At 34.3% G+C, this 288,358-nt stretch overlaps 2 pseudogenes; both read left to right on the forward strand.

Moving 5' to 3' along the window:
* The first annotated feature begins 32,960 nt into the window (after nt 1–32,960).
* Nucleotides 32,961–43,815, forward strand: LOC123794121 (pre-mRNA-splicing regulator WTAP-like; annotated as a pseudogene).
* A 433-nt stretch (nt 43,816–44,248) lies between these two features.
* Nucleotides 44,249–241,920, forward strand: LOC148107126 (polyadenylate-binding protein 4 pseudogene; annotated as a pseudogene).
* Nucleotides 241,921–288,358: the final 46,438 nt, after the last annotated feature.

Consider the following 288,358-nt stretch of genomic DNA (forward strand, 5'->3'; position numbering starts at 1 on the left):
GGTGTCTTGGGATTGAGCCCCACGTGAGGCTCTCTGCTCAGCAAGGGAGTCTGCTTCTCCCTCTCCCTCTGCCTCTCTCTCTCTTTCTCTCAAATGAATAAGTAAAATCTTTAAAAAATAAATAAAATAAATAAAATTTAATACAATAAATTAAGAAAGAACATCTATAAATGATAACATATATCAATGTGTAAAAATGTGTAAGAAGAAATAAGAAAATGGTACAATTTTTAAATGATCAGAATACACTTACAGGAGAATTAAAAATAAAAAGATCTCAATGATAAATGTATAAAATAGATTCAACTCAGAAATAATCAGATAAGGGGTGCCTCGGTGGCACAGCGGTTAAGCGTCTGCCTTCGGCTCAGGGCGTGATCCTGGCGTTATGGGATCGAGCCCCACATCAGGCTCCTCCGCTATGAGCCTGCTTCTTCCTCTCCCACTCCCCCTGCTTGTGTTCCCTCTCTCGCTGGCTGTCTCTATCTCTGTCAAATAAATAAATAAAATCTTAAATAAAAAAAAAAAAGAAATAATCAGATAAAATAAAAATTCAATGTAAATATGTATTATATAAATATAAAAATGAAAAACTAATATTAGCTATTAAACTAATATTTAAAAATAAAAATACTTACATGTAAATGGAAATATATGTGTGCATATATATCTCTCCAATAGCCATATATATGTGAGTATCTAAGCAGGGGTGTGTGTGTGTGTGTGTGTGTGTGTGTGTGTGTCCGTCCTCTTGTATAGTACCCAATACAAATTTTTGCCCCCTTTGGTGTTTTTTTTTCCTAGGTTTATTGAAAAATAATTGACATACATCATTATAATTTAAGGCATATAGCATGATGGTTTGATTTAAATATATTGTGAAGTAATTACCACAATAGTTCTAGCTAACATATAGCTTCTTCTTATATAGATAGAATAAAAAGAAAAGAAAAAAAAAAAAAACTCTCCTTGTGATGAGGACCCTTATGATTACTCTCTTAACAACTTTCCTGTGTATCCTACAACAGTGTTAGCTAGAGTCATCATTTTGTACATTACATCCCTTGTATTTATTTTTCCTATAACTGAAAGGTTGTACCTTTTGACCACCTTTCTCCAATTCCCCCTCTCCCACTCTCCATCTCTAATAACCACAAGTTATTAGAGAACCACAAGAAAAAGAGATCTGTGAGGCTTTTTCCTTTGATTCCACATGTAAGTGAAATCATACAGTATTTGTCTTTCTCTGTCTGGCTTATTTCACTTAGCATAATGCTTTCAACATCCGTCCGTGAGGTTGCAGTGGTGGGATTTCCTTATTTTTCTCTTCTCACATAGAGAGAGAGAGAGAGAGGAATATATAGATATATATTTATATTTAAATATATTGTATTAAATTTAAAAATTTATATATATTAAATATATAAATATTATATATATATAACATAACTTCTTTATCCATTTATCCATAGGTGGACACTTAAATTGTATCCATGTCTTGGCTATTGTAAATAATACTGCTATGAACATGGGGGTGCAGATGTCTTTTTGAGTTAATATTTTTGTTCCTTTGACTATATTCCCAAAAGTGGATTCCTTGATAATGTGGTAATTCTATTTTTAATTTTTAGAGGATCTCCCATACTGATTGCCATAGAACTTTACTAATTTGTAATCCTACCAGTGGTGTACAGGGTTTCTTTTTCTCCACATCCATACCAGCATTTATCTCTTGTGTTTTTGTTTTTGTTTTGTGATAGCCATTCTACCAGGCATGAGTGATATCTCACTGTGGTTTGAATTTACATTTCTCTATTGACTAGTGATGTTCAGCATCTTTTCATATACTTGGCTTATCATATATCTTCTCTGGAGAAATGTCTATTCAGGTCCTGTGTCCATCTTTTTTTTTTTTTTTAAGATTTTATTTATTTATTTGACAGAGATAGAGACAGCCAGCGAGAGAGGGAACACAAGCAGCGGGAGTGGGAGAGGAAGAAACAGGCTCATAGCAGAGGAGCCTGATGTGGGGCTCGATCCCGTAACGCCGGGATCACGCCCTGAGCCGAAGGCAGACGCTTTAACCGCTGTGCCACCCAGGCGCCCCCTGTGTCCATCTTTTAATTGGGTTATTTGTTTTTGGTTTTCATTTTTGTTTTTGCTATTGAATTGTATGAGTTCTTTATTTATTTTGAATATTAACCCCTTATTAAATACATGGTTTACAAATATTTTTCCCCATTCCATAGTTGTATTTTCACCCTGTTGATGGTTTCTTTTACTGCGTGGAAGGTTTTTAGTTTGATGTATCCCCACTTGTTCATTTTTTATTTTGTTGCTTGAGCTTTAGATGCCGTATCCAAAAAGAATCGTTACCAAGACTTATTTTCAAGGAGATTTACTCCTAGGTTTTCTTCTTAGAGTTGCATAGTTCAAGGTCTTACATTTAACTCTGTAATCCATTTCAAGTTAATTTTTGTGAATAGTGTGAGAAATGCATCCAGTTTCATCCTTTTACATGTGAATGTCCAATTACCTCAGCATCATTTATTGAAGAGACTGTCTTTTCTCCATTGTATATTCTTGGCTCCTTGTCAAATATTAGTTGACTATTCTTGGGTTTATTTTGGGGTTCTATTCCATTGGTCTATTTGTCTGTTTTTATGCAATACTCCAAAGTTTTGATAACTATAGCTACATAGTATAGCCTGCAGTTAGGAAGTGTGATGCCTCCTGCTTTTTTCCTCAACATTCCTTTGGTCATTTGGGATCTTTTGTGGTTCCATATAAATTTTAGGATGTTTTTTATACTTGTGTAAAAAAGTCACTGGAATTTGATAGAAATTACATTGAATTTATTGATGGCTTTAGTAGTATTGACATTTCAACATGTTAATTTTTCCAATCCATGGACATGGAGTAGCTCTCCATTTATTTGTCTCTACTTGGGTTTCTTTCATCAGTGTGTTGTAATTTTCAGAGTAGAGATTGTTCATGCCTTCAGTTAAATTTATTCCTAAGTATTTTATTGCTTTCAAAACTATTGTAAATAAGATCAATTTATTCAATTCTTTTGCAGAAAATTTGTTAGTCTGTAGAAACACTACAGATTTCTGTATGCTGTTTTGGTGTCCTGCAACTTTATTAAATTCATTCATTAGATCTAACAGTTTTTGGTCAGTCTTTCTTTTATATAAAATGACATTATCTGCAAATGGAGATAATTTTACTTCTTCCTTTCCAGTTCTGATTCCTTTTACTTCTTTTCCTTGCCTGATCTTTCTTGCTAAGACTTCTGATACTATGCTGAATTGGAGTGGTGAGAGTGGACACCATTTGCGTTTTCCTGATCTTAGAGGAAAAACTTTCAAACCTTCCCCACTGAATCAGATGTTAGCTGTGGACTTGTTGCATATGGCCTTTATTTAGTTGAGATGTTGCTTCTATGCCTCATTTGCTAAGAGTTTCTATTATTAATGGAAGTTGAATTTTGTCAAATAATTTTTCCGCATCTATTGAGATGATTATATGATTATTTTCTTTCATTCTGTTAATGTGATAGAGCACATTGATTTATTTGTGTGTGTTGAACCATTCTCACATCCCAGGGATAAATTCCTCTTGATTATGGTGAATGATTCTTTTCATGTGCTGCTGAATTCAATTTGCAAGTATTTTATTGAGAGTTTTTTGCATCTATATTCATCAGGGATATTGATCTGTAGTTTTCTTTTCTTATAGTTTCCTTTTCTTGTTCTGGTGTCAAAACAATGCTGGTCTCATACAATGAGTTTGGGAGTATTCCCTCCCATTCAATTTTTGGAACAGTGTGAGGACTGGTGTTAATTCTTCTTTGAATTTGTGATAAAATTTGCCAGTGGTGGCATCTGGTCCTGGGCTTTTCTGTATAGTGAGATTTTTGATTACGGATTCCATATCCTGACTAGTAAGTGGTTTATTCATATTTCGTATTTATACCTGATTCAGTCTTGGTAAGTTGTATGTTTCCAAGAATTTTTCCATTTCTTCTAGGTTGTCCAGCTTGTTGCTGTTTGTATAGTTGTTTATACTCAGTGTAAATTTATCACATAAATTTGGTAAAGTCCAATGAAGCTATTCATATATTCACCCAGAAGGTCCAGTTTAGGGTTTCACCAAAGAAAAATACAAAAATGTGTTAAGTGTAGTTTTTCTCATTCTTTTGTATTTTGTTTAGTTTTTGTTTTTAGCAAATGTAAACTGTTTACTTTGATATTTTCTGTATCTGATATTTGAGAAAAATGAATGGTTGATATAATAAAGTATATTGCATCACTTGATAGAAATTAGATTTTAGAAGTGTTTTGAGTTAGGATATTTAATACGGTTGGATATATTCATGATTCAGTTTGAGGCATATGCATAGAGTCCAATTAATTTAAACTATGTGTGCGTGAATGCATACATACAAATAGGGTTGTTAGTATACTTGATATATATGTTTTTCTGAGCAACATTCTTCACTCCATCTCTGGGTGATCCTAAAATGCATCCTATATTTTCATTTTCTTCTTAAGGCTCTTCTCTAATTTACAAATTATTTACAATATGTCTATATAGTTCTTCATATTTTGATTTAAAATCACATTTTGTAGAAATATAAAAAATGTACAGCTTTGTTAAATTATATCATATTCTTTTATTGTAAGTAATACATAACAGGCCATAATTTTCCTCTTTGCTTTGGTTCATGCTCATTCCTTCAACTTAGAATACTGTTACTTGATATTGTGGAACTTCCGTGTGATTACTAATGCTTGTAACTTTAATTACTTCAGTAACCTACGACAAACATACCGTGCATCTTTTTTGGTGACTGGTCATTTGGCTCTGAGAGATAGATGCTTCATATTTAAAAGGCACATTATATTTTATTAGTAAAAGATATTCAGATATAATCCACTGTAGACTCTAGTTGGTTAATCAAGATTTTGCCAAGAAAACAAAGGCCATTCTAAGGACTCAAAGTAAGAAGATATTTAATTCAGGAAGCTAAAGTCTCCTAGAAGCCTGGTTCACATGGGAAACATAAGTCATTCAGTCATCAATTGCAGGATTCTTACTGAAGCCTCCTTGAATGACGTCACCTGCTTGTAGTATCCACTTATTGACTAGCATGAGCTTGCCTAGAAGTTTCTAAAAATTTGCAATCTAAAGCTTTTTGGCAACTTGTACCATATATTAATGGCTTCCTTTTTTTTTTCCATTTCCGAATCACTTATGAATGACTTTCATTAATAGAATCTAACCCAGAAAACTGCTTTCAAGGAATTCTGAGAAATGGAATTCCCAGCCTTCTTCCCTCAGGTATGGGAAGTGGCAGAGCTGAGTTAATAATAATCAGGTACACTTGAGACTAAAGTTTCTAAAAGCTAATATCACCCTGATTTCATTTCCCAACCATCTGAGAGAAAAGAGAAATGTAAAACCAGTTCATTTTATTTTGGCTTCTTGGAATTCAATTTGATAACAACTTCTCTAATTTAAAGGTAATTTGGGAGCAAGAACTCAAAATGCAGACAAGAAATGATTTTATGTGGGAGAGACGCATGTGCATAGACTGGCAATAAATAGTAGGGGAACATCAAGAATGAAAAATGGCGGTCTCAGTATATGAAACAGACTTGCCTGACGTTTATTTCATCAAAATGACCAGTTTGTCCACATGATAGGGAATAATTTTCTCTACATAGGCATTTCTTTTTATCTTGCTCTCTATTTGACTAAAGCTCCATTTTAAAAAATGCCCTATCTCATTAGTTTTTTGAAAATAATATAACTGCAGCTATCACATCATCATAGTCTTAATCTGCAATGGAAGTACTATCTCAATATCTTATGCAGTTCCTACAGATTAGTCCAAATTTTCAATAAATGGTTTGTTGAATATTTTACATATCATTCAGTCTAGCATTCTATTTTATATACCATAGAGTCTAGCATTTTATTCTATTATTCTTTAATATTTTTCCTTTAAGTACTCCCTTAAATGTCTAATAAAATCTGTATGGATTATTAATCTATAAAAAATATATCATTATTTTTGATTGATAAAATGTTGTAGACAGAATTGAAGTCTTGATCCCAGTCTCTTCCTTCTCTTAACAGAGGCCGCATTTATTCTAAAATGGTACATATATTAATGGTTTTATTACTTGATTGTTTCTACAAGTAATATGATGATTTTTCCCCAGGTTATTCCTGATGCTATAGGTCATTACAGTTTACTCATTCTCCACCACGATATGATGTCTCATTGTAAAAGTATATCAAAATTTATCCTTTCCTTATGGGGTATTTGGGTCGTTTCCTTTTCTTTCTGTCTTAAAAGCAAGGTCTTAATGCATATCCATGTATATATATGTCTTCTTACTCATGTATATAAGAACTTCTCTAAAGGACTAAGATCAGAATTCGCTTCAGATACCACTATAATAGTTTCATCTGTAAACCCTAACTGCCAGATCCACTGTCATTTTTACCTCTTTCACTTCCTAATACATTTCCATTCATTTTGAGTACATATTTCAGGCATTGCTTAAATAACATTTTCTTAAAAATGGAAAGTCACTTTCTTATGTAACTTGGGCACAGAGGTTAAAATAAGGATCTTTCCGTCATGAAGCCTGTGCCAGACGTAATGAAGGAAGTGCAGAGTACTAAAAATGGTGAATACAGAAATAGAAAATAATTGATCTTGGGAGCTGGAAAAGTCTTTTACAAGTAAGGTGAAACCTGAAGGATAAATAGATGCCACCCAGAAGAAACGAAGAATGGTAGAAGATGCTTAATACACAGAGAATATAATAAAAATATTAAAATGTGACTTGAGTCTGTAAGAGTGTCAAGTAAAGAGGTGAAGAGAGAGGGAACCCAGTTTATTTAGGAACTCGGGTGCCATATTAAAATATTTTTATTTTATCTTGAGGGTAATGGAAAGTAGAATAACGTTTGAATTTTAGAATGGTCATTTCAGCAGGTAAAGAGATAAAGAGTAGCCAAGTAAGACACAAAATAGGAAAAATAAATTTTAAGGAAGTCAGGTAATTTAGACAAGATACTGCGGTGACTCAGGGAAGTGGCAGCAAGGCTCTAGAGGTGTCACTGGATTTGATAGATATTGAGGAATTGGCCAGCTTAGTGATTACATGATACAGAAGTTAAGGCAGGAGATCATCCATAAAAACTGTGCAGTATGAGGAAGAAAAGTCACATCCACCAGGGAGCTCAAACACATTTTTAATGGATATACTAGGACTATATTTAGGGCATTTGATGGCAAGAGTACATCATTTTTTAATATTCCCCCCATCTACAGGCAAAATTATTTTCAATAGTAGTCTTATCATCAAGAATAATAACCAGAGTTTCATGATTCACTTTTGTTTCCAAGCAATTAACAGTAAAATGAAACTAAAGTTCAAAGACATAATTCAGTTTCAATAAAATACTACAGGTATGAGCTAAACTTGGTAATTTACCAAACACAGATATAGTGTCCGAGATTCCTACTCTCTCACTGTTTTAACTTTTAGAAGCAGATGAAATCTCCATTAGTCTTATAGTATGATTGAATTGAAGTAACTCAAGGTCCATTTTTTTCTTTTTAACAATTATTGCAATATCTTTGCCAATTTTGAATCTATTGTTTAAAGGCAGGAATGAGGAGTACCATAGAGATTTGAGACAAAATGAGCTCCAGATATTCCCAACCATTATAAACTTAATTTCAAAAGAAACATGGATATATGAATTGCTGTGTGTCAGGAAGACAGCTGCATAACTGTGAGATCTCCAGATTAATTCGATTTAGACGACAATGTACAATGTCAATTGTTTATCAAAGAATAAGTAATGAATTGTGTTAACCTGAAACAATATATATATCATATGCAATAGTATATCCAAACTGTACATATACACATAAATACAATTGATATATATATTCAGATATGTATATGCACATATATACATATATATGCACATACATAAGTAGTATATTTAGAATTATGTATTATATATTATGTTTATATGCACTTGGAAAGATAAAATACTCAGTAGTTTAAAGGCTGGTGCTAAATATGGTAATGCTTTACACCCTATAACAGTATCCAAAGGAGTGAAAAACAGCCTATATCATTTTACCTCGGCTTCCTAATAACAGCCTATATTGAATGTGTTTACTAAATCAGCTCAAAATCACCTGCCAGAGTAGGGTAAAAGAGACAGGAGAAAACTTTACAAGAAACAACAAAGGGATTTAGAAGATTTTTAACTTCTCAGAAGGATGAAAAAAAAAGCTATTTTTTTTTTTCACTGAGAGCTTTATAGTGAGAAGCTGTAGTTACATTGTCCTATCTAAACTGTGTTTTTAAAACTGGGGTATTTATAATTAAACAACAGTGAGTTAATTGGCTATCATGCTCAGTTCTATAATCAAGCAAAAGGGATTTGATATTGTGTTCTATTTAGGACAGAAAAAAAATCACTTATCTTCTCCATCTTTTTTTTATAACATTTGAAGATTGATTTTTATTAAATAATTTGTCAATAATTATCATTTAACATAATATAGTACTTAACTAAACTCCCCACGTATGAAATTGAGGATAAAATTTATAAAGTTCAGGGCAGCCTGGGTGGCTCAGTTGGTTAAGCATCTGACTCTTTTTCTTTTTCTTTTAAGATCTTATTTATTTGCGTGCGCGCGCGCGAGTGAGAGAGAGAGAGAGAGAAAGAAAGAGAGAGAATGGTGCAGGAGAGCAGGGGGAGGGGCATTGGGAGAGGGAGAGAATCTCAAGCAGATTCCCTGCTGAATGGGGAACCTGACATGGGGCTTGATCTCAATGACTCTGAGATCATGACCTAAGCCAAAATCAAGAGTCAGATGCTTAATCAACTGAGCCACCCAGGCACCCCAAGCGTCTGACTCTTGATCTCAGCTCAGGTCTCAATCTCAGGGTAGTGAGTTCAAGCCCCCCCTTGAGCTCCAGGCTGGTGTGAAGCCTACTTAAAAAAAAAAAAAATTATAAAGTTCAAAAATATTAAACCATTTTGAAAATTTCAGGCAATTAAGAGAGTACACATAGAGAAAATAAAAGACATACATGATATAATAACAAAAATAAAATCAATTTCAAATTATATTTTTAATAAAAAACTTTATAACAAATATCGTGGCTTCCATCCCCTCACATCAGTTGTAGCTCTATAGGCAGGTTTTATTTGTCAACGAAGCAAAGTTTGTACAAGTCAGATAATCTGGGTTCAAATTTTTCTTCTATAAAATTCTGAGTAGTGTGACCAGAGCAAATCATTAAACTTCTGTATGTCTCAGTGTATGACCTGAAATTATGCATTTCCACTTTATAAGATTGTTTGCATTATAAAATCCACTTCAAATCCACTACTCTACTAGTCTGTCTTCAGCTTTCCAAGACTAACTCTGTTTCTCTGTTCTACCCTTGTTGAACATAACAGTTCCCTGCAGTTGCTTTTGTGATTGATATTTAACCCCCATATATGTTTCTTCTACCCTGCTAATACCTTTAGGAATATTTTCCTCATTACTGTTTCTCAAGTTAAATCATTTTAATTATGTTATCAGTATCCTTCCAGATACTTAACAGATAATGCTTTAGTTTTTAAATGCTGCATTTGAGACAAATGTATGTCTTAGAAAACATAAATTAATGAACCAAATTTTGATTGGATAACTTTATTAAAAGTCAACAATTTATTCAATAAATTCATTTAGAATATATACATCATGATTCCACCACTACCTGATTTATCTACCTAATTTTCTTTCTTTTATTAATAATTTATTTCCCCTTAAGATATTTGACTTTTTATATGTAACCACCAAAAAATGAAAGCACATCATGTGTTTATGAAATTCAATATTTTTATCATAAAATATGTATGGAAAATTCAAACAAAAATGCATCATATGAATTTGAATGTATAACAAATAATATCAGTATGCATTTTGTGAGAAAATTGATGCTTTAAGCAGTTATTCAAATCAAATATAATGTCAAGGAACTATAACATATATTTACAAAGATAATGAGAGGTGTAAAAGATTGTCATTCTCCATATAAAAGTAGGAAGGACCAATCTTCCCACTGATACTAGTTTCAAAGATCTTTATATATATTTGAGAGTTTTTTGAAAGGTGAGGCATTTTGCATCATATATTGTATATTAAAGTGATAATATAAGATTTGCTTTCCCAATGTGATGTCAAAAGAGCTATAATTATTGCCAACTCAATTTATAAATGGCTAATTACAAGAATAATTAACAACAAACTAGAAATAACAAGTTATGATTACAACATAAGTGATAATCTTCCAGTTTGTCAAATAAATGAATGTATTTTGGAGATAGAGAAACTATAATAAATAAGTCAATCTCTAGTATCATTTCACTATGTGTAAATATATTCATCTTTTGACATTTTAAATACGTAATGATTTCTGCATATAACTGCAAGTAACTGTAATTCATTCCCAGTTTGTCCTCTTATAGTGTTATATTTGTAACACTGCAATTAAGACTATGTCATCACTTTTATTAGAAAATCCATATTTGAAGCCATAATATGTGATAAAAATTATTTTCATAATGAAACTTGGATTGTAAAAGCTCTTCCTAGGAGGTATTTTAAATAAATGTTAAAGACTTTTTTTTTTTTTTTTACAGGAGGGTATCTCTGATTATGAGAAGTGTGTGTATTGATAAGTGATAGGCTATTGGTGGTTCTATATTACTTCATTTCGGCCTTTTAATTAGTAATAGATGTTATTAAATAACTTCAATTTTCATTAAAACAAACAAGCATTACATTAATTCTATATATATAGTTAGAATAAGGCAATAATTGATACACTACTATGTCTTGAAGATTGCTTCCAAGTTTTGCGAAAAGAGATTGATAGGCAGAAAAATATGAATGAAATTATTCGATAACTTTGAACTTGCAAAACCAAATTTAATCAACTTTACTGGTTGTTAATTAACTATATAGATAAATAAAGCTAACTGAAATGCTTATTACCACACTTTTGTATTTCAACTACGGACATTTTAAGCCAAAAAATTTGATAGTAATAAATTAACAAATACTATTATTGAAAAAAATATCTTCTTCATGGTCAAATTCAATGTAAGACTACTAGCAGGATAGATGTAAAACCATTAAAATATTATTTCAACATAGTAGATGTTTTGTAGATAATAAAATTTTCATATTTGTTTTAAGTTAAAGTCTATAGTAAAGTCCACAGCCATAAGAATTATATTACAATTCTAATTTACACTATTTTATTGATTTAATCATCAATAGTTTTACTAGTCATAGAGCTTCTGAAATTATTTTATGAAGAAGATAAGGTTTTGTAATAGTGGCTATAAAATCTGAAAATTTTATGATGCAAATTGTCCCTCAAAAATAATTCTTTAAAGAAATTCAGCAAATATAATATTTGGAATTACTCGCTATACCTCTGTTAGGGTTTGTGTTCATAGTAAGATTTCTAAATTCAGTAAATTTTTTAAAGTAAAAAATTTGTGTAAGTCATATGATCCTTTGTTATAAAATACATTAAACAGATTGCAACTATTTTTTAGATACCTATGTAAATCTTTAAAGTAGTAAAAAATATTAAATTACTAATATTTCTGTAAAATTTTGTATATGCTTTCCTGAAAATATATAAATGTGTGAACATTTATTGGAAAGAACATATTGTTCTTTCCTTGATTACTTTTGAAATAACCAAAATAATATTAAAGATAAGAGTTGTATCAAACCTCCAAGGTTTGGAGTAACATTATCCTTAGAACAGATACTTGAACTGCTACTTTAGCGAAAATATTTGTGATGAGTTAGAAAAGGGTACAAGAATTGGATTTGGTGATTATTTTTCTAATGAAATGCAAGAAGTGGAAATAAAGTAGTTTAAAGAGTCTGCCCAGTTAAGCTAACTACCTGATTGGGATAGATGCAGGCTGAATGTGAGAGGCCTTTGGGGCTAAGGAGGAAGTGTATGCTAGGTTCCTCCTTTCACTCCAGCTACACTACTTGAGACATTAGAGAGCACTGGGAGGAGGCTACCACTTCCAGTCAAAATCAAGTACAAGGTATCAGATTAACCTTCCCAGCTGAAACAGTTAAAAATAAGGAAGTATATGTGGGGGGAGAAATGACACTCAAGACATTAGATATCAGGCAATAAAAGAGATCCATGAAAGATGGGGAACAAACAAAGAGTGTACTATAATTGGCTTAGCGTATGACTTGGAGAACGTGTAACAGGCTACAGTCTAGGGAGGTAAACACAAGACGAGCCCAGCTATCACCCTGAGCCAAAATTCCAGGGAAGTAAAGGTTAAGAGAACTTGTCGGGCAGATTCAAAGAAAAGAATGATGTGGCTAGAGTGTTGCAGAGATCTATGCAGGATCATGCTTGAGTATTCAGGTGAGTCTTGGCCATAGCATATGGGGGACGAAAGCACCTGAGTCTAAGGAAAGAATCAGAGCAGAAGTAGAGGTATCGTGAGGGCCAGGAGAATGCCTGTTCCCCAAAGCCAGATTGGAAGACCTCATAATTCAGAATACATCAATTAGAATAGTAAAATTCTTGTCTCAATTATGGGGAAAAAAATTAACCCTAATGTAAACACAACTTTACCCCCAAAAGCAGCAGCAATTTAAAGGAAAACCTAATAAATTACATTGTTTCCAAATACTCTAAGCCCTAGAACAGAATTTTAGAGGAAGACAAATAATGCAGCACTCCACAAGGTAAAAATCACAATGTCTGATATGTAATCCAACATTGCCAGACATGCAAAGAAGCAGGGAAAATGCAATTCCTAATAAGAAAAATCAAACAAAACTGATCCCCAAATGACAATTATATAATTAGTAGAAAAGACATTAAAACAGTCAGTACGACTATATTCCATATGTTCAATTAGCTACAGCAGGTGTCAGCAAACTTTACTTATTTATTTGTAAAAAGCCAGATAGTAAAAAAATAAAATAAAAATAAATTAGGTTTTGTGAGCCATATAGTTTCTGGTATAAGTGTAGTGTAAAAACAGCCATCAATAATATGTAAGTAAATGGAGGTGACTGTGTTTCAGTATAAGATTATTCACAACAACTGTCTGAATTTAGCCCACTGACTGTAATCTACTGACTCCTGAGATAGAAGAAATAATTCATATTGCAGAAGATAATACAGAAGAAAATATTACTGAACAAATCAATAGAAACTATTCAAACACAGAGACCAATAGACACAACAGAAGTTATCCAAAGTGGAACATAGATGAAAGAAAGAAACTTTTTTAGAAAGCCTTAGTGAACTGGGACAAAGCTTCAAGTAACCAAATAACTGTGTAATTAGAGTCCTCTAAGAAGATGAAAGCAAGAGAGTAACAAAAAATACTTTTCCTTCAACACTTTAAATCTTCCCCTCTATGCTCCTCTCTTCCCACAGTTTCTTCAGACAGTTTCAGTGTAAGTCTTCTTTCTGCTCCTCTGTTAAGGAGTTATTCTCTCCCTCCCACAACCCTGGCATCTTTCAAGATTTTCTACTTGTCTCTTATTTCCTGCAGTTTGAATATGTTATGCCTAGTGTAGATAGTTTCATATTTACCAGTTTGGTGTTCTCTGAATTTCCTGGATCAGTGGTTTTGTATCATTAGTTTTGAAAAATTCTGTCATTATCTCTCTCTTTCTTTCTTCTTCTTCTGATATTCCAACCAATGTGTGTATCTTTTATAGTCGTCTCATTGTTCTTGGCTGTTCTGTGCCATCTTTTCATTCTTTGTTCCCCCTTTGTATTTCAGTTATAAGTTTCTTTTGACATTTCTTTAAACTCATTGATTTTTCTTTGGTACTCTCCATTATATTGGTGATCCTTTAAAGGCATCCTTCATTTCTTTTATGACGTTTTTGATTGTTTCCACTTCCTTTTGATTCTGTCTTAGAGTTTCAATCTCTCTGCTTACCTTATCCACATATTCTTGCATGTTGTCCAGTTTCTCCATTAGAGCCCTTAGCACGTTAATCATAGTTGTTTTAAATTCATAGTCTAATAATTCCAACACCTTTGCCATACCTGAGTCTGTTTCTCATGTTTTCTCTATCTCTTTAAGCTGTTCTTTTTTTTTTTTTCTGTTTCTGTTTTTGGTTTTGTTTTGTTTTGTTTTGTTTTTGTGTGTGTGTGTGTGTGTGTGTGTGTGTGTGTGTGTTTTGTGTTTTTGTTTTTTAGTATGCTTCCTAATTTGTTGTTCTTATTGAAAGCCTGCTATGGACTAAATTGTGTCAACTCAAAAATCATATCTTGAAGCCCTAACCCTCAATGCCACTGTTACTTGGAAATGGGGTCTACAATGAGGTGGTAAGGGTTAAGTGAGGTCCTAAGAGTGTGGCCCTAATCCAATAGGGCTGGTGCCCTTATAGAAAGAGAAAAGACACCGGAATTTCTCTCTTTGCCACGTGAAGAAATGCTCAGACATCTGTCTGAAAACCAGAAAGAGGGCTCTCACCAGAAACCAGATCAGCTGATTTTGAACCTTCTGGCCTCCAGAATTATGAGAAAACGCGTTTCTGTTGTTTAAGTTTCCCACTGTGTGCCATCTTCTTATGAAACCACGAGCTGACAGACAAAGCGGGACATGATGTATTGGGTAAAAGTAATCCAATTAAATAGGCCTTTACTGTGTGGTTTGTTTATCTGACTAGGACTTTGGCTCTTTTTACCGTTTGCTGTAACTACAAATGTCAGAGGCTAAAATATCCTCCCATGTCCTTTCTTTGTCTCCTGTGTTGTCTTTGGGTCTCCCTAGAGAGTTCTTTTTTAAGTGAGGTCTGAGATGTGCAGTACTTTTGGTCGTACTCCCTGTTATAAGAAGGTAAGGTTTGGGGGAAGTGGAAGGATCCTGTAACCCTAGCGATAGCCCTCAATGTTTCTGTGCTTCTCTACTACTGGAGTGTGACTTTCCCAAGTGTTTCTCAGGTTGGTTCCCCCCTTTTGGTGAGGCAGGAAGGCTAGAAGTTAGGGGTTTCAATTTCCCAAAGTCCGTTATACTTGCAAAGCCCCATTCAGTTAGACACTGAGAAAATAATTTCCCTTGAGGGAAAGCCACATTAAGATGCATAGAATTCTCTGGACATATTTAAAGATAGCTAGTTTTTTTTCCTTCATCCACGGGAAGCATAAGGAGATTTTTTCCCCCCTTTCTGATCTTCACTGTGAAAACCTGGTAGGGTATCTGGAAGTAAAATTCACAAATGTGTGGATGCCCGCCTCCTAATTTTAAGAACTACTGGAATTTTTAATTCTCAAACTTATCCACATTGAACCCCAACAGTTATTCAGTTTTTGAAGTTTCGTGAGCCATGTGGTTTCTGTTGTAACTGTGGCGTGAAACAACCACTAATGATACAGAAATGAATGGCTGTAGCAGGGTCTCCCCATACACTAGTTCCAGTGAAAGTTTCTATTCCTGCGCTTGTATTCCATCAAGCTGGGATTCTCTCTCTGATGTTCAGCACGGCAGTTTGTCTTGTGACCTCAATACTCGTTGATCTAAGAGGGGTTGTTGCTTTTCAGTTTGTTTAGCTTTTGTTGTGTGAAGACTGGAGTGTTAACTTCCAAGCTCCTTTCATGTTGGACTAGAAAATCGAAGTCTCAAAATATGCCAATGTTTACAATGCAGTGACCAAATGTTTACAAAATTGACGGAAACTGTTAACTCGCAGATCCAAGAAACTTAAACCTCAAGGAAAAGACACACAAAGAAAGCTTCCCAAGGCAGATTGTATTAGTTTGTAAGGACTGTTGCAGCAAACTACTACAGACGTAGTGGCTTCAACAACAGTTATGTTCTCACAGTTAGAAATCTGAGATTGAGATGTTAGGAGGGTTGGTTCCTTCCGTGGGCCATAAGGGATGGATCTGCTTCAGGCTTGAGGAGGACCGTTTTCTCCCTGTGTTTTCACCTTGTCTTCCCTCTGTACATATCTGGTTCCCACCTTTGTCTTCTAATAAGGACACCAGTCATATTGGATTAGGGTTTATACAAATGACCTCATTTAATTAGCTCCTTAGAGACCCTATCTCCAAATTAGCTCATATTCTGAAGTGCTAGGGGCTAGGACTTCAACATATGAACTTCTGGAGAAGGGGGAACCAATTCAGCCCCTGATACCAACATCATAATCTATTTTTTGAGAAACCAGCAATAAGGAAAAAGTCTTAAAATCAGCCAGATATCAAAAGAACACATTGTATACGAAGGAGCAAAGGTAAAAAATAATAGTAGACGTCTTGTCCACTTTGATATAAGAGGAATATGAAGGGGCCCAAACATCTCGGCAGCTTTGCCTACAGGACATTTACCGATTTCTGGGAACTACACTAGAGGTGGGAGTGCTATGCTGCATGCTTTCAAGAGCCAAAAGAGAAAAAAAGGGGAAAAAAATCTCTCATAATTTCTCAATATTTAGAAGTTAGATAATTTCTATATTGAAGGTGGACTTCTTCAATCTTTCAGCCAGTCTTTCTAACAAGAGGTTTGCCAGATTTTAAAGCTGTGAGGTGGGAAGGGCATGGGGAGGGGGAGGGGTGTTATTAAATGAAGAAGAAGGGATTTACTCAAAACCCACACAGGGCAAAACTGAATCTCCTGCAGTCTTCAGTCTCTCAATTTAAAGTCTGTATTATTTTACTCCTTGACTTTGCAGACTCTCAAGGATGGAGAAGACATATGAGACATACTTCTCCTTAAAGCCACACAAGGGAGTAGAAATTTACAGCAATAAAGGGGGGGAAAAAAAAGGAGGTATTTTACTTCTAAGCCTTGGATAAGAAAAGGTTTTATGCCTCCTTGAAAGAGCCTGACACACAGAAATCTTCCAAAGCCCAATAAAACATTTAATTTGCATTCGGTGTGCCTGGAAACATCTTCCAGATCCTTTTGACCCCAACTTATTTGTGTAAGAGTTCCCTGTCAGAAGAATTAGCTCCTAAATTTGTTAGTTAGGAAAAGAATGCAATTAACACTCCAGGGGACCTACACACAGAACAGCTTTATCTCTCAAAACAAGGATACACATTTTATGTTTTGATATACATAGATAATTAGAAACTGTTTCTGTTTTCTAGCACTTACAATTTTGCTCTGGTTAGATACTAATAGCTTGATTTTTATAGATATTAAGATGCCATAAAATAGAAGCTCACTTATACTGAGTCACATATTTAATGTAAGGAAGTCAAGCTGAATATTTATTAATGGGATTAAGAGATACTGAAATATATTAAAGGGAGTATAAGGTGCAAAATGTAGTAAAATTTAAACAGTTAAAAAATTCTGACTAAAGCATAAAAGACTTTCTAAAACTTACCAGATAAGCAATCAGTATTTTTTTTTCACCTTGATTAAGCATTTAGTTAATGAACTAGAATAGAGTAACAGAACTGCTGGGGACCAAATTAAAATAAAAGTGAAAGTAATATAGGCAACTTTGAGAGAAATTATGAAACAAGGAGGAAAAAGAAAAGAGACTTGAAAGATGGATCAGATCTATAATGCAAGTAATAGGATTTCTAGAAATAAAATAACAAATGATGAAAAATAATAGAGAGCAATAGGATATTTATCTGAGCTAAAAAGGGACCTAGTTGCATACTTTATAGATCCATTAATTCCTAAGGAAAGTTATTGAAAATATACCTATAGATATAGGTATAGACTAATATCTTAATGAAAGTCCTGAATTTCACAATTAAAAAAAAAAAAACCTTAAATGTTCCAGAGAAAAGAGAAATGATACTTTTATAATAAAGTCCTACTGAAATTTGACTTTTCGTTTTCAATAACATAAATAAATTTCTCTATAATATAAAATATGGTGAGATAAATGCATTGGAACCCTGAAATCTATACCCAGCCAGGATAGAATTTTCCTGTCATGGCAAGAAGACCAAAAATTGAAGGCATATAGCAATACCAAGAGTATTCCTCTCATGTAATATGTGTTTTAGAAAAATACGTATTCTAACATAATTGCCTTTAGAGGAGGCATCTTATTAGGGAGTAGGATTTATTTTTGAAATGTGCCTGACAGTTGAAATACATTTGTTCTCTCATGCCTAGCTATTACCAGAAATATTAATCAGAGTAATTGGTAACACAAAGAGACAAATTGTCAAATCCAATCCCTAAGGACCATATAGATAATAATGAATGATTTCAAGGATACTAATGGTTTAAAGAATACAGGGCATTACAAGACACAGAGTAAACATTCTTCCTTGGAGGAATCCAGGACATCGGACAAATCTTTTCATAAATCCTTTCTCTCCATAATTAGAATGCCTTCTACATTGGATTTAGTATGCAAAATTCATTCAAACCAATTTACATGGAGACCTTCCTTATAAAGACTGCCATTTCACTAATGGAACATACTTATTTTATCTCCCACTATTAATTCACCTTATATGCTTATCCTTCATTATTCATCCAGGTTTCATAAACTCCATAAAATTCCATAAGTTAAGGAGTTTTGTTGTTGTGTTTGTTTTGTTTTGTTTTTGTTTTTACAATAAGTGGCCCAGGTTTAAAACAATTCATAGCTAAATGCATTAGCTTTCTTCTAGTAAGCATCGTTAAGTATATTTCAAGAGGTCTGGATACTAGTATTACTCTCTAGCCACTCCTGGTCAAGAAAAAGACCTTCTCCCTTTCCTTGCCAGAATCTTAAACAAGTAGTAGGAACAAAAAGAACACACCAAAACTTAAAAAGGGCAATAAAAGAAGGAAAAGGGAAAACAAGAAAGAAAAATGTAAATGCATAACAGTAAATCATAAAATATGAACAACCAATTTGTTTATTGTCATAAGTTTGAATGGGATAAATTCTCCATGGACATAGTAACAAAACTGCATATAGTACAAGTAGAAAACATTAGGAATCAAGATTATGCAAAGAAAATTTAACTGCATGAATATATAAAAATATATATAAACTGGTAAAATTTATTTTATGTACATTTAAGTTGAGACAGACAAGTCTCAAAAATTTCAGAGAATTAGGAATATCAGCAATAACATGCTATTGAAAAAATTATAGCGTAGCTAAATTAGAAATAAACGACAATATACACATTAAATGCATTGAATTATTTTTTATTTTATTAATTTTTTTATAGTTTCAAGTTTTTATTTAAATGCTGTTAGTTAAGGGCACCTGGGTGGCTCAGTGGGTTGAGCATCTAACTCTTGGTTTTTGACTCACGTATTGATCTTGTGGTCCTGAGGTCGAACCCCCTGTACTCCTCCATGTTCAGTGGGGAGTCAGCTTGAAGTTTCTTTCCCTCTGTCCCTCCCTTAACTCACTCTCTCTCTCAAATAAGTAAAATAAATCTTTAAAAAAATAAATGTAAATTATAGTTAACATACAGTGTTATATTAGTTCTAGGTATAGGATTTAGTAATTCATCACTTACATACAACACCCAGTACTCAACACGAGTGCCCTCCTTAATACCCATCATCCATTTATCCCATCCCACCTCCCATCTCCCCTCCAGTATCTCTGTTTGTTCTCTGTGGTTAAGAGTCTGTTTTATGGTTTGCCTCTCTCTTTTTCTCCCCTATGTTCATCTGTTTTCTTTCTTAAGTTCCATATATGACTGAAATCATATGATATATGAAATCTGACAGATTTATTTCCCTTGGCATAATACTCTCTAGCTCCACCCACATCATTGTAAATGGCAAGATTTCATTCTTTTTAATGGCTGAGTAATATTTCAGTGTGTGTGTGTGTGTGTGTGTGTGTGTGTGTGTGTGTGTGTATGTTTGTGTATCCCCATTCTTCTTTATCCATTCAACAGTTAATGGGCATTTGGGCTCTTTCCATAATTTGACTATTATTGATAACACTACTGTAAACACTAGGATGCATGAACCCCTTCAAATAAGTATATCTGTATGCTTTGGGTAAATACCTAATAGTGCAGTTGCTAGATCATATGGTAGTTCTATTTTTAATTTTTTAAGGAACCTCCATACTGTTTTCCAGAATGGCCGCACCACTTTGCATTCCTACCAACAGTGTAAGAGGGTTCCCCTTTCTCTGTATCCTGACCAGCATCTGTTATTTCCTGTGTTTTAATTCTAGCCATTCTGACAGGCATGAGGAGATATCTCAGTGTACTTTTGACTTGTATTTGCCTGATGATGAGTGATGTTGAACACTTTTCATGTGTCTGTTAGCCATTTGGATGGCTTCTTTGGTAACATGTCTATTCATGTCTTCTACCCATTTCTTAACTGGATTATTTGTTTTTTGAGTGGTGAGTTTGATAAGTTCCTTACATATTTGGGTCCTAACCCTTTATGAGATATGTCATTTGTAAATACCTTCTCCCATTCCAAAGGTTGCCTTTTTGTTTTGTTGGTTGTTTCCTTCACTGTGGAGAAACTTTATCTTGATGAAGTCCCAACATTTCATTTTTCTTTTTGTTTCCCTTGCCTCATATCTAGTAAGAAGTTGCTATGACAGAGATCAAAGAATCTACTGCCTGAGTTCTCCTCTAGGATTTTTATGGTTTTAAATATCACATTTATGGGGCACCTGGGTGGCTCAGTGGTTAAGCATCTGCCTTCGGCTCAGGGTGTGATCCCAGAGTCCTGGGATCGAGCCTGGCATCGGGCTACTCTGCTGGGAGCCTGCTTCTTCCTCTTCCACTCCCCCTGCTTGTGTTCCCTCTCTTGCTGGCTGTCTCTCTCTCTCTCTGTGTCAAATAAATACATGAAATCTTTAAACCAATCAATCAATCACATTTAGGTCTTTCATCCATTTTGCATTTATTTTTTTGTATGGTAAGAAAGTGGTCCAGATTCATTCTTCTGCTTGTAGGTGTTCAGTTTTCCCATTCCCATTTGTTGAAGAGACTCTCTTTTTTCCATTCGATATTCTTTTCTGTTTGTTGAAGATTAGTGGACCATATGGTGGTGGGTCCATTTCTGGGTTTTCTATTCTGTTATGTTGATCTCTGTGTCTGTGTTTGGGCCAGTACCATACTGTCTTGATCATAGCTCTGTATTATAACTTGAAGTCCAGAATTGTGATGCCTCCAGCTTTGCTTTTCTTTTTCAAATTTGCTTTGGCTATTCGGGGTCTTTTGTGGTTCGATACACATTTTAGGATTGTTTGTTGTAGATCTGTGAAAAATGCTGTTGGTATTTTGATAGAGATTGCATTCAATGTGCAGATTGCTTTGGGTGGTATAAATATTTTAACAATATTTGTTCTTGATTTTTTTTTTAAATGAAGCCCAATATAACTCCAGTATTAGAAAGGAAACCACACTAGAAATTACAAAATATTTAGAATGGAATGGTATTAACATTATATATCAAAGCAGGAAGGATAAAACTAGAGTAGTAATTAGAGATATTGAAGTCTTAAATTTTTTTTATAAATACTGTGTTGAAAACAAATGTATAGCCTTGTCTTAGTTCAGGGTATTATAACAAAGTACCATAGAAGGGGTGGCTAATAAATGAAATAACTTATTTTTCTTAGTTCTAGAGACTGCAAGTCTGATTAGGTTTATCAGCATGGTGTAATTCTGGTAAGAACCTTCTTTCTGGGTAAGAGTATGAGTTTCTCTTGTCTTCACATGGCAGAGAACAGAGAGTGGAAATAAGCTTTCTCGTGACCTTATAAGGGCATTAATTCCGCTCACAAGAGCTCCACCCTCATGAATTTATCTCATCCTAGTTACCTTGCAAAGCCCTGCCTCATAATACCAACACATTAAAGAGTAGGATTTCAACCTATGAATTTTGGTGGGGCCACATTCAGTTAATAACAAATATGTTTTATTGAATAATTCAATAAAATTGTAAAAATAAAAAGAAACTATAAAGAAGGAATAAATAAGAGCAGAAATCATGAAATTGAAGACCAAAAAAATAAGGGATTTTAAGAGGTTAAAAATAAAACCCTTAAACGAATCTATGCAATAGACCGATCTCCAGTACTATATTTAAAGAGAAAAATGAAAAGAAAATAGTATTAAGAAGAAAATGTAGACATGATTTTTTTCACTTAACAAAGAATAATATTTACTTCTTTGCTAGTGGAAAACTTGAGAACATATTTTTTTCTTATAGGATATTTATTTTTAAGTAGTCATAGATGTTAGATATAATAATTTATATATATTTGACTATAGTTACTATCTTAAATGTAACTGTATGTATATAATGTGTTTTTCCTGTAATGTTTCTTCTTTTGACCACTAACACAAAACAAATAATGAAAGGATAAGAAATTATAATTATTTTAAATTGAAGTTCTTAGTTATGTGTAAAAATAGGGGTTATGAGGATCACTTCCTGTAGTATTTCCTTTGTTCATTTTAATGAAAATTGAATTGACAGAATTTTTCTGATATTGTAAAGGTCTGAGAAGAGAAAAAAGAGATCATAAATTATGCACATGAGATATATCCACATATTTTATGAATTTTTACTTTTATGATATGGTATACTAAGTGCTATACTGTAGCAGAAAGCTGAAGTTTTGGCATTCATTTGTAATTATTATTTTTGTTAATTCTCTTCTGGATCATATGATAATTTTCAGCGTATCTGAAACCTTAGATTCTGTGGCACTCAGCTGGAGGTCTTCTCGTAATTTTGACACATTGCCATTTACCATTAAACATCAAGCCATTTTCCAGTCAGTCTTCATGACAGTGTTCGTGTCCCAACCAACTTCAGTACGTTTTGCATAATGTTATATCTAACATTATATTCAACATTTGAATAACTTCAAGATATGTAAGTATATATTTTTAGCAATTCTGTCAAAAATCATTCTGTTTTGTTTAATATGATAAATCTTTTAAAACTCAATCTCCTCATTCTCTGGGATCACATTATAATGCATTTAAACTTTCTTCCTCTTTGACTTTTTTTTTTTTAAATTATATCCTATATAGAATGGTTGGTAATACTTTGAAGAACATTAAAGGATTTACATCCCCATATATTATTTAGTAAAGTCAGATATCATTGTAAATAGTGTGTGAATGCATTAGTTTCTTTGATGCCAAGAGAAATTATATGAACTATTTAATACTTATTAAATATACTTTCTTGTTAACAAAAGATAATAGAAATATTTTAATTATTTCACTTTAATAAAAATGTCTTGCGTTCTTCACCAAAGTATTTATGGGGATTTAGTTGTTAATAAGTACTAATAAATCTTTCCTTTCTCAATCTATTTACTTTTACCACACTTGCATATTATTTTATTTATTTTGAAATTATTATTATTTTTTGAGGATAGTTGGCATACAGTTCTATTCATTTCGGGAATACAATGTAGTGATTCAACTCTACATGTTATGTGATGTTCACCACAAGTGTAGCTGTCATCTGTCACCCTACAATGCTATTATATTATTATTTACTGTATTCTTTATGCTGTGCCTTTTATTCCCATGACTTATTCATTCCATAATTGAAAGCCTGTATCTCCTATTCCCTTTCACCCATTTTCCTCTCCCTGACCCCCTTCTCTCTGGTGACCAGTTTGATCTCTGTATTTATTTTCCTTTCTGTTTGTTTATTCATTTGTTATGTTTTTCAGATTCCATATATGATTCAGATCGTATGGTATTTATCTTTGTCAGTGTGACTTATTTCACTTACCATAATAACCTCAAGGTCCATCAGTGTTGTTACAAAGGGTAAAATCTCCTCTGTTTTTATGGCTGAATAGTATTTCCTTGTGTGTATATGTGTGTATATATACACACATACCACATCATCTTTATCCATTCATCTATCAGTAGACTTCCATATCTTGGCTATTGTATAATAATGCTGTGATATACATAGGGGTACACATATCTTTTCAAATTACTGTTTTTGTTTTCTTTGGATAAATACCCAGTAGTGAAATTATTGGATCATGTAGTATTTCTATTTCTATTTTAATTATTTGAGAAACCTCTATACTCTTTTCCATAGTGGCTGTACCAATTTATATTCCCACCAAGAGTACACAAGCATTCCTTTTTCTCCACATCCTTGTCAAAACCTGGTATTTTTTGTCTTTTTGATTTTAGCTATTCTGACAGGAGTAAGATGATATCTCATTATGTTGTATTTTTTTTTAAAGTTTTTATTTAAATTCAAGTTAGTTAGCATACAGTGTAATATTAGTTTTAGGTGTGCTATCTAGCAATTCAACACTTCCACACAACAGCCAGTGCACATCACAGCAAGTGTAGTCCTTAATCCCCATCACCTAGTTAACCCATCCCCCCCACCTCCCCTCTGGTAACCACCCGTTCTCTATAGTTAAGAGTCTTTTTTGGCTTGTCTCCTTCTCTCTCTCTCTCTCTGTCTCTTTATTTTCCTTTGTTCATTTGTTTTGTTTCTTAAATTAGATTCGCATCTCCCTGATGCCAAGTGATGTTGAGCATATTTTCATGTATCGGTTGGCCATCTGTATGTCTTCTTCGGAAAAATGTCTATTCAGGTCCTCCACCCATGTATTAATTGGATATATCCAATAAGGGGTCAATATCCAAAATATATGAAGAACTTATAAGATTCAACACACAAAAAAATAAGCATGATATTAATGTGCGGAAGAATAAACTTCCACTTTTCTGACTACCGGATTAAAGCACTCTTGTCCCTTCTTATACCAAGTACATTTATGAACTGCAAAGACTCACATATGGTGGGCTGAACCATGCTCTCTTCTAAAATCATTAGCTTAGGTATGAATTTGCTAAGTGTTTGCTCTTGAATGTTTGTTAGTTTCACTTGCGGTAGTTATGTAATTATATATTTGTAAACTATCTTATTGAATATTATATAAATTTCATTTGGAGAAGAGTGTTCTTCTATAAAATCATTGTTGAAATATGTTGAAAAACTTGGAAAAAAGACTTTCAAATTAGCAATATATGCCAGGTATTTCATGGGAAGATAACTATATAAGAATTCTATGCACATATCATTTCACAAGGATTTTTAAGTTCTTGATCTTGTCTGAAGAAAATTTTTTAAAAGATGAAAATAGCAGGAGATGCAATTTTGATGTTTTTTCTTCAAGAATTTTGCCAGAGAACTACCGTACTATAATAAATATTTAATGGAATTATTTGCTTATAAAAACCTTGCTGAAAATGTGCATTTATATATTTTTAAAAATATATTTAAGTTAAATATACACTTTAAAAACAGTTTATTAGCTTATCCATTGCAATGTGATCAGACTCCAACAGTATTTGTTGATTTGCAAAGAAATCTGTTTGGTAAGGTCATATCCATTATGAATTGTGTTCATCATATAAGAACATCTTATGCTTCTACTTTATTAATGTTATCATAAACTTTTTTATTGTAAATATGCATGTAATACTTAGGAAATCCCACCCTCTTTTTTTTTTTTAAGATTTTTATTTATTTATTTGACAGAGAGAGAGACAGCCAGTGAAAGAGGGAACACAAGTGAGGGGGATGGGAGAGGAAGAAGCAGGCTCCCAGCAGAGCAGGGAGCCCGATGCAGGGCTCAATCCCAGCACTCTGGAATCATGCCCTGAGTCGAAGGCAGAGGAACTCCCACACTCTGTGCATCTACCTTTATCCTGTAAAAACGCATGGCTTTTTGTTTTAGTGTCCTATATCGGTTTGAACAAGCTTTAGCACCACTCTCCCTATGCTACATTATTCCCAAATGGATTTTTAAGCAACACAAATGAAAGGACTCGTGCAAATTCTTCATAGTCTATCTTCATTGGTCAATCAAGTAGAGTACTCAATGCCAGGCTTTTAATTAGAGATGAGAGACTAGTACATAAGGGTGTTTTAGGCCAATAATTAAATAGATATTCAAAAGGCAAATAAACCAACAAAAGCATAGGAAAAAGGCATGATATTAATAACACACTCCCCATTCTCCTGCACAAGGCCCAACAGAAGAAATTTTTAAAGTCTGTATATCATGCAGGTCTGGATGGAAATTGATGCTAATTTCTTTGGGTCAAGAAACATGATAGCTTAAATGCATTGATTTCCAGGTGGTTTGTTTACCTTCTTTTCCAGAAATTAATGAGGTTTGAATTTGGTCTTTTATATATATATATATATGGCAGAGAGAGAGGGAACACAAGCAGAGGGAGAGGGAGAAGCAGGCTTCCCACTGGGCAGGGAGCCGGATTCAGGGCTCCATCCCAGGATCCTGGGATCATGACCTAAGATGAAGGCAGCCGCTTAACTGACTCTGCCACCCAGGTGCCCCTGAATTTAGTCTTGAAATAGACTTGAACAAGTTAGATACATCCTACAAAATTTCTACCATCTGCACTTACACCACAAATTCTCATTTTTTCTCCATTAAGCAGTGGGTTCCTCACCCTTCCCTCTAGGTTAGTTTTCTGTACCTTGCAGAAGAGAATCCTACAAGCGCAGAGCTCTCTGCAGTATGTGTTCAAATACATTAACTTGATTAGGCTATAGAGTTTACTTATATTTAGAAAACAAAGCACCCTTCTAATGTAATTACCCTGAATGTTATCATTTCTCTTTAATTCTATATTTTAAAGATAAGCATGGTTATTATTTAGTGTTGTTCCTCAGTTGAGGAAGGGTCTCTCCTCTTAGGTACAATCATATTTTCTCTGGCCTTCTAATGACTTGCCTGTTATTGACTCTCCCACCTCTTTTCTCTGTCTTTAATCTCACCTTGACTTCTTCATCCTTCTTATTTGGAATTTAAATGCAAGTCTTTTTTGTTTTGCTTTGTTTTTTTAAATCAAACATACTCTTTCAAAACTCTCTCTGTCTTACTACTATTCTGGCTATTCTCTTAACAGCCAAAATGATCTCCATATTCTGCTGATTCAGTTGCCTCATCTGATACTCCTCAATTTCCTTTGCCTCTATTTCTATCAGTACACTGAATGAACCCTCATTAAGGTCAGCAAATTACCTCAGTTAATTGAAATTTAAAGATTTATTTCTTATGTAACTTTATATCATCATTCTACACATTTGATAATTTCTCCAAATTGAAACACTCTCCATCCATAATTCCCTGACAACTATGGCCCCTTCTCCTCTGGCTTCTTTTAGAACATATAACTCTCCCTTTAAATCTTGGAGCTTCTAAAACTGTAAGCCCAATTTCACTTCTGTGGATATTCTTGTCTTCAAGGGAGTAAATGCCTCTGCCATTGGCTACCTTTCTGACAACTAAGGTCAGTACTTAGAACTCCCAAATACTGACTACCTTCTTTGTCACAGATCTGGCATCTGATTCATTGGTATATCATCCTGAGCATCCGAAAGTCATCTAAGAACACTGTGTTGAAAGCTGAAACTTCGATCTCCTTTGATCTCCGTAAGATTATTTTCTCTTCCACATCTTAGTGACGAGGTCCATCCACATCTAATGGATAAGTAAGAAACCTGGGCATCATCTCTACACATCTCCCTATTCTTACCATTCTGATCTTCCCCAAATCAGTCCACCACTAAGTGTGGCATATCTTACTTCCTAGACAGCACTCAAGTAATTCCTTCTTTCTATTTTAACTGGCAAAATAGCTCCCCAAGGTGCTTTAAGAGAGACAAAATTGCATGTTAACTAAATTGATATTTGCCAAGCTGTATAACCTCTTAGCTTTAGTTTCCTCATCCATAAAAATAAAATTAATAATAATTGATTGGAGGACTAAGTAGACATATATTTTATGTGTGCATAATAGTATTAGCAAAGTTTCAGTAAACTTAGCTTTCATATAATCTCTCTCCTGATAATGGCAGTAAGTGAATGCTGAAAATTTCAATCTTAGTTCTCCACAATGGAGCAAGAATAGTCCTTTCAAAACAACAGTTTCACCATGCCATCCCCTGATTAAAAATTCATCAGTTCTCTTCTGTATTTTCTTAGAAGGAAGGACAAAACAACACTGCCTCTGAGGCTCATGGTGACGTGAATCCAATCTTCCTTCCAAGTACATTTGAGACTCTGGTCAGTTACTCTTGCTTCTTCCTGACTTAGGACCCTCCCCAGTCTCACAAAGTAGGGTGGGATTCCTGGATATATGCTTGGTCAGTTCTGTGTATTTCTCCTTTAGAACATTGTCAGGGTTTGGAATTACATACATATCTTCTTATTTTGTTTATGCCTGTTTATATCACTACTCTACTAAGTTTCATGAGTAAAAGACCATACCACTCACTATTATACTGCTAAAGTCTAAAACAGTATCTGGCTTATATAAGGAATTCAGCTAATATTTTAAAATAGATTTATGCATCAATAGATGAATGAATGGACTTAAAACATATCATAATTTTACTTCTTTTTCAGGGGAGATCCCCATATACATAATTCTACAGAATACTCCTTTATATAAGATGCTGTTTTGGTATTCTTTTCCTTGCTTTCTAGTTTAGATAATTAGTAAGATAAACAGCATGGAAACCTCTTACACATTTATTTAAGGGGGGAGATAATGCATTGCTAATTTATGGCAGCATAACACCACTAGACCAAATAAAATCAGTATAAAGATTTTGTCAATAAAATAAAAATACCTGAAAATACTAGGTGTATTTTCTATATAGTTCTGCAACTAGGAGAATAATCATTTTTTTAAAGCAATATCTGCTGAGTGCATATTATGTGCCAGACACCCATACTATAACTCAGGGCTAAACTCATGATTGAAAATATTAAAATGGTTTAGATGAAAGTCTTTGTTATCAGTTTTTCTGTGTGAGAACCCTGCTAGATGCCCTGGGAAATTTCTTAAATCTCTACTTGGTTTCCTCTCTTTCTAATGATGAGCAGAAGGTAACATCACCTACCTTCCAGGCTTTTTGTGAGGATTAAATGAATGTAAAGAATTTAGGATTATAATTTGTATAAAAAACTGTGCTCAGCATAAAGGAAGTTTTATATTATCATTACTCTTATTTCGTAGCCTTAGCTGGCAATTGAATGGGAGAAAAAACAAGTAAAAATTCACCAAAGATATATTGTGATAACTGATATTGCATAAAAGTATGATGTTTTCAGGGTGCCTAGGTGGCTCTGTTGGATGAGCGTCTGACTCCTGATTTTGGTTCATGTCATGGTCAGGGTTGCGAGATTGAGCCCCACGTTGGGTTCCACTTCTCTGCTTGTCCCTCTCCCCTTGCTCCCATGCACTCTCTTTCTCTCTCTAAAATCAATCAAGCAATCAATCTTTTTTAAAAAGTATGATGTTTAATGGAGTCCCCAAAGTGGGATGTCTTACCTGAACTTGTGGGTGCGAAGAAAATTTGATTCACGGTGTGGCATCAAATAGGACCTGAAGGATGAGCCCAATTTGTTCATGATAAATGTGAATAGCCCTGCAAACGGTAGCTTTTACAGAGTTGGCATATGCAGTTGTCTTGACTTGTGTTGGGGCCCTGGAGTCCATGTTGTTGAACTATATGGAGCCAAAAATTTTTAGATGAAAAAGGAAAAATACCTCACAGTTGGTTAAAACCTCTGACTTACAATGGAACAATATTTCATCTTTCCCTTCATTATCCATTTACTCGCAAGCACATTTTGTCTCAAAGAGAATGATTCTAGATTAGCAAACAATCGCTTAAACAGCTCAACATGTTTAAAAATATAAGTCCAAATGCCTTTTGATAGAGATCATGATACCATTTTCCTCCTTCTCTCCCTTCCACTGCTTTCCTCTTTCTTTTTTTCCCTTGCTTTTATTCTCTCTTTCTTTCTTTCTCTCTTCTTTCTTTCTTTCTTTCTTTCTTTCTTTCTTTCTTTCTTTCTTTCTTTCATTCCCCTTCCTTCTTTCCTTACTTTCTTCTTTCTTTCCTTCCTTCCTTCCTTCCTTCCATCTTTCTTTTCTTCTTTCTTTTTTTTCATAATGCCTATGCTACTTTGCTTAATTTTTTTCTTCTTTAGTCCTATACGAATTCTAAGAATTCTAGATATTTAAACTAAGTCTAGTCTTCTGGTTGAAATACAGTTTACTCACACACACACACACAATGTTTTCCAAGAAAGTAAAATGAAGAGTAAGTAAAAATAATATGAAGTATTTGGAAAAGAGATGAAGGAATAGACATCATTCAAGTTCTGCTCTAATACCAGTTTCAGAGTGTTAATATCAGGCATCTATAATTTAAAAGAATTCACTCAGGAATGGTGATATAGGTATAGTCAACAGAAGGTGTGATTACATAAATGTGTTAAACAGAAATTCATATGTGCAGATTATCTTGAAAATATAAATTCTGATTGCCTGGATTTTACATGTACAGCTCCACTAGAATAAGGCATTGGCAGGAATACTTTGTTGCTTTTTACTATTAGAGTTTCTGCTTTATTTTCGTAGAGTTTATATTTTAATTGTTAGTTTTGTTTGTTTTGGACCCTTGCGTCTATTAAACAGATAGGTGTCTGTAACTCAGTTTTACGAGAACCATAGCTATCTAAATCAAAATCCAACCTGATAGTCTAAGCCACACTTACATCTGAAATTATTAATCTCACTAACTGCCTGCATAAAACTGAGTAAATGAAAGTGAAAAATGTCAGTGAAATGGTCTGCTGAAATGAATAATCTTTCTTGGCATATGTACATAAGTCTACTGTGCAAAACAGATATTGCATGTTCATTATTTTTTGATTAAATATTTCGGTATCCTCTTAAACATTAATAAAATTCCTTGCATCATGATTTAAAATAAATCATTTAGATCTGTCAACTTTTTTTTTCTTTGTAGCATTGGATTTGGAGTGAATTCGGTAGCCCTTAGTCATGAGTATCGCCTTAGAGTCATTTTATTCCTAGTGAGTGGAACTGTGAGCTGACAAACTTGTCCTTACACTTAGCCAGTATTGAAACTGTTACAAAGGGATTATGAGATTTATCCAGGGCCAGAGTGCTAGTCATTGACTAGTTGGCTGAAAATTATGTTGCAGATGCCTGGTTCTTAACCCAATTGGCTATGTAACATCCCTAGAGAACAGTGGTGCTAAAAGATTCAGGCTGTTTCAATTTACTCTTTTAATTAAAACATAGAACTGGAGAAGAAACAAATAAAAAAGATGAAAGCAGAGCTTAAAATATCCTCTAGCTCACCCTCAGTATTCTTTGTTAAAATTCTGCAGTAAGGTTCCACCAACATATCTGAACAACTGCCACTTTTTCTTTTTCATTATGCAACATGCCACATTTACAGGCTCAAAATGATACTTTACATTCCATTTCCTCAACATAGCATCATTAGAAGGAGCACATAATTCCACACACTGACACCTAGAAAATGCAATGCATTGTGTTACTTCATTATACTTCCTCGTTTAGTTAGAAACTGTAGATTTAAGAATCCATCAACAACTCTTACCAAGCACAAAGTGTTCAGAACCCATCAAATATAGGCAATGTCTTGATAGTAAAATAATAGAACTTGTTTTTAAGAGAATGTTGTTAACATATGTTGGTGAAGAAGGAAAGACTAAAAGCACCGTGTGGTCTAAATGATTTATACATATAAAAACAGATCCCATCTCTTGCCTAAGAAAAACTCGTTCTGAATTTACAGGTACTAAAAAAATTAAATTGGGGAGAATTATTTTAGTTTTCATTATGTATTCATTCATTCAGCACAAACTGAGTCTGTGCTAAACTTTAAAGAAATAGACAGACATGGCTCTTTCCCACAAGTAGCTTATAGTCTATAAAGTGGGGGCAGACGACATGTATTTACCTATGCAAAAATCAGATACTGATAAGTGGTATCAGGAAAGAAAATCCAAGACATTAAGAATTTGCTGTTGAATGAGCTTGAATATGTGACTTGCGAAATTTGGATACCCTGCATTTTTCCAGTTACTTTTATAACTATAATGAAAATAAACACATATTTAAAAGAAAAAAAAATAATTGACATAATTAATTCTGGATGAACATCTAATTAAAATATAATGGCAACAAGATAGTTCATTGCTCTGGCAAACTTATTGTGTCTGGTTAAATGTCCATCATAAATACAGGTGTAGATATGATCAGGACCTATAATTAATGTAATTGAAAATTATACAGCCATGTACTATGGCTTCACTGTCTTTCTTGCCTTTGGAGAAATAGTCCAAGATAAGGCTACATAGAGATGATTAGGTTTTATTTACCTGTGTTATTAACACAATTAATACAGGTATGTTCTTATTTGACAGGGCATGCATATTTTTAAGCGCAAGAAAACTTTCCCACAGTATAATGCAGTGTCGATAATATAAATTCTGGAGCCAGAACCATTGTATGTGAATCTCAGTTTTGCCACTTAACTGAGTTATGTAATACTGGACAAGATATTTAAACTATCTAGTATCAGTTAACTCATCTATTAAATATAGAAAAATAATCTTATCTTTCTTACATGTTTTTGTAAGTATTAATTGACTTGATACATATATGAATGTATTAAAACAGTGCCAGTTTCACATTGAGTATTCAATACGAAATATGGTGATGCTGAGGCTTACAATAATACTGATGCTAGAATATTAAGAGAGAGTCAAATTTACACTTATGGTATGAGATCAATAAATGGAATTGTAGTCTATGATTTTTGCATCGTCCTGCATTCATACTTATGTCAGTTAATGTCCAGTGAGTAGAAAGAAACAACACATTAATTTGAACAGGGGAGTTTACTATAAAGAATTGTTAATTGTAACAGAAGACTAGAGTAAGAAGGGATTGGCTAGTAAGAAGTAGAGAACCCCAAATAGAGACAGCAGTTGCTAACCCTAGGGCTGAGCCCAGATGCCTGTAGAAGACGCCTGCTTCCCTGAGGCTGCCATGAGAGCCTTGTTACAGAAAGCACAGGTGCTGCTCACTGAGCGGCAGAGAAGTGCCTAACCCTACCCTTACCCTTAATGTTAACCCTAACCTTAACCCTGTAGTAGAAACCGCCATAAATCTGCCCTCTGGGTTGCCAGGGAAATCTGTCCTTTGTGGGTGCTGCTGGCTATCATGCACCAAAGGAGCAGGGCCTGGGGAAAGCTGAGTGTGATTCAAGGGTGTGAGGGTCTCTGCCGTAAAATCCCCTGGTCATGGAGGAAGGTAGTGAGGCAGATGGCTGCAGCAGAGTGCCCACACGTATGCAGTGTAGGAGCTGGGAGGAGAACCTGCAACACTGCAGGAGCTGGAGAGGCACTCCTACAAAGTGGCAGGGTCTGGGTGCCTAGAGAAGCTGCTAGCTGCTTCGTGTTGCTGGCGCCTGTGTTCCCCAGCTGGGGCACTGAAGACCTGCAGGTGCTGGCAGGAGTCCATTGCTGTGAGTGAGCAGAACTGCAGGGGGAAGAAAAGCCTTTCCACTGACATAGCTTCTTGCCAGCCGTAACAGGGGAAAAAAGAATATTTGAAGGGTCAAGTATCATTTTCATAGAGCAGTCTAACAGGGTCGGTTTGGAGCTGGGAGGCAGTAAAGCAATGACTGGAACATTATGACAAAGAGGTTGACTATGAAAAGTTCATATTTCTATTCTTTGTGCTAATTTATTAAGCATACTTCATTCCAGTGTGGATTCTAGAAATCCTTATGATTTGGAAAATCCGCAAATACTATTTGCATTTATAGTATTGAAAACAAAATCTCTAAGTGACAACCAACCCTTAAGAAAACAGTGTACTCGTGGGGCATCTGGGTGGCTCAGCCGTTAGGTATCCATCTGACTCTTGATTTTGGCTCAGGTTATAATGTCAGGGTCCGGCGATTGAGTCCAGCATCCAGCTCCCTGCTCAGTGGGGAGTCTGTTTGGGATTTTGTCTGCCCATCCCGGTCCGCCACTCACTTGGACATGCCCTCTCTCTAATAAATAATATAAATATAAATATAAATATAAATATAAATATAAATATATTTTTTTTAAAGAGAGCAAACTCTTGAGGGGAGCCTCTGTTGTATTGAGCAGAGTGACATCATCTATTAGAAATCTATTTGTATTCACAGATTTTAAAACTTTTACAGAGATGTTTTACTATTTTAATGTAAAAGCAATCCTGTCTCACAATAGTTCTTACATTACTTCATCCATCAGCTGCATTCCCTCATTGCCTAAACATTTTAAAATTCAGTTTCCAAACTGCCAGGTTCTCTTCTCATACTGCTTTCTACTCTGTCCTTTTCAGTTGCCAATCCCTATAGGTACTATTTGCTCATAGACCCCTTGCCTACCTGTGTTTACTTTCTAGGTTCCTCATATAATCCCATGTCTTCTACCAGTATTGAAGACTCCCATTTATAAGACTATAGTATCAGCACTATTATTATTATTTTTTAATATACTCAATAGGCAGACTGAATTGGAGGAGGACAGGAAACAACCCGCACATGGCATCTTCAGTCATGCTAGGTAACAGGAAATCCCCACCAACCCCCAAACGTAGAGATAGGTGGCCAGAATCAATGGCTTTTCAGCGGAAGTGATAGTGTTATAATATGGAAGGATCGAACAAGTGTAAGAATGAGGATAATGCCAGCAAATTTTACACCCCAAACAAGAAGCATTAGGCTGAGTAGCAAGTAGGTGAGCAAATCTGAAAAAACTGACAAAATTAAAAATTCCTCACAGGTTTCAATAACTGAAAAGTGCAAAAGGAACTTCCCTTCTGACTGATAGAAGTTTACCCTCAAACTCTGCAGGAGGCAGAAGTACTGGGTGCAAATTCTGGGACTCCCAGATGTAGAGTGGTTCAAATATGAAGGGGGATTCAGATGAGGCCAAGGTCAGAAAGTAGTATAGCAGCAAAAGACTTCATAAACAAGAGAACTACTTTAGGGGACAGGTTTGTTGAGCTCTGAAAGGCACAAAAAAATACAAAGGAAGAACCTCTGAATTGACTTATGTGTGAGAAATAGAAAAAAAAAGTAACTTTTTTTCAATACCTCATGGTAATAATAACAAAGGGAAGGGTCTGGGTATCAGTTGTTAAACTAGGGAAGCTAACCTGCTCTATCACTTCACTATATGTGGAAAGTTCCTCCTAAGAATCGAAGAAAAGTCAACTCTTTTAACCATGAAAAAATCAGTAAGAATGATTATCAATTCACCTATATGTATTTTGTGACAAAAGATGAAAATTAATGAAGTTACAGTCTAAGAGTTAATCTCTCTCTCTCTCTCTCACACACACACCCACGAAAAATATAGTATCAGGGAAGATGAGAATAGCAACAATATTTCAAAGTGAGTTATAACAAATTAAGAAAATGATAAAGTGATTCCTATGAACAGAATGTGTTGAATGTTAGAATTAGTTGGTTAAACTATAGCACAGTGTTACAAGAAAGCTGACAGGGGGCCCCTGGGTGGCACAGTAGTTAAGCATCTGTGTTTGGCTCAGGGCGTGATCCCGGCATTCTGGGATCGGGCCCCACATCAGGCTCCTCTGTTGGGAGCCTGCTTCATCCTCTCCCGCTCCCCCTGCTGTGTTCCCTTTCTCGCTGGCTGTCTCTCTGTCAAATAAATAAATAAAATCTTTAAAAAAAAAAAAAAGAAAAGAAAGCTGACAGAACTTATAAATAAAATAGAAAAAAATCATTTTAGAAAAGACTACTCAAAAGCATACAGGAGTGAACTGACATAATAGAAATCACAGGGAATAAAAAATGATGAACTAAAGTAATGATATAGAAACAAAAAGTTTCTAGAGTTATGGTAAAGGCAATAAACAATAAAAACAGTTCCACCAAAATTATTAAATCAATAGAAGAAAAAATATTGAAAATCATTCAAGAAAAATTTCCTGAATGAAAGCTCAAATATACATATTTAAGAAGCATACACATTGTATAGCAAAACAAAATCCAAAATGTTCAACAGTGAGACCTATCGCAGTGAAATTATGGGGTTTACAGAATAATAAAAAAAAATTTTTGGACATCCACATAAAAGATCAAGTGCTTTTAAGGGAAAGAAAATCTGATTGGACTCATAATTCTTTAAAGGAACATTTCATTCCAAAACAGATTGCAGGACCTTTTTTGGGATATCTAGTTTTTCTGTCAAGCAATAATGTCTTTCAAGAATAAATAGGGAAAAAAAACAGACAATAAAAATGTAAAACCTCTGGGATTATTAGTCTTAGAAACCCTTCCATAGAATGACATAGATAAATAGTGAAGATTTGAAGAAGATTTATCATAAGTTCTGGAAGTAAGCATTTAATGTTAAAAATCCAGGAAAGAATGATGGCAATGAGGAGGATAAAAGTGGATGCAAGAGTATAGTCCCCCAAAATATATAAATAAAACTAAAAAAAACAGATAGATAATGGATAGAATTAAAAAAAAGTAGAATGGACTGCTTTGCAGATATTAAGTTAGATGAAAAAATCAATCAGATATTTCGAAAGAAAATGTGGAAGAAGATCTTTCCATGTAAATCTGCTAATGCCCATTGAACCAAGATACGGTGTCTTACACAACAGGGGAGTATGTGTATTTATAAGATATTATCATAAAATAATTAATAGTCCAAGAATACTGAATACCAAAAGCAAATAGTACTCTATAATTATATGACATGTATAACAGATAAACATTTTAATAGGTGAGATAGTCCCTTTCTATTTCTTAATATGACCAACTTGTTCTCAGTTCTGTAATTGCATGTGTGTGGGTTGTAATATATAATGCATATAATTATACAACATACTATTATTTTCATATCAATTCCCTGACTTCATTACCTTCCATTGTTGCCCTTGCTCATTCACTCCAGCCACGTGGAATTTCTCAAATACCTCACGTATCTCCATTGTTCCTGTTACATAAAGAGGTAAAAGTGAAAGGGAAGGAGGACAAAACAGCCATGAGAAGAAACTGGGGAAACACATTTTGAAAGGAATTGTCATTTTTTCTTGCACTGGTAATATTGCATCGAACAGAGCTATTCTAGTTCTAATTAACTAGTATTTGCTCATAAACAGTTTCTATGTTACTGCCAGAGTCAAGTGCCTTCAAAATTTATGCGATTTTGTCACATCTTTACTTAAAATCTCCTTTACTTAAAAATCCCAAATAAATGAAGTCTACACAAGAATAGCATATGATATGAATTTTCCAATATTTGGACCTATCCTAATCTAATTTCTACATTTCCAAAGAACTACATGAACTTTTCGCCTGTCACATAAGCTGTATTCCAAACATACCAAAAACAAGATTTCAATAAAAATATCTGGTGTTTAAAATTCTCTTTTCCCCCTCTTCTACTCCCTAGAATTTATTTCTTTCTATTCATTCACTGTGTCCTATTATTTTCTTTTCTTTTTTCTTTTTATTTTTTAAATTTATTTGACAGAGAGCATGCACAAGTAGGGGGAACAGCAGGCAGAAGGAGAGGGAAAGGGGTGCCTGGGTGGCACAGCGGTTAAGCGTCTGCCTTTGGCTCAGGGCGTGATCCCGGCGTTCTGGGATCTAGCCCCACGTCAGGCTCCTCTGCTATGAGCCTGCTTCTTCCTCTCCCACTCCCCCTGCTTGTGTTCCCTCTCTTGCTGGCTGTCTCTATCTCTGTCAAATAAATAAATAAAATCTTTAAAAAAAAAAAAAAAAGGAGAGGGAAAAGCAGTCTTCTCACTGAGTGGGGAGCCCAATGCGGGGCTGGATCCCAGGACCCTGGGATCATGACCTGAGCCAAAGGCAAACACTTAACTGACCGAGGCATCCAGGTGCCCCCAGTGTCCTATTATTTTCAAGTACAAGCTTATTCCTCACCTTTTGCGTGCCCCTGTGCACATGGCTAACAGTCTACATAGTCATGAAATGAAATGAAAATAGTGAGTTTGCATATCAATATTCACTTATTTTTTTAAAGATTTATTTAGAGATAAAGAGTGGGGGTGGGAGGAGCAGAGGGAGAGGGAGTCTTATGCAGATTCTGTGCTGAGCATGGCCCTGAGACCGTGACCTGAGCTGAAACCAAGAGTCCAATGCTTAATGGGCTATGCCACACAGGCTCGCCTCAGTATTCACTTCTAAACCTCATGTTCATGGAGAGGAAGGGGTGGTACCATATTTAATCTCTCTTTAGGCACACTGCAGAGTATTTGGCACATAGTTAATATGTAGCAAATATTGATTAGATAAACAAATAATGGGTGAAAGATGGAAGAATGTTACAGAAATTCATATAGGCTAAATTTTCATTAGGATGATCAAAGAGAATTTTTGATAATTTGGTATGTAAACTGAATCATGGAGGAGGAGGATTATTCAAGTAGAAGAAACATTATGCCAAATTGCCAAAGAGATAAAATTAAAAAAAATCTGAAGTGATCCTAGAAAATATCAAGAATATAAACCTTACCTCTACTTTGGAATATTAATGCTAAGGAAAGTTAGATATTAAAAAAAAAATCAAGTAGCCTGCAATTAAACCCAGAAACATCTCAAAAATATACAGAGAAACGAATTAATATAAGGCCAATTTGAGATACATTTAGTTTCCTAGAATTTATGTGTAGAGGGAAAAGAACTTAAGGAAACAGTAATAAAATAAATGTTAGAACCATTCTTATTTTGCTAAATTGCTAAAATAAAGCAATGATATACTATAAAATCATTTTTTTTAGAATGAGTGCCTTAACCATAAGTTTAAGGTAAATGGCTTGCTTAACAAAAAGCAATGACATTATTACGTTTTAATTTCTATTCAACCTCCAAAACATGGTTATTAAGTGTTTTCCTAAGATATGGAAAATTCACTTTTCAGGCTAAATTAAGAAAAATCCATTAAATTCTTTCTTAATTTATAAATTATGCTCATATTTTTTATTGTAGCACATAAAAGGTTGTAGACCTTAACAGAAAATGCAATATTTTCTACATATTATTATCATATGTAAAGTTAAAATAAATAACTTTTGGTGAATGTTTTTTTTTAATTTATTTTTTATTATGATATGTTAGTCACCATACAATACATCACTGGTTTTTGATGTAGTGTTCCATGATTCATTGTTTGTGTATAACACCCAGTGCTCCATGCAATACGTGCCCTCCTTAATACCCTTCACCCGGCTAGCCCATCCCCCTACCCACCCCTTCCCTCCAAAACCCTCAGTTTGTTTCCCCAGAGTCCATAGTCTCTCATGGTTCATTTCCCCCTCTGTTTACCACCCCCTTCATTTTTCCCTTCCTTCTCCTAAGGATCTCCCTGCTATTCCTTATGTTCCACAAATGAGTGAAACCGTATGATAATTGTCTTTCTCTGCTTGACTTATTTCACTTAGCATAATCTCCTGCAGTCCCATCCATGTTGATGCAAATGTTGGGTAATCATTCTTTCTGATGGCTGAGTAATATTCCGTTGTATGTATGAACCACATCTTCTTTATCCATTCATCTGTGGAAGGAACCACAGTTTGGCTATTGTGGACAAAGCTGCTATGAACATTGGGGTGCATACAGCCTTTCTTTCCACTACATCTGTATCTTTGGGGTAAATACCCAGTAGTGTGATTGCTGGGTCATAGGGTAGCTCTATTTTTAACTTTTCGAGGAACCTCCACTCTGTTTTCCAAAGTGGCTGTACCAACTTGCATTCCCACCAACAGTGTAAGAGTGTTCCCCTTTCTCCACATCCTCTCCAACATTTGATGTTTCTTGCCTTGTCAATTTTTGCCATTCTTACTGGCATAAGGTGGTATCTCAATGTGGTTTTGATTTGAATTTCCCTGATGGCTAATGATGTTGAACATTTTTTCATGTGTCTATTAGCCATTCGTATGTCTTCGTTGGAAAAGTGCCTGTTCATATCTTCTGCCCATTTTTTAAATTTGATTATTTGTTTCTTGGTATTGAGTTTGAGAAGTTCTTTATAGATCTTGGATACCAGCCTTTTATCTGTAGTGTCATTTGCAAATATCCTCTCCCATTCCGTGGGTTGCTCTTTGTTATGTTGACTGTTTTCTTTGCTGTGCGGATGCTTTTTATCTTGAGGAAGCCCCAAAAGTTCATTTTGCTTTTGTTTCCCTTGCCTTTGGAGACATGTCATGAAAGAAGTTGGTGAATGTTTCTTGCATCAACAACCCTCATCTTCATGAGATCAAGGCTCATGCCTTATTTATCTTGGCATTTCAATGCTTGCTGTAGTGACTTGCACACTGAATACACTCGTACAGTGAAAAATAAACAACAATAAATAGCATTTATTAAGAATTTCTTTTGTTCTATGCAATATGCACTGTGTGAATCACAACATATAATTTGAGCAACAGCTGATGTGATAGGTACTACTATCTTCCTCTCTTTTACAGAAGAAACTAAGGCTGAAGTACGAACAGTTAAAAAAGGAATACTCTTCTAAAGTTATATCATTGGTAAGTAGCTAACCCAAAATTTGAATCTAGGCAAGCTAGCTCTCAAATATGATTCTGTAATTACCAGAGGATACTCTTTTCCTAGAAATGGAAAACAGGTGGATAATTAAAAGTATGGTTACTTTCGTTTTAAAATTTGGGCCTAGCAGTTATATATCTTATATAGGTTTTATATTTTTATTCTGGTGATAAAGTCAGTATATGTCACACGTATTTGATTTCAGATTGCTTCAACATTTATTTAGCAGTAATTAAATCGGAGTTTCTACTTAATGTAACCTATCTGTATGTAGTACCTGTTGATAAACAATTCTCCCTGGGTCTTGTGGGTGCGTTTTGTTTGTTTTCGTTTTTTAGTTTTTGATGTAGTGTTCAATGATTCATTAGTTGTGTATAACACCCAGTGCTCAGAGCACTGGGTGCTGTTCTTCCAGAGTTTTTTGCAAAGATATTTTCATAGCAAATGGCCTTGAAGATAGAAATATTGTCACCTCTGGAACAAAGGGAAGGTGCACTAATTTCTAACTAGAAGAGATATGAATTCTCTAAAGGCAGAGTTCCTCTCCCATAATATAACCCACTCTATGTGTACAGTTGTCATCTGGCTCTCTTGGTGTCTCCCCATTAAAACTGGGACTCTGAGAACTAACACAAATAAAGTGGATGCTCTGGCTACTGCTATTGATTAGTAGTAAACTGTCCATCTTTGACTCAGGAATCTATTAACATACATAAAACCGTGGCAAGCAAATTCATTAGCTTGTGTTTAGTATGAAATCTTAGACCCTTTAAAGTTCCTAACAGATATATTGTATGATTTTTTTATTATGTATTATTAAGTGACTTATTTTTTAGGAAATAAATTTGCTGATTTATCTAATATTTTAAAATATTTTAAAGACCTAGTATTTGAATGATTAGAAGAGTCCATGAAAACTCATCAGAGATTTATATTTATTTTTCAAATAGTTCAAATGCTTAAATATTCAGTCTATTCCTGATCATCTTTAATATGTATTTGGCTGGTAATGAATATTTTTAAAACATTAGACCAGCTGTTCACAACAGGAGCCAATCTGTCTCTTGAGGAATATTTGGCAACATCTGGAAACATCTTTGCTACACATTACTAGAGTTGAATACATTCATTGCTTGTCTCAACTTGGAGTGGTGTTGGTTACAAATAGAATTTAGCGGATATAGAGACCAGGAATGCTGTTAAACATCCTATAGTGTAACAAGACAACCTCCCATAATGAATTATTTAGTCCCAAATGTCAATTATGATTATGTTGAGAACCCAGATATACATATATATGTATAAGCATATACATATATATGCTTGCACATCTGAATTTGAGAGATCTAAGTCAATTCTCCCAATGATAAGAATAATCTGCATATAAATATAGAAAAATATAAATATCTCTACATTTATCTGTCTATAATACAGTATTTCATGAAAATTAAACCATAACATAAACAAGAGCAAATAATCAACAGAAAACCAAAGTTTCAATCATTTCTAAATTTTTAGGATGTACCTATATTTACACATATTAGAGTAATGTAGTCAAACATTTTTTTTATTATTATTATTGGCAATGAGGTATAACCAATAATGTATATACAGAAAACAAATTTTTATCATGTTTACGAATGGGGGTGGATGGGTATGAACATTAAAAAGAAATTATCTTGTATTTGGTTACCTAAGTCTGTGCTGTTAGTATGGAAACTGCAGTACTATGTATCTATTTGTTATTATAACAATCTATCAAGGAAATTCTGTAATTTGTATACATTACTTTTGAAAATTGTAATATTGTGTTTGAATATTATCTGGTTCATAGAACGTTCCTTAAGCAACCATGACTTTACAATTATAGTTATAAAATTATAACTATGACAAGCATATGTGTATATGTATACCTGCATATATACACAACTACTCACATATAATTAGCTAACATACACTGAACATCTGTGTCATAGGGTCAAATAAAATTTGTCAAAACTGATCTAATTGGTGTAGTATTATCTGGTTCACAAGTGTGGACCAGCAGTGTCTTCATGCATATCATCCCATGTTAGTAGGATCCAACTACATACAATCAGAACTTTTATCTTTTGCAGGAAAAATAGTGTTGTTTTAATGACAGCAAAAATAAATCCAATATTGGGGCACCTGGGTGGCTCGGTCAGTTAAGCATCTGCCTTTGGTTCAGGTCATGATCCCAGGGTCCTGGGATCGAGCCCCATATTGAGCTCCCTGCTCCGTGAGGAGTCTGCTTCTCCCTCTCCTTCTGCTCCTCCCTTCTGCTCATGCTCTCTCTTTCATGCTCACTCTCTGTCTAAATAAATAAAATCTAAATAGATAAATAAATAAGTTAATTAATTAATTGATTAATTAATTAGAAATCCAATATAGAAAGAGGAGTGCAGGGGCTGTGGCAGGAGGAGGAGCTGGGGGGCCCTGATAGCACGTCTGGTGCCTGGGTTGCAAGCAGGCAGTGGTGCCTTGGCCTGTGCGACTGGCGCTGGTGTGGCCTCCATCTGGAGAGGATTCAAGCTGAGCAATCACGAGCTTCTTCTCAGAAAGGTTCAACTGAGTGAAACAGACTTCAGAATTGTGGCACAAGATGAGTGAATTCTAAGATGGAAGCAATATGAAGTATGTCCGAGCTTTGGAGGACAAGTACACAGATCTTAATTCTAATGATGTAACTGGCTAAGGGAGTCTGAAGAAAAACTAAAGCAGCAACGAGAGTCTGCACACAGCGAAAACGTCCTTATAATGTGACTAGCAACCAAGGAGTAAGAGATACAGTGTATCTCCCGCAAACCCAGTACTTCAAGCAAGTCCAGCAGCCAAGCGTCGCCCAAAAGAGATCCACAATGGTAGACCCAGCCATCAATGTGTTTTTCCTAAAAATGAAAGGTGAATTGGAACAGACTATAGACAAACTGGGACAAGCCTGAAATAAACTGAGTACCTGGAAGTTTATACCTGATAGGTAAACAATCATACACCCGGTTGAGACTTCCCTGACCATCCCACCAGGAAAAAGCTGTGCTGGGACAGCCAAGTACTTCTTTCCGCAGCAAGACTTAGACTTTTTTGAGCCAAAAAAAGCCACATTCTTACAGTTTACAGCTTGAAATGATTCATGTAAAACTTACCAGATGAACCTTGTGTTTGGCTTTTTTCTCTTCTCCTTCCCCTTGCTTCAGAGGCCTGATATTATGAAACAATTCCGAAGTGGCCACTTCCAAAAACTTTCCCTTCTAGAACATGTAGACACTTGAGAAATGTTTCTGTTTGAAGAAACTAGACAGAGAAAGAGAAATCTCGAGTCTTGGCACACTGTGCCTTTAGACAGTTTGGAGGAATGAAAACCGAGAAATTTAAAATTGTGAATTGAACATGTAAAATTCCAGTAAAATGTAAAAATGGAATATGCATCGCTCTTAATCTCGAGCATAGTGACTGAGAGACACCGTATCTCAGTTTTGTCAGTAGACTGTGGACTTCACAATTCTTGTTGAACTTCTGGTTCTAAACTGAAATGGGCCAAACGAGCAAAGCCTTAATGGCCAGGTGTTGAAGGCTTAAACCAAGGGGAATCAAGAGCTCGTAAATCAGCTGTCCCAGGGATGAGCTGCACATCTTGAAGCGGAGTTGGCTTTACAGAAATATCATGAGGAGCTTAAGTGCATTCAGAATGAACCGAAGGTCTTCATCATTCAACCTGACAGAAGTAGAGGGTATGCTGAGCACCGTTGTAGTTCTTCAGCAGCAACTGAAAGAGACGCGCCAGCAGTTGGCTCAGTACCAACAGCAGGAGTCTCACACTCCAGCCCCAAGTACCAGCAGGACTACATCTTCTGAGCCTGTAGGACAGGCAGAGGCCACAGGTGAAGATGGCAGTCGGCTGGCCAATGGACCAAGTAATGGCAGTTCCTCTTGGCAGAGGACGTCTGGGTCCAGATTTCACAGGGAGAGGGACACAGCCTAAAATGACTTTCCTTCTTCTCTAGGGAGTGGTGATAAAGCTTCCAACAGCTCAGAGGAGAGACCTGGCCGAGGAGGTAGTAGTTATGCAAACTAACTCAGTGCAGGGTATGAAGGTGTAGAATAGTCTACTGGCAACGAAAACTCACACGCCACTCAAATGACACAGACGCTGACCATGACCGTCAAGAGGAGAAAACAGCGAATGGGAACGCTAACTGACCTGTGCGTTCCTGCCATGTTCAGAATGTCTTGGACTCAAGTGTAAATGTGCAGGGTTCAATTTTGTAATTTTTTTTCTAACAGATTTTTATACAGTACCATTTAATATGGGGGAGATTCTTTCCAGGAAATCAACACATACTTTAGTCACAATATATCTTCTCTGTGGGTGTGTTTTTGTTTTTGGGGTTCTTTCTTTTTCTATTCTTTTTCTTTTTTTCTCTTTCTTTGTTCAGTACTTCTGTCACTTTGCAAACTGTAACAGTTAGTTACTTTGTTGCTAAAAGGACGTTTTGTGTAGGGTCAAGTTACTGTTATAGGAGTTAATGTGTAGTTATAAATGGGAATCTTTCCTTAAAGCACAATTATGTCTGTAGAAATCTGTGTCTGTCTTAGGACCTGTGCTTTGTAAGGGCATTCTTACCCATGATAGAGTTAGCTATTAGAATAGATGTAGGTTTGTGACTGAGTACACTTATTATCCTTCCCCCTTTCTATATTGACATAATTCTCTGAAAATAACCAGGCAGTGCCTATGTCGCTTGTTGCCATTCCTTTTTCTTTTCACCATGTGGTGTTTGATAATCATCAGGATGCTCTGTAAGATCAGAGTTATCTACCATCTTCCTTGGGGATTTTCCAGCAGCAGCCTTCTCTCATGATAGGTGGTTACATCTGTACTGCTCTGTGCAATCAGTAGAATTGCATCCAAAATATGCATTGCAAACTTTTCAGAAGCATGAAAGAATTGAATGCTGTATTAGATTGTGTCCTAGTGAAACCTGTGTTTTCTACTAAAGAGTAAACATGAATCAGTCAACCAAATATGAAAGTCTCTTTACCACCTGGCTATTATTAAAGGCTTCTCAGAAGATCTCAGTATATCTTCCTGGGATCCTGTGTTTTTCTATAATCAAAAAAAATTCTTTAAGATTTTATATATTTATTTGAGGGATAGAGTGAGCAAGAGAGAGAGCACATGAGCAGAGGCAAAGAGAGAAGGAGAAACAGGCTCCCCTACTGAGCAGGGAGCTGGACGTGGGACTCGATCCCAGGACCCTGGGATTATGACTTGAGCCAAAGGCAGACACTTAACCGACTGAGCAGCACATAGAACAACACATTCATTGCCAAACTCACTGCACTTAATGGATGTTTTACTTTCCAATATATTAGCCTACTTTTGAGTTTTTTATTTTAATTATGCATTTTAATCATTCTCAATTTGTGACAAGAAGCAGTGCATTACCTTCATTTAAAGCCCTTTCTTTTAAGGTGACGCAGATAATAAAACCTAAACTACTCCCTACAGCAATCTTGGATACAATTTTCTTTTTCCCTCATTAATGTACATGCTAGGGAAAATACTGTGTGCTGATGAGTTCCAGAAATTCTCTGTGAGGAATCTTCAGAGAACCTGCCTCAGTCCATGCTACCATAAATGTTCACAGTGACTAATGTTGATATTTGCTGCTTTTTTCTCAGGGGTGCTCCTGAGGAAATTAATAAGTGTCTTTCATGGAATATATAGATGTATTTAAAAAACGGAGCCTTGAGTTGTATCTATTTGAATATGCCAGTATTTTTTAAAATACACATTTTGATTTTCAGCTATGTTTCTATTTATGTATTTCTATACATTTAAATTTCAAACAAAAAATATGAAAGGTGTTACAGTGGGAAATTTTGTCAATGTTTCCTTTTCCAGAATATCTCAGGTATTATTTCCTCAGATTTCCATTAGGTCTTTCATCATTTATACAGACTTCTAAACTTAAAATTTATTCTTAGTTTTATTATCCAAATTCTTTTATTTTTTTTATTCCCTCAAATACTGCATTAAATTTAACTCAACAGAAAAAACTATGTCTATCGGACACCATATTTTAGGCCACAAAAATATAAAATTTTAATTTAGCACCTGTGTTTTTTACACTTATCCAAATAATTACAAATAACTATTTTATTAAATTATATCCACAATCATGGAGCAAGTAAAACAATAGATTTTATCATTTGATAGGGTAATAATCAAAGAAATAAACATTTATATTTCATGATCAATTATGATGGAATCCTTTTTCTTAACGATGGAAACCTTTTATAAAAATTGTTTTGGTTACAGGATTTAAAGGCATGTTTAAAAATGGATTGCTTTATGATTTTGTTTAAGTAGAATCTTATAATAATAGATTACATTATAATTGGGTGCAGTACATGTTATTCCCTACACTTTAGAGTTATTCACATGGTGAATGTTTTTCATAATCTGTAAACAGAGATGGAGTTCACAGATGGAGATGCTTCCTTTGGTAGGGCACATGAACACTTGGTCTGACTGAAACAGAGTATGTTATTCACTATGTCTGGGCCAAGGGCATTACCTGTAAAATGAGAATGTGTCATCTACATGACAGGATTGTTTTAAAAACAGGTAGTGGACTTTACATAGCACAGGTGCTCTACAAATGTTAACTTCTCTGTTTAACCTAATGACTGTATACTACTTAGGGAGCAATATTCTGTATACCCATGGATAACATCACAGGAATGGCCATTAAGTTTTACAATGTGAATTTAGGAAGTCAGTTTTATAAACAGTGTGATTGTTAGGGCCTTACCTCCCCATTAGCTGGAATATGTTATAAAGATATTTTGATTTCCTTCAACCCAATTTTAATCATCAGTCCTGTCTTTTTTTTTTTTCCTTCTTCATATTACTATTTAAATAACGGTTAAACTTGGGGGAGGTCTTTAGTTTTAAAAATAGTCAATAGGTAAATAATAAATTATTAAATATTCATTTGTTTGAATATACAATGTGATTTTGACTAAATTGTCTTTTATTTAAGATTATCCTGAAACGTGGAGTTGCAAAATGTTCTGTAAACTATAAATCACCCGTTTTGCTACAAATAAAATCAATTCCATTCATTTACTGAAATTTTCTGTATATGATCAATAAATCTTTAAATAAACATGGATATTAAATTCAAACCTGACATGTTGATAAAGTAAATGGGAAAGTGGTAGGACTAAATTGGGAGTTGCATGACACAGAACCATGTGATAGCACTAACAATACCTACGGTTAGAAAGTTGCCATGCAAGGAATTAATCAAACCATTAATCATGGAAACAAAAACTTAAAAAAGGGGTCAGAACCAAGGCCACCATCTGAATGTGGAACATAATAATCAGTGATCTCAAATTATCTTCCTGTAAGAGTAAATGTAGTGTTTTGTCATTTGAGAAATAGCTATACCTAATTGGAGGGACTTTGTATATACTATTATAGAAAGATGAATCCATAGTTGGGTCATAATTTGGGTGACTAAGTAACAATCGTATAAAGAAAATGATGTGTTTCCACAGAAACCTCAAACTTTTAATGTTCATTTGATTTTGTTATGTATTTCAGGTTGTCTCCAGAATTACTTGAAGAGGTAGTGCACATGGTCAAGTAACACAGGTATTTTCATTCACTTGCCATTTACATTCTTGAAGTGGAAGTTTGAAGTTATCAGACTTGAGGATTTAGTTAGAAAGAACCTCTTGGTTCCTTTGTCCAGGTGCTGTGATTACCAAACTATCTCCTGTATATCTACTGATTAACCTTGTAACAGGTTACCTTCTGTAATTTTGAACAGAGTGAGATTAATCAACTTTGGTTCTCTAGCCCAATAACCTGGTGACAAAGTTGGCCTTCATCTACCAAGTACAATCCACAAAAATAATAGTGACCATTCATCTGGCATCACACTTTAAATGAAAAAGTAAGTATCCTTCATGATGAATGACTTTATGCATAGTTTATATTTATATTATAAATACATTATTTACATGTATTTGCATTATTTTATTTATAAGCATTAGATGGATTTAAGAGAAATTATGAGAAGAATCATAATTTGTTTATCATCTTCCCATATCCTTCAGCATAATTGGTAAGTTGAAATGATACCCATTTTTTGAAATCCTTTATTCTTTAGATCCTTTCCTTACATATAGGCAGTTGAATGAATACTGTATTTACTATATAGTAAAGAATACTATATTTAAATGTTTCATTGAAATTCACATTATATCCAACTCATTTGTGTAGTTTCTACTTTTGAGATAACAGATCATACTGCATTGGTATCAATATAGGACTAGATGGAGGTCATCTGTGAGAATATGTGGACAATAGGATTGCACTGTTTTTCTCCACTAAATCAGAGACTAAGATGTCATACTAGTTCATAAATTCCCAACTAAGAAATTACAAGTTAAAATATATACTGTGGTGATATGTTTGGTCTTATTATTAACCAAATTTAAGGTTATTTGGTTGTTATAATTTACGTAATAGATCTTCCTTTTGAACATGCTAATACAAATTCACACTTTTGACTATAATGTTAATTGTGATGGAAATGCCAAATATGTAAGTGTTATCTCCTGCTAAAAATTTTATTTTAAAAGTAATATTTACTTAAACAAAATGAAAAAGCTAGAGTCTGGATTTAGATGTATCTGAACAACTAATGTTCAGGATAAAGTTTAAGAGCAAAAGGTCTGTCTGACTATGAATCCCAACTCTACATTTATTGCTGATTGCACTGTGCCAAAAAAAAAAAACACACACACACACACACACAACCAATCAAATAAAAAGACATTTTCAGAGTGTTTGAGTACAATATGTATGATATGCAGTAAATATGCTTTAAGCTGGCCATTCTTTAAAAGGGCAAACCAATTGGAGTTAAGAAAATTTGCAGATTGGGGTGCCTGGGTGGCTCAGTCGTTAAGCGTCTGCCTTCAGCTCAGGGCGAGATCCCAGCGTTCTGGGATCGAGCCCCACATAAGGCTCCTCCGTTGGGAGCCTGCTTCTTCCTCTCCCACTCCCCCTGCTTGTGTTCCCTCTCTTGCTGGCTGTCTCTCTCTCTCTCTCAAATGAATAAATAAAATCTTTAAAAAAAAAAAAAAAAGAAAATTTACAGATTTATAATAATCATTTTAAGATAACTAAAAAAATTACTTGTGTTAAATTTTTACATTCTTTTTTCATTGTTTCTGGCTGGGATTTCTAGTGACATTGCATAGATAGAATGGTTGGGGACAGAGGATCTTCTCAGAGACTTCTTTAGTCAGGTATCAGTTTCTAAACTGGGAAGACTTGAACATCTGGGAGCTGGAAGGGATTACACTCCTTGTGTGCGGGGCTCTCTTTTCTCTCTCCAACAAGGCAGCTTCAGGAGAGTCACACATTCTCCACAGATACTCAGGGCTCCAAAGGCATAAATGGAGAAAGGCCTGAGAGAAACCTGTTGGCAAATGTAGGACAGCATCACTTCTACGACCTTTTCTCTTTTAAAAGCAAATCAGTGTGCTGGCCCATTTTTGAAAAGTGAGAAGTTAGACTCCGGTTTTTATGAAGAGAACGTCCAAAAAAGAAATGCTGACAAGTTTTAAAATCACCATTGTCTGCCATCTGCCCACAAATTATTTATATTCCTTCCATGTTCACAATAAACTCTCCTCCCCTCAACTGACCAGTGAAATTGTATCCTTTATAGCATAGGCTCAGATCCCAGGATCTCATCTTTTCAGGCAGGATCAGGTATAGAGACAGCAGCATGGATGCCATTTCTTGAGTTCAGCAACTGAAGTATAGTTCTTCATATGAGGGCCTTGATCTAAAGACGCAGTTATGCTCTCCACCCCCACCACACCAAAGAGACAGCAGTGGGACAGGAATGGGGTAAGTTTCTTTTGCTTAAAATGAGTATGTGAGGGGAAACAGAAGGCAAGCAGGAGTCACTGTGGTGGTAGAAGGAATCATTTTTAAAGAATGTTACAGCATAACTTTCATTTGTTTTCAAAAGTATAAAGCAGAAATCAGAAATATATATATACTATCAGAGCAGAAAGAAAATTGAAGATTCTTTGGGCAACTTATTTGCCCAAATTATTTGGGTTCCTTAAATTTTGTCCCTGGACTACATTCTTCAGAATAATCCAAGATACTTAAAAATAAAAAATACAGGGGCGCCTCGGTGGCAAAGCGGTTAGGCGTCTGCCTTCGGCTCAGGGCGTGATCCCGGCGTTACGGGATCGGGTCCCACATCGGGCTCTTCCGCTATGAGCCTGTTTCTTCCTCTCCCACTCCCCCTGCTTGTGTTCCCTCTCTCGCTGGCTGTCTCTCTCTGTCGAATAGATAAATAAAATCTTAAAAAAATAAAAAAATAAAAAATACAGATGTCTACATTTCAGCACAGTTCTAATGAAGCATATTTTTTATTTGGAACCTGGTTATTTCATTTTTTTAGCAAGGTCAAGAGGTGATGATTTTGGAAATTACAGAGATACACTGAAAAGAGTTAATGCTTGTATTTCATAGATTTTTAAAAAATGGAGAAAATTAAAATTTTAACAAGTGTAAATTCTACATAAAAACAAAACAGTAATATTATGTAACAAACCAGATCATGTTGGTGGGTATTTTTTTTTTTTAATGCAATGGGGTAATTTAAATCTCATTAATTTTTGTGGGTTATTGAATTTGAGACGAAAAGGGCTAAAAGTAAGGAAAAACATTGAACTCTATGAGGTGGTTACATAAACGTATGTCAGACAGGAAGCATCACTCTTGATTCTGAGCAAATTATATTATGCTATCATACTTCATTGCTAATTTTAAAAATAAAAATAGATTTTAGTGCCAAAATACAAAATGGTTGGATGATAATGCCTATAGATGTTGGCAGAGAAAACTATAAAATTCTTAAAATGGACTAAAAAGTCGAAATAAGTTATATTTTAAAGTAAATGCAAGGGCCGTCTGAGTGGCTTAGTTAGGGTATCTGACTCTTGATTTCGGCTCAGGCCATGAATTCAGGGTTGTGAGATCGAACCATGTGTCAGTCTCCTCACTGGGCATGGAGCCTGCTTACGATTCTCTCTCCCTCTTCCCCCCATTTGCATGTGAAAAACAGAAAGTGCATGTGAAAGATACATAGCAACTATATATAAAAAATGCATTATTTTATATAAAATTCTTAGCTCTGCAGTAGCACCAAAAATACAGTGAGAGAAAGATAGCAATGTAGTACAGAAATTTTTTTAAAAATTCTATTTTTTAGGGCCACCTGGGTGGCTCTAAGTCAGCTAAGCCTCCACATCTTGGTTTCAGCTCAGGTCATGATCTCAGTGTCCTGGGATGGAGCCTGACATCGGGCTCCACACTCAATGCAGAGCCTGCTTGTCCCTTTCCCTCCCTCTCTGCTCCTCCCCCACCGTGCACATGCACACAGGCATGCTGTCTCTCAAATAAATAAATAAAATCTTTTTTTTAAAAAAAATTCATTCTATTTGTTCCAAGTATCCAATGAGCCAGCGGTACAGAGAGGAGAAAAATCAGTTTCAGTTTTCCAGAACTTATGGAACTTTTTCAGTCTTATGGATGCAATAATAAATATAGTTCATGGACACAGGGAGAAAAAACAGAAAAAAAGTCTCTTTAATGTGGAATTTAGCTAGAAATATAGAAGTTATATTCGACTTATGCCAAGTAGAGAGTAAGTAGAACCCAAGGAAACCTATTCTCTCTGGTTACAGAGAGTTGGTCTCAATGAATTTCCCAGAGAGTTAATAAAAATATACAAAACAAACAAATACAGGGCAACAAACTCATCCTGAAAGTTCACAGGAAGAGTCGATTTCTAAGGATGATTTGTAGGACGACTGTAAGAATATGTGGAACCTTAAGTATGACTACAGATAACAGAAAGTACAGCAAACCGCTGGGAAATGGGCAAGATAAGAAGAATGGCAAAGAAAGGAAAGAATTTGGCATCAATATTTTCAGCTTTGTATAGAGAAATATGGAACAAAAGCATGTCTGTTGAACAATAAAAACCGTATGTTGGAAGATAAAAAAAGACTTTAAGCATAAGACTTAATCTGATAACCTCAAAGTGTTTGAATTCAAGTGTTTGAATTCAGAATATTAAAGATAAGGTATAGAATGTGTTCAGTCTTGTGAAAGGGAAAAAAGAGGATTGCTTTTCTGTTATAGTAAGAGCAAAACCACTAGTGTAATAAATAAGCAGGAAACATAAATGGATCTTGTCCTCGATTTTATTAGCAAAACCTAGTTCAGGAATATACAGTTCTTGTAGTTAAAAGTTATAGTGGTTATCTGAGTAATTTTACCAAACTATACAGAATAAAATTTTTCAAGATTGATAAATTATTGTATCAAAACCTAATTTTTATCTCTTATTAGTCTCAGTCTCTTTATAATCACCTGTGAAATCGAGGGTCCATTTGACTTATACATTCATTATGTACCAATCTTTGTCTCAGATATTTTAATTTTTCCTTTGGAGATTTAAATATACAAATTATTGTAGAGCTGCTGTTGTAAATACCAATCATGTAATTTTTGGTGTTCTACCATTAGGAGAAAACTGAGTTAATTGTTGTCCCAATATGGACTTAAGAGATTTTCTTCACCACACAATTTAACCATTACATAGTTTATTTGCAAAGGATATGTAAGAAAAGTTTTAATATCAGTAAGAAAAGCTACATAAAAGGAAATATGTTATCATCAGGTGAAATATTCCTGGTTAGTATGTTTATCTGTGAAGTATGCAACGTGGAGAGGCTAGTCCCGTTATGCCTGTGGCTGTGAGGTTAACAGGGAGCCAGCAAAGAGCTCCTGCCTCATTTGAAGAACAGCCTCCATTTCCTTAACTGACTTCTTAATGCATTGGGGAGATCTCATTCTCTGGCTGATAATTTCCATTCTATGTAAATAGAACAGTTTATATTCAAGGGTTTCCATACTAAGGGGTTCCTTTTATGCTTCACCCTATCTTGCCTGTTATCAGTTAAATTTCCTATGCAACCAATCATCCCATGCCTACTAGCGGGTTAAAAGACAAGCATGTGTTATTTCTCACAATCTTGTGGTTTAGTTGAGTATTTCTATCAGTTTGGACCAGCTCAACTGTTAAAGAACAGGTAGCTAAACTAGAGTGGATGGTGTGGATGGCCTCATTCTTCTATTTCTTGGTTGGCCGGATATCAGCAGGGATGATGGGATTATTTGGTCATGTCCATATGTTTCTCCTCGTGCTGATAACAGGCGAAGCTGGGCCTCTTCACCTGGCAAGTATGTTCCAAAAGCATCAAGTGAACAACTGAGAAGAAGGACTTTACAGTTGTCATTTTGTGTCATGTTTGCTATCGTCTCATAGCCAAAACAAGTTGCGAGACTGGCCCAGATCATTTGGAAGGATACTCCAAAAGGGTATGAAATTTGTATCCATATTTTATAATTTACCACACCCCCATACTTAGCATGAAGGCTACAAAGTGTGCTGTGGTTGGTTTTGTTTTGTTTTGCTTTGTTTTGTTTTTTTTTAGGGAGTGAGCAGGGGAAGGGGCAGAGGGAGAGAGAAAGAGAATTTTAAGTAGGCTCCATGCTCAGCACAGAGCCCAATGCAGGGCTCAATCTCAAGACCCTGAGATCATGACCTGAGCTGAAATCAAGAGTAAGATCCTTAACTGACTTAGCCACGCAGGCACCCCAAAAATGTTTTAATAGTCTAATGTTAAGGCCTTGATGGTGGGATTTAACAATTAATCTTGCACAGGTGTATGGATCCTATCTTAGTTCATTCGGGATGCTATTAAAAAAAGTCACAGATGAGTGGCTTATAAACAACAAAAATTTATTTTTCACAGTTCTGGAGCCTTCATTCAGTGTCTGGTGAGAGCTTGCTTCCTGGTTCATAGATGGTTGTCTTTTCACGATGTTCTCAGAAGGCAGAAAGGGTTAAGGAAGTCTGTAGGGTGTCTTTTATCAGGGTCCTAATCCCATTCATGAGGGCTCCACCCTCATGACTAAGGCACCTCTCAAAGGTCCACCTCCTAATGTTATCACCTTGCAGGGTAGAATTTTAATATATGAATTTTGGAGAAACACCAGCATTCAGTCTGTAGTAGATCCCCCCTCCCTCCAGTCAAGAATATCAGAAACAAGGCTGAGATGTTCTGGAGCATCTCAAAGAGATGCTGAGGAGATTTGGGCTCGTGTTAAGTGACACTGCTGAAAGATTTAAGAGGGCATGGTTTTCCTTTAGGTTAAGTAGGGAGAAAGTACAGCAAACCACTTGGAAATGGGCCAAAAAGAAGAAGGGTAAAGAAAGGAAGGGATTTGACATCAATGCGTGCAGCTTTATATGGAGAGGTATGGAACAGCTGTGTGTCTGTTGAACATTAGAAACTGGATAGGTTGGAAGATAACAAAGACCTTAAAGGAATGAAGAAGAGGTGATTGACTTGACACTGAGAATATGTGGAAATACAATTAAGGATTATTGGTTCTTTGAGGAAAGTAAAAGCTGAGTCATTGGAAGGAGATGGTGATTGAAATAAAACAACTGAATTGAACAAAAATGGTATAAGTAGATTAGATAAAACATTTACCCTTATATGCAACTGGGCAATTTTCTTGCAACTCTAAGGATAAAGAAAAACCATCTGTGCCTTCAGAAAAAATTTTAAGAAGACATTTTTAGAACTACTTCCAAACATACTGTCCTCAAATAGTGAGAAACTTTTAAGAACAGAAAAAATATAACTAAAAGAACATATTTTTTTCATTCAAGAATTTTAAACCTAGCTAATTTGCTGATCTTTTAATAGTCATAAACATATTTTCAGTTACACAATGGTCTAACAGTCAAATCATGTATGAATTAAAAAGATAATTCATGTGCCTTTAAAAAAATAAAAATTTTAAATATTTTTAAAAAGATACATGGATACATACTATGACAGTTAACAAAATTTTCAAGTGTTAATGGAAAAATCACGATGTAAACCTCAACAACACTGAAGACATAGAAAGACCAAGTAACTGTTATACATCTCGTTGAAAAATGATTAATTCATAAAATATAATTCTCAAAAAGATGGCATAATGCAAGTACATCGGTAGTGGACATTTTTATTTAGAAAGTAGTGTGAGATAAAGAGGGAAACTGAAAAGAATGCTGATCACGGGGTGTTGTAAAAGGATGCACTTTATTACAAGAGTAACAAACTGCTGGAAGGCTTCTAGCAAGCAAGAAACATTATCAGATTTGTATTTTAGAAAGGTAACCCACGCTGAAATAAAAATCGATGATAGTAGAATAAGATTGAACCTTGAGAGTCCATTTAAGGATCTACTTCAAGAAGCCGGCAGCCACCGAAAATGAAGACAAGAGATCCAGGGGATACTTACAAGATATAGTCAGACCATTCTGTGCTCTTTAGAATATGTGTTCAAGTATACGGAGGTGTCCCAGGTGCTTCAAAATCAGTGAAGATCCATGAATATTATTAATAAAATAATCCTGATGCAGTGGATCTTCAAATACTTATTTTTGCTAAAAGAAAATATACAGAATAGTACTGCCTTAATTTTAGTTTTATTCATAAAACCGTAATCCTTACCAAAGTTCACCTAGTGATAAAATGACCACGCATCTGTTCTTGGTGCTTAAGTTAACTGAGTTAGTCTTCCTCTAACTCAAATCTGCTGTTTCTTGTGTTTGTAGTTTGTTACTTGTGTGGTTTGTTAGTAAGATTAAGTGAAACTTAATCTGATAATCTCTAAGCGTTTGAATTCAGAATATTAAAGATAAGGTGTAGAATGTGTTCAGCTTTGTGAAAGGGAAAAAGAGGATCGCTTTTCTGTCGTAGTAAGAACAAAAACCCTAGTACCAATAATAAATAAGCAGGAAGCATAAATGGATCTTGTCTTAGATTTTATTAGCAAAACCTAGTCCAGGAGCATATAGTAAATGTAGTTAAAAGTTATAGTGGTCACCTGAGTAATTTTACCAAACTATACAGAATAAAATTTTTTCAAGATTGACAAATTATTGTATCAAAACCTAATTTTTATCTCTTTTTAGTCTCAGTCTCTTTATAGTCACCTGTGAAATTGAGGGGATTTAGTCAGAGCAACATGATCTATAGGAAGGGTCAACAAACACTGTCGTAAAAGCTGAAAGTGAGTTTCTCCCAACTGACCGTACGTTATGTCATGGAGCGTCTCAAAGAGATGCAGAGGTTTGGGCTTATATTAAGTGATATTGGTAAAAAGTTTAAGGGGCATGGTTTTACTTTAGATTAAGTACTGTCAGAAAACAGGATCAATACTCCTATTTTTGTACGAAAGTGGGAAAATTGAGGCAGGGCTAAAGCTGAATTCATTAAAGAAGCTAGGAAAGAGACATATTTATATAGACATATATGGAGATGTATATTGAGAGAGAAAATCAGTTTTGTGGTCTTCATGGATTGTTTTTGTTTGTGTTTAGACATAATTTGTCTTGTTTTAACTCTCTCCATACTAATTATGAGTTACCTTCTTGGATATTGGTATTCTGCAAAAACACCTGTCATCATCACGAGAACACTGTGTCTAATCTCTTAGTGCTAGGCCACTTGCCACTGACAGTAGTTTGTGTTTTTCCTGACATTGGAAGCAGTTGGAGTCAACACAACTGTTTGTCTTTACTGTCTTGTGCTATCTCTGTTACAAATAACACCTAATATAGAATTATAAAATATTGAAATGACAGAAAATCCAGCATATAGAAATGTATTTTAGTAACTGTAGCATCTTGGCTTGAATTGCTTTAGCATTTACCAGAACAACAAGGAAGAGTTTACATTTTCACATTTTAATTTTACCACATCATTATTGTATTACCTCCCTGTTCCCAAATAATTCCAGAACTGCATATATTGGCATACAGTTTGTCTTGATGGTATCCTTTCCTCTCATGTTTATATACGTCTGTGTGAAAATTGCATGGAGAACTTTTTTTCAGTAGTTGTGGCATGATCCAGAAACACAGTTACTTTGATCTCATTGTTAATAGTAGCTATCTCCAAGTAATGATTTTACAGAGAGATCCTGAGGGGAGAGTCTCAGAAAAGTTATTGAGATGAAGGGAGGGTTTTATAATATAATGAATCTTAACAGGAACTTACACCTACATAAGCTGGTGAAATAATCCAAAAGTGAACTACGTCAGTGGGAACAGAAACATAGATTCAGAGGTGAATATAAAAACAAGACAGAACAGAGATATCAAGAAAGCAGGACTTCACACCATACTTGCAATAGATTTTGAACAAACTACATTTGGATCTCAAAGGACAAGGTACTGGAGCTGACAACCAGGTTATACACCTGAGATCCCTTGAGGCTGGTGTTGCAAACAACCATCGTTTTTTTTTTTTTTAATGTTTTTTTATTATATTATGTTAGTCACCATACAGTACATCCCCGGTTTTCGATGTAAGGCTCGATGATTCATTAGTTGTGTATAACACCCAGTGCACCATGCAATATGTGCCCTCCTTACTACCCATCACCGGTCTATCCCATTCCCCCACCCCCCGCCCCTCTGAAGCCCTCAGTTTGTTTCTCAGAGTCCATAGTCTCTCATGCTTCATTCCCCCTTCTGATTACCCCCCCTTATCCCTTTCTTTCCCTACCGATCTTCCTAGTTCTTATGTTCCATAGATGAGAGAAACCATATGATAATTGTCTTTCTCTGCTTGACTTATTTCACTTAGCATTATCTCCTCCAGTGCCATCCATGTTGTAGCAAATGTTGAGAATTCGTTCTTTCTGATAGCTGAGTAATATTCCATTGTATATATGGACGACATCTTCTTAATCCAGTCATCTGTTGAAGGGCATCTCGGTTCCTTCCACGCTTTGGCTATTGTGGACAATGCTGCTATGAACAGTGGGGTGCATATGGCTCTTCTCTTCACTACGTCTGTATCTTTGTAAACCACCATCTTTAATGTAATTATTACCCTAGAATTGAGCCAGGAGAATATTTTTATTATGACTGACAAACTTTAAATACCTGATTATGGAGAGTATTAATTAACACAGCTCAGGCTATGTTCATACCTCATGAGATACCAACGCCATCTGATGAAGTTGTAGAAAGTGTTTTGTAATCAACATTAAAGGCTATGCAAGATACAATTAGAAATTAAATGTTTCAGTTGAAAAGCCATGCATGTGAACTGCTTTGTAATCACTATCCTATGATTAGGAGCAAGAGATTCCTCTACAATGTAATGTGTGTGGAGGCAGGCAGAAAATAAGATAGTAAACCAAGCAAAGAATTTGAATTCTTTTATCTAATTCATTTAACCAAAGAATTTGTGGGCTGAATAAGTCCTCCAGCTGTCAAAGCATATAAACCCAAGGGCCTGTCTCATACAGTGAAAAAGTGATTAAGTTTGGGGCATCTGGCAGATACCATTTGCTACCAAACTGAATAGGTTTTAGGATAGTGCCATGAGTTGAAAATAAGGAAACATCACAAGAATAATAGAGTCTAAATAGAAATGAAGACAGTTCCTAGACTTTTCCTAATCTTATGCTGTGGTATAGTCACTCAGGAACTACTCAGGTAAATAGGTATTCAGTAAAATGAAGCGTATCTGGGTCTTTAGGAAAAGTTCTACGTGGTGTCTTATGACCAGAGACTGACAAATATAAAGGTACTACTGTGCCCACCCTCCCTTACCCCCAAAAAAGAAGGGGTTCAGTTGCAGCATATAGATATGTGGACTCTCAAGTTTTCTAGGAAAGTAACATGGCATCCCTCTAAGTCCTTACTTCTTTTGAGTAAAGTACATTGAGAAGTGAATGAGAGCTCTGTGTAAAGATTTTCCTCTGCATTTCTTTATTTTAATTTTTTTATAATAATTTTTTATTATGTTATGTTAATCACCGTAGAGTACATCCCTAGTTTTTGATGTAAAGTTCCATGATTCATTGTTTGTGTATAACACCCAGTGCACCATGCAATACGTGCCCTCCTTAATACCCGTCATGGGCCTATCCCATTCCCCCACCCCCCTCCCCTCTGAAGCCCTCAGTTTCCCAGACATTTCTTTAAATACTCGTAAGGATAGAGAAGTCTTCCTGATGGACCCACTCAGTCTTGAGGTGACTTAGAAATTGGGAAGGCTGGAGACTTAAAGTTTGGGTCTAAGGCTTTACTTATTTCAGAACTCATCCTTGATCAGGATCAGGAAGCAGGCAGTGATTCCATCTGTTAAATTGGCACCAGTGAGAAACACTTAATCATAAACTGGGACACTGTAAGCTACTGAAAACTCTAACTTGTGGTATTTTGGTACTTAAAATGAATATTATTTTCCACACTACTTATATAATGAGATCGTGGTTCTAATCATAGATTTTTTTTTTTTTTGTAAAGTTAAAGGACGTAATCCTTACAAAACGTCACGATGGCTGTTGTATAACAAATATGCAATCAGTATGAGCAATTTATTTTTATTCATAAAAACTGTCAATCCATATTTTAAGTATTCCACCTATGCTATATGTATACTCCTCTCTTTTATCCTGCGTGTCTCTGTTGCAACTTAGTGTAGGAAGCTATTTGTGAAAGCTTTGAAATCTATAACTGATGTGTCCAAGTCTGGTACTACGAGTGTGCCATTTCCTGAATTTGCCCACTTTAGACTTCCAAATTCTCAGTTAAGACTTACTGCTCACATGAGAAGAGTCCCTGAACCCGTGGCTGCAGCATTATATCTCCTAGGCTTCAGTCCTCTGGGACAGTAATGTATGATTCCATGCGTCAGCGCTCCTAACTGACCGCCCTTCAGCTCTCTTGTCTGTCCTCTTGACCCATTGACTGAGCAGGGATGTCAATAAAGGTGTCCGTATACTTGGGTATTAAGTAAGGAAAATGAAATTTGTGTTGCCCAAATGAATGGAAGTAATAAGGACACTGGTTCTTTGTGAGAAGGAGTGTAGGAAAAGGAAGAAATATTTTCTATGCTTTGTTTCTGTATTTCATCTCTTTTTAAGGAGGAAAAGGGGAGAAGCGTGTGAAAGGAAATGAAAGGGGAAAGAAAGTCAGGTATGCTCTGTGGTCATAATAATTAAAGCACAGAATGCCTAGGGTTGTGAGAAGAAGGAAAAGAGGATTAGACATGACCTGGGACCTACTACCTCAAACCAGAGTTTTCACGTAACATGCCCAAATGATTTGTAGATAATTTTGCATGTTATTTTCTATAACCCAAGTGTGGATGGGTACATTATTTTTCTTGTTTGCTCGTTTCAAGAATGTAATGAAGATTTAGTTGTTCTACTTCTGAAATATATTTCCCTCTTTAGCTGTCATGGGCAAAATGGGATATCTCTGCTGAGACAGGGCAACTTCCACTCAAAGTCATCGGAGAATCAAGATCATAGTTCACTCAAGGGGATAATGGCCCTGACCTGTGAAGAAAATAAACCCCAGTAATCCTCTAGCTATCATTTCCCTTTAGAAAAATACAAATAAAAAGCGATATGAACATACAAAAAATTATACACTGAAAGTGGGTGTCCTGGAGCAATCCCTAGAGAAGAATTAAGATTAGGAAGAGCAAAGTCGGGGCGCCTGGGTGGCACAGCGGTTAAGCGTCTGCCTTCGGCTCAGGGCGTGATCCCAGCGTTGTGGGATTGAGCCCCACGTCAGGCTCCTCCGCTATGAGCCTGCTTCTTCCTCTCCCACTCCCCCTGCTTGTGTTCCCTCTCTCACTGGCTGTCTCTATCTCTGTCGAATAAATAAATAAAATCTTAAAAAAAAAAAAAAAAAAAAGGAAGAGCAAAGTTGAAGTTCTCAACAAAATCAAATGTTTTATGGTTCCACGTAAGGGAAGATCATTCAAACCTTAGTATCATCCAGAGATGTGTGTATGAACATCATTTCAACTCCTGACCTCATTCTTTCCAAGTGTTCACACTTGCATATATGCTCCTTCTCTTCCTCCCTTCATTTCCCCCACTGCTTTCTCTCTCCTCACCTCGAAGGCTTTCAGTCTAAAAACATACCTCTCCTAATCTTTGGCAGGTCACCTCCTATCCATGGGAGGAAGTGTTGCCTTGTGATTCCTTCCGAATTCTCATTCTCATCTGACATCAAAAGTCTTGGTCAAAATGCATTTGCAAAGAGGTGAAGGTTCAAGCTGGGTTATGAATGCTAATCACTGCACTGTTCTATTCCACAGCTACTTTAATGGAGAACCGACACTTCAGCCAGCTTCCTTCCGTGATAGTCTAAGTGAGACCTCTGTCAAAAACATCATTTTCTCTCTGTGGCAACAACCTAATGGCATACTGAAGAAAGAATAGTGCCTTGATTAGGGAGGATTTGGCCTGTCCTCTGAGCACAATGGTATCCTATTATTGTGCCGAGGAACATTAGTCTTTGTTCTGTTCTGCCTGTGGCCTGTGCCACAGAGACACTACAATAATCGATGTGTTTTGAGTTTACTGAGGAGAGAGGAGAGGGTCTGATCCCAGGCTTCCCTTTGAGTGAGAGCCTTGTAGGAGATGCCAATTCTTTACTCAGCAACAGTCTTGCTTTTGGCATAATGATGGGAGCAGGCAAAGAAGACTCAGAATTATTTGTGTCCTTTTTGAAATTACTCACTCCGATTTCTAAAATAAGTGTGTACAAAGACCCAGTCAGTCTTTTTCCCTCTAAGCAACCCTGAAGAAAATCTGTTTCTGATTTTATACTTTATCCAGAAGTATATAATGAAATAAAAATGCAATATTAATCATAGTATTTTCCCAAATTTCAGAGTTTTATGTCTAACAGGCTTTACAACAATCCAAAACATTTATCAAAAGGGAAAGTCATTCAAACTCTTTTAAAATTATGGTATATTTTCTTTCACTTTGCGTTGATGAATGCTACTCATTTCTTTCTTATTCTCTGTGTTTGTTCCTCATACGTTGTGTGATGTTTCAGGCTAAACATATCTGAACTATCATGGATCTAGGTGGCAACACATTGTTTTCAAAACTAAAAGTGTATCAGTATAAATGTATATGATTATGTGTATTATTGTATTCATGAACAGGTACGTGTCACGTTATTTTTCACTGCCTTATATAGAATGATGTTCGGGTATACTTCCTTATAGGAAATAATCTAATACTCGTATCGAATAACAATGAAACTCAGAATCTTACACATGTTTCTCAATGGGGAAGATATTTCCCACAAAGATGCATTTTGGAAACATATGGAGGTGTTTTCAGTTGTCAGAATGATTATGTAAATATTATAGGCAGGAGCTATTGATGTTACATGTTTTTTGTTTTTTTTTTTATGTTCAGTTAACCACTGTATAGTACATCATTAGTTTTTGATGTAGTGTGCAATGATTCATTAGTTAAGTATAACCCCCATTGCTCATCACAGCACATGCCCTCCTCAAAACCCATCACCCTGTTACCCCCTCCCTCCACCCTCCTCCCCTCTGAAACCCTCAGATTGTTTCCCAGGGCCCATAGTCTTTCATGGTTCATCTCCCATGTTACATGTTTAAAAAAAAAAAAAACATGTTGGTACAGTACACTGAAGAGTTTTGTGTCCTCTCTAGATTTTGAAGGCCTCATCAAGAATCATGAGGTCAAATATGTTTATAATTGTCTACTGTTGTCATCTGATTGTATTTTACATAAAATGATAACACATTTTTGCACTGTTCTAATATATACTGATTTTTTCCATGAATACAATATTGGATAAATGCAAACAATGCCTGCTTTCTCTGGAATTTTGACCAAAGTTATTTGTCATTTCCAGAAAATAGTATGAATGATGACAACGTACTTTTTGAAGTATGAACTAATTAATGAAGTAATACTTACATTAACTAGCATTTGTAGCTTCAGCATTCAAAGATTACACACGTGTGCGCGCGCGCGCGCACACACACACACACACACACACACACACACACCCCTTATATCAAGTGCAAAATACAAGGAAAAATCTCATCTGTTGAATGTTTGTTTACTCCTGGTAAGCACATTTTTAAAGCTTATGACTTCTTCGTGATGTATACTAATTTCTGGAAATGACTATTATTAGCTGGATGAGACTTTCCTTTTTTCTTACTCTTTCTCTCTCTTTTCTTGTCACTCTACCCGCCCCTCATGGCAAATCTCATGAAAATTCATCCCTTCCAAAAAGTTGAGACTGATTCTCGGTCATTGTAGAAGTGAAATATATTAACATTATATTTCTGCTAACTTCAGCTACTTTTTCACAGCGTAACTTGTGTGTTGTGAGTTTTTATGCTAACTGTCCTCTCTCCATATGGATAAGAAGAAAAAACACAATATATATGCGTGTGTGTGTGTGTGTGTATAAAACCTTACTTCCAATATTTATTAAATACCTGCGAATTTAATATTTCATTAATCAGAGACATAGGAAAACGGAAAACATTCTTATAATTTCATGTTACTCAAAATTTTTAAAGCGTTTATATATAGTATCTGACAATTTTTAGATATGTAGAATGTCAGAATTCAAAGTAAAAATCTAGCTACTGCCTTCAACAATTGATCATGCTTACTACTAAAGTTACTAAAGTTTGAATAGTATTGAACGGGTTATTGAGTTGGGGCACCTGGGTGGGCTTGGTTAAGCTTCATACCCTTGATTTGGGCTCAGGTCAGGATCTCAGGGTCCTGGGATCAGAGTCAACATGTGCTTTGGACTCTGTGCTCAGCTGAGGCATCTGCCTTACTCCCTCTCCCTCTGCTCCTCTCCCTGCTTCCACTCTCTCTCTCTAAAATAAGTATATCTTAAAAAAATAAACGGTTAACTCTAGTTGCGAGTTGCTGATGAAGCATGAGTTTCCTCTAATATACTTTATAATCAGTTTATCCACTAATTATGAATTATGCGTTGTTAAAATACAGCATCCATTATTTTTTGTGACATATGTTCCCGTATATTTTCTTTTTTAATAAATATATTTGATTATTAAATTTGTGTTTCAAATTGTATTGGGATTCTAACAGTAATAACTGCAACTTTGCAATATTTTAAATAGTTTTTAATATTGGCTTTTTTAATCCATTTTATTTTATTTTTTTACTTTTTACTATTTTTTCTCCTACACTTTTGGCTATTTATGGATTACTGTATCTTTCTAAGAAAAAAATCAGGAATTGTCATTTTTGAGAGTGTTTCCTCCGATGTGTGGCATGTGAATATATTTGGATTCTGCAGTTTTTCAGAATGGTTCCAGTGATGAAATAGCATGCAATGATATATATGAGGCTACGTTAATATCAGACTAAATCTGGCATTCAGTTTTGTGGATCTTAATGATATTGTTTAAAGAATGTACTTTCCTAATAAATGACCACCCAATAATTTCATTGAATAAGTTAAATTAAGATTTTTACTTAAATAAAAATATCTAAGTAAGAAATACAAGCATTATTTTTGAGTTGCAACAATAGAGAATTCTTCAAATGAGTAAGACCTTAGCACTTAGTTTTGTACAGTATGCTTCATAAAATATATAAAGGTGTCATCAAACATTTTGAGACTTTTCAATGGTTATCTTGTTTCAAAAATAATTTTAATGGTTAAAATAAATCAAAGGAAGAAGAATATTTTGTGACAGGTAAGAAAATATTTAAGGAATGTAAATATCAGTGTCCATTAGTTTCACTGGGCCACAGACACATATTCTTTTATCTATTGGCTATAGCTTGCTGTCACACTGCAAGGGTAGTGTGCATTTGAGTAAATGCAATAAAGATGGTATGGCCAGCAAAATTTAACATATTTACAATATGAAACTTAAAAGATAAAGGCTTGTGACCCCTGAACCAAATACGTGAATTAATAATATCTCAAGTATGACAAAGAAGAATGGGACAAAGGACCTGAGTAAACATTTCTCTAATGAAGACATGCAAATGGCCAACAGGTAATGAAAATGCTCAGCGTAACTAATCACCAGTGAAATGCAAAACCAACCCACAATGATACCTAATCTCACACTGTTAAGATGTCTATTAAAATAAAAAACAAAAGTTAAATGCTGAATGTGGATTTGGAGAAAAGGGAATCCTTGGACATTCATTGTTGGTGGGAATGTAACCTGATTCAGGGACTATGGAAAACAATATGGAGTTCCTCAAGAAAATAATCTATTCTTTGGGAAAATGTCTGTTCAGGTCCTTGGCTCATTTTTTAATTGTTTTTTGTTTGTTTGTTGCTATTGAGTTTTATGAACTTCTTCGATGTTTCATATATTAAGCTCTTACTGGTATATGGTTTGAAAATATTTTCTCCCATTTCTTAGGTTGCCTTTTAATTTATTGATGATTTCCTTTCCTTTCCAAGCTTTTTAGCTTGTAGTTTCACTTGTTGGTTTTTTGTTGCCTTTGTTTTTTTGTGTCTAATTTAAAAAATAATAGCCAAGACCAATGTCAAGTAGCTTACATGCTATATTTTCTTCCAGGAGTTTTATGGTTTCAGGCCTTATATTCAAGTCTCTAATCAGTTTTGAGTTGAATTTTTTGTGTGGTTTAAGACAGTGGTTCAGTTTCATTCCTTTGCATGTAGCTGTCCAGTTATCCCAACACAATTCACTAAAGAAATTATCATTTCCCCATTGTATATTCTTGGCTCCTTTGTCAAAAAGTAATTGACCATATATTTATGGGTTTATTTCTGGGTTGTCTATTCCTTTTATGTTCCATGTATCTATGTCTCTGTTTTTATGCCAGTACCATACTGCCTTGATTACTACAGCTTTGTAATATAGCTTGAAATCAGGAAGCAGGATACCTCCAGCTTTGCTTCTTTTTCTCAAGATTGCTATGGCTATCCAAGGTCTTATGTAGTTCCATAAGAGCTAGGGTGTATATGCTAAGTGAAATAAGTCAGAGAAAGAAAAATAACCCTATGATTTCACTCATTTGTGGAATTTAAGAAACAAAACAGATGAACATAGGGGAAGGGGGAAAAGAGAGGAAAGCAAACCATAAGAGACCCTTAACTACAGAGAACAAACTGAAGGCTGCTAGGGGAGAGGTAGGCAAGGGATGGGCTACATGGGTGATGGGGATTAAGAAGGGCACTTGTTGTGTTAGCACTGAGGGTTATATGTAAGTGATGAATCGCTAAATTCTACAAAATAAAAAAAAAGAATTATTTGTTGTTGCTGTGAAAAATGCCACTGGATTTTTGATAGGGATTTCATTGTATCTGTAGACTGCTTTGGGCAGTATGGACATTTGAACAATATTCATTCTTCCAGATCATGAGCATAGAAGAATATCCATTTACTTGTGTTTTCCTCAATTTCTTTCATTAGTGTTTTATAGTTTTCAGTTTATAGACCTTTCACCTCCGTAGTTAAATTGTTTTCCTTAGTATTTTATTGTTTTTGATGTTATTATAAATGGGACTATTTACTTAATTTTTCTTTTTGATAGTTCTTTGTTATATAGAAACACTACTGATTTATACATATTGATTTTGCATCCTGTAGCTTCACTGAACTGCTTATTCTGTTTTTGATGGAATCTTTAGAATTTTCTATATATAATATGGAAATATATAAAAGTTATATAAAATAATATGTCAATCTGCAAATAGAGAAATTATACATACTTCTTCCTTATCTTTTTTATTTTATTTTATTTTTACCTAATTGCTCTAGCTAATAGGTGACAGTGGGCTTCTCTGACTTGTTTCTATCTATTAGAAGATTTCAGCTTTTCACTGTTGAGTCTGATATCAGCTATGGGCTTGTCAAATACAGTCGTTATTATGTTGAGATAAATTTCATCTATAATTAATTTTTGATAGCTTTTATCATGCATCTGTTGAGAGGATCATATGATTTTAGGTTTCATTCTATTAATGTGATACATCACATTAAAAAAAAAAAACTTTTTTGCCTAAGTTGAGCCATCTTTGCATCACAGGATAAAATCCCACTTGATCATGTTGTATGATTCTTTAGTGTATTGTTGAATTTGGTTTGCTAATATTTTGTTGGGGATCTTTGTATTATGTTCATCAGGAATATTGGCCTGTAATTTGTTTTTAGTTAGTGTCTTCGTTTTGTTTTAATGTCCGGCTAATGCTGGCCTCATAAAATGAGTTTACAAGTGTTTCCTTTTCTTCAATTTTTTGGAAGAATTAGAGAAGGATTGGTTTTAATTATCTTATAAATGTTGGGTAGAATTCACCAGTGAAGTAATCTGATCCTGGACTCTTTGAGATTTTCGATTACTTATTAAATGTCATTGCTAATAATTGGCTTATTCAGATTTCTGTGTCTTCATGATTCAGTCTGAAAGGTCATACATTTCTAGGAACTTACCATTTCTAATTCCTTGGCAAATAATTGTCCATATCAATTTCTCATGATCCTTAGTCTTTCTTTGTTAGTAGTTGTAATGTTTCTTCTTTCATTCTTGATTTATTTGAGTCTTCTCTCTTTAGTTCATAGCCTTAAACATTGGCTAATCAGAAACTGGATCCTCAGGCAGCAGCTGGTGAAGTATGCAAACCCTTTCCAGGAAAAAACTGGGAGATTGGTATTTTTGTCTGTAATCTCTGCATTAAGCAAGGAGGAGGAGGGAGGAGCAGCAGGAAGTGTTCTCACACTGTTAGCAACTGCTTCTTTCTTTGTTATAATGTTATAGTCCTGTGGGACTGATAAATACCAGCCCCACTGGTTCTTGGGTGTTAGCTGATTTGGGGTTCATCCTTCAGGTGGCAGCTTTAAAAGTTAGGGCACTATGTATGTGGTCCAAACCTTTTGATCTTCAGAGAGAAGTTGGGAGTTCAGGGTTTTCTCCCAATTGTAAGGTGCTGTGTTGAGCCTGGAGTTTATGGCAAGAGTGTGTCTCAGCCTTTTTTACCCATTTCAATTCATGTATTTTTGCAGTTGCCCCATGTGGAGGAGTCACTCAACTAGTTTGGATTTTCTCAGAGGAAATCAATTCATATGTAGCTTTATATTTGGTGCAAATTTGGGAGGACAGAAATTCAGGAGCCTCCTGAATCACCATCTTGATTAAGTCCTAGGATTCATTCTTGGTTCTTCATGTCTTTCAACAGTACAACAAACTATTCACTAAGTCCAGAAAATTCAATTTCTGTATATTTCTGCAATTGATCAGGTACCTCTCCATCATCTCTGTTTATGCATTAATTCTATTCTTCATCATGGGTACCTGGTTTACTCTTTGCCTCATCAAGTTCATTCTTCACACTCTCATCATTATTGTCTTTGACCTTTAATTAAGCTCTATTTGAAATTATTCAACAGTTTTTCAAAAATATAAAGATAATATGGAATTTCATTCATAGTCTAGATTTTAGTCTTACTGTCAGTAATGTGTTAATATTTACCTTTTGCTCCAGCTATACCCTCAAGACCTTGTTAGGATTAAATTAGATACTATATCCAATATGCTATTCGATGTGTAATTTGTGCCATGCATTGTTTTAATTATAGCAATATGGAAATTAATAAAATATAGGCCAAACATTGAGCATCTGTCTCATCCAAAATCTGATCCCAAGTGACTCTTTGTATGTGATTCTGGTGCAGCAAAAATGTTTTTTGTTTTTTGTTTGTTTTGTTTTGTTTTTGTTTTTCAGGGGTTTGTTTGTTTTTATCATGAAATGCCACTGAATTATTTTTCTAATTTTCTGAAGTTCTAACCAACTTTAGTCAGTTAAGTAACTTGTATTTCCCCACCTTCTATATCCCTTTTTCTTTATGGATCTTTTAACATGGTGGCTTTCTGCATTATATTATTAATTGTGAAATTACAGAGAGATTACTCTAAAAAATCTTTATAGCATTTTGTATATCCAAGTAATTTATCCGAGTAATTGCTTGTTAAGTGTTCATTTATTTACTTGTTAATAAATTTCAACTAAATCAGGGCATAAGAATACCATTTGCTACCAAGAGTCAGCATTGTGCTTGATGCATTGATTGTAGGAGTTCTTGGCTAATTGTTTAATGTTGTGAAGAGTGATTCAGTGTTTGGTTGGCCTATAAGAGTTAATGGAAGCTCCAAACATTTTTAGTATTGTTAGGAAATAATGGAAATCAGGAAAAGCATTCCTCGGGCTTTATGATTATGAAATATCCTATGACATAAGTTTTATAGTTAAGATATTTTGTGTGAAAACAATAAGTTGGGTTAGCTGGCCATGAAAAACCTTCCATCTCTATTTTTAGTTAAAAAAAAATCTTGAAAATTGATCTCTGGGGATGCAGAGGTGAGCTAGATGAAAAATAAAAGAATGTTGATATCACTATTGCTTGTAGTAGAAATGTCACAGAGCAGCTACAACTCTGCTATATAACCTAACCTTTCTGTGTACTGGCCATTTATTTCTTTAATTTCTTGACAATAGAATTGTGCACTTTTCTTAGTTTAAATTAGAAATGTCTTCTAGACATTTATCTTCATTGTGACCTCCTGTATAAGGTTCAGGGATTTGGCTGCCTTGGTACTTAATAGAAACTCTTCAAGTCTTTAAAATATAGTGCCTGTAGGTAACAGTGGTATTGAGCATAATATCATTTCCATTTAAAAACATATTGCTTTTTTGAAATTATGCATTGTACACTGTAAAAATATGAACTATAATGATAACTCACGGAATAAGTTATTATTATATACAGTGTTAGCCGTGTTAGGTGTGTATTTACAGTACTAAACGGACATAAGAATGCCACTCCTTTGTTGAAACACACATATTTTTTAACAATGAGAACATTTGTTATTTGTCCATTTTAGCAAAATTTAAGTGGAATCCGCCTTAGGCAACAATCCCGGTCTGTCCTTTTTATGTACAATCTCAGATCATGCATCTTTTCCCTAGCATCTCTAAAAGTAGCTCATGTCTCTGCTCTCCGATTCTCCTGTTTCTAGTTCATTTTACCTGACGCAAAAATACTATTCTGTGAGTTGTAGCAAGTAGACATTACGATCTGACTCATTTTGGCTTTAAACAAAAGGACTCTGTCTTCCAAAAAGACTTTTGGATACCAATAGGCAAAGGGGTGTTTGTGAGGCCAGCTAGTAATAGACTTAAAATTGTACTGGATTTTAAATAGATTAGTTTTGCTGCTGCTGCTGCTGCTTCTAGAGTGATTTGGGGGGAAAAAGTTGTAATAAGGTTAAATATGTTCATTTAAAATGTCCCACTGAGTCAAAACGCTCTGTGTACTGAGACCCAGATCGTGGAGACAAAATATTTCATACCCTTAATCCTTGACTTCTAATGTGTAAATATATTCCTTTATACTTAATGTTGTTTGGGGAAGTACTAAAACATGTCATTCTACCTGCCATTTCCACTACTGGGCTATGGAGTGTCCTAGATGGAGATATAATGTTGATCCACACTTTATTTTCAAATAGAAGTATAGCTGTATTTTCTCCTTTCATTCAGGGATGTCATAATTCATTTTCTTCTTCAAATCCATGAAGTTTAAATGTGAAAATTACATTGTGGTAAATTGCAAGAAAGTTGATATGTTATTTGATTTAGGATAAAGGATTTATAGTTAAAAGAATTATGTCAGTTTTTTTTAATGTGCTGGTAAAGTGATAAGTACCTGAAAATTAAAATATTTGTAACCTCTTATTTATTTTTTTATCCTTTTGAGTGGAAAACTCTATTACTCTTGATTGGAACATCAGACAGCTGCTACAATATAAAATTATGGTTGATTTTCTATTATGAATAAAAATAGCTAGTGGGAATGTAATTCAGAGAAATATAACACAAAACTTATTTTTCCTCTAAAATTTCTAAACACAACAGCTGTCACATGAGGCTGTATAATAAACAATCAAACACTTCCATAAATAAACTGAAAAGAAATAAAAACTATAAGGATATCTGTTAGCAACATTATCTTAGAATATTTGCTAAGTTAGCTATGAAGAACTAAGTGAAAAAAAATAATGTTTTGTTGGCAATAAAAGAGTTTTATCAGGCTAGGAAGTTGAAGAGTCACAAAATAAGATGTAGTTCTGATAATTGTAAGTAATGTAAGTAGATACAAGTGATATCAGCTACGTAATAAAATAATTGTCTAAATTACACCATTACATGCATAAATCAATATATATACAGGTGAAAATTAAAACTTGTAAACATATATGTTTATATTTCAAGTGAATGAGTTATTTAGTCTTCCAAAATAAAAATACATTTCTGAGGGAAAAAAATTAATATTTTACAAATCTAAAATTAGTTTAAATTTATGTTTGATAGAAAATGTTCTAAATATTAAATGAAAAATTAAGTAAAATTACCATGCTTACATACCATGAGGAAAAATTATTTTCTGTAAATTATCACTGTGTTTTGTTTGGTTGTTGATGTAATTTCTTTCCATAGGATACCTCACAGCTGGTTTTGTCTGTTTGTTTTTTCCTGATGTCAGAAGAAATCTAAATATAAACTTCCTCTTTCTGACTTTTTGTGGACCTGAAAAGAATATTTAGATTGATAAAGGTACATACATGCACCCATGCTGGTGTTTCTTACAGATAGGACTGTTTGTATATATTCATTCACATACACATACTGATACGCACTCAGCTCCCTCCCGTTCAGAATAGTCGTTTATACTTGAGTCCATCCATAGTGCCTTGATTCCAGGATTGGAGAGAGTGGCAGGTCTCTTGTTAGAAGTTGACACTTCTAACTAAGATTTTATATACCGCCCATTCCACTTCTCTCTAAATAAAATATGTTAATGCTTTCTTTATTTTCAAATTCTAACATGTCTTAAGTATGTATTCCTGTCCAATTTGGTGCTGGTAAAAATAATTTTCACTTAGTGGAACATAATTCTTAAAAAGAGCTTTATTTCTTTTCAATATATTCTCAATTGACTTAATGTGTATACTTTCATAATTATCATATAAATTCATCAATTTATTTCCCACTTGAAGCTACTTTGTTTTCTTATGTGTCAGTGGAATGGCACTTATCTAAACTTGTAAGTAGTTATCCTATTGATAAATTAGTTCTTTTTGTTTCTTCTCCATTAGAATTTAACCTTTATGGCCATGGTCATCTTTATTGCTGTTGTTGTTAGTCAACATCGTATCCCAGGTATCAGCATGGAGCTTGGAATCTAGAAGGTCTGAAAGTAAATAAATGACTTAAATGGAAAAATAAATGGCCTGTAAGAAATTAGTTAAAGCAAGTCCTAACATAGTAATTTTCCTGTAATAATCTGAATTTATAATCCATCTCCTTTAGTACATGAAATATTTAGTAGGATCTATTCTACCCACAGTCTGTGTTCATTAACTCTAGGGAATGAAGGAATTTAGGATGTGTTGTATGATATCAAGTAACTAAACATAGCAAAGGAAGAAGTTGAGTAGTCTGTGAAAGATCGAGCTGAGATTAGGAGAGGTCTCATCTGTGCTTCTTGGACCTTGTCCTTCACCCTCATATTTCAAGGATCAACATAGCACCAGTGAAAGCCTACCCTCAGGTGAAAAGTTTTAAGAATAAGAAAATTACCTACATCTTTCTCTTCTTCCAAGTGTCAACTCACTTTGTTTTTCCCAGTTTTTTTTTATTCAGATAGTTATTTGTAATATTTTATCTTAAGTTCATAAATGTTATATATAGATGTTCAGTCCTATATAAAGTACTTCACCTTTACTAGAAGTAGAAATCCTCTACAATTTTTAGTTCATTTTAAAAATAAAAGAACAAGTAAAATAAATACATCATACTTTTTTAATTTACAAATTTTTATTTTTAATATAATAACAATATAGCTAACATGCATTGTTATATTAGTTTCAGGTGTACAGCATAGTGGTTGAACACTTCCATACAACACCCAGTGCTCATCAGGACAAGTGCCCTCCTTAATCCCTCTCACCTACTTAATCCATCCTCCCACCCACCTCCCCATCAGTTTGGTAACCATCCGTTTGTTCTCTATAGTTAAGAGTGTTTCTTGGTTTCTCTGTCTGTCTGTCTGTCTCCTTTTTTTTTCCTTTGCTTGTTTGTACCACATATGAGTTGAGGTCAAATGGTCTTTGTCTTTCTCTGACTTACTTGCTTAGCATTATACTCTGTCGCTCTATCCATGTTGTTGCAAATGGCAAGATTTCATTCTTTTTTTAATGGGTGAATATATATAACATCTTCCTTACCCATTCATATATCGATGGACATTTGGGCCACTTCCATAATTTGGCTATTGTAAATAATGCTGCTATAGTATAGGGGTGCATGTATTCTTTTGAATTAGGGTTTTTGTAATTAGGGGGTAAAGTACCCAGTAGTGCAATTACTAGATCATAGGGTAGTTCTATTTTTAACTTTTTGAGGAACCTCCATACTGTTTTCCATAGTGGCTGCACCAGTTTGCATTTCCACCAACAGTGAAAGAGGGTTTCTTTTTCTCCATGTCCTCGCCAACTCTTGTTTCTTGTGTTTTTGACTTTGGCTATTCTGACAGATGTGAGGTGATACCTCATTGTGATTTTGATTTGCATTTCCCTGATGATAACTGATGATGAGCATCTTTTTAGGTGTCTGTTGGCCATCTGGTTGTCTTCTTTGGAGAAATGTCTGCTCATGTCTTCTGCCCATTTTTAAATTGCATTATTTGTTTTTTGGGTGTTGAGTTGTATCAGTTCTTTATAGATTTTGGGTACTAACGCTTTATCAGATATGTCATTTGGAAATATCTTCTCCTATTTGGTAGGTTGCCTTTTAGTTTTATTGATTGTTTCCTTCACTGTGCAGAAACTTTTTTATTTTGATATAGTCCCAAAAATACATAATACTTTATTTTATGTAAACATCTAACTTTGATATTGTAGAGGAATGACACTACCGTGGTTCCCTAGAGACTTTGCCCGTATCTTTACAGGCAAAGTTTTTAATTTCAGCTTATCTTAGCCTTTCCAGAATGTCCATTGTCCCTACCCCCTTGGATTAGACCGAAGAAAATGGCTGCTTAGCTGCCACCTCAAATTGCTTCCTCAGCAATAGAACAACTTGTATTGCCATCCTCTAGCCCTTTTTGTCTCAGCATCATGTTATGTTTTTGTGAGATGGTTAGAATCATAGGAGTTGGTACCATTGGCATATTCTTCTTTCCTCTATGTCAGTGGCAAACTGTGTACATTAAAACTGACTCATTTTATCTTTACCGGTCAAATCAGTCAGGCTCTCACATCAGCTCTTTTATGTGCTTAACAGAATGATGATGAAGTCCGTCAGGCAAGGGTTATTGGAGCTACCTTAGAGTCTGTCTGTCACAGGTGCCAATCCCTTACAAGCTATGCTAGGAATTGTATGTTTAAAAAAAAAAAAAAGTAGAGAAAATTTGAGCCTCTGAATATTGTTGAATTTTCTCTTTTGATTTTTGCCAGAACTGGGCTCGGGGCATTTAATATACCATATCACTTTAATACAGTTAGGAAGTTAAATGATTTAAAGCTATTTCCTGTTTCTTGGAAGGCTAGTTTTCATTTGGGGACTTAAATAGAAGTCTACTATTGGTAACAAGATGCAATTGGGAGCCCCCTTTTAGCAAGATGTGTAACTCAAACACACCACTAATTATGACCCCTCCCATGCCAGTTCATTTACTCTAAGTTTCTCTGCTTCTCTGCACAGTTTCTTGAACTCCACTACCAATTTTGGAATTAGCAGTTGTCTCTAGAGGAATAACCACCATTTCTAGGCTCAATTATTTCCTCCTTTCCTAAACTTTTGCCCAGCAATTTCTTATTGACATGGTGGTTCTTCAATGGCTTCAAAAACATGATTTTTCAAGCTCTTCCAATTATTCTCAATTGGAAATTTGAACAAACCTGTAGACCATCATTACTCTAAGATAAACTCTTGTATTGGTATATTTAAAAGTGTAATTTTACCTGTGATTTCTCTATACTTTTGTTTCAAATTTTAAGTATGTCCAAACAATTTCCACAACAAAAATTATACAAGCCACATAAAAATAAGAGGTATAAAAGTTATTTGAAAAGATACATTTTTTCCATTCCGTATTGAAATAGCATCTCTACCAGATCCCAGTATGGCTTTTTCATATTCCGTTCTGAAATACCTACAAACCCACAACTTTACCCCAAAATGGGAGTTAAAAACTAAATGCCAAAACACTCATTCTCCCATTAGACAGACCAAACTGGAAAAATAATATAATGAGTGCAGGTAATGGCATGATCTCATTCAGATACATGAAACAGAGCCCTCCAACAAAATTAAGGGCAGAATTTCATATGGGTTTAAAGTACACACTCAGGGGCGCCTGGGTGGCTCAGTCATTAAGCCTCTGCCTTAGGCTCAGAGTGTGATCCCAGAGTCCTGAGATCAAACCCCACATGAGGCTCCTCCACTGGGAGCCCGCTTCTTCCCCTCTCACTCCCCCTGCCTGTGTTCCCTCTCTCACTGGCTGTCTCTCTCTCTGTCAAATAAATAAATAAAATCTTTAAAAAAATAAATAAAGTACACACTCAGGACTCTCTCTGCCTGGGTTAGAAACTGGCCCTGCCATTTTTTTTACTATGGGACCTGAATGAGTTGTTTCAACTTGCATAATCCTCTTTTTTCCTATCTGTAAAATAGGAATGATTATCAATGATAATAATTAAACCTACCTATCTCGTAAGGTTGTGTAAAGGAGTACGTGAATGGGAAGAAATCAGAGAGGGAGACAAACTCTTAACTATAGGAAAAAAACTGAGGGTTGCTAGAGGAGAGGTGGGTGGGGGGATGGGGTGACTGGATGGGAATTAAGGAGGGCACCTGATGATGATGAGCACTGGATGTTATATGCAACTGAAGAATTACTGAATTCTGTATCTGAAACTAATGATGTACTGTATGTTGGCTAATTGAATTTAAGAAAAAGAAAAATATATGATTTAGTATGTATAAAGTTATTAGAATGGTACCTGGAATATAGTGCATGTTTAATAAAAGGAAAATGCATGCCCCCAAAATAAGCGAGTAAGCAAGAAATAGGAAACTTGGGCTCTTAGAGTCATTAATACAAAAAAAAAGAAAAGGAAGAAATTAAAGAATTTTTCTGGATCATGGGGGAATTAAGTTTCAAATTACTCGTGTGTCACAGCAGAGAAAGCAAGAAGCTGAACTGAAAACTCTTAAGTGGTATAACTCTTCTTAAATTAAACTGATATGTTAACCGATTCATTTGATGCTCATTTTAAACATTTTTAGACCTCTTTTGCAATACTATTCAACTCTGCCATCTACCACAAAAGCCATTCTTAAAGGTACACATAATTCTTGTTACTGAAGGTATCTTACTCAAGTGTCATACCACTTACCACTTTCATGACCACAAGCCTAATACTGTCTGAGAATTAGAAAATTAAAATTTGTTTAAAACGTGTACTTGAAAATTTAATGTCAGTCATAAACTTATTAGTTTTCTTCTAATTCAGATTGAATTTGTTGACATTCAGCATCACTATTTTAACAGAATGTAACAATTTGTAGTTACTGAACAATATTTCTCAATATTATTTCTCCCAACTATCCAAATAACAGTGCAAATAACTCAAATGAAAAACAATTATTAACTAAAATAGAACTACTTAAGGGGCGCCTAGGTGGCTCAGTTGGTTAAGTTTCTGCTTTCGGCTCAGGTCATGATCCTAAGGTCCTGGGGTTGATCTCTGCATCCGGCTCCCTGCTCATCAAGGAGTCTGCTTCTCCCTCTCTCTCTGCCTCTACCCCCTGCTCATGCTCATGCTTGTGTGCTCTCTCTCTCTCTTTCTCAAACGAATAAATTAAAAAAATATTTAAAAAAATAATAAATAAAACTACTTAAGGACATTCATGCTTATTATTTTATGCAGCACTTGTTTTTTTTATAAGTTCCAGAAACAGTGTCTAGAAAGAACTCCTTGGATGTGTGTGTTATATCCTTTGATTTTTTTCCCCTTGTATTCAGCTGTATTAATAAGTTAAGAAGAGATTTGAACAATACATGTAAAAATAATCTAAATCCTAGATAACTGTTCAATAATAAATATTTTATAATAACAATAGAAAGATCCATAACCTTTTCTAAACACCTAAACCTTTCCTAAAGACTCTTAAAATATTTTTTGATTTGAGAATTCAGTTAAGAATTTAATGCTAATATACAAGTATTTCAATTACATAGATAATACTTTATTATTTTATACGTTAGTACCTGTAGTAATTAATTTTTGAGCTAAGGCCTTAGATTCAATGTATTTATGTCCTTGTATAAGTTCTTACTTTACTTACTGATAGCTGCTACCTGTTGTAACTATCAACTTGCTTTTTAATATCATTTCACCCTCCTGTGTCACTAAGAAATAAATCTCTAGAATAATACTGTTTATTCAGGGAGAAGAGCATTGTGTTATTACTATAAAAATATTTTTTGCCTTTGCTTTGATTTCTGTAACCAAGTGGAAAAAGTTTCATGTCTGGAGTTTCTGACTACATAAAGGGAGGTGTTAGGTGTATGATTAAGATATTTAGGTTATAGGGGCGCCTGGGTGGCACAGTGGTTAAGCGTCTGCCTTCTGCTCAGGGTGTGATCCTGGAGTTCTGGGATCGAGCTCCACATCAGGCTCCTCCACTGGAAGCCTGCTTCTTCCTCTCCCACTCCCCCTGCTTGTGTTTCCTCTCTCGCTGGCTGTCTCTATCTCCATAAATAAATAAAATCTTTAAAAAAAAAGATATTGCAGTTATAGTAATGAGCATATGCAATATAGTAGTAACCTAATTTCCAATGACTGAACAGGAAAATAGGCTAGCAGAGCCTTATCGTTGAAATTCTCTTTGTATAAATTATTTATTCTAAATAACTATATTGGTTAGAAAGTTCACACTTACATATTTGATATTGTAAAGCTATTACCTAAAATTGATCCTGGAGCAGTGCAAACTATGGAAAAGCTTCTTCTTCTAACCAATACAGATTAGGTTATATGGTATCATTTGTATTTTCTTGTCAGCTTCCCAGCTCCTTAATTTTGGACGTAGAGTTCAGTCAGCTCCAATGTTGTTATATAGAAAAACGAAAAACATTAAAAAAAAAAACCCAAAAAACAAAAACAACACCAAATACCCACGAGTAAATGTTTGCTTGATAAGATACACAGGAGAGTGTCTTTCACTTGCTTTCAATGCTAGATTTATTTACTTATTTTCTTACTTATTTCTGAATTTTATTTTCTCCATTTATGTCTAATTTAACTGATATTTTGCTATATTAATTCCTCCTAGCCATTTTCTATATTTTTATTTCCTTTTTTATTCTCTGAATTTTTTGCTAACCTCCTTATTTATTTCAATTTATACATAACTACACCATTTTGATTTATTAATGTAGTACCTGGTACCAAATCTTTAACCATTAAAACAGACAAACAAAATCAACAACTACAATAATATGCCAACATAAGAGTTAAAAAAAAAAAAGCTAAAAAAAGTAAAAATTGCACAGCTGTTAAAAATAAACCACTCACCATTAAAATGTAAGCAACTATTAAATATATCTTATTGAACATATGAGATCCAAATAAGTTATGGAAAATACATTATAAATTGTATACAAATATACATACAAACACACAAATTTTAGTAGTGCCAGCCATGCACCATGATACCTATTTGAAAATTAATGCATAGTACACACCAAATGTGTGCATTTTACATTATTTGACAAAAATGGGTACTTTCTGATTATTGGTTGCAGAATTCTATATTTCTCCCTTTGTGTTGTTCAGATTGTTTTTACATTTGTGTTTGTTTTTTGTGTCTATCTTTTCTATTTGACCCATCTATAAATAGCTAATGTGAATTAGAATGCCTCATTTTGGTGGACTTACCAATTTCTTACTCTAATTTTATCAATTTTACTTAATATATGCTAAATCTATTCCATCTAAACGAACATATTTCTAATTGCCTAATTTCTAATCACCTTTGATGACTTACAGATTTTATCATGATGCAATAACCTTATTTATTCCTAATATTGATTTTGAAAGTCCATATAATTTTAATATATTAACACCAGATTTTTTGCTCATTGTTGTTACCCTCATATATTTTTATATCATGCTCTTATATTCAACTTCCTTCAGAGCTTAGTCTTTATAGCTGTCTCATGTAAAGAGCAAAAGACATTCTTTAAATCAAATCTTAACAAGAGTGTTTAGTGCATTTAATTTTGTTGTAAAATCAGCTATTTGGAAATGCTTCTAAAAGTTAGTTTAAAAAAAATCTGTAAGTATTTTTTATTTTCATTTTTTATCCTTTATATGTTTTCGATAGTAGACATCCATACCGTTTACTAAAAACACAAGAGTTTTAGGATGCTCTCACCAATTTTTTCCCACAATTTTGTCATGTGGAATTTTAATTGTATTTTGTGTGTATCAGTGTAATTTATTTTAGTTTCTTAAATCTTATCTATTCTGGCATATCAACTCTTATTGCTAAAGTCAACCACACTTCATTATTTCTTTCATATTTTCGGCATTTTACTTTCTCCAAAGGTATTTGCAACGTGTTTGTATGGTAAATCTGAGGCCTTATGTTTATGAGATTGTTCATAGAATGGCCTTATATTTGATAAATTTGTTTGGATATAAAATTCTAGACACAGTGTTATCTTGTTGAAAATAATGCTGCATTCTTGAGAATAGATTTTTAAATCTTGCTATTGAAAAATCTAATGGTAAGTTGACCCCAACTCATTTGCATGTATGATCTTCTCTTTTTGAATTTTTTTATGTTCCCATTGTATATTCTTAAATATCTCTTTACTTAAATTTGCTTATTTTCCTATCTTAGTAGTCCAGAGTCTTCTTTATCCTGAGATTGTTCACCCTTCTTACATTCTACAAAACATGTCTCTTCTAAGTATTTTTTTCTGTTCTTTTTAAATTTTCTCTTTCTGAGATTTCTGTCATTAGGATTGTGGCAATGAGATCACAGCATTTTTCTCTTACCCTTCATACATGGTATTTCTCTTAATTTTTATTATATATTTATTATTTCTTTGTCCTCTTTTACTACATTTTCGGGAGTGCCTCTATCGGAGCTATCATTTCAGTATTTTTTCCCCCAGCTGTATTCATTATATTATTTATCCAGTCTACTCTTTTCTATACTTCAGTAATCACATCCTTAAATATAATATTCCCATGTGGATTCCTCTTATGATTTTTAGTTTATTACACATTATTCTCATTTCCTGTTTTTTAAATTTTAGTGTGATTAATAGGTTTATATTTAATTATTTTTCTCTCTTTTATGGTAGCCTATTTCCAAAAGAATTCATACTCCAGTTTCTTATTTTTCTTGTAAGATAATTTGTTCTCTTCCTGTGTCTCGATATTTTGGCATGTGAGAATCATATAACTGAGGATTATGGGTTACTTTTGTAGTGAAAAGTATAGAGAAGACGGGCTGAATATCCAAATTAGGTCTAAAAAATAAGAGGTTGAGTCGTCTCTTGTATTGATATCCAAATCACCATAATTTCATACTTCATTCCATTACACATCTCTTTTTTTCAAAGATTTATCCTTTAGCTCTATTCAGCATTCTCCCAAGTGATACTAAGAAGGTACTTATTTGACTGCAACCCACAGGCACTGAAATTAGAATTTAGATAAGGAAGTGACTGCTCAAAGCTGGTCAATTCCTCCCCCTCCCTGTTTCATGTCCTCAACCCTGCAGGGGTTTCTGCATTGACCTACTTTTTCTCCTGTGGTATCTTGAGCAGTACAGAAGCAGGCACTTACAGTCCTAAAGCAAGAGAAATGGATAAACAAAACTGGAATTTCTTTCTATTTTTTTTTTTTTATCATACCAGGGCCACGATTCCCTGCTGCCACCAAATTCTCATATACCATTTCAAAGACGCACTTTGATACCCCAGATACTATGTAACAGTTTACTCCATGTCTTGAGGTATTTTCTCTGTAATTCCCTTGATCATGGAAGATGGAGTCAGCGATCTGTGGTTATTTCTAGTAATTTCTAGAAAATACTAATGAAGGCTTCTCTAAAACCCTATCATTTATTTAAAAGCTACTATTAGTAATTCATTTTCTTCCTTTCTTTCTTTCTTCCCTCCCATCCTCCCTCCCTTGTTTCTCCTACTGTTCCTTGTAGCTGAAGGAATCACTAATTGACAAAATACCACGTACATTTTCTATTAACAAAAATATCCATTATAAAAATTATTAATATATAGACAAATCTCAAGTAAAGTAATAAAATTCACTTAAAACCACTCAGAGATATTAACTGACAGCATACTGTATATAAACTTTAATATTTTATTATGCACAAAGTATAGTTAGGATTATATGTATAATTATATATATAAACACATATATATGTTTATAAATGCAAGCATTACCAATAACATATATTTTTGCATATGAATACCAATTAAATTCATTTCAATCCTAAAGAAACAGGTTAAAATGTACACATTAAAACATACTTATTTTTTTTTATAATTTCAGGCCAAATTATATGGTATATGTAAATTTTTAAATTTTAAATAAAATGTTTTAATATCCTAAATTTAACATATTTTCCTCCTTTAATGTTCTTTACAATTTACAAATTTTCTCAAAATTTTTCAAGAGAAAAACTTCAGAGGAAATCTGACCGCAGTAAATTTGAAGAAGGGACGAACACTTTGTTTTTTGTAAAACCCAAAGCATCCTCTGAATGGCTCAATTTTGAAAATGTCAGTATTTGTATTCATTTTAGATTTCATCATCAAGGCCCTGTACTCAAAGTGTTTTTAAAAATAGATCAATCGAGAAATCATATAATTAAATTTTATACAAAACACAGTGCTCCAGTGATTTAAAGTTAAATCATAACTATGGAATTTTATAAAGCATAGAAAGTTTAAACTTTTACTTATGTTTTTCTTTAATCTGTACAGGAAAAAAATGATTTATGGCTAAGTCAATACTTTTTATATAATCAAACTATAAAACATAAAACCTTAAAGTTCTTTTTAATATCAAATTACATATACAAATTTACCTGATAAATTGTATAGTATGTATTTTCTGTCACTTGGCTTCTTTAGTTTTCAGGAAAGTATTATTTACGTAAAACATGTTATATAATTCCATAAATCGAATAATCTAGTTGAAATTATCTTTTGACATATAGATGATATCTCCATGTTTATTCTTTGATAAACATCATTCATTAAAAGTTGCCCTGAGAAAACTGAGATGATAAATCAATGACAGATTTAAAATACCAAAAACAATAAATATGGTTTGTACATTCTGGGATTCTTTAGCAATAAGCATTTTTTTTTTTTAATAAAGACACTAATGGTCACCAAAAAGGTAACTTTGTGCCACTTGAACACCAAGTAAGTTACAGCAGGAAGAGAGATTGCAATTATATAGTAGGTAGACATAATAAAATTAAACTTTTTGACCAGAGAATCCATCTTATGACTGTGTTCCCTGGGAGGGGCTAGAGGTCGCATCTGTTGAGAGACACGTCTTTCATGTTTCTGCACATCTTATAAGCAGAGGTGTTGGCTGTTTTTGTTTCAGACCACCTTTCTGGGAGTGTATTTATTTGAAAGTGCCTTGGCACATCGAGTTTGTCCCTCTGGAGTGAAGGGAGGATTTACTTGCTTGTATCCTATTATAATAAGTCTGGGTTTAGGGGCGCCTGGGTGGCGCAGTCGTTAAGCGTCTGCCTTCGGCTCAGGGCGTGATCCCAGCGTTCCAGGATCGAGCCCCACATCAGGCTCCTCCGCTAGGAGCGTGCTTCTTCCTCTCCCACTCCCCCTGCTTGTGTTCCCTCTCTCGCTGCCTGTCTCTGTCAAATAAATAAATAAAATCTTAAAAAAAATAATAATAAGTCTGGGTTTACCGAAGTTGGAGTCCTTCAGGCGTGACACAAACCCACTGTGTGCAGCACCTAGCTTAGCCTTTTGTTTCACCACTATGATGGTTGTGGGGAGGTAATACCACAAACGTAGGGCTTAAGACAACAAAAATGTATTACGTTACAGTTTCTATAGGTCAGAAGTTTGCGCATACCGTGATTCACATCTTTATTCAGGCTCTCATTGGGCTGAAATCTTAAGTTTTGAGTAGAGCTGTGGTTGTCACCTGGGGCTCAGAGGCCTCTTCATTGATTGCTGATAGAATTAAGTTCCTTGCAGCTATAGGGGCTGAAGTGTCTGTTTCGCTGCTACCTGTCAGCAAGGGACTGCTTTTAGCTCTCACGGGTCATCCTGAGCTCCTAGCCGTGTGGCCCCACAGAAAATTAGCAAGCATGTTTTCATTGTTTCTGGCCAGTCTAATTGGCAATTAAATCTTTCTCATTGGCTGGTACAATGGTGTATGTCAAAAAAGAAATGCCAGATTTACTTTCCTGAGAGCTCCAAAAACCTTGCTGTTGACCATGAGACTTATTTTGCAGGAAATGTAATCATGGATCGCGATCATGGAATCAAGTTTTCCTAATCTAGCCTTATCTTACAGAAGCTGCAGTTCTAACAGAGAATAGATTGCACGTTCATATTCCTTTTTTTTTTTTTTAACATTTTATTTAATTATTTGACATAGGCAACAAGAGAGGAAACATAAAGCAGGGGGAGTGGGAGAGGGAGAAGCAGGTTTCCTGCTGAGCAGGGAGCCCAGTGTGGGGCTCGATGCCAGGACCCGGGGATCATGACCTGAGCTGAAGGCAGACGCTTAACGACTGAGCCACCCAGGCGCCCCTTCTACGTTCATATTCTAAACTAAGACATCAGCTCAGAGAAATCTTCCTGATGGGTTTGAGTAATGTTCTTGAGGACACAGTAATTTCACAGAACTAGTGGCTAATATTATGTTGTTCAAATACATGAAATCAAAAGACAGAAATATCTCTGGTTTCTCTAACAATCATTTCTAGTGAACGATTTAGAGAATTTTTTTTCCCTCAAATTCCTGAATCCTTAGGTTTTGCTGAATCAGAGGTCAGGAGTCCTGGTACTAGTAGTGGGCGCTGATGAAGTTGCTTCCACTGGGGCCACAGGCAGATGTTGTGGTTATTATTACTTTGCAATCTGGGCCCTTTTATGGACCAGCAGACAGAGTTAACTTTGCTTGCCTGAGTCATTGGACCTGTTGACCGTCAGAAACTAGGTCTATTACATTACGGGTGCAGCCCATGGTGATGTCACTTCATTCTTCCATGCCTGATGGTGGTAAATGGGATGTTGCCACAGCCGTGGGCCACAAAGGGTAAAACAAGTAGGGTTTGACTTCTTCAGGATAAAGTTTGTGATCAACCAACCTAGAGTTTCTGAAATGCTAGCCACAGATAAGGACAATCTATCTTTGGTACTGGAGGAGGCAGAAAATTTTAGCTTTGGAAAAAGTTGCCGCAATAAGGAGTATAGCTTGTTCCAGTAACACTTCCGAATTATGTCTTCTGTAGATAATGCAGACTGTGTTTCTAGACTACTCCAAGATTTGTTACAATTTTGGCTTCTTTCTGGTCTAAATAAGACTTTTTTTTGTTATTTTTTTTTTCAGTCACTTGAACTCAAACTGAATACTAATAGAAAATTCTATGTGTGAAAGAGATTGGTCCAGAAAAGCTTTTTCAAGTGAAAGAGCAAACAGATGGGAATGTAACACTAGGGAATTCTAATATTTAAGGTTTGTGAAGGGATGAAATCCCTAAAGAGAATAAAATTGCTGAACCAGAAGGTAGTACAAAACTAATGATGTTGAAGGTATTAAGCCAAAATAAGATTTCAAGTAGGAAGAAGCAGTCAATAATGTCAGTTATCATAAAGAACCAGACAGATGAAGATAGAAATACTCTTTTTATCTGTTTTTTTTTTTAATTTGGCAATTACTAGGTACTTGGTTATTAGCGTAGCTTCTCTGATTTTAAAACTCAATAATACGTACTTCCCTTGCATTGATTTTTGCTGTTACTCTATTGAGTGTATTATTATATTAGCAATATTATTTTTTATGCTCATTATTTTCAAGTGATTCATATTTCCAGTATCTTTTTCTATCCTTTTTTGAACATGTTTATGCTTATTTAAATCTTTTAGACTTGGTGTTCTATTAACCCATTTAAAAAAAGAGAGAGAGAGAAAATATAAAAGAGATATGAGCCCACATACCAGTGTGTTAATATCCATATAATAAGAATCCAAAATGAAGGGTAGTAGTAATATAGGGGATAAAAATATTTGAAGAAATAATGATTAAGAATTTTCTTTTTTTTTTTTTTTAAAGATTTTATTTATTTATTTAACAGAGATGGAGACAGCCAGCGAGAGAGGGAACACAAGCAGGGGGAGTGGGAGAGGAAGAAGCAGGCTCATAGCAGAGGAGCCTGATGTGGGGCTCGAACCCAGAACGCCGGGATCACGCCCTGAGCCGAAGGCAGACACTTAACCGCTGTGCCACCCAGGCGCCCCGATTAAGAATTTTCTTATATTCAAGGAAGATGAGAAACCTTCTACTTATCTTGAAAAAGCACAATATTTAAAAAAAAACTACATTTACAACTAGCATAGAGATATTTAAGAACACAATACACATCAACTAAAATATGCATATTTTTCAACTACACACAAAAATTACAATATACTAAAAAGATGTATTTTTATATGCTAGCAATTAATAACAAAAATGATTAAAACTACTATTTAAAATTTCATCCAAATACATGAAATCCTTGAGGATAAATTTAACAATATGCATGAGGAATCAAGCTCCTGACCAGGAAAAAAAAAAAACAAAACAAAACTATGTGTGGGTTTTTGGAGCCCACCATAGGCAATTACAATTTACCTGGCAGACCTCATGGGGAGGAGCTGCCTTCCCCACACCAGATTTGGTGCACAGTCAGTACATTGTAGTATCTAAAGAAAATTACAGTCAAGGACTCATGCTCCCCTAGTTGGCCATCTTCTAAGGCTTAGCTACATTTCTAGTCCAGGCGCCTTCCACTTGGCAGTGTCTATCAGGGACATCTGAAGACATTTTTCTCCATTCTCGCTCAGTAGTCAGTACTTTTCCACTCCTATTCTTTTCCCCATTCCTCTCTCCTCTTCCTAGGTCCATAAAATTGTAGGAGTCTTTTGTGGGGGAGGGGGGAAGCTTTCTCAATAGTGTAATGATCTTCTCCCCTCTCTGTGTGCTGATCCACCTGAGTGATAGTCCATGAAGGAAAAATGGAACAGGAGGCAGTTGCCATCTTCTGTTTTTAGATTCTTGCTTATACTATGGCAGTAAATGATTGAAGTCTTGACTGTCACTTTCATTTTGGGCTTGTTGCTTTAATAGTCTGTCCTGACACCTGGTAACTCAAGCTCTCTCTCCAGCTCAGCAGAGCTCCTTACAATGTATTTAAGACTTGTACACTGAAAAGTAAAAACATTCTTGAGAGAAATTAAGGAAGAAAAAGACATGTTACATTAAAGGATTGGAAAAATCAGTATTTTGAAGATCTCAATTCTCTCAACTTCATCTGTAAATTCAGAGTAATCTCAGAATCCCAGATTTTTTTTTTACACATTCACAAGCAAATTCTAAAATTTATAGAAAGACAAAAGATATAAAATAGTCAAAATAATTTGAAATGGATGAACAAACTTGAAAGGTTTATATCTTATTTAGTTACAGTGTTCCAGAGAGTGTGGTATTTAAATAAGGATAAGTATATATATTAATGGAACAGATTACAGAGTACAGATTTGCCCACACACAAATGGTCAAGTGGTTGTCTTTTGTTGTTCCAGATTTCTTTTAACTTGTCATGTTAAATAAATTTTAACTCTCAGAAAAGTTGAAAGTAGAGCATATTTTCCAAATATCCTTTACTTGGCTTCCCATAAGGTTAACATCTTAAATAACCATGGAAAATTTGTTAATACCAATAAATCAATATTGGTAAAATACTATTAACTATTGACTTTGCTTGGATTTCAGCAGCTTTTCCAAGGTGTTTTGTTTTGTTTCTGTTCCAGGATGCAAACCAAAATACTATACTGTATTTATTTTTCATGCCTTAGGCCCCTGCAGTCTGTGAGTGTCTCCGTCTGTCTTTCCTTGTTTTCCATGATCTTGATACTTTTGAAAAGTGCCTTAGTCTCTGCTCTCCTGAAAAATCACAGGAAAATGCAATCTTTTAGTCTACTTAAGTCATATGTTAGTTCTGCTATTGAAAGCTATATATTTTGAAGTGTTTTTTTTTTCTTTTCTGATAATAACTAAAAAAAAAAAGTGAAGTCATTTTATTAGGTTAAAAATATTTTGCCAAACATATTATCTCAAGTCTTTGTGAGATGTCCTTTATCACTTGCCAGGAAGTTATCATTTTGGCATCTCAGGCCAAAGTACAGAATACTAAATCCTTTTCATCCTCACCATTCTAATTAACCAACTGTTCAATTGCACATTGTCACTTTTCTTCAAAAATCTCAAATTTCAACTAGTATAAAAGTTAAAACCACATCCCATATCCTCAAATCTTCTAATTTTTCACAATATCCTTTGCTCAAGCTTTTCATTTTTAAAATGTTTTGATTATATATATACCAAAGTTGTATAGCTACAGAATTGGCACCGTGTTAATTTTATATTGTCATTGCTAAATTACTTCCTTTTCAATGATAGTAGTCATTATCCTATTGCTGTATATTTTGGAATAGATAGATAACTTATTTTTTCTTATGCTTAGTTGAATTTTGCTGGGTCTGGAAAAAATGTAAACATTTATTCTAGGGGCATATGTAAGATAGGATGCACTTTTAAACAACAACTCAACTACCTTGATTGGGAGAGTATCATGGGAAATTTTACGTATCTGATTATAGAAGATATGTTATTTTTAATAGTCCATTTCTACTCATTTTACTTCCAAATTTTTAAGAAAAGTATGTTCACTAGGTTGACAAAATGAGGTAAAAATCACAAGGTTAAAAAGTATGCTCAATTAAACAAATGCTCTACTCTGTTCTACAAAGATTACCTTCTCTCAGTTTTGAAATCTATAAACAAAGCTGTTGAAATGCTTCACTCATGTTTCTGGCATTAAAACCAAAACATAATTCAAATTAAATGCTCCAATAAACAAGGCTCTAATTTATTATTTCACATGACTGCATATACAAGAAATACTTGTATTATTACAGTTTCACCACCTCATTTTCTTTTATAATTCATTTTGTAACCCCTATAGGCACTGACATAAAAGCAAATCAAAAGATTAGGGGAAAAATATTCTTTATCCATGCTTGTTTCTAAAACCCAAGTTCAGTTGCCCGTCACTCAAAAAGCCAGTAGTCAAATGAGTTTTGATTGAAAGGTGTATGAGCTTTTTTCAGGAAGCCAGCCACCTAGGGAGAAGGTAGACTCTTGTCCAACTCCAAGGTTTCTGCCTGGCCCAAGGATTTTTAGAGGGGTTTGGGGCAGTTAAGGGAATGCAGTGATCTGTAACATTTCTGGATTATAAGCAGACTCAATGGTGCTAGCTACAGACCTTATCATGGTGCTTAGAGGTTGTGCAAGGGGGGCTAGTCCCTTAGTGCCCAGGGGTTGTGGAAACGGGGCTTGTGGTCTGGTTCCGTGGTGCTAGGGATGGGGTTGTGCATGAGAGTCTGGCTTCTGTTTCATGACATGTAGAAGTTCTCTGGTTTTGTTTTTTGTTTTTTTGTTGTTGTCGTTTAGGAAAGAATGCATGATCTATAGATAATACAAAGAAAGGTTTAATCAATCATGTGGACTGTGGGTGCTTGTTGAAGCTGAAACACTATTGGATTGGCTGGAGGGGTCAAGGCAATGTCATGCTCAGTAATATGATTTAGTTTAAATATTTAAATATGAATCTATCTTTTAGCCCTAAATGTGCAATTAGATGTAGAGAGCTATATATAACTTATTTTCATAACTACATATTTAAAGATGAGTTTATTTGCCAAAATACATTTATACTCACCCAACTTAGAGTTTTAATTAAGAATGCTAAGTAGTGTACTTTTAAAAATTGAGATGTAATTTAAATACCATAAATTCATACTTTTAAAGTATACAATTCTGTTTTAGTATATTAACAAAGTTCTGCAACCATCCTGTCACCACTCTCTAATTCCAGAATATTTCATCCCAAAAGTAAAGTAGGTATCCATTAGCAGCCACTCCCTTTTCCTCCTTCTCCTAGTGTTGGAAATCATTAGCATACTGTTTTTATGGAAGTGCTAATTTTGACTTTACATATAAATGGAATTACACAGTATATGATTCTTGTGTCTGGTTTTGTCACTTAACATAAATGTTTAAAGATTCCACCATGATGTGGCCTCTATCAGTACTCCATTGTGAAGTCTAAGTACTATTTCAGTGTACAGATACAGTGTATATTATTCCTCTTTTCATCGTTTGATTGACATTTGGGTTGTTTCCCATTTTTGGCTGTCAAGAATAATGCTGCCGTGAACATTCATGTAGAACTTTTCATGTGAACATGTTTTCAGTTTTCTTGTGGATACACTTAGGAGGGAAATTGTTGGGTCATATGCTAACTTTATGTTTAACTCTACTGAGGAATTGCAAACTGTTTTCCAAAGCAAATACCTTTTACATGCCCACATGTGTATGAGGCCTTCAATTGCTACACTTCCTCACCAAGACTTGTTATTGTATATCTCAATTACAGCTGTTTGAGTGGCTGTAAATTTTATCTTGTTGTTTTGATTTGCATTGCACAAAATGACTAAAATTGCTGAAAACCTTTCCATGTGCTTATTTGCCATTTGTATATCTTCTGTTTTAAAACTGGCTTTCCGGTGTTGGGGGAAATATGGTAGAGTAGGGAGCTAGAAAAGCTAAAGAAAGTTGCAGACTTTTAAAAATCTTTCTTAATCTCAAAATTATTGAGTTTACATTTAGTCAGCCAACAATTTCGATCAATATGAAGAAACAACAATAATGGCAAAAACAACTAAGAGCTATACATTTTAAAATCCCATTACTTTCCTGAGGAAAGAGTTTAGATACTGTGTCTAGAGGAGCATTTTTCCTTGTAAAAAGGATTGAATGACAATGAAAATATTTGAATTATCTAGACTTTAAGAGTCCTTTCAACCGAAGCAATTTTTATTTTCATATTCGTTATGTTTATTCTCTCTATATTCATCCCAACAGCTCCATCATGACTTACGAATGCTATTTCCTTAGATCTGTTTCTTTATCTTATTGAATACTTAAAAATATATAGCATTCAAATTATTGAATGGTTAAATATATATATAAATTATATAATATATAAAAATTAATATAAATTTTAAAAATATAAAACTTATCATTAAACCAAAAGCAACTGTCATGAGAGAGCTAGAGTTTTACACAGAAGAGGAATAATCTAATTGACCAGTAAGGCGTGTAATAAATTTTTAAACATAATTTTTGCTTGAAAGTAGTAATGAAATCATCAATAATACTGAAGATAAAAAATAAAAACATTGTTTATCAGTCTTTCCTCTGAGGTTTCAAGAACTTCCATATAAAGTACACTTGGAAATATTTTAAATAATCCATAAAGAATTGAGTACCAGAGCTACAGAAGTTTCTTTAACATGCTATTGTTAATCCAACTTACTTTTGTACTGACTGCAAGAATGTTAAATGAGAAATTGTCACACATGAGGTATCAGATTTTTTAAAAAAGTGAACTTTATTTTAGAGTACATAGATACCAAGAACAATTCAGTTTTTTATTCAGAGGGAAGTTAGAACATACTTACCACTTGTGCTATCCACCGTCACCTTCTAATGTATCTAGTTTCTAAGGCATCCTATTATAAGTTGCTTATACTCCAAGGAGCAAGAGCACCAAAACTGATCAATGATTAGTACTTCCTTTCCTTTTTTTTTTTTTTTTGCACTTGTCACTACAGAGTTTAGTGATAGTTCATTGCTATCTAGTATATTCTACTTTGTAAGTATGTTACCAATTTATCTTGTATATTGTCTATCACCTGCACTCAAATGTAGCTTTCATGAGGGCAGGGTTTTTTCCTACTTTGATCATAGTTCTAGTCTCAATGTTTGTAAACATGCCTGGTGGAGGTAGGGTATTCAACAATTACTTGTTGAATAGAATGAGTCATTCTTAGATTGGAAGTTAGTTAGATATTAACATATCACCACCCAACTCTTCATTCAACAAATATTCAGTTGGCATCTACTATGGGTTAGGTACTCTGATACAGTGTGGAAATACACGAATGAGCTGTAGTCTTGTCCAAATGTTATGACTGAAGTTTACAAAATTTTGTCACTATGTGTCATGTATGACAAACCTTAAATTTTTGCTATATAATGGAAGATTTTTAAATTGGATTCCATTCGGGATTAATGGATGCTTTCTATTTTGATACAAGGCATATTTTCTGACCCTGACAAGGTTTATTAAACCACTCAATGGTAAGAGAGAGTTCTTCCCCAATATTTGAGTGTTTTGCTTACCAAGAGTAAGCTTTTTAGGCCACACAGCTATTTATGTCAGTTGTAGGTATTATTGTATTTAAAAATAGTTTTATATCCTATAGATCAATGAAATATGGGTATAAAATAATACAAATTGTTCTTTGTAAGGAAATAGTTTGAAAGTTTCTGAAAGATTGATAAATGGGATAAAACAAAATGCTGTTATTTTAGGTATGGGTAAGAATTTTTTAAAGCTGGTATAAAAAAAACCTATAGAAAGTGATGTCAGATGAACATACTTCCCACTCTGCTTTAAGAAAAAAACTAAAAATTATATATTAAACCATTTAAAGCACACACAAACAGGTCAGATGTGTAACATTTTTATGATTCTCTGAAATAAATTTGTTCTGTCCTATGCAGATTTTGGGGTATGATACAATAGAATACTATGTTAGAGTGTCTAACATGAGTTCAGATCTCACCTGTGCCTTTCATAATCTATGAGAATCCACATCAAAATAGCTAATTTCATGGTCTTCAGTTTTCTAATCTGTAAAATTTTGTGATGTTTCATAATATAAAAAACAAAGTAAATGCCAAAACAAGATTACTTAAAAATTTAAGATGATGTTGCAAACATTTAATTCTTAGAAGTTAAAAGTATATTTCAAATAACACAAAACATTAATTGCCCTGAGAGTCTTTGTGTTTCATGACAAAATTTGCAAATGTAGATCAATTTATTTCAGTTTGCTTTGACCTTGGTGAAATGGTTAAGAATGTATTGGAAAGCGATTCAAGCTGAGTGTTAGGGTACGTGTTGTTTCATATAAAGTCACTTCCTTTGTTTAATTATGAATGCTTTGGTTTTGCTGGAATGATCAAATTTGCCTTTGCTAATTTTCCTAATTAAGATTTCAGTTATTGAATGCATGTTGAAGTATTCCTATAATAACATTCACATATCTTTGTATTTTTTCTACTAAAGTACTTATAAAAACGGTAGCCTATAGAGAATACTGAAATACTGGAAAATGCAGTGAGTAGTAGGAGATAGTAATCAAAAAAGGCTATATTCTAATTTCATAGTAGGTTAACAGCACTCCATAGAATCATATGTCAAACCTGACAATATACGACTACCGTTTACTTAGATGGCATTAAAAAATTCAGTGTATCCACATTTAACTTTTACTTATGCACGTGATTCATGAATATTCAAACAATATTTTATATATGTAAATACTTATAGTGAGACTGAATATTAAGTATCCCTCAGTAAAATCTACAACATATAATATATAATATATAATTAAATTCATGGAGAGGAGGTTTGGAATTTGACTTACTAAGGAGATTGACTTGTATAAATTATAATCAAAGTCTTGAATATTAAATACACATTTTTTTCTGAACACTGTTTCCCACATTCATGTCAGAACACAACAGAAATATATGCAGAGTAAAATGAAATATTGAATCTTGATGAAGTGTTTTAAATTGTAACACCTCCAACATGGACATATATATTTTTAATATTCTTTAAAATGTTTAATTTTATTTTCAATAAAATTTACCTTCTAACAAGATACAGGAAACCCCATGGTAATTTTTCATGGGAAAAAACTCCACACCACCTTTCACATTTGTATTTTTAAACTTATCAATTGATCAATAGGCAGACACCTATAAAAAAGCTCATGGCAAATACCCCATAAATGCCTGGGCTAGGGAAATGTGGTGTTTTTATCTCCGTTTCCCCAACCTGTAAGAACTGCTAGAGGAAAAAAGAGGACCTAAGTTATAGTATCGCTGAATAAGTACTGAATAAATGACTTGCACTCAAATGATTAAGGAAAAAAGAAGGAAGAAAGGAGAAATGAATAGGAGAGAGTGGCGAAAGAGAGTCTTGTTGGCACCAAACACAAATTCGACTTAAGATGATGGTAGAAAATTTGAGATTTTGAATCTCTCTTAACAGATAATTTAGTTGCTCTTTAACAAATACATTTATCCTCACTTAGAAAAGATTTGAAGTGGTCTTGAATCTCTACTAGCTTTTGATTAAATTTTCAATTATAAAGGACACCTGTTAGATGTCTCTGCTTACTAAGGATGCCATTCTTCAGTCCAGGGACAGAGAAAGTAAATGCAGAGCAATAGAAAAAGGTCAATTTAATTATAGGTACTAAGCTATATAAAATATTCTAATACTTACAAATGGATTATTTAAAAAGTCCTCAGAGAAAAATATCTGTGCAACTTTGAGACTATTATCCACTATTAATTGCCAGGTGGGATTTTATTGAGCTGATCCATCACTTTTTTTTTTTTTTTCCAATTTCTGAAACTAGTTGTTTTGGTGCTGATTTTTCTTGAAGCTCTTCTTCACTAGTTGTCCCTGATGTGCTAATACAAACAGAGATTTGTGAGTATGCACTGCTCTTTTAACGTACTTGTCATTATGCATCATAATAACAATAGACCTACAAACACCATAAGGTTACAAAACATTATTGTAGAATTAAATATTTTCATAAAATGAGTGGTAGAGTTTTAATAATACACATGTTTTTTTAGCTTGAAGATTATAATTTTTCTTCCTTCCCTTTTATTGGGGAGAGGGTTATATAAAAGGTGACACTTAAGATTATGTGCTACATTTTTCTAAAAATCTTATTTTCCCATAAATGAAAATGTATATTCTATGAAGGCCAGGGTATCTAGAATAATATAGAGAAAGAGTTTTCAGGATTGATTGATGATTTGTCCCTAGGAGAAAATAATGGGGGGAAAAAGGACTAGGGAAAAAAAACATGTTATTAACAATTTTACTTAAAATTTATTTAATTATATGAATTATTTAAGAAGTGTTGAAAAAGTTGTCTTTATTGGATTCACTGGTCCTAGCACCCTCTTGTCAAAATACAAATTCTCACAGAGTACAGGATAGAAAGAAAAAGATACAAAGAATATTAAAATTTAGGTCTATCGCTTCTTGTGTGTTAAGGATATATTGAATGTCTGTTTGATGAGCAAATATTTAAATTCATCAATATTTACATTTTAATATATAAAATATTTGAAATTTTCCAGTCAAAACATTAATTAACTTGATACTGTGTTGAAACTATCATTTTTAATTTGATGTTGCGTACATGACTCTATATACTTTCCAAAATCGTAAAATTGTATGCTTAAAAGGGTGAATCATACCCTATTTAAATGTCTCAATAAAAAAGTATAAATTATAACTTGTTTTTAACATTCATTATAGATCAGACTCTCTATATAACAGGAAAAATCTCTTGCAATGCAAATAAACTGCATAGAATTATTTTACCATTTAAATAATGACATTATAATTAATTTGTAAGAAATGATTTTTAAAAAACACATTTTAATTATTTTTCTTTAAAACACTAATATGTAAGGGGAGCCTGGGTGGCTCAGTTAGTTAAGTGTCTGATCCTTGATTTTGGCTCAGGTCATGATCTCAGGGTCATGAGATTGAGCTGCACGTCAGGTCTGCACTGGGTGTGGAGGCTGCTGAAGATTCTCTTTTTCCTGGGGCACCTGAGTGGCTTAGTCGGTGAAGTGTCCAGCTCTTGGTTTCTGCTCAGGTCATGATCTTGGGGTCCTGGGATCGAGTCCCGCATTTGGCTCTGCACAGACTCTGCTGGAGATTGTCTCCCTCTCCCTCTGCTCCTCCCCTGCCGGCGTTCTCTCTCTCTCTCTTTCTCTAAACAAAATCTTTAAAAAAAAAAAATTCTCTCTCTCCTCCCTCTGCTCCTCCACCCCCTCATGCATGCATGCATGTTTGTTCTTTCTCTCTCAAAAAAAAAAAAAAAAAAACCCACAAAACACTAAGATACATGTTTCAAAGATCAAACTATTGATCTACTATATATTATGTGATGATTTTAAATATTTATATAGTAAATAGACTTTGTATGAATTTTTTTCATTAAATACCACAATCTGTTTTTTTTTTTTTTCAAGAGACTAAACTATTAAATATCAAGGACTATTTCTTGGCTATCATACTCAACAATATTTCTCAGAATTTTACAACATAATTATACTGTTAATTATTGGAATTCTATAATATATAATACAATTTTATTTAGGAATTGTCTCAAACTTATAGAAAAGTACAGTGAAGAGAACTGGATTGTAATTGAAGTGCTCCAGTCCTCTGTGTTCTAAGAGAATTTGTGTAGGTATAATTAGTTTCTTTCCCCTTCTAGCTTCTGATGGCTCCCAGCAATTCTTGGCATTGCCTGGCTTAGTGGCTACATCATTCCAAGGTCTGTCTTTTTAATCTCATGGCCTTCTTTTTGTGTGTTTTCTCTTCTTATAAGAACACCAGTTATTGACTTTGGGGCCCACCCTAGATCCAGTGTGATATTCTCTTGAGATCCTTAGCTGATTACATTGTCAGAGACCCTAATGATACATGACGTGATATTCTAGGATTCATTGGGCACATGATTTGGGGGGGGGGTGTAGGATTGCAATTATTAATTCTTAAATGTTGATAGAATTCATCAATGATACATGAATATCTTTTGGGAAAGGTTTTCTTTCTTTAATACTTTATTTTTTAGAGTAATTTTAGGTTCACAGGAAAAATTAGAGGAAGGCACAGAGATTTCCCATGCTCTCTGTCCCCATATGTGCATAGTCTCCTCCATTACCAAAGCTCCTGCCAGAATGGTACATTTCATCCAACTGATGAATCTACTTTGACACATTTTAATCACCCAAAGTCCATACTTTTCATTAGGGTTCACCCGTAGTGTTGACATGCTATGGTTTTGGACAAATTCATAACCGCATATATCCACCATTGTAGTACAACACAGAATATATTCATGGTGTTAAAAATCTTCTGTTCCCTATCTATTCATCCCTCCCATCCCTGAAACCCTGACAGTCGATCTTTTTATTGTTTTCATAGTTTTGCTGTCTCTAGAATGTCATATAGTTGGAATTCTACAGTATGTAGCCTTTTCAGAGAATTGGCTTCTTTCACTTAGTAATATAAAACTAAGTTTCCAGGATACCTGGGCATCCAACTTTTGATTTCAGCTCAAGTCATGGTCTCAGGGTTGTGGGATCCAACCCCACCTTGACTATGCCCTCAGCGCGGAGTCTGCCTGTCCCTCCTCCTTCCCATTGCCCCTCTGCCTGCACACTTTATCTGTCTCTAAAATAAATATATTTTTTTAATTAAGTTTCTTCCATGTCTTTTCTCATGGCTTGATAGCTCATTTCCTTTGAACACAGAACACTATTCCATTTTCTGGATATACGTTGGTTTATTTATTCCCTTACTGCAGGACGTCTTTGTTGTTTCCAAGTTTGGGCAGTTATGGATAAAGATGCTATAAATATCCATGGGAAATTTTTTGTGTGGATATAAGTTCTGGGAAGGTTTTTAATAACAAATTCAATATATGTAATTGTTAAAGAACTGGACATATTTTCTATTTCTTATGAGGCAATTTTGGTAATTTGTGCTCTTCAGGGAACTCATCTCATCTACCTTTTTGCATTTATTGACTATTGATAATAAATAGATTAGGAAATGCAAATATCTCAATCTCTTCCCTTATTATTTTGTAACTCTTTGATATTCCCTAATGTTTATTCGTTCTCAGTTGACAGGTGTGTTTCTATACAAGATTCCTGTTCATGAGCTACAGGATCCAAGCAAGGCTTTTTTTTTTATTATAAATAGATATTAATTTTTATCCAAGACTTTATTGGTTTCTAAATGTTGTTATTATCTTTCCATTAATATATCGTTAATATTTTCTTAAAACCTTGCATTCCTAGAATACTGAAATGGGTTGCAGAGCACTACCTTATTTTGTGTTCTGTAACCAAGTTCTCCTAACATCTAGACAATCTGTGCTCTAAGTGTTGAGTATGTCTGCAGCTTAAGGTATATGGTTCTGGTATTTTGGGGGGAAAACATTAACCATTTATTTAATTTTAATGTTTCTAGGATTAATATTTTCTATTTTTGAGTCAGTTTTTAAGTTGTATTTTTCTAGTAATTTCCTCTTTTCATCTACATTTTTATATGTCAGAAAGTATTATATATAATATTCTCTCAGTATCTGTTTAATCTCTGTAGTGCCTGGGATGTCTCCCTTTTAACACTTAATAGTCTATATAAACTCTGACCAGTTTTTATTCAGAATATAGAGATTTTTCTATATGATAATTTTTCCAATCAGTTCTGTTGCTCTTTGTTGGCTATTTGACTATATTCTGTTATTTTTGCACTTACATTTAATATTTTCTTCCTCCTAATTCTTTATTATATTGTTCTTTTTCTTATTTCAAGTGTTGGTAGCTTAGATTGCTTTGTTTTTTACTTAGTAAACATTTAAGACTATAACTTTTTGTCTAAGAAACATTTATTGCCTCCTAGAAGTTTGAAACTTAGTGTTTTTATTGTGACAAAATTCTAAGTACTTTCAGATTTGTCATGATTTACTCTTTAATTCATAATTTTTTAGAACTGATTTTTTTTAACTAAAAAATATATGGCTCTCAAAATTTTTTTAAAAATCAAGTGGAATGTAGTGAGAAAATGTATTTTGTATAATACAAACTTTTGTTAATATTTGAAGGTCAGCTCTATGTCCCAGCATATGGTCATTTAATATAAGTGTGTCCTTGAAAATATATCCTTAAAAATGTGTATATTCTAATTGCTAATGCAGAGTTTTTTTTTTTTTTTTTTTTTTAAGATTTTATTTATTTATTTGACAGAGAGAGAAACAGCCAGCAAGAGAGAGAACACAAGCAGGGGGAGTGGGAGAGGAAAGAAGCAGGCTCCCAGTGGAGAAGCCTGATGTGGGGCTCGATCCCAGATCGCCGGGATCACGCCCTGAGCCAAAAGCAGATGCTTAACGACTGAGCCACCCAGGCGCCCCTAATTCAGAGTTCTTAATATATTTGTCCATTGGATCAATCCTACTAATTGAATTTCTAAAGTCTTCCATAATCTTAATGATTTTTTTCTCCTTGATCTGCTTATTATAGTCATAAGTATATTTAAATTCCTCATAACATAGTAGATGAATTCATTTCTTTTTATGTCTATCATTTTTGAGGATTATTCTTTTAAAACAAAGGTTAGCATTTTTATATTTTTGGTCATTGAAACAGGTTTCATTATATATTTACTATATTTCTTTAATTTAAGCTTCAGTTTTTTTTTTTTTTTTCTAAATTAATATAAAGGTTCCACTTTCTTTTAGCTGAACTTTTCCTGATTGAATCTTTCTATGGACTTTTTGTGTAACAAAGTTTAGAAAATGGACAAGAGGAACACCTGGGTGGCTCAGTTGGTTAAGCCTTGGACCCCTGATTTTGGCTCAGGTCATGATCTCAGTCAGGGTCCTAAGATCGAGCCCCAGGGCATTGGGCTCCACACCTATTTAAGATTCTCTTTCTCTCTCTCCCTCTGCCCATCTTCTAAGAAAAAAAGAAAAAAAAAGATATGTTTACAGTTTTAGGATTAGCTTCGAGAGTACAGTAGAACAGTATTTGGAGAGAATACTACCAGATAAGATATTCTGCCCTATCTATCTTATTTTTGTTATTTCCTGGAAATGTACATTTTACCTGCCTCTTAAGAAGAATAGTGATTAGAAAGCTTAAAGTAAAACCATCAAATACAATTAGTGTATTAAGTATTTCAGTTTTTGGGGCACCTGGGTGGCTCGGTTAAGCGGCTGCCTTCGGCTCAGGTCATGATCTCAGGGTCCTCGGATCCAGCACTACACCCAGCCCTGCATCAGGCTCCCCACTCAGCAGGAAGTCTGCTTGTCTTTTTCCTTCTCCTTTTGCCCCTCCCCCTGCTTGTGTTCTCTCTGTCTCTCACATAAATAAATGAAAATCTTTAAAAAAAAAAAAAAGAGTTCTTTTAATGTATACAATTTTATTACAATGTCCATAATTAAACAGAAAACCCCAAAGTGTTTATTTCTGTACTTCATTAATGCTGATTTATCCTATGAAAAAATACACAAGCAAACCAAACTTAGGTAGCACTGCGTAAGTACTATGCATTAAATAGTTGGGGTAATGTGTTCACTAGTATCAAAAAAATAAGGTTTCAATTGTTAATTTCCAATATTTAAGTATTTAAACTATCTGATAAAGATAGTTTCAGTACTAACAAAAAATAACATTTTGTCAAGGGAATGTTAATTTTAGTTTTGTTTTCAAAAGTATATGTATCTTAAATTATAACTAAATTATAATTAAAAATAAAATTTGACCTTCGTATTATATAAGCAAAGAACTGCATTTGAAATCTGGTAACATGGATCTGAAAAAGTATGGCTTGAAAAAATTAGGGGGTTACCTTTATCACATAAGAAGAAATACAGAGGTGGTGGTCCAGGGCTAATCCTGAAGCCCTTTAGTGTGTTTACAGATGCAGACTCTTTCTTCTCATTTTTATTCTGTACTTACTTATGCATAGTTCCAAGATACTACAGGAGTTCCATTCATAATGTTAATATTGTGGGAAATAAGATAAAAGAAAGGAAAAGGCAGTGAACAAAAGACACATGCAGGCTGAGTCAACCCCCTCCTGTACCACCTTTAACAAACTTTTATGAAAGATCTGCTCAACAGCTTTTTCCTACGTCTATTAGACAGAGGTTAATTACATGGCAGCCGCCACTGCAAGGAAGAATGTAGAATAGCTTTTTAGCTGGGCACTTTACTGCACCAATATAATTATGATGTATTAACAAGGAAGAGAGGAATGGCTGACACTGGGGGGGGGGCACAAGACATTTGTGCCCACCATATACACTGAAAGGAGATAAACTCATCTTAATCCCATTGCTATTTTGCATAAATATATTTTGTTAGTTTTTAATCAAAGAACCACAACTTCTCTATCATGACTTTGCTCACCCTCTTACCTACAACTGAAATTTATCTTAAACTTCTATCTCCATGTCCCACATACCACGGCCTGCTTTAAAGGCCATCTCATCCGTATGTGCTGACTCTACTGAACCTACAAATAGACGTTTAACCAACTGAGTCACCCAGGCACCCCTGATCGAACTCTAAATAACACTGGCATAGGAATGGTGAATTGAATTGCATATAACTTATACCTCAACTGAACTGCATAAAGAATCTCGTGTGATTCTTATGAAGGGTTTAACACTGAGTCCTTTATTCACACAAATGAATTGTAGATGCCATAAATATGAAAATCTATTGAATGAAATACCAGTTAATTTTCTTTTATATATGATAAAGGAAATAGTTGTCAGAACCACTGCATTGAAACAAATTTTGAAAGTTTGTGCCTGTTCTAGCAGCTCGCTACTGTGAATATTTCATAGATTTTTTTTTAAACAAACTAAGCTAATTTAAGGTTGATGATGAACCTGTCATCTGTGAAATTCTTCACTCATTATTCTTCCATCTTCTCTGTGAAGGTGATCTCAGTGCGTACCATCCAGTTAAACTTTGTCTGTAGAGCTGCCTTTACTTATCTTGAAAAATGTTTTTGCTTGCTCCGATTCAGGCCCACACAAAAGCTTTGGCTCAGGGTTGTTGGAATGGTTCTGTATGCAGTTCCCGAAAGGACACTGAAATCTAGAGAAGTATAATATATCATCATTATTATTTTGTGTGTTTCAATTAGTCATAATGCTGCATTATAGCGTGTGTCTTCTGGAAAATTGACCAGAGATGCTGTATGAGCTAAACCTGCACAAATTCTAAAATGTATTTAACCAAACTATTGCTACTGGGGCCAGTAACAGATTTTTCTGTAGGGTTAAGTGGGCTCCAATGATAGCTGAAAGATTTGTATTCGTGGGACTGCATATTCTGGTCAGTATTTGGTGCATTTAAACTTGAATGAGAGTATGCCTGCATGCATTGCTTTTTCTGACTTTAGAAAGAAGACAGCCCTCACAAACATGCATTTTTATCAGCTTGCTTAGAGAAATAGTCTGACACAATTTATTTTCATTTTGTGTTTCTCAAGGTAAAGTACATGCTCCAGGGTAAGAAAAGAAATAGGGAAAAGACCTTTCCCTGAATTGATAGACATGACATTTGTGCAAGTAGGTAGATAGAATGATTCACAAAAAATGGACTAGGAAGGAAGAAAGGTGAAATGTGAAAGCTGGAACTAATGTTATCAACTCAATCTGTTATCTGAGCTCACAAGTTAAACATAGTATTGCAGTGTCAGCATTTCTCCAGGAAAGTAGAACACTATAAATATCCACTGCTTGGAAGCGATATTTGACCTATAAAGAACCACCATCCCAACAGTGCTTGCTGCAAAAATTGGGTAATGGTTGTCTGCAAAGTGGCAGACTTTCTTTGGAGTCTGAGCTGAACAGAGGGGTTCTGTGTAAAATAGCAATAGAGTATGTTGTGAATTTTCAGGTTTTGATTGACATGTTTTGTTCATTATACATTTTCAAGAATTAACAGATTTAGCTCAGTATCCTGAGCACTGTCTTAACAGAAACTGTGATATTTCAATTCCAAACTATACTTAAATTCTAGTTGGATGGTGCAATCCCATAAAACCTGTAATCCTAATTGATGGAATGGCACTATTATTTCCTGTTTCAAAGCATGTATTCTAGAGCTAATGACTTAGAAGTGTTTAAAACAGAAGTTAAAGAATATTTAGAAATCGTTAGGCTTATCTTCATTTTGGTTTTGTTTGTGTTTTGGGCTGATCAGAGAAATGCTAATGACACAAATACCCCAGTATTTTCCCTATTGCAGAAAAATATGTTGATTTTTTTTTTTTTGATCTAGCAACACTGTTTTCACACTTTTCACAGAACATGATAGCATTTGCATTAGGCACCAGTCTCAGAGCAACAGATTTATTTAAAGGTTATTTACCATGCTCTTTTCTGAAACAATTTCTCACGATTCTCTGTTGGCAACACTGTGACTGCTACTATTCTAACATTTGATTTCAATTTATTTAACTTCCATCCAACCTGAAAAAAATAATTTTAGTCCTGTACACTTTCATAAATGCCTGTCTTCTCTAAAATTCTTATTCTTTGTTTTGCAATATTTTATAATGAAAATTTTTAAATTATTATTTTAAAAATATCATGATTCCTCCATAGTTGTCAAGACAAATAGGTTAATATTTTGATTATTAAAAATCATTTTAATTACTCTTATTTCTTTATGTCCTCATCTGTTTTATCGTTGTGATAAAACATTTTGTTTTACCCTCACAATGTATCTCAAAGGTGACCAATTTTGGCCACTCCCCTAGACTTCCTTAGTTATGTCTCCATTGTGTCTTGCATGAGCTCCAACAGCCTCTAGTATATTTCCCTACTTCACTTCTTTCTCACCTGTAATCCACAGAAGTTAAAGGGACCTTTAAAAATCTAGTTTATACTACCTCTCAGAAAGTTCCCATATTACTTAGAGTAAATCCAAACTTCTTTTCCCTAACTGGAAGACCCTGCCTACTTCTTCAAATTGATTTCACACCATTATTCTCCTACTTCATCAGTCTTTCATTGCCATTCTTTCTGTTGTATATTCTTGCCAAATCTCTTCTCAAATCAAATTTTCATTCTCAGAAAATCCTTCGCTATTCATCTATCTAAACTACCCCCACTAATGTACAGGCTTCCAGTTAGGAAATGAATAAGGCATGGGGATGAATGGCACAACACAGGGAATATAGTCAATGATATTGTAACAGCATCGTGTGCTGACAAATGGTAGCTACACTTGCGGTGAGCATAGCATAATGTACGCAGTTGTTGAATCACTATGTTGTACACCTGAAACTAATGTAACATTGTGTGTCAACTCTACTCAAATAAGAAAATTAAAATTAAAAACAGAATTACATTTTTACTACTATAAATAAATAACACCCACTATTATGAGGTGCTCCTGCATACATTACCCAATTTTAATTTCTCCGGATCACATGCTAAAATATCACATAGATTTAGTTATTTTATTATTTGGAATATCTCCTACCCAGTTTGAGAATATAAGCTTTATTAGAGTAGACCTACCAATAAGTTGTTGATCATTTGAACAAGGCAGAAAAAATGTTAGGAAAAGAAGATGAAAGTTGCAAAAGAGAGTGAATTAAAAGATGTTTTCAAACAGCAGATAAGATTTAAAAGAAAAAAGAAATATTAATCTCTCTTTTCCCCCATGGTCATAATTTTCTTGCATTGCTTACTGTAAATGTACGATCATCCCCCCACAGCTATACAAGTCCAAATTGTCATAAATTTTTAAGGCTTAAATAGAATATTTTGAAGACACTTTCCAGGATCTGGGGCTAAAGTAGTTTCTTTTACATGATAGTAACCTGAAACAGGGGTGTCTGTGTGGCTCAGTCAGTTAAGCGTCTGCCTTCAGCTCAGGTCATGATCCCAGAGCCCTGCATCAGGCTCCCTGCTGCTCAGCGGGAAGCCTGCTTCTCCCTCTCCCACGCCCCCTCCTTGTGTTCCCTTTCTTGCTGGCTCTCTCTCTGTTAAATAAATAAAATATTTTTTAAAAATACCTGAAACATTTTATCTGTACTTGGCTAATACTACTTAGCATCATATAGGATATAGCTCTGGTTTCTGTTTCTATACCCCTACTGTCCTGAACATGATTACTTCCATATTATGAGTTTATTATTAACAAAATAATGGACAGAGATCAAACATGTATGTTCTGTGCTTTCCAAGTCAGATTCATGTGATGCATTCACGTTTAATTTTGTGTCACTATTCAGGTGATCATATATATTTTTAAAAGTCGCATGTTTATTTGAAAAAGTGGAGATTACATATTTAAATAACATTTAAATATTTATACATATTTTCTTCCATTCCATTTGTTTGTTTGTATACTTGTTTGCTTTTTTATTTCTTTCTATTGTTTTTGAATTAAGTGTATAAATTCTCCTTGGCCACTATCTAGAATTTCTGAAAGAACAATCTCTCAAGTTTAGCCATAACTTATCAAGAATTTTATTTAGTGAAATGACACTTCCAGTGATGTCAAATAGTTTAAATATTTCAATATTAAGGGCAGTGGTTTTGTTTTGTTTTTTGTAATATTGATCAATCAAAAACAGGTGATTATAGATCTAGATATATCAATATAGATATATATTTAGATATGCATAGATGTGTATTTAGATATATAGATATAGACATTTACTTAGATATGCATAGGCGTGTATTAGGTAGTTACGCGTTTATATGGGGAAATAGATATAGATAAATTTTTTTCCTAATACTTAACAAGGTAGGAGCATGATATGGAAGCTTTCTTTCCTTTTACATATCAGTCTTAAAGTGCTTAAACTCCTTTGTTAAGATTACTAAGAGAATAAATTCAGAACTAATATCAAACTCTCATTTGTCTGACTTCAAAACTCTTGCTTATGCATTTCCATCTCTGGACACTCTCTTTGCCTCCCAAGAAAGTAAGCTCTATCTATTTTGAGAATATCATCCATATTTTCCTTCTGTTTCAGTATCCTAGGTATATTAACTCACCAGTATTTCTTACTGTCATCTGGAAAGCACATACATACACATTAATGACGGCAGTTGGGCAGGGTTCAGTTGCTACAGAAATGACTCATGGGACCAAAACAACAAATTTTTTTTTTTATAAATCTGTGGTTTATTACAAGAATATACCATATAGCAACATATTTCTCTTAATCGAGGTGCCTGGGTGGCTCACTGTGTTGAGTGTGTGACTCTTCATTTTGGCTTAGGTCACGATCTCACAGTTGTGAGATTAAGCCCCACATTGGGTACTTAGCGTGGAATCTGTTTGAGATTCTCTCCCTTTCCTCTCCCCACTCATGCTGTCTCTCTCTCTAAAATAAATCAATAAAATCTTTAAAAAAAAAAGAAAATTATAATAACATGGAAAGGCTGTCTCACAGCAAGAGTTCAAAGCGTCTGAATTCAATCTCTCACCATCTTGCCTTTGCAGGGGTACCACAATATGCTTTCTCTTTTGGGCTAGGGTCAAATAGCTCATAGATTAAACACCATGGAACCAGGGAGTCCAGTATAGGGTATAGGCTCAGATTTATGTCCTGTAGATCACATAGGCTTGATTTTACTTTGTAACTTGCCCCAATGTCAGAGCCCTCTCATAGGTCTCACAGAGACACATGCATATCCTCAATCTCCATTATCAATCAACTATGCTCACAAACTTAAACTGATCTTTGTACAAATGGTTATAAGGTAACAACTAATGGGTAAGTCGATGCCTTGATGAGAGGTTGATGTTATCCAACCATCCACTATTTCTGCAAAATGGCTCAGGAAAATTCCAGATCTACTTGAAATAACTCTCATGGCACAATATAAATTATAATAATCACAAAACACTTTTTTTAAAAAATCAGCATTTTTAAACACCTTTTAGCTGATACAGTGCAATGCAACTGAATATATTAAAGCTTACTCTTTCTGACAGATCCCAATCTACCAGTTTGTCCCAGTCACTAAGATGACATGTCCAACAATCATGAGATTCATATATGTGATTTCTCATTTTATTTATGTATGAGTATTTTTATAGAAATTGTCCAGTCTCCAACCTTTTATCAGCCAGTCCTTTTTTTATTTTAATATGAAATGTTACTTGTTAATTCATTACATAGATTAGATTAAAAACGAACTTTTCTATTTAGGAAAAAAGTAAAAAGATTTTCTACTCCTACTCCCTTCATATTCCCATCCCCGTGTGGTCCCTGAATATCATCAGGCAAATCCTAAGACTCCTTGAAACACAGCTTGAAAATTACTACTCCAACCCAATCCCGTTGTATAGAATCTGAAACTGAGACACATTGAGGCCAACCTTTATTTGGAGAGAAGTTGCTTGTTAGTGAGAATGTTGATAAGAATCAGATTTTCTATCTAGCTTCCCAGTGTTCTTCTCAAATGGAAGTATCAATAGCTGTCCAACTGGCACGTAGATAATATTTTTTTTAGAAATAGTACTAATTATTTAGAGCAAAATTAAACGATGATTATAGGAATGTCAATTTAAGCGATTAAATACACTCCCATAAATTTATGTAATCTTTTGATTTGCAGAGTTAATCTTCTCTTTATCCGTAAATAGGTTCAGCTTGTGGAAAGGTATCATAAGCTTAAATAATTAACATCTAAATATTTACTACCATATCTGATTATCTATGTGCTAGTCTCATTTAATCATCTCTGCTAAATGCTTCTTAACCTGGTGTCTATTTCATTAGTTGTTTTTTTTTTTTTCCTTTCATAGGGGTACATAAAGGTGTTGTCTTAGAATGGATGATACCTTAGTTTCATGAAATACATTTATTTAGAAGGAGTTTCTGATGTCGGTTAGGCCAGCATGTTAGTTGTGCTTGAGAGTTCAGTCACAGGTTTAACTTTACCTAAAATTCACTCAGCTTCCCTCAAAAAATAATGTTCTCTGCGGCTTTTTGTTGCACCAAGTCTCTATCCGCTCCAATACTATGCTAGATTGAATTACTGTTCATAGTTACCTGGCCCCTTCGCTGTAGGCACAGAAAGGTGCACTCTAGTGTAATCCTTGCTACTTCACCTGAAGCTGTAACTTACTGCCAGGATGAAACAGTCCTGACCACTGCCGTGTGAATTGCCTCAACTCTGAATGACATCAGATTTGGCCAGATGACCTGTGAGGACAACAGAATGTGAGCACGAGTGATATTCTTTAAATATTATTGCATTCTTTGCCATTGCCTTTTTTCCCTCTACCACAACAATGACATGACCCAGCCTCCTTCATCCTGTGTCCAAGAATGAAGACTTTTGGGGCTTGTTGGCAACTGACTCAAAGCAAGCATAAAACAAAAGCAAATAACCTTATGTGTCAGCCACTGAGATTTGGGAGTTGCTTATTTCTACAGAATTTAATGAAAATTTAGTAAGATGAATTCATTTATTAAAAAATGTATTTTTGTCGATTAGGTTAGACAATTTTAGCATTCTGAAATAGAGTTGTCAGCAGGGCAGGCAGCCCCCTTCATATGGCTTATTTTCTTGAGGGAGAAATGAACTATAAACACGTAAGCAAATAAAAGAAAAATATTGTTTCTAAGAGCACTAGGTGCTATTGGCAATACATAATAATGCTTTGAAACTAAGCAGTTCTAGGACTTGAATGCAATGATTAGGAAGGTACTTCTAAGAGGCATGATTTTGAGCTAAAAATCTGAATAACAAGAAGAAACTACCAATATGAATATCTGAGAGCACAAGCTTCTGAGCAGGGTTTACAGAAAATTCAAAGACTGGAAAGTAGGATTGGAACATACTAGAACAGAAAAAAATAAAATCCAGTAAGCGTGGCATTGATGAGCTAGGAAGGCAGTAGTAGAAATGTATTTGAAGAGGTGGCAGAGGCCAAGTTTCATCAGGCCTTGGGCTCAGCAAAGGGTGGCCGTCTATTCCTAGGTGAGCTCACAATAAGCATACAAGTAGCATGCTTTCAATGCATAATACATCAGTGCCATCATTAATACATCCCGATATCATTAATTTATTCCATTCAATTCTTATTTCCTGACATGTTTCTTTCCTCTCAATTTCATTGTCACCTTTGGTCCTTATCTCTTAGACTATGCCGAAGATATGGGCTTGGGGGTTACTCCTGTACTACAGTATACATTGACCCCTCTGAAATATCTCTTTGTCACTTAACACTTTACTTCAATCTAATCTCCAGGAACCTTCTCTGGTGCCAGCCTTCCTGTGGTTAACTAGCACGCCTGATGCATCTCATCTCTTCTCCTAAGAAGGAAATACAAAAGTCTTTCTATTTTTTCTTCGTAATTTAAATTCCTCAGTCAAATTCAAGTTTTTATTCAGAAAGGTATTCTCTCTTTGGATGGTGGAGAATCAGTATTTAAGTTAGTTTTAGGGTCAGTTATTTAAAAAAAAAAAAAAGTAAGCGTCAACCCTGTCTTCTGCAGTTGATTACTATAAACTTAAAATATATTGTTTTAGGGGCGCCTGGGTGGCACAGCGGTTAAGCGTCTGCCTTCGGCTCAGGGCGGGATCCTGGCGTTCTGGGATCGAGCCCCACGTCAGGCTCCTCCGCTATGAGCCTGCTTCTTCCTCTCTCACTCCCCCTGCTTGTGTTCCCTCTCTCGCCGGCTGTCTCTATCTCTGTCGAATAAATAAAATCTTTAAAAATATATATATATATATATTGTTTTAGCATTTTCTTGAAAATGAGAAATCAATTTTCTATTAGTCTAAGACATAAAAATAGCTAAAACTAAGATAATTCTTTTACCTAATTAATCACAAAGGGTTAAGAAAAATCTCTTTAGTCAGAAGTACTTGGATTTGGGAGTAAAAAATATTGTCTTCATGTATATTCTTTAGCAACTTATTTAATAATCTTGAGTATCTAATATTCCTGTATGTAATTTTGGTCCTCCAATATTTGTGAACATCAATCAAGAATACATATTCTAGAAACTAAATTTCAAGGTCAGACAATGTTTATGTGGAGAAGCAGGATTACACTAGAGAATTTTTACACATGAAGAATATGTGGCAAAATTAAGACACATTTAATTCTGAGCTTCTTAGAAGTAATCCAGTTTTCAAGATTATTGTATATATTAATAGAATAATGAGTGCAGATAAAAAATTCATTATAACACCTGACTAAGAATATTAGTGTCATTAAATAATAATATTGCATTGCTCTCTGCCTACTCAAGAATATTTTTTATGGTACTGAATATCTCAGTCTGAGAATTCTTCACATTGTAATTTTATATTTTATGGGAAGTTGTAAAGGGGGATTAAATCCATACTGAATTTCAAAACTATTTTGGCTAAAAAATATATGTTGTTTAACAGATCTAATGTGTTTGTCCAAATAATCTTAAATACATTTTTTCAAAAATTGTCACTGATGAGGTGTAAAATTGGATGGAAATTTCTGTCTAGACCCTGGTCCCAGTGAGGATGTGCTATTCACATTATGGCCTGTTCCCCTGGCTAGATCCTTCCTGCTGGCAAGAAACATAGCACAGCGTGTGGATAACCCCAAATTAGAACTTCCAAATGCTGGCGGGAGATGTTCAGTATCTGGCAACTGAGGCTTTTTAGTATTTTCCTCTACCTCTTTTCAGTTCTATTTGCAATATTCCAAATCATTAGATGTCTTTTACTCATATGCTTCTATTTACCCTAAACAATTCACTTTGCCTGAAATACATCTTATCATATGCAGTGATAATTTTCAGACATAGACACATTTCCTGAAGCTTATAATACAAAATTATACTCTGAACATGGAAGAATCACTATAAACTCCAAGCATATTGGCAGCCTATGGCTGACTCAGGAAAGCAAATTCATGGAAGAGGAGCTTGATTCAATTTAGATAAAAGGAGAACTGTTATTATCTATAAAAACATGTTTAACAGGTACTCCCTCCTGATGGAGTTGGGGTAGTAATTAGTAATTTGAGGAAAAGGGCTGCTGTAAACAGGTAAGAAACTAAAATGAAATTCACTTTTGAAGCTTGTAAGCAAACCAAGCTTTTATTTTTTAATTTTTAATTTTTTTACTTATCTCTTATTTTTTTTTTTAATTGAAGCATAATTAACATACAGTGCTATATTAGTTTCAGGTGTACGATATAATGCTTTAACATTTCTATACATTTCTCAGTGCTCTTTGAGATAGGTATACTCTTAATTACCTTTATCTATTTCACTCACTCCCTACCACTTATCTCCCCTCTGGCTACCACCAGTGTGTTTTCTGTATTTAAGAGTCTGTTTTTTTCTCTCTTGTTTTCATTGTTTGTTCATTTGTTTTGTTTCTTAAATTTGACATACAAGGGAAATCATGTGGTGTTTGTCTTTCTCTGACTGACTTATTTCACTTAGCATTATACCCTTTAGGCCCATCGATGTTGTTGCAAATGGCAAGATTTCATTCTTCTTTATAGCTGAGTAATATTCCACTGTGTGTGTGTGTGTGTGTGTGTGTGTGTGTGTGTGTGTGTACACACCACATCTTTCCATTCATTTATGGATGGACACTTGGGTTACTTCCGTATCTTGGCTATTGTAAATAATGCTGCAGTAACCATTGGGGTGCATATATTTTTTCAAAGTAGTGTTTTTGTTTCCGTTGGGTAAATACCCAGTAGTAGAATTACTGGATCATATGGTAATTCTTTTCTAATTTTTTTTGAAGAGCCTCCATATTGTTTACCACATTTCTCCAAAGAAAGCGTACAGGTGGCCAACAGATATATGAAAAGATGTTCATCCCAAGGCTTCCACTGGTTCTTATGGGCTTTGGGTGGATTCCACTTACCGTATTATTCTACACATGCATCTTTGGGTAAATATAGTAATTGGATGCTTTTGAATTTCAGGTATTTCAGAGAAATGGAGAACATTTTAATATAATATGGTTCTTAATTCTGCCTAAATGGTAAATGATTCAGATGTATACTTCTAAATGTATTTCACTGAAATACACACTCAAATCTGAGTTCAAATTTTGGCTAAAAATAAATAAAGACTGGCCTCGAAAATTCTCAGAGCAGACAAAACCAGTTTAGACATACATACAAAGCTTAATTTTTTTTTTTTTTTTAAGACTAACCACCTGGTCATCTCTTGCTTGTGCCTCTAGAATTCACAAGTGAAACTTAAATGGTTTCCCCAAACTGACATGAGGTGGTCACCGACCAAGCTCTGTCATTTGGGAAATTTCTAAAATTATATCACTGTGAAGAATATACAGTCACTATCTCCTCAGATGCCAATTTAAAACAATATACCCATGAGCTTCATACTATGTTTATTTTGAGTACTCCTGGTTTATGAACTGTCTTTTTGGTGTGTGCACAATAAACTTTTAAACATTATTACTTCCATGAGTCACTGGTTTTACTTCTGTTATTTCTGAAATTTTGACTGATTTTATTACTAAGATATTTCTAAATAAGAGCAAATTATCGTGTCATTTTTATAACGCTTACATCATAGTTAGCCACGAGGTTCAAGTGAGATAATATAAACTATTTAAGGTATACAGAGCATAGCGTAAACACTCAGTAAATTTTGGCTTTTATTTGTAATCACAATAATCAAAACTAGTTCTATAAATAAAACAATTTAAGAACAAAAGAATACATTCAAGCTGAGGTAATATCCCACATAGCTCTTCAGCCTGAACAAGAGTCCTATGTGATAGATATTTCCAATTTAACATCTAGAAGTATTTAATTAATAAAATTATATTCCTTATAATTTATCCCTAAATGAAGATTATTAAGAGTTGTTTTTATGAAAAAAACTTTAAACTGTAGTTTTGTAATTTTATATAAGAGTATGTATATACAAATGCAATATTAATTTGAAAAATGCACATGAGTATTTGATCAGGAAATAATATAAGACTTCACCAATGTTTTCTCTAGTCATAGGTTTAAAATGAAACAAAACAGGAAAGGAGATGAGGGAGAATTATATTAAATCACATATCGAGATACTTTTCAGTGGGTAAAAGGCATGCAGTTAAAACATGTCCTTAGTGGGGCACATGAGTGGCTCAGTCAGTGAAGCCTCCAACTCTTGATTTCAGCTCAGGTGAGATCGAGCCCCATCTCAGTCTCTGCACTAGGCATGGAGTCTGCTTGATTCTCTTCCTCTCTCGGTGCCCACCTTCCCCTCCCCACTCTTTCTGTCTAAAACAAAACAAAACAAGCAAACAAACAAAAACATGTCCTTAGTTCTCCCAGATTGTCTAGTTATGATGTCAGGTCTGCTCAACACGAGCTTGGGCTTTATGTTGATACATCTTTCTCTCTTTGATATTTTATTAATTATGACTCTGGCTTTTCATTAATCATGTTATGACAGACAACTCCAATCCATTTTTTTTTAAGTTAAATTTTGAAAACAACTCCATTTGAAGGAGAGTTGCAAGTTGCATTTCTCATAGCAGTTAGTCGTCAAGGGTTTTATTATACTATTTATCATTCACAACTGTTACACAAGAAGTAGTACATTTTTAAAGAATCTAATAAATTCCCAAAGCTAGAGATCAGTAGGATCTAAAAATATTGTACAGACATTTTAATACCTGTCAAACTGTAATATACATAACACTGATAATATTCAGAATTATTTTGTGTCACATTGATAAATTATTTATTTGATTTTACATTTATTGCTTGATAGAAAAAAATAAGCCTAGAACAGCAAATCAATGACTCACTAGTTATTATTCCTAGGGCAGGTCTTAGAAATTCTGAATTGATTTAAAATTTAATAGAAAAATATCGCATGGATATTAGTATAAGTGGTATATAGATATGACAAACACTGTCAAGGTGTGCAGGGAACACTGAATTTTGAGGAATACTGCCAAGATATCTATTAAATATTTTGTAATAATTTTAAAGAATCAGAAGTCATACTACTTGTTTTAGTTATCTAAGATGGTCTCAACAAAAAAAGCCATGGTAAACTATCAATTTAACCACATAATCTTTTAACTGCATTCCTGCTTACTAAGTGCATTAAGTTCACTGTTTGTAAGTCATGTTTTTTTGTTGTTGTTTTAATGTAATCTTTATATTATCAACAAATGTTGACTTCAAGAGCAATCTTCAAATTACTCTTTTCCCCCAAAATCTTGGCTTAAGGTAATTACAGAAAGAAACAATAGGATCTGTTTTTAAATCTGCTGTGTCTATTGTATCAGGTGCCTGCCTTCCGCTCAGGTCGTGATCCCAGGGGCCTGGGGTTGTGCCCCACATCAGGCTCCCTGCTCAGCAGAGGGTTTACTTCTCCCTTTCTCTCCCTCTCCCCCCCCATCTCCCCCCCCCCCCGCTTTTGCTCACACACGATCTCTCTCTCTTCAAATAAATAAAATCTTAAAAATAAATAATAAATCAATCAATCTATTGTGCCTTGACCATTGTGCTTCCTTCATATAACCATAGAAACAAGGTCTGCCATATATGCAACCAAATCAACTTTTTGGATCAAGGAATGACATCTTTCTTTAGAAACATGTCCTGGAACGATTTTGTTGTAGCCTCTTGTTTATGATTACTTTATAAATAGGAGTAGTTTGTCGAAAGTTCCCAAGCAAGTATTTAATGAAATATTGCAGCTTATAATAAGTAGCTAAGAGGTTTGCATTGTTATCTATTATTTTGTTTGTTTTTAAGAAATCTTATTGATGTCCATGTATGTTATTCAAATCCTGGTCCATGGAACAGTTGTAGTATAATCACCTGTGGTGATAATTAAAATGCAGTTTCATGAACCGCCCTTCAGCTGCTTAACTAGAATCTCTATGGAAAGGATCTGGGAATCTTTACAATTTCCTCAGCAGGTTCTAAATTACACTGAAAATGAAGTATGAGAATCAGGGATACCCACAGGATATTCTTTTTTTTTTTTTTTTTTTTTAAGATGTATTTATTTTTTTGAGAGAGAGAGAGAGCACACCTGTGGGAATGGGGAGAGGGGCATAGGGAGAGAATCTTCAAGCAGACTCCCCACTGAGCGTGGAGCGTGGAGCCCAGCTCAGGGCTTAAACCCAGGACCCATGAGATCATGACCTGAGCCGAATCCAAGAGTCGGGTGCTTAACTGACTGAGCCATGCAGGCGTCCCATCCTACAGGATATTTGAATTAGAGATCATTGTGATGATTGTTGACAGCATACTTCTTGTTCTTTTTTTTTTAATTAAGTTACTATTTATATAGAACATTCCAATTTGCAGATGCTTGTATACATACTCGAGTATGTTCTATTTAAGAAGCTTTGCCATTCTTCCTGTTTTGCAGTGGTCAGGGCATGGGAATGACCAATTTTATTTTCTCATTGTATCAGTCAGGATTCAACGGAAAACAGATGGCACACACAAATTTTAGTAACTCAGAGTTTATTTACAAAAAAGAATTTCACAAATTTGGGTGGTATATACGAGAACCATAATGAATAGTTCTCAAACTTAGATTAGCAGCAGTACAACTATCATCACTTTTCGGTCCAAAAGTTAGGAGGGGAAGGCTTAGAATTCATAAGATAAGATAATTCTGTGAAACACACCACTTTGGGAAGAGCAGTGACCTTTTGTGAAGGGATGCAGCAAGCACAAGTTAGGCTCATTGGTGAGAATCAGGGAACTATATTCCTTGACACCTCTCTCTTCAATCCCTCCTATCTTCTGCCATGATTCCTCATTGTATGAACCTAAAAGGCAGTCATGAAATGTGTAAGCTCACTGATGTGATTCATACAGTTCAGCTAACCTGAAAGACAACAGGGTGGCTCTGGAAGGACACAAAATATATCTAGTATATTTAATTTCATTATATGCAGGTATCCTTTCTTTCTACTTCTGAGTTGTTTGGCGATGATAATATGTCTGAAATTGTGTTTTATATTATGTGACATGATTTGTTATGAAATAGTGTTACACAAAATGATTTGTACCTAATACAGTGCTGCTATAATTTGCATGTATTTGTGTTTAAATGTATGTTCATGTGTCAATATAATACAGATATGATGTGTATGTGACCATATGTGAAAAAGCAGAGATTAAAAAAAGGAAAAAATCACCTCTCACTGTAGGTACTTTCTCATTGAAGTACCACGTGGGTTTCCATATTTTCTTTTCATAATTACTGGTTCAATTTTTCTTAATGTATGTATCTCCTTTAGTAAATTTCAAACATAATACTCCTATTTGTTCTTCTTTACATTGAAGCATATAGACAACCAAATATAGGGTATGTATATTGTGCATTTTTTATTTTTGATTTACTCAAACACACATGCATACACACCTAGTGTATATTTATTCATGTGACTGCTTTGATATTCTTATTTATTTCTAATGTAAGTGCCACCTAATAAATGAATGGGTAATTATTTCTAATGACATTTACTCTTGTTGAATAGTTTGTAGATTAATATAAACACATTTCAATTTTGTTTGTTTTCTAGGTTAATTGGAAGATTGTACAATTAATTTTTAATGGAGGTTTTATTTCAACAATTATTCGTTACTTCGATTTGCACTCTTTGTTCACAGGAGACTTAATATAATTTACCTAATCCAAATATACCTCCTTATTTCATTTAAAATGTTATGACTCTTGTTTCCCCATCAGTTGAATGAGGAACCTAGGGAATGTTGGCTTTAACACTAGAAAGCATAAGTAATTTTTCAATTGCTCCAAATAGAGAACAATATTTTCCTTAGATCATTACTACTTGTTCCTGGCTTATGATTAGGTCATCTCTGCCACTTTTCTGACAACTAATTTACCTAGCTGTAAGATGTAGCTTTCCCAAGGAATCAACTATTTTATTTTAAAGTGTTGGCAGGGTATAGATTTCAGTATCTTTCATCCTTACCAATTCCCAAAATCTAAGTGCGGACATTGTCAGACAAACAAAAGAAGTACTAAGGGAGGATTTTGAAATATCCATCCAACGCGATATTTTAGAATAGCATAGAATTACAACTATTTCTGGTGTAGGTATATTCATGCTTGAAAATATAGCTTTGCATTTTCATTCTCTTCAAGAACTAGTATTTAAATATAAATATAATGAAAACCTAATGAAGAGACAGGATATTTGCTTGATTAGTGTTAGGATAGTACTGGTAAACTCAAATATCTTTTAGAATAGAGACCACTCAGAAGGAAGCATATCATAACCATTGAATAATTTCACACTATTTAACTTTTAGGTATTGATCTCTTGGTGAATTAACCTTGGATCATGTTCAGATTTCTCAGAAGAAAAGTTTGAAAATAGTTTTGCAATACAGTATTATCAGAGAGTACGACTTAAAGCACACTGTGAGATCCATTGTTGAACTTCTTTTTCCGCTGTCAAAACAACAACAAATAATGCAGAGGCTATGTCTGTGTCAGGATAGGGCATAGATGGGATATCTATACCTTCCTTTCAATTTTGTTGTGAACTTAAAACTGTTCTAAAAATAGTATTTAAAATTTTTAAAAAGGTAAATATTTATTTAAAAATTTTAGAATATATAGTTAAAGATCACAGATTTTTTTTTTCCTCATAGCACTAGATAGGAATGGAAATAAATAGTTGCAAGACAGTTAGTTGCCTTCGTTCTGCTATGCTCTCAGTCTAAAATGGGCCAATGAATGGGAGTCCGATTCTTATAGTAATAATAATAAGAAAGACTGACAGAGCAGTAGGTATGTGGTACTATGCAATAAATTATATATATTTGTATACCCTGAAATTTGATATAATTATTTATTAGTTGTCAGAGATTTTTGTTGTTATTGTTGTTTTTGCTTCTTTGGGATTCTCATCATAGGCAGAAAATATCTATGAACAAAGAAAGTTTTATTTCTTCCTTTCCAAGATATATATTATTTTATTTTCTCTTATTTCCTTTCCTTATCTTATTGCATTTTCTAGGACTGCCAGTATGATATTATATAGGGTTAGTGGAAGGGAACATCATTGCCTTGTTCTTGTTTTTAGCTGAAAGCATTATAATTTCTCACTATTGACTGTGAGGATATTTGTAGTTTTTCATAGATTTTTTTATCAAGTTGAGGAATTTAACTTCTATTCCTGAATTGCTAAGGTTTTTTTTTTTAATCATGAATGTTTGATTTTTTTTCAAAATCTGTTCATTTTGTCTGAATCTATTGATATGACTATGTGATTTTTCTTATTTAGTTTCTTGATGACATTGTTTGGATTAATTGATTTTTGAATATTTAACCAGCCTTGTATACCTGTAATAAAACCTAGTTGGTCATATTGCACATAATTTTTATACATTTCTTGATTTCATTTTCTAATATTTTGTTTTAGATTTTTTGCATGTATGCTCATGAAAGATACTGGTCTATAGTTTTTCTTTCTAGCATTGCTTCTCTCTGGTTTTGGTATTAAGGAAATGCTGGCTTTATAGGATTATTTGGAGCATTCACTATGCTTCTAATTAATGGAAGACTTAGTAGAGCATTGGTGTAATTTCTCCCTTAAATGTGTGGTAGAATTCACCAGTGAACCCTCTGGGGGTGGTGCTTTCTGGTTAAGAATGTTATTAATTATTAATTCCATTTATTTAATAAAAGTGCATCTATTTAGTTGTTAGAGCATGAGACTCTTGATCTTAGGGTCATGAGTTGGGACCCCATGTTGGTCAGAGACTCCTGAAAAAAAATAATAAAAGAACCTATTCAAATTGTCTATTTCTCCTTGTGTGAGTTTGGGTAGATTGCGTCTTTCAAGGAATTGGTCCATTTTAGGTAGGTTGTCAGATTTGTGGATACAGAATTATTATACTATGATTTTTAAATACCTTCTGCAGAAATTACTGGATATGAAAATTATGGACTATTTTTATTTAAATTCCATTTCGTTAACATACAGAATAATTATGGACAATTTTATTTTCATAATATCCTTAAAAATAAGGAATAAAATTATTTTCAAGTCTTTGATAAGCTAAAGGATTAGGCATAAATTATAAATTTTAATGAAAAAAATTATTTTAAATAACACTGGATCTGCAACAAAAGCAAAATTGAACTGTTAGTTCACTGCATCATTAGTGGTGAAATGGATGACAAAATTCATGTTGCATATTTGAGATACATATTATATTGCCCATTAAGATCCATAAAAATATCTTGATATCAAAGAATAATATTCAAAATATAAAATGCTATTTTATTAAACTTTTGAAACTCAGATCACACTTCAGATATTATCAGACCTAGATGATAAAGATTCACAGAGTTGCATAATAGAAAAAATTTTTTTGTAGAATCAGATAGGGACCTCTACTTCAGATCAAGATGGTAAACAAAGTAATAGACTTATCCTTCTGCTTTAAACAAATAGAAGAACAAGAAAAATACAGTCAACCAGGTATGTTATGTATTAGAAAACCAGCATTAAATGCCTACAAATTCCCAGAGAAAGAAAGAAAGCATGATGGACTCTAAGATTGTAACAGTTTACTGATTAGATGCAGTTTTCAAAAGAAAGAGGTAAAAATTCCACTAAAAGAGTATTAGAGGGTAAAGAGATTCAGAGTTGGAAATCTCCAAATATCTTAAGAGAGGGGCCATAGAGTCTTGACTTGAATATTGATCTGTGCATGAGGTCAAAGTGTCTAAGATCCAGGAAGAGACCATCAGAAAGGAGTAACACAGAGCTCAGGGAGGTGGGAGTGGTTCGTGTCGTCACAGATGAGAAAGACGTTGAAGTGCACAGGGCATGAGGTAAAATATTTAGAGAGGTGTCTCTTTAGTAATAGTTAAATTGACCCTAGATTATGAACTATCCTAGATCTACACTAAACAAAATTTATGAACAAGCTTGGAAAGTATCCTATGCATTTAAAATATTTGAAGGCATATCCAAACTTCACTACTTAAAGGAATTACAACAAGATTCAGGTAGCAACAATTTAAAATTCATAGTCTATCATCTTACCAAAACTTCTTAGTCACATGGGGCGCCTGGGTGGCACAGCGGTTAAGCATCTGCCTTCGGCTCAGGGCGTGATCCGAGCGTTATGGGATCGAGCCCCACATCAGGCTCCTCCGCTATGAGCCTGCTTCTTCCTCTCCCACTCCCCCTGCTTGTGTTCCCTCTCTCACTGGCTGTCTCTCTCTCTCTCTGTCAAATAAATAAATAAAATCTTTAAAAAAAAAAAAAACTTCTTAGTCACAAAAAGGAGGGAAATATGGCCTGTGATCTAGAGATAAATAAATCTGTAAGAACAAACACACATTAAATTGATGGTGAAATCTGGGAGAGGAAGTCAAACAATTACTGTGAATAGGCTACAAATGTTCCGGAAGGTAGAGGGAACTAGTACTACAGAGAATGAAACAGATGATAGAAAAGTGACACACATTGAGCTCCAATATCCTTACTGACTTCCTGTTTCTCTGTTTTAATTATTATTGATACAGGCATGGTGTGTGCTCTGATTATTTTATGAGCTGTAAGCTTTGGTACATATATAAATTGATACTCTGTTATTCAGTACAGAAATATTTAGGATTTTTATGTCTTACTTAATTGACCACTTTATCGTTGGGAAATGACCATCTTCATTATTATGACATTCTTTGCTTTGAAATCAAGAATTCTGATATTAATCAGTTTCCTTGTTTGAATAATGTTAGCAGGTTATATTTTCCCATATTTTTATTTTTAATCAATTTTCTTCTTTATATTTAAGTTTTAGTAAGCAACGTATATGTTGGTCTCGCCTTCTTACCCAATTTGAAAAACATCTTCTGTTTGATTGGGTTGTTTGCTATTTACATCTAATGTGAATATTGATATGGCTTGATATGTATCTGTAATCTTAATGTGGTTTTCTATTTGTCTCAACTTTTTTTTTCTTATTTGTTTTACCTTTTTTTTTCTGTTGTTTAAAACAATTTGCACATAAGTTACTATAACTGATGGGAGAATTTAGAAAGCCAGAGGATATATTTTCAATATATAAAATACACACACACACAAACACACACTATTAATGAACAATTGCAAAATAATATAAAAATTAATGCCTTATAGTATAAGGTATTGATAAAAATATAATTTTTATAATGTATTATAAGATAGACTATATATTATTACTATTAATATAATATGATATTAGTATAAGGTATAGTATATGGCTTATACAGTAGTATCAAAAACATATCCTAATGATTAAGTCTATAAATATATGCAAAATTTCTAGGCTGAAATTACATATTTTACATATATATGGATTTTTACATATATATATGCAATTTTACATATATATGTATATGGAATTTTTAAAAGCCTATGTAGCTAAGCTATACATTTATTGTAAGAATAAAATTCTTACAACTTAATAACATGGCAAAGGAGATTTTAAATTGGGTAATATGTGTGAACCATCATTTTACTAAAAAGGAGAAAGGTACATTTAACAGCCATCATCAATGAAATAACCATTACAGACCACCATTATACATCTACTAGAATTCCAAAAAATAAAATAATAGACAATACCATTTACTAGAATCCTTCACTTGTTCAGTACTTTTTTTCACACCATATTTTATCTGTACAGACATTGTAGTTAGCAAGCTGTATATATCGCCTTTACAATTTCACCTAAAATTAGCACCTGTGATGTAGTTCAAATTTAGAGGGTTTTTTCACAAAAATGTAACATAAAATATTGATACCTAATGTGTGAGGTGAAAGACTGATAAGATTTAATCACTAGTTTCTATTTATTCATCAACCGATTTAATAAATACCTATCAAACACCCACCATATAGTAGGCAGTGTTCCAACACTAAGAATACATCAGTGAATACAACAGTCAAAATGACCCTGACCATTTCAAGTTTAGGGTTTCCTTAGGTGAGAGGGGCAAAAGTAAAGCATGAGCAGGTAAAAGAGAGTGAGGGGATGCCGTGAATTTGAACAAGGGTTTACATGAAGCCTGAGAAGATGGCGTTTGAAGGATAGCCAGAAGGAGAGGTGCTGAGTAGTGTAGACATTGAAATGCTGAAAAATTTCAGTGACAAAAGTGACTGACATTTGATAAATTTGTGATTGTTTAAATGTAGAAATTGAATACTTGATTTTAATAACATTAATGTAATTCAGTGCATACGTGTGCTACATTCTTATTGCAGATGGGGGGGCACTCTCTTTCAACTGCCATCTCATCCTGTTAATTATTTCAGAATTGCCTATTTTCACTTTTATGTGGTAATCATCATCATTATTAATATGAATTTATTCTGAGGGCAACTGGAGCAAAAATCCCGTGTGGGATGTTTAAATTCTCTCATTTGTAAGTTCAAGTAGATGGTAAAAATGGCCAACTATTCCATTAAACTGCTATAACCTGAGGCAAGCTGTTCTGAAAATCACTGGGTGGGAGTTAACTACCTAAATAAAGGTGAAGACCTCTTAGTCACATTTCACTGGATACACACGAATACATCTTCAGAATTAAGACTAACTTCTCTAACTGCTGAACCAGAAATGGCTATATTATAACATAATGCCAGATATTCCATTTATAATCTCAGATGCTGTAAATTTATGAGTATGTCACTTCATTATTTTGCTATGTAATGCATGCATTTTTAATATATATATTGTTTAGAAATTGGAGGGCAGTATAAAATCATTAATTTCACTTATTCCAAAATGAGTAGAGAGAAGAGAGAAAAAGAGAGGAGAGATAAACATGAAAATAGATAATGACTATAGTTTGTCTTTAGAGAGGAAAATACTATTTTAAGTGTGTTTATTCTTTGAGTAGTATGTTCACCTGATACAAAATTCAAAAATTATAAAACAGTATGGAATGAAAAGTGTCCCTGCCTGATCCCCAGTCATTCAGTTTCTCTACCTGATGGCCACCCAAGGTTTTTAGCTTTCAGAAATATCCTATGGATAAATACCTAGTAGTGCAATTGCTGGGTGGTAGGGTAGTTCTATTTTTAACTTTTTGAGGAACCTCTAAGTTGTTACCTAAAGGATACAAAAATACTGATTGGAAGGAGTATATACATCCTGACATTCATAGCAGCATTATCAACATTAGCCAAATTATGGAACGAGCCCAGCTGTCCATCAACTGATGAATGGATGAAGAAGAAGTGTATTGGGGGGGGGGAGGGAGAGATCGCACAATGGAATATTACTCAGCCATCAAAAAGAATGAAATTTTGTCATCTGCAATGATGTGATGATGTGGGTGGAGCTAGGAAGTATTACCCTAATAGAAATAAGTCAGTCAGAGAAAGACAAATGCCATATGATTTCACTCATGTGGAATTTAGGAAACAAAACAGGTGAACATAGGGGAAGGAAAAAAAAAAGAGAGAGGGAAGCAAACCATAAGAGACTCTTAACTACAGAGAACAAACTGAGGGTTGATAGAGGGAGGTGGGTGGGGGGTGGGCTAGATGGGCGATGAGTATTAAGGAGGGCACTTGTGATGAGCACTGGGTGTTATATGTAAGTGATGAGTCACTGAATTTACTTCTGAAATCAATATGACCCTGTATATTAACTAACTAGAATTTAAATAAAAACTTGAAACAAAAAAGAAATGCCCTACACCTGTACAATGATGTACACATGTATTTTTATTTTTCTATTCAAATGGAAGCATGTCATACATATTATAGTTTTATAATTTATATCTTATAAATCATCCCATATCAATACAGAAATAACTTGTATTTTAGCAGTATTTATATTTGTTTTTGTATTTTATGGCCTATTTAACATTATATGTTCATTTTTTATTATTATTTTAAAAAAACTTGCATATATTAAAGAAATCAGTCTTTTATTTGTTATATGAGTTGAAACCTTTTTTTTAGTTATTATAAACCATTTTCCCAGACAGAATTACATGTGTTTGTTTGGTTGGTCAAAATTATTAATATACATTATTTTACTATTTTGTATCTTAGAACATATTTAGAAAAGTCTTTTCCATTCTAATAATAATAATGACAGCAGAAATATCTTGTGAGTTATTTTTGCATATTTAGAGTCTTTTTATACAGTGTACCTTTGAAAAATGGAATTAATTTTGTGGAAGTTTCGTTTATTTCTTTTTTAGAGATATATGAAGTTATCCCCAAACTATTTACTTATAACCTTTCTTTTTCCTCATATTTTAAATGTTACTTCTAATGTATAATAAATCTCATATTTGCTTGGGTATATTTTCTGACTTTCTGCTCTTTTTCATTGTTCTTTTCATATATTTATATGTTACTAATTACTATAGTGTAGCTCTTAAATGTATTTTAATTTCTTGAAAAGGTAGGCTTGTACCACCTTATGATTAATTTTTTGGAAATCATATTAGTCAATATTGTATTTTTATTCACATGATTTTTTTAAAAATAAAGCTTATTAGTTTTCAAAAGTTGTGGTAATCGGTTTATAGTTTAACGTAAGTCGATTTGATATGAGATTGTATTTCTATTCAAATACCTGGAATCCTTTTCATTATTTTTCACATTTGGAGTGGGGGATCAGTAATGAGACAGGTTTTATATTTTAATATTTTGCTTATTTGGTCTTACACATACTTGTTTTAAGAATTATTGTAAATAAGGGTTTTTCTCATTATGTCTTTGGTTGATTTCTGTAGATATAATAAGACTATTATTAAATATTTATATTAACTACTTTATTTTATGTATTTTATTTTAGTTAATTTTCTTGGATTTTCAAAGTATACAACTTTCAAATAGCACAATCAGTATCAAGACCTTTTAGAGAACGTAGGAAAAGACATACTCATCCAGGCACAGGCTCAGGTGGGTCTAAGAACCAATCATCGCATGGCTGGGAGTGACACATCTCACATATAACATGAGCAGGACCAGAAGTCACAGGAAAGCTGAACTAACAGATATCCAGACCTCCCTGTCTTTGCAATTTTCAGCAATATGAAACAAAGATACATTAATGCATACAACACTACATTTGTTTTTGTATTTTATTATGCAGTCTTGAAAAGTTTTCTAACAATTTAAAATAGACTTGTTTAACATATTCTTCTTCCTGATAAAATCCTTATTTTAGAATGTATATATTTAATATTTAGATTAGTATGAAATAGGGGCTCCTGGGTGGCTTAGTCGGTTGAGCGTCTGCCTTCAGCTCAGGTCATGATTCCAGGTCCTGGGATCAAGCCGCGAGTCTGGCTCCCTGCTCAGCATGCAGTCTGCTTCTCCCTCTACCCCTCCCCCGGCTCAGGCTCGCTCTCACGCGCGCTCTCTCTCTCTCGTAAATAAAATCTTTAAGAAATTATTATGAAATATATAGAATTGGTATTTCACTAGTGATTACACTGTAAAATGACTTTCCAAATGGGATTTTAATGTTAGTGTAAACTATACTAAGCAGAAAAAACATGATATTTATAAATTTATATTTAGCTACAGTCATATGGACATCACTGTAGACAATATACTGGGTTGTGAATTGTTGAAATGATTTAAACAGCAACAGACAAATTTCAGTTTTAAAAAAATCATTCAAGGACACCTGGGTAGCTCAGTGGGGTAAGCGTCTGCCTTTGGCTCAGGTCATGATCCCAGGGTTTTGGGACTGAGTCCCTCATCGGGCTCCTTGCTCAGCAGGGAGCCTGCTTCTCCCTCTGCCTGCTCTGCCCACCATTCCCCCTGTTTGTGTCACCCCCCCACAAATAAATAAATAAAATAGTTCAAGGTTTATTTATTTGTTTGTTTGTTTATTTAACAGAGCAAGAGAGCACAAGTAGGCAGAGCAGAAAGAAGGCAGAGGGAGAGGGAGAAGCAGGCTCCCCGCTGAGCAGAGAGCCCGATGCAGGGCTCCATTCCAGGGTCCTGGGATCATGACCTGAGCCGAAGGCAGACACTTAACTGACTGAGCCACCCAGGCGCCCCTAAATAAAATAGTTTTAAAAAATATTTCATGTTGATTGGAATTATTGAATAAAGTGGTTAGACATTTGCAGCCTTTTCTCTTTTCTTTCTTCCTTCTCTCTCTCTCCCTTCTTTCTTTCTCAGCTTAATAGCTAAAAATTCTTCCAATTTTCACAGTAGAAGCTGGAAATTTCAGACACTTGCCTTCCTCGCCGCCTTTATGTCTAGACTACAGGTACCTGATCCTACTTTAGCAAGAAGCTTTGCGGGAAAAGCAGGAGGGGACATATTCCATCTGGAGTGTATGGCAAGACAGGACATGCGTTCACTCAGTTTGTAGAGGAAGGAGTGATTCTGACACTAACAGTACCTAGTATTATCATTAGGTAATCCTAGCTGCAGGGTCAGACTGGGGGAGGTTATCGTGCAACTGGACAGTGGTATTTAGGTCAGACTAATTCTGCAACACGATCTGCAGGTGATATTCCTGGCTGTGTCATCTTTAAACCTAGGTCTCTGACTCTCTTGCTGATTCTGTGAACTTTCAAGCATCCTTTAATAAATTGCCACGCCTCATAAATTAGCTAGATTTGTTAAAGAGTGCTAAATATCTATACTATAAATCAGTATTCCGTAACCTTTGTACTCTTGGCATGTCAGACTAGGTAATTCATTGTTGGGAGCTGGGGAGTGGTTGTCCTCTGCATTATGGGATGTTTATCAGCCTTTACCTAATAGTGCCAATAGCATATTCCCATTTGTGACAACCAAAAATGTCTCAAAGACATTGCTACATTTCTCCTGAGACAGAATTGCCCCCACCTCAATTGAGAACCACTCACACACACAGTAATATGAATGGTTCTTTGGTTTACCCCTAAGGTGAAGTATCGTACCTCAAGAAATAAAAGAAAAAAGCACATAATTTGTTGATTTAGAATTGAAAGATTATGAAGTAAAAGAGAAGTTTAAACAAGATCATACACTGATGGTTTTATTAAGAGATCTGTTGAGTAATTTGCCATCTTTTCTCTGTAGAGTAGGGGCATGAAACCACGGGATTTCACTTTCTGAGAAAGTATTTGCCCAAAGGTTGATAAATTACTTTATGGAAAGGCATGAACATGGTTAATTTACTGTCACTTGGGGCTTTGGTTCTCAGTCTTGCAGTTAAAAATTGTATTTTATCTGTCCAATTAGAAATCAGTAGACCTCAGTAAAGTGTGCATAAAAACAAATGTATGCGAGAATGATGAATGGGAAGCAAATTGAATCCAACATGGAAGGATATATCTTTGGAGTGACTTAAATGTTCATATTCTTTACTGAGGATAGCATCACACTCTCTAAAATCAGGATATATTGCAACTGTATTAGTAATCAGTTGCTTTTTCGTACAGGAGTAGACACAGTAATTCTTACATATTCTTGACTCATGTTTGTTTTGTTTCGTTTTTTGTTTTTTTACCCCATGTATAAAGCTAAATGCTTATTTCTCAATTTAAATGAGAACTTTTCTTCTTTAAATGTTTTCAATATTACTAATCTCAAAATCAAACAACCAATAATTAATCAGATCTGAAAGTCCCTTATTTTCATGAGTTCTTCTGTTATTTTAAAAACCCTCCTTGTTAGGGGTGCTTGGGTGGCTCAGTCAGTTAAGCGGCGGCGTTCGGCTCAGGTCCTGATCCCAGGGTCCTGGGAGAGAGCTCCCACATCTGGCTCCCTACTCAGCGGGGAGCCTGCTTCTCCTTCTCTCTCTGCCTGCAGCTCCCCTGCTTCTGCACTGTCTCACTCTCTGTCAAATAAATAAATAAAACCTTTAAGAAAAAAATCTTCCTTGTTAAAAAAGTCAAATTACTGCATACAGTTTTAAGCATACTTTTAAGACTATAGTTCTGTAGCAAGTGTCAAGTGGCTGAATTATGAATATGAATTGTATAAGGTAGTTTATTGTGGTTAGAGTATGAATATTGGTTTTGGTTATATTAGAATTAACGCTAGAAAATACCAAATAAAACAAGTATAAAGAAGCTTTTACTATCTTTATTCTCATACCCATCCATTAGGTAGCATATTGAGACCGAATGTTCAGGAACTTAAGAAGAGATGTCTGCCGATAAAAGTAACATTTTTGCCAAAATGGCATGAGAATTGTGCATGTCAGTCCATCTTAAAAATTACAGTTATGATTTTTTTTTTCACACACACACAAAAGACAAAAAGTTTGGAACTTCAGCTTTTCTCAAGGGAAGAGAAAAACTTTGTCTTGAAAACTCTAGAGTTGCTTTGATTCACAATATATACCTTTGGTAAGAGCACAGACTTACACAAAAGCATATATAGAATGAAATCCTGCCTCTCTTCCTTATTAACATATGATCAAGCCATTTTTTTCAATCTATATGACCTTAATTTTGTACTCTATGGAATGATATCTGACTACTTACATTCTAGGCAAATTTTATACTTAATTTGAAATATTTTATATGAAGCTCTAGTCGCCTTTTATTTGACAATCAGCATTCAAGAATTATCAGTTGTCATTATCACTCTTATTATTTTCTATTAAATGCGTGATATAATATATACTGATAGAGAGGTAACGATGAAGCCTGCAAAGAGTCTAAACACGTATTCCTGATACAGAGAGAAAAGCAAAAAAAAAAAAAAAAAAAAAGTGGCGCAGTGGCACTCGACCAGAATCATTCACATATTTTTATTATGTTTTGATGCAGTTCTTGGCAAAACTGAAAATTAGGCCACTTGCCTTTATCATGCAAGGCAACACTTTGATGTCTCTCTGGGTAGTCAAACCCAAATACCATCACTACCAGAAAGGAATTTCTATTTATGGGGAACTCTTTTGGAAACTTTACAGGCTGTATTATAAATGGAGGACCTTCATGATTTGAAATGCAAAATTTGAGAACAAATCTTCACATCTTTGTCACTAATTGCTTTTTATGTCAATCTGTATTCATATCCAAGACTCTACTATCTTGAAATTCATTTTGCCTACTTACATGAGAACTGGCAATTTAATCAGAGACATTCCTTTTTATTTATTGTGGTAATATACACATAAAATTTACAGTTTGACCATTTTTAAGTGTACAGTTTTATGGTGATAAACATATTCTCATCATCATGGAACATCAGCATCATTCATCTCCAGAATTTGTCTTCCCCAATTAAGGGCTAACTCCTTTCAGCCTTCCCACACCCCCCGGTGACCACCATTCTACTTGCTGTCTCTATGAATTTGATACTTTAGGAACCTTATACAAAATCAATCCTACAAGTTTTTCCTTTTGTGATTGACTTATTTCACTTAGCTAATATTTTCAGTGTTATAGGATGTATAAAAATTGTTTTCCCTTTTAAGACTGAAAAATGTATAGATCACATTTTGTTGATCCAATCGTTTGTTGGTAGATACTTTGGTTACTTTGAGGATTTGGCTATTGTGAATAACACTGTTAAGAGTATGAATATACAAACATCTGTTTGAGTCCCTGCCTTCACTTATTTTGGGGATATACCCAGAAGTGGAATTGCTGGATCATATACAAACTCTTTTTTTTTTTTTTAAGATTTTATTTATTTATTCGACAGAGATAGAGACAGCCAGCGAGAGAGGGAACACAAGCAGGGGGAGTGGGAGAGGAAGAAGCAGGCTCCTTACAGAGGAGCCTGATGTGGGGCTCGATCCCATAACGCCGGGATCACGCCCTGAGCTGAAGGCAGACGCTTAACCGCTGTGTCACCCAGGCGCCCCCAGACAAACTCTTAATTCATTATCTTTGCAAATTATTTCGTTGATTAAAAGAGCACAGTATATCTCTTCTTTGTACTATAAAAAAGTTTACCACTTCTCTAAAGACAGTTCAAAGTACTTGACTAGATGGGAGTTTAAGTGTATTTACTTACTTATTTACTTGGCTAACTCATTAGTTAGATGGTTAGTAAGTAATACAAAGTACTCTTGTAAAAGAAATTGACAGCAAGGTGTCCATACCTTGACTTACTGAAAATATATTTACTTAGATTATTTCCTTAATTTAGTATCCTTCAGGCTAACTTTCTGGGTAAAAATCACTTACTTTAGCTATCTATCTGACGTTAAAAAGCTACAACTCTATGTAGCCTATCTGCTATTATGGAAAAGATCAGAAATGGATATTATCCAATAAAGGAAATTATCTCCATACACATTACATTTGGAGAATGAAAAACACTGGTATGTATAAAGAAGAAAATGGCAATTATCAATATATCCATTGGCCAAAAGTAGCCACTATTAACTATTTGGCATACTTCCTTCTAGTCATTTTTATATAGATTTAAAAAATTAAATTTACCAGAGTAAAACATATGTATTCTTTATCCATCATTCAAAAACAGTAAAAAAGGACAAATAAAAATTATGTAGTAATTTTATTGTTCTATAATAATCCTTGTTATAGTTCACTGAACCTCTGCAGATGTATTTGTTACAATGTGATTTTACTTTGGGATGCTATTTACATCTTAAAAATAATACTATGCTAATTTTATGTATGAAAAACAAAAGTGAAATTGAAAGAAATTTTTAATTTGAATAAATATATGTTGAAGATGAAGTTAGTTTCTTAGCTATATTTAATTTTCAGTAGAAATGACTTCCAGCTATTTAGGGTAAGGACATTAGGATTCTTGTATTTGATCCAATTTCCTCTGTCTCCCAATCTTAATTGTTAGTCTTAACTTTACAATATCTAGTTTGCAGCATTAACATTTCTGTTCTCCCTCTAACATTTGCATATGTTTAGATTTATCTTACATCTTTATTACATTAATCCTGTTTATCAGTCCTTTTACCATTTTTTTTTCTATTTTCCTCAGTTTAACACTAATTGGCTAAATATTTTAAATTTATTTTAAAAATAGATTTCATAGAAAGTGCAGATTTACAATTTATACATGCGGTGATTTAGTGAATAATGAAAGAGGCATTTTAATTTAATTTGGAAAAGATAACTTTATTGGAGCCTTTGAGTAAACATTTTTTCTTTTTTTTTAAGATTTTATTCATTTATTTTAGTAAGGGAGAGAACGAGAGAGCACCATGAGGGGGAGGGTGGGGAGGACACAGGGAGAAGCAGGCTGCCAACTGAGCAGGAAGCCTGATGCAGGACTATCCCAGGACTGTGGGATCATGACCTGAGCAGAAGGCAGATGCTTAATGTACAGAGTCACCCAGGTGCCCCTTGAGTAGACACTTTCAAAATAAATTTAGATGAATTCCTTCCCCATAGGCCAAGATAAACTCAACATGTACGGAGAAGTTCTTTGTAAAAAGAATTTGTTTACAGACAAATGATTGGAATGTATGTTTGACCTTGGAGTAAGGAAGAGTTTTCCAACAATGACCCCAAAATTAAGCTCTTACATAATAAATATAAAACACCTTCACATGCAGAAAAATGCCATTTGTAAAATTCAAAGATGAATTTAAATATTTATAACTGATATACCAACAGAATATATGCAGAGATTATAATAAATTAAAAACTTTTTAGAAAACCAACCAATGCCCTGTGTATATTCACTGACCCTACTCACCAAATATCCATCTCTGTGTTGGACTCTTGTAGGTTTGCGCTTTCTTTCCACATACATATGTATCTTCTCTTGAGGATAATTTTATATAATATATATAATTATGTATTATCCATCTTTTGAGGATTCATTCTTTCTTTGTAAACATTGGCAGTTTTATTGCCTTATTTTCTGTTTGCATTAACTACAAATTCCTAGGTAAAAATTTGAGATGAGAAACTGCTTCCTAATTTTTGTTAGTTATCTACTCCTTAGGAGGTATTCCTAAATTTTTATCATTTTATTGTTACTAAATTCTTACTAAATTTTATCATTCTATTGTTATTTGTAATAGTCTGCACTGAAATATCATATATTCTTTTTTTAGTATTTTTTAAATCAATTATTTAACATATAGTGTATTATTAGTTTCAGAGGTAGAGTTTAGTGATTCATCAGTTGCATATAACACCCACTGCTCATTACATCAAATGCCCTCCTTAATGCCCATCACCCAGTTACCCCATCCCCCTACCTACCTCCCCTCCAGCAACCCTCAGTTTGTTTCTTAGAGTTAAGAGTCTCTTATGGTTTGTCTCCCTCTCTAATTTCATCTTATTTTATTTTTCCCTCCCTTCCCCTATTACCTCTGTTTTGTTTCTTAAATTCCATATATGAGTGAAATCATGATAATTGTCTTTCTCTGATTGACTTATTTCGCTTAGCACAATACTCTCTAGTTCTATCCATATTGTTGTAAATTGTAAGATATCTTGTGTGTGTGTGTGTGAAATATTTTATATTCTGTCATCTCAATTCTCAGGTTTGAGTCCAAAACTTTCCACTTATTAGATTGTTTTAGACAAACCCTTTACCAGAAATGAACTTTTTTTTAAATTTAAATTCAAGTTAGTTAACATATAGTTTAGTATTGGTTTTAGGAATAGAATTTAGAGATTCATCACTTACATACAACACCCAGTGCTCATCACAAGTGCCCTCCTTAATGCTCATCACCCATTTAGCCCATCCCCCCACCTCCCCTCCAGCAACCCTGTTTGTCCTCTATCTTCAAGAGTCTCTTATGGTTTGCCCCCCTCTCTGTTTTTATTTTATTTTATTCTTCCTTCCCTTCCCCTATTTTCATCTATTTTGTTTCTTAAATTCCATATATGACTGAAATCATATGGTATTTGTCTTTCTTTGACTGATGTATTTCACTTAGCATACTACACTCTAGGCCATCCACATCATTGCAAATGGCAGATTTTGTTCTTTTTGATGGCCAAGTAATATTCCATTGCATATGGATGGATATATATGTGTATATATAAAAACATCTCCTCTTTATCCATTCATCAGTTGATGGACAGTGGGCCTTTTCCATAATTTGGCTATTGTTGCTCGTGCTGCTAAAACATTGGGGTGCAAGTGCCCCTTAAAATCAGCACTCTTGTATCTTTTGGATAAATACCTAGTAATACAATTGCTGTATCATAGGGTAGTTCTATTTTTAACTTTTTGAGGAATCTTCATACTCTTTTCCAGAGTGACTGCACCAGTTTGCATTCCCACTAACAGTGCAAAAGAGTCCCCTTTCTCCGAATCCTTGCAAACATCTGTTGTTTCCTGAGTTGTTAATTTTAGCCATCCTGACAGGTGTGAGGTATTATATCATTGTGCTTTTGATTTGTATTTCCCTAAAGATGAGTTATGTTGAACATTGTTTCATGAGTCTTCTTAGCTCTTTGTATGTCTTCTTTAGAGAAATGTCTGTTCATGTCTTCTGCCCATTTCTTAACTGGATTATTTATATTTGGTGTGTTGAGTTTGGTGAGTTCTTTATAAATTCGGGATACTGGCCTTTTATCTGATATGTCATTTGCAAATATCTTCTTGCATTCCTTGGTTGCCTCTTAGTTTTGTTGATTGTTTCCTTCACTGTTCAGAAGCTTTTTATCTTCATGAAGTCTCAACAGTCAATAGGTTATTTTCCCTTTCATTTCCCTTGCCTCAGAAGATGTTTCCACTAAGAAGTTGCTGCGGCCAGGGTCAAAGAGATTACTGCCTGTTTTGTCCTCTAGGATTTTGATGGTTTCTTCTCTTACAGGTAGGTCTTTCATCCATTTTGAATTTATTTTTGTGTATGGTGTAAGAAAGTGGTCCAGTTTCATTCTTCTAAATGTTGCTGTCCAGTTTACCCAGCACCATTTGTTGAAGAGTCTTTTTTCCATTAGATATTCTTCCTGATTTGTTGAAGATCAGTTGACCATATAGTGGTTGGCCCATTTCTGGGTTCTCTGTTCTGTTCCATTGATCTATGTGTCTGTTTTTGTGCCAGTACCACATGTCTTGACCATTACAGCTTTGTAAGCTGGCTTGAAGTACAGGATTGTGATGCCTCCTGCTCTGCTTTTCTTTTTCAAGATTGCTTTGGCTATTTGGGGTCTTTTGTGATTCCATACAAATTTTAGGATTGTTTGCTTTAGCTCTGTGAAAAATGCTGGTGTTATTTTGATTAGAATTGTATTGAATGGGTAGATTGCTTTTGGTAGTATAGACATTTTTAACAATATTTGTTCATCTAATCCACAAGATGGAATGTTTTTCCGTTTCTTTGTGTCCTCTTCAATTTCTCTCATAAGTGTTCTATAGTTTTCAGAGTACAGATCTTTTACCTCTTTGGTTAGGTTTATTCCTAGGTATCTTGTGGTTTTCGGTGCAGTTGTAAATGGGATCAATTCCTTGATTTTTCTCTCTGCTGTTTCTTTATTGGTATGTAGACATGCAACAGATTGCTGTATGTTGATTTTATATCCTTCGTCTTTGCTGAATTCTTGTATCAGTTCCAGCAATTTTTTGGTGGAGTCTTTCAGGTTTTCTACAGAAAGTATCATTTCATCTCCAAAGAATAAAATTTGACTTCTTCCTGGGTGATCTGGATGCTTTTTATTTCTTTGTGTTGTGTGATTGCTGAGGCTAAGACTTCTAGACTATGTTGAACAGCAGTGGTGAGAGTGGATATCCCTGTCATGTTCCTGACCTTAGGGGGAAAGCTCTCAGTTTTTCCCCATTGAGGATGATATTAGCTGTGGGCCTTTACTAGAAATGAATCTTAATTTACTCTTTAGTAAAATGGAAATAATTTTTCCTAAATCAGAGTATGGCTTTGGACATTAAAGAAGAGATGCAAATCCGGGCATGGTAGTAAGTTTTGACAGCTATTAAACTAATGTTATCTATCTTAACATCTTACTAAGCAAACAAATTAATCTGTACTAATGGAAAGCATTGGAGGCCTCAAGTCAGGCTGACTCCCGTATGCAACAGTTGTGGACTTTGTTATTACATGTTTTTCAGCTAAGAAACTTTCTAGAGATTTTCGGGAGAGTCAATAATACATAGCGGGTGTGATTTTGACCTTATGTAACTCAAACTGCAAAGACATTTGCTTTTATCACATAAGTGTGAGGTCAGTCAAGAGTGTAGTATAATTGGTGATTATAAAACAAAATCAAGCTAACTGTCTCAAAAAGAATCAGACTGTGTCTAATATTCTCTGCCTTCTAGAAATTATTTTAGATATGTTAGTTTTCTGAATAATTAAGCATTGAGTTTCTAATAATTGTGATAATCACAGATATTTTAGATAAAATGTATTAAAACAAAATTTTATTGAAATATGCAATCTGTTCTTTTGAGTATATGTGCAAAGTAATTAATATATGGAGTCTCATTTAGCTCTACTTGTGTCATAAGCTACAGAGATAGTGATCTCACGGTTGACAGACCAATAATATAGAAAGTGACATCGCACACTGGATTTTCTTTGAAGTATAATTCTGACATTTACTTTGAAATACCAGTAGCAGTGAGAGGCCATACAGCTATAATTCAATTTTCAAGAACAATAAGGGTATATACATTGTGGTTCTGTTTCAAAGAACAGCCACTTTCCTTATTTGGTCTCTCAAATAAGTAACAGTGTTGATAGTTTGTTGTTTATATTATTGTTATTGTTTTTTCTTTTGGAACTTAGTTCCCTTAACTCCTAGGAAATAATGACATTAAGTCATAGTTAGTGCCATCTCCATATTCAGTGTTTCTAAAAGATACCGTTTAATCAGTTCTTTGAAAAATCTTGTGAGGAACATTTTTAAACATTTTATGTAAGTGAAATTTAAAACTTTGATGGATTTTAACTCAAATGTGTATGGTGTATAGAATGCCACTGATATTCTCAAAAAAATTTAAAGCATATTTGAACTAATAGTAAGAGAAGGTGGTACTTTATTTTCTAAAGAAAGCACAACGTTAATATTGTTGATTTCATATGTATTGTCCCTGAGTTCTGATATAGGAGAGAATTACACTAATGGCTAATATTTGTCAAAGTGCATCCTGGATATTTTCTTTCACATTTTTTCATTAATTTTTACAATAAATCATTGAGGGAGGTATAACGATTGTCATTTTAAAGAAGAAACAGGTTTAGAAAAGGAAGGTGATATTTTAAAGGGCATCAGTTAACGGTCGTCGAAGCAGAATTTAAAGTCAAATTGTTTGACTTGACGTCTAGTGCTCTTTTGACTAAAATCATTTGTTCTGCCATTTACAAAAAGTCTGAGTATGACAATGAGTAGAATTTTACTCTAAAAGTGTATGCTACTACAAATATAAAATTTTAGGTTTCTGAGACCACTGAGAGACTGAGGCATCATTTAATGACTGTGAGTGGACATATACATGATGGTGAGAAGTTCGTCTTGTATTGGGTAACCTTGTCTATGATGTATGGGTCATGGGTTAAGTCATATATGAAGGTCTGAGGTAGACATGGGCACTGGCAGTAGGGGACTTTGTGGTAAAGGATACGGATACATAAATTTATATAATAGAAATAAAAAATGAAATGAGTAAATTTAAAACTTAATTAGATATGCAAAGCCTCCTCTTGGTGACTTTGGGCAGGTTACTTTAGTTATTTTCATCTGTAAAATGTAGGTAAAGATAATGTCCAGTTTATGGAAAGTTATAAGGAATACATTTTAAAAAGAATACCTTTGATAGTGTCAGAAGTTCTGGTCCCTTATGGAGGCCGCAGGGGAGAATTTGTTTATTCCTTGCCTATTCCAGAATCTGGTTGCTGTTGGCTTTCAGCCACATCACTTTAATTTATGCTTCGCTTCTCTCCTTCTCTGACAAATCTCTCTCTACCCCCTAGTGATGAGGATTGCTATTACATTTGGGATTTATCTGGATGATCCAGGATAGTCTCCCCATCTTGAGATCTTTAATTTAATCACATCTGCAAAATCCCTTTGCCAAGTAAGGTAACATAGAAAAGTTTCAGTGATTAGGACCTGTGTGGATTTGGGGACTGTCTTTCCATCTAACTCAAATGCATGTGTATATGTGTAATCTCAGTAATCCTCTAAACACCCAAATCCGGCTTGCTGTCTATTTATCCATTTTCTATGTGAAGAAATGAAGAAACAGAAATTAAATAGGAGTTCACACAATAAATTGCAGAGCTAAAACTGGATTCTCAAACATCTTAGTCCAGTAATCACTTAGAATACCACACGGTGCCCAACTAAAGGAAAATCATTAAACAAAGGATCCCAAAAAGGTGTGTAACAGGAAAGTCATAATGAATGTATGTAAAAATATATGTGAGGATATAAAGGTGTAAAAATGATTTTTTTTTTTCATGTTAGAATCAGTAATCCCTAGATAATAAGCCAAAAACTTACTTATGGTAGCAGAAGAAAATGTAAAGGCTGTCAAACATGATAGCTAGTAAAGTAAACGTGAATAGAAATAGGGAAGAAAATTGGTTGAAAAGGTAGGAGTGACAACAATTTCCTTCATAAAATGAAGGACAGGAAATCCTATGCATGCTATTAAAAAAAAGATAATTTATTATGAAGTCAGCAAGATAACAGAAATAAAAATTAGTGATGTAACCATAAAAGATTTCAATCACCAAAATAAAAGTATATTTAATGCCTAATGGCCACATGGAAAACAAATGAACAGGAGGACACTTTGCTGCCTGCTATTTAATATTAAGTCAATATCCCAGAGGTCACAAAAATTTCAATATGTCTGTTTAATTGTAGGATATGTTGTAACCTTCAGCAAACTATATCACTACTTAATAAACAAGTTTAAATTCAGTTTTGCTGTAGTTTATTACATGACAAAATGTAAAGGGAAGGAAAATGTTCTCTTGTGTAAATGGGTGAGACACTTACAGTGACAGAGCTAATTAGGCTATTGGGAGAATTTATGCACAGCTAATAAGCAGAGCTAAATGTTGTCTTAATTTACCTTCAAGCTCTCCCCACCCAAAAAAAAAAAAAAATGTTCATTCAGGTCGCACTAATTGAGCCAGCAACCATTAACCCCTCTTTTCTGGATATGTCCCCATGCTAACATACAAGAACTGAGCTATTGCCAAAGAGCAAAATTTGTTTTGTTTTGTTTTTCCATGTATCTTTGAACATGTATCAAAAGTTTATTGTATTTAAAGATAAAGCAGATACACAGAATTCAGAAATTTATTTTTTTTCTGTATGGCATTGTGATTATTGATTTTTACCTTTTAATACAGCATAACGGAGAGTAAAAAGGATTTATAATTACCATATTATCAAATGGGGTTAGACAAGTACTTTCAAATAATGTTTGTGAGTATGTGAATGAGAATGCCCTTTGATGTGAGGCAATATCTTTATAACTCGAAATTTTTAATATCTTTCATCACTCCTAAATGTGTCTGTTTCAGAAACATGCACAGAGATGTGCAATGATATAGCAAAGAAATTCATTAAAAGAATATAATTCAGATTCGGTGTAAATGACCCTAAATTGGACACTGATTTACATATTTTATTTGTAAAAATTGATGTATCACTATGTATAGTAAGTGGAATAATGTTTTCAAGATTAAGCATGATATTTATGTCTGGGCAATTTATATCAAGCTTCAAACTATCTTTTTGATGGCAAGACTGGATTATTTTCTAATTTATAGACTTCTTTATTATTTGAAGGGTTTATTATGAGTCTGTTATTTTGGAGATAAGATTATTTTAACATTGTATGATAAACCTCATTAATACAACAATTTAAGTGATCTTAAAGGAAATACTTGGCCACATGAAGTTTAAATTAATAAACAAATCAGGGAATGGATGAATTTAACTTATGTGATAAAAACTGAATTACCTCTTTTGATGTTAAAATATAAGCACACTAAAAAGTAATGCTGTTAGAAATACATATTGATGAAGGAAAGCAACATTAAAGGAAAACAGTGTATTAGTAACAATAGGATTGAGAAAGGTTATTATGATAAATAGAAATGTAATCCTGAAGATCTTCAGAGCTATATACAATTTTTTGTCAAAGCCATTGATTATGTTAGATGGTGAGTTCAAAGTTACTAATTGCATGATTAAAATAAACTATAGGGATGAAGGGAAGCATTCATGAATCAAAAATTTTGCTTATTTCATTTCCATGGACTTGAGTTACATAAGAAAAAATTGAAAAATGTTATTATATTAAACTAATACCCTAAAACATTCTTAAATATGTTTTAGTTTTTTTTTTAAGGTTTTATTTATTCATTAGAGAGAGAGAGACAGAGCACAAGCAGAGAAAGAGGCAGAGGGAGAGGGAGAAGCAGACTCCTGGCTAAGCTGGGAGCCCAATGTGGGGCTTGATCCCAGGACCCAGAGATCATGACCTGAGCTGAAGGCAGATGCCTAACCATCTAAGCCACCCAGGCGCCCTTTGTTTCAGTTTTTAACATGAAAGATTTCTTATTAAACTCCATGGTGTATACACAAAACAGAGAAATAAATACTCAAAAATGTTATTAGAAATTTTCTATAGATTATGTGCTTAGACAGGTATTCACTCCTTTTCTGTAGTATTTAAACTTTTTATAATAATCCATGATACTTCCTTGAATATTAAATATCCAATAAATATATTGTAGACTAAAAGACTTTATAAACTACAAGGAGTTTTTCTAGACACATTGAAGAAGGTCATTGGAACTTTTTATCTGTAATTCTTCTATCCTTTTTGATATTGTACAATAGAGACTAATGAAAGAAAATGATTCTCTTTACCACAAATTTAAGTTACAATTAAAATGAATGTTTAATAATGTGTGCACAATGTCTCCCCCATTGACCACATGCCAAGGTCGCTCTGAGCACTTTTATTTCTGTGAAGGGATTTTACTTGAGTTGTTATTAAAAAATAAAGAAAAAAAAAAAGAAAACAACTCACAGAACTATTTTTACTGGCACCATGATCTTCAAATATTAAATAATTTTTATGAAAATATGCTATCTTATAGTCACTAAAAATTACCAGACAATTTGACTTTCAGAATTCTGGAGCAATCAGCAGGTACGGTTGATAACATTTATGTATATACATATTCTCTAAGGCATTGTGTATTGCATGTAGCAAAAAAATATATGGCTTTCCTCCTTTAAAGAATTTATAGCCTTGGGGAAAAAAGACATATGACCAAACAGAGATAACCTCCTCCTTTATAGAGTTATCAATAAAGCTGAGTGGAATTGCTGTGAAGCTGATGTGGACCAGCAGCAATGGGTAATCATCTTGGGTGTCCACAAATGAGAAAAAAAAAATGTTGCACTTGGCTCAAAAAGAAATGCTATACCTGTGAGAAAGTTCAGCACATGTAAAACCACAATACCAGCCTTTAAATATTCATAAATTAATTCAATATTTATTTTTAAAGATCTTAGCATATATAAAACACTTGTTGTAGGTCTCAGTGATGCATCAAACATGATGCATCGTGCCTGAAAATAATGAGTCTGTGACAGACTGTCTGTCTATATGGCAAAATATACACAGTATACTTCATAAATTTCTATGACTGCACTGTGCTCTATGGGGTCTACTCAGGCAGGGAGGGGAGAGTGATTCTTTCTCTTTTGGGGAACCTAGACTGTTTTTCTGAGGAACTGACTTTGTTTTGGTCCTTGAAAGCAATGTTAGCCTATAAGAAAATAAACCAGGCAGAAAAAGGAAGGAAAGGTTGAGGATTCTCTTAGTGGAAAGGTAGGGATAAGAGTCCAGTGCCTGACAGGCTGACTAGCCTTTCACTTTTGATCGTGCCTTCATAGTCTTTGCTTTGTAAAATTTGAAGGAATGCATTCACATTATAGTTAATGCTGGCATGCTGAAACCCTAAATGCACTAATGCAATAAAAAAAAAAGACAAAAAGAATGTGAAAACTTAATACAGGTACATTTTTATATTTATAAATAATGTACATCTACTATTGTATTTCTAGTGATACACTATAGAACATTTTTAAAAGGATAAGTAAGTATGAAATAAATGATATATTTCCATTTTTTTCTAATATAAAGGTTTTTGGCTACGTTCTGGGTTTGAATTTATAAATGTTTGCAATTATACTTAATGATAATATTAATACACTGTATTCTTTTTTAATATACTGTATTCTGAAGGAGAGACTTATTTTTAACAATAATAGACACAAATATCTATCTCAGATTGTCTTTTTTGATAATTCCAATGCTTTTGGCAACTTCTCAAATCTGATTTAATTGTATTGTTTCAAGCCTGTAATATAGCTTATTTGTGTTTCCATTTACTTATAATCTTACATTGTATATGTTATATTCTTCCTGGAGTTCCTTTTCTTTTTCTTCCAGATACTTGATATCATGAGGGTTAAAGTTACATATTTTGTTTCTATGAACTCACATACCTCAGACATATAAACTAAAAAAACACTGTATTATAACAGAGGGAAAATACTAAAACCCTGTGTGTCGAGACTTCTACTCTTCCTCATATGTAGGTAACATATCAAAGCTGTTATATGGACTAATTATTTTCCTGTAAGTATTAGCATACTAAATATCACTTAAATAAATCCACTTTTTCATTTTTATTAAAATACTCTAAAGAGGTATCATCCTCATTCTTCATTGTATTTCACTGAAGTATGTGGACTCAGTTGCAAAAAAAAAAGTGATGGAATCTGGGAAAGCCATGCATGATGTGTTTGATAGCCTTGATATTATTGGAAGTCAATGAGAGTTTATGGAAAAAAAATTTTAAAAACTGACATGGGGGCACCTGGGTGGCTCAGTCATTAAGCGTCTGCCTTCGGCTCAGGGCATGATCCCAGGGTCCTGGGATCGAGCCCCGCATTGGGCTCCCTGCTCCGCCGGAAGCCGGCTTCTTCCTCTCCCATTTTCCCTGCTTGTGTTCCCTCTCTCACTGGCTGTCTGTCTCTCTGTCAAATAAGTAGATAAAATCTTTTAAAAATAAAAATAAAAAACTGACATGACCAGAATTTTTAGTTGGATGGACAACTCTCTGGGACAAAGGAAGGTGGAATGGAAAAGAGACTTATGATTAAGAACGTTGCCTTCCCCTTATGTTCCCCAACTAAATTTTAGTGCCCCTAATTCCTATCTAGGTCATATTTTTTTCCTCTTCAAGGTCCAACTGAAGTAAGAAAGTAATACCAACAATTCACTAATATCAGTTTCTCAGTTACCTAGCAAATCACTGAGAGACCGAATTAGGTAATCTCTTCCTGAATTTGGTGAGGCAGTATCTTAGAGATTTATATCAGAATGGGATCTACTGTCAAATAGGACCAGTCAGGGCAGCCCATATTCAAAGTCTGGCCTTTCAAGTTTCACACATTTTCCCAGGCAGTCAGGACTTTTTGTCTAATCATTGTGGCATTCAACTTCTTACCTCATCATAGATCATGACAATTGAGCCAGTAGGGGCATAACTTCCCCCCAAAGGCCTCTCATAGGCATGACTAGAGAAATGTAGAAAATCCATATAATGTTGAGGCTGATTCTCAGGAGCTCACTCTCTCTTGGCTCCATTGATGAGTAACGTTTAAGCTTTTGTCTCACGCAGAGATCTATTCTACAAAGAATGAACCTGCTGGAAATGACTGTCCAGTTCACAGATTTCTATGTAACAAAAACCGTCAAAGGAATCAGTCCCATTTCACAATTCTATACTGAAAGGGAAATGTAGCGCAAATGGGCACTGAGCATAAAACAAACTTGAAAAAAAAGTTTATAAAATTTTCAAGTCCAATTTTGTGAATAAGCATATGCAGAGTGGGTGAAGATTACATCACTTCAGCATGTGTGAATTTGCTGGTAAATGTACTGCTTTTTAAAATTAAAGAAATTCAAAAAGTAGATCTAGCCCAGAATGATTTTCTTTCCTAAATCTTTTCATTTATATCATAGAATGTTTTGAATCTCTTAAGAAATTGAACCAAATTCCATGAGTTCACAAAATAGAAGGGGTTGTAATTTATGAAGAATAGTCTCCTTATAGATATAACCCATTCAATATTTATCAAACTTACTAATGACAGCCACATTGTTGAAAGCTAGGGGCAAAAGACCAAATACAAATGTAAAAGAACAAATGCAAATATAAAAAGGATACAACAGCTCCAACTTGATGTTTCTGTGTATCTATACTAATTTGATTGTTCCTAAAAGAGCTTCTTTCTGCTCATGAGTAAAGGAAGCAAGGAGAGCTTTATATGCAGTTGGAGAAGGAAACAGTATAAAGACTTGAAGTACTGCTAACCTGTCCTCATCAAGGTCAACAATTCCATCTTGTTAACAAATCTAATGAGACTTGAGATTCTGGAAATATTTGACATTTTTGACCATTCCTTTAATCAGAGAACTCTCTTGTCTTGATTTCTATAATCTCTCAATTTTTGACCCAGTCTATAACTGATCTATTTCTTTCTGGGACTCTGTTCTGTATGTTAGTTTCCTTTAAGTTTCAAGCCTTGTTATGTTCGTACCTTTAGAACTCTTTAATTTTTGTGAAAAATCCCTCTACATGGACTACCAATAGTTTTGCTTATAAATATGCATTCGTATATTCACATCTTCTTTTGTGTTCCATACATTATTTCAAGGTTAGATACTGTGCTTTATTTCTTTTACACCTTTCTTGGTTGCTGAGGATAGATGACTCTCACACTGTGTTGATAACTCAATATGTGCAGTTACGGATTCCTTTTAACAAATTTTAAAATGACAAGTGTCTCAAGCAAAGTGGCCTTAAATATGCACTTGCTAGTAGGTATGTCTGTCACCCTGTGTTAGGCCAAACAATGATCCAAAAGTCTAATAAGCCAGATGGGCCCTAGAAATTGCCAGATTATCTAAACCTATTCTAACATTAAGGACATTAAAGTCCAATGAGACTAAATGACAAATCTAGGGCTCTACGTGGAGTTAAGAGTAGAGGTAAGAATCATGTTTCTAGAGTCATATTCCCATGCTGTCACTCAGCACCTACCCGCTAAGGAAGCAGTGGCATAGCGTTAGGAGTCTAAGATGGTCACAAGGGATCTACATGAGTCACCTTTCATCACAAGATCCTTCCTGTTGTCAATTCCCAGACAATGTGAATAACACAAAAGGAATTGCTGAGCATAGTGGTTGAAGCAGAAACTTTACAGCTTTCCTCTCAAACAAAGTAAGTTATTTTAGAAAATGGTTAGCGATTATCTGGATAGAGGCATCACAGGAAAAACATGATTCAGTAATTTCTTGCCTTGACTATATTCTCACTCTCCTCCCCTATTCCATTAAAGATTCAGGTATTAAAATATACATAAATATATATATAAGTATTGGTTATAGAATAATTATTTAATTTAGTGGATTCAAGATATTAGAGCATGGTGTCCATAGCTTCAAGTTGGAAATCATTCAGAAATAATGATTAACATTTGGAAATTAGCCATTCGTTGTGGATTCAAAGCAAAAAACTTTTGCTGAGTGAGTCATAAAGGATGCTCATCACATTAATTTTACTACAGTTGGGATGTCACAAAAGCAGAAGGGCTGGTAAAACATTTTGTGGGCTGGTAAATATTTTTCATCTACTTGCATGGTTGCCTATATCATTTAATAAATTTGTTTTAAAGAGACCCATGCCAAAGGCAGTAAAATGTAATATGAGGGTATAATAAGCCAATTAAAGCAAATTACTGCCAAGTAAGATAATTACATTTAGGCTTAAATAATTTTGTGCAGATTTATTACTGTGTCGTGGTATTACAGGTTAATCAAATGTAGGGCAAATGCTAGAAAAATAAAGAACTTATACATGAGATTTAACTTGTATGACAAAATGATTGAATTGTTGGAATAAAATATTTTCATAAATAAGATGGTCATATCCATATTCATGTTTTCAGACAATGTAAAATATTGTTGCTTTTCAAGACAATATGTTGAATTTGTACATAGATATTATGGCTTTCATACACTTATCATTTGATATTCACAAATATTTAAGACTTTGTATTTACTGCATTTTTTTTTTAAGATTTTATTTATCTATTTGACAGAGATAGAGACAGCCAGCGAGAGAGGGAACACAAGCAGGGGGAGTGGGAGAGGAAGACGCAGGCTCATAGCGGAAGAGCCTGACGTGGGGCTCGATCCCAGAATGCTGGGATCACGCCCTGAGCCGAAGGCAGACGCTTAACCGCTGTGCCACCCAGGCACCCCTTTACTGCATTTTTTTAACTCAAGTGACTCTGAAATTATGTAATTTCTTTATTTATTGGAGTATAAATGACAACTAACGTTGTATTAGTTTCAAGTGCATAATATATTGATTTAACAATACTATACATTACTCAGTACTTACCATGATAAGTGTAGTCACTACACAAAGTTATTACAGTATTATTGATTATATTCCCAATACTGTGTTTTTTATCTCCTTGAGTTATTTACTTTGTAACTGGATGTTTGTACCTCTTAAACCTTTTATGTTTTTCACCCTACCTCCACTCTGGTAAACATCATTCTCTAGAATTACCAGTCTGTTTTTTGGTTTCTCTCTTTTTCTCTTTGTTCATTTGTCTTTTTTGAATTCCACATATGAGTGAAATCATAGGATATTTGTCTTTCTCTGACACTTCGTTTAGCATTATACCGTCTGTATCTATCCATGTTGCTCTAAATTGCAAGATTCGTTCTTTTTTATGGCTGAGTAAAATTCCATTGTATATACGTACTACCTCTTCCCTATCCATTCATGTATCAATGGACTCTTGAGTTGCTTCCATAATTTGCCTGTTGTAAATAATGTGGCAACAAATAAGGGGGTGGATATATCTTCTCAAATTAGTGTTTTCATATTCTTTTAGTAAATCCCCATTCGTGGCATCGCTGGATCATGTGGTAAATGTATTTTTAATCTGAGGAACCTCCACAAAGTTTTCTGCAGTGGCTGCACCAGTTTTCATTCCCACCAACAGTGCACAAAGGTTCCTTTTCTCTACATTTTTGCCAACACTTGTTTATTTTATTTTTGATTTTAGGCATTCTGACAGGTGGGAGATGATATCTCTTTTGGATTTTGACGTTTGCCATTACTTTGTCCTCCAGGTCTCTGAAACATTCTTTGGCTTCCTTGAATCTACTATTTATTCTATTATATTTTTAATTTCAGTTATTGAGTTCTTCATCTCATTTCTTTTTTTTTTTTTTTTTATGTTTTGAGTCTCTTTGTTGAGGGTCTCACTGAGGTCCTCCAATCTTCTCTAAGGTCCATTGAGTATCTTTATGACCATTACTTTAAATTTCCTATCAGGCATATTACTTATGTACATTTCATTTAGCTGTCTTCCTGTAATTTTTTCTGGTCTTTCATTGGTGTCATAGTCCTCTGTTTCCTCATTTTGTCTAACCCTGTGTCTGTTTCTGTGTATTAGGAAAATTAGCTACATCTCCTAGTCTTGAAAGTAGTGGGTCTTTTTTATAGTGCCCACAGTGCAATGTCTGCTGTTCATCAGAACCAGGAACTTCAAGGGTGTTTGCTGTTTGTGTGGATAAGCCCTACTGTTGTGGCTGAACCACTTTTGCCTTCAATGCAGTCATCCACAATGGCTCTCTTTGCCTTTGCCTGTTGTGGGCAGGGTTTGATTCCTGTAATGTGAGTGGGCCATTCGGGAACACCCAGGGCTTGAATTGTGTCAGATAGACATCTGCCAGAGATGCAGTAACGCTGAACTGCAAGGTACTTTCCTCATGTTGTCCCCTGAGAAGCTTTGTTGGTATGCGGGTCCTACAGTCAGACCAGATGTCTGCCCCCAACCCACTGCTGGGGCAGCATTGGGAGTGGAGTGTGGTTGTGGGACAGAAGTTGATGTGGTTTTGGAATATAAGTGAGGTTTAGTGGGGCGGAATCCAGAGCCAACGACCAAGAAAGAATTCTTGAGATGTCTTTGGTGCAAAATGGTGGTTTATTAAAGCACAGGGACAGGACCCATGGGCAGAAAGAGCTGCTGCCCCGGGTTGTGAGGAGTGGCTGATTATATACTATGGGGTTGGGGGAGGTAAGGAAAAAGGGAGGTTTCAAAAGGATTTTCATTTGTCTAAGAAGACTCACAGGATACTGGAAGCTTTGCCATTGTCAAGTTAAGGCTGTTTTTCCCTCTAGCAAGGCATTAACATGAAGATAGCTGGGAACTTCCTGGAGGAACATTATACTCTGCCTGGTTCAAGTATCTGTCAATGGGTTGCAGATTATAAGGACATTTAACTGTATCTACATTTCCTTCTGGAAGCTAGGTTATTGATAGAAATTCTTTGTTCGTGTAGATTGCTAAGATATTTGTAAATAGAGGGAATGTCTTGCAGAATTGTGATCTCTATAACTTGTTTTTCCTTTCCTTAGCTTTAGGGCAACCAGGAGTGCCTAAGGAACATCATATATATCCCGTGGGGGGGGGGGGGTTGTGGGGTGTCAGCTCTGCTTTGTCCTCAGCTTGCCTCTGTTCCCTCATCAAAGTCACTTTGCAGTGGTGCTGCCCCTGTTGGGGCCGCTTGCACATTGCCAGGCTTGTGGCACTGCTGTGGATGAACTCTGGCCAAGGAGGTATTGCAGGGGGAAGGTCTGCAAGAGAACATGGGGGCAGGGCATGCTGTTAGCAAGTTAGGTGGAGAGTAATTATGCCGAACTTGTTTAGGTACATGTCTGCATGCCCAGCCTTGGGGGCAGGGTTAGGAAATGGCACCTCCCATCTCCTTTGCTCCTGGTGAAGTAAACTTAACTCCCTCCCTTATACCCCAGGTGTTTTTCAAACTGCTGTTATTATGCTTATCTCCAGGAGGCTGTTTGTTATGCTAGCTCTGTAAGGTGGGGGCTCAGTTTCCTCTTGCTCTCCCAGCTTTCCTATAGCTGTGCCCACTGTTTTTTAGTTTTCTCTAAGAAATTGTATCATTGATACTGAGACTCATTTTTATGCCACTTAAGATTGATAATTATTAATGTCTGTGCTGCCACTTCTCATAATTACAATTTGAGATATCTAAATATAAGTCTTTGATGCTCAATATAGGCTTGACCTAGTATCTCTTTCAGTGTATTGATAATATTTGCTGGCAATAAACTAAAAATTATTTCATGTTATATAACTTAGAATTACAAATTAATTAAAATAGTTAATGTGAGACTCACATTAATTTTTGTAACATCATATTTCCTCTTATGTAAAATGGGGGGGGGATATTGCCCTGGTATAATTTTCTTCTCTCCTTTCTTGTTATTCTCCTAAGTCAGCACTTAATCCTTTTAAATTGCCCTAGTTTGTTTCTCTTCATCTCATCTATGCTTATGTTGGTGTGAAGCAGGCTTATTTCTTGAGCCTGTTTCTTTTTTATTTGTATTTACTCTTTTGGTGACCTCATGCTCATGACTCTCAAATTTAGATCACTCACCTTCCTGTCCTTTGAACTTCAAAGCCATGTACTATGTCTACTTGTCATCTATTGAATTTTCAACCTAATTCATCCAAACCATATTATTCATCTTTCATGCAAATGTTCCCCATATTGTTTTTCCCATTCCAGAAAATTGCAACACCATTCTTCCAGGTGCTCAGGGAAAAAACTGTGAACTCATCTTTGATTGCTTTCTTTCACAATATGTCTAACAAATTGTGTCAGGTGTAACTTCAAAGTCAAAATATTTTTTTACTTAACACTTTCATAACTAATATTTTGAGCCAAGGCTGAGCTATTGCTAGAACCTCCTAGAAAATCTTCCTCTTTCTGCTCTTGCTACCACTCCCCTCCTGCACTTGGCTGCTTTCAATGCAGCAAGTAGAGTGATTTTTCCCAAAATTAGGTCAGATAATATCAGTACTCTGATAAAAGACACCTAATGGCTTCCCATCTCACTCAGAGTAAGTGCAAGCATTTCCTTCTGTTATTACCTTGCCTAAATTTTCTAAGGCTCTCCCCCTTTCAGTAGATCCTATCTACTCTGGCCTCCTTGTGCTTCTCTAACATGCCAGGCATGCTCTCATTTTAGGGCCTTCAGCCTACTGTAGCCCCTGCTTGACATGACCTTTCCAGATGTCTCATGGTTTACCCTTGTTTCCTTAGTCTTCTCTTTAGCTTGGCAACTCATTGCCCCATTCTCTGCTTTATTTTCTAAAGAAAGTGTATACACACACACACACACACACACACACAAACACACACACACACACACCAAAGTCTCACATAAGTAAAACTGAATCATGTGTCTGAATTCCTGTATAACTTTAGATTTCACTCTTTTAGTTACAAACTTTCAAAATTATAATATTACATGCCTTGAAGCAATTTTATGAGCTAGATTGGGCCATGAAACTTCTATAATTATTTTAGGATCTTGAGGAAGAAAATAAAAGATTTAAAACTTCATGATTTTTCCAAAATTATTATTCTGGGAAATCATGAGACTTTCATAACCAGTGTGCTTTCTACATTTCTTAAAGCACTATATTAAGAGGAAAACTATTTTATTATCCCAATTTCCATCTTTTCATATGTAATATGTTGGATATAGTATCTACTCCAAAATGGAATTGTTAAGAATAATTCATTGGTACAAATAGTAATAGAAATAGTAAGACTTGCTAAAATTTAAGGATATGGTTGCTATGTATAGGCAATATACTAATAATTTTAGATTTTTTTTTATATTTTGCATTTACATAAATTGATGAGGTAGTTGGCATTATTCCCAGTGTACAGATAAAGAAATTGAGACTTCAATGAACTTGGAAAACTTGCCATATTTAACAAATGGGTCTCTGGCTGAGCAGGATTCAAGCTAAGTTTTGATTCCAAAGACCATCCTTATTGCAGTGACCCATATATTATTCATACTGCATAGTCATTTATTGAGAAATTTGAAAATACCAATTTTGAAAATAAAATCATTGTATCTTTCAGATTAATGAATATCAAATTCTTATCACTGTTCTTTTATAACAATTTCTGTTCTATTCATATAATGAGACTATGAAATATATATATATATACCTAAATACAATAAAATCCTAAATTGAGAAAATGTGGAGGTAATTACCTATATGGATATAAAAATTGAATTCTGTCAAAATCTATGAGAATTAATTATCTGTAATAATTTTGCTAGTTTTGTTCCTGCCATAATCTTCCATATCCCAATATATGTAAAATTATACTTTCCTAATCTGTAAAACTTCTGTTGTCAAGGGCGACAAGAAACTGGCATGCTTGTAAACTGATAAGGGAATGTGAATAGTTTAACATTTCAGAATAGTGACTTGTCAAAATTTTTAAAACTTTAAAATGTGCCTCATCTTTGAAATTGCAATCTCAATAATTTGGCTCTATTCTAGGCAGATAATGGCAAAGGAACAGCATGTGATATAGAAAAGAGTGGCTTCAGAGTGTTGCTTATAGTATTAGGAAGCATACAAAAAGCAGATGATTGATTAAATAGATTAGGATACATACACATGAGGCCATTAATAATGATATACTATACTTCCTTTTGATAACAACACATATCACATCACCATCAAGAATGCTCTGACCTTGGAGGAGAGCACGTTATTTTTTAATGTGAGGAAACCAAAGAGATGGTAATGTCTATTCTAATTGTTAAAATAATGTTACTAAATTGTGTGTATATTTTATTTAGATCCTTCCTGTTTACTCAGTGACATGAAAACATGATTATATGAATTTAAAAACTTATAAGATTAGAAAAAAACACTTTCCTGAAAGAATTTTTTAGCAGAAATTACATTCTATTTCCAAAATTAAAAATAAATTATCTTTTTGTATTGTAAACTTAACTGTGAATTGTGGGTGCATCATTATTTATAATAGAGTATAATTTAAACCCAAACTTGCAATACTCATATTATTTTAAATGGTATGCTAGAATTTTCATAACTTTTGTTTTTTCTTTTTCTTTTTATCTTACAAAGTATATTAAAATAGCATATTTAATAACAAAATAGTGACATTTATTCTTCTAACTGTTTAATTGATTTCTTTTTACAGTTTTAATTTGCAGCCTGTAAATTCCCTCAATACATGTGAAAGTGCCCATTCCACAGGTAATTTAATTTTTCAAATTTATATGTGATGCCTGTTTACTAATGGTACCATCTTTTTATAATATACATTATTCTTTGATACAGTAGAAAGCAGCTCAATTTTAGAAATATGCTTAAAACTATGAAATGTTTCACTTTCAGGTAGAACTTTCATTTTTCAAAATTTCAATAGTTTCTTTTATTAATCTGTGGGGTTTTTCAGTGCCATTATTCATTTAACAAATAACTTACCACCAATAAAGTGGCCAGTACCTTCACGTTTGCTTTATCCTCACCCTTGTCATTTATCTTATGTCCTTTTAATAACCTATTTTTAAAGAGAGTGAATTATTAATAAGTATTATTCTAAGAAATTTCAAGTGGAAAATACAGAAAACTAGAAATTAGCTTTGCTTTAATTCAACATGCTTGTCATAGAACATATAAGTGTTCAGATTATTTTATTGATACAACTATGTATCTACTGTTATACAGATCTCCAGAATTTCATTTTGTATAACTAAACCCTTATATCCATTTACAATAACTCCTCCTTTTCCTCTTATTTAGCCCCTGGCAACCATCATTCTATACTCTCAGCTTGTATGACTTACACTATTTTGCATACCTCATATAAGTGGAATCATGCAGTACTTTTTCTTTTATGACTGCTTATTTCATTTCGAATAATATCCTCCGGCTTCATCCATGCTGTTGCTATAGCAGAATTTTTTCCAGTGGCTGAATAAAAGTCCATTATGTGTGCCTATCATATTTCCTTCATTCATTCATCCATCAATGGATACTTAGGTTGTTGCCATATCCTGGGTATTGTGAATAATGCTACAATGAACATAGAAGTGCAGGTATCTCTTCAAGATCCTAATTTTAATTCTTTTGGATGTGTATGTAGAAGTGGGATTGCTGAATCACATACTAGTCATAATTTAAAATTTTTGGAGGAACTTCCGTACTGTTTCTGATAGTTGCTTTACCATTTTACATTTCCACTATGTACAAGAGTTCTAATGTCTCCACATTCTCACTAACACGTCCTTTTTTTTTTTAAATAACCATCTTAACAGGTATGAGGTAATATCTCTTTGTGGTATTGATTTTCATTTCTCTGATAACTAGTAATGTTGAGCACCTTTTCATATACTTGTTGGCCATTTATATGTCTTCTTAGGAGAAATGTCTAATTAATCCTTTGCCCATGTTTAAATCATACTATTTGTTTGTTTTTTGATATTGTGTTGTAGAAGTTCCTTATATATTTGGATATCAGATATAAGGTTTGCAATATTTTTTTTTCCATTCTGTAAGTTGCTTTTTTATTTTGTTGATTATTTCCTTGGCTATGCAGAGCTTTTCAGATTTATGTAATACCACTTGTCTATTTTTGCTTTTGTGAAAGCACAAATCTGGATGTATCATACTTCTTGATTTCATAATATCTTACAAAGCTACCATGATCTAAACATTATGGTACTGATATAAATATAGTCATATATACCAATGGGGCAGAATAGAGAGCCCAGAAATAAACCCTCACTTGTGTGGTCAAATTATCTTTCAGGGATGCCTGGGTGGCTCAGTCAGTTAAGCGGCTGCCTTTGGCTCAGGTCGTGATCCCAGGGTCCTGGGATCAATTACTGCATCAGGCTCCTTGCTCAGCAGGGAGCCTGCTTCTCCCTCTGCCTGCTCTGCCTGCTGCTCCCCCTGCTTGTGCTCTCTCTGTGACAAAGTCTTTAAAGAAAAAAAAGATCTTTCATATGGCTGCCAAGGCTACACAACAAGGAAAGTCTTGTTTCTTCAACAACTTGTGTTGGGAGAACTGAATATCCACATGCAAAAAAATTAAAGTGGATTCTTATCTTACCTTCATCTCATCTTACACTATACACAAAAATCAACTCAAAATGAATTAACAACAGAAACTGTAAAACTCCTAAATTAAAACATAAGGGTAAAACTGCTAGACTTTGGTCTTGGCAATGATTTCTTAACTAGTACAACTTACAGTATACTGCAATTTTTTCCTCAAAATCACATCTAGAAAATGAATTCCATTTAAACAAAAATCTAAGTTAAGCATCTAATGAAAGTTGATGATTTTGAAGGTGAGATTCCCTGTATTTAACCTTTAAGGTTCTGTGAAAATCTCTATTTCCCTCTCTTTTTCTTCTGTCGCTGAACATGCACACATGTATACATATGTACACCACAGCTTCCATATATCTGGAATATATACTGATCAATATTAATATCGGTATCAACTTATATATCACATTTTCTTTCTCTGTTTCTTTCTCTCTCTCTCTCTCTCCCCCCACCTTGTAGAAGAGAAGTGGCATGAAATTAGGGAGTAAAAATTACAGTTTATTAGTTCATCATGAATTAACAAGCCTGGAAAATTCAAATGACCTTTCGATTTGCCAAATTTAGAAGATTTTAGAAAAAATTCTAAGTATCTCTGGGTCTCTTCTCTGTATAACAAGGAAGCATAAGTTTGAAGACAATTTTAACTTTATAAATGGCTCCCTATATCATTATAACTTCGTTTTTTATTTTAGTATAAATTGTTCTTAGACCTTCTAAATATATGGTGATATATGTTCGTGATAATAAAGATTATCTGTGATTTTATTTTATCCAAGATAGCTTATATAATATATAAAGTTAGAAAAAATAGGAAAGATTAGGGGCGCCTGGGTGGCACAGTGGTTAAGCGTCTGCCTTCGGCTCAGGGCGTGATCCCAGCGTTCCGGGATCGAGCCCCACATCAGGCTCCTCCGCTATGAGCCTGCTTCTTCCTCTCCCGCTCCCCCTGCTTGTGTTCCCTCTCTCGCTGGCTGTCTCTATCTCTGTCGAATAAATAAATAAAATCTTTAAAAAAAAAAAAAAGAAAAAATAGGAAAGATTAAAAATTACAATTTATAAAATCCTTAAATAAAACACAGTTTTGAAGTATTACATACTGTCCTTGTGTTCATGAGATGAACAGATAAGTTTATTCACTGGCAGATATTTTCCTTGGATTCCATCTTTAATAATTTTTCTTACCACTTTTAATGCCTATTCAATTGGTATTAATTTTATTAATATTTGAGATGTTTGTGTTTGTGGATTAGATTGTATAATCCCCTGTTAGGAACAATATATCCCATATATATTGTTATCAGTGGGCACAATTAATCAGATCCAACAGAAAGAAAGTAAATCATTTTGAAGTTCAGAATTTAGGATATTGGGAGGTATCAGATAAAGGTATTTTTTTTAATGCAGATGATCTTTTCACAAAATATGTTTAATCCCAGCTTTTCATTATATACTTTATCAGCCTTATAAAAGCCTTATACAGGACTATAGGACATGAATTCTTTATAATAGATTTCTTATTAACATTAGAGAATATAACAGTTCTAACTTCAAAGTTTAATTTATTAATGATAGGAAACATCCCAGGGTTTATAGTGCTTTGCTAACTACTAGAAAGCCAGAGTTTTTAAAAGTAGAATGATAGAAAAAGAAAAAAAAATCATCATTTGCTCTTATGAAAGCAATGATAAAGGTAATGAGAAAATGACAAATTAATGTTTTCTAAAGATAATCCTTTTTTTCACATACAATTGAATTGGTAGTCCATATGGCTATGTGCTATTTAATTAAGAACTATGAAACCCAATGATACAGAGAGACATTATATTTTAGAGAGTTATGTATAACACAATCTATAAATATGCTACCATATTTAGAATATTTGTATGTACATTTACAGTTGAGTACTATAACAATGATTTTGAAATTTCACATAGTAGGTGGCATCTTTTATTAGTTTAAATATTCATGAATCTTCATATCTTCAACATTTTGTGAGGAGGGACTATTGTCACCTTTAATGAGATGCTTGTAAAGGTCTTTATAAATACTGTTTGTGTTTTCACACATACTTGTTTTAAGCTAAGATATTAATTTTAAAAAGTTAAATATCAACAATAATTTGAAGTACTTTACCTTTTAAATTATACAAGATTCTGGATATCTGAACTTGAATAAGTTGTTAAATAGCATTAGTTTCTGTATACACATACACACACATATATTTTCTCTCTTTCTCTTAACAATGTTAGGAGCCGTAATCAACTAACTGGTTTTGCTATTTTAAACATTTGTAGAGTGTTTCATTACTATCATAGATTATTCACTTTAATATTTGGATCAGGTATTTACTATAAAAAGTATATATATATATGTCGAAACTGCCACCTTAAATACAAAGTCTATCAAATTACCCAGTAGTAAATAGATCTAAAAACATCAAACCGAAACAACATCCTGTTTCAGAGGGAGCCATTGAGAAACATCTGTCTCTCCTAAATATAATTAAGTAATCAGCTAAAAGGGGCCATGTGTTATTGAGTAACTCGTCTTGAGTATATTTGCATTAATTCTCTAATCACTTGTGAAATACTAGTCTCTATGAAGTGTGACATGGCATATAAGAACAAAATTGTCTTTAGGTATCAAAAATCATTAATTTCTATATGAATGTCTTTCAAATGCATTTTTTAAAAAATTTTGCAAATTCATGAAAATACTGCACTTTAGCGCAACATACCTCATGAGTTCCCTATCTTTATAAGAACATTCCCTTTCATATTTTCAGAAATTTTCAGTTAAAGTCTCAAAGCGTGGCTTGCTTTTTTTGTTGTTCTTCCTTTCTTCCTTTTTTCATTAAAAAATTCCAAGTGAGCAGCATCAACCGTGACATTAATTGTGATAATGTATTTCATTCTCAGAACCGCTATCTTTGAAAGACCCATCTGCTACTGAGACAATGATAACTTCGGTCCTCCACTGATAACTTGAAACTCCTCTATCATTCATGCTCAAATATTTACTGATATTATAAACATTTCAGAGCCATTTGTCTGGATCTGCCACAAATCTTCTTTCCATAACTATTGTTCAGTATTAAGGACTAACTGATTTTTACTTTAAATGGTTTCTTTATCATAGATCTACATTGTTCTGTGTTTCACACCATTTTCCAATTACCTTAAAAATTAAAAGAGATCTTTTGCACAGGCTTTTTAAATGTCCATCATTATTAATCAGAGTTTAAAATAGACCCAATTTTTCTATTATTACATCAACAGGGTATTTAAAAATTAACATTTATGTACATTTTTAAAAAGATTTTATTTATTTATTTGTCAGAGAGAGAGCACAAGCAGTGGGAGCAGCAGGCAGAGGCAGAGGGAGAAGCAGACACCCCACTGAGCAGGGAGCCCCATGTGGGACTTAATCCCAGGGCCCTGGGATCATGACCTGAGCCAAAGGCAGACGCTTCACTGACTGAGTCACCCTGGTGCCCCTATTTATTTACTTTAAATAACAAACATTAAAAATATATGATAAAATCAAAGATATATTAATAATCACAGATGTTAACAAATTTTCACTTATTGATAAGTCGGTAGAATATGAGTAAGTTTGAATAAGTCTTAATACTGAAAACCAACTTGAAATAACCTCTTTAAATATAACATTTCAGTAAAAACAGTAGAATACGTATTCTTTAAACTGCATAGAAATTATTCATCATCATATCATATACTCTGTGTGTAATTCAAAATATATTCTCAAGCCACAATTAAATTATAAATCAATAACTAAAATGTATTTGACATATCCTCCAAATGTGTTAATACTAAAAAATCCAGTTCTAAATACTAAATAGGTTAATAGAAAAAAATAGAAATAAAATCTGTAATACCAAATGCTTGTTCATTGCCCTGATTAATAACATTAATAAACTCTTGGAAATGTATCAGAGAAAAAAAAGCCAATTAACTAATATCAAGAACGAGACCAGAATAGCAAATTTTTTTCATGACAAGACCAAAATACTAGCAAATTTTAAGATAACTTATAAAGCTACATGCATTAAAACAATGTGGGGATGCCTAGGTGGCTCAATCAGAAAGAGAAATTAAGAAAAACAGTCCTATTTACAATCACATCAAAAAGAATAAAATATCTAAGAATATATTGAAGGATATGAAAAACCCGCACCCCAAAAATTATGACAGTGATGACAGAAATTGAAGGAGACTGAAGTAAATGGAAAGATATTACATGCTCAAGGATTGGAAGAATTAATAGTGTTAAAATGTCCATACTACAAAAGGCCTGAGTAGCCAAAGCAATCTTTAGAAAAAAGAACAAAGCTGAAGTATATACCCCCTGGTTTAAAACTATAGTACAAAGTTATAGTAACCATAAAAAGAGACACATAGAACAATGGAACAGAACAGACATTTGAGAAATAAATCCACATATATATGGTCAATTAATTTACAACAATGGTGCCAAAAATACACAATGGGTATAGGACAGTTTCCTTCAATAAACAGTGTTAGGAAAGCTGAATAGTCAACATGCAAAAGAATGAAACCAGACCTCTAAATTATACCATACACAAAAATTAAACCAAAATACATTAAACACTTGCACATAACAGCTGGAAACATAAAATTCCTAGAAGAAAACATAGCTGGTAAGCTCCTTGACATTAGTCTTGACAATGATTTTTTTTTGGAGTTGACACTAAAAGCAAAAGCAAAAAAAACAAAAGTAAATAGGACTACATCAAACCAAAAAGCTTCTGCACAGCAAAGAGAACCATCAACAAAATGAAAAGGCAACCTGCTTTATAGGAGAAAATATTTGCAAATCATATTTCTGATGAACAGTTAATATCCAAACTATATTTTAAAAAACATATAACTCAACAGCATAAGGAGATATCACTTCACACCTGGCAGAGTGGTGATCATCAAAAAGATAAGAACTTGCAAGTGTTGATGAGGATATGGAGAAAAGTGAACTTTTGTGCACTCTGGTGGGAATGTAACTTGGTACAGCCACCATGGAAAACAATATGGAGGTTCCAAAATAATTCAAAGTAGGACTACCATATGATCCACAATTCTACTTCTGGATATTTATTTGAAGAAAACAAAAATACTAACTTGAAAAGATATATGCACTTTCATGTTCACTGCAATATTATTTACAAAAGTTTAGTTATAAAAGTCATGGGGTTGTACTATACAACATGGTAATTATAGTTATTGTACTGTGTATTTGAAAGTTGCTAAGAGAGGGTGGTAAAAGTTCTCACCATACACACTAAAATATTGTAACTGTATATTGTACGGTGACAGATATTAACTAGATTTATTGTGATCGTTTCACAATATATACAAATATCATCACGTTGTACACCTGAGATTAATATAATGCTATATAGCCATGATATGTCATTTAAAAAGTTACTACAGAAAGTATAAAAAAATGGATTATGTTCTTTGTGGTGTTCATATGTGTTCTGCTGAAACACTAATTCTAACCTTTTGCTAACACAATTTGTATTGTGTTATTTTCAGTTTCAATATAACTTGCAGAGTGGAGCGTTCCCTAAACTTTCAACTAGGTTGAGACTCCTGCATCATTTAAACTCCCATCATGTAATATGTATATTTATAGTACCCTGAAGACTGAAATCCATGAAAACAAGCACTGTGTCTGCCTTATCCTACTGTAAGTTCCTAGAACATAAAAGAACGTGGTAAAGATTGACTTATAAGGTACATGTATACCTAATAAACTTCTAACACCCTACAGATGAAGAAACAGAGGTCTAAGAACTTTCATCAATTCACAGGATAATTGCCTGAAGACTAGCACTACTATTACTAATCAGACCTTCCAATTCTCAGTTCAGTGAGTCTATGTGTGGTTTTTTGTTTCACCTTCTACATTAGGTTAGGTAAAGATAAAGTTAATTATCAAAATGGGTAAATCTCCAAATTTGAAATAGTTATGTTATTTGTCCCTTATCTAACAATCCAATGTTGATTTTGCAGATTGGATAAGACTTCCTAGTTGTGATACAATGACCAAGGCTTATTCCATTTTGGAACTTACTTTTTTTTTTTTTAATTGATCGATTGATTATCCCACCTACAGTAGTTGAAAGTATACTTCTGAAAACTATAATATACAGTGTAACAAATGAAAGAGACAAATTTAAGAAGTTAAAAAATGTCCAAAACTTAAAACACATTTAAATTTTATATATTCTACAGGAAAACAATCCTGAGTTTGCTAATATTTTGTTTTGTTTCAAGTTTTTATTTGAATTCTAGTTAGTTAACATATAGTGTAATATTGGTTTCAGGAGTAGAATTTAGTAATTCATCACTTACATATAACACCCAGTGCTCATCAAAACAGTCCCCTCCTTAATACCTATCACCCATTTAACCCAACCTCCCACCACCCTCCCCTCTAGCAACACTCAGTTTGACCACATGGATACTGAGTTTATGTTGGAAGCTGTCTCTGTTCCCCCAGCTAGAAGGGAAAATGACCAAAAACATTCTCTGTAGGAGATTTCTACGGGGTGGACCTGAAAATTATGTATATTACTTCTTCCCACATTTCATTCACCAGCATAGTCACACAGCCTCACCTAAATGCAAGAGAAACTAGGAAATGGGCTCTGGGTGAGTGCCAAGAAAAAGTAGACAATAGCCAGTCTTTGCAAAATGCAATACAGTGTAATTAATATCTAGATTTTAGAATGTCAAAATATAAGTGCTCTATTTTAAAGTGGTACCTATTCAGAGTAAGGTTAGGCATAACCCAGTATCTAACAGACCGAGCTAACTTTGATGCGCAGAATTTAAAACATATGACAGAATAATGACGTTTCTACATAATTTAAAGACAATAAAATTGTAATCAGCTCTTCTAAGTAAAATGTTCTAATCAGTATCTGAATTACACTCCTTGTTAGGTGAAAATTATTACAGTTACTTATTCCGCTTCATAGTTTCACACTCTTGTTAAACATTAAAATTGTGAGAGCAATTCTTTTATTTTCTTTAAGAATAAATTATCATAAAGGTCATTGAGGTCTATATGCTCCCTATATGAAGGAGGTTTTACACTGGATGTGAAAAAAATTCATTTTACTTATTAACATCAAATTCAACTTTCCCTTTGTCGAGGAATACACCATATGGGTTCAGGATTAGAATGTTAGTGTGAATAATGCACGAGGAGAATAATGGTTGTACGTTGAGTTGACTAAATTTGCATGTACTACACAACAAAACTGGGGGAAAACATTAGTATACATTGTCAATGATAAAAGCATAAAAACGGGGACTCATTTTGGAAGCGATCTTGTTTTTAACTCCATCAATATTTTTTTTCCTTCAAAGGTAACTTGCAAAAAAATATTAACAATTGCATATTTTATGTAAACTCACTCATTGCATATGGTTTGGTTTCTATATTTTACTGTGTGGAGATAAATTTCCAGAAGAAAAATGCTCAATTTAGGTTGTTGTAATTGTAAAAGCAATGGAGAGGTGACAGTGATTTGCAGTCATTCTCAGTTTCAATTTGTATCTGAAGGAGAAAACCAATTCAGTTTCACTAGGCCTATGGTCCATGCTAATTTCCCTGGCTGTGCTTCTGCATGTTTTGATAACACTGGCCAAATATCGTATTGGCATCACCGTCAATAATCAAGGAGATTTAAGGATAATGTTACACAAATTAGCAGCAATTTATATAATTATATGATTTTATTTTTATTTAAGTATCTGATAAACAGATACCTATTATTAGGTAGTTTCATTATTATATACTATTTTTTGAAAATTTTCAATCACCTCAAATTTAACTGTGGAGTAAGAGAACCCACGTAGTGTAAAAGGCATACACCAAGTGTTAGAATGCCACCTCATTATTTTGCCAAATTAAAGTAAAGCAAAAATACAGATTTGGTGATTTGTGTTAGGCACATGCTGTATTTGTATTATACATATGTGTCATATGTACTGGGCTTTTAGGATAAAATGGAATTTTAATGCAAGGGTTAATTTTCATGTTATAGTTGTAAGCATAACCAAATTGAAATAGAAAACTGGGAATCTATACATGTATATTTGGTCTGTCACTAGGGCACTAGACTATATCAATGACCCTGGACAAATACATATATAGAATTTATATTCATAAGGAGACCCTATCCACGTAGACAGTTTGACTTAAATATAGAACTAGTGGGTCCATGTAAGTTGTAGTTTATCAATAATTATTTAGAATAATTGATAGAGAAGGGTATTTCAGTATTTACTGTCTCACCAGTACATATGAAACCTCTTCATAAAGCTCAGGCACCATTTCCTCATGTTTGGTGCTAGGAATCATCTCGTTACATTCCTTATTACCAAATATGCCATTCCTAGCACCATTGTGGGAGCACTGATTAGAGAAAGTGGACACATGGTCATACACAGTCTTAAGTCAAACATGGATAATGGATCATAGGGGGCCCAGAGCCCTGAACTCTCCCTGAGTCGAAGTGTCTCTTATGATCAGTCTACCAGCACCCTTCTTGCTACTAAAATTAAAGTGATCTCATCAAATTATTACAGGCCAATGGGAGTGATCTGCTCTCCAGGCCACCACCCTGTGACTGAGGTCTGGTACCTGTGCCCCAAGATGGCCTGATCTGCACAAGATCCACAGCACCTGGAGCCATCTGATTGAACACAGTCACGGGACAGAGCGCTGGAGGTATGGTAAGGTATAATAACGCTAAAAAATGCAGATTTTTGTACAAGAATATGATTTATATTTGATTTTAAAAGAAGTAAGATGTGAAGTTATCCCATACACAACGTGCTGAAAACTAAAAATAGAAATAAAGTTGAATATGGGATAACAATATTAGCATAAATAATAACATGAGACCTATTTATAAATGATAAAAGAGAAAAGGAAATAACTTTAACTGAAGTAGATATAGTATGTCAAGACATATTACAGACTGCCTAATAGAGAAAACAAAGAGAGACAATATTCCTACAAACGAACTAGGCCACATTTTGTTGTCAAAACAAAGTCATGACAAATTATAGCAAAATGTGTATTTTGTATATGAAATCTCACCAGTGTTGATATACATATACATTCTCTGACATTTAAAATTTTTTGATAACCTATTGTTGATAGGCTATCAAAATACAGGATAGATTATAAGAAGAAAGAATAATACAGTAGGCATTTGATGTGTACCATACCTTTGAAGAAAGTAACAAATTAATATTATGCCCCCAAATAAATACAAATTAAAATTAATTGAAAGTAATTATTTTCAAAACTTAGATTAAACAATTAGTTATTTAAAAATAACATTTTTTTGTTTTTACGAGTTTACATATGTGAATAGTAAAGTTTCATTAACACAGAATATTTTAATCTATATGCACTTTATGAAGTTCATTACATAGTTGGTTTTCAAGACTTTAAACTTCTCACTGATTTTTCTCAGAAAGTATCTAGGCTCACCATAATAGTACTATTCCTGGTGAAATCATATAAATCGCAATGTTTCCATTTTGTAGCACTGCTTTATAAAATAATTATGTACAGTATTAAAATAATACTTGACTTTATTAAAGTTAAATGTTTAGCTCTTCATAAGTAATTTTTAAGAAAACAAAAAGGCAAGCCACAGAATTAGGTAAAATATTTAAAATACATAGATCTAACAAGCTTTTTATATATTCAGAATATGTTTATATATTACATATATATATATGTAATATATAAATCCGTAACACCTCAATAATAACATAAGAATCTAAATCAAATGGTCGAAATGTAAACAAACACTTTACAAAGGAAGAGGTATGGATGGATAGTCAAAACGTAAAAATTGCTTAAACTCCTTACTCCTCAAGGGAGTGCTGATGAAAGCTTCACTGTGATAACGCCACACACATACAGGAATGGTTTAAACTGAAAGCATTAGGATAAATAGAAAAAAAAAGAACACAGAGAAAAATAATTGCTAGAGGAAATGTGAAGGAACTACCTTGCTGCTGAGTCTTGAAAATGGGGCAACTACTTTGGCTATTGAACTATTGACAGTTTTTATAAAGTTAAACATACGGCTATTAGATGACCTAGACATTCTACTCCAAGAGAAATAAAAACATATGTCCACACAAATATTTTAAACAGAAATTTATACAGCTTTATTTACCAAAGATCAGAGCAGGGGTGGGGGAGATCAGATGTCCCTCAACAAGTGAATGGAAAAACAGAATTGTGTGTTTATACAATCAAATACGACTTAACAGTAAAAAGAATTAACTGCTGATACAAGAAACAATACAGATGATTATTAAAATTATGCTGACAGAAGCCAGGTGCTAAAGAGCCATGTATTATTCCAGTTACATAACATTCGATTACAAACTAAGCTACATACAGACAAAACACTACAGAGATTCATGGGACTGGAAGTAGATGCGAGAATGGACAGCAAGTGAGAGTAAAGGGGAAGTTTAGTATCTTGATTGTGGTAGTAGTTTCAGAGGCAAATGTATCTATGGAAATTCATTTCCATCCTTTAAATGGGTACAGTTTATTATATCTCAATAAAACTGTTTTACAAAGTCCAGCGGTGGCTGATAAAATCCTGAACAAAAGTGATCAGTATAGAAATGGAAGAAAATATACTGAATTTTTTTATTCTCTCTGAGTTATCTGCAGTTAGGGTTATGGCTTAATAAATTAATAAAATTGTCCTGACATCATAATATCCTTTTTTATTCTCAACACTTTATTGTTTTAGACATGAATTATGTGGTCATGATACAGTGCAAAATTAAATTCTCAGGGTACATTTCACCTCAACTATCTCTCCTTAAATTTGTCAATGGGGCGCCTGGGTGGCACAGCGGTTAAGCGTCTGCCTTCGGCTCAGGGCGTGATCCCGGCGTTATGGGATCGAGCCCCACATCAGGCTCCTCTGCTGGGAGCCTGCTTCTTCCTCTCCCACTCCCCCTGCTTGTGTTCCCTCTCTCGCTGGCTGTCTCTGTCTCTGTCAAATAAATAAATAAAATCTTTAAAAAAAAAAAATTTGTCAAATTGCCCTAGGCCTTGATGCCTGGTTATTTATATATTTTATTTACACTGTTTCTCCCTAATTTATATGAAGCTGCCATCTTTGTGATTATGCATGTATTGAAAAAAGCATCATTTCCTTCCTATTGTAAATAATCTGTACTTGAGAGACATATGTTATTGCTTTTATTTCACCATTTTTGGGATATGCTTTTTTTTTCTTAGTATGCTTTTTTGTTGTTGTTGTTTCAAGTTTTTATTTAAATTCTAGCTGTACAGTCTTTAAAAGTTTTGAGGGTTTGTTATTTGTAATGGAACAATAATTATCAGACTGATAATGATAGATACCATGATTTAACCAGGTATTACTCATCTATTATATGATAAGCACTCTGTGGGACTCTGAAAAACATACAAGATCGAGATGTGGGTCTCACCCTTGAGGACCAACTGTCTGCTGATAAGGATATTTTTCACTGTATTTCAGCAACCCTAAATTGCCATGGATTATAGCACAATTATTTTACATACTCTTAAGAAAGAAAAAAATACTGTCAAAATTGAGCTAAGCGTCTCTTATCTCATTAATTATAACACACTTCCAGATTTCAGAGGTATCATAATGTAGAAAAATATGCATTTAGAATATCTGAAATATGATACTGGCATCAATGTGATAAATGTGTTATCAACCAGAAGACAGAGAACAAAGATAAGAGAAATAGCTAAGGCTGGTTTTTCCCGGAAGAATGGAGGAGAGGGTATTTAAGCTGTGTCATAAGTGATAAGTAATATTTAAATATATCATAAAGAATAGGTGGAGATCTTATGGTAGCGCATTTAAGTAAAGAAAATAATATCACTCTTCTGTGCCTGAATTCTGTAATCCTACAGGTAGGTCACTAGTAAGACATATTATCATACTTGTGATTCACCCTCATGAATTTGATGTATTGAGTGCCACTCGGTGTTCGTCATTATTTTAATAATTCTTTTGTTCCTTCAGACCATAGTTTTTTGTTTTTTGTTTTTTTTTTTACTCTAAATGACCTAATTTTGCCTTGGTTATCTGTGTTGGAACAATTTACACACGACCATCAGCTACTAGCTTTCAGAGTCAAACTTTCAGACTTTTCTTTCTGTTGTTACACTGAAGTGTTTCCCTAGCAAATCCCCTGTGGAAGTACCATCATTTTATGCCTTATGCCACAGCACCTTTGAAAGCTTTCAGGCATTCTATTTCTATGATGGACAGCCATTTCACTCAAGGAATATTAGACCAAATGTATTTTAGACAAATGATTCCCCCAAACTCCTCCATTCTCTGGGACTCAGTTGGAGATTTTCTGCTATAGTTTGGGGTAGAAGTCTAGCATATTAGTTCTGCCGGTGAGGTAAGTATTTTATGTCGTTTTCACATCCACAATCAGATTCAAGAGCAATGTCTATTTCTCTTACTCATCTATATCTTTTCAGGAATACTATATCAAAGGCTGCCAGCTTATTGTTTAAATATCTCATTTTAAAAATGTGTGACAATTTTTAAAATTACCTTCCCCAATATATTTCATTTATTGAACTTTATTAAGAACTGCGAATTGTGAACAACTGATGATACGTAATGGATAAACAATAGAAAGGATAAAATGGTCTATTTTTCTTTCTTATTTTCCTATACTGATACCACTACCAGAAAAATATATATTATCCCTATGCTTCTGAAGACATTTTCTGTGAACTTAAAAATATGATTTTGAATAAATACATAAATGAGGTTCGAAGAGGCATTTTTAAATGATAACATGCCAACAGTATGCAAAGTTATTTCATTGAAAAGCTCTTTCAAAAACTTTAATAGGGATATTTTTCCAATTCTCATGGAGAAGATAATGACTAATTTTCATGTTAATGCTATGACCCTGATAGAGGGCAATTATCTCTGAAAACCAATCAAATATTCATTAGAGCTGAATAAATGTGTTATTTAACTTAACTGCCTTTTTAGAAACTCAAATGCCAAGTTTAAAATGATTTTAGGAGTGTCTGATGCATCAGCTGGCCCATGTTTTAAGGTCTTCTCTGTCTCCATACTCTACCATATCATCTTAAACACTGCTGATCTGAATTACTTCAGATCAAATTTACATAAAAGGATCATACTCAATATGATGTATAGAGCATAAAAATTCAGAATGCAACCAAAGTAATAGCAGTGAAGTGAAATTTGATGCACTGCCTCCTGGCTGGTCATGTGCCAAGAAAGATGATACTTAAGCAACTTCTAATGAAGTCAACCGAAGCAGGTCCTCGGATAGGCTGATTCCACTTTGTGGGAGCTGGTAAAATGGAGGAGTAAACTGAACCCACATGTGTTCATTGTATGCTTGTAGCTACATAATCATATATCCAGAGAATCACAGAAAGGAGGAATCCTATCATTTTCCCCCTCTGAGCATTTATATTTCATATAGTTCATTTATAGTTTAGCTTTTCTTCCTAAAGAATATCAAGTAAAAGATTTCTTCTTATAAGTAAACTGTTTGAATTCCCAAGTCTAATTCTTCCATTGAAAATTAAAAAGTGGCTGCTATAAAGTCATACATTCTTGGCAATTTGTTTGGTTTTCTTTCTTTTCTTTCTCTTTCTTTTCTTTCTCTTTCTTTCTTTCTTTTCTTTCTTTCTCTCTCTCTCTCTCTTTCTTTCTTTCTTTCTTTCTTTCTTTCTTTCTTTCTTTCTTTCTTTCTTCCTTCCTTCCTTCCTTCCTTCCTTCCTTCCTTCCTTCCTTCCTTCCCTCCCTCCCTCCCTCCCTCCCTCCCTCCCTCCCTCTCTTCCTCCCTTCCCTCCCTTCCCTTCCTTCCCTTCCTTCCCTTTCTTCCCTTTCTTTCTTTCCCTCCCTCAAAATATATAGCTGTCGGGGTGCCTGGGTGGCTCAGTTGGTTAAGCATCTGCCTTCGGCTCAGGTCATGATCCCAGGGTCCTGGGATTGAGCCCCACATCAGGCTCCCCATTCAGCGGGGAACCTCCTTCTCGCTCTGCCTGATGCTCCCCCTGCTTGTGCTCTCTCTCTCTCTCTCTCCCTCTGATAGATAGATAGATAGATAGATAGATAGATAGATAGATAGATATGAGCCCATCATCCGACATAAAAAGCAGAGCATTGCCTGTACTTTGTATCCACTTATGGTCTCCTCTGTTTGCCCATCTTCCCACCCTCTAACCCAGGATAAACACCAGACTTTGAATTGTACATTCATTATTTCTTTTGAAAACTATTACTACATTCATCTTTAAATAACATGTTATTCAGATGTGCTTTTTTTAATACAAATTCTAGATAAAGGGTATCATTGTATGTAGTATTTTAGAAGTCGCATTTTTCATAGAAAATTAAATTTCTAAAATTCGTCTGTATTAAATATACTCCTTATATTTAGGTGTCTTTTAACAGATTTCAATATTTTTAACATAACTTTGTGTAAGTTTTATTAGTTGCATTTCTAATTTCCTTAAAATTGAGTGATAATCATAAATAGCATTATTTTTACTTAAAATTTTTTAAAAATTTTACTGATATAGAGAAGCATGACTATTTTTATGACTTTTTAGCCAATTATCAGTTTTTCAAATTTTGAAATATTTGTTACCCTAGCAATCACCATTCTACTTTCTTGCTCTGAATTTGACTACTGTATTGAATTTCTCTCTATGAATTTTGAAATGTTTAATTGTTGCCCTAGGAACTCCATTCTGTTTTCTCTCTCTGAACTGACTACTGTCAGTACCTCACATAAGTGGAATTGTACAGAATTTGTCTTTTTGCAGTGGGTTTATTTAACCTAGCATAATTCCCTCAAGTTTCATTTGGGTTGTAGCACAGCTCAGAATTTCCCTTTTAAAGCTGAATAATATTCACTTGGGTGCATATACCACATTGGGCTTACCCATTCATCTATCAATGGGCACTTAGATTGCTTTCATTTTTTGGCTATTATGAATAATGCTGCTATGAACATACTGTACAAATATCTCTTCAAGACCCTGCTTACAATTCTTCTGGGTATGTACCCAAAAGTAGAATTCCTGCATCATAATTCTATTTTTAATATTTTGAGAAACTGCCATATTGTTTTCCATAGCAACTATACCATTTTATAATCCCACCACAGTAGACAAGAGTCCCAGTTTTGCCTTGTCCTTGCCAATAAATGTTACTGGCTATTTTTTTAAATAGTAGTCATACTAAGGGACAACAGGTAGTATGTCATTATGGTTTTGATTTACATTTCCCTAATGAATAATGATACTGAGCACCTTTTCATATGCTTGTTAGCCATTTGTATGTCATTCTTGGAGAAATTTTCAAGTCCTTGGTCCATTTTTTTTTCCTTATTGGCCCATTTTTTAATGGTTATTTGTTTTCTTTGTTATTGAGAGTTGTAGGACTTATTTTTATATCTTGAGTATTAACTCCTAATCATATATGATATGTAAATACTGTCTCCCATTTTATAGGTTCACTCTAGTGATTGGCTAACTATCCTTTTGAATTCACTTTACAAAGTCAATAGTTGCTCTGTAAATTTGTTTTAAATTTTAGCACTCCAGGTATGTGCATATCACGACAGGGCTGTTCTTCACATTCACGGTGTTACATACTTTCATTTGATTTTGTGTAGATCTGTGCTACCTAGATCTTCTCTGAATAATGACGGAAGTATTGATAAAAAGAAGTATTAATAACAAAAAAATATTTTATTGCTGATTAAAAAGAAATTTTTCAAATATCCTATTTAGAATAATATTTGAGATAATTTTAAGTATTTTAGAATAATTTTAGATTTTTACAAAAGTTGCAGATTTGGTAAAGAGGTTTCCTATATACCCTGCACCTACTTTCCTTACTAATAACATTTTATATTACTATGATAAATTTATAGAATTAATGAACCAATGGTAATACATAGTTATACCTAAAGGCCATACCTTTCTTCCCCCCACATTTCCTTAGTTTTTAGCTATTAACCTATTTTTCTGCTCCAGGGACCCATCCAGGACACCACATTACATTTAGTTGTCATGTTTCCTTGGACTTCTCTCATTTGTATCAGTTTCTTAGACTTTCTTTGTTTCTGATGAATGTTTTAAGGAATGCTGGTGAGGTATGTTAAAATATAAACTAAGGCATATTAACAATTTTAAGAGTTTATTTGAGCAAAAATTGATTGGAATCAGGTAGTGCCAAACCAGAATTGGTTAGGAGCCCTCCACTGACAGAGACTAGGGAAAAAAACTTACAGACCTTCCTCTCCTTATAATGGGGTTGTGTCCTTATTGATAAACCTGTTGTAAAGTGAAAATATTCTAAGACAAAAATGCAATGAATATAGCTATCCAGCTGAACATCATAGCTTACTAAGCCAAGCCTACTTGACGTGTCTCAGAATACTTATATTAGTTTAAGTTTGACAAAATCATTTAGCGCAAAAGCCTATTTTATCATAAAGCATTGGCTATGTCATGTAATTTATTGAATGCTTTACTGAAAGTGATAACAGGATGGTGGAATGGATACAGAATGGTTGTAAGTGTATCCGTTGTTTACCCTCATGACTGTGTAGATGACTGGGAGCTATGTGTCACTGGTGCTGCCCAACATCAGAAGAGAATATCTTGTGGCACATTACTAGCCCAGAAAATAAAATGAAAATTCAAAATCAAAGTACAGTTTCTACTTAATGTACATTACTTTCATACCATTATAAAGTCAAAAAAAAATCATAAATGAACCATTGTAAAATGGGGACCATCTGTATAGTGACGTTGTAGAAGCAAAGAAAGAAAATTATTCGCTTAATTGACAATAGCTTAAAACCTAGTCGGCTCTTTGTGATGGTTGTCAGTGTTTGCCTTATTTGGGAGAGCCTAGTTGGCTGTGTGTGATTGGTTGTCCTTAGGTTTTGATTTCTTAACCTTGAGGAATTTACAAGCTTATGTTTTGGTTTTCTTACGTAGGCCACCAGAGCATTAGAGCCACTGCAGTTTAATGGACTCCTTGTTTAATTAATTTAATTGGTGTTTTGTAGAATGTCCCTCTATTGGGATTTATCTGATGTTTTCCTCATATTTAGACTGGAGTTACTGTGTTTTTGAGAGGAAGACCACATAATTAAAGTGTCATTTTATCACATCAGGGATACATACCATCAGCTAAACTTATCCCTATTGACAGTGACCTTGATTACCTGGCCAAAGTAGCATCTGTGAGTTTTCTCCACTATCAGATTACTCTCCACACCCTTTTCCACACTGTACTTTTGAAGGAAGGTCACTTGTACAACCCACACTTAAATAGTGAGAAGTTATGATTTATCTCCTCAAAGATGAAGTGTCTGCATAAATTATGTGGAATACATCTGCATGAAGATTTATCTTTTTCCCCATTTACTTATTCAATCATTTATTTATATCGGTATGAACTGATGGATATTTATTTTATATTTTGAATTATAATCCAGTACTAATGTATTACTTTGTTCCTTAAGTGGCTACAGTTTTGGCTATCAGAAGCTGTTCCACTTAGCATCTATGTTCCTTTCACATACCACCATCACCGTGTGCAGGCATGCACGTGTGTGTGTGTGCATGACTATGTGTACTGAGCTCTCTATTATCCACTGACACAACAGGATGCTCTAGGCTCATCTTGTGTAGTTCCTTCTTCAGTTTTCAAATCAGAAGCCCTTGTTTCTTCTGCTGATGAAGATATTAGAAACATGGTTGAGATGGTAAGTGTAATCATTGCTACTGAGTGTCTTTGCTTCTAGGCCCTTTCAGCTTACAGGGAAAGAAAATATATGTATGTTGCTAACCTATGTATATGCATATATCTATAAATATGTCTCTCCATGCCTTCATACTGATTTCTCCAATTCTATTACCCCATGGGTCATTACAGTCTCATCCCCATAAGTATGTGTAAATGCCCACTCCAAAAGTGAAAAACCTGACTTTCACCTTCTGCTATCCATTTGCTTAAGGGTTCAATTCCCATGCACATTATAGCACCATCAGAACTGTTAACATGTGGGATGCCTGGGTGGCTCAGTCTGTTAAGCATCTGCCTTTGGCTGAGGTCATGATCCCAGGGTCCTGAGATCAAGTCTCGCATTGGGCTCCTTGTTCAGCAGGAAGCCTGCCTCTCCCTCTGCCTGCCACTGCCCCTGCTTGTGGACTCTCTCTCTCTGACAAATAAATAAATAAAATCTTAAAAAAAGAAAAAAAAGAACGGTTAACATATATCCCTGTAGAAAAAAAAAAAACACAACACATGGTTTTTGTTTTAAATTGCATTGTTTATGTGTAATTACGTTGTACATAATCAAAGATTACATTGTTTATGTACAATTTCTTTTACCTTCAGTTTGAAAGATTCCATTCATTTACATAGTTACTTAGGTCAGCACATTTTCCTCCACCCCTTTATGAATGCTATGGTCTAAATATTTGTGTCTGCCCAAATTCATATATTGAAATTTTAACCCCCAGGTGGGATAGTATTGGCAAGAGGAGCCTGTGGGATGTGATTAGATGATGAGGAAGAAGCCTTCATGAATGGGATTAATGCCCTTACAAGGGAGATCCCATAGAACTCCCTGGGCCCTTCCACTATCTAGGGATACAGTAAGTCTGCAACCCAGAGGAGAACCCTCGCTCAATCATGCTAGCTGACCTTAGACTTCTAGTCTCTGGAACTATGTGCAAAATATTTTTGCTGTTTGTAAGCCCTCCAGTCTGCTGTATTTCAGTGGCCCAAATGGACTAAAATAGTGAGGTTATTAAATGTAGTTGAAACACAGTCAGGGTATTCTGTCACATTCTGCTTTCTATTCTAGGAATAGAAAATAAATAATAATATTTTTATAATAATAAATAAATAATATATAAATAATATTTTATAATATATTTTTATAATAAATAATATTAAATAATAAATGAATAATATTTTTAAAATGTTTATACATTACATTTCTTACATTAAATTTCATATATTAAATGGGTTTGACAAAGGCATAATGTCAGGTAACTGTGATTATATGTCACAGAGAATGCTTTAGCCTGTCTGAAAGTTCCCTGTGTTCTCTCTATTCAACTCTTCCCTTCACCCCAACACCTTTGACACCCTGGTCTTTCTACTGTCTCTGTAGTTTTGCTCCTTCCAGGATGCTATATAATTGAAATCATACAGTACATACTCTTTCACACTGACTTCTTTGACTTGGTAATATGCATTTAACATTCATCCATGTCTATGATGGCTTGATAACTCATTATATTTTGTTGTTGAATAAAATTCCATTGTATAGATGTCACACAAATTTTATAAATCCATTACATTATTGGAGGACAAAAGTTGCTTTCATTTTTTGGCAATTATGAATAAAGTTGCTGTAGACATTTCTTTGCAGTTTGTCGGGGGGGTGTATAGTTTTCAGATCAGCTTGATAAGTACCTAAGAGTGTGATTACTAGATGATAAGGTAAAACTATATTTAGCTTTGTAAGAAAGTGCTAAAGTGTCTTCCAGAGTGGCTGTACCATTTTGCATTTCTACAAGCAATGAATGGGAGTTTCTGTTACTCCGCATATTCACCTGGATTTTTTGCATTTTAATCATTGTAATAGGTGTTTACTAGTACCTCGATGTTTTAATTTACAATTCCTTAATGATATTTGATGTTAATAATCTATGCTTATTTGCCATCTGTATATCTTCTTTGGTGAGCTGTCTGTTCAGACTGCCTTTTTTTTTTTTTTTACTTAGTTTTATGAATCCTTTCTATTTTTGGACATCAAATAGATATCCATTGGATATCAGACTGCTAGCATGCCTTTCAATTATTTTCTCCCAGTTTGTGGCTTGTCTGTATTATTTAACAGTGGCTTTGGGAATACGGAAGTTTTTCTTTAATAAAGTCCTATAAAAATTTTTTTCTTTCACGAGTTTTGCTTTTGGGGTTGCCATCTTAAAACTCATCACCAAGCCCGATATCACCTAGATTCTTCTAAGTTTTCTACTAGAAGTTTTATAGTTCCACAGTTTGCATTTAGATCTATGATCCATTTTGAGTCAATTTTTGTGCAAGGCCCATATCTAGGTTATAGCATATTTTATAGATTTTTGTGGGACAAAATCCTTTTCTATAGCTTTACTAAGAGTGATGAGACTACACCTCATCATTTTTGTGCTTTTATATAGTACTTTCTTCATATTGGATGGGAATATCTGTGAATGATTTTTGCCACTATAGTCACGTATACAATTAACTTTTAATTTTCCATTTTATTATTACATTTTTATTATTTTTCAAACCATAAATATTCTTGCCTCATATAATTCATTGGGGGGAATATGCTTCTTTTATTTAAAAGATCGTGTATAAGAACTATTCTGTGATTATGTATAGTGGGCAGATTTTTGTCCCTTGATTTCATTTCTCTGATCATTGGAGGTCTTTTCAGTATTTATAAATTATATTTATATGCTTGCTTCACAGAATGAGTATATAATTCAGATGCCACTTTATATTACAAATTGAAAATAAGAACCTGGGTTGTTTTAATTTCACAGAAGGTATGTGAAATGCAGACTAGTCCATATAATTTCAGCTTGTACTGCCAGTGGCATGATTTCCGATGGAATTGGAAAGATCCTATCCTTAGCTTGTAGAGCAAAAGGATACACAGTGTAGTGATTATCATAATGGCTCCCAGTGAATTCTTCTGTCCACACATATTTGCAATATAATGGTTGTGGGCCCTCTTATGAAGAAATAATTATTTATATTCTTGAATCTGTACTGGTTGAACCTTATATGGACCAATATGATATGGGAGAAGATACGTATGAGTTCAGGAACCTAGGAATACCGTGTGTGAAGTCTAGTCTAACTTGTAGGAAGATGAGGGTCACATGGAAGAAAATTGAAGCAACCAGCAGGAGGGACCCTGGGCCTTGCTGTTCAGCCCATCCACAATGTGAATACAGTTACATGAGTGAGTTTGCAGCCTGATAACAATGCTGTCCACTACCCTTTTAATCCATCATCATCTAATGAATCTACAAATTTAGCCAGTTTTCCGTAGTTTCCTCCATCACTGTAGATATTACCTTAACACTTTCCAGAATGCCCTCACATACAGATCAAAAACTAACTTCTTCTTTTTGGATATACCATATCGTTGATTCATTAACATTGAACTCACAGCCAATAGTGCTATAACTCACACCCAAAGAAAGCTTACCTAACACAAGTATTTTCTCCATAAGACGAATCATAGCTTTCTTGTGTTAAAGAATGTTACATGGCCCTTCAGCACTAAGGTTGGTTGCCATTTTAGACAGTTAAGTTGCCAACAAAAAGTGCAAAGATATGAAAAAGTGACATAAAATAGACCTTGAAAAGGACACTCATTTTCAATACGAGAGCAGAAACAAGAAGGCAGAGTGCAGCCATGCGCATGTCTGGTTGCTCAGATTTTCACTGTTCTGAGCATGTATGCTAGTGACCACAACAGTGTCTCAAGTATTGATTTGAGGCTTACCAATAAATTTTAGCAAGTACTCAAATTCTCAAATATGGAATCCATGAATAATGAGGATTGACTATATATGAATTATATATGTGTACATCTGTATATAAAAATTAAATTTAGCAAAGAGCAAATAATTAGAGTTGCTGGATATGAAAATTCCCACATAAAGTCACATAAGGTGGTGATGCTTGGCCATCTTGTCTCAAACTCTTGCAGACAAGCAGAGAATAGAGATGACAGGCAGCAGTGCAGTGCAGTGCAAGAAGCTCCAGCTCTGGGACCATCGAAAGAGGTTGGAATCCCAGCTTGGGTACCTGTTAGTGGAGCAGTCTCATGTAAGTCACTTAACATTTGAACCTTGCTTTCTCCTTTGTGAAACAAAGAGATTAGAATCTACTAGGAAGAGGTCTTTTTAGGGTCTAAGATTATATTCCCCCTGACCCCGCACCTCAGGAAGAGTGGTTCAGCATTCACTAACTTTATGTTCGTGGAGACTTTACAGAATAAAATTACCATGAATAATGAAAACTAACTGTATCTATGTGTGTTTGTGTCTGTGTGTTTATAGGCCACGATGACTAAATATGTTATATCTGCACAATGGAACATTATTCAGCTGCAAAAAAGGTACGGATTAAATGCTCATTACATACAGACAAATGCTCAAAAACATTATGCTCAGTGAAAGAAATCAGATATAAGAAACTGCATATTCTATTATTACGTTTACATAAAATACCCAGAAAAGGCAAATTTATTGAGATTAAAAGATTATTGGTGGCCCTGGGGCTGGGGGCAGGACTGGGGATTTGCTGTAAATTGGCATGACAGAATTTATTGGAGAAAAGGGCATGCTCTAAAAGTGATGTGTGGTGATGGTTATGCACTCATTAAAGTTACTAAAAACCATCATAGAATTATACACTTGAAATGTTTAAATTTTATGATAATATCTGTTATGTATCAAAACTGGTATAATAAGGTTGGCTAATTTTTGTAACTATCTTACTCTTGGGGTAGACCTAGCTTGTAATCACCTCCTTGAGTTCACAAACTGTTTTTCTTCATTTCTGAAACTGTATTTGTTGATTGCTCTGCTATATATCTCTCGTCCTATTCTGACTTTTCTGCATCACTATTTCTTCCTGCTACTAGCACCTTTGATGCCCAAAGTCAATGTAGTGCTTTTGAAGTCCGACACATACCTAAAAATGTGATGCTGTTATCATCTCATTAATGTATCAGTTCGTTCAGTACTTATTGCCTGCTGCTTTTCAGCACAACACTAATCCCTGGAGATGGAAGTTATCTCTTGGAATTTATTGTGGAGAAGTCTCTTCATTCTGGGTTAGGCTAGAATGGTTCATTGCTCCAGAAATTGGAATAATATATCTAAATCCTTTCTAGCCCACACATATACTCTGACAAAATTGAGTTTTCACTCCACTTAAATAATCATTTTGAGATGAAATGGACTGAAAAGAAAATGATAGTGATGCCATGAATTTCCCATTCACTGATATTCTGTCACAGGACCTAAGTAGAACATTTTATGCTTTCTGTGTTTTTTTTTTTTCACATTAGTAAGCTGTCAGAGGTTGTGATCAGACCCTTACTTTAGCTTTTGGACCTCTTAAACTGTAACATGATTCTGTGTTTCTTGAAAGTGAAGTCTTCAAGGTTGGGACTCAAAGGATCATCTGGAGAGGTGACTAGGTTGCTGCTGCAGCTCCTGGCTTACTAAGATTTAGTCTTTTGGTGGTGCTTTCCACACGGACACACATACAAAAGTGTTTCGTTTTGTTTTGTTTTGTCACAAGTAGGACTGTTTTTATCTCATCCATCCTAAGACTGTTGACAGGTTTGTGAACACTGCCCAGCTCATAAACACAGAATACTGAATAAACAAATCAATTCCTTGCTCTGAAGATTACAAATTTAGTCCATTATATCCCTTAAAATGCTACAAAAACAGAATCGATGATAGTGACATCCTACTCACTTCCTTGGAAATGAGTGTAGAGCTGCGGGTCGGGATACAGAAAAACCCCTGTGAATCCCATATGTTTCAACAGCATTTGCACGGATTCAAAGGCAGGATAATCACCGTGCTATTGTGCTTGTGGAAAGGTCTGCCAGTGCCATATAATTGTTCTTGCTATATTTTATTTTTTTTTCAAGTTTCTCTTTCTGATGTAACATCTGCGCATCTCTTGATTAGTAGTAGTGACTTCTGTTTCAGAAAATTCATGAGATTTTTTACATCATAAATTAGCTTTGGATGAAGCCACTTTCCTTCTGTCCATTAAAATCTATAGGTCTCTATGGGATCTCAGAGGAGGTGTCTAATGCAGTCCGGTATTGGGATCAAACTACCTTCCAAGGTGGTTATACTATTTTGCATTCTTACCAGTGAAAACTGCAGAACTCTCAGCACATAACTCTGCCCAACCTCTGCACTAAATAATGGCAAAATAAATACATTTTGAAATCTTCTGAACTTCTTCCCTTTATAAAAGTCCCTATCTTAGGGATGTTATGAGATGCCGCAGAAAAAATACCCATTTTTTAATATCAAGTACTCTTAGCAAGATAAATGACCTCCCATACCATGTAACTAACCATATTTATCAAAATTTCTTGTAGGTAAGAGTGGCCATGTAACTAAATTCTGTCCAAAGTTATGTAAGCCGGGAGCACCTGGGTGGCTCAGTCGTTAAGCGTCTGCCTTCGGCTCAGGGCATGATCCCAGAGTCCTGGGATCGAGCCCCACATCAGGCTCCCTGCCCCACTGGGAGCCTGCTTCTTCCTCTCCCACTCTCCCTGCTTGTGTTCCCTCTCTCGCTGGCTGTCTCTCTCTCTCTGTCAAATAAATAGATAAAATCTTTTAAAAAATAAAATGTTATGTAAGCCAAAGTGACTCCTATCAGCTACCTACCTTAAGAGATATTTTCTCTTTCTTCTTTGTCCTTCCACGTTGCTACCTCTAAAATTGCTGCAACATCTTGGATCATATGGTTTAGAACCATGTTTTAGGATTGGTAGAGTGGTTAGCTGTTGGCTCTTGAGAATGTTCTGCAGGAGAGTCATCATTTTAACCTTGGACAGCTTTTCTCAGGTTGATTTAGGTGATAAAAATATCAAAATAAACTTCTATACTGGCTAAGGCACTGTTATATATTTCTGTTACTCATGCCCATCTCACAATCAGAATTTCAGGAATAATTGAAGGTAATTGTTACTTTTAAGATAAGGGAAAATAAATGTACTTCTCAAAGCTAAATTACCAGAATCACATAATGAATCATAGTCCATAGTAAATGTTAATGGACTTCACTTATCAGAACTGGAATTTTAGGAAGAAGAATGTCATAGAGGCAACCACTGGCATTACTAGAGAGAATCTAGGCAAATAAGAGACAGTGTTGGAAATAAACTAAAGCATAGATTATACTGATCCAAGAAAAAACCAAACAAAAAACCTAAATTGACTCTGTGAGTCACTTATTCTTCAGTAAGATATTTAAATTTTCACCATGATTGGATTATTGTTATAACAGAGTCATAACATGTATCACATAAGGAAACATTTGTTATCTATTATAAATCTATCATATATTCATTGTCCTTAGCACAATGCTTGGGATATAAGTACTTATTCAATGTGAGTTGCTGTTAATTTCTTTATTCTATGTCATTCCATGTTCCTTTTTTTTTTTTTAATTTATTTTGCAGAGAGAGGGAGAGAGTGCAAGCACAAGCAGCGGGAGCAGCAGGCAGAAGGAGAGAGAGAAGCAGGCTCCCCGCTGAGCAGGGAGCCTAATGTGGGGCTCTATCCCAGACCCCTGGGATCACGACCTGAGCTGAAGGCAGACGCTTAACTGACTGAGCCTCCCAGGTGCCCCTCCATGTTCCTTTTTTTATTAACATTACAAGATTCATGGCTTTGTCTCTTTGGACGCTTCGAGCTCTAAGTATAGTGGCTTGCATATTTGAATGATCAAAATAGTTATTAGGACATTTAAAAGCTTTTGATTCTTCTACAAGTTGTTCTTTTAATATTACTGGGAATGTTTTAACGGGATAAAAGATAAACTGATTTTTAAAAAAAATTATGTGGTGCTATCTCATAAAACACTCTTATTTATAAAAGTAACTAAGGGTTCGGAAGTTTAAATTTCTCGCTAAAATCACACATTAATTTGATCAGAGGTACAACTACAGGCTCCAAATAGTTTAATTGTAGCCAGTGTATTTACTCTATATCACAATTCTTTCTTTGCTTTCTTTCTTAACATATTTTGTGAAGTGACATTTTTAATAACGTTTTCTTTTATGTCATAAGAAAATACAAAATTATTGGGTGTCCTTTTAGTAAGAGAGTTTACAAGCTAGCTTTTCTTTAACTTTTTTATTCTTCTTAAATTCTTAAGTCATCGTGTATAAAAAAAAGTGAAGAGGCATATAAATATATAAGGACTCCTGTAAGTAAGTGTTCTTACTGTATACTGCATATGGTTTGCCAAAAGGGATTATTTTTAAGATAAAGAAGGATAGTGAATAATAGTGACAGTTCAAATTTTGTACCAATTTAACCTTCCATTAAAACTCTATTATTATGTTTATATGATTTAGTGGAATTGCCTTGTTGTAAAGAGGCAAACACTCTTTGACAGTTAGACTGTAGCTGTGGTCGTCAGATGACTAAGGGTTGTATAGAAGCGGTTTATCATGACCTGTTTAAATCACTATTAGTTCCACAGCATTTCCGCCTCAACCGTCAGCTGAAGCTTGGGAAACAGGGGACTTATGTAAGTTGGGAGCAAGTTGAAAATAGTTGGAAAAACGTTGAAGTCATCATCAGTTCTATTATCTAACCAAATAATATGGATATCCCAAATTTAACATTCTGATTGAAAACACTTGATGTTTAATCTTTTTTTTTTCCACGTAGAGAAAAATGCAGTGAAATTTAAAAGAAATACTATCTTGATATTTATTTTTATTAGATTCAGCATTGGCTAGAACCTAAAGTAACGTTTAGGAAGCTTGAGGGTGAAAAAATAAATTTTATGAACTATAAGCTATATTTGCTGAATAACCCAGAGCAACTTCGTATATTTTTCATTGTGATGCTAGTATTGCTGAAGTTGTCGCTAGTCTAGAACATACCTGCCAACTTTGAAATTCTTCCTTTTAAACAGACAGTATAGATCCAGGCAAAGATAGGATAATATCCTTAGAGCATATTGCAAATGTTTGGAAAGTGTACATTGAATGGCTATACCATGAAACAATCACTGCAGTTTAGTATTAATAGTAATGTTAGAGTTCATTTAAGTTAAGAATTACAAGAGTATTTGGGACATTTTAAGTATTTTTGAAACCAAGAAAGGCCTATGAGTATACTTCTTTTATAGGGCTATTTATGGTATTTCAGTTGTACATTCGCAGCCCTTAGTCAAATCTCTTTGTTCTTTGGTCTTTAAAGTAACCTATCAAGATACTTACTAAAATAGCTCATGGAACTAAATATTTAATTCAGTTATTATCTTATTATCTCATTTAGTCATTTAGCAAATATTGCTTTATCATATAATTTCTGGGAATTGTGGCAGTGAATAATAAGAGGTAGTTTTATAAATCTCGCTCACTTGGCAAGAAAAATAATAAATGCATAAACAGCTAAGTAAGACAAATGTATATACTCACAACTGTTATAAAACAAATAAAATGTATGCATACAGGCTTACAATAAAACATGCACATCTTTATGTACCATGGATCATGGTAAAATTTAAAAAAAAAAATTCTTTTCTAGAAGGTCTCATTCAGGGATGCCTGGGTGGCTCAGTTTGTTAAGTGTCTGTCTTCAGCTCAGGTCATGATCTAGGGTCCTGGGATTGAGTCCCAAACTGGGATCCTTGCTCATCAAGGAGTCTGCTTCTCCCTCTGCCTATCACTTCCCCTGCTTGTGCTCTCTCTCCCTCTCTCTCTGACAAATAAACAAAATCTTTAAAAATAAATAAAAGTTCTCATTCATAGATTTTAATAGATTTAATGTGTTATTCCAATAATGTATTGCACATACAAGTATTGTGACATTTCTTAGAAAAGATAAAATTCATCTTAAACAGATAAAATAATTAGCCAATAAGTATTCTAATTTATTTAATACCTAGCCCAGTTACTTGGATTTTAGGTTGGCAATTTAATCCATGGGATTATATTAAGGTTGATTGAGGAAAAGAGAAAAGGAATGTGACCCTTCAGTAATGAGTACAGAACAGGTACTTATATAATTCCACTCTGTAATACTGTGTTTTGTGAAAAATTTGTATGTATTTGACTTGTGGAGTTTTCCTCAGGCCAGAACAATTATTTCCTGCAGGAATTTTCACCTCATCTATGTTTCAATTTAAGTTCAATTAATTTACTTTTTGAGAAAATTCAAGTATAAAATAGAGAAAACTGTATAATTTAATATGAAATATTGGAATATTTGAATTCATAAGTCAAATTTTGAAATATCTAACTTTATGTTTTTTATTTTGCCCCCAGAGAGAATGTCATTGACCCGTTTTGCAATAACTATATAAAGTCGTGATTACAGCCTAAGCTTTTATATTTTTTCGATGAACAGATCTATTTCAGAACAGCAAACAAAATATATTCTAGTCTTCAATTTTCATTTTAAAATATCTTTTCCAATGTAAAGTTTCAGAGAAAGGAAAACAGCATATTCATGGATAGATGTTAAATACAGCATGAATAAATGACATTGATTAACTTTCATTTTACAGAATACACAGAAGATTTTCACAAAATTTTTAGAAGTTTTAAGTTGACTTTGTAATTTATGAGTAAGATATTTCTAAAACATGTCCTGTTTATTTCAGTTCTTGTCAGTGTTCCTGTCATTTAGTAGGCATTAAGTACATAATTTCTAATCATGTAATAAATGAATTATCTCAGGACATTTGCAAAAGAATGTAAAACTTAACTATTAGTACTTAGAAGGTCAACAATATATAGCACATGGAGGCATCTTCTCTATTCACTTAGGAGATGGACTTAACTTTACCTCTGGTGATTATAGGAATATAATAAACAACTCTAAGAATAGAAATGGTGTTGGGATGACATAACCAAGGGAATATTATATATTAGGGAGTGTACAGATATCCGTATAACTCAAGGAGACAAATGTAATTGGGACTATAGTAAGCAGAATTTTGGCTCCCATCATTTCTGCCACCTGAGGTACTTCATGAATATGTTATGCTACATAGTAAAAGAAATATTACAGATAGAAATAAGGTTACTAATCAGTTGACCTTGAAATGGGGAAGCCATCTTGGATTATCTGGTGGGCCCAGGGTAATCACATGATCCCATAAAAGCAGAGAGTGTGAGTAGAAGAGGAAGTCAGAGAAACGTAAAGCATAATAACGATTCAATACATCATTATTGACTTGATATCAGGAGGGATTCTGCTAAAGAAATGGGTGTTCTCAGTCCTACAACTGCAAGGGGCTGAATTCTGCTTGAACTTGAAAGAGGACCTGAGTGCCAGATGAGAGCCACAGTCCTGGCTCATACCTTGCAAATCCAGTCACACAGTGTCAGACATCCGACACAGATTAATTGTACGGTCGATGGGGGGTGTTACAAGCTGCTAAATCTGGTGATTTGTTAGAGCAGCAAGAAAAAGCTAATTTCGTTATGTGTGATTTAGAACTAGGAAGAAATAAAGGCTAGAGAGCAGTTTAAATGAAAGAACTAGGAATAATTTGATTCTCTTTAAAGAGAAGATTTTTTAAAAAAATATTTGTTCCAAAAAGAAACAAAAACAAAACATAAGTCAGGGGCTAGGGAATAGTAATAATACCACTGGAGTTTCAACATGGAGAATTTTGTAACAAAAAATTCTATTTTTCTCAACACAGTTAAGAGGGAAATGGGAAGCAGCCACGTGATGCAAAAGATAGACTTTATACTCTCAGAGAGAGAAAAGAGAGGACAATTTTAACATCATAATAAATGGTACGTATGAGAATTGAGCTTTTAAAGGCATAATTATATGTGAGTGGAGTCCATTTTATCTAAACTTTCTAAACACTAGAATCTTGGATGTAATTCAGTTGGGTCCCCTCAGTTCAAGTAGTACTGTGCAATTCTGGAATATTCATATAAAAATCTCAACATGAATATTTGGGACTGGAATATCATATAAAGAATTTCAAAATGTGCTCTATGATTAATTAGTAGCTTTAGAATACATGCATCATATATACATACAACATACATTCATACATACATACATCTATAGCAGGATACATATGTAATACCATCTGTAACCTCCTATACAGACTGATTATTTTGGGAGTATATTTTCCTGTATCTTTTTAAAAATATTTATTTACTTGAAGTATTAAAAAAAATTAATTTGGTCTCTCATCCTGGGGGCCTTTCTCCACCTTAAATTTCCCACAAATGTGTTCATTTTGCTATTTGACAAATACATTCTCATACTAACAGTTCTCTAGGGATTATTTTGGTTGCTTGAAGTACTATAGTGAACATGGGGCTAAAAGTCTAGAAGAGGCTCCCTCCTGCAACTTATAGTCTCCTGGAGAAAAAGACATTACACAAGTAATCATACAAATTAATGTGAAACTACAATTGTAAATATTATATTGCTATAAATGAGAGGGATATAAGAGAGGAATGTCATTAGGGGTTTTACCTGGCTGAAGAAGATTCTATTAAAAGTTAATATTAGAGAATAAATTTATATGTAGAAAATAATGAGGTGAAGGTAGGGAGGCAAGAGGATCTCAGGGAGGGGAACAAGCCTACGTAGTCACTGCAGTGGGAGGAAGCATGAGCGCTGTAGCAGCTTGAACGAAGGCCTTGCAAGTGGCATAAAGAAACTCAGAGGTGGGCCCTGGGTGGCTGTGTTGATTGAGCGTTGACTCTTGGTTCCGGTTCAGGTCATAATCTTGGGATCGTGGCACTGAGCCCCGACTTGCGCTCCCTGCTCAATGGGGAATCTGCCTGAGCGTCTTGCTCTTCCACTCCATCTGCCCCTCTCCCTGCTCACTCGCTCGCTTTCTCTCTCTAAAAAATAAATAAATAAATAAATAAATAAATAAATAAATCTTAAAAAAAAAAGTCAGAGGGAACTTTATTCAGGATAATCTGGTGAAGTTAGAGACAAATTATGCAAGGAGTCTCTAGATCATGTGGTTTGCTTTTTTATAGGATTTAACATGAGTTTAGGAAATAGATTAGAAGTAGGGGTAGGTTCGAGTGTTGTCCAAGGAGATCTGGTGTGTGTTTCTAATGCCAGGTGGAGAATTAACGAGAAAAATCTCGTCGTTCTCTTTCCACGTTGATCTTGCCTTTTTATCAAGTGATTTAATGATTCTGTAATGTTTCTTGAGGGTTTGATGAACTGTGCTTAGTTGTAGCAGAGAAAGGATTTTGTTGAAGTACTCTTTGATGTAGGAGGTTTCACCTCGCTCTGTTCTAATCTCAGTCCGGGGGGCACTGGGCTAGGCTTTGTACAGTGGTCTCCTTTACTTTTAAGCTTACATGCAAAGCTATTCTAGTCTCAAAGTGATATGAAATTTCTTGGCAAACACACACATAACACATATGCATGCATTTATGTGTATGATAACACGGAATTGTAATAAAATAAGCAGAAAAGGAGGATAAAAGAACAAAAAGGAAAAATAGAAAACAAATAGAAACGTGGTATATATGAATAGAGCAATACTGATAATAACATTAAATTAAATGGTCCAGTGAAAAAGAGCAGCGGTTAGCAGATTAGACTAAAGAAAGATCCCTTTTCTGCTATCTAAAATAAACCCATTATAATACATAGGCCTAGATTAAAAAACCCCACAAAACTTGGGGGGACTATGGAATATCAGACAAAGACTTCTGAACAAGGAATACTATCACTAAAAAGAATATCTCCTTGTAATAGAGTCAAGTTAACAAAAAGACATATGTGTGTACTAATAACAGAGTTTCAAAATGCACGAAAGAACTGAAAGAAATAGGAAAATCTGTTACAGTTGGAAATTTCAACATTCTGCTAAGGTTAATAAAGTATGCTAAGTAAAATAAGTCAATCAGAGAAAGACAATAATCATATGATCTCACTCATGTGGGGAGGTTAAGAAACAAAACAGAGGGTCACAAGGGAAGAGAGGGAAAAATAAAACAAGACAAAATCAGGGAGGGAGACAAAGCATCAGAGACTCTTAATCACAGGCAATAAACAGGGTTGCTGGAGGGGTGGGGGGGTGAAGGGATGGGGTAACTGGATGATGGACATTCAGGAGGGCAAGTGATATGATGAGCACTGGGTATTATGTAAGACAGATGAATCACTGACCTCTACCTCTGAGACCAATAATACATTATATGTTAGTTAATTGAATTTAAATTAAAAAAGAAAAAAAATAAATTAAGACTATCATAAACTTAAGCTAATTGACATTCAGAAAGCAATCCAGAATAATTTCAGAGTAAAATATTCTGAAAGAAGAGTACCTATTATTTTGCAAAGCATACAGAACATACACAAGGAGAGGCCATTGATGATCCATAAAAGCAGTCTTGATAAGTTTGTAAAGACTGAAAATATACAAAGTATGATTTTTAAAAAAGAACTGAATCAGAGATCAATTAACAACAAACAGTATCTGAAAGTTGAAATTAAAAAGCGTCATACTTCTTTTTTTTTTTTTTTAAGATTTTATTTATTTATTTGACAGAGAGAGACAACCAGTGAGAGAGCAGGGGGAGTGGAAGAGGAAGAAGCAGGCTCCCAACGGAGGCGCCTGATGTGGGGCTCGATCCCAGAACGCCAGGATCACGCCCTGAGCCGAAGGCAGACGCTTAACGACTGCGCCACCCAGGCGCCCCAAAAAGTGGCATACTTCTAAACAACACCTAAGTCAAAGAAGAAATTAAAAGGTCCATTTGAAGGTATTCTGAATTAAAAATAAACTAGTGTTTAAAGGAAGTAGAAAAACCACCTGATCCTATCAATTGATACAGAAAAAAGTACAGAATACATTTATTTATGTAAAAATTATTAGCAAGATAAGACTACATAGAAGGCAAATTTCTCAACTCAATAAATGATCTATGAAAATATTACAGCTAATATTATACTTAATAGCACTGAGTGCTTTGCCCCTAAGACTGGGGTAAATCAAGTGTGTCCACCCTCACAATTCTATGTTTTCTGGTACATTGTAAATTCTCCACTAACACTATTTTTACTGTTAAGAATAATGGCTGATATTTATTGAGTCCTTAAATGTTATAGTACACACAGATATAAACATTTCAACTGAATTTATGTATATGATTTTTGTAACAACCTACTATCTGTGATATTGTAATATCGATTTTGAAAATGAGAAATTTGAGGCATGCAGAGTTTAAGAAATGTTTTTGGTTGCCATACGGTTATTGACAGAATTGGATTTCATACACAAGAAGAAATTGAAACTGAATTTCACACTGAAACTGAGCACACATTTAAAAAAGAAATATTTCTATCTTCATTAAAGATGTTAGTTGAAAGATTCTTTCTATACAGTATAGTTCCACTGAATTAAGAATATGGTACTTTCTTCTTTTATTTCAATGTTTTATTTAAATTCTAGTTAGTTAACATATGTGGTAATATTGGTTTCAGGTGTAGAATTTAGTGATTCATCGTTTACAAAAACACCCAGTGTGCATCCCAACAAGTGAACACACATTCTTAACGTAAGTCTGTACTGATTACAATAATAAGGCTTTTTACTATAATAAAATAGTTAAATAACTCATGTTATTCGGGAAGATTAAGTTAGTAAGAACAACAAAAAGACATTTCAATTGCTGAGGAATAGTAGTTCTTTTATTTTAAATATTTGGTACATTATTAATGAGCAAAAAATTAGAGGAATGGAAAGTACAGAAATTCTAGATACTTTAAGATGTACATACCTCCCAACACATCTATGTAATATATAGCTATATACATGCAATATAAATTTATATACTGTAGAAACAGAAAATCATAATTTTCACACTTTTAATCAATCCTTCACTATCAATGTATTATTCTTCCACTTACCAATAATTGATAAAAATCTCAAAAGAATTACGCTGATTCATGAAAGCTATTACATCTTACAAGATATATTAGGAAGTGTGTAGTGCATATCTACATATGAATTAACATAAAAGTTTACCTAAATCAGTATTTATTTTATATATTCTTAGGATTTTTTTTAACTAAGAAAGGCAATGAAAATTTCTATGGTATGGAATTACGTATTCATATAATTCTGAACCAGTTAATTCGAAACTTTTTAAACTAAAATCTTTTGCTATGGAGAACTGTATTTTTTTCATTTAAACTGTATACCATGTGTATTAATTTGCTTGGACTTACTATAATATAATATCACATACTGGGTGGCTTATACAATAGAAATGTGCTTTTTCTTATTCCTAGAGTCTGGAAAGAACAAGATCAAGACTCCAAAAGGGATCAGTTTCTCATGAGACTTCTCTTCCTGGCTTGCAGATGACTACCTTCTCCTGTCCTCATATGGCAAAGAGAGGCAATCCCTGGTGTCTCTTACTCTTTTATAAAAACATTAGTTTTCTCAGATCTGGGCACCACCCTTATGACCTCACTTCTTGAAAGGCTATATCTCCAATACATGGGGATTAGGGCTTCAACATATGAATTTTGAGAAGACAGAATTAAATTCAGCTCATAGCCCCAGGTTTGGCAAAATGATTGATTTACCCTATAGATAATTAACTCAAAATAATCTCATAGTATAGCTACAATTAACTTGCAGATTCTTGTTAAATACATAACTAGAGGCAGTGATAGTCCTTATAAAAATGTATATACAAGAAAAAGGGGAATTGTGAGAGATCATTAAAATAAACAATAAAGGACTTTTATTTTAAAACATAAGAAAAAGGAAAATTATTAGCTTGGGGCAGTAAATTGCATAAAAGAAATTATAAAGTTATCTCATAATGCAAAGACTAACATGAATATATATAGATTTTATTACAGCCTTATCTAAAAGAGCAAAAAATGGAAACACCAAATATCCAAAAATAGGGGAGTAGCCAAAGAAAAACGGTATTTCCAGAAGACAAAATAATATTAACAAATTAAAATTTATTTATGAAATAATATTTATTCAACATGAGAATATTATTAATATAATATTATTAAGGAATATGTATATTATATATAAAAGTATCAGTTATCTTTGTTATAATGCATGAATGTGACTAAATTTATTTCATCAAATTTCTAATTATGTTTAAGATGATCTAATTTAAAGTATGTGCTGTGGATTACATTGTATTTTCTTTTGGTGGTCTTGCGGACCACCAAAAGAAATAGGCAAAAATCTTCCAGAGTAGCTGCAAAATTGATTACTTATGGAAAATCCTTGTACATAAAAAAACTCTAGAAGTATGTGAAATGGTATAGCAATAGCAAAATTTTTATTATATATATATAATTATTTTATGTGTAAACTTGGCTAGACTACAAAACTCAGTTTTTGACCAAACATCAATTTTGATGTTTCTGTGAACATATTTTTAGTATGATTAGTATGTCATTAAATAGACGTTGAGTAAAGCAGATTACCCTCCATAAGGTGGGTGGGTCTCATATAATCTTTCTTCAACCTTAGGAGAAAATGTGGTCACCCAAGGAAGAAAGAATTCTGCCTTCAGACTTCTTTGGACTCGAAAGTGCAACATCAACTCTTCCATGGGTCTAATCAGCTTGCTTGCCCTGCAGATTTTGGACTGACTTGCTAGATTCTACAATCTCGTAAGCCAGCTCCTTAACATAAATTAATCTCTCTTTCTCTCTCTCTTTGCTATAACTGTATCTATATTTATATCTATATCCATATCTAGTATTTATTTATCTAATCTCCTATTGGTTCTATTTCCCTGGAAAACTCTAATTCATATATCACGGTTTCCCCTCTAATTTCCCTGAGTTATAGGTAGTGTGCGTGTGTGTGTGTGTGTGTGTGTGTGCGTGCGCATGCACACACATGTGTATTACACTGGTGAAAACACAGTGGGATATTAATACTTGATTCTTGATGGAAGAATTATGTACGTTTTTAAAACTTTTCAGTATTTTAGTTCTATGTTAAATATCTATCATTGTTTATTAAAATTATTAGTAACAGTAGTAAAAAACTTTAAATATGATAAAAATGCATTCAGGGTTCATAGCATATTAGTAAATACACTATCAACTTGCTTTCTCTTAATTAACCTGTTATCAAAGTTCTTATCTCTGTGACAATTTGAATGTGGTTTTATAGTACAATGTAACTTATGTTTAACAAAGTCAGACTATAAGAAATAGACATGTTACCAGATGAATAGAAATAATTAGGAAAGTCAAAAATAGTAGATAACAGGCTTAGAAAATGTCTGCTAGTCAAGATTCGAACAATTTAATACCTGGCAACAGTATGTGCCGTAAGAGTCTATGAATGCATGCATGTACATGTATTTACACACATGCATGAGCACACAGAACCATGATATATTCATCTAATAATGCAAGTATATTTCAATTTTAATTTTAATACCACAGCCATCAACAAACTGTCTATATAAACCATTCCATTAAGAGTCTTGGGGCGCCTGGATGGCTCAGTCGGTTAAGCATCTGCCTTTGGCTCAGGTCATGATCCTGGGGTCCAGGGACTGAGTCCCACGTCGGCTCCCTGCTCAGCGGGGAGTCTGCTTCTCTCTCTCCCTGTTCATGCTCGCTCTGTCTCTCGCTCTTAAATAAATAAATAAAATCATTAAAAATAAAAGACTCTTCTAACAACTCAGGAGAACAAATCAAATATAGAGTGTTAGAATTCTTCCTTTATCTCTTGGGAGGACTTGGAAATTCAGAGGCTCAGTGACTAGTTCTCTACCACCATTGTTGCCAACATTTTATTCCCCAAAATCGTGACCTGTGCCTATATAAGAAATACATTTGAAAAATTAAAACTTCCAACTGGATTAATCTACTGAATCATATCTATTAAAAATCATTTTGTTGGCCTAGCCATACCACAAAAATCTGCAAAATATTACACATCCACGTTACCTTGGTTCCAAGTTAATAGAGCATGGGTGAACTTTCAGTTTAATTGCATTATTACCCTATATCTATAAGTAATAGGACCCTGCATTCTAAGCTTGGGGGCTACCGTCAAAAGAACTTTTCATAGATTCTACCTTTTCCTATGTCATATGCGTGGGTGAGGTTGGAAAAACTGTTCTGTGTAATTATATCTATATGTGATTTTGAGGTATTGTGAGGGTGCGTCTTATATTTCAGTCATCAACGATTTGACAATGAGCTCATATAAAAAGTAAGGTGTGACATCCAAGCTTTATTACTCGACCTTGATAGTTTTTTTATGGAAAGAAAATACATTTACATAGGACAAAATGAAGCATGTTTTCCTAAATGACAGATTACTGTTTAATTATGATCACTTTACTTCATGTGGATAGAGTTCATTCAGAATGACAGAGTCCATACCCAACAGTTTTTACTTCTTAATAGAATATGTTACAAAAGTTACCAAAGCCTGTACATTGAGGCATAAGATATTACCTCTTTGAAATATTATTTATTTTCAGAGGTAATAGATTTAAATTAGAATGTTTTACACCACAAAAATATTCTTTTCCACTTCCCATCAAATATCTGCTGTCATAGACTCTAACTGCTTCTTAATCTTTTTAAAAGCAGAATTAATACAAAGACGTTTACCAAATATATTACTCACATTTCATTGTCTGAATTTTTCCAAAGACTGTCACGTCAATTTAAAATACAGGCCCCATTCACTCTAATACATAATACAAGTTATGGCAAAATAATTATTTATACTTTTATTGTCTTAAAAGGAGTAGCCCCCCAAATTAAGTCATAGTCACCTTTCCATGTTGGTATTGTAAACAGTTTAGCCTCTAAACTTTCTTGGAATTTTTAGTTTTACCAAATGTTTACTTATCGACACACTGATTTTATATCCCTATTAAGCTTTCACTCTATAGTGCAGAGGAAGCCAAACTAGAATCTCAGATATAAATTCAAATCCAACTTGGCACAGCTGTAACTTGGAATACACTACTGCAAGAGCCTCTATGTGTTTATTGAGCTATTTCATGCTGTTTTGCTGAAGTCATGAAGAAATCAATTGCATCACAGCTGCAAACTTGACCCCAAATGTCTAGATGATGGCAAATAGCTTGAAACTAGCTATGCAAGTGGTACGTACCTCATCCCATAAAAGTCTTAATCAATACCGAATGCTTAATTGACAGATGTTGCAAGACTTTAACACTATCTGTACTTAATAGTAGTCTCATTTCATATATTTTCAGTTACTTTCCTAAGTGCAGCTAAATTAATTACAATGATTACGTTCTTTGTCTTGCATTAAGAGTGAGAGCCTGTTTCAGTTTATAATAATGACTATCTGGGCCTAAAAAGATAATAAATAGCTTTATTCAACTTCAGTTGATAAATGGTGTAATGTTTGCTAATTAAGTAGTTTTGAAAGGGAGGAACTTTTTTTTCAATGAGACAGCATTAGAGAAAACAAATGCTTTTTTAAAAATAAATATTGCATGATACTACAGATGTTTTTCTTTTTTTAAAAAAATAAGAATTTGTAAGTATAAAACAATAATTGTCCATAATTCCACCCCCTAGATAATCACTGTTGAAATCTAACTTGGCAAGCACTGCTTGCTGTGTTTACAGTTTGGAGAGCATACTTAAGATTAAATTGCTATCCTAATTTCTCACTTAAATAATGAAACTAGTTCTAATGCATCTTTCTAAAAATGTTAAAATAGTTCAGATTCAGTAAATTAATCTTTAATCTTAACATGGTTATATAACTACAAACTTGTATTGTGGATGACTTTTTTCATGCATTTATTGTATGCAAAATGTATTATCCAGGGACTTCCTGGAGAGTATTACCATTACAAACTGTCAAAGGGGGGAAAGTGAGTATTTTTCTTTTTTTAAAAAACAGAGGCATCATTATCAGCAATTTGCGCATGGTAATGTTGACATATCCCTAATGGTAGCAAAGGAGATGGCATTAAACAAATAAGGTAACTACTAACTTCTTATTTTCCCTTCTTCTCATAACTTTAAAGCAGTATTTGGTAACAGTCTTAAACAAAATAACAATTTGTAAAGACATGTATAATTTACTATGATGCTTAATGTTATGTGTCAGGTTGGCTGGGCTCCAGTGCCCAGGTATGTGTTCAAACATTAATCTGGTGTTTCCATGAAGGTGTTTTTTATATGAAATTAAATTTAAATCAGTGGACTTTAAGTAAAGCAGATTATCTTCCATAATATAGGTGAGCTTCATCCAGTCCACTAAAGGCTTTGGTAGAACATAGCCTGGCCAGCAAGTAGGAATCCTGACAGCAGACTACAGTTGAACTCAAACTGCAAGTCTTCCCTGGATCTCCAGTCTGCAGGCCTACCTGAACTTTTGAACTTGAGTCTCCAAAATCATGTGAGTCAATTCCAAAAAATAAATCTCTCTTTCTCTTTGTCTGTGTATGTGTATGTGTGTAAGTGTATGTATAGTTATGTACACATATATGAAGTGAAGCACAGAAATATATGTACATACACACATATACCACACACACATTCTGTTGGCTCTGTTTCTCTGCAGAACCATTACTAATGCATGCATGCATGTATTGAGTACAAATATTTAGCTAGGAGAAAAGTTTGGTATCACAATTGGAATTTGAACGGGGGTGGATTTTTAAATGTGTGGATTTTATTTATAACGGAGATGACATCTGTTTTTACACTGGTTCAAACCATGTAACTACCACCACCACCAAGATATTGAAAATTACGTATATACTGTCTACGTCCCCAAGGAAGCTATTAGCTTTTTAAAGCAAATGCATTTTTTAAAAAAATTACCATGCCCAATTTTTTGTAGCTCATTTTTTTTAACAAATAAACACTTACTAAAGGTTATATGATTAATTATTTCCAGACCAATTTTCCCACCTTCAATTTCCATTTGGTGTCTGATTTCTCTCTTAAAAGAATGTGTAACGTTCCCTGTGTTAGGACTTCACTAGGTCAGGCCTGCCAATATCATATTTTTTCTTTTTTTCTCAGTCCAAGGCCTGCCTCTACCTCCAGTAGGAAATATTCTTCTTTCCTATCTTATTTATTTCTCAAATATCTTTTAAGTAGGCACCATTCTTGTCAACATTTACATAACATAAAAACAAAATTCACAGGGGCACCCGGCTGGCTCAGTTGGTACAGCATGCCACTCCTAATCACAGGGTTATTAGTTCAAGCCCCATGCTGGCCGTGGAGCCTACAGACACACACACACACACACACACACACACACAAAGAGATGTTTGTGTGCTAGCTCTACTACTTCTAACTATGTGTCCTTGAACAAATCATTAAAGAAATAAATAAAATTCACAGAAATTAAAGGAACTCACTTAAGATGTTCAGTTCAGTAGAGCTTGAAATAAATATTAGATATATCAACCCATGATCCAGAATATAACCCAACTGATCTGCCTTGCATGGTCCTGCTTTATACTCTCTCTCTTCTTTCTCTTTTCTCTCCTTCATGGTTTAATTTCTGTACAGTTGTTTATACTCCCATTCTTTATTTCCTCAATTTGAGTTCTTTTTAAATCATGCCCTCTTGACTTCTGTATATATTATACACAAAATATCTCCACATTTAGCAAAGATTTTTTTTTATGATTCCTTCACATCTCCATATCATTTAATAAAACTGGCCACTTCTTCTGCAAGCCACTGAATTTGTCACAAAAGTATTGAGATCTCCACATTTTCATCCTGAAAATAGACAAAAGCCCCATGTGAAAGATGTCCTCCCTATACCAGGAGAAAAGACATTATTTTCATCAAAATAAGAAGTTAAGTCTGAGAAAATTCTGTATAAATAGACCTTTTTAAAATAATTTCATCTTTCTTTAGCTGCCCCATATATCTTAGTTACTTTTCCACAATTGCATCTCTTTGTTCAACACCATATAAAAGCATTCCAAGTCTCCTACTTTTTTGGGTCTTCATATCCTTTTGAGAGCTTCAGTGTCACTTAAAATTTAAACTTGTATGCTTTTCTCTTTCTAAGCTGTCATTTGTTACTGAACACCAGTCTAGGCCTAAAAGGGAACAGGAAAGAATTTCCCTTCTTATACACTCTCTTCTAGTAAATCAACTCTTGAATGTTGGTCTTTATCCTGGGCCTCTGATCTTTTTTTACGTTCTCTCATTTTGATATCTCAACCAGTCTTATGACTTCTATCACTATGTACTTCTAATGACTCACTTTCCCATCTCATATGGAAAGCTTTCTATGGAGTTCTGTGTCCAGTTGTTTGCATATTTGCATTTGGTGTTTCTCGGGCACCTACTATTTAGAATATCCAAAGCATAGCTTGTCATTTACTTCAATTTACTAATCTCATTCTTCAGAATTCTCTATGAAGCAAATCACCATCTGGTTGCTCAAGTCAAAGACCTGTGAGTTTTACTTGACCCTTCCTCTCCTTATGGTCTATTCAAAGTCAGTTACTAAACCCAACCTTGTTTTCTTGGTGCCTTTTAATCTCCTCTGCCAGCAGCAAGACCTAGATTCATGCTAGAGCCTCAAATACGCTCCCTTCTAATATTATTGTAAATGTTCTCCATAATTCTGCCAGTGAGTTTCATTAAATAAAAATCTGATCAAGTAATTTCTTAGCTTGAAAAACCCATGTCTCCGTTTCCATTAAGCAAAATTTATGGACTGCCTGCAAGGCAGTATAATTTGCCTTTTCTTGTATCACTTCATTTCATGTTTATGTACTAGATGTGATGTTCTTTTTTCTTTTGTACCTCTAATCTCATACCTCTTTCTTACTATAGATTCTTCTGATGAAATCATTCTTCCCCTATGCTGCATTTAATTTTCTCCTTCCCTGATCATTATTTTCATTATTTTCATCTAAAACGTCACTTTTCATGAAAGTATTTTTTAGATAAAATTAACTTCCTTTGTTAATTTTGTTTAAAAATTTTAAAGTTTTTTGTTTAAAAAATATTAACTTCCTCTCCAACCCCCACTTAATTCCCGTTTCTAATTTGTACAAGCAAAGCACATGTAATTTCTACAATGTTCTTTTTTGCCTCATTTCATTAAGTTCTATAAGGAAAGCCAAAGTGAGTGTCATATTCAAACCTATAACTTAAGCAATTAACACAGGATCTGATACAGAGGGTATTCAACATATATTTTATAAGAAGAATTAAATATAACATTCAGGTTAGAATCATAAGTTTTAGTAAAATCTGTTGTTATTTTACTCTTTCCTTATTTTTCTATATTATAATGAATACTAAATGATTTATAGAGAGACCCATTAATCCCTGAAATTTCTTCTTTAAGGAAGAGCAACAAAGAAACAAAAATTTAATATTGTATGATACCACTTACATGGTGAATCTAAAGTCAGACTCAGAAGCAGAGAGTAGAACAGTGGTTAAAGGAGTTAGGGAGTGGGGGATGGGAGAGATACTGGTTAAGGGGTATAAACTTTCAGTTATAAGACGAATATGTTCTGGGGATCAAATATGCAGTATGGTGAGTGACTATAGTTAATAATTCTGTATTGTATATTTGAAATTTACTAAAAGAGTAGATCTTACGTGTTCTTACCACACACATGGAAGTTGAATATATGACATGATGAACATGTTAAATAATTAATGGGATTGTGGTAATCCTTTCACAGTGTGTATCTGCAGACACACACATATATAATATCATCACATCGTACACTCCAAATATATATATAATTTTTGTCAATTATACCTCAATAAAGCTGGGAAAGAAACTATAAGATATTGCTAAAATCTATCTCAATTTACTCAACTGTTATCTCACTGTACTGCTCTAGTTTCTATTAAGAATTAAGATATTTTTCTTTTTTTAAAAAGATAGCACTCAAAAGTCTTTAATCTAGAATACTTTTGGTAAGAAATTATGAAATGAATGTAGTTTAATGTTTAGCAGATACTATTTTTTTTAATTCTCTGTCTCATACAATGATTTATCTTTTTTCTCAAAGGAAAAGAGGTCATGAGAGGATGAATTGTGTCTTTTATATCAATCAACTCCCTATTACTTTAAATGTCATTTAAATTCAGTTAATTAACATATAGTGTATCATTAGTTTCAGACATAGAGTTCAGTTATTCATCAGTTGCATATAACACCAAGTGCTCATTCCATCACATTGCCTCCTTAATGCCCAATACCCAGTTACTCCATTCCCCCGCGCATCTCCCCTCCAGCAACCCTCACTTAGTTTCCTATAGTTAAGAGTCTCTTACAGTTTGTCTCCTTCTCTGATTTCATCTTATTTTTCTTTCCCATCCCCTATGATCCTCTGTTTGTTTCTTGAATTCCACATATGAATGAAATTATATGAAAATTGTCTTTCACTGATTATTTCGCTTAGTATAATACCCTCTAGTTCCATCTACATCCTTACAAATGGCAAGATTTCATTTTTTTGAGAGCCGAGTAATATTCTATTGTATACTTATATTATAGTACATTTTCTTCATCCATTTGTCTGTTGATGGACATCTGGGCTGTTTCCATAGTTTAGCTATTGTGGACATTGCTGCCATAAACATGGGGGAGCAGGTGCTCCTTCAGGTCACTATGTTTGTATGCTTTGGTAACTACCTAGTAGTACAATTGCTGGGTCATAGTGTAGCTCTGTTTTTAATGTTTTGAGGAACCTCCACACTGTTTTCTAAAGTGGCTGCACTAGCTTGCATTCCCACCAACAGTGAAAGAGGGTTCTCCTTTCTCCAAATTCTCACCAACATTTGTTGTTTCCTGACTTGTTAATTTAAGCTGTTCTGACAGGTGTGAGGTGGTATCTCATTGTGGTTTTGAATTGCATTTCCCTGATGCCGAGTGATGTTGAACATTTTTTTCATATGTCTGTTGGCCATTTGTATGTCTTCTCTGGAGAAATATCTGTTCATGTCTTCTGCCCATTTCTTGACTGGATTATTTGTTTTTTGGCTGTTGAGTTTCATAAGTTCTTTATAGATATTGGATACTAGCCCTTTATCTGATAAGACATTTGCAAATATCTTCTCCCATTATATGGGTTGTCTTTTGGTTTTGTAGACTGTTTCCTTTGCTGTGCAAAAGATTTTTATCTTGATGAAGTCCCAATAGTTCATTTTTTGCTTTTGTTTTCCTTGCTTTTGGAGATGTGTCTAACAAGAATCCTATAGGATTTTGATGGATTCCTGTCTCACATTTAGGTCTTTCATCCATTTTGAGTCTATTTTTGTATATGGTATAAGGAAATGGTCCAGTTTCATTCTTCTGCATGTGGCTGTCTAATTTTCCCAACACCATTTGTTGAAGAGACTTTTTTCCATTGCAAATTCTTTCCTGGTTCATCAGAGATTAGTTGACTACAGAGTCGAGGGTCCATTTCTGGGTTCTGTATTCTGTTCCATTGATCTATGTATTTGTTTTTGTGCCAGTACCGTACTGTCTTGATGGTTATAGCTTTGTAATATAGCTTGAAATCCAGAATTGTGATGCCACTAGCTTTGGTTTTCTTTTTCAACATTCCTATGGCTGTTTGGGGTCTTTTCTGGTCCCACCTAAATTTTAGGATTATTTGTTGCAGCTTTTGAAAAATGTTGATGGTATTTTGGTAGGGATTGTACTGAATGTGGCTCTGGGTAGCGTAAATATTTTAACAATATTTCTTCTTCCAAACTATGAGCATGGCATGTTTTTCCATTTCTTTGTGTCTGCCTCAATTTCTTTCGTAAGTATTCTATAGTTTTCAAAGTACAAATCCTTTAACTCTTTGGTTTGGTTTATTCCTAGGTATCTTATGGTTTTTAGTGCAATTATAAATGAGACTGATTCCTTAATTTCTCTTTCTTCTTTCTCATTGTTAGTGCATAGAAATGAAACTGATTTCTGTGCTTTGACTTTATATCTGGACACTTTGCTGAATTCCTGTATGAGATCTAGCAATTTTGGGGTGGATTCTTTTGGTTTTCCACATAGAATATCATATCATCTGTAAAGAGTGAGAGTTTGACTTCTTTGCTGATTTAGATGCATTTTATTTCTTTTTGTTGTCTGACTGCTGAATCTAGGACTTCTAGTACTATGTTGAGCAACAGTGGTGATAATGGACATCCCTGCTGTGCTCTTGACCTCAGGGGAAAAGCTCTCAGTTTTTCCCCATTGAGAATGATATTCACTGTGGGCTTTTTGTATATGGCTTTTATGATATTGAGGTATGTTCCCTCTATACCTACACTGGGAATAGTTTTAATCAAGAACGGATGCTGTATTTTGTCAAATGCTTTTTTTTTTTTCTTTTTGGCATCAATTGAGAGGATTGTGTGGCTCTCGTCCTTTCTTTTACTAAGGTAATGTATCACATTGATTGATTTATGAATGTTGAACCACGCTTGCAGGCCAGAAATAAATCCTACTTGGTTGTGGTGAATAATTCTTTCAATGTACTGTTGGATCTTATTGGCTGTTATCTTGGTGAGAATTTTGGCACCATGTTCCTCAGTGATATTGGTCTGTAATTCTCCTTTTTGGTGGGGTCTTTGTCTGCTTTTGGGATCAAGATAATGTGGGCCTCATAGAATGCGTTTGGAAGCTTTCCTTCCATTTCTATTTTTTGAAACCGCTTCCAAAGTATAGGCATTAATTCTTCTGTAAATGTTTGATAGAATTCCCCTGGAAAGCCATCTTGTCGTGTACTTTTGTTTGTTGGGAGATTTTTTTTATTACTGTTTCAGTTTCTTTGCTGGTTATGGGTTTGTTCAGGTTTTCTATTTCTTCTTGTTTCAGTTTTGATAGTTTACGTGTTTCTGGGAATGCATCCATTTCTTCCAGATTGCCTAGTTTGTTGGCATATAGTTGCTCATCATATGTTCTTATAATTGTTTGTATTTCTTCAGTATTGGTTGTGATCTCTCCTCTTTCATTCATGTTTTTATTTACTTGAGTCCTTTCTCTTTTCTTTTTGATAAGTCTGACTAGGGGTTTATCAATCTCATTAATTCTTTCAAAGAACCAGCTCCTAGTTTTGTTGATCTGTTCTGTTCTCTGGTTTCTATTTCATTGATTTCTGCTCTAATCTTTATTATTTCTCTTCTGCTGTGTTTATGCTTTGTTTTTCTTTCTCCAGCTCCTTTAGGTGTAAGGTTATCTTGTGTATTTGAGACTTTTCTTATTTCTTGAGAAAGGCCTGTACTGCTATATACTTCCCTCTTAGGACCATCTTTGATGCATCCCAAAGGTTTTGAATAGTTGTTTTCGTTTTCATTTGTTTCCATGAATTTTTTAAATTCTTCTTTAATTTCTTTGTTGACCCATTCATTCTTTAGTAGGATGCTCTTTGACCTCCGTGTATTTGTGTTCCTTCCAAATTTTCTCTTGTTATCAAGTTCAAGCTTTAAAGCATTGTGGTCTGAGAATATGCAAGGAATAATCCCAGTCTTTTGGTACCTGTTAAGACTTAATTTGTGACCCAGTACGTGATCTATTCTGAAGAATGTTCCGTGTGTACTCAAGAAGAATGTGTATTCTATTGCTTTAGGATAAAATGCTCTGAATATATCTGTGAAGTCCATCTGGTCCAGTGTGTCATTCAAAGCCCTTGTTTCCTTGCTGCTCTTTTCCTTATATGATCTATTTATTGCTATGTGTGGTGTATTAAAGTTCTCTACTATTACGGTATTATTATCAATCTGTTTTTTTTAATTTTGTTATTAATTTCTTTATATAATTGGCTGACCCTAAGTTAGGGGCATAGATATTTACAATTATAGATCTTGTTGGATAGACCCTTTAATTATGATTTAGTGTCCCTCTTCATTTCTTATTATAGTCTTTGGTTTAAAATTTAATTAGTCTGATATAACAATTGATAGCCCATCTTTCTTTTGATGTCCATTAGCATGATAAATGGTTTTATACCCACTTACTTTAAATCTGGAGGTGTCTTTGGGTCTAAAATGAGTCTCTTGTAGACAGCATATCAATGGGTCTTGCTTTTTAATCCTCTCTGATACCCTCTGTCGTTTGATTGGAGCATTTAGTCCATTTACATTCAGAGTAATTATTGAAAGATATGAATTTAGTGCCATTGTATTACCTGTAAAGTCACTGTTTCTGTAGATTGTCTCTTTTCCTTTCTGGTCTTTGTTACTTTTGGGCTCTCTCTTTGCTTAAAGGATCTCCTTTAATATTCTTGCAGGGCTGGCTTAGTGACCACAAATTCTTTTGGTTTCTCTTTTTCCTGGAAGCTCTTTTTCTCTCCTTCCATTCTGAATGAGAGTCTTGCTGGAAAAAGTATTCTTGGCTGCATATTTGTCTCATTTAGCACCTTAAATATTTCATAGCAGTCCTTTCTGGCCTGCCAGGGCTCTGTGGACAGATCTGCTGCCAGCCTTATGTTTCTACCCTTGTAGGTTAAGGACCTCTTTTCCCTGAGGTGCTTTCAGGATTTTCTCTTTGTCTCTGACCTCTGCAAGCTTCACAATTGTACTTCACTATTATACTTTGGGGTATTGGCTTATTTTTATTGATTTTGATGGGGGTTCTCTGTGCCCCCTGGACCTGAATGCTTATTTCCTTATTAGGGAAGGTCTCAGCTATAATTTATTTAAATAAACCTTCTGCCCCCCTCCCTCATCTTCTGGGATCCCTATTATTTGAATATTACCATAACTTATGGTATCACTGAACTTATGAAGTCTCCCCTCATGATTCAGTAGTTGTTTTTCTCTCTCTTTCTCAGCTTCTTTACTTTCCATCATTTTGTCTTCTATATCACTGACTCTCTCTTCCACCTCATTTACCCTAGCAGTTAGAGCCTCCATTTTTTACTGCATCTCAGTAATAGCATTTTAAATTTTGGATTAATTAGATTTCAGTTCTTTTATTTCAGTAGTAAGAGATTCTCCAGTGTCCTTTATGCTTTTTTCAAGCCTAGCTAGTATCTTTAAAATCATTGTTTTGAATTCTAGTTCTGACATCTTACTTAAATCCATATTGATTAAATCTATGGCAGAGAGTACTATCTCTGCTTCCTTCTTTTGCTGTGAATTTCTTCTTTTAGTCATTTTGTCCAGAAAATAAAGGAGAAAAGAAAGAGGAAGGAAAAAAAAAAGAAAAAGAAAAAAAAAAAAAGACCCCAGCAAAAACAGCAATAATAATATCAACGACAAGGGTATCTTCAGGAAGTGATTTTGTTGTATGCTGTATACAGTCTGCTATTTTGCTTTGGCTGTTTTTTCCCACTGGGCCTTCCTCTTCATAGTTCGTCCTTATGTGTAGTAGGGATGTTGGTCCTTTAAGTAGGTATGCTTTGATTTGTTTGTGAAGTTAAGCCAGAACCTGAAGTTTTGGAGCTTTCTTAAATCAGTAGACTTGATAGATGAGGGGGTTTGTGCTGGTCTTCTGAGGGAGAGGCCTGCTGTGCTGGTTCACAAGCTGAATTGCCGTTATAAAGATGCTCCTGCCAGGTCAGGGTGGCAGGGTTTAGTATAAGGGACTCCAGCCTCCACTACAGGTGCTGTGTTTCTCTATGGAGTCTGACTGTGCTGGTGAGCAGGAGGAGGGAGGACTGGTAGAAGAGGTAGAATATGGTGTCACCTAGCCCCCTTGTCCTTGGGAGTGAACTCCCAGCAGGTGATGCTCAGGAGGCCCTCTTATAGAAGCGAGCAATCTCTGGCCAGGGTTGGGATTCAAAACTCCAAGTTTTAAATGGCCCGGTAACATGCATGCCCACTTCTGTCCCCTGGCAGGGAGGCTCAAGCAATGCCCAGCACTGTCCCATCTCTGAAAGCCATTGCACAGTGCACACGCAGAGGCTGGAGTTTATTTTAATGCTCAGCCAGAAGCCAGAGCCAGTTTATTAGCCATCTGCACCAGACTCAGTCTCCTACTCCCCTTTGTCCAGAAAAGCCATTGCAGAGGCTTGAATCTATTGTGGCAGACAGCAAAAAGTGGCTGCCAGGTTATCCACAATCTGTTCCAGTATCTGCACTTTGCTCAGTTAGTCCCAGAAAGCGGCCAATCGGCATGTGCACAGACGTTTAAGCCTATTGTGGCTCACACCGAAAAATTAAGAGGTTTTCTGCCCTCTGCATGCACCTCTGACCCTACCGCTGAGCTCACTCAAGGGTTCCCCAGCTAACCCTTTGTCTCTAGAGAGGACAGATACAGTCCTCTAAATGCCCTCTATGAAGGCGAGTAATCTGTCCCTGAACAACCAGGGATCCCCTCGCCACAGCTTACTGTGCTGTCACAAACCACCGCACTCTTTCCAACTTCCTTGCTTTCTGACTTTGCCCCGCAACCAGGCTTCCTCCCCTTCCCACCTGCAGGGTTTCCCAATTCCCCAATTCAGGGCTCCAAACTTTGCCTCTGTCAAATTCTCTCACCCCATTTGTACAGATTGTTTCCATATTCCTCTGATCCTCTTCCTAGTTATTCAAAATAGTTGAGGGTTGACCTAGCTGTATTCCAAGGATGAGAAAGTACAGCGTCCTCCTATTACTCTGCCATCTTGGAACTCCCCCTCAACTCCCTACCACTTTGAACAGTAATGATACAGTAAACTATAGGTACTCAATACTAGTTGTTTTTTTTTTTTTTTTTAAGATTTTATTTATTTATTTGACAGAGAGAGAGAAAGAGAACACAAGCAGGGGGAGCGGCAGGCAGAGGGAGAAGCAGGCTCCCCACTAAGCAAGGATGTGGGACTAGATTCCAGGACCCTGGGATCATGACTTGAGCCAAAGGCAGATGCTTAACCGACTCAGCCACTCAGGCATCCCAGCATTCAATAACTGTTAAGTGAATTATTTTTTTTTATTTTGTTTTAAGAACATTCATAGAAATAATAGGTATTGAATATAATATGCAGGTTTCCTTTAATAAAACAATCCTTTCACTTATTTAAAAAGTTGTTAAAAACTTATTTAAATTTTATTATGATTCACTGGACCAGAACCAAATCAACCATCATTTCAGCCCCATTAGCCTGATTATGTAATAAGAATCAGGAAGACAATTTATTTAAAAACACCTAACCTGTACGTCATACTAAACTAAGTTAAACACATTCTTAAAGCAATAAATTACCATCTGTTCACTTTTTCTAAGGGCTAGAGTGTTTTAGATTAAAGACAGTTTCAAGGAGAAAATGATGTGATACTGAAGAATTATAAACTGAATTATGCAGTTTACATTCCCGTTTACATTTGCTTATTCAAATATATATCGATATATATATAATATCAACACATTAGCATGTAACTGTATGTACTCTGTTTCCTTTTAAATTCCTTTTAAATGTTATCAGTACCAAACATAAAAAATGTAAAACAGAGCAGAGGAGACCTTAATGGATCTAAGAAAATATTCTGACCAAGTCATTTAATCATACATAGTGTTACTTTCATCTTTGTTTTATTGTTATTACTTTTATATGGGCTTTCTTATTATCTGTTAACACAATTTCACAAATGAGAAGGCAATATTTTGTACCTGACCATTAAATCTCAGAACTGAAATAAAATTTTTCAGTCCTCTTTACTAATTAGCTAAGCTAAATTTACTAAATATAGCCTAGTCCAAACACACACTACTGAGGTTACACTAGTTGGTATCTAGTTTCAAGTGTATAAATAGGTGACATGTCATGGTAAGGATCATCCAGTCTGTTTTAAGAGTACCATCTTCAGAATTTAAATGTAACCGATCCTTCTATGTATTATATCATGAGAAAAATTATAAATGAGACTTAATCCAAATCTGTTCCAAAGGATATATTCCCCTAACTTAGTCACTGATTCTTGTTCACATTTGGTCCTCCCATCCCTAGTTCTAAACATAAATTCATAAATTCAACAAATATGCTGTGAGTACTTCTAATGTGTGAGTCACATTTTTAAGTGATGGGAATGGAGTTCCTGACTTTCAACAGGCTATACTTCTGTTACATTCTGCTAATTTTTAGTTTGGTGACCCAGTTACACCCCCATATGTGGCTTATAGACTTGTTCCCATTCATTTTTGAATTGTCACACTTACTTGATTTTGCTTCAACATGCACCACTGGCCCCCAAAACTTCCACATCCACAAATTGAGGCAGATTTAAACATAAAGAATAACTAACCATTTCCAATAGACCCTCTTCCTTCTTGATAAAAAGCCTCTTATTTTTCATATTCTCAGTGCTGATCAATATTGGAGACACAGACTAAGTTTAAACCATGTTTCATTTCTATTACTTTCCAATACTGAATTTTGCCTTTGAAAATTAATATGGGGAGGGGCACCTGGGTGGCTCAGTCAGTTAAGTATCTGCCTTCTGCTCAGGTCACTGTCTCAGTGTCCTGGGATCGAGTCCCACATTGGGCTCTCTGCTCAGGAGGGAGCCTGCTTCTCCCTGTCACTCTCCCTCGGTGCTCTCTCACTCTCAGTCTCTCCAATAAATACAATCTTAAAAAAAAAAATATGGGGAAACATGTAATAGACATCAGTTACATTTAAAATACTAATATAAATTTGTGATTATAGTAAACAATAGTTCATTTCTGCCCTCAACTAGTTTAAAGAAGAAAACACTAACCCAAATGTAGAACTCAATACCTACTCAGAGGTTTTTGTTTTTTCTTTTTGAAGATTTATTTATTTTAGAGAGCATGCACGTGTCTGCATGAGCAGGAGGGAGGAGCAGAGGGAGAGGGAGAGAATCCTCAAGGAGACTCCCTACTGAGTGCAGAAACCAACTCAGGGCTCAATCCCAGGACCCTGAGATTATAACCCAAACTGAAACCAAGAACTGGCCACTCAACCGACTGAACCACCCAGGTGCCCCTATACCACATCTTCTTTATCCATTCATCCATCAATGGATATTTGGGCTCTTTCCACAACTTGGCTATTGTTGATAATGCTGTGTAAACATCGGGGTGCATGTGCCCCTTCAAATCAGTATTTTTGTATCCTTTGGGTAAACACCAAGCAGTGCAATTGCTGGGTCATAGGGTAGTTCTATTTTTAACTTTTCGAGGAACCTCCTCCATATTGTTTTCAGAGTGGCTGTACCAGTTTGCATTCCCACCAACAGTATAGTAGTTATGTCTTCTTATTGCATAGCCTTTCATAAATGCCTCTCATTATCCTTTAAAATTTTTAAAAGTGCATTTTTCTGAGGGTAGTATAGGCAGTCAATTTTTATCTGGATTAATGCTGACAGTACCTATCTTTTTATATTCATTTCAATTTTATTTATCTGTAGACAGCATATAATTGGGTCTTGCTTGCCATTATACATTATCTTTTAAGTGATGTCTTTATGCTATTAACATTTAATTCATATAGTTGGTTAATAATCTATCTTATTGTTTTCAATTCTTTGTCTCTTTGCTTATTTTTCCTTTTTTATAATACTATGTGACTTCAAATTTGTATAAGAATTTCACAATCATGTATTACCAATTCTACCTTCCCAACTCTTGTCTTATTATCTACTTTAATTTGCTAAAATTCATAAAACATTGTTGTTATTTTAAAAATGAGTCACCTAGGGGCGCCTGGGTGGCACAGCGGTTAAGTGTCTGCCTTTGGCTCAGGGCTTGATCCCGGCATTGTAGGATCGAGCCCCACATCAGGCTCCTCTGCTATGAGCCTGCTTCTTCCTCTCCCACTCCCCCTGCTTGTGTTCCCTCTCTCACTGGCTGTCTCCATCTCTGTCGAATAAATAAATAAGATCTTTAAAAAAAAAATGAGTCACCTATATTTAAAAGTAATTAAAATAAGGAGAATGAATTTTATATTTCTCTACCATTTCTGGCACTCTTTATTTCTTTGTAGATCCAAGTTTCCTTCTGTTACCATATGCCTTTTGCCTGAAGATTTTCCTTTGATCATTACAAATCTTATCTTATGAATCCTTCCAGATTATGCATGTTTGAAAACATTATTTCTTTCTCTTTTCTTTTCTTTTCTTTTTTTTTTTTTGGATAAGGAGAACTTTAATTGTATCACTAACATTTAGTAAAGTCCTCAGCAGTAACTCTAAATTGTACATGGGGATTTTTTTCAACTGTGGAGCCCTCTTGTATGCCATGTAAGGATGACAAGTGTGCTCTAAAGAGGAGTCTCATGATGAATTGACATTTTTAAACCAGATTTTATTTTTTTAAGGCAGTTTTAGGTGAAGAAGGTACAGAAATTTCCCTCTACCCTTCGTCCACACCTGTATAGCTTCCCCCATTGTCAATATCCTGCACCAGAGATGTACAACCAGAGTTGTACATTTGTTACCATTGGTAAACCTACACTGACACATCATTGTCAACCAAAGACCATAGTTTACTTTATTACTTTAACTTAAAACATAGCTTTGCTGTTTGTAGAATTCTCAGGGTTTTTGTTTTGTTTTGTTTTTCCTTCAGGTCTTTGAAAATGCCCTTTGAAGGGGTTGAGAACAAGTCTCCCCAAAATGTGCCACTTTGAAATGTGGACTATTTTGAGCTGAAGACAATGGAGATCTTATAGGCTCTAGAAAAAACTTTTGCCCCTTCCTTAACTGCCTAGAACAATCTAAATTGAAGGGGTGTTTCTCAGAATTAGTGTTATTAAGAGAAAAAAAATTATCTGAATGTCCCATCTGTATGGCATAACAAATATCTAATTACCAGACATTTTTCTTAATGCCCTGTGCATTGCCTCCCTTCCCTTCAAACCCCCATGCCTCTGTTCCATTCCATAACTGAGGATGGCATATATACTTCATTTTACCTTTCTGTCTTTGAACTCATGTACATACAAAATTACATTTTCTCCTCTTAATCTGTCTCATATAAATTTAATTATTTTAGACCAGTCATCAGTACCTTTTGAGATATAGAAGAAAATTTTTCCTTCCCTATACCTTTCCTGTCTTCCAGTTTGCAATTTTTTTAAGAAGTTAGCTAGAATTCTAATTTTTATTCCTCTGTATATAATGTGTCTTTTACCCGTAGCTTCATTTAAAATTTTCTCTTTACCATCAGTTTTTAGAAGTTTGGATATTACATGTTTAGCTAGTTTGCTTGTTAGTGTTTGTCTTTCATTTTCTTTAGTATAAATATTTATCATACTTGTAGTTTTCTGAGCTTCCTTGATATATGGTTGGTGTCTTCCATTATTTTTGAAAATTCTTGGCCATCATTCTTATATTTCTTACAATTTAGCACTCTCTAGTCTCATTCTGGGGGTCTAATTACAGACATATCAGATAATTTGAGATTATCCCACAACTCCCTCAAAAGTTCAGAAATAGCTGAAATAAATCCAATAAATCACCAAAATAGTAATTATTAAAAGTTTATTGTGCTCACCACAAAAAATAGTTTGTGAGTTAGGAACAGTCAAACCAAAACATGGAATGAGGCTCAGGGATATATTGTTATAGAACAGTCTATATAGTGAGAAAGCAGTGACTATTCTTCAGTGACTTGTAATAATAATAGAATTTTCTTAAGATAGGGAATTGGTTAGTGATTATCTCATTTTAATTTTGGGAAACTGTTTTGCTTATAAATTCCAGAGGCATAAGCAATAAATGACCCAGGTCAATTAGTCTTGAAAAAATAAGCTAAAGTACGCTTTGTTTGTATGACAAAACTGGTTTTGTCTGCTCAGGGAATTTTCAAGGTTGGTCTCCGTTTGGTTTTTATTTAATAGTTCTTAGATGTTTGCTCTGTTTGTTCACTCTTCTATCACTTTGCAGTTCTGTTTAGATAATTTATTTTGACATATATTCACAGATTCTTTCCTCAGATGTGCTGAATTTACTGATAATTCCTTTAAAGACGTATTTTGGCCTATTTTCTGTTATTTTTATTTCTAGATTTCCATTTGATTCTTTCTTATTGTTCCCATATCTTTACTGAAATCCTCAACTGATCATCCATGCTATTTACTTTTCAGAATAAAGCCTTTACCATAGTAATCATGGTTATTTTACATTCCCTGTCTGATAATTGCTACATCTGGATCATCTCCAATTCTAGTGTTTTTGATTATTTTTTCTCTTTATGATTTGTAAGTGTGCATGTTGGGTGTTCATGCTTTTTGTCTTATTCTCTTTGATTTTGCAGAACTTTGTGTAGGAGAGTAAAGACTGAGGTAAATTATATTTATACTAAGAAATGGGCAGGCCTCTTCTTTGCTGGAACTTTATCGTGTGTGTGAGGGGGTTAAGAGGTGGGTTGGATTTAGGTGTTGTGCTTATGGTTCCCATCCATGCGGTTAAGTATGAGCTTCAAATTTCTCTAGCCTTACCTTTTGCTTTGTGTGAGAGCTGAGCTGCTGGAGGAATTTTCTCAATGTTCTTATTCCACTCAGCTTTAGAGTTTCTTATGTACCTTTGTCTCAGAGAAGGTCTCCCTTTATCCTTCTGCCTTTCCCCTAGTGGCAGACTGCTTTACTGGTTACTCAATGCAGTGAGCTACATGTGTGTGCCCCAAAATCAGATGTTAAAGACCTAACCTCCAATATCTCCGAATATGACTGTTTGGAGATAGGGCCTTTGAAGAAGTGATTAAATTAGAATAAGGCCCTTAGGGTGGGTCTTCATCCAATCTGTCCTGCCACCTGATAAAAAGAGGATATTTGGACACAAAGTGAGACATCAGGAATATGCACACACAGAGGAAAGACCACAGGAGGACACAGCAAGAAAGCATCTCTCTGCAAGTCAAGTAGAGCTACTAACGCCTTGATTTTGATCTTGGACTTCCAGCCTCCAAAATTACAAGAACATAAATTTCTGTTAAGCTACCCTGTTTGTGGTATTATGTTATGGCAGCCCTTGCAAATTAATAGTCCAGGTTCACTAGCTTTTATTGGGGATGTGGGGATACCTGTCTCTTGTACTGATGCAAGCATTGCCTATATTTCTGGACCCTTCGTGTAGGGATTGCTCAGTGATCGTTTTTTGCCTCAGCATTAGATATCCGATTGCCAATTGCCTGCACCTAGTACGTCTTCCTGCCCTTTCCCACCTGTAGTGTTTTTTGTTTGTTTCATTTGCTCATTTTTCTCTGTTTTTCTTCCCAGCTGCAATGGATCTTCAATTGTGTCATTGGGATCTGAGTCTTTGGTCTTCTTTTTTTTTTTTAAGATTTTATTTATTTGACAGAGAGAGACAGCCAGCCAGAGAGGGAACACAAGCAGGGGGAGTGGGAGAGGAAGAAGCAGGCCCCTAGCGGAGGAGCCTGATGTGGGGCTCGATCCCAGGACTCTAGGATCACGCCCTGAGCCGAAGGCAGACACTTAAGGACTGAGCCACCCAGGCGCCCCTGGTCTTCTTTTTATCAAGGGATTAAGCCTCTTTTCCTTAGGGCATCAAATGCTGGACAGAGTTTTTGTTGCTCCTGTCATGGTAGCAGCTTCCCTACGCAGGTTTAACACTATTTCTCTGCCCATAATCCTTCTTGGATGCACATAATGAGATTTGTGAAGAGCCTACAAGTGGAACAGATTTGTCTTGTTGAAGAACTATACTCTCACATTAACTCACAATGTCACCAACTAGACCCATGACCTGGTTTTTACTGCAAACCTGTTTGTATTCACTAACCTTGATTTTCCCCTAAGCTCTTCTTTCTGGTTTCCTCTTGGGCAAATGAAACCCGAAAGCTCTGCCACCCCAGGTGATGGCAACTGCCCTAACAAAATCGGCCCCCCACCCCACCCAAACTACCCAGACAATTTGAGCTAAATCTGACTTGCACCTGAGTAGATGGACGATGGAGTGACCTCTAGGATGACCTATAATTACCTTTACCTCACTATAATACTAAAATATCTGCCCAAGGTGGGGCCTCAACCTCATTTACATAATGTACAATGTATGTATAGACATGTTCATTAAGGCAATGTGCAGCCTTATGCCCAACTCTAATAGGATAACAAGACTTTCCTATCTAGTCATTCTAGGGGCGCCTGGATGGCTCAGTCATTAAGCGTCTGCCTTCGGCTCAGGGCGTGATCCTAGAGTCCTGGGATCGAGCCCCGCATTGGGCTCCTCTGCTGGGAGCCTGCTTCTTCCTCTCCCACTCCCCCTGCTTGTGTTCCCTCTCTCGCTGGCTGTCTGTCAAATAAATAAAAATAAAGTCTTTAAAAAAATAAAAATAAATAGTCATTCTAATCCTAAAGAAAAGGAACCCATTCACCTCAGTAGGGGAGTCAGGCTTTGGAAGCCGTTCTCTGAAGTCTCCTTATTTGCTGCAAATAAAAGTTTTATTTGTGTGAAAACTCAACCTAGTACAGTTTCTGACCCACCAAGGAGCAAACTCATACTGGCTTGGCTACATAATTATCTTAGCAACTGTTTGAAGTTTTAGCTGAAATCTTCTTACCTATGCTGCTCTGTGTCCTAGGTTATCTACTGTTTGCAAGTCATATCTCCTTGGTGGCACCATTTTCCTTGAATTTCTGGCTAGTTGAACTAGTTACACTGCAACCTTAACTTTCTGATAGTTTCAAGAAGAGTTATGGATTTGTATTTTATCTGTCTTTTGTTGTTAGGTTGGGAGATAAACTGCTCAACTTTCTGCATCCTAAGTGAAAGCAGAAAGGTGAAGGAATTAATTTTCACTAGGGGCAGCATTAATATTTGGAAATTCAACAACTTTCTTGTGGAAAGATTTAATAAATAAGTGGAAAGAAATTAAAGGAGCTAGAATTTCCTAATATATTGTAAATCATAACATACATGCAATAGCCTCTGCTTAAGCTAAACCCTGAAAAAAACAGCAAATTTTGTGTATACCACATTGCTTATGCAAATTAAAATAATCTATTCTACATTACTCATCAGATTAGGTATTTTGAAGTTTGTCAGAGATTGCCATCCCAGGTAATTCACTACTGTGTGTTTTTACATTTTCAACTATCTGACCTGTGGGAGTTCTTTATAATATCAAAGGATTCACCTTAAGAAGTAGCTACCTGACTTGTTTTGTAATATAGAAAGTTTCTTACTCATTTTTGATGCAAAATCTTAAATATGTTCCAATCTTTCTTAGTTAATGAGCTCCAAACACCTGCGTTCATAATAAATCTACTCCTCTGTATTACATCTTTGAAAGATGCATCAACATTAAATTTCTTTAAATTATGATTCAGTCACCTGGGATTATAACCACGGAGTTTATACACACAATTAATAAGTAAAATCCAAACAATAACTCATACTAGGTTAGTTCTAGGTAGCATCACGAGGCTTTTTTTTCCCTCTAACCTCATTTCACCTTTTTACTCCTCTAATGTCCAGTTCATTACTTCTAAATCTATCCTTCTAATGGCTAAGATGTTCTTCAGCTAAGCTTCTCTGGTTAGATGATCCCTCAATTTTTTTTTTTTTGTTTTGTTTTTCTCTACCTCATTTTCTCAGGTTCATTCTCCTCTTTAGTTTTCAATTTCAATTACTACTTATCATCAGAATGGATGAATTATAACAAAAGCAGTTTTGACAATCAAGCTATTTAAAAGGAATCAGTTAATGGAATGTATTTCGAAACTGACAAATAGCCTGACCTTTGCTTCTTCCTCACATTCTAGAACTGGGTTTCTTTCAAAAGCAAAGCTTAGTAGGCTTCTGAATATATTTGGTATGAGAAAGAATGAATAGAATAAAATGCATTCACTTTGGAAAAATTCTACCAAGGGAACTTACACTAAGAACACAGAATTATGAGTCTAAAGAAAACCAGTTTTAAGGTTGGGTCTTGATGAATGTATGGAGAATGCTCTACAAAGGTGTTTTTTATGTCTCAGCACACATTTTTTATCTTTTTAAAAATTTTAATTCCAGTATAGTTAATATACAGTGTTATATTTGCTTCAGGTGTACAATATACTGATTCAACAATTCTTTATATTACTCAGTGCTTATCAAGATAAGGGTATTCTTAATCCCCTTCACCTAGTTTATCTATCCCCCCCACCTACCTCTCCTCTGGCAATCATCTGTTTGTTCTCTATATGTCAGGATCTGTCTTCTGGTTTGTCTTTCTTTATTGGTTTGTCTCTTAAATTCAACAAAACAATGAAATCATGGAATTGTTTTTCTCTGACTTATTCAAATAGCATTATATTCTATAGATTCATGTTGCAGCAAATGGCAAGATCTCATTCTTTTTTTAGGGCTGAGTAATATTCCAGGTGTGTGTGTGCGTGTGTGTGTGTGTGTGTGTGTACCACTCCTTTGTCCATTCATCTATTGATGGACACATGGGTTTCTTCTATAATTTTCCCATTGTAAATAAGGCTGCAGTAAATATAGGGGTGCATATATCTTTTTGAATTACAGTCTTTGTATTCATTGGGTAAGTACCCAATAATTGAATAAGTGGGCTGTATGGCAATTCTATTTTTAGAGGAACCCCCAAAATGTTTTACACAGTGTCTGCATCAGTTTGCATTCCCACTAACAGTGCATGAGGGTTCCTTTTTCTCCACATCCTCACCAACACTTGTTGTTTCTTCTGTTTTTGATTTTAGACATTCTAACAGCTGTGACGTGGTATCTCTTTGTGGTTTTGATTTGTATTTCCCTGATGATGAGTGATGTTGAGATTCTTTTCATGTATCCATTGGCCATCTGGATGTCTTCCTTGGAGAAATGGCTGTTCATTTTTTCTGCCCATTTTTAAATTGGATTCTTTGTTTATCTGGTGTTGAGTTGTATCAATTCTTTTTTTTTTTTTTAAGATTTTATTTATTTAACAGAGACAGCCAGCGAGAGAGGGAACACAAGAAGGGGGAGTGGGAGAGGAAGAAGCAGGCTCCCAACGGAGGAGCCTGATGTGGGGCTCGATCCCAGAATGCTGGGATCACTCCCTGAGCTGAAGGCAGATGCTTAACGGCTGTGCCACCCAGGCGCCCCTAGTTGTATCAATTCTTTATCTATTTTGGATACTAACTCTTTATCAGATATGTCATTTGCAAATATCTTCTCCCATTCAGTATGTTGCCTTTTAGTTTTGTTTTGTTTTGTTTTGTTTTGTTTTGTTTTGCTGTGCTGAAACTTTTTTGACAAATTCCCAATAGTTTATTCTTTTTACTTCCCTTCCCTTAGGAGACTTATCTAGAAAAATGATGCTACAACCGATGTCAGAAAAATTACTACCAGTGTTTGTTTTCTTCTAGGATTTTTATGGTTTTGTTCTCAAATTTAGGTATTTCATCCATTTTGAGTTTTTGTGTTTGGTGTAACAAAGTGGTCCATTTTCATGCTTTTGCCTGGAGCTGTCCAGTTTTCCCAACACCATTTGTTGAAGAGACTTTCTGCCATTGCATAATCTTGCCTCTTTTGTTGAAGATTAATTGACCATATAATCACAGGGGTGTTTCTAGGCTTTCTATCCTTTTGCATTGATCTATGTGTCTTTTTTTTTGTGCCAATACCATATTGTTTTGATTAATACAACTTTAGAATATAACTTGAAATCTGGAATTGTGATACCTCCAATTTTGTTTCTCGTTTTCAAGGTTGTTTTGGACATTTGGGGTCTTTCATGGTTCCAAAGAAATTTTAGGATCATTTGTTCTAGTTCTGCGAAGAATGCTATTGGCATTTGGAGAGGGATTGCATTAGATCTGTGGATTGTGTTGTGTAGTATAGATGTTTTGACAATATTTGTTCTTCCAATCCATGAGTGTGGATTTTTTTTTCCATTTTGTGTTATCTTTAATTCCTTTCGTCAATGTTTTATATTTTTCAGAGTACAGGTGTTTCACTTCCTTTGTTTATTCCTAGATATTTTATTATTTTTGGTGCAATTGTAAATGGGATTACTTTCTTTTTTTTTTTTTTTTTTTAAAGATTTTATTTATTTATTCGACAGAGAGAGACAGCCAGCAAGAGAGGGAACACAAGCAGGGGGAGTGGGAGAGGAAGAAGCAGGCTCATAGCGGAAGAGCCTGATGTGGGGCTCGATCCCGTAACGCCGGGATCACGCCCTGAGCCGAAGGCAGATGCTTAACCGCTGTGCCACCCAGGTGCCCCAAATGGGATTACTTTCTTAATTTCTCTCACCATTGCTTCATTATTAGTGTATAGAAATGCAAGGGATTTATGTACATTGATTTTTTGTATCCTGCAAACTTTTATCACTCTACTATTTTTTGATGAAGTCTTTATGGTTTTCTACATGTTGTATCATGTCATCTGCAAATAGTAAAAGTTTTACTTCTTTACCAATTTGGATACCTTTTATTCCTTTTTATTGTTTGATTTCTGTGGCTAGGACTTCCAGTACTAAGTTGAATAAAAGTGGTAAAAATGGACATCCTTGTCTAGTTCCTAATCTTAGGGGAAAATCTCAATTTTTCACCATTGAGTACAATGTTAGCTGTGGGTTTTTCATACGTTTATTATATTGAGGTATGTTCCCTTTAAACCTACTTTCTTGAGTTTTTTTATTGTTTTGTTTTGTTTTTTAAATCATGAAGGTATATTGTACTTTGTCAAATGCTTTTTCTGCATCTATTGCAATGATCATACAGTTTTTAGCTTTTGTCATTGGGGGATGCATCATGTTGCCTGATTTGTGAATACTGAATCATGCTTGCACCCTGGGAATAAATCTCACTTGATGGTAGTGAATGATCTTTGGATTCAGTTTGGTAGTATTTTGTTGAGAATTTTTGCATCTATGTTCATCAGAGGTATTGGCCTACAGTTCTTCTTTCTGTGATGTCTTTATTTGGTTTTGATATCAGGGTAACGCTGACCTTCTAGAGTAAATTTGGAAGTTTTCCTTTCTCCTCTATTTTTTTGGAATAGTTTGGGAAGAATAGGTATTAACTCTTCTTCAAATATTTGCTAGAATTCACCTGTGAGGCCATCTGGTCCTGGACATTTATTTGTTGGCAGTGTTTTGATTACTGATTCAATATCATTGCTGGAAATTCATCTCTTGATATTTTCCATTTCTTCCTGATTTGGTTTTAGATTGTTAAATGTTTCTGTGAATTTTTCCATTTCTTCTAGATTGTCAATGTTGGCACATAGTTTTTTTTTTTTTTTTTTAAATATTCTCTTACAGTCCTTTTTCTGTTACATTGATTGTTATTTCTCCTCTTTCATTTCTGATTTTGTTTGAGTACTCCTATGTATGTATGTATGTGTGTGTGTGTGTGTGTATATATGAGTCTAGCAAGAGGTTTGTCAATTTAGTTGATCTTTTCAAAAGAAGCAGCTCCTGGTTTCATTGATCTGCACTACTGGTTTTTGTTTTTAGTTTCTATTTACTTTATTTCTGCTCTGATCTTTATCTTCTTACTTTTGCTGGCTTTAGGCTTTGTTTGTTGCTTTTCTAGCACCTTTAAGTATAAGGTCAGGTTGCATAATTGAGATTTTTCTTACTTCCTGAGGTAGAACTGTATTGGTATAAAGTCCCCTCTTAGAACTGCTTTTGCTACATCCCAAAGCTTTGGACCATTGTGTTTTCATTTTCACTTGTTTCCATATATTTTTAAAAATTTCTTCTAGGGGCGCCTGGGTAGTGCAGTCGTTAAGCGTCTGCCTTCGGCTCAGGGCGTGATCCCGGCGTTCCGGGATTGAGCCCCACATCAGGCTCCTCTGCTGGAAGCCTGCTTCTTCCTCTCCCACTCCCCCTGCTTGTGTTCTCTCTCGCTGGCTATCTGTCTCTGTCAAAATAAATAAATAAAAATCTTAAAAAAAAATAAATAAAAGTAAAAATTTCTTCTATTTCCTATTTGACCTATTCATTGCTTACTAATAGTACAGATCAATGAAACCAGGAGCTGCTTCTTTTGGAAAGATCAACTAAATTGATAAACCTCTTGCTAGACTCATAAATACATACATACATGCATACATACATAATACATAATTACTGCATGTTACTTAACCTCCATGTATTTGTGGTTTTCAGATTTTTTCTTGAGGTTCACTACTACTTTCACAGTGTTGTAGTCTGAAAATATGAATGGTATGATCTCAATCTTTTAACTGGTTGAGGCCTGATTTATGACTTAATATGTGACCTATTCTGGAGAATGTCCCATGTGCACTCGAAAAGAATGTGTATTCTGCCGTTTCAGAATAGAATGTTCTAAATATATCTGTTAGATCCATCTGGTCTAATGTGCCATTCAAAGCCACTGCTTCCTTGTTGATTTTTTGTTTGGATAATCTGTCCATTGATGTAAGTGTGGTGTTAAAGGCCCCTACTATTATTGTATTCCTACCAATTACTTTACATTTGTTATCCATTCCTTCAAGTATTTGGAATCTCTCATGTTATGTGTATAAATATTTACAATTTTTGGACTTCTTTGATTGTTCCCCTCCTTATTATATAGTGTATTTGTCTCTTTCTACAGTCTTTGTTCTAAAGTCTATTTTGTCTGAAATAAGTATTGCTATATTGGCTTTCTTTTGCCATCCATTTGCATGATAAATGCTTCTCCATCCCTTCACTTTCAATCTGCATGTGTCTTTCTGTCTGAGATGAATCTCTTGTAGGAAGCAGATAGGTGGTCTTGTTTTTTATCCACTGTGTCACCATGTGTCTTTAATTGAAGCATTTAGTCCATTTACATTCACTGATAGATATGTATTTATTGCCCTTTTGTTACTTGTTTTATGGTTGTTTCTACGGGTTTTCTCTGATCCTTCTCAATCTCATTCATGGTTTGTTGGCCTTTTTTAGTGATATACTTGGACTCCTTTCTCTTTATTCTTTGCATATCTATTACTGTTTTTGATTTGTGGTTGCCAGTCGGTTTGTATATAGCGTCTTCCGCATATAGCAGTCCGCATTGAGTTGACGGTCGCTTCAGTTTGAACTCACTCTTTACTCCTCTCACCCTGCATTTGTGATATAGGTGTCATGTGTTACATCCTTTTATTCTGCGAGTCCCTTGACTAATTTTTTTACAAATAGACTTATTTTTGTTGCTTTTCTGCTTCCTACTTTCCCTGCTCTTGCTTATGATCTTTCCTTTTCACTCAAAGAGTCCCCTTTAAAATTTATTGTAGAGCTGGATTAGTGGTCATGAATTTCTTTAACTTTTGTTTGCTACAAAGCTCTTTATCTGTCCTTCAATTTTAGAAAGTCAGATTTTTGCCTTATGGAATTTCCCTTGTATGTAGTTTTCTTTTTTCTTTTCTCTTGATGCTTTAAACATTCTTTCTTTATCATGACTTTTTGCCATCTTAATTACTATGTGTCTTGGTGTGGAACTCTTTGGGTTGATTTTTTGGGGGGATCTCTGTGCCTCCTGGATCTGGATTTCTTTTCATCCCCCAGATTTGGGAAGTTTTCAGCTACTCTTTCTTCAAATAATTTTTCTGCCCCCCTTTCTTTCTCTTCTTTGGTGATCCCTATAAAGCGAAAGTTATTATGCTTGATGGTGTTACTGATTTCCCTAAGTCTATTCTCATTTTGCAGAGTTTTGTTTTGTTTTTCCCCTTACCTGCTCAGCTTGATTACTTTCCTCTATTTTGTCCTTCAGTTATTCATTCTTCTGCTTCCTCTAGTTTACTATTTATTCCATCTAGTATAATCTTAATTGTTTTCTTCACCTCTGATTGGTTCTTTTTTTAAATCTATTTGTTAAAGGTTTCACTGATGTCCTCCACTCTTTTCTCAAGTCTACGGAGTATCATTTTGATCATTACTTTAATTCTCTATCAGGCATATTAGTTATCTCCATTCATTAAGGTCTCTTGCTGTGATTTTTGACCTGTTCTTTCATTTGGGACATACTATTCTGTCTCCTCATTTTGTCTGACTCTCTGTGTCTGTCTGTATTAGGAAAGTCAGCTATGTCTCCTGCTTTTGAAAGTAATGGCCTTATAAAGAAAAGGTCCTGTAGTGCCCTTCAGTGCAGTGTCCTATGTTCACCAGAACCTGGGGCTTCAGGGATTTGTCTGTGTGATGCACGCACCCTGCTGTTCTGGCTGTACCACTTTCTCCTTTAGTCATCTGCAAAGGCTCTCTTTGCCTGTTATGGACAGTGTTTGGTCCCTTTAGTGTTAATGGGCCAGTCTGGGAACACCTTGGGCTTGAGTTGAGTTAGACCAGGCATTTGTTGGAGCCATGGTAGGACCAAACTGCAGAGTGCTCCCCGTTTTGTCCCCAGAGAAACTCTGTTGGTGGGTAGGTCCTACAGCAGACCAGACGCCTGTCCCATGCTCACTGCTGGGGCCACAGTAAAACTAGTATGTATAGTTTCTTCCCCTCTTCCCTGAGAAGGAATTGCTTTGGGGGCAGCTGGTGGAGCTGCCTTCACAGTGCCATGCTGGTGGCACTGCTTTGGACAGACCCTTGCCAAGGGCATGTTGGAGGGGCCAGTCCGCAGGAGAACTCCAGGGCAGGGTATGTGGTCCCAGCAAGGTGTGCACTGGTCCACTTGTGGTAGGGGGCCTGCAACTGCCCCAGAAAATCCCTGCCAAGGCCAGGCTAGAGGGGGAGTGTACAAATAAGAATATGAGAGTGGGGAACCTGATGTTAGCAAGGTTTGTGCTAGTCTCCTATGGGAGGAAACGTAGCCACTTAGAGAAACTGCTGAGGCTTTTAGGAGGGGGTGATTCCACAGAAGAGTTCAGGGTCCAGTGCTGTTATCAAGACAGGTGGAAAGTGTCTGTGCTGTGCTGGTTCCCACACATATCTGTGTATCTAGGCTGGGGGTGGAAAGGAAAACAGCACCTGCCAGCTCTTTTGTTCTTGGAGATGTGTCCCAAAGATCCTTGGCCCCCCCAGCACATGTCCTGAGGTGAGTAAACAAATCTACCTCCTGCATGCATACTCCAGGTATTTTTCAAATTGCTGTTTCCATGCTGTATCTCCTCAGGGCTGTTTGTTATGCTATTTCTTTAAGGGGGGGGAGGTACTAAATTTCCTCTTGCTTTCTGCCTCTCCCAGAGCCAAGCTTGCTGATTTTTAAGTTTTCAGATGTTAAGGCCCATTGCCTGTAAAAACTCCCAAAGTTAAGCCTCTCTGGTTTTCAAAGCCAAATGTTATGGGGATTCATATTCCCAGTATGGGTCCCCCTGCCTGGGGTGAGGTCTGTTCCTTTCCTCTCTCTAGTCCCATAGCACTGCTCCCTCCTATGGACAGTACCATGGGGGCAGTTTGGCTCCCAGCCACATCTCCACCCTTCCTACTCTCTTTGATATGGCCTCTTCTCTACATTTAGCTGGAGAGACTGTTCTGCCAGTGCTTGGGTCATTTTCTGGGTTATTTGTACTGATGTGTTATCTAGGTGTACCCATAGGACAGGGTGAGCCTAGGATCCTCCTACTCCACCATCTTCCCCAGAAGTGTCAGCACATAGACTTTGAATGTTTAATTTTCCTGCTTTGACATGGTAGGTTGGGCATGTGGACTAAAAGATGAGGGCAAAGAATGGATATAAATGAATATAGCTTTTCGTTTCACAAAGTCATAAAAATTATTCATATTTTTTAAAATAATTTGATATTTTGACCAGCACCCCTTTTCTTCTTCATGTTATTATTTTGCATGGAACAAATCCCAGACCAGTGACTGATTTCTATTTTGAATTATAACCTTGTACTATTTGAAAACATAGATAATGAAAATAACAATTTACTTTCTGTAATTAGCTGGAAAATGTACTTTTCCCAGTTTTTGTGCAACTTTGCACTTTCTCTTCCTTTATTAAATTGTCTTGTTCAGGTTGTAATGTTCATATTATGCTGTCATTCTTAGAAAAAGCCTATTGTATTATACCCGATTCTGAGAGGAATGACATCTGTAAAGAGAGATAATTCCAGATACTATGTTATCAAGTAAGATAGGTAAAATATTACATGCCATATGGGCTGTATAATATTATTAAACTATATTCATTTCTATGTGAATTAAGGTAACACATTTTACTTGAGATTTTACAATACCAGGCACTATGTTAAATGTCCTGCAAACCTGCCAAACTTTATGGGGTACTCAGCTTTCCCTCCTTCGTTTTTTACTATTTTTTATTAAGTAAGCTCTACGCCCAATATGGGGCTCAAACTCAGTCCCAAGATCAAGTGTTGCATGGTCTACCGACTGAGCCAGCCAGGTGCCCCTCCCTCCTTCTTTATTCGAGAAAAAAGATTTGGATATGTATTAAGAATAAAATGGGATCGGGGCGCCTGGGTGGCACAGCGGTTAAGCGTCTGCCTTCGGCTCAGGGCGTGATCCCGGCATTCTGGGATCGAGCCCCACATCAGGCTCCTCCGCTATGAGCCTGCTTCCTCCTCTCCCACTCCCCCTGCTTGTGTTCCCTCTCTCGCTGGCTGTCTCTATCTCTGTCGAATAAATAAATAAAATCTTAAAAAAAAAAAAAAAGAATAAAATGGGGTCTTCAAAATAAGGAACCTATTTCCCAAAGGGATAACTAAACTGGAAGAAGTTCAATTTTTCCATATGATGTTCTCTTCTTATATTTCATTCAGTGTGGAAAGAATCTAGGACTGTACACAGGCAGGGCATTCCTTTTGCTTTTGTGACGGGTAGAAACACAACTGAGGCATGATCTAAACAGAAAAGCATATGGTGGATGCTCTTCACATCTGTTTGTGATCATAATAATAGTATCACTCATTAACATTTATTGTTCACAGTGTAGCAGTCACAGTGGTAAGTACTTTATGTGTATTGCTTCACTTAATTCTCATAAATTTCTTGTAACTATTTTTATAGATCACAAAAAGAGAAACTGAGGCTGAGTAAAGGATTCAAATCCACTTTTAAACTTAAGTGTAATTAAAGGTATTCATGAGTTTACATATTAATACCCAATCTAGTATTCTTGTGAAGAAGACCAGCTATGAATACGTAGCCAAAGGCCTTGAAACAAGTATTTAACTGAAGTAGGAGGTTGGTGGGTGTGGTGGTTTAAAATACATTCACTAATTTTTTGACACTTCCATGATAGTTTGTTTTATGTGTCCACTTGACTGGGCTAAGGGATACCAGATAGGTTGTAAAACATTTCTGGTTATGCCTATGAGGGTGTTTCTGGAAGAGATTAGCATTTGAATCTGTATACTGAGTAAAGGTCATCCTGGCTAATGCAGGCAGACATCATCCAATCTGTTGAAGCCTGAACAGAACAAAAATGCAGATGAAAGGTGAACTGCTCTTTGCTTAAGCCTAGACATCCATCTCCTGCCCTCAAATACTGGCACTCCTGCCTCTTGGACCTTCAAGAGACCTGGTGTGAATTATACCATGAGCTTTCCTGCTTCTCTAGCATGAAGACAGCAGATCATGATTTCTGAACTTCCATAATTATGTAAGCCAATTCTTATCACAAATCTCTTATTTTATATATTTATATATATTATATATATATAAAAATATATATAAATATATAAAATATATACTATATATATATATATATATATAAAATCTCCTATTGGTATTGTTCCTCTGGAAAACTCTAATACAACTCCCTTCAAAGTTAAAGCCAAATTCACCACAAATATATTCCCCTTAGTGTGTGAGGTGGACTGAATGACTTCTACTGAAAATAATATGGTGTCTTTGGCACTAGATAATAAGTCATCATTGTTTCCTCCCCACTCTTTCTCTTATACTACTCATTCTGGGGAAATCCAGCTGCCATATTGTGAGGACACTCTTGCAGCCCTACTGGCAGAGCTACATAACCAAGATCTGGGGCATCCTGCCAACTGCCCTATAAGTGAATCATCTTGGAAGCTTCTGATGGCCATATCCCAGATTGACTTGTTTCCTGCAGCCTTCTTAGAGACCTAGAAGCACAGCGATCTAGCTACACAAAACCTGAATTACTGGCCCAAAGACAGCATGGTAAGATAATAAATGTTTCTTGTTTTAAGCTGCTGTGTTTTAGAATAATTTGTTATCCAGCATAATTAACCAGTACTATGGTGGTTATGAATGTTGGGCCTGTCATAAAACAATGGCAAGAGGAAGAAGCTTTTAAAATATAATAAATAATGAGAGTTCATGAGAGTTTGAGAGTTCATGGTGTAAAAGAGCATAAATAAAACACTAGATATAATCCAATGTGACAGGTTGCCTTCTAGAAAATAGGCAGAACAGGAGAACACAGCCATGTGCAAGGTATTTTACCTAGGAGGATTAGGAAAGATTTCATCAGAAAAGTAAAATGAAGACTGAGATTTAAATCAACTATTTAACTTCTCTGAGCAAGTTATTAGACTATGAAATAAAATGATGTGTTTAACATACAAGTAAGTCCCACAATTGATGGCCCTTCTCAAGATCTGTGAGATGAAGATTTATATCTGCTTCATAAAAAAGAAATATAAGAGAACTGCTTCTATTAAGTGCCTGAAATGAAATTTAAAGTAGAAATTGTCAGAGGCAAACATTTGTTTCCACTAAATGAAACTTAAGTTAATTTAGCATACCTGGTAAGAAAAACTGGTTAATGTGCAATAAATCTGCATTTTAATAATTCTTGTATAAATAACATTCCTCCTGGGGCAATCATTCTAAATTAACTTTTTTTTTGTTGTTTTGCATTACATGTAAGATAATATTTCTCTCAAAAATGTTTCAAGTAAGTCTGTTGATTTGCCTATCTAAAATCTTATTAAGAATATTGAGTCACCTTTGGACTAGGATTTTTAGTATTCATGAATGTAAGTCTTTTCTATTTTTGAGTGTAACAATTCCTGCAATTGGACATTAATAATAATGTGACCAGATGCAGTCTAAAGTGTTCTTTACTCAATTTCAGTGACTTGTGGATGCAAAATTAATTAATAGCTCTGCCGAAAAAGCTGCGATTTCTATATAGGGTATCATTTTAAAGCTGAACAAAACAAACAGACTGAACACCAAACATGCTTTCTCTCTTATGAACAGACTTAGGATGAGATCCTGACACTGCCTGAAGCCAGTAGCCAAGCCAGTAGCCAAGAGTGGCAGATGAGAAAATAGAACAAAACATAATTGTTATCAGTAATAACAATAGGAAGAAACAACAGAGTAGATCAAATTCTCTGAGGACAGGAAAAAACCTACACCATTTAGAAGGCATTTGTGGAACCCATACGGTCTTGTTTTGTTTATTTACTTGTTTTAGAGGAAAAACAATGGAATTTTGAATCAGATGAAGGAAATTTGAGTCCTGACTGAGTTTCCTTTTTACTAAATGTGTGAACTAGTTTAAGACATTTCTCAGTTTCCATAAGTGAGAGGAGTAACAATTCCTCACACTTGGCTCTTCTTAGAGTATGAGTAGAATGTCAGGCACTATACAAATGTTAATGCTTATTCTCCTAGTCTGTGAGGCTTTTGGGTTGTGTCTGAGGACAAACATATTTATTCCCAGCACTTATCACAATTACTGCCAAATACGACCGTGGCCTTAAATCTGATTGATTAAAAGCAAAAAACAGTTTCATTTTCTAAACCCTTTCATATAAGTGCATGAGTTTATCTTTTCAACTCATCATATTAAGAGAATTATTTCTTATATAAATTATGGATATAAATTCAGCGCTAGAAAATTTCAGATGATATGTTTTATGTTTATAATGATTTTCTCATCCAGTTCTCTTGAGAAATACTGTCATATATTCTGACATAGCTGAAAATAAAATAGAAAAGCAGCATGACTGTAAAGCTCACATAGTAAGAAGGTAGTAGTGTAAATTAATTTAACTGTAGGCCAAGAAAGGGCAAAGAATATACGGAGATTAGCCTAAACACAACAGGTCAGACTAACAATAAGTGCAAGGTGTCCAGAAGCAGATATTTCCCAATGTTATGGTACACGGGATATAGCAACAAGAATTCTAGGATTAGGCAATACTTGTAAGTGCAAATAGGCATGGGTTAGTACTTATTGGGAGGATCTATCAACAATAACTGGAGTATAGTTTATGTTATAAGCCAAAGCCCTGTAGAAATGTAAGGTAACATTAAAGCTAATCACTTTTATTGTTTAAGGAAGTCCCCATTTTAAAGAACCACTTTAGATATTTTGAATAAAAGGCATCTGAACTTACTTTTCCTAACTTAATTGGTTTATCATCAAGATCCTGATGTCCAGGGGCACCTGGATGGCTCAGTCGGTTGAGTGTCTGCCTTCGGCTCAGGTCGTGGTCTCAGAGTCCTGGGATTGAACCCTGTGTCAGGCTCTCTGCTCATTGGGGAGTCTGCTTCTCACTCCCCATCTGTGCTTTCTCTCTAAAATAAAAAAAAAGAAAAAAAATTAAAATGGATAAAAGATTTAAAACAAAAGCATTTGAATAATAGTGTCATTCAATATATTTTAAGTCAGTATGCCTTTTACAATGTCTATTTGTTTGTATTTATAGCAGGATATTTTTTTCTTTTTAGATTTTATTTATTTGAGAGAGAGAGAGAACAAGCATGAGCAGGGAGAGGGGCAGAGGGAGAAGCAGACTCCCCACTGAGCAGGGAGCTCAGTGTGGGGCTGGATACCTGGCCCTGGATCATGACCCAAGCTGAAGGCAGACACTTAACCCACTGAGTGACCTAGGTGCCCCTATAGCAGGATCTTTTGATCGGGTCTTCCCAATCCTATGTTTTATGGTATAAATGATATTTGGTTCTATATAAAAGAAAACAAACAAAGTCAACAAACCTGGGGGCCCCTGGGTGGCTCAGTTAGTTGAGCATCTGCCTTTGGCTCAGGTCATGATCCCAGAGTCCTGGGACCGAGTCCCACATGGGCTCCCTGCTCAGTGGGGAGTCAGCTCATCCCTCTCCCTTTGCCCCTCCCCCTGCTTCTCTCTCAAATAAATAAAATCTTTAAATTTTTTTAAAGTAAACAAACTTTAGAAGATGAGCATTACACAGAAGTTATTTTAATCCTAAAAATTGCACGTTTAAGACCTATCACAATTTCTGAGGTATATACCATGATGTTTTCATCGTTTTGATTCTTGAAGTTTAAATGTTGGGATTTTTAAAAAATGAATGATCTTGATAAACAAGATAGCAATAAGCATATATTTTCATCATATATCCTTATTTAGGGGGCAGTATGGGTATTAATTACATTGTATTGTGGCAAATATTTGTCACATAGTCTTATGATGCAGAGTAGACAGAGAACATTCTCTCTCTCCTAATTCTCATATATTTGCTTCACGACAAAAGAAGTCTTCCCATGATAGGACTGTCAATCATCTGGATCCCAAGAGCAGCTAGATTTCAAGAATAAAGATAATTTTACGTTACACTTTATATATTCCTGAAAGTAAAGTCACAGAGCTCATATATACATTTTTCCTTGCAAACAACAGAGATATTGCTTTAATGTGTAGTGATGAGAATAAACACAAGAGCCAAATGATCTTTAAATGCTACAAAACTACTTGTATGTTCATTATAGCCAAATTAGAGACTGCCAAATGCACACTGACAGAGGTGTTACAGTCACTCAAAAAAATGCATACAGCAATGCAAATCAACACCTATAGACAGAACAAGATTGGCAGTTGCCAGAGGCAGGGGGTAAAGGGAGTCAAAAGATACAAACTTCTAGTAATAAAATAAGTCATGCGTAGTGATTATAGTTAACTATTGCATATTTCAGGGTCGCTGGAGAGTAAATCTTAAAAGTTCTCATCACAAGAAAAAAGCATTCTGTAACAATGTATGGTATGTATGGCAACTAGACATACTGTAGTGATCATTTCACATCACATACAAATTTGAATCACTATGTTGTACACCGAAAACTAATATAATGTTGTATAATGTCCATTATACCTCAAAAAAACAAATCAATAACTAGAACTACACACAGCAACATGGATGAATCCTCATGAATATAATTTGAATGAATGAAGCCAGATGTGATAAAGTACACAGTGTATGTATATATATATATATATATGTAAATATGTGTATATAAATATACATATTTAGTATTTTACATACCAAAAAAAACAAGCAAAAGATTTATGCTGTTTGATTTTAGGATAATGGTTCTACTTGGTGGGAGAGGGTGGATGGAAGGGGAAATGAGAGGAGTTTCAGGGATATCAGTAATGGGTAATGTTCTTTTCTTGATCATTTGGTTACATGGGTATGTTCAGTATGAAAAAAAAATGAACTATAACTTATAGTTGTGAGACAATTCTTTATGAGTCCTTTGCATTTCTAAATGTTGTGTGAGAAGAGACACTGGCTTCCTTTTTTTCAGACTATCTTTTCAGAGATGTTAATACAGAAATGGTCTTGGAAGACAGAAATAGCTCCCTTCAGGGTGGAGAGAAGATTTGTTTCTGATTAGTATACTAAACATAATGCCTCTCTCTAGGAAAAAAAATTAGTAGGTTTTTCTTGCAGCCTTTTATAGAAGATTGGGATTCTCAAAGTTCAGGTTTTCTCTCCTCTAACACAACCCATTGCACGTGCAGATGTTACTGAGCCTTGTTGCATAATCATGTAGAGACTGAGGCTAAGGAAATCTTGTAAATGACCATATTTTAACTACTGCTACTGCTGTGAACAATAAACTGCCCTTTGTTTCTTCCTCAGGAGTTTCATGACTTATAACAGTATCTATGAAACCCTGGCATGCTGACTGAGAGTACGGTAAGATCTCAGACCCTTCACATTTTTAAAAATTTTTAAAAATTTTAATTCCAGGGGCACCTAGTGGCTTAGTTGGTTAAACACCTGCCTTTCTGCTCAGGTCATGATCCTGGAGTCCCGGGGTCAAGCCCGCATCAGATTCCCTGCTGAGTGGGGAGTCTGCTTTCCCCTCACCCTGCTCATGCTCTCTTTTTCTCTGACAAATAAATCTTTAAAAAAAATTAATTCCAGTATTTTTAACATGCAGCATATTAGTTTCAGGTGCATATGATTCAACAATTCATATATTAGTGCACATCAAGGTAAGTGTACTCTTTAACCCCTATTACATATTTTCCCCATTCCCCCCACCAACCTATGCTCTGGTAAACAAATGTTGGTTCTCTATAATTAAGAGTCTATTTTTGTTTTTTGTTTTTTGTTTTTTGTTTTCCATTTGTTCGTTTGTTTTGTTTCTTAAATTCCACAAAACCATGAAGTCATATGGTATTTTTCTTTCTCTGACTTATTTCACTTAGCATAATACTCTCTAGATTCATCCATGTTATTGTAAATGGCAAGACTTCATTCTTTTTATGGCTAAGTAATATTTCAGTGGGTATGTGTGTATAACACACAACATTTTTATCCATTCATCCACCAGTGGACACTTGGGCTGCTTCCATAGTTTGGCTATTGTAAATAACAACGCAATAAACATAGAGGTACATATATCTTTTCAAAGGAATGTTTTCATATTCTTTGTGTAAATACCCAGTAGTGAGATCACTGGATCAAATGTTAGTTCTATTTTTAATTTAATATTTTCCACAGTGGCTATACCAGTTTGCATTCCCACTAAGAGTGCATGAGGGTTCCTTTTTCTCCACACCTTCACCAACACTTGTAGTTTCTTGTATTGTTGATTTTAGCCATTCTGACAGGTGTAAGGTGATACCTCATTGTGGTTTTGATTTACACTTCCCTGATGATGAGTGATGTTGAGCATATTTTCATGTTTCTGTTGGCCATCTGTAGGTCTTCTGCCCATTTTTAATCATTTTTTATATTTTTTGGAAACTAATCTTTTATCAGATATGTCATTTGTAAATCATTTCTTCATTCAGTAGGTCCCTTTTAGTCTTGTTGATTGTTTCCTTTGCTGTGCAGAAGCTTTTTATTTTGATGTAGTCCCAATAGTTTACTTTTACTTTGATTTCCCATATTTCAGTAGACATATCTAGAAAAATGTTTTTATTAACACTTCATATTTCTTAATACTAAAATAGCCACCTAACAGATGTAGTAAATGTACCATATTTTTGGATAAAAAGTAAATACAGTTTTTCACACTAGGATAACGTATACTTTTCCATGTGTAAATTATACTTTAATAGAAACTTAAATACTTGGAACAGTCTTGATTCCTTATAAATCACAAACCACAGAAGGAAGCAAATGTAGAAACGAAAGATTTCTTCTAGAACACATGCAGAATCAAAACACAAAAAAACACCTGCTAACATTCATAAAGTTACTTTTTTTGTCCCAACATATTAGTTACTCTTCTTGGGAAGAGAATATTACTAAAGAGCATAGATTTGTTAAATCTTTTTAATTTTATGAAATTTTGACTGAATTTCCATTTAAAAAATTACCCAAGAATATTTATTTTGTGTCACATGTTATGTTTTTCTTCAAATCAGCAACACATAAATACTATTTCAAGAGTTTAAAGACTATAGCTTAATTTTTTTCACTTTGTTAAAAGCATCCAGGATGGATGTGAAATCCAATATTTGCCAAGTGAATAGTATTGTTTGTGTTGTTTATGGGGGAATCTATTGGTAGAGGATAACATGATGGTTAAAAAATGATTATAATGCCTTATTTGGTCAAAGTTTAAGTTTTTGGAGCATTTGAACTCATATCATATTGAATTCTAAGTCTATTGTGAAAGAAAGTACAGATAATAGCATAAACAGCATAATGAATAGGGAAACTGATTTTTCCAAAATTATTTAACCTTAAGGAGCCTAACCTTAACTTCACTAAAATGCCTTTCCTTTGTAGTCACAAATTTATCTTGAAAGGGCAAAAGTTCTTAAGCCTTTCTGCTTAAGAAATACATTTATGGGGCGCCTGGGTGGTGCAGTCGTTAAGCGTCTGCCTTTGGCTCTGGGCATGATCCCAGCGTTCTGGGATCGAGCCCCACATCAGGATCCTCCGCTGGGAGCCTGCTTCTTCCTCTCCCACTCCCCCCTGCTTGTGTTCCCTCTCTCACTGGCTGTCTCTGTCAAAGAAATAAAATCTTTAAAAAAAAATACATTTATAGTATCGAATGACAAATATTTCCAAATGTGATAATTCCTTGTCATTTTAATGTGTGAATACTGTGCAATTTCCATCTTCTAAACATTGAAAAAAAGTGATTTTAATGTAATTTCATTGACAATAAATCATTAAAACTGAAACTTACTTAGGAACTAGAAAATGATAACCAAATACACTAGAAAAATAATACATACTCAGGGCTTCAATTCCCATAGCGTGCGGTTTTCTCTAAAGCAGTGTCAATGACTCAACTCACAGTAATGATATTTAGAGCAACAAGAAACAAAACTACAAAAATGGCCTAATAAAAAATAATAAGTTATCTGTAGATGGAAACATATACTGTATGAAATATTTTGCACAAGACCCTATGGGATTCCCCTCAGCTATACAAGTAAGCTGGCTTTCATAACTGAGGCTGTACTCCTGGGATTTTTGTGTTGCTTTTCAACTTTGATAGAAGAGAAGGGATGAGGATATTGAGCCTGATTGGTTAACCACTCTAGGGACAAGAGCTTGTGAGCTGCTTAGTAGACTTTTCAAAATAAACAAAATGCAGTTTTTAAAATATAAGAAGTAAAAGGATACTTATAATTTAAAGAGAAAATTGGTTTCGGGTGGTGATATTTTATGGGTCTTTGATCACTGCTCTCACCTCCCTACACCTCAAATCAGATAATTTTAGTTAATGAATAGTCATAATTCTTATCCTATTACTGTATCCAGAGATATGGTAATTCAATTACATTGTTAATATCTTTTTAACAAGTTACACTGTGAATTTACTAAGATCATGGTGACATAACTGCTTTTCACTAAATCATGTTAATAAAGAATTTTCCCCTGTAAAAATGTATATTTTTAAATGTCCAGTGGGAATTAAAAGTTCAATGAGCCATTTTCTGTGAAGATAGCAGAGTAGGAGGACCCTAAGCTCACCCTGTCCCATAGGTACAATGAGGTAACACTCACGGCAGTGTAAATAACCCAGAAAACAATCCAAGGACTGGCAGAACACACTCCACTACTAAAGATGATAGAGAAGAAGCCCCCTTGAAGAAGGTAGGAAGAGTGAAGACACAGTTTTAGAGGAAAAATATAACCATGGCCATCCTTGGTTGGGAGAGAACTGGTGGTGCAAAGAAGGATGAAAAACAGACTGAAATTCACGCGTTCTTAACCACCAGCAGGTCTTAAAGCCTGGAATTTAAAAAACTGGTGGGCTCTACTCTGGGAGATCTGGAAGGGCTTTAGGAAGTAGAGTCCCCACCCTTAAAGAAAGAGCACAACAAACAGCACATGCAGATACAGCATAGAACAAGCTGTTTGTTTGAAAAATATGGAGGTGGGTGGGGGTGGGGAGAGATTTCCTCATCTCAGAGCATGGCCTGGAGAGACAGGGAGATCCCTCCAGGAACAAAGGACCTGGCAGGTGTCATTTCCCTCTCCCACCCCCAGCATAAAGAACAGCCACCTGGAGTATAGCATCCATACTCTTATTTACTTTGTTTACACCAAGCCCTCTTCCCTCCTCATCCCTCACTTCCATAAATCCACCTTTCCCAGTCATGCTTACCTTAGTCCCTAGTCCCAGCACTGCAGGACCCCTCCCCTAGAATACTAGCACAAATCCTATCAATACCACTTCTCCTGACCTTAGTTCTAGCAGCAGTGAAGGCAGGTCTCATTTGGCAAGCAGACCACCACACCCCTGCTGGTGACCAAACACTGCCTCACAATAGGCATATTGCCTCTTCAGACAACTGGACTGAAATAAAAAAAAGGCCAAGAGTCAACAGCAGAGCACACGCAATGCAAATAGGTGATGCTCCCTGAAATGCCAGGCCCTAGGGAACAGGGGGAACTGTACTGTAGGACACTACAGGACCTCTTCCTCACAAGGTTATTGTCATTAAAAGCAAGAGAAACAGCTGACTTTCCTAACACAGAGAAATAGAAACAGAGTTAAAGTGAGGAAACAGATGATAAACATGTTCCAAATGAAAGAACAGAACAAGTAACAGCAAGAAACCTAAGAAACCTATGCCTGATAGAGAATTTATAGTAATGATCATAAAAATATTCATTGAACTGGACAAAAAAGTGGACAATATCAGAAACCATTAACACAGAGATAAAAAAGAACCAATCAAAAATCAAGAACACAATAAATAAAATTAAAAATACACTTGATGGAATAAGCCACAGGCCAGATGAATGAATTAATGACCTGGAAGATAGAGTAATGGAAAGTAACCAAGCTGAGCAAAGGAGAGGAAATAAAATTATGCAAATTGAGAATAGTCTTTCTTAGTAAAGAATGGTCAAACTTAAGTGACCATTGACTTAGTCTAGACTGCTGTATTCAAAAGATGTTATATGCAAACAATGTAAAAACAAATGAAAAACCAGTAATAGATATGCAGAGAATAAAGAGAAAGGAATCCAAGTATATCACTAAAGAAAGCCAACAAACCATGAAAGAGAGGAGGAAAGGATCAGAGAAAATTTATAGAAACAACCACAAAACAAGTAACAATATAGCAATAAATGCATATATATCAATAATTACTTTAAATGTAAATAGACTAAATGCTCCAATCAGAAGAGATAGAGGAGATAAAAATACAAGACCCATTTATATGCTGCCTTCAAGAGACTCATTTCAGACCAAAACACACCTGCAGTTGAAAATGAGGGGATGGAGAAACATTCATCACACAGATGGATCTCGAAAGAAAGCCAGGGTAGCAATGCTTATCAGATAAGACAGACTTTAAAACAATGTTATGAGAGACACTATATCATAATAAAGACACTATATCATAGGATACAGGACACTATATCATAAAAAAGGGGACAATCCAACAGGAGAATATAAAAATTGTAAATATGCACAGAGCACAGGAGGACTCAAATACATAAAACTGTTAATAACAAATAAAGGAAATAATTGATAGTAATACAGTAATAGTAGGGGCCTTTAACACTCCACTTACATCAGTGGACAGTAGCTTTGAATGACTCACTGGATCAGATGGATTTAACAGACGTGTTCAGAACATTCCATTCTAAAACAACAGAATATACATTCTTTCCAAGTGCAGATGGAACATTCTCCAGAACAGATCACATATTAGGCCACAAAACAAATCTCAAAAATTTAAAAAACAGAAGTCACGCCACGCATCTTTTCTGACCACAACTCTATAAAAATCTACCAGAAGAAAAATCGAAAGAGCTCAAATACATGCTACTAAAAAAAAAATGGGTGAACGAAGAAATCAGAAAGTTGTGGTATTTTGACCTCCAAAGTCATAGGGTACAAAACCAATGTACAGAAATCTGCATTCCTATACACTAATAATGAAGCAGGAGAGAAAGAATTTAAGAAAATCCCATTTACAATTTCACCAAATACAATAAAATACCTAGAAATAAACTTAAGATATGAAAGACCTGTAGTCTGAAAACTATAAAACACTGATGAAAGAAGGTGAAGATGACACAAAGAAATGGAAAGACATACCATGCTCATGGACTGGGAGAAGAAATACTGTTAAAATGTCCACAGTACTCAAAACAATCTACAAATTTAATTCAATCTCTATCAAAATACCATCAGCAATTTTCATAGAACTAGAAGAAACAATTCTAAATTTGTATGGATTAAAAAAGACCTCAAGTAGCCAAAGCACTCATGAAAAACAAAAACAAAACTGAAGGTGTCACAATTCCAGATTTCAAGTTATATTACAAAGTGGTAGTAATTAAAACAGTATGGTACTGGCTTAAAAATAGACCCATAGATCAATGGAATAGAACAGAGAATCCAGAAATAAACCCACAGTTATATGGTCAATTAATCTTTGACAAAGCAGGAAAGAACATCCAAAGGGAAAAAGACTGTCTCTTGAACAAATGGTCTTGGGAAAACTAGACAGCCACATGCAAAAGAATGAAAATGGACCATCTTCTTTTGCCATACACAAAAACAAACTCAAAATGGATTAAAGGCTTAAATGTGAGACTTGAAACCATAAAAATCCTACAAGAAAACACAGTAATTTCTGACCTCAGCTATAGCAACATTTTTCTAGGTATGTCTCCTGAGGCAAGGGAAATAAAAGCAAAACTTTTGGGACCACATCAAAATAAAAAGTTTCTGCATGGAAAAGGAAACAATTGAAACTAAAAGGCAACTCACCAAATGAGAAAAGATATCTGCAAATGATGTATCTGATAAAGGGTTAGTATCCAAAATGTATAAAGAACTGATACAACTCAACACCCAAAAAACAGTAATCCAATTGAAAACAGGCAGAAGACATGAACAGACATTTCTCCAAAAATGACATACAGATGGCCAACAGACATGAAAAAATGCTCCACATCACTTATCATCAGGGAAATGTTTATCATCTCACACCTGTCAGAATGTGTAAAATCAAAAACACAAGAAACAACAAGTGTTGGTGAAAATATAGAGAAAAAGGAACACTCATGTACTGTTGGTGGGAAGGCAAACTGGTATAGCCAGTGTAAAAAACACTATGGAGGTTCCTCAAAAATTAAAAATAGATTACCCCAAGCCCCAGCAATTGAACTACTGGGTATTTACCCAAAGAATACAAAAACATTACTCAAAATGATACATGCAGCCCTATGTTTATTGCATCATTATTTACAATAACCAAACTGTGGAAGCAGCCCAAGTGTCCATGGATTGATAAATGATTAAAGAAAATGTGGTACACACACACACACACACACACACACACACACACACACACACACTGGAATATTAGCCCAAAAAAAAGGATGAAATTTTGCCATGGATAGAGCTAGAGGGTATTATGCTAAGTGAAATAAGTCAGAGAAAGACAAGTATTGTTAAGATCTCTCTCACATGTGGAATTTAAGAAACAAAGCAAATGGGCAAAGGAAAAATAAGAAAGAGAGGAGACAAACCTAGAAACAGACTTAATTACAGAGAACAAACTGATGGTTATCAGAGGGAGGTGGGTGAGGGATGGGTGAAATAGGTGATAGGGATTAAAGAGTACACGTACCATAACAACAACAACAACAACAAAATACGTTTGTTAAGGATTCTCAAAACAAGTCAAAAAAGAAAAAGTTCAATGAACCAATATATGGACAAAGATAGTCAATATAGATATATAGGAGCACTTTACTGCCATATATATTGTATTTCTCACAATAATAGATTCTTGTGAAATATGGTAAAATTATTCTTATTGAGCCAGTACCAGTGAAGAACAACAATTCAATTCCATGGCCTGTTTCTACATATATTTTCTCTATTACTCAATAATATGCAATTTTTCAAAATTATGTTTTGCAAATAGATTATTTTAGAATATTAGCTATATTCATAGTATTAAAACTTATCCAAATTATTAGCAAAAATATGTTGACATAAATTTTATTAATCATGGCCATCCATGGCTAACTTGACAATGCTCATTGTACCAAAACTTACCCATATGACTGAAAAACAGACTTTGAATTTAAATCTAAGGATCATGGCTGGGTTTTACTTTTTATTACAGCCAGATACCTCTTGATTTTCAGCCCTTGTTCTAAAAGATTTTAGAACAAATCTAATATTATCTAGTAATTTTCCTCTTTTTGGTGTTCTGCCTTCCAAAGCACCTAAATTCTGTATTTCACACAATGTTCTTACTGTTGACAGCTTATCTTTTCCTCCAACTCCTCATTCTCTAGCTTTGACACCTAGTCTTCCATTTCTAGGAATTAATAGTAAGGATCTTTTCTTGAGGAATTGTAAAAGAGAAGAATTTTTGTTTTGAATTTATACCTTTCTTTTGGAGTTTTTAGTGAGAAGCATGTAACAGTTTTATGAATAAAATTTAAAATAGAAAATAAATTTTAAGATATCTGTATTTTAGACACTTCAGCATAAAATGCATTTTATTATTTTGGTCCTGGTTAATTCGAGCCTTAAATCCAAGGTAATATATTGGAGAAAGTCTACAGCACAGGGGTAGTCAACTGGTATTATTTCAGAAACGTCACACTCAGAGGCAATGCTATCATCTACTCAGCCTATCTCTGTCAATGTATGAGGCTTTGCTTATTGGTATGATAAATATCAGATGACAGTTTTTACTCTCGTAGCTTGTAAATCAGCACTGTGTCTTGCTATTGGTTTGAGGGGGATCCTATTGCCTTATGCCAATTACAAGGCTGTAGAAACCAACCCATGGGCTGTTGTCACATTTGCTGTGTTAGGACTTTCCGTACAAGAGGCAAAGTGCATAAAAGGAGACAGAAAGTTTAGTGAACAGAGTCTTGAACTGCTGGTGTGTTTTCTAATAATTGTTTTTCTAATACATATTTATATGTATGGCATAATTTAGACTGGGATTTGCTTTAATTACATTTGTGAGTGAGGTGAGTGGATAGCCACTTGTAAATTCATATTTATTCTAGGTCAAAGGGGAACTTCTGAAGGGTTTGAAGCAAATAAGAGGCATGATACAATGATACAATTTGTATCTTAGAGCAAGAGCTACAATGAGGAGCTTGAACTGTGATGAGTTGGAAGAAGAGACAGGAAGGCAAACATCAAAGTAGGTAAACATACTTTATCTGTATTACTTTCCTTTTTTCCCCTTCTTTTGTTAAATTATTATTGTTTATTAAAATTCCCCTATCAGTCATCACAAAATAACTCAAAGGTATCCTTTTTATTGCTTGTGGGGATATTAGTACAAAAGATCTTAAGCCCTTCACTGCTGACTCTGGGTTATACAGCAATCAAGATTTAGAGAAAGACATAACTACATGCAAAGTTCAACTAAATGTCATTTAGAGCATAAAAGTTATCAAAAAATAAATGGCGTAAGAGAGGATTTACTGAATGCTCGAATGAAGGGTTAGATTTCATTCTGTTGAGTAGTGGAGGAAGATACAATAAGCTGAAGCTTGGCAGAAGCAGATATTTGAATAATAAGTGATTCAGGTATTAGAATATTAGTCAATAATTTATTTACCAAAATGATTCAGATTCATTAATCACCTCTACCTTAAAAAAAAAACCTCGTTAACTTAATATTTCATGTAATTGAGTGACAAATATTAATGTTTTAGTTTTACTTGGCTTCATGATGGATATGGATCAAATCAGAAGCTGCCAAACCAGCTGTGTTAATTTTGATGAAGTGACCCTATCAGTGAGGTTCAACAAACATCAGTGTTATCATGGCCAGCCATGTGTAAGTGGACAATGCAAGTCTAGTTTTTTGTTTTCTGTTTCTTGTTTGTTTTTCTCCCCCACACAGAACAGACAAGAATATGCTTACTGCATTGCAAAGCTTTTCAGGAACACAGGCCTGGGTGTGGGCAATATACCATAGCACCTGAACACAGGCTGGCTGGCATAAGTTCTTCCATGGAAGGGATATTCAGAATATTCTATTAATCAACATTAATATTAATCAATAGGGAAGGCAAGACATAACACTAATGATATGCTTGAACAGGAGCCACAAAAACACAGGCTTCTGAATTTCCAAAAGTCATCGTTCCCTGCTTATACCCTATACTCTAAAGTGTATTTTAATATTTATTTTAATCTATTTCAAATTTTTTGGTATTCTATTAGTTCAAAAGTGTTGGCAGCATTTATACTATATTGTGACTTCATTTTTAGTAAATATGTAGGGCATTTTTATTTCATTATCTCTTTAGCACTCAGAGTCCAAAAAGGAATAAATTTGTTGAATGCAATATTTTTTCCTGTAATAGTAGCTTAGAAATGCTCTAAGTTCATGGAAGTCTTCAGTATGAGTAACAGAATCACTGAAACTTACCTGCATGATGAAGCACGTTTAATATTAAAACCATTTTTCCCCAAATGAATGTTATGACCAAATAGCAAACACCGTAAAAGAGGATTCTATAATGTAAATCCTGACATAAAGTTAACTAAAACAACTCTAGAAGTCAAGATTCTGATAAAAATAAATAGGATTTATGCTTGTGTTGTCTATTGCCTGTTCCTTGCAAAGAAACAACTAGGGAAAAATCAGCAATACTTACAATTCTTTTAAGCTTAATGGATTCGCAGGTTTGAATTTCCAGTTGGGTGTTACATGAAAATCTGCAAAGAAAACAGTATATACAGATAATTAATTACCACTGTTCAACCCCATATGTTTCTATTCTCTTGCACCCAGAAAAGATGCATGTTAGTTTGTAATTTTATGGAAAGTCCATGTAGTGAATGAAAATACTCTGTGCATATAAACTTCTAATTGTGTGTTTTATTTCAGACTTAAACCATTTTTATAAAGCAGAAACCAGTGGGTAGCCCCAGCTGGTTAACAGGGGAAAGCACTTGCTACTGCAGAGAACTCGTTCATGAACTGCTTGAGCTGACTTCAAATGGAGAGGCTCCTATCACAAGCAAAGCAGCCACTGGGAAGACCTAAATATGCTTTTGGTTTAAGATTACACTGATTTTGACATAAACATCTCACCTTTTTTTTTTTTTTCTTTTTCTTTTTTTACTCCCTTCCCTTGGATGTCATTTCTGTGAAATCTGAAGGTCTTAAAATCAAGAACTGAAGTCTGGAGAGTACCAGGGGATGTACAGATGTGTAAAAATATTGAGTGCCAGGTTTATCACTAATAATTTATTCTCTTAACACCCTTGCAAAGTACACTTCCACTGTTATTTCCATTTTGAAGGTTAAAAAAAAATCTATAAACCCACTGACTTTTCTAAACTTCTAAATAAGGAATATCTCATCCAAAATAAAATCCCATGAGAATTTTGTTTGAGATTTAACAACTCATTCTTCCATGCCCTCATTCCTCACATTCCCCATCCATTACTCATCAAAGGACAAGTTAAGAAATATGGTTAGGGGCGCCTGGGTGGCGCAGTCGTTAAGCGTCTGCCTTCGGCTCAGGGCGTGATCCTGGCGTTTTGGGATTGAGCCCCACATCAGGCTTCTCCGCTAGGAGCCTGTTTCTTCCTCTCCCACTCCCCCTGCTTGTGTTCCCTCTTTCGCTGGCTGTCTAAGTCTGTCAAATAAAATAAATAAAATCTAAAATATATATATATATATATATATATATGGTTAAAATGACACCAAGAAAAAAAAATTCTTAGGAGCTCCTAGGGAAATGTTTAGTGAGTTAAGTTACTCCTTTTTTTTTTTTTTTAATTTTAAAGATTTAATTTATTTATTTGTCAGAGAAAGAGAGAGAGCACAAGCAGGGGGAGCTGCAGGCAGAGGGAGAAGCAGACTCCCTGCTGAGCAAGGGGCCTGATGTGGGACTTGATCCCAGGACCTTGGGATCATGACCTGAACTGAAGGCAGATGCTTAACTGACTGAGCCAGACGTCCCGAGTTAAGTTGCTCTTAAATTCATTTACTTTATACTATTTTCAGGTAATATATGTCCATATATTTTTTACATAAAAACCTAACATGTCAGCCATTGCTATCCCAATAATTCCTGCTCCTTCAAGTCAACTCATTTTAAATAATATCAGCTGTTTTTTGTTTATTTTCATTTTGGTATTTAATTTGATATTTTTAAATACCATAGTGTGTTGCTTTGTATTTTTTTAGCTTTGAACTTTTATATATGGACTTATCTCTAATGGAAGATTAATAATTAGCTATCTTACATCTTGTCCTTGAAATAAACATATCGCTACCAAACCAATGTAGTTCAGATCTCATTTATGCTCATTCCAGTTGAAATAAAGGTATGGCAAAATAAGTCTTAGAATATTGACAAAAGAGGATTTTATAAAGTAGTAACAAGTAAATGGGTAGTGGTTGTAGACAAAGATTAATTTTAATGAAATCCACACTAATTACATAGACTATGAAAATCCTATAGTCCTGTCCAAAATTTCTGCAAATTTCTCAATGCCACTTAATACTGTAGTTTTACAGCCTTTTGTCTATACTTATACCAAATTGATCCCACTGAGAAACTAAGCCATAATTTCATTTTCAAAATTAAAAAAAAAAAAAAAACCTGGCTTGGTAATATTGGTAAATATTGGTAAATGAAAAACCCCTTTCTGCCTAATTTTTGAGATGCTTGCATTTTCATGATCAGAACATTCTCCTTATGACAATAGTTCCTCTTCCTCTGTCACAATATACACCCTCCTCAGCTTATGTTGAAGTTATGTCCTAAAAAGCCATCATAAATTGAAAATATTTAAGTTGAAAGTGCATTTTTTCCACCTAGACTACCAAACATCATAGGATAACCTGGCCTAGATTAAACATGCTCAGACCCCTTGCATGAGCCTACAGTTGGGCAAAATGATCTAAGACAAGACCTACTTTATAATAAACTGTTGAGTATCTCATATAATTTATAGAATGCTGTACTGGAAATGCAAAACAGATGGTTTGTATATGTTCTGTATATAGCTACGGGATGAGTGGAAGTGTATTGGTTGTTCATCCTTGTGACCATATGGTTGACTGGGAGCTGTGGGTCATTGCCACTGCCCAGAATCATGAAAGAGTATCTATCCTGCCACATATCACCAGCCCAGGAAAAGATCAAAATTCAAAATTTGAGGTACAGTTTCCAACTGACTATATATCACTTTTCCACCATTGTAAAGTAGAAAAATGGTGTTGAATCATTGTAAGTCAGGGACTATCTATAGATCCTTCCCCTCTCTTGCAATAATGCATTTGAATAAAGTCTCTCCTTATCTAAGTCCCAATTTGGTTATCTGACTTTGAGAAACATCACTGATGCTTTATGGTGTTTGTTATAGAGAGAGACTGCATCCTCCAATCCATGTTTTTTTTTCTTTTATTCTCCTTCCTAACCCTATTTTAATTTGCCCCTTAGAATTTGCTAAGAATTTTTAGCATGCCAGCCAATGACTTCCAAGTACTTAGGGAATTTTATTTTTTCCAAATAAGTATTTATATTTCATAAAAATATGAAATTATTTCATGCAAGTATTTCACTTGCCAGCAGTGGCAATGAGATGTCACTTTACACCTGTCAGAATGGCTAAAATAAAAAACACAAGAAGCAACATGTGTTGCAAGAATGTGAGGAAAAAGGAACCCTCATGCACCATTGGTGGGAATGCAAACTGGTGCAGCCACTGTGTAAAACATTATGAAGTTTCCTCAAAAAATTAAAAAAAAAATAGAATTACCATATGGCCCAGTAACTACACTACTGGGGATTTACACAAAGAATACAAAGACACTGATTCAAATATATATATGCAGCCCTGTGTTTATTGCAGCATTATTTATAATAGCTGACATATGGAAGGAACCTAAGTGTTCATCCACAGATGAACGGATGAAGAGGTGGTGTATATACAACGGGATAATACTGAGACATTAAAAAAGAACGAAATCTTGCCATGTGCAACAACATGGATGGACTTCAGGGTACAGTGCTAAGTAAAACTAGAGAAAGATGCATACCATGTGATTTCACTCATATGTAGGACTTAAGAAACAAAACAAAAGAAATAAAGAGACAGACAAAAAACCAGACTCTTAACTGCAGAGAAGAAACATGATTACCAGAGGGGAGGGGGGGGGTAGGTAAATAGATGAAGGGGATTAAGAGTACACGTATCATGATGAGCACTAAGTAATACATAGAACTGTTGGATCACTATACTGTACACCTGAAACTATCAGAACACTATACATTCATTATACTGGAACAAAAGGCGAGAAATTTTAGGTGTATAAAATGCTATACACCACCACCAACAAAAAAGAAATATAATCAAATACTTTTTCTCATGACTTATAAAAATTACTCTAAAATTGTATTGCTGCCCCTCATTCAATACTAACAAATTTCTAAATTTTAATAGTTATTGATGACTTACATTCTTTCACCTATTTGCAAAGGATTTTTGTTGATTCATCATGTTTACTATTTCAAATATACATGCCTGCTACATAGTAAAACTCTTAGTAAAAAAAAAAATTCTGGAATAAAAATAATGAAAAAGATGTCAATGGACAATTTCAGTCTATGCTGCATTCAAAGAAATGTTATGTGTTAAAAAATATTTATTGGCTCATCACTCAGATTTAACTTCCAGAAAAATAAAAAAGATCTTACACAGTTAATTGTCATTAACAGGAAGTAAAATTACAAATAAAGCAACCCTATTTTCTGCGCTTTTAATTACATTGGATGTACAGCGGTTTTTAAAAATTTGTTACTTCAAGACATCTTCCACTTCATTTCCAAGGCTATTTTAAACCTGGAGCACTACTTATACACGCAGAGACCTCACTTCTTAGTTTCCCATTCACATTGTGAGATCGACAGAGGACATACAAAACCTAAGAGTTCTTATTCTGGAAAGTGTCCCTGCTAATGTCAGCAGTTCCAGACTGTAGCTGGTGGCTACCTTGTGCCAGCATTTCCACAGGCTCAGGGAAGACCTCCATATTTTACACCTAGGTCGTTAGCACAAACGAAGACAAATCTATACTGGCAGCAAGGTGGGAAACCTGAAGGCTCTCAAGGAATGCCAAATGCTATAACCAGTCCAGGCCTCATCGAACTCTATGCCCTCTGGCTCCAACTGGAACTGTGTGCCTGGACCACTTGACTATGGACTTTGGTGGGGCTGGTGCTGCCCGGCAAGGGCTGAGTGACAGCTGCCAGTCTGGAGGTGTCCCAAAGTTGTACATAACTTAGCTTCTTATGCTACTGTTGCTGCCACTGTTCCTCAGACTGTTAACACCTTACAAATACACCTCCCTTGTCTGAAGCCATCATCCTGCCATACAGCCTCTGCAGGCACCCCAGTCTACCATGCATGTGCAGTGGCAGGAGTCCTGTCTCCACCCTGGCCATAGCACCCTCCCCCACCCAGGAGCAAAAACAAATAGGAGAGAATGTTTGTTCCCATTTGGCGAAACCATGCCTTCAAACCTGGCTGGAAACATTATGGGAATGCTGCTGGAGATGGCAAACTGCAAGCTGTAGCCCATGCTGGAGTCTCCTGAATCTCTCCATTCCAAGACGGATAAAACTATGGCAGTTCTACAGGCTCATCATGCCAAGAAAGAGGCTGTCCAGAAGATGGACGCTGTTGCTGCTGCTCTCTTAGACAACGAAAAACCAAATCAAAAGCCAAATACCTCTCATGAAATTCTGCTCAAGGTCTGAAGACTTCCCAGCTTATACTGTGAATCTCAACACCAAGAATCAGAGACTGCAAATTTAATAAGTCACTTTCTATCAGAGATCAATTATGAAGTGCCTAGAAATTTCCCTTTATTTTTTTTTAAAGATTGTATTAATTTATTCGACAGAGATAGAGACAGCCAACGAGAGAGGGAACACAAGCAGGGGGAGTGGGAGAGGAAGAAGCAGGCTCATAGCAGAGGAGCCTGATGTGGGGCTCGATCCCATAACGCCGGGATCACGCCCTGAGCCGAAGGCAGACGCTTAACCGCTGTGCCGCCCAGGCGCCCCATATTTTTTTTTTTTCTCTTTCAGAAATTTTCAATTAAAAAAATATATTCTCTGGGTTCTGCTAGGTCCAGTGTTAACATTTTTTTTTCTTTTGTGGGTTTCTTTTTTTTTAAGATTATATATTTGAGAGAGAAAGAGAGATAGAGCATGAGCCAGAGCGGCCGAAAGAGAATCTCAAGCAGACTCCCTGCTGAGCTCAGAGCCTGATGCAGGGCTCCATCTCAGGACCCTAAGATCATGACCTGAGTTGAAACCAAGAGTTGGATGTTCAATCAACTGAGCCACCCAGGCACCCCAATGTCTTGTGAGTTTTGATATTTCTCCCCAGGAATTTGTTTTACTTGATATACCCAAGTTTTAAGTTTCTCAATAAAGGAAAAAAAATCTCCATAAAAAACACATTAAAAAGAAAAGTTCTCATTCTAGGTCTAGGTATATGCTTAAAGACCATCACTGGGAGAATTACCTTAGACTTCCTCATAGTGTCCTCCTTTTATAATACATTCTACAATATATTCTTTGGGGGATCCTTGGGTGGCTCAGTTAAGTGTCTGATTCTTGATTTTGCCTCAGGTCATAATCTCAGGATCATGAGATCAAGCCCTGTGTTGGGCTCCATGCTGGGCTGGGAGCCTGCTTAAGATTCTCTCTCTCTCCTCTCTCTGCCCCTTCCCACCCTTTCTCTCTAAAATAAATAAATAAATAAACAAATAAAAATATATATCAATATAAAATTTAAAAATAAATAAATATATTTCTGTGTCTATTCTAGTTTTTCTTTTCAAATATATCTTTAAAATTAGCTACTCCTTTTACAGATGGCCTACTTTGCTTTCCTATCCATATAGTGAGTTTATAATGTTTTTAATTCCAGAATTTCAAATTTTATTATTTTTCATTATTTTTCAAATAAGCCTATAGATTTTTCATGCCATCCTGGTCTTGTCTCATACTTTCCTACATCTATGATTTCACTGATTCTTATTATGAAATATTCTTTTTATTGGTATTATCCTGTTTATTGAACTACATATTGTCTTGTTTTGTCCTCATGGTGACTTTTTATACATGTGATTTATAATGATTCTTACGTTGAACATATTTTCAGTGAGTGTTACCCATGAGAAACTATGTATCCTGGAATCTGAATATGTTGTTATAAAATCATTTTAAGTTTTGTTTAAATCATTTTAAGTTTAAAATCATTTAAGTTTGTCTCTTCCTGAGCCTTATGGTTTTACTCATGCCGTGTAAGTTTTAACGTTGACTTTCTAGTTATTTTCAATAATCTCATTGTAGGGCAACCTCACACTTGTTTGCCGTGCAATCCTATGATTATGTTTTATTTTAAGTTATCATTGTCTTATAGCCAGGATAGGTAGATCTTCATGTTGCCTCCTGGTATAGGAGATAAAGTTTTTCAAATCTGAAAGTAGATCATTTCATGGCTCCTGGCATTATTTATCTGGTTTAATCTGGCTCCCTACAAGGAAAATACTGTTTTCATTATATCCTTCCTATTGCAGGGCCGAAACTGTAATTCCCAAACATGAGGAGTTATATCAAGTTCTGCTGCACTGATGATCTCTTTGACCCTTTTTATAACTAGGATATTGATATTCTCCTTTGCTTTTGTCACCAAGAGTCCATTCTTTCTTGGAAACATTTTTATATTTTTTTAAAAAATCCATTCCTATGGAAAGAAGAGTGATTAAATGAGAGAAAGAAAGAACAATGGACGGAAGAAAAGCCATTAAGATAGGCTTTGAAGTCTTAAACTGTCAAATATTTGGCATCGAACTAAATCTCTCAGCCCAATTTCTTCCAACAAGCTGATTCCTGCCTCTGTCTTTATTATCTCCTGTTTCTTTTATCCTAGCATACTTTTCACACATATCCTTGTAAATCATTCTTCCTTCACATCATCCAGACTCCATCCAGCTTAAATGTCCATTAATTTGGGAGGTGTTTCTTGAAACATTACCCTCTTGTCTATGTGCTCCACTTCCCCTTATCATTCTCCATAAAGTTATTTACTTATATCCATTAATATTACATATGTATTTGCTTTTTCACATATTTTTAGTCTTCCTTCATTAAAATGCTAGCTTCATGGTGGGGCCTTTGAATTATATGTCACTGCTATGTCCCCAGAACACAGGAATGATGACTGTTTGTTAATATTTTATGATCAATATATAATAAATATTTAGTAAAGTGTCATTAATTAAACATATACACCCTTAGAATAATTTAAAGCTCTTCAAATTTAAGCTATGGAGATCATCTCAGTTTTTATCTAAAATAACCTCCAGGTCATTTATTTCTTTTTATTAGTTTTTACTTTTCTTCTCTAGTACAAGAAAAAGAGCCAAAAAGTAGTTTGCTTAAGTTAGAATTTTAAAGCCTATAATAAGAATTCCTTTTATCTTTTGGTGGCAGATAGCCAGTAGACAATCAGTGAAATTATGAAATATTTATTTTTAAGAACACAAAAGGAATAAAAGAAAAAAATCAATAGTCTTTGTTTTAAGCTCTCTAGAGGAAATCATTGTCCATATTTGCAACACCACATCCATTTTTCAAGCCAAATAGAGGAAAATATAAATAAAAATTTATTTGATTCCCAGGATATCTTCAAATAAATTGCCAAAGCCAAACATTCTCAATACCAGAGGACATCTTCAAAATTTTAAGATGAAATTTATAATAGGGCAAATATTTATCAAAATAACGCCATATCTTAAAAATATGTTAGAATTCAAAATTGCCATATTTTCACTGATTGTTTTGAGGCACATAAGTCCATTTCCATGTATTTATGTATGTATGTATGTATGTATTTTCCATTTCTATTTAAAAAGCAAAAAATATTATGTTATGCTATGATGCAAGGGATTAGGCCTTGGGCTCATTTTCTTGAGCTTTTCCATGTCCTGCACTCTGTTGATTGTTACTACATAAATAGTTACTATTTATGTATGCTCCAAACTAAAAAAAGGGCCACAATTCAAACATCTCATTTAAGTAAATGAATGTTTATTTTATCGAAATTTTGTTACAAAAAAAATTATTCCTTATTCAGAATAAGGTTTATTTTATTATTCAAAAATAAGATTTAAGAATAGCCTAAGTACACTCTTTGGAACTCCCCAAAATTTCTTTCATTTGGGAACAAAAATAAAACTTCAGTATTTTTCTCTTGGTGAACTAATTTACAGATCTATATTCCATGATCCCAATGACACTAAAGCAACCCATTGATCAGGAAAACTTCTTTATCTGCATATCAAAGGACCTATCATTAAAGCAGTCCTATTTATCTATCCTAATTGTTCCTCCAGAAATATTAGAAAGGAAGAAAGCCTGTTATTGGTTAATCAGAATTATTTTCAAACTATATTTAGAAATTGTGCTATTTCTTAATTTACACTTTCTCTACAGACACAGAGGAAAACAGCAAGATTATAGCAGAGATTATCACATATTCACATTAACCAGATTCTTCCCCAAATTATATATACATCCTGATGGTTTAAGAAATTACAATATTTAATTTTTAAGCTCAGAAATTGAACAACTCAATTAAAATAATAAATCTTGTTTGTTATCCATGTTGGGGATTTTTTCTCCTGCCATACTTTTACCTGTGATAACTCACTGTTCTCTTTCACTCTCTATTTCTCTGTCTCCCCCTGTCATGTCCCAGGTGTGTGCTTATTATACATGAACATTTCCATTGATTAGGAATGGCCCACAGCTCTCTGTCAATATCTGAGCATTGTTACACTTGACCAAGGGATCAAATGTAAAAATATCCTAAGGAAATGAGATGGACTCTAAGTAAATTCCTTAAACACAAATATAGGGCTAAAATCACATATCTCTTGTGTTTTATTTTCTTCTACATTGAATCTCAGAATGCAGTTGAGTTTGTGTAAGTGTGTGTGTGTGTGTGTGTGTGAGAGAGAGAGAGAGAGAGAGAGACAGAAAGAGACAGAAAGAGAGAGATAGCCTAAAACAAAAGCTATTTTTGTGTTTTGGTGAAAAGCAAAATCACAGAAAATGATTTTTTTTTTTTAAATCTCTGTATGGAAGTGATCTTTAGAATTGAACTTCGCCCAACAAAAGATCCATAGAATTCTAAAGAATGAATAACCAGATGTGTATTTTCATATTGGATTGGTTGATGAAATCCCTGATAAAGTATAGGATTAGAAAACAAAATTTAAAGAGCAAACATAACATAGTTTTTACAAAGATAATTTTATGATGGCTATAAGTAGCTATTACTTTACAAAGCAATAAAATCATAGTAGATATAATAAGACTTGGTATAGGTTAGAAATACTGGATGTTTGGATCAGAAATGTTGAATATCTAAAAGTATTCTACCTTGTACAGCTGTCATTTACTCCACAGAACCTATTATTTTGTAGATTGTGATTAAAAGCTACATTTAAAAAACGACTTTTAATTATAATTATATTCATACAGATGCTGCAATTTGGAGCCCTAATACTGCCAGCTTTTCATTAGCTGCTACTATCTGTTACATCAAAATTGTTCTTTTATATTGAAAATGTAACAGCTTTCACAACAAATAATTCCATGAAACATAGTACTGTGGATAATTATTCATATACTAGTCTTTAGGAACAGTTATGTGGCTATCAGAATTATCTGCTCATTCACATACAATGTCCTTGAAATGAATAGATTAAGAAAATAATAAGGCTTTTAAAATGCACTTACATAGAGATTAACTTTCTAATATGAATATAAATGTTATAAAGCCAATTCCAAAGCTTGAGATACTAATTGTGTGGATATTTCATTTGAAAGCTGTGGTGCTTGAAGTACTTGGACATACTTTATTTCTTTAAATGAATCCATTGGAAGCCAATAGTCTACCTATATTATATGAAATAGTTGGGCATTCTTAAATTTAACTCCATATGGTTAAGTATATATAGATTTGGTGAATGTAGGACAAGTAAAAAGATAGCAAAATAATTGCTTTCTAATAACAGAATCAGAAAATGCTATCAAATGTCAATATAAAAAGTTCTAGTTCAAGATGGAGATGTAGAAAGACTCTGAACTCACCTCACCTCCTCCACAGAATACACCAAATTAAACCTATCTCTGAAACCACTCCTCTTAAAGAGGAACCGAGGGCTGACTGAACAGCTACTGAACAACCTAAGATAGAACAGCCCCAAAATAGCATGAGAGATGGATACATGGTTCAAATGAGTAACTAGTATATACAGCCACAGCTCCAACCAGCCAGCAAAGGTCTCTAAGCACACATGGTCTACACAGGGAACACCATACAGACTACTCCTTCGACTTTGGAAGGAGCCATTTCACCTAATCCATAGAAACACACATAGAAAGGCAAACAAAATGGGGAGGGAGAGGAATATGCTCCAAAGAAAGAACAAGGGGGAAAAAAAAAAACAATTCAAAAAAAGCAATACATGAAACAGAGATAAACAATATTCCTGATAAATAATTAAAGTAATGACATAAAGATACTCAATGGACTGGAGAAAAGAATGGAAGAATTCAGTGAGAACTTCAACAAAGAAATAGAAAATTTTAAAAAGAACAAATCAAGCTAAATAATACATTAAGTGAAATAAAACACACACACACATTGTAGGGAATTAGCAGTAGATTAAAGGATGCAGAAGAATGTGTCAGTGATTTGGAAGACAAGGTAATGGAAAGAACACAAGCTGGATGGCAAAAAGAGAAAACAATTTTTAAAAATATGAGGATTAAGAAATCTCCTGGACAACCTCAAGTAAATAAACATTTGCATTATAGGGGTCCCAGAAGAATGTGAGAGAAAGATATAGAAAAATTATTTGAAGAAATAATAACTGAAAATTTCTCTAACCTAGGGAAGGAAATAGACTCCAAGTCCAAGAAGAACAGAGAATTCCAAACAAGATGAACCCAAAGAGGTCCACACCATGGCACATGATAATAAAAATGTCAATGGTTAAAGATAAAAAGAGAATTTTAAAAGTAGCAAGAGAGAAAAAAAAGTTACCTCCAAGGGAAAACTTATAAGGATATCAGCTGATTCAGCAGCAAATTTGCAAGCCAGAGGGAGTGCTACGATACATTCAAAGTGTGAAAGGAAAACACCTACAACCCCAAATACTCTACCTGACAAGGTTGTCATTCAGATCTGTAGGAGATATAGTGAATTTCCAGACAAATATAGTTTATCACCACTGAAACAGCTTTACATGAAATTTACAGGAAGTTCTTTAAGCAAAAATAAACAGCCATAAATAAACATAAGAAAAATATGAACAAAAAGATGTAAAATGTGATAACATAGACATAAAATGTGGACAATGGAGTAAAAAGGAAAGAGAAAGGGAAAAAGAAAAATGAAGATTTTTTTTAAAGAATGTGTTTGAACTTAAATGAACAAATTAATATGGACTGATATTTATTTGGGATATGATATATGAACTTCATTGTAACCATAAATCCAAAACCTATGATACATAAAAAATAGAAAGAAAGCCAAACCTATGATACATAAAAAATAGAAAGAAAGCCAAACTCACTGATCACAAAGAAAGAAAGACAGGAAAGGAAGAAAGAAGGACTGCAAAACAACCAGAAAACAAATTTAAAAAATGACAATAGGTTTATATTTATCAGTAATTGCTTTAAATGTAAATACCTAAATAATCCAATCAAAAGACACAGAGTGGCAGAATGAATTAAAAAGAACAACAAGCTTATTTATATGCTGTTTACAGTAGACTCACCCCAGACCTAAAGATGCATACAGACTGAAAGTGAAGGGATGGAAAAACATTCACCATGAAATCGAAGTGGAAAAAAAAACGCCAAGGTAGAAATACTTAGACAAAACAGACTATAAAATGGGGCATTACATAATGATAAAAAGATCCAACAAGACGATATAACAGTTGTAAATATATATGCACTTAACACTGGAGTACCTACATACATAAAAGAAGTACCAGTGGACATAAATACAGAAATTGATAGTAATACAACATTAGTAGGGGACTTTAACACTCTACTTAACATCAATGGATAGATCATCCAGATAGAAAATCAATCTATGTCTTTGAATGATATATTGGACCACATGGACATAACAAGTAAATACACAACATTCCATTCCACCCAAAGAACAGAATACACATCCTCCAGAATAGTCCATACAGAACATTCTCCAGAATAGATCATGTATTAGGCCATAACACAAGCCTCAATGAATTAAAGAAGAGTGAAAACATACCACGCATCTTTTCTGACCATAACAGTGTGAAACTAGAAATAAATCACAAGAAAAAAACTGGAAAATACAAACATGTGGAGACTAAACAACATGATACTATAAAATCAATGGATCAATGAAGCAATCAGAGAAGAAATTAAAAAATATATGGAGACAAATAAGAATAAAAGAATGAAAACACAACTGTCCAAGATATTTGGGACACTGAAAGCAATTCTAAGAGGGATGTATACAACAATACAGGCCTGCTTCAAGAAACAAACAAACAAAAACTCAAATAAACAATCTAACCTAATGCCTAAATGAACTAGAAAAGAAGGGGGGGGGGAAGCCCAAAGTGAGGTGAAAGGAAGTAACAAAGATCATAGCAGAAATAAATCATGGAGAGACTTAAAAGAAGAAAAAAAATAATGAAACCAAACTCTGGTTCTTTGAAAAGAGAAACAAAATTGACAAACCCATACCCAGACTCATCAAGAAAAAAGAGAAAGGAAACAAATAATGAAAATCACAAATGAGATAGAAGTAGCAACTAACACCACAGAAATACAAATATTTATGAGAGAATACTAATGAAAAATTGTATGCCAACAAACTGGACAACCTAGAAGAAATTGATAAATTCCTAGAAACATGGAATCCTCCAAAATTAAACCAGGAAGAAGTAGAAATTCTGAACAGACCAATTTCAAGTAACAAAATTGAAATGATAATCAAAGCATTAAAAAACAAAAAATAAAAGTCCAGGACTAGATGGATTCACAATTACATCCTATCAGATGTTCAAAGGAGAGTGAATACCCACTCTCCTCAAACTATTCCAAAAAAATAGAAGAGGAAAAAAAAGCTTCCAAATAAATTCTATGAGGCCAGCATTACATTGATACCAAAACCAGATAAAGACACTACAAAAAAAAAAAAAAAAAAAAAAAAGAAAGCTATAGGATAATACCCCTGATGAACATAAATGCAAAAATCCTCAACAAAATATTAGCAAACCGAATCCAATGATACATTATAAAATATCATTCACCATGTTCAGATGGGATTTACTCACAGGATGCAAGAATAGTCTGATATCCTCAAATCAATTTATATCATACACCAAATCAACAAAGGATAAAAATCATAGGATCATCTCAATAAATGTAGAGAAACAATTTAACAAGATTCAACATCCATTCATGATAAAAACTCTCAACAAATGAGATTAGAGGGAACATACTCCAACATAATAAGATATGGAATTAGAGGAAATATTCCTCAACATAATAAAGGCTACATGTGAAAAACCCACAGCTACTATCATCCTCAGTGGTGAAAAACTGAGCGCTTTCCCTCTAAGGTTAGGAATAAGAACGATGTATACTCTCACCACTTTTATTCATCACAGTACTGGAATTCCAGCCACAGTGATCAAACAAGAAAAATAAATAAAATGTGAGACCCAAACAATCAAAATCCTCAAAGAGAACACAGCTAGTAATTTCTCTGACATTGGCTGTAGCAACATTTTTTAGGTATATCTCCTGAGGCAAGGGAAACACAAGCAAAAATAAACTATTGGGACTACATCAAATTAAAAATTTCAGCAAAACAAAGGAAACAATGAACAAAACTAAAGAACAACCTTCTGAATGGGAAGATATTTCCAAAAACATATCTGATAAAATGTTAGTATGCAAAATACATAAATTATTATACAACTCAACACCTTAAAAAAAGAATCTAATTAAAAAATGAGAAGATATAAATAGATGTTTCTCCAAAGAAGACATACGGATGGCCAACAGACACATAAAAAGATACTGGACATCACTCATCATCCGGGAAATGCACATCAAAACCACAATGAGGTATCATATACTGTCAGAATAGCTATAATCAAAAACTAAAGAAATAACAAGTGTTGGTGAGGATGTGACAAAAAGGAACCCTCATACAGTGTTGGTGGGAACGCAAAGTGGTGCAGCCACTGTGGAAAACACTATGGACGGTCCTCAAAAAAGTTAAAAATAGAATTATCATATGGTCTAGCAATTTCATTACTGGGTATTTACCCAAAGAAAACAAAACCAGTAATTTGAAAGGATATATGCACCCCATGTTTATTGCAGCATTATTTACAATAGAAAAATTATGAAAGTACCCCAGTGTCCATCAACAGAGGAAAGCACAAGGATTAAGTGATACACACACACACACACACACACACACTGAAATATTACTCAGCCATAAAAAGAAAATGAAATCTTGTCATTTGCAACAACATGGATACATCTACAGAGTATAACATTAACTGAAATAACTCAGAGAAAGAAAAATAGTATATTATTTCACTGACATGTGAAATTTAAGAAACAAATGAGTAAAAATAGAGACAAAGCAAAAAAGAGACTCTTCACTGCAGAAAACAAGAGAGAAATTTGTTTCTCTTAATAGAGAAAACAAACTGATAGTTACCAGAGAGGATGTGTGGGGGGATGGGTAAACTAGGTGAAGGGGTTTAAGAGAAAGACTTTTCTTGAGCACTGAGTAATGTACAGAATTGTTGAATCACTATACTATACACGTGAAACTAATATAACTAATTGCTATAGTTAACTAATGTTAATATACTGGAATTATTTTTTTAAACATATTAAATTAAAAAAATTAAAAGATATAAGAGGCATCCATATTGATAAAGAATAATTTGTAGATTACATGATAGTATACATAGAAAATCTTGAAGATTCCACCAAAAAATTACTGGAAGTAATTAATTCATCACAGTGTCAGGATACAAAATTAATAACCAGAAATCGGTAGCATTTCTCTACACTAACAATGAGGTTACAGAAAGAAAAATAAGAAAAACACGATTTAAAATTGCACCAAAAAGAATATCTAGGAATAAACTTAAAGAGTTGAAAGACCTGTACTCTGAAAACTATAAAACACTAATGAAAGAAATCAAAGATGATACAAATGGAAAGATACTCTATGTTCATGCACTGGAAGAACTGATACTGTCAACATGTCCATTTTACCCAAAGCAATCTACAGGTTCAATGCAATCCTTATCAAAATACCAACATTTTTCACAAAATGAGAACAAGTGATATTAAAATTTATATAGAACCATAGAAGATCCTGAATAACCAAAGCAATCCCGAGAAAGAACAAAGCTGGAGATATCACAATTCCAGATTTCAAGATATACTCAAAAGCTATAGTAATCAAAACAGTACGGTACTGCCACGAAAATAAACACATAGATGAATGGAACATAACAGAGAACCCAGAAATAAGACCACATTTATATGGTCAATTAAAATATGACAAAGGCAAGAATATACAATGGAGAAAAGACAGTCTTTTCAGTAACTGGTGCTGGGAAAACTGTACAGCTACATATAAAAGAATGAAACTGGACTACTTCCTAACACCATACACAAGAATAAACTAAAAATGGATTAAGACCTAAATGTGAAACCTGAAACCATAAAAATCCTAGAAGAGAACACAGGCAGTAATTTGCCTGACATCAGCCATAGTAACATTTTTCTACATAAGCCTCCCAAGGCAAGGGAAACTAAAGCGAAACAAACAAACAATTGGGGATACATCAAAATAAAAATCTTTTGCCCAGCAAAGGAAAGCATCAAGAAAACAAAACAAAACAAAAAACCCAACATAATGAATGGAAGAAGATACATAGAGTAAAAGGAACCTTTGTGCATGGTTAGTAGGAATGCAAGTTGGTGCATCTATTGTAGAAAACAGTATGGACAATCTTCAAAAAATTAAAAGAGAAATATCATATGGTCAATAATTCCACTACTGGGTATTTACCCAGGGAAAATGAAATCACTAACTCAAAAAGATATATGCACTCTATGTTTGTTGCAACATTATTTACAATAGCCAAAACATGGAAATAACCTAATTGTCCATCAGTGGAAAAATAGATAAAAATGATGTGATACACACACACACACACACACACACACACACACACACACACACTGGAATATTACACAGCCATAAAAGAGGATGAGATTGTGCCAGTTGAGACAATATGGTTAGATCTAGAGGGTATTTTGCTAAGTGAAATAAGACTGGGAAAGACAAATACCATATGATCCCCCTCATAAATGGAATCTAAAAAATTATTAAAGAAAAAGCAGAATCAGAACTATAAATATAGAGAACTGATGATTACCAGAGGGGAGGGGGTAGTGGGTTGGCAAAATGGGTGAAGGGAGAGGGAAACACAGGCTTCCAGTTATAGAATGAGTAAAAGTCACAGGAATAAAAAGCAAATAATAAGGAATACAATTAGTGATATTCTAATAGCAATGTAACAGGACTCGGTAGCTATACTTGTGGTGAACATAAAATAATGTATAAACTTGTCAAAACACTAAGTTGTAAACCTGAAAGTAGTGTAACACTGTGTGCCAACTATACTCAAAAATAAAAGTCAGTATAAAAAGTCATTAACAATAATTTCATTAGCATTTATTGCAGCTGGAAAAAATATTAATTTGTATGATAATACATTTAAAATATCTTAAGTTTTATCATTGGTTTGAAGCAAGCAGTATGTGCTTGCAAAAATAGTGTCTATCTATAAAGGAATGTTTGCATCTAACTGTAAAGGCAGGCATCACATAACTCAAATTTTATTGCAAAACAGTGTTTGTCATAATGCACCAAGACATCAAGGGTTCAGTCAAGTAAAAACTCAGCCAACTCTTCCTTTTCATTTTTTCCTTCAATAATCCACAGATTCTTTTATTGCTTTTCTAATCCAATCCAAAATACTATAGTAAATTCACCATTAAATTAATGAATATAATCATCTCTGAGATTCTTACATTAAAAAAGTAGTGGTAAAATGATCACTTTGATCACTAATTTTGAGTCGAACATGTTAAATATGTTGAATCATACTTAAACTGTACACTTCCTCAAGAACTTAACGTATTTTTTCCCTCTGTTTAGTACTGCTGTTTAACAGACTTAAAGGAATGTTATTGGGCTTAAAATTCCAGGTATTTTCCAGTTTAATTTTCCTGATATCAATGTGACTGTTTCCTCAGGTGCTGACAATGAAATGCTGGCAATAAAGTTACATTTCTTTTTAATTTTTATTAACTTTTTATTTATTTATTTATTTATTTAAAGATTTTATTTATTTGACAGGGAGAGACAGCCAGCGAGAGAGGGAACACAAGCAGGGGGAGTGGGAGAGGAAGAAGCAGGCTCCCAGCAGAGGAGCCTGATGTGGGGCTCGATCCCAGAACGCTGGGATCATGCCCTGAGCCGAAGGCAGACACTTAATGACTGTGCCACCCAGGAGCCCCTAACTTTTTATTTTTGTTTAAGTTCTCATTTAAATTTCAGTTAGTTAACAATGTTATGTTAATATTAGTTTCAGGTGTACATAATGTGATTCAGCACTTTCATACAACACCGGTGCTCATCACAGCAGGTACACTCCTTAATCATCATTTCTCTTCACTCTGTCAATTCCTCTACTGTAACTGAAAAGATTGGCCAGAATATACTTGTTACTGAAAGAAGTTGATGTAGAAGATTACTGATTCAAATCACTTTCTAAATGATACAGGATTATTTCATAACTTAATATAAGACACTCAGAGATAACACTTTTGGAATTCTGGAGTTTATATAAAAGTAATTAGAAATTTGCATTATAAACTCTTTTAAATAAGATGGTCCTTAATTATACAAATCAAGTTGAATGAAACTGAAATCACTTCAGGTCCATTCTCCTAAACATTTTACTTTACTGGATGGATCTAATTTTTAGCACATATATTTTTGATTTCATTAGTTTGATTTGAGAAATAAAACTCTGGGTAAATTTGAATAAAATTATTCCAAGATGTTAAGTTGTTGTCTTGTAAAAAACAGGTAGTCTATCAACTATGTACTCACATTGTTATCTTTGTGTATTATATGAGTCAAAAATAACACTATGGGTAAATAGTGTTTATTTACAATGTTTATTTCCTTTAGAATTTTTCCTTTGGACTCATTTACCCTTAATTCTCCTTTTCTAAATTATTCTCAAAACTTTTGTATTCAACTGCATTAGATTAAATTTGTCTATTACAATATTATAAAACATTTAGAAAGTTTTACCTCCACCCATCACTAGGTGGATTATCATAGTCTGAATACTGTTTTTTTCAATTTATGTTGCTAAGGATTCCAATGTCTGGTATGGAGAATTCAAACACAACTCATGAACCCAGTCAAAAATAGCCTTAAATTCAAAGCATCTAGTAATGTAAACATAAATATACTGCCTTCATATTTTGAAATTGAGCAACAAGGTGGACTGTTAATGTCTATACTCAGTTAAGGAATATTCATAGCAAAATAAAGTAATTTTTTATAGTCCATTATTATATCCCATAATAAAATAACAGTCTTTGGTATAATAGAATTGAGCATATGAAACAGAGCTAATAACTGGTTTGTGAAAGTATTATTTTTTTTAAAGATTTTATTTATTTATTGGACAGAGATAGAGACAGCCAGTGAGACAGGGAACACAAGCAGGGGGAGTGGGAGAGAAAGAAGCAGGTGCATAGCAGAAGAGCCTGATGTGGGGCTCGATCCCATAACGCCGGGATCACGCCTTGAGCCAAGGCAGACGCTTAACTGCTGTGCCACCCAGGCGCCCCTAGCGAAAGTATTAATTTTGAGCCACTTCTCAAGTAAATAATAAAATTGTGTGTGTGTGATTTATACTAGAGTAAATAAAACAGAAAATTCAGATGTCACCAATGAATCTTCAGCATAAAGCACATATGAATTTCATGCCTTCCACTGATTTCCCTCCAAAGGGAGAAATGGGCATGTAGTTTACTTCCATTAAGACAAAGGAGCTCAAAGAATGCAATTTTCTTTCCCTCCTCCCTCCCCCACTTCCTCTCTTCTCTCTTCCCTTCCCCTTCCTTCCTTCCTCCCTTCATTCCTCCCTCCCTCTCTCCCTCCCTCTCTCCTTCTCTTCCTCCCTCCCTTTCTTTCCTTCTGGGACTAAGTGTTTACCAAGTTTCTACCTTTTATTAAATACAAAAAATAAAAAGTCCGTCCCTAAAAATTCCTATTCTATACTAAGTGATGAGCTTTATAACTGAATAACAGTAATGAAACTATTATTTTCTAAATTAGTTCATGTATTTTAAAATAATACTGTTGGGATGCCTGGGTGGCTTAGTTGGTTAAGCATCTGCTTTTGGCTCAGGTTGTGATCTCAGGGTCCTGGGAGTGAGCCCCACGTCCAGCTCCCTGCTCAGTGGGGAGCCTGCTTGTCCCTCTCCCTCTCTCCCTTCCCCCTGCTCATGCTCTCAATCTCTCTCAAATAAATAAAATCTTTAAAAATAGTAAAATAATACTATTAAATTTTAGACTTGACTTTGTCTAAGTAAATCAGATATTAAATAACACAGGCAGAATTTAAATATTTCTAACTGGACTTAATTTTGTAAAAGACTCTAAAGGTCTTTGTTTAAAAACAGAGCTAACTAAAGTATAATTGTTAAAATGTCAGATATCTTCAGGTTTCTGTCATTATGGTAAACAGTAAAAAAACCGGATGTAATAATCCTGAAAATTTAATTGGCTTTTCCAATAGTACTTGCTTTGGAAATATCTGTATTATAAGACTTTTTAATGAATATATTTCAAAATCAAACACAAACATGTTTGACAAGATAAATTATAGAATGCTAGATTAGAAAAAGGTAGTTGCAGATCATGCTGTGTAAATTTTATTTCATAATAGAAAAAATCAAAGAATATCAGAGACTACTTCTAGGAGCAATGCAGGTTAGTAGCATAAGGAATACTACAAACTAAATCAGATTCTGCTGTTCCATGAATAACCTGAGCAGGATTAATTGAATGAAAAGAAATATATAAATATGACAAGTGTAAAAAGTTGCTTTCTGTAAACATCTCTTTGATCTTAAAATCAGTGGTGAAATAAATCAAGGATGTGTTCTATAGCAGCAGCTCTGAGGATTACTCAAGCTTTCCTTGGTTTAGTTTAGTTTTGTCTGCAGGTTTGTATGTCTGTTTTCTGATTAAATATCAACTTACAGCAAATGGAGTAACTGCTATAAAGAGTTTTATCCTTCTCTCAATTTCTTCTTCCAGTTAGCATTACTACACTCTTTTTTAGATACTGTATTAATCTTTAATTATTGTTCTATAATTGTCCTTGGGGGAAAACATCTGCTATTGCCTACTCATTTTTTTTCTCTGTTGCCTCAGATTCCCTGTGGACTATATTATATCTTGTTGAGATTGCATTTTCTAGTTGCCTTTGATGGCTTTCTACTCCAAAGGTCCTATAAAGATCAGAATATCTGGCTGCCTCATTTCCCGTGGCAATTAGGATACTTTTCTTTCTATGTTACTGTCATGAAATGATTTTAGCGAATGAGAGCTATCAAATTATTCTACTTTCACACTTCTGTTCTTTTAATGATTTAAAATAATGAAATGTCTGGGGCGCCTGGGTGGCGCAGTCATTAAGCGTCTGCCTTTGGCTCAGGGCGTGATCCCGGTGTTCTGGGATCGAGCCCCACATCAGGCTCCTCTGCTAGGAGTCTGCTTCCTCTCCCACTCTGTCTGCTTGTGTTCCCTCTCTCGCTGGCTGTCTCTGTCAAATAAATAAATAAAATCTTAAATAAAATAAAGTAAAATAAAATAAAATAATGAAATGTCTAATATAGCTTCTACTTATATTTAGTCTTTTTTGTTATCCTAATTTTTCAATGCCTTTTATAATCTCAGTTATTTAATTTCTATTATTAAAATGCAAAGGATAATCATAAATTTCCTTCATTCCTTTTGAAAATATAAATTCTTCTTTATCAGAATTAGATTATAAAATAAAAATCTGTGAATCTAATCTGATATTTACCAGAAGTCAATTATTAATATTTATATGTTTTATTCCTGGTGCATATTTCATACTAACATAAAATTGTAGTTATAGTAAGGTTATTTTATATAATAAAATTACCTATTTTGTAATAAAATGGGATTTGCTTAAACAATTATATATAATAAAATATATAATTAAAAATATCATTGTTATAAAAATAATATATATTGTATGCAAATTGTTAATTATCACTATCATTTTCTCAAAAATGACTCTGAGTAAGCCAGAGATTAAAAGTATGATTGAGTATTATTTTTAATACTATTTATGTTTATATTTCTATAGAGACCATTTCTATATATATCTAGATCAGAAGTATAATTATTGAAACTTTAAAGGTGAAAGCTGAGAGATATAAATTATTTATATTATTAATCTACAAAATATTTGGCCTAGTCTTATATGAAGCAATTTTATCTGTCCAATCTTTTCTAATAAAAATCTCTTTTAATTGCCTGTATTCTGTCAGTCTTAGCCCAGTTCATACATTTCCTTTAAATCTCAGTCCAATCAACATTTGCACAGCAATATTTCCCTGTTAAGATAGTGTCAATCCCTTACTTTATAGGTTATTATAACACATCATTATGTTAAAACAGCATTTTATAGCTATAATTTCTATCTATTGCATGATTTTTCAATAACATATATTAGCTCCAGACAGAAGACTATAAGCTATAAATTTGATCTAAAATAATCTACTATTCATTCACTCAACCATTTCTTTTTTTTAATGATGTATTTCCTGTGCCCAAAACATAGCTGCTGCTAAGTAAGTACTTGATGAAAGAATGAGACTATCTAACTGACCTTGAGATAGGATCAAGAATGGCATTATCATTTGTTTCACAAGTTAAACATTTTAGTCACTGTTTCATTTTAACAATGCTGGGTCCTTTGCATTCTTACATATTTTTTGAATCAGCCTGTCAGTTCTTTCAAAAAAGCTTGTTGAGACTTCTATCTGGATTTTGTTGGTTCTTTGTGTCAATTTGCAGAGAACTGACACCCTAACAATATCAAAACTTCTAGTCAATGAAAATGGTAAATTTTCCTTTTATTTAGGTAATTTTTTGTGCAATATCCCCATAATTTTTAGAATATAGTTCATATTTTAAATTTAATCCTAAGTATTGTTATACTACTATAAATGATATTTTATTTTGCAGTTATTACTATTGCATAAAAATGCAAATGATTTCTGGGGTGACTGAGTGGCTGAGTTGGTTAGGCACCCAATTCTTGATTTCAGCTCAGGTCATGATCTCAGGGTCCTGAGACTGAGCCCCACATCAGGCTCTGTACTCAGTGGGGAGTCTGCTTGAGATTCCCTTCCCCTCCTACTGCCCCTCCCCCTGCCTGCCACACTTTCTCTCTAAAATAAATAAGATCTTTAAAAACATAAAAGTAATTGAAAACAGGGTTTTGAAGAGGTATTTGCACACCCATGTTCAGTGCAACATTATTCACGGTAATCAAGAGGTGAAAGTAACCTAAGTGCCAATCAACAGATGAATGGATATGCAAATGTCCTATATACATAAAAGGATTATTATTCAGCCTTAAAAAATAAGGGAATCCTACCATTTGTGACAACATGGATGAACCTGGAAGATGTTATGCTAAGTGAAATAAGCCAAACATAGAAAAACAAATACTACATGATATCAATTATATGAGGAATCTAAAATAGTCAAACTCATAGTAGTAGAGAGTAGAATGGTGGTTGCCAGGAACTGGGGGGAGGTATTGGTCAAAGGGTACAAAGTTTCAGTTACACAAAATGAATAAGTCCTGGAGGTCTATTATACAGCATACAGACTATAGTTAACAATATTGTCTTGTATATTTAAGTCCCTGAAATGTGCTAAGAGGATAGATCTTATGTTGTGTTCTTACCACACACACCCTCCTCTTCCTCCTCATCATAGTAATAGTAATAATAGAGAGGGTGAGAAACTTTTGGTGGTAACAGATATGTGTATGGTATAGATTGTTGTGGTAGTAGCATGGGTGTATATACTTATTTCCCAAGTCTTCAATTTGTGTTCATTAAATATGCACAACTTTTTGTATTTCAATCATTTCTCAATAAAGTGGTTTAAAAAATACAAGTAACTATCATTTCTAAAGACTCATGTAACCTGAAGAAAAATTAAAATGAAGAGGTAATACTATTTGTGAGTAGAGTTTTGTTTCTTACTTTCTAATCTCTATATTTTTTATTTCTTCATCTTACCTCTCTTAAATGGATAAAACTTTCAGTACAAGATTGAATTGGTTGTAATCTAAAAGGAAAGTCTTTAAGCCTTCATCATTAAGTATGACATAGTTAAAGCTTTTCCAAAGTGTTCTTCATCGGGTTATGTTTTTGTTTTTTTTTTAAACCAATCCAGGGAACAGTAAATGCCAATGCCCTTGGGAAGCAAAAAGTTTGTACTGTAAAACAGAAGTCCAGATGGGACTGGAGTACAGTGGATGTGACAGTATTTATGTGTTTTTTAGTGTATATTATTTTAAGTATTACCTATTTTTAATTGCTAAGTATGCATATTCATTTATCATTTAGCAAGCTTATTATACTTCCTTATTGGTTATAACCACTTATTCTCATTGGATTATATAAACATTACCTGTAATCTTTAAATATTTTTTTCATGTTCATGATTAATATTTTTCTTCTCTAATCAAATTGGTTAAAACTTTTAGAACACTGTGGAAATCTTGTTTTATTTCCAACTTGAATGTATTCATTTCTCGTTTCTCTACCTAAATTTTAGATAGTGAGACTTTATCACAGTAAGGTAATGATGCTTATTAGGAATGCTGCAATTTTTCATTTCCCTCTGAATAATGAAGCCAGTATGCTAATAATATATATATTTTTTTATTTTCCCAAATTGTAATGGTATGAATGATTACGATTTATGTTGCCAACAAACAACTACTACTAGTTTCTTTTTGGTGAAATAACCTTATTCTACAGTTTGAGTGCTATTGTGCACAGTTCTTAACAAAATGTGAAGAACTTAGAATAAATACATTTAGTGTGTCCCTGCTGAACAAATGTAAAATTTCATTTGCTTCATTTATTTTTCTATGAGATAAATATACCTTATTGAATATGAATTAATTTTTGCCTCTTATTCTCCAGATTTCATCTGTAAAATCACTTCTTCAGGCAAGTCTTTTATAACTCTCAGGTTTAATGTATGTTTCACAGTGATTTGTTCTTACTGGACTTTAAACTTGAGAGCACATGGCATACAAGCAAATTTATAAGCACTTATGCAAGTAATATTTACAGTATAAAGCTCAGGAGTGCAAAAGCCAGGCATATTTGTTCACCATGTACTACCAATGACTAGAAGACTTTTTAAAGTACTTTTTAACTTAGAGACAAATGAAAGAATTCATTTACGGTCATGCACTGCTCCTGAGAATCTCCCTGTCTCTTCTTTACATGACTTGAATAATAAATGCTCAAAGGTTTAATATACCAATGTACATATGCTTTGCTTTTAGGGACTTTATGATTGTATTGAGAAAGAGAGGATTGGTGCTAAGGACCTTGACAATCTCAAAAATTAATTCTTGGGTAGGTGTGATTATATACATGGATTTCCAGTCTGTACAAACCATTAGACCCTAACATAAGAAAGGAGTAGTGTGAGAAGACGACTCTCTGAGTAATTAATCTTGTAGCTGTGTTTTTAAGTCTAGCTCAAAGTCACTAGTCTGTACTTAGTGGCTTTTACAAGTATCCCTTTAGGTCACTGTGAATGTTTATCATATGGGTATATATTTTAAAACCCAAGACACGATAAAACAAAACCTTGGCAGAGTCTAAGAATGGATGGATTTCGCTAGACTCTCATGGATATCACAATCCACTCCAATATGGTTGTAAATTTTTAAAATAATTTTAACAGAGTTAAATATCATTGATTATCTTCTATTGCATGTAAGGACAAAAATAAAACTATATCTAATATAAGAGCAAAAGTAAAATGAAAGATTGTTTTACTGAAATTAAAACAACCTATATATTTTTTAGGGAAATTTTAAGTGTGTATATGTACATGGCTCTGTGTGGGGGGATGTGTTCGTATACCAAGATCAGGATAACTGGCATGCTAAACATTATCTGGATGATAACATATTTTTTATAATGGAATTTAAAGAAAATATAACCAAATATGAATAGTATAAATTAAAAATAATATCCATACTTATACTTTTATATGTTCGTATCCTTTTTAGGTAAAGCCTACCCCTGTATAATTTCTGATTGTTGCTAAGTCTTATTGATTGACATTACTTATTCAATAAACTTGATGTGTAACATTGTAATTTTAAGGTGTATAGTGTGTTACTTTGATATACGTATACATTGTAATATGATTGCTGATGTAGTGTTATCACATTACATAATAATAGTACAATACTATTGTCTATGTTCATCATACTGTGCTGAATCAATTTTGATATACATAGTATAATTATGAAATGGCTAATATTATTCAAAATATACATATAGGATTTTTGTACATTTTCAATCTTATTCTGCTTTTTTAAGCAATAATTTATATATAAATAGCAAAAATGTGAGAAAAATAAGAGCAAAGATGTAAGAATTATTTTATAGCTTGGATATACTTTTGTTTTGTTTCTCACAGTGAAATTTTAAACTTTGATCTCAAGGTGTAAATGTATGAAAATGCTAAGTAGGACTTCTTGTTGTGAAAGACAAGATATGTCTATTAATATACCATAATTATATTGAGAGAATACCCCATTTGAAAATGTTAACCTTCGCAGTTGAGATACATGGACTTACATTAATTAATTTTCCAGTCACTTGTTTCCGTTACTGAGTTTTATCCATGACCTACACACCTTTTCCAGTTTTTCTTATTAAAAATTGATTTTCAAAGTATAATAAAAGATGAATACAAAGTCATTTGCTGATTGACTATAAGCACATTAATATAACTGAGCCAAAACTTCCAAATTTCTGTTGGTATTAAAATTTATAAAGTATTTTTTTATAGTTCCTTTCACTAAGGCACATACAACATCTATATCAAATTTGTATTGCTAATTCAAGACTAATTTAATCACCAAACCTACAGTGTATCCTGGCAAGCCACATAAATAGATTCATTAATTGACTGAACATTAGAAATAAATATTCATCTTTTTTTCTTTTGTGACTTTATTTAGAAAGCAAAAGTCAGTGACAGTCAATTATCATAATTAAATTTGTATTAATATATTACCCTTCATCAATTATCTACTGATGTGAATATTTTTTTTGAATTAGAAACATAATCTAACATTTAAAAGAAACTTATTCTCTTCAACAGAAAGAAGTTCCCAAATATAACAAAGATACCATAAGTACATCTCCTCTGAAATATCTTGTTTAAATAACAGATTCACTGTAAATCCCTCCCCCCTCCAAGCTCTCTTTAAGTGTAGGGACTTAGAATTAAGTATAGTTAAACGAGAAACCAAGTGAAAAGAAGTTCCTGCCCCAAATCACTCTTTCATGGGGAGGGTGTAGGGAGGCAGTATTTGCAAACAGACCCTGCAGGCTGCTAGGGATATAAAATTGACCAAAACACAAAAAGGGTCTTTCCTTCACAAAGCATGAAAATTAATCACTGAGACCACTATTGGATTTAATATATGACACATATAGTGTATGAACTGTGGTAAGCAAAGTGAATGAGAGTGTATGACATGGAAACTTCTAGGATAAATATAACAAAAGAGAAAACACTGTAAAAGAAACACCTAAATTGTGCTATATTACTGTAATGCTTATTGTGCTATTATGCAATATTGTAAAACATATTATTTTACCAATTATCAAAGAGTAACAGCATGCATTTCTATATATGAAATATAATATATATACATGTTCTTAAAAAAACACCTGTTAATGTAGGCCTTTAAGTTTTTCCTTAAAAAAAAAAAAAAAAAGATTTATCCATCCATTTTCGGAGAGAGAGGGGAGGAAGGAGAGGGAGACAGAGAATCCCAAGCGGACTCCCCGCGGAGGAGAGCATGAGGCAGGGCTCCGTCCCACCACCGGAGACTATAACCTCAGTGGAAATCAAGAGTTGGATGTTCAACCTACTGAGCCACCCAGGAGCAACCTAGCATCTTTTTTTTTTTTTTTTAATCATTTTTACGAAGACATTTTACACTGTGTAAATTAAAATAGATGCAATCTTTTCATTTATTTCAGCTTTGAATACCAAAAGCAAAGCAAATCCTCATTTGCTTTTTATCTCCTTAAGATAATAAAGACAACCAAACATAAAACACTCCACGCCAAGCTTTCAGCCTTGTTTTCAACTGCCATTGTGCAAAAAGAGCTAAGAGGAATCGAGAAGCAGAGTTAGTTAGAACACAGCACTGGATCTGCATTGTAGCTAAAACCCTAAAACTCTTCTGTGTAGCTTATAACATGATGGGAAAATATCAGCCAAGGTCAATGGTGAGAAGCAGTGAAAACTGGTTGCTTTTTACAAACTTTTACTATAGACCTAGCATTGCAGGGGGAAAGGAAGTAATAAAAACATATTTTAAATTCACAGATATTTTGTTATTTAATTTTCATGACAAAATTTTATATTTAATCTTCCCTTCATATTTTAGATTATAGCTGCATAACACACAGGAATACTGAAAATTGTATTATCTTGTTATATTCATTATTGATGGAGTAATTTTTATATTTTTTTCATTGCTAGACTCGTAGCAACTAGAAAAGTACTCAGCTTATAACAGGAATTAATAAACATCTGATGAATGAATATAGTACAAAATATATAACAGAATGCTAATCATTTCACATAAAACCCTGACTCTTTTAATCCCTGTCTCCCTGAGCTAATCATATTTAAACTGCAGCATTTGCTTCCACTTTCTCTTTCATACATACACACAGAAATTACATAGACAGTTTGTTTTTTCATCATCATAAAAGCTATCTATTTTTTTATTAAAGATTTTATTTATTTATTTGACAGAGGGAGAGAGACAGCCAGTGAGAGAGGGAACACAAGCAGGAGGAGTGGGAGAGGAAGAGCAGGACAGGGAGCTGATGTGGGGCTCGATCCCAGACCCCTGGGATCACGCCCTGGGCTGAAGGCAGATGCTTAACTACTGAGCCACCCAGGCGCCCCTAAAAGCTATCTATTTTTTTCTCTAAGTTGTTTTCCCCTGATTACTAGGGTACCTGAGTAAATTTTCACATTGTCAGCATTTTTATTTACTATTCTATAGATTTCCTATTCATGTTTTTCCTACATCCTATTCGATATTTTATGGATTTATTTCTTGTAAATATGTAAAAGCTACTTGGTACGTGCATTATAAACATACTTCTTCCAACTCTTTCACCGCTGTTTTGATTTTTATAAATGGTGTACACTAATTTCTAAACATACAATTTTGTGTGTCTACCTCTCAACTAAGGTCTTTTTCACAATTGGTATCATATATTATCATCTCACACATATACTTGGATCGATTTCTGGATTAGCTAAATAATCTATTATTATGCCAATATCATTTCTGTTGCATTACACAGATGGTCCTTCACCTTGTTTTTAATTTCCTTGACTTTTTAAAACCTTTTATTATTCTGATGAACTTCAAAATTATTGTGTACAATTAAAAAATAAAATCTTGCTGGGACATCTGGGTGGCTCAGTTGGTTAAGCGTCCACCTTTGGTTCAGGTCATGATCCCAGGGTCCTGGGATCAAGTCCCGCATCAGGCTCCTTGCTTAGCAGGCAGTCTGCTTCTCCTTCTGCCTGCCTTCTCTCTCAAGTAAACAAAACCTTTAAAAAAAAAATAAAATCTTGCAATTTGGGTTGTAATTACTTATATTTAAATACTGATATGCAGAGAATTGATGGTCTATGAATTTAAATCATCCTAACCAAGGATATTCCATTTTTCCTTTTATTTTCACATCTTGTTTTCTAGTCCCCATTACAGTGTAATAGTTGTTTGCATCTTATATCTGGACATTTCATAATTTTTGTTACTATGTTGAAAGAGCTTTTTCCCCCTTTTATTATGATGTGTTTATTGCTATGGAGAAACACTAGCTATCGATCTTTACACACTTAATTCAATATAGAATATACCTCAATACAGACGAAAATTTTACAAATTTATCTCAAATGTTGATTTATACTTTTTAAACAAAGCTTACTATGGTAAAATGAAATCATATTTATCTCCATTGCATTACTTCATTACATGAAATTATAGCTTTAACTCAATCATAAATAATAATTTTAATAGTGAGTTACTCTCAATTACCCAAGTTTATTAAAATAAATTTAGTGTTTTTTTCCTTTGAAATGAAATGTTCTTTTGATTTTCTAAGTAGTTTTTATGAATTATTTACCTTTATTACTTTCTCATTTTATTAAGTAGGAAACTTGCTAAAGATTACCAGATGCCTTTTTAGCATTCATAGATATGACTATTTGCCTTATTTTCTCTAGCTTTTTTAATGGGAAAAATTGTGTCAATAAATTTTATACTACCAGATAACTATTAAAATCAAGGGATAAATACAATGTTGTCAATATTTACTATTGTTAGTTATTTTACTCAATTTTTACATTTTATTTAGAATAGCTGGTATACTTTTTGTGGAGGTTCCATGTATATTTTCACTACTTTTATAAATAATTTGGGGATATTTCACCTATTTTTTTTCTTCAAGTTTTAATTTAAATTTCAGTTGGTTAGCATACAGTATAATATTAGTTCCAGGAGTAGATTTAGTGATTCGTCACTTACATACAACACCCAGCGCTCACCATAAGAAGTGACCTCCTTAATGCCCATCACCCATTTATGCCATCCTCCTGCCCACCTTCCCTCCAGTAATCCTGTTTGTTCTCTCTAGTTAAAAGTCTGTTTCCTGGTTAGCCTTTCTCTCTCTCTCTCTCTCTCTCTCTCTTTTTTTTTTTTCCATATGTTCATCTGTTTTGCTTCTTAGATTCCACATGAGTGAAATCATATTTGTCTTTCTCTGACTTATTTCACTTAGCATAAGTGAAGCACAAGATTTCATTCTTTTTGATGGCAGAGTAATATTCCAGTGTGTGTGTGTGGGGTGTGTGTGTGTGTGTGTGTGTGTGTGTTGTTAATAATGCTGCTATAAATTTCCGGGTACATGTATCCCTTTGAATCAATATTTTTATATCCTTGGGGAAATACCTAGTAGTGCAATTACTGGATCATAAGGTAGTTCTATTTTTAGGTTTTTGAGGAACCAACTGTTTTCCAGAGTGACTGCACTGGTTTGCATTCCCACCAACAGTGTAAGAGGGTTCCCCTTTCTCTGCATCCTCACCAACATCTGTTTTTCCTGACTTGTTAATATTAGCCATTCTGACTTCACCTATTTTTTATTTTAGAATGTTTTTAAAAGCATGGTATTACATGATTTTTAAGAAGTTCTGTGGGAACTCAACTACTGATAATGCCATTATAATGTCAAATGTCTAATCCTATTTCTAATACCACCTGTGACTATTGCTCTACTCAATGGAAATAATTTGGATAAATTTATATTATGCTGTGAAATTTCAAGTTCTTCTAAATTTTAGTGAGATATAGACTGTATAAACCTGACATAAAAAATCTCTAATAATCATTAAGAGCTATAAAATGCTTTATATCACATAAAATAAAACCCTAGTTCCAGTTTAAATAGAAATTTAAAGCAGTATGGTTCTAACAATTGTCTGTGAATTAATATTCCCCGTAAATATCTGGACTTTTCAGAAGCTTGAACTTACCTCATCTAGTTGATCAGATTCTGCAAAGTTGACCCAAAGTGATGCTTTTCACATACACACCTTTTGAAACTGTTGTCCTATAAATAAAATAACACTGAAAATTAGTCAGAAGAAAATGAGATTTTTGTGATATGAACATCACATTTTTCATACTAATAGGCAAACAAACATATACAATATAAATTCTCAATAAATATTTAGTTAAGCATTAATGAATGTGAAAGAAATTTATCTAATGCAACCCCAATAAGTAGTAACATGTGATTTTAAGTATAGTAGTCTGCAGAACTTTATTGGTTATACTCAAGAATCAGTTTCAACTTTATACCATTGCTCAGAGAAAGGCTTAACTCAATTTATGGGTCTTTTTTTTTTTTTTAACTTTTGACATCTTTAATTGTAACAACCAAGGGTCAAAGTGTATTTTCTAGGAATTGATGACTGTCCAGATAGAAGTAATAGTTTGCAATACAGATAAAGGTTGCTACCAGTAAGCCCTGGGAATGCCCTTTCCCAAGGTTAGCATGACTTTTTTTTTTTTTTTAAGATTTTATTTATTTATTCGACAGAGATAGAGACAGCCAGCGAGAGAGGGAACACAAGCAGGGGGAGTGGGAGAGGAAGAAACAGGCTCATAGCGGAGGAGCCTGATGTTGGGCTCGATCCCACAACGCCAGGATCACGCCCTGAGCCAAAGGCAGACGCTTAACCGCTGTGCCACCCAGGCGCCCCAGCATGACTTTTTTGTTACATATCTCCTTGTGAGAGTCTCAGAGGCAATAGGGTGCATCCAAATTGGTATAATGTAATGCAGTCTTAAGGAGGGAGCCAAGAGTGGCATGACCAATAACTGAATATATTGCTCTAAGAAAACACCACAGTTGCTGAAGCTGATTTGCTAACTAGGGCTACCATTCCCTTCAAATCAATGAGCTAATATTCCCTAAGCTCTCTAGGCAACCTAGGAATCTGCTTTTTATGTCACACTTAGGATGAATTTCAAAGGGGGATATTTTTATGTATGAGTCACAAAATCACATTTTTTTTTCTAAAGTGGAATTGTTAACCTGTGGAATCGTTCTTTCCTGTAAAATTACTGTCTTGCCATTTCTTTTTATAAAATATTTCATTTAACATTCACTAATCTAGCAATCAGTTTAAGCTAGGAGGTACTGAATGCAAAAAGAATTTTGAAATAATTTGTAAATCAGAACGTTAGACACATTCCCAAACAGAAATATTATAATAAACTTAATATTGTTGATTAAGTCTATTTCACAATCTTGGTATTTGATTCCTGAAAATAAGTGAAAATACTCTAAAATTTTGCTAGCAATTCTAAATTTCTAGATTAACATTATGGAAGCACTCATTATTTGTGTGTGGGGGGATACTTTTATTCACATCTTAGCCTTTTCTGTATTCTAATTGGGAATGTGCTACAAAAGACTCTTCTACACTTTTTCTTTTTTTTTTTTTTAAAGATTTTATTTATTTATGTGACAGAAAGACAGCCAGCGAGAGGGAACACAAGCAGGGGGAGTGGGAGAGGAAGAAGCAGGCTCCCAGCGGAGGAGCCCGATGTGGGACTCGATCCCGGAACGCCGGGATCACGCCCTGAGCCAAAGGCAGACACGTAACGACTGCACTACCCAGGCGCCCCTCTTCTACACTTTTTCTATTAGAGGGATTTGAAAAAATAATAGGATGGTACATTGTCTTAGTTGACAGCATAATTGTTACATTAGTAAATAGCGCACCTTTGTGTAGTAGCCACCGTGAAGAACCTATGTGCCACAGTACACACAGGAAGCCACTGGACATGATAGAGAAGTAAATATGTAAATCTTAAGATGCATAAATCTATCCCCTCCATAATTTTCTGTGGTAGGTACTGTGCCTACTGCACAGTGAATGAGTTGGAAAAAATACTTTGTTAAATTTCTTTTTTCTTTATACTACTACTGTTCATACAGTGGTCCTGACCTGGAGTTACCCTGAATATTTTCAAATCATATTAGTATACCTAGTACTTTGATCATCTAAATATTTATTTCAAAAGCAGTCATTTATTACAATGTAAAATTCAGTAGCCCTCAATTCTTGACATCACCCACCAGCTACAACTGATTGCCTAGACATAAGCCCCAATCCAAGCTGGACTACACCTTCTCTTCCTTAAATATTTTATTACTTTATCTGGATGGAAATTCACAAAAATTCTCTCTCCAGTGGCCGAATCTGTAGTTTTTTTCAGCCCTGTCAGTTGTTATATTTTTTTACTTAAGAGGATAAAAGGAGAATAGAATTAAATACGAAATCAAGGGGGAAAAAAGGAAGAAGAAAGAAGAGTAGAAAGAGATAAGAGAGAAGAGGAGAGAATAGAAATTAGGGCAAACACAGAAACAGGAAGAAAACAGCAGGCCAATTTACTGACCATTACTTGTCTAATGTCTCACCATAGTCCCTGGAACAGAAAAGAGCCATAATAAAAATGTGTTGAATCAACGAACAAAAAATGAGTGAAGAGGCTAATGACAGTGTTTGAGCTTTGCTTCAGTCTTCCTGAGGCCCACTCCACTACTTAGATTCTGCAAGCACCTAAGAAGGCCAATTGGTTGCTCTTGTTCTAGTATGGGGAAATTGGAATACCTACCTACCCGGTGTATGCCCACACATATCTCTTGAGTCATAGAGAATGGTGCAAGAGAAGTGTATTAGAAAAACTTGCCCACTGATTCTGACACTTCTAGGTAAGATGTACATAATTAAAATAAAAATTGTAAAATATTTTATCCTCCTTGATGTCTACATATATTCAAACACTGTTGTATAGTGTAGCACTTGAGTTTTTTTTGTTGGTTTTTTTTTTTTTAAGATTTTATTTATTTATTTGACAGAGATAGAGACAGCCAGCGAGAGAGGGAACACAAGCAGGGGGAGTGGGAGAGGAAGAAGCAGGCTCCCAGTGGAAGAGCCTGATGTGGGGCTCGATCCCATAGCTGGGATCACACCCTGAGCCAAAGGCAGACGCGTAAGGACTGAGCCACCTAGGTGCCCCACACTTGAGTTTTTTCAAAAATAGTAATTTCATTCACTGTTAAACACGATCACTTGATATAAAGTCCACCGAAATAAGCAGAACAGTCATTCTAAAAAACTTTAACCAATTTAATTTGGTATAAATTCAGTATAAACCCTCCATGTAAAATTAGATGAGCATTTCCTAAGCTGTTTCAGAAAATTTTAATAGTTAACATTTATAAGTAACTATTATAATGTTAATAGTTTGTAGATATGATCAGGGTATGATCATCAATTGAGGTATGGAAAATGTTACTTACTAAATCCCCATTGTGGAGATTTAAGATATATTTTTAAGATAGTAAAAGAAAAAAAGAGTTTAAACAAATATTTAACTTACTTAACCATTAAACAAAAGAAATAATACATTCTATGTTAGTTTTCTACTCCCATTGAAATGCATATTAATAATACCATAGCCTACAATGGCACTTTGAATTATAAAGAAAAGATGTTTAAGTATTTGACTGAAATTATCTCTATTTTGTTTTATTTTATGAAGACTTTACTTGCCTTGACCAGAGTTAAAGAAGTTTTACAAAAGGTTATTTAGCATATTTTTTGTACTATAATTGATTTGAACACTGACTTTAAACTTTATTGGCATCAAGATTATTTTAGGATATGGGTATTTATCTCAGAATTTCAAATTTCTAAGAGGTCTAATATAAAGCATTTTGCTTTTATAATAGTTTACCTCTGTTAATATTGACTTGAAATACTCTGCTTCTATTCCTTCTTTAAATATAAACAGATGTACCACAAATCTGTTTAGAAGCTAAAGCTTCAATTAAATTTAATGATTTTTCTCTGTAGCAAAGGATGGAGGGCAGTTTCTAAATGAAGAAGATTCCTATCAAACTTAATTACTTCCTCTAGTACATGTTACCTTATAGGTGATACAGATGTAACTATCCAACAAGGTAGTCTACTAATTTTATTGCCTAATAAAGTTGAGGTGTAGACTTTTAAATAAGGCAACCTGTATTTTAATTTAACACACCCACCCAGAGAGGTTTCTTCCTCCCCACCCCGTGGTGACCATATTAACCTGTTCATTTTAGACTGCATTGTTTTATATGCATATATATACAGACATATGTGTATATATAAAAATCTGTTATATTTGTATATAATTATTACTACTATATATTAGTAATATAACTATAATTTATATATATATAGATATATCTACATATATATCTATGTCTATATCTATATAAACTCTTTTTAAGTTTAAGTTAGAATGCAGTTTGTTCTATTTGTAGTGTTGGCCGGATGAGATAAAAGCTTAAAGCAGCCACTATAAAGCTGAGTTAGCCTTCCTTGTGACTTGGTATGGCTATGATGTATGTAAATGCCTGGATATTTGCTCTCTTCACCTGAGTTACCCGCAGAAATAAACATTGAGAAAGAAATTTACTTCAAGCTTTTTGGGGTCCACAAGTAAAGGAAGGAAAGGAAGCCAATAAAGGGCACATGGTTAGGGAGGCCCAATCCTACCAAGGAACTTTGAGAGGGAGCTTGAACATTTAGCTATCTTACCAGAGGGAAATGGAATATTTATTTGCCAACTACTATCAGTCATTGGTTGAAACCCACTCATGGAGTATATAAACTGTCCTTTGAAAGTACAATGGAGGGATCAGATAAATCACCAGACACTAGGTTTCAAGTGTTTGAAACTGGAAGTTTTTTTGCTTAGTGTTCATAGATACAGTTAGGACCAAGAGTATATGGGAAGGTCACTGAGAATGTCTCCTCCAGTTAGTGACTGGAGCTCTCTTCTCTGCATGATACAGAATTCAGTCAGGCTGTCCTGCAAGACGGTTCCAAAATGGAGGCTAAGTGCAATCAAATCTTATCAAAACATTTTACTGGACATCTATGCCAATACCACCATAATTTATCTAATTTATATTTTATTTGAGAAAGACTATGCAGAAAGATAAAAGAGAGTCTGATGAGGAAGGAGAATAAGCTTCCAGTACTACATTTGAAGAATTGCATATGAAAATAGAAATCTTTCATATTCTCTAAATTTTGGTACATGCTAAGGTATTTTCTGTTACCTTCTTAATTATTGCTCTAATTTCTTCTATGAACAGATTTTTAGTTAAGTATTATTTAAACACATTCAACTTATGACTGTCTTTAAACTCACATTGACCTCTTGATCCATATTTCCTAGGCTGTAATTCCCTCTGCTATAACCACTTTTGTAGCCCCAGGTTCCAGAAATAATGAATGGTTAACAACTCAGTTATTACTTGGGAGTTCCTTTCTGCTATATCAAGCTGAGTTGATATTTATAGAGTTATGTGAGATCTGAGTATGGCGATTTATAATGACACGAGGAAGTAGGACACTTTAAATTGAGGCAGTCTAATTAGATTTAAAGATTTGGGTTTGGAGAGGAAGCAAGAGAATGCCTCCTATATTGTTATTGGCAGTAGAAACTGAGATTATTTTCAAAGGGCAATTTAACAACAGTGCTCAAAACCACTGGCTCATCTAATCCACTGGTAACAATTTAGCTGAATGATGTATATACCTATGTCCACAAATATGTACTTTGAAAGATGTTTTCTGCAATATAGTTTGTATAGCTAAACATATCTAAAACGACTTAAATCAATAATAGAACAGTAAAACATATCAACGTAATCAAAGAAAAATGTCGAAACATACAAGTTTAAAGAAAAGTTAAATTTTTAAAACCTGATAACAATGTCCAAAATATACATACTGTTATCTATAAAATATGCATTATTAAGTGTAAAAAGTAAAATGCATTAAAAATATGCTTAGATCATTTCTATTTGTGTAATTACAAAAAAAAAGATAAAAACATGCCTTTATTTGAGTTGATTCAGAGTCAGGGATAGGAGAACAGAGATTTCAACTCTGTATTTCAAAACTTTCCATATTGATTTTTTGTATCATATGCATTCATATAATTTATATGAAATACACTAAATCTCAAAGGATTATTCAGTTTTAATAAATTTCCATCCAGGTCACTATAGGAGGTACATTCCAGATCAAGATATGAACTATAGTGTATTCAAAGTCTTCATCTGTTTTGAAAGGACAATTAAGACTCTGATAGTTTTATTATACCACCAAATAAAAATGATGTCATATGAATTATAGGAATACATAATACATAAAAATAAGTTCCTTTTGGAAATTTTCACTTGAGTTAATTTAACAATGCCAAAATTTAAATTTAAAGCAAAATATGCACTATAAAACTAAAGATTCTAACAGGGTTGTAAAGTTACTGTAACTAATTTAAATAGGATATGTAGCATCAGTATTACATTGGTCATATTTAACTCTGGAGACGGAATTTTTTTAAAACCATCTTCCACTTTCAAGCTTCCATAATTTCCATTAACCTTTTAATTTTGAAATAATAAAAGGGATTTTCTTTTTCCCTTTGGTGCATTTGTACCATTACCCTCCTGGATTATTAAAATGTCATAGAAATGTCATTTATTAGTTTATCCTGCCTCATTACACAAACATAAATGTCAGTTGAGCAAATTCAACCAATCTGCCTGCTTCCTGCTTGTGTGCATCCCATTTTTGGGGATGCACCTTCACTGGCTGGGTCAACATAACATGCCAGTGAAAACGATGTATGGCTATTTGTTACCTTGTTGTTGAGATTGCAAATACTGCTAATAAAAGTCTCAGGACAATTTATTAAAAAATGACCACAAGAATGTGAAACACATTATTTCATATTATTTTTCCTTCTATTAGAGACTCATAGGATTATTGAATCCACACTGGAAGATAGCATATTAAGCCTTAGATTATACTACAGCACCCTAGATGACTGCGAAATCATGCATGGCTCCTGGGGATTCACTGTGAATTTTATATGGCACTTGCTATTTCATAGTAAAGACACTGTCCTACCTTATAAAAAAAAAAAGTTTTGCTTGTTTGATTATTTAACTGAACTGCTAGATTTAAGAAGAGCATGAGACTAGATATTTTATACTCAGGAAGATAGCTACCAAAAAATAGATAAACAGAGATACAAGTAATGAAACATATGTGCAATTTAAAAAATATATTTCTTGCATAAAGTGTCAAGCAACTGAACCAGAATACTCTACTCAGCAAGGCTATCATTCAGAACAGAAGGAGAGATAAAGAGTTTCCCAGACAAACAAACACAAGTTAAAGAAATTCAACACCACTACACCAGACTTACAGGGAATGTTAAACGGACTCTTCGAGTGGAAAGGAAAGGCCAGAAGCAAGAGTGAGAAAAGTAAGAAGCACAAAAGCAGTAAAATTAAGTATATCTACAAAAGTCAGTCAAGGGATTCATAAAATAAAAGGACGTAAAGTAGGATACTACATAACTAAAGTACGGGGTAGAGGTACGTAAAAATTTAGTCCTTTTAGAAAGGTTCAAACTTAAGTGATCATTGAGTTAATATGGATTGCTATATGCATAAGATGTTATATATAAACCAAATGGTAATCATAAATCAAAAACCAGTAATAGATATACAAAAGAGTAAAAAGAAAAAAAAAATCCAAGTATATCACTAAAGAAAGCCCAAACTATCAGAGAAAAGAGCAAGAGAAGAAAGGAACAGAGAAGAACTACAAAAACAACCATAAAACATGTAGCAAAATGGTAATATATACATACCTATCAATAATTATTTTGAATGTAAATGGACTAAACACAATAATCAAATGATATAGGGTGACAGAAAGGATAAAAACTCAAGACCCAGCTATAAGCAGCCTATAAGATACTCACATCAGACGTAAAGACACGTGCAGATTGAAAGTAAAGTGATGGAAAAGCATTTATCATGAAAATGGAAGTGAAAAAAAAAAAAAAAAGCCAGAGTAGGAATACTTACATTAAGCAAAACAGACTTTAGAACAAAGACCATCTCAAGAGACAAAGAAGGATACTATGTAATCATAAAGGAAACAATCCAACAAGAATATATAACAATTGTAAAAATTTATGCACCTAACATGGGAACATCCGAACACATAAAGCAGTATTAACAAACATAAAGGAAGTAATTGATAGTGATACAATAATAGCAGGGGACTTTAACACCCCACTCACATCAATGGATAGATCATTCAAACAGAAAATTAGCCAGTAAACACATTGCAACAGATAGAGCAAGCAGGTATATTCAGAGCATTCCATCCTAAAACAGCAGACTATACGTTCTTTTAAAGTGGACATGAAACTTCCTCAGAATAGATCACATGTTATCAACAAACTCAAATTTCAACAAATTAAAAAAGATTGAAGTCATACCATGAATCTTTTCTAACCACAATGCTATGAAACTGCAAATCGGCCATAAGAAAAAAACTGGATGGGGCACCTGGGTGGCACAGCGGTTAAGCGTCTGCCTTCGGCTTAGGGCGTGATCCCGGCATTGTGGGATCGAGCCCCACATCAGGCTCCTCCACTATGAGCCTGCTTCTTCCTCTCCCACTCCCCCTGCTTGTGTTCCCTCTCTCACTGGCTGTCTCTATCTCTGTCGAATAAATAAATAAAATCTTAAAAAAAAAAAGAAAAAGAAAAAAACTGGAAAGAACACAAATACATGGAGGTTACATAACAATGAATAGGTCAGCCAAGAAGTCAGAGAAAAAAAATACATAGAGACAAATGCAAATGAAAACACACTGATCCAAATATTTGGGATGCAGCAAAAACTGTTCTAAGAGGGCATATTTAGCAATAAGGCCCTACATCAAGAAGCAAGAAAAATCTCAAGTAAACAACCTAACCTTACAGCTAGAGAACTGGAAAAAGAACTACAACAAACAAAACACAAAACCAATAGAAGGAAGGAAATAATAAAGATTAGAACAGAAATAAACAAAATAGAGACTAAGAACACAATAGGACACATCAATGGAATCAGGAGCTGGTTCTTTGATGAGAGAAACAAAATTGATAAACTTTAGCCAAAATTACCAAAGAAAAAGACAGAGAGAGAGACAGAGAGAGAGAGAAAGGACTCAATAAAAAACACAATAAAAATAGAAGAGGAGAAATAATAAACATCACCCCAGAAATACAAAGGATTATGAGAATATTATAAAAAAAATTATATGCCAACAAATTGAACTTAGGGAAAAAAGGGGTAATTCCTAGCACCATATAATCTCCTAAAACTGAGTAAGATACAGAAAATTTGAAAAGACCAATTACAAGCACTGAAATTGAATCAGTACTCAAAAACTCCTAACAAACAGAAGTCTGGACCCAAAGGCTTCACAGATGAATTCTACCAAACATTTAAGTTAGTACCTATTCTTTTCAAACTATTCCAAAAAATAGAAGAGGAAGGAAAGCTTCAAAATTCATTCTATGAGGCAAAATTGTCCTGATACCTAATCCGGACAAAGTCACTAAGGCACTACCAAAAAAAAAAAAAAAAAAGAGAGAGAGAGAGAGAGAGAGAGAGAGAGAAAGAGGTAGAAAAAAGAAAAAAACTTACCAGTATCTCTGATGAACATAGTTGCAAAAGTCCTCAACAAAATATTAGCACACCAAACCCAACAACCTACTAAAAAACTCATTCACCATGATCAAGAGATATTTATTCCTGGTATGCATGGGTGGTTCAAAAATCACAAATCAATCCTATCACATCAATTATCAATTATCACATCAAAAGGGAAAGGATAAAAACCATATAACCAATATATCAATAGACAGAGAAAATAGAACTGATAAAGTACAACATCCATTCATGATAAAAACCCTCAACAAAGTAGGTTTAGAGAGAATATAATAAAGGCCATATATGAAAAACCCATAGCAGAGATCATAATCAATGGTGAAAAACCGAGAGTTTTTCTCCTAAGATCAGGAAAAAGACAAGGATGCCCATACTTTTACCCCTTTAATCAACATAGTACTGGAAGTCCTAGTCATAGCAATCAAACAAGAAGAAATAAAACATAATCAAAATTGGAAGGAAAAAGTAAAACTTTCACTATTTGCAGATAACATGATACTACACATAGAAAACCCTAAAGACTCCACCCAAAAATTTCTAGAAATGATAAATGAATTCAGTAAGGTTGCAGGATACGAAATCAATATACAGAATTTCTAACGCTAGAAATGAAGTAGCTGCAAGAGAAATTAAGAAAACAATCCCATTTAAAATTGTAACCAAAAATAAGAAAATGCCTAGGAATAAACTTAACCAAGGGGTGAAAGAACTGTACTCTGAAAACTACAAAACACTGATGAAAGAAATTAAAGATGATACAAACAAATGGAAAGATATGCCATTCTCATGGACTGGGAGAAGAGATCCTGTTAAAACGACAATAGTATCCAAAGCAAACTACAGATTTAATGCAATCCCTATCAAAATACAAACAGCATTTTTTTCACAGACCAAGAACAAATAATCCTTTAATTTGTATGGAACCACAAAAGACCTCAAATAACTAAAGCAATCTTGAAAAAGAAGAACAAAACTGGAGGTATCACAATCCCAGATTTCAAAATATACTACAAAGCTGTAGTGAACAACACTGTATGGTACTGGCACAAAAACCACCACAGATATCAATAACAAATTGAGAGCCCCAAATATACCCATGATTTCATGGTCAATTAGTCTTCGACAAGGGGATAAGAATGTGCACTGGAGAAGACAGTCTCTTCAACAAATGGTGCTGGGAAAACTGAACCATTTTCTCATATCATATATGGAAATAAACTCAAAATGGATTAAAGACCTAAATGTGAGACCAGAAACCATAAAAATCCTAGAAGAAAACTCAGTAATTTCTCTGACATTGGCAGTGGCAACATTTTTTAAGATGTCTTCTAAGGCGATGAAAACAAAAGCAGAAATAAACTATTGGGACTACATCAAAATTAACAGCTTTAGCATAGCAAAGGGAAACATGCACGAACTAACAATATACTGAATGGGAAAAGATCTTTGCAAATGATATACCCTGTAAGGGGCTAGTATCCATACATATATATATATGAAGAATTATTCAACACCAAAAAATATATATAATCCAATTAAAAATGGGCAGAAGACATGGACATTTGTCCAAAGAAGACATACAGATAGCCAATAAACACATGAAAAGATTTTCAATATCACTCATCATTAGGGAAATACAAATAAAAACCATAATGAGATATCACCTCACACCTGTAGAATGGCTAAAATCAAAACCACAAGATACAAGTGTTGGTGAGGATGTGAGAAAAAGGAACCCTCATGCACTGTTGGTGGGAATGCAAATGTGTGCAGTCACTGTGAAAAACACTATGGAGTTTCCTAAAAAAATTAAAAATAGAACTACCCTACAATCCAGTCATCGCACTACTATGTATTTACCCAAAGAATAACAAAACACTAATTGAAAAGCTATACGCACCCCTATGTTTATTGCAGCATTATTTACAGTAGCTGAAATATGGAAGTAACCGGTGTCCATCAACGATGCATGGATAAAGAAGATGAAGTACACACACACACACACACACACACACACACACACACACACACACACACAGAGGAGTATCACTCAGCCATAACAAAGGATGAAATACTGCCGTTTGCAAGGACATGGATGGAGCTAGACAGTACAATGCTACGTGAAATGAGTCAGAGAAAGACAAATAGCATATAATTTCACTCATGGTGTATTTAAGAAACAAAACAGAAAAAAGAAAACAACAGACTCTTAACAAAAGGAGAACAGATTGGTAGTTACCAAGTTACGAATACGTGGTTGGAGGGATTGCTGAAATAGGTGAAGGGATAAAGAGTGTACTTATCATGATGAGAACTGAGAGAGGTATAGAATTGGTAAATCATGATATTGTACACCTGAAACTAATAACCCTGTATGCTAATTATACTGGAATAGAAAAAGAGAAATATCTGCTCTTTGAGGCAAAAAAAACAAAAAGTGCCAAGCAATTTAATTCACATAAGAAGTAAATTATGATAACCCCCAGTGAAATGTTCTAACTGCTGGTAACAACATGGTGTGTATATCTTGAATGTATTTTCCATGCATTTATGGGTAGGGATGTTTACAATATATACACACAAAAACATAAACACAGATAGAATATTTTAATAGTCTTTGTCCTACAACTTTCTTCAATTAATATGTTTCTGATTTTAATTTTAATAAAGGGCTCTATATCACTTTCTTTTCTCCTGAGGGGTTTAATTTTTAAAAAATGGGGGGAACTCTTGGTCTCTTAACCCCTAGAAGATCATGGTCAGTGGAAGTAAGATATGAGGTTGCACATTTTTAATAAATTCACTAGTTGATGATTAAACCTATTTAGGTGTAAAACCCCCTAGTTTCTGTTTCAATACATATGAGTGATTTAGGAAGACTATTCTTTTTAAATGGAAAGCATATGTTTATTAACATCCAAACTCCCTTTATACAAGGCCACATAAAAATTCTTAGCACTTCGATTATAAATAAGTCTATATTTTCTACATAGTTACAATGATGTATAATATAATTTAGCTTTCCATAATACATTGTTTAACTACATCATTAGTTCCAATTACATAAGCAATTTTTTTTCAAATTCAATACTTAAACAATTTCCTCTGTACATAGTTTAACAGGGCTAATTAGCATAAGATGCTCTTTGTTAAGAGGTATATGATCTGAGTATTAACAACTGCCAAAGTTTGGTATTTTTATACAGCATTTTCTTTTTGCTTTGATCATAACACAAAACCTTTAAGGATACTGAAATTCAGCTAAGTAAATTCCAGAGACGTTACTTTAGCTGATGAATCAAATTCACATATAACACTATAGTATTAAAAACCTTTTAAAAAAAACCCTTATGGAATCTGTGCTACTACAAGCCATTCCTATCAGGGTAAGACACTTGGGAATACAAAGGAAAAAAGCTTAGAGTTTCTTTGAGGTGCTGATAGGAAAATGCTAAATTGTCGCCTCTCATGAGTGATGGCAATTTGGGGAAATGCCAGAACATACAGACTCCAACTCAACAACTCTAGGTAACTTCATGCACATGGGAGTTGGCTTAGCTCATGCTAGCTGACCACAGCACTGACCTTGTAAGATTTTATATACTCACAAAGTTCACCAGAAAAAATAGGCTCTATACATGTGTATATATAGTCTATACATACGTGTGTTTTGAAGAAATCTGTTGTTTCTGGACTTATATATACAGGTGAAGATAGAGAAAGTTTAACATTATTTCCTTCAAAAGTGTAGCCTGCCTCATTATCATAAATTTTATCTTTATCAAAATTAAACTCCTAATTCTACATTTTTTTTCTGTTTAAATCACCTGTTGTTTATCCTTATACCACGTCTGTTCCTGTTATTAATATGTTTATTTTGCTAGTTTAATTTCTTTTACATTAGTGCCCTTCTCAATTTGGGGGAGATATTTTTGAACTTGAAAGATTATTGTATTACCTAAGAAATGTTATTATTTTGAGAGCCATTTATAAATTAGACTTATTTGACATTATTAGTAGGGAGACTTCCTATATATGGCTATGGATATTAAAAATTTTATGTAGATCTTCTTAGTTATTAATAATGGCGTTAAAATTCATTAATTGGTATATATGTTTTATGTTAAAGATTTCCACTCATAACCTGAAGTATGATAGATACAAACATTATAATTTTAAAATATTAGTAATTAATTCTATAATAATCAGTGTATTCATCACACCAAGTTTTTTTTAGTTTTGGAATATTTTCTATACATTTTATTACTTGAAAATATTCTCACTAGACACATGCACACCAACATAGGTAACATATTTGGGTTTTAGATTTTCTGAGCTAATAATGATCTATTTTTTAAAGCTTTTTACTGAGGTATGATTGACAAAATCATAAAACATTTAAAGTGTACATTATGTTGTTTTGATAAACATATATCTTGTAAAAGGATTCCTCCCATCTAGGTAATTAATATATGCATTACGTCACACAGTCATACAAAGATTTCATATATAAATGATTATCATGCAATTCCATATATAAATGATTATCATGCAATATTTGTCTTTCTCTGGCTTATTGTACTTGGCATAATGCGCTCAAATTCCATCCATGCTATAGAAAACTGAAGGATTTCCTTCTTTCATGGCTGCATAATATCCCATTGCATGTGGCTGTATATATTCATATATACATACCACATCTTCTTTATTCCATTCACCCAATGTTGGACATTTAGGCTGTTTCCATATCTTGTCTATTGTGATTATGTTGTGATGAACACAGGAATGCATTATATCTTTTTAATATCCTGTTTCCATTTTCTTTGGTTATATACTCAGAAGTGGGATTGCTGGATATGAGATTTCTATTTTTAATTTTTTGAGAAGCTGCTATGCTGTTTTCCATAATGACTGCACCAATTTACATTCTTACCAACAGTGAACAAGGGTTCATTTTCCCCACGTCCTTACCAACTCTAGTTATCTCTCATATTTTGGTGACACCCGTTCTAACAAGTATGAGATGATATCTCATTGTGATTTTGATTTGCATTTCCCAGATAACTAGTAATGTTGAGCCCCTTTTCATATATCTGTTGGCAATTTGTATTTTTTCTTTGGAAAAATGTCTCTATTAAGTTCCTTTGCCCATGTTTTAATTGGATTGTTTTTGGCTATTGGATTGTAGGAGTTGTTTATATATTTTGGATATTAACCCCTTATCAGATATATGATGAGCAAATATTTTCTCCCATTCTATAGGTGACATTTTCATTTTGTTGATGGTTTCCTTTCCACAGAAGGGTTTTACTTTGATGTAGTCACATTTATTTTTTTATTTATTGCCTTGTCTTTCGGTGTCAAATCCAAAAAAAAAAAAAAAAATCATTGTCATTCCCCATGTCAACGAGCTTACCCTTGGTCTTCTTCTAGAATTTTTATGGTTTTAGAACTTAAATTTAGTCTTTAATCCATTTTAATATTTTGTTCAAGGTGTAAGATAGGTACCGAGTGTCATTCTTCTGCATGTGACTATCAAATTTTCCCAAGACCATTTATTGAAGAGACTATCCTTTTCCTATTGTGTATGCCTGTCTTCTTTGTTGTGAATTAACTATATATATATATATATGGATTTATTTGGGGGCTCTCTATTGTGTTCCATTGATCTATGTGTCTGTTTTTATGTCAGAATCATACTCTTCAATACCACTGGAATTTTGAGAGGAATTGCATTGAATCTGTAGATCACTTTGGATAGGATGGACCCTTTAATGATATTCACTCTTCCAGGGCTCCTTGGTGGCTCAGTCAGTTAAGCACCCAACTCTTGGTTTCCACTCAGGTCCTGAGCTCAGAGTCCTGGGATTGAGCCCCATGTCAGGCTCCACTCAGTGTGGAGTCTGCTTGAGATTCTCTCTCCCTCTACCCCTCCTGCTTGTGCTCTCTCACTCCCGCTCTCTAAAATAAATCTTTAAAAAAATATTCTTTCTTCCAATCCCTGAGCACAGAATATTTTTCCATTTACTTGTGTCTTCTTCAGTTTCTTTCATCAATGTCTTCCAGTTTTCAATGTATACATCTTTTAGCTCCTCAGTAACTTTTATTTCTAAGTATTTCATTTTTTTTTTTGATGTGACTGTAAATAGGATTGCTTTCTTAATTTCTCTTTTTGATTACTGTTATTGGATGGGATCACAGTCAGCCCCCAGTTTGATATGGGTGGTGTCAGTATTTTCTTGTTAGCTCAATCAAGTTATTGGAATCATTCAGCTAGTTTCTGGATTTCTTTTGGGGGTAATTTTTCTTTGTATAGCTGTAGATTTGGTGTGTCTGTGGTAGAAGGTAAATTCAGGAAGGTCCTATGTCTCCATTTTGGACCAGAAATCCTCCAAAAAGTTCCATTTAAGAACTATATTTAAAACATAACCTGTAACTTTACTATATGCAAATGCCAAACAAAACACAAGATTGCTAATACTGTAGAGAAAAAAAAAGTTTTAAATTAAAATTTGGGTATTAGAAATTGCATATTATAAAAGGCAAGCCTTGTAAATTAATTTGATTAAAAAATCTCTTATTATCCACACTGGAAATTAGAAGTTAAATTTATAGCTGTTTACACATATAAAGTAACATCATGTTTTTGACAGGTTCTAGTATGAAAGCATTTTTATTTTAAAAAAGGATTACAGGTATATATGTATAAATATGTATGTAAATACATATAATAATATAGATATGATTACCAGCAAAAGTTACATTTTATTTTCATAATGAAGCATTTAGTCCAATAAATTATATCTATATATTCTTCTTTCAGCAAATCATTGTCCTTGTGGGCATACCCATGCATTTTAGAAATCCTCATTTAATAGTTCAACAGATGATTTTTATGATAGATGTTATGATAATTAGTAAAATCTTAATAATTTCACATTTAGCTATGTGATCCTTACAGGTAGAATTTTTTGCTTTGGGTATCTCTATTATTTAAAATTGCTTTATATAAGAAACACCTGACTTTTCTATCCCTCCCCAAATTTGTATAACAAATGCTGGAGAATATGTTTGGTGAACTGTTTTCCAATAAAGGGGGGGGGTAAATTATGTGAAGTCTTTTGTATTAAAGTTTTACTTTGTTTTGGACATGTTTTTTCTCTGTGATGAGCTTCTATTTCTTCTGTATATACATTAAAACAACTGGAATTTGAACTTAAAAAAAAACTTTGACATAGTATTTTATTCCATATTTGAAAAATAAATTTAGAGCTCTCTTAAATATCTGTGCACGGGCATAATAGAAAGAAGTACAGTTGATCCTTAACACCAGTTTGAAGTGTGCAGATCCACTTATATGTAGATTTTTTGCAGTACATACTGTAAATGTATTTTCTCTTATGATTTTCTTAACATTTTCTTTTATCTAGTTTAGTCTAAGAATACAGCATGTAATACCTATAACATACAAAATATGTGTTAATCGATGACTTATGTTACAGATAGGGCTATTGATCAGTAGTGGGCTATTAGTAAAGTTTTGGGGAAGTCAAAGTTATACACAGATTTTCAGCTGCATGGGGGGTCAGTGCCCCTAACCCTCTCATTGTTTTTAAAGGTCAGCTGTAAGTTAAGAGCCTTTCAAATTTGACAAAAGAGACAAAATATAATACTCTAACCATTGTTGTAAAAACACTTATAATTTGTTTATAGTGAACGATTTATCATTTTAGTCCCTGATCCTGTTATCCATTGCAGGTTATCCATTCCATAATCAAAGTTGTCAAATCCACTTAGTGGTCAATAAATTAAAGTTGACCTTCTAATTTAAATTTTTTCAAGTTAATATAGATTAAAATTAGAGTGTGGAAAAAAAGCATTATTTAAATATACAATAAGTATCAAATTATTTACTGCCAAATTCAGATGCATTTAAGGCACCAGAATGCTAACACATAATTTCTTTAGATTTCATTTTTAATACAGTGAAGATATAAGAAGATGATTTTTTTTGTAGATTTTATCTCTCTATTCAGGAGAATTTGTGATAATTTTTAACCACCTAATTGCTCCAACCTGCCAACTAACAGGCAATGGGAATTTAAATACTGCCAAGAGATATAAACCTACTCACCACAGGAAATTTGTGTACAGAACAAGCTATGTGAGAAAAAAAAAAAAAAAAGAAAAAGGGAACAAACCAGCAACAACGAAACCTTTGCTGGGGGAGACATCTGCTAAACTTATCAGTTGGACAGTGAAGAGTCTTTACTTTTTGGGTGAGGCCCTAATATTTGTCCCAATTCAGGGAGACTGAGCATGCAATACTCAAGTACTGACAAGCCAGAGTGGTTCACAATGGCAGTGAAGCAGTGGTGGTAGGTTGGCAGGATGGGTCAGAGATGGTAAAAGGAAGGCATAAAAAGAGAGGTATGGTACATGTTGAAAAAGTCCAGATCTCCATCCCTTATGTGATTTTATAAAGTCCAAAAGCATTGATAATTATTGCTCTAAACAACTTCCTCCAACAATGTATAATCATCTTTCTTAAAGATTTGTTGATCCTCACTAGAAAATATAAAGTAATTCACCCTCTTGGTGAAATCCATTGTAACATTTAAAAACTTCCCGTCTGTATTTTCCCTTAAGTTAACATGAGGCAAAAGAAACTATGTTTATTGATTGCCTACTATATGTCAGTCTTTGAAGCTTTCAGATGCTGTCATTCCCTTGTCCACAAAGCAAATATTCGCCTTTTAATTTTTTTCGAGAGGAAATTTATTGGAGATGAAGTCTTTTGCCAAACAGTATACATTTTTTAAAAATTTGGTGCCAAAATACAATTATACCTAACACATAATTCTTATTAATGACATATAAGTGATATTAAAAGTATTTTCATTGATTTCCTCTGATTTGTCAGGCTTTCTTATACTCATATTTAATACATATTCTGATATATCTGTGAATTAATTCACTCTATTTAAATTCATCACACATATGCATTGATAATATATGCTATTTATACAGATATATGTTAGGGATATAACATATTTCATACATGTGTCAGATTCAGACCAAGAGACTCTTATAATGTACATTCTATCCTGTCAGTTTGAAAAGATAATTTTACATAGTAAATTACATTATTTTGCTAGCCAAATTTAATTAGGTAAAATCAATATAATGTTATTTGCAGTTCCGTTTTTTAAAGTGGTCATGCTGCATTAATTCAACATATTAAAATGAATAACATTAATTGTGATTAAGTCTTTAATTTTCAACATGCTTTCAGGGCAGGGTTATTATTTTCATTTTACAAATGAGGTAAGACAAGCTCAGAGGTTAAGTGGTTAAATTACATAAGCTTCATAGAAAATTTTAAACCCAAGAGGCCAAACTACTAGCTAATTATCTTGCTCCACAACTCAAAAGCCACTTTTGAAAAAACATATTACATAAGGCTTAATGCAGGTATATTTATTTTTAGCTGACTCTGAAGTACTGTGTTAGGAATGATCACTTTAGGGAACAGGTTTTCAGCATATGTCAACATAAAAGATGGTGACATAAATAATTATGATAGATTGTCTACATATTTGATCTGAATTTAGGTTTCAAACAAACTAATCTTGCTACTATTATATTTAGGGAATTGTTTAAATTGCTTGCAATATGACCTAGCTATTTGTAACGTGCTGTCCTCCTAGGTGTTGATAAAGATAAATCACTACACCATTTCGTGTGTTTTTCTTTCTACCCCCACCTCACTCCTCTGCTGCACACCAAACACATCACTGTCCTGTCATTATTAGTGATAAACACTTTTAGGAAACTTTACTGCACCATTCCATTATGTTATCTTTTATTAAAATTTTATACATTTATATGTATCTTTTATTTTTCTGGCACATGCAAACCCTCATTTATCTTTCTATCCTCCAAATTTTGCTCCTCAAATTTACCCTACATTTCTTTTTTTCAGATATAGATCCACTGTCCATAAAGTAAATTTGTCATCTTCCCATGTTTTATAGTAGCATTTATGATGGTACAATAAACACCTTAATTAACTCTTCTGTATACCTATTTTGTTCCTAACTCATTGACAGACTAGATTTATACTTTATTTTTCATTGCTATTCCCACCTACCTACAGTGGATATTAATCTCTTCCTGACTGAATGGGTTATAGGAGCTTCACAGTTACTTTAACCTAATATTTCCCTTCTTTTCCTTTAATAATTCCAAATACCCTAGTTAATTAATGTCTTTCAAAACTTGCTTTTCTCAAACATATTCAAAATCATGTATCTTGTCAACTTTTCAATAAAATAAATGGAAAATAATTTGGCTAGATGTC

This window comes from Ursus americanus, chromosome 35 (assembly GCF_024610735.1).
Source record: "Ursus americanus isolate L20-20 chromosome 35, mUrsAme1.1.p, whole genome shotgun sequence".
Lineage (NCBI taxonomy): Eukaryota > Metazoa > Chordata > Mammalia > Carnivora > Ursidae > Ursus > Ursus americanus.